This window comes from Catharus ustulatus, chromosome 34 (assembly GCF_009819885.2).
Source record: "Catharus ustulatus isolate bCatUst1 chromosome 34, bCatUst1.pri.v2, whole genome shotgun sequence".
NCBI classification, from domain to species: domain Eukaryota; kingdom Metazoa; phylum Chordata; class Aves; order Passeriformes; family Turdidae; genus Catharus; species Catharus ustulatus.
The window spans coordinates 452,761-697,268 of NC_046254.1; the positions used below are offsets into that span (position 1 = coordinate 452,761).

Sequence of the window (244,508 nt, forward strand, 5' to 3'; positions counted from 1 at the left end):
CCCGGGACCCCTCCCCAAAATTACCGGGACCCCCCTCAAATTAGCGGGAGCCCTCCCCAAAATTACTGGGACCTCCGGAACCCCTCCCCAAATTCCCGGGACCGGAATTCCCGGGACCCCTCCCCAAAATTATCGGGACCCCCCCCAAATTCCCGGAATTCCCGGGACCGAGAACCCCCAGGACCCCTCCCCAAATTCCCGGGATCCCCCTCTCCAAATTCCCGGGACCGGAACCCCCGGTACACCTCCCCAAAATTATCGGGACCCCTCCCCAAAATTACCAGGAACCCCCCCAAATTCCCGGAATTCCCGGGACCGGGAACCTCCCGGACCCCTCCCCAAATTCCCGGGACGGGAACCCCCAGGACCACTCCCCAAAATTATCGGGACCCCTCCCCAAATTCCCGGGACCGGAATCTCCGGGACCCCTCCCCAAAATTATCGGGATCCCCCCAAATCCCCGGAATTCCCGGGACCGGAAACCCCCGGGACCCCTCCCCAAATTCCCAAGACCCCTCCCCAAAATTACCGGGACTGAAACCCCCGGGACCCCTCCCCAAATTCCCGGGACCCCTCCCCAAAATTCCCGGGAACCCCGCCCCAAATTCCCGGGACCCCTCCCCAAATTCCCAGTACCCCCCAATTATTGAGAAAATCCCCCCAAAGGTGGAAAAAAAAATACCAAAAAAGTGGAAAAAATTCCCCAAGGAATGGGAATTTCCCCCCAAAAATGGGAAAATCCCCAAAAAAGTAGGAAAAACCCCCGAAAATTGGGAAAATCCCCCCCAAAAATAGGGAAAAAACCCCAAAAAGTGGGAAAATGTCTCCTAAAATAGAAATACACTCCCAAGAAATGGGGGAAACCCCCCAAGAAATGGGAAATTCCCCCAAAAAATGGGGAAAAAACCCCAAAAAGTGGGAAAAACCCTCAAAAAGTGGAAAAAACCCCAAAAAGTGGAAATACCTTCCCAAGAAACGGGAAAATCCCCCCATAAAAAGTATAAAAAAATAAAATAAAATAAAATAAATCCCCCCTAAAAGCAGGAAAACCCCAAACCCTAAAAGGCAGGAAGGGAAACCCCTGAAAGGAAGTGAAAAAATTGAATTTTTTTTGGGGTGAAATCAGCTCTTTATGGCTCCGCGGACACTTTTCCTACCACACCGGACAATGACGGATGGAGCACGACAGGGACGTGACAAAAAAAAAAAAAAAAGAAAGAAAAAAAAAACCCAAAAAACCGCCCCAAAATCCCGGCTGACCAATGGGGACACGGGAAAACCCCGGAGGGGGCCACGCCCACCCCTCCCCCACCCCCTCCCCTCCCCTTAATTTTATTTTTTAAAATTTTTATAATTTTTAAGAGAGGGGGGAGGGGAAAGGAGAAAAAAAAAAAAATTAATTAATTAAATTTTGTTGGTTTTTTTGTTTTTTTTTTTTGAGGGAATGTGCTGGTGGTGGGGTGGGGGAGGGGTTAATCCTTCTTCTTGTCCTCGGGGGGTTTTTGGGGAGGGGGGGGAGGGGCGGGGGGCAGCGCTGTGGGGGAGGGGCCGGGGGGCAGGGGGGGTTTGGGGGTCTCCCCGGTGCCCCCGAATTCGTTGACGCGCGTGGGGTCCACGCGGTAAATCCAGCGCTGGTACAGGTAGATGAAGAACACCACGTCTGGGGGGAGAGGTGGGATTAGTTGGGAATTATTTGGGAATTATTTGGGAATTCTGGGGGGGAAGGGGATGGGGGGACCCTGAAATCCCCTCTAGAACCCCAAAAAATCCATCTAGAATCCCAAATTCCCTCTGGAATCCCCCAAATCCCGCTCTAGAACCTGAAACCCCCTCTAGAACCCCGAAACTCCCCTCTAGAACCCCGAAATTCCCTCTCAAATCCCCCAAATTCCCTCTCAAATCCCCAAAACTTCCCCCTAGTACCCCAAAACTCCCCTCTAGAACCCCAGAATTCCCCCCTAGAACCCCAAAATCCAATCTTAAACCTCGAAACACCCTTCTAGAACCCTAAAACTCCACTCTAGAGCCCCGAAATCCAATCTGAAACCTCAAAACTCCCCTCTAGAACCCCAAAAGCACTTTCCTAGAATTCCATACCCCTCTAGAACCCCAAAATTCCCTTTCAAATCCCCAAATCTCCCCTCTGGAACCCCAGAACCCCCCTCTAGAACCCCAAACCCCCCTCTAGAACCCCCAAATTCCCCCTCAAACCCCCAAAACTCTCCTCTAGAACCCCAAAATTCCCCCTAAAACCCCCAAAATTCCCTTTCAAATCCCCAAAACTCCCCCTAGAACCCCAAAACTCCACTCTAGAACCCCAAAATCCACTTTTCTAGAATTCCATACCCCTCTAGAATCCCAAAAATCCCTCTCAACTCCCTAAAACTCCCCCTAGAACACCAAACTCCCTCTAGAACCCCAGAACTTCCTCCTAGAACCCCAAAACTCCACTCTAGAATCCCAAAATTCCCTTTCAAATCCCCAAAACTCCCCCTAGAACCCCAAAATTCCCCCTCAAATCCCCAAAATTTCCTCTCAAATCCCCAAAACTCCCCTATAGAACATCAGAACTCCCTTGTAAAATCCCAAAACTCCCCTCTAGAATCCCAAAATTCCCATCTAGAACCCTGACCCCCCTCTAGAACCCCAAATTTCCCTCTCAAATCCCCAAAATTCCCTTTCAAACCCCCACAACTCCCCCCTAGAACCCCAAAACTCCCCTCTAGAACCCCAAACTCCCCTATAGAACCCCAAACTCCCCTATAGAACCCCAAAACTCCCCTCTACAACCCAAAAATCCCCCTCAAATCCCAAAACTCCTCTCTACAACCCCAAAACTCCCCTCTAGAACCCCAAAAATTCACTTTCTAGAATCCCAGACCCCCTCCAGAACCCCAAAATTCCCTCTCAAATCCCCAAAACTCCCCCCTGGAACCCCAAAACTCCCTCCTAAAACCCCAAAACTCCCCTCTAGAACCCCAAACCTCCCTCTAGAACCCCAAACCCCCCTCTAGAACCCCCAAAAAACCCCCAAAACCCCACCTACCATCCCTCAGGCAGCCTATCCTGTACATCATGGGCATCTCTTCTGTGACCCCAAATCCCATCTAGAACCCCAAAACTCCCCTCTAGAACCCCATAACTCTGCTCTAGAACCCCCAAAACACTTTTCTAGAATTCCAAACCCCTCTAGAACCCAAAAATTCCCTCTCAAATCCCCGAAATTTCCCTCTCAAATCCCCAAAACTCCCCGCTAGAACCCAAAAAATTCCCCTCTAAAACCCCAAAATTCCACCTCAAATCCCGAAACCCCCCCCAAACCCCAAAAAATGCCCCTCTAGAACCCCAAACCCTCTCTAGAATCCCAAAATTCCCTTTCAAATCCCCAAAACTCCCCCTCAAATCCCCAAAATTCCCTTTCTGGATTCCCAAAATCCCCTCTAGAACCGCAAAATCCAATCTTAAACCCCAAACACCCCTCTAGAACCCAAAAATTCCCCTCTAGAACCCCAAAATTTCCCTCTCAAACACCTGAATTCTGCTCTAGAATCCCAAAAGCCCCCTCCTGGAACCCCAAAACCCCCCTCTAGAACCCCAAAAAACCCCCCCAAACCCCATGTACCATCCCTCAGGCAGCCTATCCTGTACATCATGGGCATCTCTTATGTGACCCCAAATCCCATCTAGAACCCCAAAATTCCCTCTAGAACCCCAAACTCCCCTATAGAACCCCAAAAATCCCCTCTACAACCCAAAAATTCCCCCTCAAATCCCAAAACTCCTCTCTACAACCCCAAAAACTCCCCTCTAGAACCCCAAAAATTCACTTTCTAGAATCCCAGACCCCCTCCAGAACCCCAAAATTCCCCCTCAAATCCCCAAAACTTCCCTCTAGAACCCCCAAATTCCCCTATAGAACCCCAAAATCCCTCTCAAATCCCCAAATTCCCTCTCAAATCCCCAAAACTTCCCCCTAGTACCCCAAAACTCCCCTCTAGAACCCCAGAACTCCCCTCTAGAACCCCAAAACTCCCCCCTAGATCCCCAAAACTCCCTCTCAAATGCCCAAAACTCCACTCCAGAGCCCCCAAAATCCAATTTTGAACCTCAAAACTCCCCTCTAGAACCCCAAATTCCCTCCCAAATCTCCAAAATTCTCTCTCAAATCCCCAAAATTCCCCTCTAGAACCCCAGAATTCCCCCCTAGAACCCCAGAACTTCTCTCTAGAACCCCAAAATCCAATCTGAAACCTCAAAGCTCTCCCCTAGAACCCCAAAACTCCCCCTAGAACCCCAAAACTCCACTGTAGAACCCCAAAATTCACTTTTCTAGAATTCCATACCCTTCTAGAACCCCAAAAATCCCTCTCAACTCCCTAAAACTTCCCTCTCAGATCCCCAAAACTCCCCCCTAGAACCCCAAAGTCATATTTTCTAGAATTCCATACATCTCTAGAACCCCAAAAATCACTTTTCTAGAATCCCAGACCCCCTCCAGAACCCCAAAATTCCCTCTCAAATCCCCAAAATTCCCTCTCAGATCCCCAAAACTCCCCCCTAGAACCCCAAAACCCCCCTCTAGAATCCCCAAACCCCCCTCTAGAACCCCAAAAATCCCTCTCAACTCCCTAAAACTCCCCCTAGAACCCCAAAACTCTGCTCTAGAACCCCAAAAGTCATTTTTCTAGAATTCCATACATCTCTAGAACCCCAAAAATCGCTTTTCTAGAATCCCAGACCCCCTCCAGAACCCCAAAATTCCCTCTCAAATCCCCAAAACTCTCCCCTAGAACCCCAAAACTCCCCTCTAGAACCCCAAACCTCCCTCTAGAACCCCAAAAAAACCCCAAACCCCACGTACCATCCCTCAGGCAGCCTATCCTGTACATCATGGGCATCTCTTCTGTGACCCCAAATCACCTCTAGAACCCCAGAACTCCCCTCTAGAACCCCCAAAATCCAATCTTAAACCCCAAAACGCCCTTCTAGAACCCCAAAACTCCACTCTGGAACCCCAAAATTCCCTTTCAAATCTCCAAAATTCCCAAAACTCCACTCTAGAACCCCAGAATTCCCCTCTAGAACTCCCAAAATCCAATCTTAAGCCCCAAAACTCCCCCCTAGAACTCCAGAACTCCCCTCTAGAACCCCAAAACGTCCATCTAAAACCCAAAAATTCCCTATCAAATCCCCAAAACTCCCCCCTAGAACCCCAAAACTCCCCTCTAGAACATCAAAACTCCACCTCAAATCCCCAAAATTCCCTCTCAAATCCCCAAAACTCCCCCATAGAACCCCAGAACTCCCCTCTAGAACCCCCCAAATCCAATCCTGAACCTCAAAACTCCCCTCTACAACCCCAAAATTCCCCTCTAGACTCCCGAAAGTTCCTCTCAAATCCCCAAAATTCCCTTTCTGGACTCCCAAAGTCCCCTCTAGAACCCCAAAATTCCCTCTCAAATCCCCCAAACCCCCCCTCCAGAACCCCAAAAATTCACTTTCTAGAATCCCAGACCCCCTCCAGAACCCCGAAGTTCCCCCTCAAATCCCCAAAACTCTCCCCTAGAACCCCCAACTCCCCTCTAGAATCCCAGAACTCCCCTCTAGAACCCCAAAACTCCCCTCTACAACCCAAAAATTCCCCCTCAAATCCCAAAACTCCTCTATACAACCCCAAAATTCCCCCTAGAACCCAAAAATTCCCCTCTAGAGCCCCAAAATTTCCCTCTCAAACACCTAAATTCTGCTCTAGAACCCCAAAAACCCCCCTCCCAAAACCCCAAAACCCCCCCAAAAAAACCCCCAAAAATGCACCTACCATCCCTCAGGCAGCCTATCCTGTACATCATGGGCATCTTGATGACGAAGGCGAACAGGTCGTCGATGAAAGTGTTCAGGGCCTTGTAGGTGAGCATGCGCCAGGGCAGGTGAGCCACGGACTGCAGCTTGTAGTTGATGAACAGCTGGGGGGTCATGGTGATGAAACCTAGAAAATGGGAATTTTGGGAATGATTTTGGGTTTTTTGGGATTTTTTTGGAATTTTTGGGGGATTTTTTGGGGATTTTTGGGGATTTTTTTGGATTTTATTGGGGTTTTTTTAAATTTTTTTTTAATTTTGGGAGACATTTTTGGGGTTTGGAGGTGCAGGTGTTGAGGAACCAGGGACTGGAGTAAGGAAAAATGGGATTTGGGAATAATTTTGGAATTTTGGGGGGATTTTTCTTTTATTTTTTGGGAATTTCGGAGGTGATTTGGAATTTTGGGAGCGATTTTTGGGGTTTGGAGGTGCAGGTATTGAGGAACAATGGACTGCAGCTTGTAGTTGATGAACAGTTGGGGTGTCATGGTGATGAACCCTAGAAAAATGGGAATTTTGGGAATTATTTGGGGTTTTTGGGATTTTTTTGGGGATTTTTTTGGGTTTTTTTGGGATTTTTTTGTATTTTTTTTGATTTTTTTTTTTAATTTTGGGAGTGATTTTTGGGGTTTGGAGGTGCAGGTGTTGAGGAACAATGGACTGGAATTTGTAGTTGATGAACAGCTGGGGGGTCATGGTGATGAAACCTAGAAAATGGGGATTATTTGGGGATTTCTGGAATTTTTTGGGATTTTTTTGGGTATTTTTTTGGGATTTTTTTGGAATTTTTTTGAATTTTTTGGGGATTTTTTTGGATTTTATTGGGGTTTTTTTGGATTTTTTTTAAATTTTGGGAGCGATTTTTGGGGTTTGGAGGTGCAGGTGTTGAGGAACCAGGGACTGGAACAGGGAAAAATGGGATTTGGGAATAATTTGGGGATTTTTGCGATTTTTGGAAATTTTTTTTAATTTTTTGGGGGGAATTTTTTGGCAATTTCGGAGGTGATTTGGAATTTTGGGAGCGATTTTTGGGGTTTGGAGGTGCAGGTGTTGAAAACAATTGACTGGAGCTTGGAATGGGGATGGATCCTGGGGAAAAATGGAATTTTGGGAATTATTTTGGGTTTTTTGGGAATTTTTGGGGATTTTTTTGAATTTTTTGGGATTTTTTCTTTAATTTTGGGAGGGATTTTTGGGGTTTGGAGGTGCAGGTGTTGAGGAACAATGGACTGGAGCAGGGAAAAATGGGATTTGGGAATTATTTGGGGATTTTGGGGAATTATTTTGGAATTTTTGGGGGGATATTTTGGGAATTTCGGAGGTGATTTGGAATTTTGGGAGCGATTTTTGGGGTTTGGAGGTGCAGGTGTTGAGGAACAATGGACTGGAATTTGTAGTTGATGAACAGCTGGGGGGTCATGGTGATGAACCCTAGAAAATGGGAATTATTTGGGGATTTCTGGGATTTTTTGGGATTTTTTTGGGGTTTTTTTGGGGTTTTTTGGGGATTTTTTGGGATTTTTTTGAATTTTTTGGGATTTTTTCTTTAATTTTGGGAGGGATTTTTGGGGTTTGGAGGTGCAGGTGTTGAGGGACCAAGGACTGGAGCAGGGAAAAATGGGATTTGGGAATAATTTGGGGATTTTTGCGATTTTTGGAATTTTTTTTTAATTTTTTTGGGGGGATTTATTGGGAATTTCGGAGGTGATTTGGAATTTTGGGAGCGATTTTTGGGGTTTGGAGGTGCAGGTGTTGAGGGATGAACAGCTGGGGGGTCATGGTGATGAACCCTAGAAAATGGGAATTATTTGGGGATTATTTTGGGATTTTTGGGGTTTTTCTGGAATTTTTGGGGGGATTTTTTGGGGATTTTTTTTAATTTTTTGGGGATTTTTTTTGATTTTTTGGGAATTTTGGGAGCGATTTTTGGGGTTTGGAGGTGCAGGTGTTGAGGGACCAAGGACTGGAGCAGGGAAAAATGGGATTTGGGAATTATTTGGGGATTTTGGGGAATTATTTTGGAATTTTTGGGGGGATATTTTGGGAATTTCGGAGCTGATTTGGAATTTTGGGAGCGATTTTTGGGGTTTGGAGGTGCAGGTGTTGAAGAACAATGGACTGGAATTTGTAGTTGATGAACAGCTGGGGGGTCATGGTGATGAACCCTAGAAAATGGGAATTATTTGGGGATTTCTGGAATTTTCTGGGATTTTTTGGGATTTTCTTGGGATTTTTTTTTAGAATTTTTGGGAATTTTTGGGGGATTTTTTTTAATTTTTTGGGATTTTTTCTTTAATTTTGGGAGGGATTTTTGGGGTTTGGAGGTGCAGGTGTTGAGGGACCAAGGACTGGAGCAGGGAAAAATGGGATTTGGGAATTGTTTGGGGATTTTGGGGAATTATTTTGGAATTTTTGGAAATTTTTTGGGGATTTTTTGGGAATTTCGGAGGTGATTTGGAATTTTGCGAGCGATTTTTGGGGTTTGGAGGTGCAGGTGTTGAGGAACAATTGACTGGAATTTGTAGTTGATGAACAGCTGGGGGGTCATGGTGATGAAACCTAGAAAATGGGAATTATTTTGGGATTTCTGGAATTTTTGGGGATTTTTTTGGGAATTTTTTGGAATTTTTGGGGGATTTTTTTTGGTTTTTTGGGTATTTTTTTGGATTTTTTGGGAATTTTGGGAGGGATTTTTGGGGTTTGGAGGTGCAGGTGTTAAGGGACCACAGAGAGGAGCTTGGAATGGGGATGGATCCTGGAGAAAAATGGGATTTGGGAATTATTTTGGGAATTATTTCAGGAATTTTGGAATTTTTTGGGGATTTTTTTTGGGATTTTTCTGGAATTTCAGAGGTGATTTGGAATTTTGGGAGCGATTTTTGGGGTTTGGAGGTGCAGGTGTTGAGGGATGAACAGCTGGGGGGTCATGGTGATGAACCCTAGAAAAATGGGAATTATTTGGGGATTATTTTGGGATTTTGGGGATTTCTTGGGATTTTTTGGGGGTTTTTTTGGGATTTTTTTGGGTATTTTTTGGGGTTTTTTGGGATTTTTTTTAGGGATTTTTTGGGTCTTTTTATGGATTTTTTTTATAAATTTTAGGAGCGATTTTTGGGGTTTGGAGGTGCAGGTGTTGAGGAACCAGGGACTGGAGCAGGGAAAAATGGCATTTGGGAATAATTTGGGGATTTTTGCGATTTTTGGAATTTTTTTTTAATTATTTGGGGGGATTTTTTGGGAATTTCGGAGGTGATTTGGGGGTTTGGGAGCGATTTTTGGGGTTTGAAGGTGCAGGTGTTGAGGGATGAACAGCTGGGGGGTCATGGTGATGAACCCTAGAAAAATGGGAATTATTTGGGGATTATTTTGGGATTTTTCGGGTTTTTCTGGAATTTTTGGGGGGATTTTTTGGGGATTTTTTTTTATTTTTTTGGGTATTTTTTTTGATTTTTTGGGAATTTTGGGAGGGATTTTTGGGGTTTGGAGGTGCAGGTGTTAAGGGACCACAGAGAGGAGCTTGGAATGGGGATGGATCCTGGAGAAAAATGGAATTATTTTGGGATTTGGGGAATTTTTTTGGAATTTTTTTGGAATTTTTTTGGAATTTTGGGGGGATTTTTTCTGGAACATTCTGGGGATTTTTCTGGAAAATTCCAGAGATTTCCCCAGAATATTCCAGGGATTTTTCTGAGGATTTTTCCAGGAATTTTCCCAGGATATTCCAGCGATTTTTTTGGAACATTCCAGGAATTTCCCCAGGAATTCTGGGATTTTTCCAGAACATTCCAGTGATTTTTCCCGGGATTTTTCTGGAACATTCCAGGGATTTTCCTGAGGATTTCTCTGGATCATTCCAGGAATTTTCTCAGGAATTCTGGGGATTTTGGGGGGATTTTTCAGGGAATTTTCCCGGATCATTCTGGGGATTTTTCCAGATAATTCCAGGAATTGCCCCAGGAATTCAGGAATTCTGAGATTTTTCTGGAACATTCCAGGGATTTTTCCTGGGATTTTTTTTGAACATTCCATTGATTTTTCCGGCTCATTCCATGGATTTCCCCAGGAATTCTGGGAGTTTTCTGGAACATTCCAGGGATTTTTCTGGATCATTCCAGGCATTTTTCCTGGGATATTTTTTGAACATTCCAGGGATTTTTCTGGGGATTTTCCTGGATCATTCTGGGGATTTTTTGGGGGATTTTTCTGGAACATTCCAGGGATTTTTCCTGGGATTTTTTTTAAACATCCCTGGGATTGTTCCGGCTCATTCCATGGATTCCCCCACGAATTCTGGGAGTTTTCTGGAACATTCCAGGGATTTTTCTGGGGATTTTCCTGGATCATTTTCCCCAGGAATTCTGGGATTTTTCTGGAACATTCCAGGGATTTTTCCAGAACATTCCAGGGATTTTTCCCGGGATTTTTTTTTACATTCCCGGGGTTTTTCCATGAATTTCCCCAGGAATTCTGGGATTTTTCTGGAACATTCCAGGGATTTTTCCAGAACATTCAATGGATTTCCCCAGAAATTCCAGGGATTTTCCTGGCTCATTCCATGGATTCCCCTAGGAATTCAGTGATTTTTCCGGAACATTCCAGGGATTTTTCCCGTGGTTTTTCCGGAACATTCCCAGGATTTTTCCGGAACATTCCTGGGATTTTTCCTAGGATTTTTTTGAACATTCCCAGGATTTTTTTTGAACATTCCCAGGATTTTTCCCGGGATTTTTTTGAACATTCCCAGGATTTTTCCATGGATTCCCCCAGAAATTCCGGGGATTTTTTTTGAACATTCCAGGGATTTTTCCCAGGATTTTTCCGGAACATTCCAGGGATTTTTCCCGTGGTTTTTCCAGAACATTCCAGGGATTTTTCTGGAACATTCCTGGGATTTTTCCCAGGATTTTTCCGGAACATTCCAGGGATTTTTCCCAGGATTTTTCCGGAACGTTCCAGGGATCTTCCCCAGGATTTTTCCGGAACATTCCCGGTATTTTCCTATGGATTTTTCCGGAACATTCCCGGTATTTTTCCATGGATTTCCCAGGAGCTGTGTCTCTCACCGAAGGTCAGCAGGAAGCCGTAGAGCATGCTGAGCACCCACGAGTACCAGCCCTTGTGCTCCAGGTACAGCAGGCTGTACACGGCGTAACAGCCCAGCAGCGGGAACAGGATCCACGACAGGTACCGGAACGCCATCTGGGAATAAACAATGGGAATTACAATGGGAATTACAGCGGGAACAGGATCCACGACAGGTACCGGAACGCCATCTGCCAAAAAAATGGGAATTACAATGGGAATTACAGCGGGAACAGGATCCACGACAGGTACCGGAACGCCATCTGGGAATAAAAACAATGGGAATTACAGCGGGAATTAGAGAGGGAAAAACAGGATCCACGACAGGTACCGGAACGCCATCTGGGAATAACGGGAAAAACGGGAATTACAGCAGGAAAAATGGGAATTACAGTGGGAATTACAATGGGAATTACAGCGGGAACAGGATCCACGACAGGTACCGGAACGCCATCTGGGAAAAAAAACAATGGGAATTACAGCGGGAATTATAGAGGGAACAGGATCCACGACAGGTACCGGAACGCCATCTGGGAAATGGGAAAAATGGGAATTACAACGGGAATTACAATGGGAATTACAGCGGGAACAGGATCCACGACAGGTACCGGAACGCCATCTGGGAAATGGGAAAAATGGGAATTACAACGGGAATTACAATGGGAATTACAGTGGGAACAGGATCCACGACAGGTACCGGAACGCCATCTGGGAATAACGGGAAAAATGGGAATTAGAGAGGGAAAAATGGGAATTACAACAGGAATTACAATGGGAATTACAATGGGAAAAATGGGAATTACAATGGGAATTACAGCGGGAATGGGATCCACGACAGGTACCGGAACGCCATCTGGGAATAAAAACAATGGGAATTACAATGGGAATTACAGCGGGAAAAATGGGAATTATAGAGGGAAAAATGGGAATTATAGAGGGAATTACAGCGGGAACAGGATCCACGACAGGTACCGGAACGCCATCTGGGAATAATGGGAAAAACAGGAAAAATGGGAATTACAGCAGGAACAGGATCCACGACAGGTACCGGAACGCCATCTGCGAAGAAATGGGAATTACAATGGGAATTACAGCGGGAATAATGGGAATTACAATGGGAATTACAGCGGGAACAGGATCCACGACAGGTACCGGAACGCCATCTGGGAAAAAACAATGGGAAAAATGGGAAAAAATGGGAATTACAGAGGGAATTACAGCGGGAACAGGATCCATGACAGGTACCGGAACGCCATCTGGGAAAACAGGAATTACAATGGGAATTACAACGGGAATAATGGGAATTACAGCAGGAATTACAGCGGGAATTACAGCGGGAACAGGATCCACGACAGGTACCGGAACGCCATCTGGGAAATGGGAAAAATGGGAATTACAATGGGAATTACAATGGGAATAATGGGAATTACAATGGGAATTACAGCGGGAAAAACAGGATCCACGACAGGTACCGGAACGCCATCTGGGAAAAAAAACAGGAAAAATGGGAATTAGAGAGGGAATTATAGAGGGAAAAACAGGATCCACGACAGGTACCGGAACGCCATCTAGGAATAAAAACAATGGGAATTACAACGGGAATAATGGGAATTATAGAGGAAAAAACGGGAATTATAGAGGGAAAAATGGGAATTACAACGGGAATTATAGAGGGAAAAATGGGAATTACAGCGGAAACAGGATCCACGACAGGTACCGGAACGCCATCTGGGAATAAAAACAATGGGAATTACAATGGGAATTATAGAGGGAACAGGATCCACGACAGGTACCGGAACGCCATCTGGGAAAAAAATGGGAATTACAATGGGAATTATAGAGGGAAAAACAGGATCCACAACAGGTACCGGAACGCCATCTGGGAAAAAATGGGAATTACAATGGGAATTACAACGGGAATAATGGGAATTATAGAGGAAAAAACGGGAATTATAGAGGGAAAAATGGGAATTACAGCGGGAACAGGATCCACGACAGGTACCGGAACGCCATCTGCGAAATGGGAAAAATGGGAATTACAGCGGGAACAGGATCCACGACAGGTACCGGAACGCCATCTGGGAATAACGGGAAAAATGGGAAAAATGGGAATTATAGAGGGAAAAACAGGATCCACGACAGGTACCGGAACGCCATCTGGGAATAACGGGAAAAACGGGAATTACAGCAGGAAAAATGGGAATTACAGAGGGAGAAATGGGAATTACAACGGGAATTACAATGGGAATTATAGCGGGAACAGGATTCACGACAGGTACCGGAACACCATCTGGGAATAACGGGAAAAACGGGAATTACAATGGGAATTAGAGAGGGAAAAACAGGATCCACGACAGGTACCGGAACGCCATCTGGGAATAAAAACAATGGGAATTACAATGGGAATTACAGCGGGAACAGGATCCACGACAGGTACCGGAACGCCATCTGGGAAAAAATGGGAATCACAATGGGAAAAATGGGAATTATAGAGGGAAAAACAGGAATTATAGAGGGAAAAATGGGAATTACAGTGGGAACGGGATCCACGACAGGTACCGGAACGCCATCTGGGAAACAGGAAAAATGGGAATTACAATGGGAATTACAATGGGAATTACAATGGGAATTACAATGGGAATTACAGCGGGAACAGGATCCATGACAGGTACCGGAACGCCAGCTGGGAAAAAATGGGAATTACAATGGGAATTATAGAGGATAAAATGGGAATTACAGTGGGAATTACAGCGGGAACAGGATCCATGACAGGTACCGGAACGCCATCTGGGAAAAAATGGGAATTACAAAGGGAAAAATGGGAATTATAGAGGGAAAAATGGGAATTACAATGGGAACGGGATCCACGACAGGTACCAGAACGCCATCTGGGAAACAGGAAAAATGGGAATTAAAACGGGAATTACAGCGGGAACAGGATCCATGACAGGTACCGGAACGCCATCTGGGAAATGGGAAAAATGGGAATTACAATGGGAATTACAGCGGGAACAGGATCCACAACAGGTACCGGAACGCCATCTGGGAAATGGGAATAACGGGAATATCAGGAATTACCGGGGAAAAATGGGACGTGTGGGGGAAAAAAAAAAAGTGGCAATTATGGGGGGAAAAAATGGGAATTATAGGGAAAAAAAATGGGAATTATGGGGGGAAAAATGGGAATTACAGGGGAAAAAAAATGGGAATTATGGGGGGAAAAATGGGAATTCCAATGGGATCAGAATGGGTGGGAACAGGATCCACAACAGGTACTGGAATGCCAACTGGAAAAATGGGAATTATGGGAATTATCAGGGGGAAAATGGGAATTATAAGGGGAAAAAATGGGAATTGTGGGGGGAAAATCCGTGGAATTGCAGCCCCATCCCCTCACTCACGTCGTCGTAGACCTTGGTGGACGACTCCACGTAGGTGGATTTGTCCTTGAAGCTCACGCGGGGAAACATCCCGGCCACCTTCTGCTGCCGGTCCAGCTGCCAAAAAACGGGAAATCCTGAATTATCCATGCGGGAAATGCCAGAAAATCCCAATTTCCAAATTATCCACCCAGAAAAATGGGGAAATCCCAAATTATCCACTCGGGAAATCCCAGAAAATCCCAAATTATTCACTCAGGAAAACGGGGAAATCTCAATTTCCAAATAATCTACTTGGAAAAATGGGAAATCCCAAATTATCCACTTGGGAAATCCCAGAAAATCCCAAATTATCCACTCAGGAAAAAGGGAAATCCCAAATTATCCACTCAGGAAAACAGGGAAATCCCAATTTCCAAATAATCCACTCAGAAAAATGGGAAAATCCCAATTTATCCACTCAGGAAAACAGGGAAATCCCAATTTCCAAATTATCCAATTGGAAAAATGGGAAATCCCAAATTATCCACTCAGGAAAACAGGGAAATCCCAATTTCCAAATAATCCACTCGGGAAAATGGGAAATCCCAAATTATCCACTCAGCAAATCCCAGAAAATCCCAAATTGTCCACTCAGGAAATCCCAGAAAATCCCAAATTATCCACTCAGGAAAACCTGGAAAATTCCAATTTAACTGCTGTGGGAAAATCCCAAATTATCCACTTGGGAAAATAGGAAAATCCAACTGGAAAAATGGGAAATCCCAAATTATTCACTCAGGAAATCCCAGAAAGTCCCAAATTGTCCACTCGGGAAATCCCAGAAAATCCCAATTTATCCACTCAGGAAAATGAGGAAATCACAATTTCCAAATAATCCACTCAGAGAAATGGGAAATCCCAGTTAAAGCAGGAAATATCCCAATTTAACCCCTGGAAAATCCCAGTTTGAGCATGAAATTCCCAGTTTATCCCTCGGAAAATCCCAGTTTAGGCAGGAAATTCCCAGTTTAACCCCTGGAATATCCCAGTTTAAGCAGGAAATTCCCAGTTTAACCCCTGGAAATTCCCAGTTTAGGCAGGAAATTCCCAGTTTAACCATGGGTAAATCCCAGTTAAAGCAGGAAATTCCCAGTTTAACCCCTGGAAAATCCCAGTTGAAGCAGGAAATTCCCAGTTTAACCCCTGGAAATTCCCAGTTTAAGCAGGAAATTCCCAGTTTAAGCAGGAAATTCCCAGTTTGAGCAGGAAATTCCCAGTTTAACCCTGGAAAATCCCAGTGCTCACCCGCACGTCCATGACCTTGGTGATTTTCCAGAGGTCGATGAGCAGCCCCACGAAGACGCTGAAGGAAAGACAAAATCACAGAAATCAAAATATTAGAAATCTCAAAATCACATAATTATAAAATCACAGAAATCACAGAAATTAAAATAATAGAAATCTCAAAATCACATAATTATAAAATCACAGAAATCACAGAAATTAAAATAATAGAAATCTCAAAATCACATAATTATAAAATCATATAAATCACAGAAATGGCAGAAATCAAAATCACAGAATGATAAAATTACAGAAATCAAAATCATAGAAATCTCAAAAAACACAGAAATATAAAATAATAGAAATCACAGAAATTTCAAGATCACAGATTGATAAAAGCCACAGAAATAAAATTAATAGAAATCACAAAATCACAGAATGATAAAACCACAGAAATAAAAATAATAGAAATCACAAAAAAAATCACAAAATCACAGAATGACAAAATCATAGAAATCACAAAAACCACAATCACATAAATCACATAAATAAAAACAATGGAAATCACAGAAATCACAGAATGATAAAAACACAGAAATCACAGAATGATAAAATCACAGTAATTGAAATCACAGAAATCACAGTAATTGAAATCACAGAAATCACAAAATCACAGGATGATAAAATCTCAGAAATTAAAATAATCGAAACCACAAAATCATAGAATGAAATAATAGAAATCACAATCATAGAAATCAGAAAAATCACAAAAATTTAACAGAAATCACAATCATAGAAATCACAGAATGATAAAAATCACAGAAATCACAATCATAGAAATCACAGAATCACCGAAATCACAATCATAGAAATCAATCACAAAATCACAGAAATCACAATCACACAAATCACAGAATTATAGAATAATAGAAATCATAGAGTTCACAAAATCACAGAAATCACAGCATGATAAAATCACAGAAATCACAATCATAGAAATCACAGAATCACAGAAATTGCAATCATAGAAATCACAAAATCACAGAAATCACAATCATAGAAATCACACAAATGGCAGAATTATAAAAACCACAGAATTCACAATCATAGAAATCACAAAATCACAAAAACCACAATCACACAAATCACAGAATTATAGAATAATAGAAATCAGAGTTCACAAAATCACAGAAATCACAAAATCACAGAAATCACAAAATCACAGAAACCACAATCACACAAATCACAGAATTATAGAATAATAGAAATCATAGAGTTCACAAAATCACAGAAATCACAGCATGATAAAATCACAGAAACCACAATCCTAGAAATCCGAGAAATCACAGAAATTGCAATCATAGAATTCACAAAATCACAGAAATCACAATCATAGAAATCACAGAATGATAAAACAATAGAAATCATAGAGATCACAAAAATAACAAATCACAGAAATCAAAATCATAGAAATCACAGAATAATAAAACAATATAAACCATAGAGATCACAAAAAGTAACAGAAATCACAGAAATCACAGAAATCAAAATCATAGAAATCACAAAATCACAGAATGATAAAATCATAGAAAATCTCAACTATAAAAATCACAGAAATCAAAATCACAGAAATCCCAGAAATCAGGAAATCACAGAAATCACAGAATGATAAAATCACAGAAATCACAGAATGATAAAAAACACAGAAATCACAGAATGATAAAATCACAGTAATTGAAATCACAGAAATCACAGTAATTGAAATCACAGAAATCACAAAATCACAGGGTGATAAAATCTCAGAAATCAAAATAATCGAAACCACAAAATCATAGAATGAAATAATAGAAATCACAATCATAGAAATCAGAGAAATCACAAAAATTTAACAGAAATCACAATCACAGAAATCACAGAATGATAAAATAATAGAAATCATAGAGATCACAAAAATAACAAATCACAGAAATAAAAATCACAGAAATAAAAACCATAGAAATAAAAATCACAGAAATAAAAATCATAGAAATCACAAAATCACAGAATGATAAAATCACAGAAATCACAATCATAGAAATCACAGAATGATAAAATAATAAAAATCATAGAGATCACAAAAATAACAAATCACAGAAATAATAATCACAGAAATCACAAAATCACAGAATGATGAAATCACAGAAACCACAATTATAGAAATCAAAGAAATCACAAAATCATAGAAATCACAATCACAGAAATCACAGAATGATAAAATAATAGAAATCACAGAGATCACAAAAAAAACAAATCACAGAAATAAAAATCACAGAAATAAAAATCATAGAAATAAAAATCATAGAAATCACAAAGTCACAGAATGATAAAATCACAGAAATCACAATCACAGAAATCAGAGAATGATAAAATAATAGAAATCACAGAGATCACAAAAATAACAAATCACAGAAATCAAAATCATAGAAATCACAAAATCACAAAAACCACAATCACACAAATCACAGAATTATAGAATAACAGAAATCAGAGTTCACAAAATCACAGAAATCACAATCATAGAAATCACAGAATTCACAAAATCACAGAAATCACAGAATCACCAAAATCACAATCATATAAATCAAAGAAATCACAAAATCACAGAAATCACAATCACACAAATCACAGAATTATAAAATAATAGAGATCATAGAGTTCACAAAATCACAGAAATCACAGCATGATAAAATCACAGAAATCACAATCCTAGAAATCCGAGAAATCACAGAAATTGCAATCATAGAAATCACAAAATCACAGAAATCACAATCATAGAAATCACAGAATGATAAAATAATAGAAATCATAGAGATCACAAAAATAACAAATCACAGAAATCAAAATCATAGAAATCACAGAATAATAAAACAATATAAACCATAGAGATCACAAAAAATAACAGAAATCACAGAAATCACAGAAATCAAAATCATAGAAATCACAAAATCACAGAAATCTCAATGATAAAAATCATAGAAATCAAAAATCACAGAAATCCCAGAAATAAAAATCACAGAAAGATAAAATCCTAGAAATCACAATCACAGAAATCACAGAAATCAGAAAATCACAGAAATCACAGAATTATGAAATCATAGAAATAGAAATAACAGAAATCACAGAAATCACAGAAATCACAGAAAGATAAAATAATACAAATCACAATCACAGAAATCACAGAAATAATAAAATAATAAAAATCACAGAATTATAAAATCAAAGAAATAAAAATCACAGCTGATTATCAATAAAATCACTGATAATCAATAGCAGTATTGATCAGGACACTGATCACCAAATGAAATAATTTATATTATTTATTATATAAATTTATAAATTACATAAATATATTGATTATTCTGCTATTGATTACCAATCACACAAAAGCCAATCAATAGCATTATTGATTAGGGCCCACCTGACCATTAATAAAACCAATCACTGCCAATCAACAGCAGTATTGATCAGGACACTGATCACCAATGAAATCATTGACCAGCACAGTTATTTACTACATAAATTTATAAATTACATGAATATATTGATTATTCTGCTATTGATTACCAATCACATAAAATTCAATCAATAGCAGTATTGATCAGGACACTGACCATCAATAAAACCAATCACTGATAATCAACAGCAGTATTGATCAGGACACTGATCACCAATGAAATCATTGACCAGCAGTTATTTACTATATAAATATTGATTATTCTGCTATTGATTACCAATCACACAAAAGCCAATCAATAGCATTATTGATTAGGGCCTACCTGACCATTAATAAAACCAATCACTGCCAATCAATAGCAGTATTGATCAGGACCCTGATCACCAATGAAATCATTGACCAGCAGTTATTTACTATATAAATATTGATTATTCTGCTATTGATCACCAATCACATAAAAGCCAATCAATATCAGTATTGATCAGGGCCCAATGACCATTAATAAAACCAATCACTGCCAATCAATAGCAGTATTGATCAGGACACTGATCACCAATGAAATCATTGACCAGCGTTAATTATTATATAAATATTGATTATTCTGCTATTGATCACCAATCACACAAAAGCCAATCAATAGCAGTATTGATCAGGGCCCACCTGAGCTGCACCACCACGTTGGTCTCGTTGTCCAGGATGTAGAGCAGGACCACGAGGGACTGGAACACCCCGAAAAACACGGAGCGCACCGAGAGCCCCTCCAGGGACTGCCGGCTGTTCCAGAACTGGATGTCTGGGAAAAAAATGGGAATTTTGGGAGTTATTTGGGAATTCTGGGATTCCAAAAAATGGGAATTTTGGGGTTCTGGAATCCCAGAGAGCCCCTGCAGGGAGTGATGGCTGCTCCAGAACTGGATGTCTGGGGAAAAAATGGGAATTTTGGGAGTTATTTGGGAATTCTGGAATTCAAAAAAAATGGGAATTTTGGGGTTCTGGAATTCCCCTACAGGGACTGATGGCTGTTCCAGAACTGGGTGTCTGGGAAAAAAGGGAATTTTGGAATTATTTGGGAATTTGAGAATTCCAAGAAACAGTAATTTGGGAATTCTGGAATTCCAAAAAACGGGAATTGGGGAATTCTGGAATTATTTGGAAATTCTGGAATTATTTGGGAATTCTGGAATTATTTGGAAATTCTGGAATTCCCCTCCAGGGACTGCCGGCTGTTCCAGAACTGGATGTCTGGGGGGAAAAATGGGAATTTGGGAATTATTAGGAATTCTGGAATTCCAAAAAATGGGAATTTTGGGGTTCTGGAATTCTGGAATTCCCCTGCAGGGAGTGATGGCTGTTCCAGAACTGGATGTCTGGGGAAAAATGGGAATTTTGGGAGTTATTTGGGAATTCTGGGATTCCAAAAAATGGGAATTTTGGGAGTTATTTGGGAATTCTGGAATTCCAAAAAAATGGGAATTTTGGGGTTCTGGAATCCCAGAGAGCCCCTGCAGGGAGTGATGGCTGTTCCAGAACTGGATGTCTGGGGAAAAAATGGGAATTTGGGAGTTATTTGGGAATTTTGGAATTCCAAAAAATGAGAATTTTGGGGTTCTGGAATTCTGGAATTCCCCTGCAGGGAGTGATGGTTGCTCCAGAACTGGATGTCTGGAAAAAAATGGGAATTTTGGGAATTATTTGGGAATTCTGGAATTATTTGGGAATTCTGGAATTCCCCTGCAGGGACTGATGGCTGTTCCAGAACTGGGTACCTGGGAAAAAAAGGGAATTTTGGAATTATTTGGGAATTTGAGAATTCCAAGAAACAGTAATTTGGGAATTCTGGAATTCCAAAAGATGGGAATTTTGGAGTTCTGGAATCCCAGAGAGCCCCTGCAGGGAGTGATGGCTGTTCCAGAACTGGATGTCTGGGGGAAAAAATGGGAATTTTGGGAGTTATTTGGGAATTCTGGAATTCCAAAAAACGGGAATTGGGGAGTTCTGGAATTCTGGAATTCCCCTGCAGGGAGTGATGGCTGCTCCAGAACTGGATGTCTGGGGGAAAAATGGGAATTTTGGAATTATTTGGGAATTTGAGAATTCCAAGAAACAGTAATTCAGGAATTCTAGAATTCAAAAAAATGGGAATTTTGGGGTTCTGGAATCCCAGAGAGCCCCTGCAGGGAGTGATGGCTGTTCCAGAACTGGATGTCTGGGAAAAAACGGAATTTTGGAATTATTAGGGAATTCCAAGAAACAGTAACTTGGGAATTCTGGAATTCCAAAAAATGGGAATGGGGGAATTCTGGAATTATTTGGGAATTCTGGAATTCAAAAAAACAGGAATTCTGGAATTATTTGGGAATTCTGGAATTATTTGGGAATTCTGGCTTTATTTGGAAATTCTGGAATTCCCTGCAGGGACTGCCGGCTGTTCCAGAACTGGATGTCTGGGGGGAAAAATGGGAATATTGGGAGTTATTTGGGAATTCTGGGATTCCAAAAAATGAGAATTTTGGGGTTCTGGAATTCTGGAATTCCCCTGCAGGGAGTGATGGTTGCTCCAGAACTGGATGTCTGGAAAAAATGGGAATTTTGGGAATTATTTGGGAATTCTGGAATTATTTGGGAATTCTGGAATTCCCCTGCAGGGACTGATGGCTGTTGCAGAATTGGAAATATCTGGGAATAATGGAATTCCATGAGGAATTCTCATTGGGAATGGAATTCCAGGGGGAACTTCCCGTTGGGATTGGGGCTGGTTGTGCTGGGAATGGAATTCCAGGGGAGAATTCTAGTTGGGAATGGAATTCCAGTGGAAAATTCCACTTGGTAATGGAATTCCAAGAGAAATTCCAGTTGGGAAAGGAATTCCAACACAGAATTCCAGTTGAGAATGGAATTCCAGGAGAAATTCCTGTTGGGAATGGAATTCCAGGGGGAAATTCCAGGAGAAATTCCAGTTGGGAATGGAATTCCAGGAGAAATTCCTGTTGGGAATGGAATTCCAGGGGGAAATTCCAGGAGAAATTCCAGTTGGGAATGGAATTCCAGCAAAGAGTTCCAGTTGGGAATGGAATTCCAGGAAAGAATTCCCATTGGGAATGGGGCTGGGGATGGAATTCCAGAGGGAAATTCCAGTTGGGAATGGAATTTCAGCAAAGAATTCCCATTGGAAATGGAATTCCAGGGGGAAATTCCCATTGGGAATGGAATTCCAACACAGAATTCCCATTGGAAATGGAATTCCAGGGGGAAATTCCCGTTGGGAATGGAATTCCAACAAATAATTCTCATTGGGAATGGGGCTGGGGATGGAATTCCAGAGGGAAATTCCAGTTGGGAGTGGAATTCCAGTGGAAAATTCCAGTTGGGAATGGAATTCCAGTGGGAAATTCCCATTGGAAATGGAATTCCAGGGGGAAATTCCAATTGAGAATGCAATTCCAGGGGTGGGAACGGGAATTCCAAACCCTCAAATCCAAGAATTCCAGGGGAAAAAAAAGGGGGCTGGGAACAGAGCTGGATCTGTGGGAAAAGGGGAGGGAATTCCTGGGAAAATTGGGAAATTTGGGAATTCCTAGAGAAAAGCTGGGAGTTTGGGGACTGTCACCGTTTTTGAAGGCCAGGAACTCGAAGACGCTGTGGACGATGGAGACGACGATGGTGAGCGCCAGCAGGTAGGGGTTGGTCTCCAGGAGAGCCACCTGCAACGGGAAAAACGGGAAAAAACGGGCTGGAAACGGCGGAAAAACGGGAAAAACGGGCTGGAAATGGTGGAAAAATGGGAAAAACGGGCTGGAAACGGCGGAAAAACGGGAAAAACGGGGTGGAAACGGCAGAAAAACGGGAAAAAACGGGCTGGAAATGGCGGAAAAACGGGAAAAACAGGGTGGAAACGGCGGAAAAACGGGAAAAACAGGGTGGAAACGGCGGAAAAACGGGGAAAATGGGCTGGAAACGGCGGAAAAACGGGCAAAACGGGCTGGAAACGGCGGAAAAACGGGAAAAACAGGGTGGAAACGGCGGAAAAACAGGAAAAAACAGGCTGGAAACGGCGGAAAAACGGGAAAAAACGGGCTGGAAATGGTGGAAAAACGGGAAAAAACGGGCTGGAAACGGCGGAAAAACGGGAAAAAACGGGCTGGAAATGGCGGAAAAACGGGAAAAAACGGGCTGGAAATGGCGGAAAAACGGGAAAAACGGGATGGAAATGGTGGAAAAAGGGGAAAAATGGGGGGAAAATGGGGGAAAAATGGGAAAAACAGGCTGGAAATGGGGGAAAAAACGGGAAAAATGGGGGGGAAACGGGAAAAAATGGGGAAAAAATGGGGAAAAAATGGAGAAAAAATGGAGAAAAAATGGAGAAAAAATGGAGGAAAAGTGGAGAAAAAATGGAGAAAAAATGGAGGAAAAGTGGAGAAAAAAATGGAGAAAAAATGGAGGAAAAGTGGAGAAAAAATGGAGAAAAAATGGGGAAAAATGGGGAAAAATGGAGAAAAAATGGAGAAAAAATGGAGAAAAAATGGAGGAAAAATGGAGAAAAATGGAGAAAAAATGGAGAAAAAATGGAGAAAAAATGGAGAAAAAGTGGAGAAAAATGGGGAAAAATGGGGAAAAATGGGGAAAAATGGAGAAAAAAATGGAGAGAAATGGGGAAAAAATGGGGAAAAAATGGGGAAAAAATGGAGAAAAAAGGAGAAAAAATGGAGAAAAATGGAGAAAAATGGGGAAAAATGGGGAAAAATGGGGAAAAATGGAGAGAAAAATGGAGAAAAAATGGAGAAAAAAATGGAGAAAAAATGGGGAAAAAAAATGGGGAAAAAAATGGGGGAGAAAAACGGGAAAAATTAGGAAAACGAAGTAAAATCAGGAAAAATTGGGGAAAACCAGGAAAAATTGAGAAAAATTAGGGAAAAATCAGAAAAATCTTGAAAAATTGGGAAAACCAGGAAAAACCAGAAAAAAAGGGAAAAATTGCAAAAAAAAATTAAAAAGAAGAAGAAAAAATCCAGAAAAACTGGGAAGAAATCTGTACCAAACCGTAAAAAAAAATCCAGAAAAATCAGGGGAAAATCAGAGAAAATTGGGAAAAATCCACAAAAAACCAGGAAAAAATCCAAAAAAATCAGGGAAAAATCCCAAAAAATTAGGGAAAAATCTCAAAAAATCAGGGAAAAATCCAAAAAAATCAGGGAAAAATTAAAAAAAATCAGGGAAAAATCCCCAAAAAATCAGGGAAAAAAATCACCAAAAAATCAGGGAAAAAAATCACCAAAAAATCAGGGAAAAAAATCACCAAAAAATCAGGGAAAAATCAGGGAAAACTTGGGGAAAAACCACAGAAAATCAGGGAAAAATCAAAAAAAATCCGGGAAAAATCAGAGAAAATTAGGAAAAATCCACAAAAAAATCAGGGAAAAATCAAAAAAAATCAGGAAAAAATCACCAAAAAATCACAGAAAAATCAGGAAAAATTGGGAAAAATGTGAATTCTCACCTTGACAGAGTCCTGCTCCTCGTCAGACTGCTCGTACAGATCCTCCCCCAGGAAGTTCCAGGGGGACCTGGAGCTCTGGGCTGCGTAGAGCTGCCAGCGCCACAGGGACAGGGGACAGAAGGACAGACGGAAGGGCAGGCGCCGCACGCTCTCGTTGATGGGGAAATAATCCCGCTGCAGGTTCCAGTAATCGTTGAAGTACAGGATGGGGAAATAGTCCCCGCTCAGGGCGTCGAATTTCACATCTGGGAGAGGGAGAAATGGGGGAAATTTATTAATAATAGGGATAAATTCATCAATAATGGAGAAAAACCATCAATAATGGGATCAACCCATTGGGAATGGGGATCAATTCATCAGTAATGGAGATAAACCCATCAATAATGGAATAAATCCATCAATTATGGGATAAATCCATCAATAATGGGGATAGACAGATCAATAATGGGATAAACCCATCAATAATGGGGATAGATTGATCAATAATGGGGCCTGAGTGCATTATTGGGAAATAATCCCCGCTCAGGGCGTCGAACTTCACGTCTGGGGAGGGAGAAAATGGGGAAAATTTATTAATAATAGGGATGAATTCATCAATAATGGCGAGAAAACCATTAATAATGGGGATAGATTGATCAATAATGGAGATAAACCCATCAATAATGGGATAAATCCATCAATAATGGGATAAACCTATCAATAATGAGATAAACCCATTGGGAATGGGGATGAATTCATCAATAATGGAGATAAACCCATCAATAATGGGATAAATCCATCAATAATGGGATAAATCCATCAATAATAGGATAAACCCATTGGGAATGGGGATCAACCCATCAATAATGGAGATAAAGAGGTCAATTCATCAATAATGGAGAAAAACCCATCAATAATGGGATAAACCCATCAATAACGGGATCAATCCATCAATAATGGGATCAATCCATCAATAACGGGATCAATCCATCAATAATGGGGATAGATTGATCAATGATGGGATCAACCCATCAATAATGGGGATAGATTGATCAATAAAGGGTCCTGAGTGCATTATTGGGAAATAGTCCCTGCTCAGGGCGTCCAACTTCACGTCTGGGGAGGGAGAAAAAAGGGGTTAAATTCATCAATAATGGAATGAATTCATCAATAATGAGATAAACCTATCAATTATGGGATCAACCCATTGGGAATGGGGATGAATTCATCAATAATGGAGATAAATCCATCAATAATGGGATCAAGCCATCAATAATGGGGATAGATTGATCAATAATGGGATAAACTCATTGGGAATGGGGATGAATTAATCAATAATGGAGATAAACCCATCAATAATGGGATAAATCCATCAATAATGGGATCAATCCATCAATAATGGGACAAACCCATTGGGAATGGGGATCAACCCATCAATAATGGAGATAAAGAGGTCAATTCATCAATAATGGAGAAAAACCCATCAATAATGGGATCAACCCATCAATAATGGGATCAATCCATCAATAATGGGATCAATCCATCAATAATGGGGATAGATTGATCAATGATGGGATCAACCCATCAATAATGGGGATAGATTGATCAATAATGGGGCCTGAGTGCATTATTGGGAAATAGTCCCCGCTCAGGGCGTCCAACTTCACGTCAGGGGAGGGAGAAAAAGGGGTTAAATTCATCAATAATGGCATAAATTCATCAATAATGGAGAAGAACCCATGAATAATGGGATAAACCCATTGGGAATGGGGATCAATTCATCAATAATGGAGATAAACCCATCAATAATGGGATAAATCCATCAATAATGGGATCAGCCCATCAATAATGGGATAAATCCATCAATAATGGGATCAACCCATCAATAATGGGATAAATCCATTGGGAACAAGGATCAATTAAACAATAATGGAAATAAAGGGATGAATTCATCAATAATGGCATAAATTCATCAATAATGGAAGAGAAGCCATGAATAATGGGATAAACCCATTGGGAATGGGGATCAATTCATCAATAATGGAGATAAACCCATCAATAATGGGATCAATCCATCAATAATGGGATCAATCCATCAATAATGGGATCAATCCATCAATAATGGGATCAACCCATCAATAATGGGATAAATCCATTGGGAACAAGGATCAATTCATCAATAATGGAAATAAAGGGATGAATTCATCAATAATGGAGAAAAACCCATCAATAATGGGACAAACCCATCAATAATGGGATAAGTTCATCAATGATGAGGATAGATTGATCAATAAAGGGTCCTGAGTGCATTATTGGGAAATAGTCCCCGCTCAGGGCATCGAACTTCATGTCTGGGAGAGGAAGAAATGGAGGAAAAAGGGGTTAAATTAATCAATAATGGGGGTAAGTTCATCAATAATGGGGATAGATCAATCAATAATGGGATCAATCCATTAATAATAGGGATAGATTGATCAATAATGGGATAAATCCATCAATAATGGGATCAACTCATCAATAATGGGGATAGATTAATCAATAATGGAGAAAAAACCATTAATAATGGGATAAACCCATCAATAATGGAGATAGATGGATCAATAATGGGATAAATTAATCAATAATGGGATAAACCCATCAATAATGGAGATAGATGGATCAATAATGGGATCAACCCATCAATAATGGGATAAACCCATCAATAATGGAGATAGATGGATCAATAATGGGATAAATTCATCAATAATGGGATCAACTCATCAATAATGGGGATAGATTGATCTATAATGGAGAAAAAACCATTAATAATGGCATAAACCCATCAATAATGGAGATAGATGGATCAATAAAGGGATTAATCCATTGGGAATGGGGATCAATTCATCAATAACGGGATCAACCCATCACTAATGGGATAAACTGATCAATAATGGGATAAATCCATTCCGGAATTTTCCAGAAATGAGGGAATTTTGGCTGCTCACACTGAGCCAGGGGTGGGGACACTGAACTGGGATGGACTGGGATGAACTGGGATGGACTGGGATGAACTGGGAGGAGCCAAACACCAAACCAGTCCCGTTTTTTATGGGATTTTTTTCATTTTTTCTGGGAATTTTTCATTTTTTTCTGGAATTTTCCAGGAAATCTGGGAATTTTGGCTGCTCACACTGATCCAGGGGTGGGGACACTGAACTGGGAGCAACTGGGATGAACTGGGAGGAACTGGGAGGAACCAAACCCCAAACCAGCTCCGTTTGTTATGGGATTTTTTTTGTTTTTTCTGGGAATTTTTCATTTTTTCTGGGAATTTTTCATTTCTTTCTGGAATTTTCCAGGAAATCTGGGAATTTTGGCTGCTCATACTGATCCAGGGGTGGGGACACTGAACTGGGAGCAACTGGGATGAACTGGGAGGAACCAAACCCCAAACCAGCCCCATTTTTTATGGGATTTTTTTTGTTTTTTCTGGGAATTTTTCTCTTTTTTTCCGGAATTTTCCAGGAAATCTGGGAATTCTGGCTGCTCACACTGATCCAGGGATGGGGACACTGAACTGGGAGCAACTGGGATGAACTGGGATGAACAGGACCCCAAACCAGCCCCGTTTTTTATGGAATTTTTTTTGTTTTTTCTGGGAATTTTTCATTTTTTTTCAGAATTTTCCAGGAAATCAGGGAATTCTGGCTGCTCACACTGATCCAGGGGTGGGGACACTGAACTGGGAGGAACTGGGATGAACTGGGAGGAACTGGGAGGAGCCAAACCCCAAACCAGCCCTGTTTTTAACGGGATTTTTTTCATTTTTTCCAGGAATTTTTCATTTCTTTCTGGAATTTTCCAGGAAATGATGGAATTCTGGCTGCTCACACTGATCCAGGGGCGGGGACATTGAACTGGGATGAACTGGGATGAACTGGGATGAACTGGGATGAGCCAAACCCCAAACCAGCCCCGTTTTTTATGGGATTTTTTTCGTTTTTTCTGGGAATTTTTCATTTTTTCCAGGAATTTTCCAGGAAATGATGGAATTCTGGCTGCTCACACTGATCCAGGGGTGGTGACACTGAACTGGGAGCAACTGGGATGAACTGGGAGCAACTGGGATGAACTGGGAGGAACTGGACCCCAAACCAGCCCCGTTTTTAATGGGATTTTTTTCGTTTTTTCTGGGAATTTTTCATTTTTTTCCGGAATTTTCCAGAAATCAGGGAATTTTGGCTGCTCACACTGATCCAGGGGTGGGGACACTGAACTGGGATGAACTGGGATGAACTGGGATGAACTGGGAGCTACCAAAACCATCCAAACCCCAAACCAGCCCTGTTTGCTATGGGATTTTTTTCATTTTTTCCGGGAATTTTTCACTTTTTTCCGGAATTTTCCAGAAATGAGGGAATTTTGGCTGCTCACACTGATCCAGGGGTGGGGACACTGAACTGGGATGAACTGGAATGAACTGGGAGGAACCAAACCCCAAACCAGCCCCGTTTTTAATGGGATTTTTTTTGGTTTTTTCTGGGAATTTTTCATTTTTTTCCGGAATTTTCCAGAAATCAGGAAATTTTGGCTGCTCACACTGATCCAGGGGTGGGGACACTGAACTGGGATGAACTGGGATGAACTGGGATGAACTGGGAGCTACCAAAACCATCCAAACCCCAAACCAGCTCCATTTTTTATGGGATTTTTTTCATTTTTTCTGGGAATTTTTCATTTTTTTCCGGAATTTTCCAGAAATGAGGGAATTTTGGCTGCTCACACTGATCCAGGGGCGGGGGGACGCTGCCCCTGACCCAGGGGGTGTGGTCATCCACCATGTTGATGGTCAGGTTGGGGTGCCAGTGCGAAATGACCTCGACCGGCCCAAAGTCCTCGGCCCTCTGGAAAGGAAAAAAAAATCCTGGGATTGGCTCCAAATCCTGGGAACTGGCACCAAATCCCAAAAAAAACGAGGTGGGAAAAGGGGGAATCCAACCCCAAATCTCAAAAATCCAATAATGGGTTTTGGGAAAAAAGAGGAAAATCCAAAATAGGAGGAAAAAAATTGAATTTTCTGTCATTTATGGGGAAAAATCCATGGATTTGTGACCAAATCTTGGAAAAAATGGGGTGAGAAAATGGAGAACCCAACCCCAAATCCCAAAAATACAATCCTGGGTTTTGGGAAAGAAAGGTAAAACCCAAAATAGGAGGAAAAAATTGAATTTTCTGTCATTTTTGGGAAAAAATCCTTAGATTTGTGACCAAATCCTGGAAAAATGGGGTGGAAAAAGGGAAAAACCAACCCCAAATCCCAAAAATCCAATTCTGGTTTTTGGGAAAAGAGGGAAAAACCCCAAAATAGGAGGGATAAAGCCTGGAAGTGGAAGAATTCGGGACTAAAATCCCAAAGAATTAAAAGAAATCCACAAAAAAATCCCCACCAAAAATCTCAAAATAATCCTCAAAAATTCCCCAAAAAATCCTCCAAATATCCCAAAAATGTCCCCCCAAAATCCCCCCCAAAAATCCCCAAAAATAAAAAAAAAATCACAAAAAATCTCCAAAAATTCTCCCCCAAAATTCCAGAAATATCCCCAAAAAAATCCCACCAAAAAAAATTCTCTAAAAATTTTCAAAAAAATCCTCAAAATTAAAAAAAAAATCCCGAAAAATCTCCCCAAAAAGGCCCCAATAATCCCCAAAAAAATCCCCCCAAAAATAAAAAAAATCCCCCCCAAAAATCCAAAATAGATCTCCCTGAAATTTTCTAAAAAATCCTAAGAAAAATCCCCCAAAATTAAAAAAAAACAAAAATCAAAAGAAGATTCCCTCAAAATTTCTAAAAAATCCCAAAAATAAAACAAAATCCCCCAAAAATCCCCCCCGAAAACCGAAAAAACGCGCCCAAAATCCCCCCCAAAATCCCAAAAAAATTTCTAAAAAATTCCCCAAAATCCCCAAAAAATCCCCCCAGAAAAATCCTGAAAATTCCCCAATAAATCCCAAAAAAATCCCCAAAAAATCCCGAAAATTCCCAAATAAATCCCAAAAAGGCCCCCAAAAATCCCGAAAATTCCCCAATAAATCCCCCCCAAAAAATCCTAAAAATCCCCCCAAAATCCCATTTAAAATCCCATTAAAATTCCCAAATCCAGGATTTCCCACCTTGATCATTTCAGGATCTGCCTCTGTCTCCCCTGTCAGGAGATTTTTGGTTTTCTGGAATCGCCTCCGTTTGTATTTGTTGATCACTGGGGAAAAAAAAAAAAGGAAAATTGGGATTTTCCAGCTGTTTTCCCATTGGGAAAACGCTGGAATTCCCAAAAAATCCCAAATTTCCCTCTGGAGTTTGGGAATAAAAACAAGAGGGAAAGGTTTGGCGGGGATAAACGGGAATGGAGCACCCAGGAACTGGGGAAAATTTGGGAATTGTATCCTGCAAAATCCCTGGAATTAAAAAAATAAAAATTAAAAAAAAGGGTTGGAATTCTCATTGGAAAAGGCAGGATCCCCCAATCCCAAAAAAATCCCCAAAAAATCCTCCCCAAATCCCAAAAAAAAAAAAAAATTTAATAAAAGCCCCCCAAAATTCCCCCGAATTTCAAAGGGATTTTTCTCCTCAATCCCACAAATCCCAAGGATGGAAAACTAGGATGGAACCTGGAATATTCCCAGTAAAATTCCCCCATTTGGGATTTTTGGGAATCTCAGGGTTCATCCAACTTTAGGATCAGGGAATTCTCAGGAAATTGGGAATTCCAGGTGGGAAATGGGATCCTGAGGGATTTGGGGTTGGGAAATTGGGAATTCCAGGTGGGAATGGGGATCCCAGCGCTGATCCCAAGAGATTTGGGGTCTTTCCTGAGGGGATTTGAGGCCTGGAATGGGGAATTTTGACCCCAAAGGTCAGGAATTCCCAGGAAATCTCAGGAATTTGGGGAATTCTGTACTCCTGGAGCTGTACACAGTGGTAGAGGTTCCTGGGGCCGATCCTAAACCCGTTCCTGAGGGGATTTGGGGCCGTTCCTGAGGGGATTTGAGGCCTTTCCTGAGGGGATTTGGGGCCTGGAGTGGGGAATTTGGATTCCAAATTTTGGGAATTGTCAGGAATTTTGGGAATTCCGTACTCCTGGAGGTGTGCACAGTGGTAGAGGTTCCTCAGGCTGATCCCAACACCATTCCTGAGGGGATTTGGGGCCTGAATTGGGGAATGTGGGGCCTTTCCTGAGGGGATTTGAGGCCTGGATTGGGGAATTTGGGGCCCGAATCAGGGAAATTGTGGCCATTCCTGAGGGGATTTGAGGCCTGGAATGGGGAATTTGGACCCCAAAGGTCAGGAATTCCCAGGAAATCTCAGGAATTTTGGGAATTCCGTACTCCTGGAGCTGTGCACGGTGGTAGAGGCTCCTGGGGCCGATCCCAACCCCGTTCCTGAGGGATTTGGGGCCTGAATTGGGGAATTTGGGGCCTGGATTGGGGAATTTGGATCCCAAAATTTAGGAATTTTAGGGATTCTGTACTCCTGGAGGCGTGCACAGCGGTTGAGTCTCCTGGGGACAATCCCAACCCCGTTCCTGAGGGATTTGGGGCCATTCCTGAGGGGATTTAGGGCCATTTCTGAGGGGATTTGGATCCCAAAATTTGGGAATTCTCAGGAATTTTGGGAATTCCGTACTCCTGAAGGTGTGCACGGTGGTAGAGGCTCCTGGGGCTGATCCCAACCCCATTCGTGAGGGATTTGGGGCCTGAATTGGGGAATTTGGGGCCGTTCCTGAGGGGATTTGGGGCCATTTCTGAAGGGATTTGGATCCCAAAATTTGGGAATTCTCAGGAATTTTGGGAATCCCATACTCCTGGACCTGTGCTCCGTGGCCAAGCGCCGGTAGAGGCTCCTGAGGCCGAACCCAACCCCATTCCTGAGGGATTTGGGGTCATTCCTGAGGGGATTTGGGGCCTGGATTGGGGAATTTGGATCCAAAAATTTAGGAATTTTAGGGATTCTGTACTCCTGGAGGTGTGCACAACGGTTGAGTCTCCTGGGGACAATCCCAACCCCATTCCTGAGGGATTTGGGGCCTGGAGTAGGGAATTTGGACCCAAAAGATCAGGAATTCACAGGAAATCTCAGGAATTTAGGGAATTCCATACTCCTGGAGCTGAGCATGGTGGTAGAGGCTCCTGGGGCCGATCCCAACCCCGTTCCTGAGGGATTTGGAGCCTGGAATGGGGAATTTGGGGCCTAGATTGGGGAAATTGGACCCCAAAGGTCAGGAATTCCCAGGAATTCTCAGGAATTTGGGAATTCCATACTCCTGGAGGTGTGCATGGAGGCCAGGTGCCGGTAGAGGCTCCTGGGGCTGATCCCAACCCCATTCCTGAGGGATTTGGGGCAATTCCTGAGGGATTTGGGGCCTTTCCTGAGGGGATTTGGGGCCTGGATTGGGGAATTTGGACCCAAAATTTAGGAATTTTAGGGATTCTGTACTCCTGGATGTGTGCACAGCGGTTGAGGCTCCTGGACAATCCCAACCCCATTCCTGAGGGATTTGGGGCCTGGATTGGGGAATTTGGGGCCATTCCTGAGGGGATTTGGGGCCATTCCTGAGGGGATTTGGGGCCCAAAGGTCAGGAATTCCCAGGAATTCCCAGGAAATCTCAGGAATTTTGGGAATTCCATATTCCTGGAGCTGTGCACGGTGGCCAGGTGCCGGTAGAGGCTCCTGGGGCCAATCCCAACTCCGTTCCTGAGGGATTTGGGGCCTGGATTGGGGAATTTGGGGCCTGGATTGGGGAAATTGGGGCCTTTCCTGAGGGGATTTGGGGCCTGGAGTGGGGAATTTGGATCCCAAAGGTCAGGAATTCCCAGGAATTTTGGGAATTCCGTACTCCTGGAGATGGGCACGGTGGTAGAGGCTCCTGGGGCTGATCCCAACCCCATTCCTGAGGAATTTGGGGCCTTTCGTGAGGGGATTCGGGGCCTTTCCTGAGGGGATTTGAGGCCTGGAATGGGGAATTTGGGGCCATTCCTGAGGGGATTTGGGGCCTGAATTGGGGAATTTGGGGCCTGGAGTGGGGAATTTGGACCCCAAAATTTGGGAATTCTCAGGAATTTTGGGAATTCTGTACTCCTGGAGGTGTGCACAGCGGTAGAGGCACCTGGGACTGATCCCAACCCTGTTCCTGAGGGGATTTGGGGCCGTTCCTGAGGGGATTTGGGGCCTGAATTGGGGAATTTGGGGCCTGAATTGGGGAATTTGGATCCCAAATTTTGGGAATTGTCAGGAATTTTGGGAATCCCGTACTCCTGGAGGTGTGCACGGTGGCCAGGCGCCGGTAGAGGCTTTTCTGCCGCGGGTCGGGGTGGAAGCCGCTCTTGGTGAAGTAAACGTGGACGTAGATAGAGCCGTTCCTCTGGACACTCTGGGGGAAAAAAACAGGGAAAAGGTTGGGAAAATCATGGGGAAAATGGGAAAAATCTCAGGAAAATAGTGGGGAAAAAAATGGCGAAAAGCCTCGGGAAAAGGTTGGTAAAATCGTGGAAAAAAATGGCAAAAACATTGGGGAAATCATGGGAAATACATGGGAAAAAATGGGAAAAACCTTGGGAAAATCTTTGGGAAAAAAAATGAGAAAAACCTCGGGGAAATCAGGGGGAAATCAGGGGGAAATCATGGAGAAAAATGAGACAAATCACGGGAAAAAATCATGGGAAAAATCATGGGGGAAAAAAATGGGGGAAAAAATGGGGGGGAAAAAAGCGGGAAATCCCCTTTTCTAACCCCAAACCCCCATTCCCAGACCCCAAACCCCCATTTTGAGACCCCAAACCCCCCTTTTTTACCCCAAATTCTCATTTCCAGACCCCAAATCTCCATTTTCCAACCCCAAATCCCCATTTTCCAAACCCAAACCCCCATTTTTTACCCCCAAATCCCCATTTTGAGACCCTAGACCCCCATTTTTAGACCCCAAATCCCCATTTTGAGACCCCAATCCCCTTTTCTCAGACCCCAAACCCCCATTTTGAGACCCCAAACCCCCATTTTTTTACTCCAAATCCCTATTTTCTAACCCCAAAGCCCCATTTTTTACCCCAAACTCCCAATTTTGAGCCCCCAAACCCCCATTTTTTACCCCAAACTCCCATTTTGAGACCCCAAATCCCCCTTCCCAGACCCCAAACTCCCATTCCCAGACCCCCATTTTGACACCCCAGATCTCCATTTTGAGACCCCAAACCCCCATTTTTAGACCCCAAACCCCCATTTTTAGACCCCAAACCCCCATTTTGAGACCCCAGACCCCCATTTTTTACCGCAAATCCCCATTTTGAGACTCCAAATCCCTATTTTTTTACCCCAAAGCCCCTTTTTTTACCCCAAACTCCCAATTTTGAGCCCCCAAACCCCCACTTTTTACCCCAAACTCCCATTTTGAGACCCCAAACCCCCATTTTTTACCCCAAACTCCCATTTCCAGACCCCAAATCTCCATTTTCCAACCCCAAATCCCCATTTTCCAACCCCAACCCCCCATTTTTTACCCCAAATCCCCATTTTTTTACCCCAAATCCCCATTTTGAGACCCCAAACCCCCATTTTTTACCCCAAATCCCCATTTTTTTACCCCAAATCCCCATTTTGAGACCCCAAACCCCCATTTTTTACCCCAAATCCCCATTTTTTACCCCAAACTCCCAATTTTGAGCCCCCAAACCCCCATTTTTTACCCCAAACTCCCAATTTTGAGCCCCCAAACCCCCATTTTTTACCCCAAATCCCCATTTTGAGACCCCAAACTCCCAATTTTGAGACCCCAAACCCTCATTTTTTACCCCAAACCCCCATTTTTTACCCCAAATCCCCATTTTGAGACCCTAGACCCCCATTTTTTACCCCAAATCCCCATTTTGAGACCCCAAATCCCCTTTTCTCAGACCCCAAACCCCCATTTTTTACCCCAAACCCCCATTTTGAGACCCCAAACCTCCATTCCCAGACCCCAAACCCCCATTTTGAGACCCCAGACCCCATTTTTTACCCCCAAACCCCCATTTTGAAACCCCAGACCCCAATTTTGAGATCCCAAACCCCCATTTTGAGACCCCAAACCTCCATTCCCAGACCCCAAACCCCCATTTTTTTACCCCAAATCCCTATTTTTAGACCCCAAACCCCATTTTTTACCCCAACCCCACCTGGGAGATGTCCACCTCCCCCGAGTGCTCGTAGCAGCCGTCGGCGTTCTCGCCGCTGGTCCAGTCCCCGTACACCAGGTCCCGTTTCTGCCAGAACAGCGCCGAGCTCACGTTGAAATCCGTGAAGTGCTCGTGCTCAGAGATGTACACATAGAGGTCCTGCAAAAAATAACACAAAACAGCCATAAAATATCCCTAAAATATTCTAAAAAATGTCCCCAAAGTGCTCCGAGATGTACACGTACAGGTCCTGCAAAAAAATCACAAATTATCCCTAAAATATCCTAAAATATCACAAAAAATAATTCCAAAGTGCTCTGAGATGTACACGTACAGGTCCTGAAAAAAAAATATCCCAAATATCTCTAAAACATTCAAAAAAATCCTAAATTATTCTAAAATACCCAAAAAATCCCACAAAAAATCCCAAAAATAACCCTCCCAAAATCCCCAAAAATTCCAAAGTGCTCTGAGATGTAAAGGTGCAGGTCCTGCAAAAAAACATCCCAAGATATCCCCGAAACATCCCAAAAAAATCCCGAAAATATCCCAAAATATCCCTAAAGTATCTCAAAAAAATCCCCAAAAATATCCCCAAAGTGCTCCGAGATGTGCACGTACAGGTCCTGAAAAAAAAATCCCAAATATCTGTAAAACATTCCAAAAAAATCCTAGAAGTATCCTAAAATACCCAAAAAAATCCCACCAAAAATCTCCCAAAAAAGTCCCAAAAATATCCTAAAATATTCCTAAAACATCGCAAAAAAATATCCCCAAAGTGCTCCAAGATGTACACGTACAGGTCCTGAAAAAAAATATCCCAAATATCTCTAAACCATTCCAAAAAAATCCTAAAAGTATCCTATAATACCCCAAAAAAATCCCACCAAAAATCTCCCACAAAAGTCCCAAAAATATCCTAAAATATTCCTAAAACATTCCAAAAAACATCCCCAAAGTGCTCTGAGATGTACACATACAGGTCCTGAAAAAAAATCCAAAATATCCCTAAAATATCCCCAAAAAATCCTAAAAGTATCCTAAAACATCCCAAAAAATATCTCAAAAAATATCCCCAAAGTGCTCCAAGGTGTACACGTACAGGTCCTGAAAAAAAAATCCCAAATATCTGTAAAACATTCCAAAAAAATCCTAAAAGTATCCTAAAATACCCAAAAATATCCCACCAAAAATCTCCCACAAAAGTCCCAAAAATATCCTAAAATATTCCTAAAACATCGCAAAAAAATATCCCCAAAGTGCTCCAAGATGTACACATACAGGTCCTGAAAAAAAATCCAAAATATCCCTAAAATATCCCCAAAAATTCCTAAAAGTATCCTAAAATATCCCAAAAAATATCTCAAAAAATATCCCCAAAGTGCTCCAAGGTGTACACGTACAGGTTCTGAAAGAAAATCCCCAAAATATCCCTAAAATATCCTAAAATATCCTAAAAAATAATCCCAAAGCGCTCCGAGACGTGCACGTACAGGTCCTGAAAAAAAAATCCCAAATATCTGTAAAACATTCCAAAAAAATCCTAGAAGTATCCTAAAATACCCCAAAAAATCCCACCAAAAATCCCAAAAATTATCCCAAAAATAATCCCCCCAAAAATGCCAAAGTGCTCCGTGATGTACACATAGAGGTCCTGAAAAAAACCCACAAAATACTCGTAAAATATCCCAAATAATCCCTAAAATACCCCAAAAATATCCCCAAAGTGCTCTGAGATGTGCATGTACAGGTCCTGAAAAAAAAAACCAAAATATCCATAAAATACCCTAAAATATCCTGAAAGTATCCAAAAATACCCAAAAAAATCCCACCAAAAATCTCCAAAATAATCCCAAAAATAATCCCCCCAAAATCCCAAATAATCCCAAAGTGCTCCGATATGTACACGTACAGGTCCTGAAAAAAAATCCCAAATATCTCTAAAGTATCCTAAAATATCCTAAAAAATAATCCCAAAGTGCTCCGAGATGTGCACGTACAGGTCCTGAAAAAAAAAATCCCAAATATCTGTAAAACATTCCAAAAAAATCCTAAAAGTATCCTAAAATACCCCAAAAAATCCCCCAAAAATCTCCCAAAAAATATCTCAAAAAATTCCCAAAAAAATATCCCCAAAAATCCCCAAAGTGCTCCAAGATGTACACGTACAGGTCCTGAAAAAAAATCCCAAATATCTCTAAAGTATCCTAAAATATCCTAAAAAATATCCCCAAAATGCTCTGAAATGTACACGTAAAGGTCCTAAAAAAATCTAACACAAAATACACCTAAAATATCCCCAAAAAATCCTAAAAGTATCCTAAAATATCCCAAAAAATATCCCAAAAAATCCCCTAAAAAATATCCCAAAAAATATCCTAAAAAATATCCCCAAAGTGCTCCGAGATGTACACATACAGGTCCTACAAAAAATAACACAAAATATCCCCAAAACATCCCAAAAAAGTCCTGAAAGTATCCAAAAAAATCCCACCAAAAATCTCCCAAAAATCCCCCCCCAAAATCCCAAATTATCCCTAAAACATCCCAAAAAAATTCCTGAAAAAAATCTCAAAAAATCCCCCAAAAATGTCCCCAAAGTGCTCCGAGATGTACATGTACAGATCCTGAAAAAAAACCCAAAAAGATCCCTAAAACATCCTAAATATCCCCTAAATTTGGGATAGGACCTTGGAAACCCCCCTAGATTTGGGATCTGACCCCCAAATCCCCCCCAAATTTGGGATTCAAACCCAAAATCCCCCCCAAATTTGGGATCCAAACCCAAAATCCGCCCCAAATTTGGGATCCCACCCCAAAATCCGCCCCAAATTTGGGATCTGAGCCTGAAATCCACCCCAAATCTGGAATCCCACCCCAGAATCCCCCCCAAATTTGGGTTCTGATCCCAGACCTCCCCCAAATCTGGAATCCCATCCCAGAATCCCCCCAAATTTGGGATCCAAACCCAAAATCCCTCCCAAATTTGAGATCTGAGCCTGAAATCCCTCCCAATTTTGGGGTCTGACTCCAGAATCCCCCCCAAATGTGGGATCTGACCCCAAAATCCCCCCAAATTTTTGCTCCCACTCCAGAACTCTCCCAAATCTGGAATCCCAACCCGAAATCCCCCCAAATTTGGGATCCAAACCCAAAATCCCCCCCAGATTTCGGATTTGACACCAGAACCACCCCCCAAATTTGGGATTCAAATCCAAAATCCCCACAGATTTGGGATCTGAGCCTGAAATCCCCCCCAGATTTGGGATCTAACCTCAGAACCTCCCCAAATTTGGGATCTGACCCCAGAATCCCCCCCAAATTTGTAATCCAAATCCAAAATGTCCCCCAAATTTTTGCTCCCACCCCAAAATCCCCCCCAAATTTGGGATCTGACCCTGAAATCCCCCCCAAATTTGGGATCCAGCCCCAGAACACCTCCAAATCTGGAATCCCATCCCAAAATCCCCCCCCCAAATTTGGAATCTGAGCCTGAAATCCCCCCAAATATGGGATGTGACCCCAGAATCTCCAGGTTCTGAACCCAAAATCCCCCCCAAATTCGGGATCTGACCCCAGAACCCCCCCAAATTTGGGATCTGACCCCAAAATGTCCCCCAAATTTGTGCTCCCACCCCAGAATCCCTCCCAAATTTGGGATCTGACCCTGAAATCCCCCCCAAATTTGGGATCCAACCCCAGAACTCCTCCAAATCTGGAATCCCATCCCAAAATCCTCCCCCAAATTTGGGATCTGACTCCAGAATCCTCCCCAAATCTGGAATCTCAGTCCCAGAATCCCCCCCAAATTTGGGATTTGACCCCGGAATCTCCAGGATCTGACCCCAGAATCCCTCCCAAATTTGGGATCCAAACCCAAAATCCCCCCCAAATTTTTGCTCCACCCCAAAATCCCCCCAAATTCGTGCCCCAAATCCCCAGGTACCATCAGGGTGTCCTTTGGGAACAGGTTCCTGCTGGGGCTGCGGGCGCTGCCCCCGGCCCCGCTCGGCTCCGCCGGCGCCGCTCCCCTCCGGAACCAGCTGGAGATGGCCCAGATGATGAAAATCCTGGGAGAAAAAATGCAAAAAAAAATTTGGGAATTCTGCCAGCATCACCCCAGAGATCCCCATTCCCAAAAAATCCGGGTTTCCCCCTTTTTTAGGTCATTTTATTCCGTGGGTTTTGCTTACCGCGAATTTTTTTTTGTTCCTTGTGTGGATCTTTCCCAGAAATTTTGTTTTCTGTGGATCTGCCTTCCCAAAATTCCACCTTTCTACAGATCCTCCCCCTCCCAAAAATTCCTCTTTTCCCCACAAATCCTCCCCACTTTCTCCCCCAAAATTCCACTTTTCTATGGATCCTCCCCCTCCCAAAATTCCTCTTTTCCCCATAAATCCCAATTTCCAAGGATTTTTTCTTCCCAAAAAATCCCCTCCTCAAATTCTCCTTTTTTTCCATGGATCCTCCTTCCCAAAAATTCTCCTTTCCCAAAAATCCTTTTTTTTTTAATGGATTCTCCTTCCCCAAAATTTTCCTTTCTTTCTCCATGGATCCCCCTTCCCAAAAATAATTTTTTCCCCCCATGGACTTCCCTTCCCAGATATTCTTCCTTCCCAAAAATTCTTCCCAGGGATTTTTTCTTCCCAAAATTCTCCTTTTTTTCCATGGATTCTCCCTCTCAGAAATTCTCCCAATCCCAAAAATCCTCTTTTCTCCATGGATTCCCTTTCCTAAAAAATCTCCCTTCCCAAAAATCCTCTTTTCCCCATGGATTTCCCTTCCCAGACATTTTTTGTTCCCAAAATCTCCCTTTTCCCACAGATTCCTTTTCCCAGGAATTCCCCAACTCCCCCTCCCCATGAAAAATTCCCGATTTTTTTGGGATTTCAGGAGTTCATCCCAAGGATTCCCCTCCCCCCTCTCCCCCTGGCCCCTCCCAGCTCCAACCTTTGGATCCCTGACCCCGGGAAACCGGGAAGGAGCTCGGGAATTCCGGGAATTCTGGGAATTCTTGGGAATTCGGGAAGGGCCAGGGGGTGATCCTGACCCCACAGTTATCCTGGGAAATCCCAGTCCTGGGGTGATCCCAATCCCAGAATTATCCCAGGAAAATCCCAGAATTATCCCAGGAAAATCCCAGTCCTGGGGTGATCTCAATCCCAGAATTATCCCAAGAAAATCCCAGAATTATCCCAGGAAAATCCTAGTCCTGGGGTGATCTCAATCCCAGAATTATCCCAGGAAAATCACAGAATTATCCCAGGAAAAATCCCAGTCCTGGGGTGATCCCAATCCCAAAATTATCCCAGGATTTTGGGGTCAAGGAGGGATCCCAATCCCAAAGATCCCAAAGATCCCTCTGATCCCAAAGCTTCCCTCTCACCTGAACAAGATGCAAATGATCCCAATCCCAAAGATCCCAAAGATCCCAGAGATCCCAGTCTCACCTGAACAGGACCCCTTTGATCCCTCTGATCCCAATCCCAATGATCCAACTTCCAATGACCCCAATGACCCCAGTGACCCGAATGTCACCTGAACAGGACCCCTCTGATTCCAATGATCCCAATCCCAATGACCCCAGTGACCCCAATCCCAATGATCCCAATCCCAGTGACCTTGGTCTCACCTGAACAGGATCCCTTTGATCCCAATGATCCCTCTGATCCCAATCCCAATGACCCCAATGATCCCAGTGACCCCAGTGACCCCAGCTATCCCAATCTCACCTGAACAGGACCCCTTTGATCCCAATCCCAATGATCCCAATCCCAGTGACCCCAGTGATCCCAGTCTCACCTGAACAGGACCCCAGTGACCCCAGTGATCCCAATCCAAATGATCCCAATCCCAGCAATCCCAGTGACTCCTGCAACCCCAGTGACCCCAAAGATACCCAAGATCCAGTGCCCCCAGTCTCACCTGAACAGGACCCCTCTGATCCCAATCCCAATGACCCCAATCCCAGTGACCCTGGTCTCACCTGAACAGGACCCCAGTGACCCCAGTGATCCCAATCCCAGTAACCCCAGCTATCCCAATCTCATCTCAACAGGACTCCTCCGATCCCAATGATCCCAATCCCAATGACCCCAGTGACCCTAGTGATCCCGGTCTGACCTGAACAGGACCCCAATGATCCCAGTGACCCCAATGACCTCAGTAATCCCAGCAATCCCAGTGCCCCCAGTGCCCCCAGTCTCACCTGAACAGGACCCCTCTGATCCCAATCCCAATGACCCCAGCGATCCCAATGACCCTAATGATCCCAATCCCAATCCCAGTAACCCCAGCAATCCCAGTCTCACCTGAACAGGACCCCAGTGACCCCAATGATCCCAATCCCAGTGATCCCAGTGCCCCCAGTCTCACCTGAACAGGACCCCTCTGATCCCAATCCCAATGACCCCAGTGATCCCAGTGCCCCCAGTGATCCCAATCCCAGCAATCCCAGTGCCCCCAGTGACCCCAGTGATCCCAATCCCAATGATCCCAATCCCAGTGCCCCCAGTCTCACCTGAACAGGACCCCCTTGAGCACCTGCCAGGCGTTGGGCGCCGGCTGCTGCTGCTGCTGCTGCTGCTGCTGCTGCTGCCCCCGCGCGCTCTCGGCCTCGGCCGCGGCCCCGGCAGCGCCGTTACTCGTCACCTGCAACGGACCGGTGTCACCGGGACCGGTACCAGCACTGGTGTCACTGGTACCAGTATCAGTCCCGTTCCCAGTCACCTGTAACGGCCCGGAGTCACTGGGACTGTACCGGTACTGGTGTCACTGGTACCAGCACCGGTGTCAGTCCCATTCCCAGTCACCTGTAACAGACCAGTGTCACTGGGACCGGTACCAGTACCGGTGTCACTGGTACCAGTATCAGTCCCATTCCCAGTCACCTGCAACGGCCCAGAGTCACTGGGACCAGTACCAGTACCAGTCTCACTGGTACCAGTACCGGTGTCAGTCCCATTCCCAGTCACCTGCAACGGACGGTGTCACTGGGACCGGTACCAGTACCCTCCCAGTCACCTGCAACGGGTAATCACTGGTACTGGTACCAGTACTGCTACTGGTATTGCTCACTGGTACCAGTATCAGTCCCATTCCCAGTCACCTGCAACGGGTAATCACTGGTACTGGTACCAGTACTGGTGTCAGTGGTACCAGTACCGGTGTCAGTCCCATTCCCAGTCACCTGCAACAGACCGGTGTCACTGGGACCGGTACCAGTATTGGTGTCAGTCCCCTCCCAGTCACCTGCAACGGGTAATCATTGGTACTGGTACCAGTACTGCTACTGGTACTGCTCACTGGTACCAGTATCAGTCATCTCCCAGTCACCTGCAACGGTCCAGAGCCATTTGGACCGGTACCGGTACTGATATCGCTCACTGGTACCAGTATCAGTCCCCTCCCAGTCACCTGCAACGGGCACTCATTGGTACTGGTACCAGTATCAGTGGTACCAGTACCGGTGTTAGCCCCATTCCCAATCACCTGCAATGGACTGGAGTCACTGGGACGGATACCAGTACCTGTACTGGTACTGCTCACTGGTACCAGTTCCAGTCTCCTCCCAGTGACCTGTAATGGCCCAGAGTCACTGGAACTGATAACAGTACTGGTATTGCTCACTGGTACCGGTATCAGTCCCATTCCCAGTCACCTGCAACAGGCGCTCATTGGTACCGGTACCAGTACTGGTGTCAGTCCCATTCCCAGTTATCTGCAATGGTAACTCATTGGGACCAGTACCGGTGTCACTGGTACCAGTACCGGTATCAGTCCCTTCCCAGTCACCTGCAATGGCCCAGAGTCATTGGAACTGGTACCAGTACCAGTACTGCTCACCGGTACCGGTTCCAAACCCCTTCCAGCGACCTGCAATGGCCCAGAGTCACTGGGACTGGTACCAGCACCAGTACCGGTATCAGTCTCCTCCCAGTCACCTGCAACAACTCAGAGTCATTGGGACCGGTACCGGTACTGGCACTGGTACCAGTCACCTGCAACGGCCCAGAGTCATTGGTACTGGTACCAGTACCGGTGTCAGTCGCATTCCCAGTCACCTGCAATGGCCCGGTGTCACTGGGACCGGTACCAGTACTGGTATTGCTCACTGGTACCAGTACCAATCACCTCCCAGTCACCTGCAACAGCCCAGAGTCATTTGGACTGATACCAGTACCGGTACCAGTTCCCTCCCAGTCACCTGCAACAGCCCAGTGTCATTGGTACCAGTACCAGTACCAGCACTGGTATCAGCCCCCTCCCAGTCACCTGCAACGGCCCAGAGTCACTGAGACCGGTATCAGTACGGGTATCAGTACCAGCACCAGTCACCTGAAACAGCACAGAGTCATTGGTACTGGTACCAGTACGGGTACTGCTCACTGGTACCAGTGTCAGTTCTCTCCCAGTCACCTGCAACGGCCCAGAGTCACTGGGACTGGTACCGGTACTGGTATTGCTCACTGGTACCAGTACCAGTCCCTTCCCAGTCACCTGCAACGGCCTGGAGTCATTTGGACTGGTACCAGTACTGGTACCGGAACCAGTCCTCTCCCAGTCACCTGCAACAGCCCCGGCGTCACTGGGACCGGTACCGGTACCAGCACCAGTCCCTTCCCAGTCACCTGCAATGGCCGCAGTGTCACTAGTACTGGTACCAGTACCAGCACTGCTCACCAGTACCGGTACCAGCCCCTTCCCAGTCACCTGCACCAGCCTGGGTGTCACTGGCACCGCTCACCAGTACCGGTATCAGTCCCTTCCCAGTTACCAGTACTGGTACCAGTCCATTTTGGCTCACCAGTACCGGTACCAGTCCCTTCCCAGTCATCTGCACCAGCCCTGGTGTCACTGGCACTGCTCACTGGTACCAGTCCCTTCCCAGTCACCAGCACCGGTACCAGTCCCTTCCCACTCACCGGTACCGGTCCCTTTCCCGTTACCAGTACTGGTACCAGTCCATTCTGGCTCAGCATCACCGGTACCAGACCATTCCAGTTCACCAGCACCGATCCTTCCCAGTCACCGGTACTGGTACCACCACCAGTCCTTCCCAGCCACCGGTACCAGCACCAGTCCCTCCCAGTCACCGGTACTGGTACCAGTCCCTTCCCAGTCACTGGTACCAGCACCAGTCCTTCCCAGTCACCGGTACCAGCACCAGCACCAGTCCTTCCCAGTCACCGGCACTGGTACCAGTCCCAGTCCCAGTCCCATCACTGCTCCCATTCCCCATCCCAGTCCCGGCCCCTTTCCCATTCCCAGTCCCGTTCCCAGTCCCTTAACCCTGTCCCCCTCCTCTGACCCAGCCCTGGTCCCATTCCCAGTCCCTCCCCCATTCCCAGTAACTGGTCCCAGTCCCGCTCCTGTTCCCATCACCGCTCCCATTCCCAGTAACTCATCCCATTCCCAGCCCCAGTCTCTCTCCCATTCCCATCACCATTCCCAGCCCCAATCCCTCTCCCATTCCCAGTAACTGGTCCCAGTCCCGCTCCTGTTCCCATTCCCAGTAACTGGTCCCAGTCCCACTCCTGTTCCCATCACAGTTCCCATTCCCAGTAACTGGTCCCATTCCCAGTTCCCATTCCTCCCCATTCCCAGCCCCAGTCCCTCTCCCATTCCCAGTCCCACCATCGCTCCAGTTCCCAATAACTGGTTCCATTCCCGATCCCAATCCCAGTGTCTCATCCTTATGCCCATTCTCTGACCCGGTCCCAGTCCCATTCTCATTCCCAGTCCCATTCCCGGTCCCAGCTGCATGACTGCTCCAGTCCCAGTCCTGGTCCCTGTCCCAGCCCCGTTCCAGTTCCCAGTCACAGTCTCATTCCCGTTCTCTGACCCAATCCCATTCCAGGTCCCAGTCCCAGTCCCGCTCCCAGCCCCATTCCTATTTCCAGTCCCAGTCCCGGCCCCATTCCCAGTCCCATCCCCTTTCCCAATACCAGTCCCAATCCTGTTCCCAATCCCTCATCCGTGTCCCCATTCTCTGACCTGGTCCCGGTCCCAGTTGCATGACTGCTCCATTCCCAGTCCCATTCCAATTCCCAGTTCCAGTTCCCAGTCCCTCGTCCCTGTTCACGTTCTCTGTCCCAGTGCTGGTCCCGGTCCCATTCCCAGTCCCAGCCCCGCTCCCAGTCCCATTTCCAGCCCCAGTCCCGTTCCCAGTTCCTCATCCCTGTCCCCGTTCTCTGCCCCGGTCCTGGTCCTGGTCCCAATCCCAGTCCCATCCCATTCCCATTCCCAGTCCCTTCCCCATTCCAGTTCCCAGTCCCGGTCCCGTTCCCAGTCCCTCATCCCTGTCTCGTTCTCTGACCCGGTGCCGGTCCCGTTCCCATTTCCAGTTCCCGGTCCCGGACCCATTTCCAGTCCCAGTCCTGTTCCCAATCCTTTACCCCTTTATCCCCTTATCCCCGGTCCCAGTCCCTTATCCCTGTCCCTGCCCCGGTCCCGGTCCCCGTTCTCTGCCCCAGTCCCTGTCCCGGTTCCTGTTCCTGCCCCTGGTCCCGGTTCCTGCCTCTGTCCCCGGTCCCGGTTCCTGTTCCTGCCCCGTTCTCTGCCCCGGTCCCGGTTCCTGCCCCGGCCCCTGTCCCGGTCCCCGTTCCCAGTCCCTTATCCCTGTCCCTGTTCCTGCCCCGGTCCCGGTTCCTGTTCCTGCCTCGGTCTCTGTCCCCGACTTTGACCCCGGACCGTGTCCCACTGCCAGTCCCGATGCCCGGCCCTCGCTCTGTCCCTCTCCCGGTTCCTATCCCCGTCCCTTATCCCGGTCCCAGTCCCCGCTCCTTGTCCCCGTCCCTGCTCTCGTTCCCGTTCCCTGTCCCCGGTCCCGGTTCCCGGTTCCCCATCCCTGTCCCTGCTCCCTATCCCCGTCCCCCACTCCCGGTGGGTTTCCCGCCGCCCGTTCCCTCCCATTTCCCCGTGCCGGTGCCGGTTCCGCCGCCCCCGGGCCCCGCCGGCCGCGCTCCCTCCCGGACCTGCCCCGGGCCCGGGCCCGGCCCCGCCGCCGCCTCCGTCCCCGGCGCCGCCATCTTTTCTGCGCCGCCTCTCGCCCGCTCTCGCGAGACTTCCGGGGGCAGCGCGCACGTGACTCCAAACAGGGGCGGGAAGCGCTGCAAACCACGCCCATTCGGTGACGCAACGAGAAAACTAACCAATAGCAGGGCGGCCCGCCCCCCGCGGGAGGGGGTTTCCCCGCCCCGCCCCCTCAGCCGCACTCAGCCAATGGGAGCGCGTCCCGCCCCCAGCGCGCGCCCCGGGGGTGTTCCCCTTGGTGACGTCACCGGTACGCTCAGCCAATGGCGGCGCGGTGCGCTCCCGGTGGGGGTTTCCCCGACCGCGCCCCCGGCGGTGACGTCACGACGGTCTCAGCCAATGGCGGCGCGGCCCGCGCGGGGATTTCCAGGTCCGGCGGCGGCGCGGCCTCGGGGGGCGGCGGCGGAACCGGCACCGGCGGCTCCGGGCCCACCGGGACCGGCACCGGGACCCGCACCGGAACCGGGACCGCAACCGGCACCGGGACATGGCGCTGCCGCTCGGTGAGCGCGGCCCCGCTGGCTCCGGGACCCGCCCAGCGGGGAGCGGAACCGGGGATCCCCCCCGGTGGCAGAACCGGGGGGAGCGGAACCGGGGATCCCTCCCGGTGGCAGAACCGGGGGGAATGGAACCGGGGTTCCCTCCCGGTGGCAGAACCGGGGGGAGCGGAACCGGGGATCCCCCCCGGTGGCAGAACCGGCACCTCCCGGGTGGGGTCACGGGGGGATAACGGGGCGGCACCGGGGCGTGCGGGGGTCGCGGGGGGTGTCCCGTTCCCGTCCCGGTTGTCGCCGTTGCCGGTGCTGGGAGCGCCGCGGGTTTGCCGGGATCCGTCCGGGGCTGCCCGGTGCCGATCCCGGTGCTGATGCCGCGATCCCGGTGCCGTGTCCCGGTAGGAGCGGCCGTGCAGGATCCCGGGCTGGCGATGGCTCACGGTGCACCGGGGACAGGTAAAGCCCCGCTCCCGGTGTCCCCTCCCCTTCCCGGTGCCCGGTCCTGGTCGGGGGCTCTTCACGGGATCGTTTTTCCCCTTTTTTCCCTCCGGTTTTTCCCGTTTTTCCCGTTTTTTCCCGTTTTTTCCCCCCGTTTTTCCAGATGATTTGGGTGAGTGGAACCGGAGGAATTTGGAATCCTCGCCGTTTTCCGGGAATTTCGGGATCCTGATGCTACAAGAAGGATTTTTGGGATTTTTTGAATTGGGGGATTTTTGATTTTGGGAATTCGGGATTTTGGGAATTCGGGATTTTGGGAATTCGAGGAGGGGTCGGGTCCCGTCCCGAGGGGGATCCGGGAGGGAATCGGGACGGGGATGGAACGGGAGGGACGGGAGCGCTGGGATCTGCCCCGGATTTGGGATCTGAACCCAAAAATTCCCTCCTGAATTTGGGATTTGGGCTGGAATTCACTCCTGGATTTGGGATTGGGGTTAAAATCGCTCCTGGATTTGGGATTTGGGCTGGGAATCCCTCCTGGATTTGGGATTTGGGGTTAAAATCCCTCCCGGATTTGGGATCTGAATCCCAAAAATCCCTCCCGGATTTGGGATTTGGGCTGGAATTCCCTCCTGGATTTGGGATTTGGGGTTAAAATCCCTCCCGGATTTGGGATCGTGGCTGCTCCAATCCCAGAAGTCCACCCGAAATTTGGGGTTTGATCCCGATCACCGCCTCCATCCATCCCAATCCCCTGGAATTTCCTCCCGCCCGTGACCCCCCATCTCTTCTCCCCAGAAAAACCGGGATACCGCTTCCAAAACCCCCCGAAATTCCCGATTTTCCCCCCAGAATTCCTCCCGAACTCCCGAAATTTCCGATTTTCCTGCAGAAATCCTCCAAACCCCCCCGAAATTCCCAATTTTTTCCCCAGAACGCCTCCCGAAGCCCCAAAAATTCCCAGTTTATCCCCCCAAAACCTTTCCCAATCCCCCGAATTCCCGATTTATCCCCCAGAAACCCTCCCGAACCCTCCGAATTTCCCAATTTCCCCCCAGAAATCTTCCCGAAATTCCAGGTTTTCCCCCAGAACTCCCCCGAAATTCCCGTTTTTTCCCCCAGAACTCCCCCCGAACCCCCCGAAATTCCCGGTTTTCCCCCAGAACTCGCTCCGAAATTCCAGATTTTCCCGCAGAACTCCACCCGAACCCCCCGAATTTCCCAATTTTCCCCCAGAAATCCTCCCGAAATTCCCGATTTATCCCCCACAAACCCTCCCGAACCCCCCGAAATTCCCGATTTCCCGCCAGAACTCCTCCCTACCTCCCCGAAATTCCCGATTTTCGGGCAGAACTGCCCCCGAACCCCCCGAAAATCCCGATTTTCCCGCAGAAATCCTGGAGGAGGTGATGAAGGAGGACGGCTTCCAGCCGGATCCCGCTCCCGAAATTCCCAAATCCCTTCCCAAGCTGATCCCGCGCGGCTCCGACCCCGGCGCTGCCCGGGAGCCGCCGCTGGCCCGGGGCCTCCGCGGGCTCTCCCTGTCCCCGGTACCGGGACCCCGGTGGTGCCCGGGCACGGGAGGGGCTCGGGAAAAGCTGGAAAAGCTGGAAAAGCCGGGAAAGCCGCGCCTGGTGATCACGGAGCAGCCGAAGCAGCGCGGGATGCGGTTCCGGTACGAGTGCGAGGGGAGATCGGCCGGGAGCATCCTGGGGGAAAACAGCACCGAGGGCAGCAGGACCCTGCCCAGCATCGAGGTGAGAACCGGGAAAACACCGGGAAAACACCGGGAGATCCTTGGGAATACCTGGAGTGGTGCGGGATGGGATTTTGGGGTGGATTTGGGATCAACATCCTGGGGGAAAACAGCACCGAGGGCAGCAGGACCCTGCCCAGCATCGAGGTGAGCACCGGGAAAAAATCGGGAAATCACCGGGAAATCCTCTGGAATATCGGGAAATCCTGGGGAAAATACCGGGAAATCCTCGGGAAATCCTCAGGAATACCGGGAGTGCTGTGGGATGGGGTTTTGGGGTGGATTTGGGATCAGCATCCTGGGGGAAAACAGCACCGAGGGCAGCAGGACCCTGCCCAGCATCGAGGTGAGCGCCGGGAAAACACCGGGAAATCACCGGGAATACCGGGAATAGCTCGGGAAATCCTCAGGAAATCCTCGGGAAATCCTCGGGAAATTCTCAGGAAATACCTCGGGAATACCGGGAGTGGTGTGGGATGGGGTTTTGGGAGGTTTGGGATGGATTTGGGATTTGGCATCGAGGGGAAATCCTCGGGAAAACATCGGGAAATCCTTGGGAATACCGGGAAATCCTCGGGAATACCGGGAAAACCGGGAGTGGTGTAGGATTGGTTTTGGGGTGGATTTTTCCCATTTTCCCCGTATTTTTTCCTGTATTTTTCCTGTATTTTTCCTGTATTTTCCCGTATTTTTCCCAATTTTCCTGTATTTTTTCCTGCATTTTTTCCTGTATTTTGCTTGTATTTTTCCCAAATTTTCCTGTATTTTTCCTGTATTTTTCCTGTATTTTTCCTGTATTTTCCCTGTATTTTTTCCACATTTTCCCCTTATTTTTTCCAATATTTCCCCCTATTTTCCCTATATTTTCCCCATACTTTTCCTGTGATTTTCTCCAATTTTTTTTTTATTTTCCCCATTCTTTTTCCATATTTTTCCCGTATTTCCCCCATATTTTCCCCACACTTTCTCTGTGATTTTCTCAATTTTTTCTGCATTTTTCCCATACTTTCCCCTTTTTTTGCCACATTTTCCCCCATATTTTCCCCCATATTTTCCCCCATATTTTCCCCATATTTTCCTCATATTTTCCCCCATTTTCCCCATATTTTCCCCATATTTCCCCACACTTTCCTTGTGATTTTCTCCAATTTTTATGTATTTTTCCCATACTTTTCCCGTATTTTCCCCATATTTTCCCACACTTTCCCCATACTTTCCCTGTAATTTTCCCAATTTTTTTTTTATTTTCCCCACACTTTCCCCATAATTTTCCCCTATTTTTCCTGCACTTTCCCCATATTTCCCCCACATTTTCCCCACAATTTCCCCACATTTTCCCCTTATTTCCCCTGTATTTTTCCCCTATTACTCCCATATTTTCCCCATATTTTCTCACACTTTCCTTGTGATTTTCCCCAATTTTTCTGTATTTTCCCCATATTTTCCCCATATTTTCCCTGTGATTTTCTCCAATTTTTCTGTATTTTTCTCACATTTTCCCTATATTTTCCCCACACTTTCCCCGTACTTTTCCTGTTTTTCCCAATACTTTTCCCCTATTTTCCCCCTATTTTCCCCACATTTTCCCCACAATTTCCCCATATTTTCCCCATATTTCCGCTATACTTCTCCTGTGTTTTTACCCAAACTTTCCCTATGATTTCCCCATGCTTTCCCCACACTTTCCCCATACATTCCCCATAATTTTCCCCTATTTTCCTGCACTTCCCCCATACTTTCCCTGTGATTTTCCCAAATTTTTCTGTATTTTTCCCAAACTTTTCCCATATTTTCCCCATATTTTCTCACACTTTCCCCATACTTTCCCTGTAATTTTCCTCAATTTTTTTGATTTTCCCCACACTTTCCCCATAATTTTCCCCTATTTTCCTTGCACTTTCCCCATACTTTCCCCACATTTTCCCCACAATTTCCCCACATTTTCCCCTTATTTCCCCTGTATTTTTCCCCTATTTCCCCCATATTTTCCCCATATTTCCCCACACTTTCCCTGTGATTTTTCTCCAATTTTTCTGTATTTTTCCCATATTTTCCCATATTTTCCCCATATTTCATCACACTTTCCCTGTGATTTTCTCCAATTTTTCTGTATTTTTCCCACACTTTCCCCACATTTTCCCCACATTTCCCTGTACTTTTCTCCTGTACCTTTCCCTTGTTTTTCCCGTTTTCCCCACATTTTCCCCACATTTTACCCCTCATATTTTCCCCATATTTTCCCCCCATTTCCCCTGTAATTTTCCCTATTTTCCCCTGTTTTTTCCCACACTTTCCCCACACTTTCCCCACATTTTCCCCACCTTTTCCCCCATTTCTCCTGTATTTTTTCTCCATACATTCCCCATAATTTTCCCCCATTTTCCCCACACTTTCCCCATACTTTTCACCCTAATTTTCCCTGTATTTTTCCCCTATTTTTCTCACATTTTCCCCCTATTTTCCCCATATTTCCCCTATACTTCTCCTGTGATTTTCCCCAATTTTTCTGTATTTTTCCCAAACTTTTCCTATGATTTCCCCATCTTTCCCTACACTTTCCCCATAAATTTCTCCTATTTTCCCTGCACTTTCCCCACACTTTCCCCACATTTTCTCCTGTACTTTCCCCCTGTTTCCCCGTTTTCCCCCTATTTTTCCCCTATTTTTCCCATGTTTTTTCCGAATACTTTTTCCCTATTTTCCCCATATTTCCCCCATACATTTCCCCATTTTCTCCTATTTTCCCCACATTTTCTCCATAATTTCCCCACATTTTCCCCACATTTCCCCTATTTTCCTGTATTTTCCCCGTTTTTCCCCACACATTCCCCACATTTTTCCCTTATTTCCCCTGTACTTTTCCCCTATTTCCCCCATATTTTCCCCATATATCCCCACACTTTCCCTGTGATTTTCCCAATTTTTTTTGTGTTTTCCCCAAACTTTCCCCATCTTTCCCCACATTTTCCCCATAAATTTCTCCTATTTTCCCTGCACTTTTCCCACATTTTCCCCTGTACTTTCTCCTGTACTTTCCCCCTGTTTCCCCGTTTTCCCCCTATTTTTCCCCTATTTTCCCCATGTTTTTCCGAATACTTTTTCCCTATTTTCCCCACATTTCCCCCATACATTTCCCCCACATTTTCTCCATAATTTCCCCACATTTTCCCCACATTTCCCCCTATTTTCCTGTATTTTCCCCGTTTTTCCCCACACATTCCCCACATTTTTCCCTTATTTCTCCTGTATTTTTCCCCTATTTCCCCCATATTTTCCCCATATTTCCCTACACTATCCCTGTGATTTTCCCCAATTTTTCTGTATTTTCCCCAAACTTCCCCTATGATTTTCCCCACACTTTCCCCATATTTCCCCCTATTTTTCCCACACTTTCCCTGTAATTTTCCCCAATTATTTTTTATTTTCCCCACACTTTCCCCACATTTTCCCCACCTTTTCCCCCATTTCCCCTGTATTTTTTCCCCATACATTCCCCATAATTTTCCCCTATTTTCCCCACACTTTCCCCATACTTTTCGCCCTAATTTTCCCTGTATTTTTCCCCTATTTTCCCCACATTTCCCCCACATTTTCCCCACATTTTCCCCCTATTTTCCCCTTATTTCCCCTATACTTTTCCTGTGATTTTCCCCAATTTTTCTGTATTTTTCCCAAACTTTTCCCGTATTTTCCCCATATTTTCCCACACTTTCCCCATACTTTCCCTGTAATTTTCCTCAATTTTTTTTTATTTTCCCCACACTTTCCCCATAATTTTCCCCTATTTTTCCTGCACTTTCCCCATATTTCCCCCACATTTTCCCCACAATTTCCCCACATTTTCCCCTTATTTCTCCTGTATTTTTCCCCTATTACCCCCATATTTTCCCCATATTTCCCCACACTTTCCCTGGGATTTTCTCCAATTTTTCTGTATTTTTCCCATATTTTCCCATATTTTCCCCGTATTTACCCCATATTTTCTCTGTGATTTTCTCCAATTTTTCTGTATTTTTCCCACACTTTCCCCACATTTTCCCCACATTTCCCTGTACTTTTCTCCTGTACCTTTCCCTTGTTTTTCCCGTTTTCCCCACATTTTCCCCACATTTTACCCCTCATATTTTCCCCATATTTTCCCCCCATTTCCCCTGTAATTTTCCCTATTTTCCCCTGTTTTTTCCCACACTTTCCCCACACTTTCCCCACATTTTCCCCACCTTTTCCCCCATTTCTCCTGTATTTTTTCTCCATACATTCCCCATAATTTTCCCCCATTTTCCCCACACTTTCCCCATACTTTTCACCCTAATTTTCCCTGTATTTTTCCCCTATTTTTCTCACATTTTCCCCCTATTTTCCCCATATTTCCCCTATACTTCTCCTGTGATTTTCCCCAATTTTTCTGTATTTTTCCCAAACTTTTCCTATGATTTCCCCATCTTTCCCTACACTTTCCCCATAAATTTCTCCTATTTTCCCTGCACTTTCCCCACACTTTCCCCACATTTTCTCCTGTACTTTCCCCCTGTTTCCCCGTTTTCCCCCTATTTTTCCCCTATTTTTCCCATGTTTTTCCGAATACTTTTTCCCTATTTTCCCCATATTTCCCCCATACATTTCCCCATTTTCTCCTATTTTCCCCACATTTTCTCCATAATTTCCCCACATTTTCCCCACATTTCCCCCTATTTTCCTGTATTTTCCCCGTTTTTCCCCACACATTCCCCACATTTTTCCCTTATTTCCCCTGTACTTTTCCCCTATTTCCCCCATATTTTCCCCATATATCCCCACACTTTCCCTGTGATTTTCCCAATTTTTTTTGTGTTTTCCCCAAACTTTCCCCATCTTTCCCCACATTTTCCCCATAAATTTCTCCTATTTTCCCTGCACTTTTCCCACATTTTCCCCTGTACTTTCTCCTGTACTTTCCCCCTGTTTCCCCGTTTTCCCCCTATTTTTCCCCTATTTTCCCCATGTTTTTCCGAATACTTTTTCCCTATTTTCCCCACATTTCCCCCATACATTTCCCCCACATTTTCTCCATAATTTCCCCACATTTTCCCCACATTTCCCCCTATTTTCCTGTATTTTCCCCGTTTTTCCCCACACATTCCCCACATTTTTCCCTTATTTCTCCTGTATTTTTCCCCTATTTCCCCCATATTTTCCCCATATTTCCCTACACTATCCCTGTGATTTTCCCCAATTTTTCTGTATTTTCCCCAAACTTCCCCTATGATTTTCCCCACACTTTCCCCATATTTCCCCCTATTTTTCCCACACTTTCCCTGTAATTTTCCCCAATTTTTTTTATTTCCCCCACATTTTCCCCACACTTTCCCCATATTTTCCCCACATTTTCCCCAATTTCCCTTCTATTTTTCCTGTACTTTTCCCCACAATTTCCCCACACTTTCCCTCGTATTTTCCCCACACTTCCCCCTATTTCCCCCCTATTTTTCCCACAATTGCTTGTGATTTTCTCCAATTTTTCTGTATTTTTTTCCAAACTTTTCCCATATTTTTTCCATATTTTCCCCCTATATTCCCCATATTTTTCCCATACATTCCCCATATTTTCCCCTATTTTCCCCCACATTTCCCCCATAACTTCCCCCATAATTTCCCCCCATTTTCCCCATATTTTCCCCCCTGAATTCCCGCCTTTCCCGCAGCTGCAGAACTGCCAGGGGATCCCGGAGGTGACGGTCACGGCGTGCCTGGTGTGGAAGGATTGGCCCCACCGGGTGCACCCGCACGGGCTGGTGGGCAAGGACTGCGCCCAGGGGCTGTGCCGGGTGCTGCTGCGGCCCCAGAGCAACCCCCGGCACAGGTGGGGACCCTAAAAATTCCAGAATCCCAGAAAAACCGGGAATTCCCCCCCAAAAAACGGGAATTTCCCCCAAAAAACGGGAATTCTGGGCGTTTTTCCCATGATTTTCCCATTTTTGTGGCATTTTTGGGGCTGTGCCGGGTGCTGCTGCGGCCCCAGAGCAACCCCCGCCACAGGTGGGGACCCCAAAAATTCCAGAATCCCCAAAAAAAACGGGAATTCCGTGTGCTTTTCCTAAAAAAACCGGGAATTTCGGGCGTTTTTTCCTGCGTTTTTCCCATTTTTGTGGAGTTTTTGGGGCTGTGCCGGGTGCTGCTGCGGCCCCAGAGCAGCCCTCGGCACAGGTGGGGACCCTAAAAATTCCAGAATCCCAAAAAAACCGGGAATTCTCCCCCTCAAAAATGGGAATTCCTAAAAAACCCCGGGAATTTCAGGCGTTTTTTCCTGCGTTTTGCCCGTTTTTGGGTGATTTTCAGGAGTTTTTGGGGCTGTGCCGGGTGCTGCTGCGGCCCCAGAGCAACCCCCGGCGCAGGTGGGGACCCTAAAAATTCCAGAATCCCCCAAAAAATTGGAATTCCCTAAAAAAACCCGGATTTCCGGGTGTTTTCCCCATGATTTTCCCATTTTTGTGGAGTTTTTGGGCATTTTCGGGTCTGTGCCGGGTGCTGCTGCGGCCCCAGAGCAACCCCTGGCATAGGTGGGGACCCTAAAAATTCCAGAATCCCCAAAAAACGGGAATTCCGTGTGCTTTTCCAAAAAAACCCGGGAATTTCGGGCGTTTTTTCCTGCGATTTTCCCGTTTTTGTGGCGTTTTTGGGGCTGTGCCGGGTGCTGCTGCGGCCCCAGAGCAACCCCCGACACAGGTGGGGACCCTAAAAGTTCCAGAATCCCAAAAAACCCAAGAATTCCTAAAAAAACCGGGAATTCCGGGCGTTTTTCCCACGATTTTCGCGTTTTTGTGGCGTTTTTGGGCGTTTTTGTGGCTCTGCTGGGGGCTCCTCAAGCCCCAGAGCAACCTCTGGCACAGATGGGAACCCTAAAGCTTCCAGAATCCCTAAAAAACCGGGAATTCTCCCCCTCAAAAATGGGAATTCCTAAAAAACTCCGGGAATTTTGGGCGTTTTTCCTGCGTTTTCCCCGTTTTTGTGGCGTTTTTGGGTGGTTTTCAGGAGTTTTTGGGGCTGTGCCGGGTGCTGCTGCGGCCCCAGAGCAACCCCGGCCACAGGTGGGGACCCTAAAAATTCCAGAATCCCAAAAAAAACGGAAATTCCTCCAGAAAAACGGGAATTCCTAAAAAAACCCCGGGAATTTCGGGAGTTTTTCCCACGATTTTCCCGTTTTTGTGGCGTTTTTGGGCATTTTTGTGGCTCTGAGATTTTGGGGTTTTTTATAATTTTTTGTTGGTTTGTTTTTAGGGTTTTTGGTGGTTTTGGGGTTTTTATAAAGTGGTTTTTTTTTGGTTTTTTTGTGTGTTTGTGTGGGTTTTTTGGGGTTTATTTTGAGGTTTTTTTGGTTTTTTTTTTTTGGTTTTGGGGTTTTTTTTGTATTTTGGGGATTTCTGGGCTTTTCTGAGCCGGGGAAATTTAGGAAAGGGCAGGAAAAAACTTGGGAATTTTGGGATTGCCGGCAGTTTCAGCAACCTGGGCATTCAGTGTGTGAAGAAGAAGGAAATCGAGGGCGCCATCGAGAAGAAGCTGCAGCTGGGGATCGACCCCTTCAAAGGTCAGCACTGAGCCCTGGAATTCCCTGGAATTCTCTGGAATTCCATATTTTCCCCTAATTTCCCATTTCTCCTATTTTTCCTGGGGTTTTTCCCTTTTTTTTTGTTTTCTTTTCCCCGATTTTTCTGTATTTTTTCCCTGTTTTTCCTGCTGTATTTTCTTTTTTTTCCCCCCATTTTTTCCTGGTTTTGTTTCTGTTTTTTTTTTTTTTTTAAATTTTATTTTCCCCCATTTTCCCTATTTCCCTCCCATTTTTTTCTATTTTTCCCCATTTTTCCTCCATTTTCCCCCATTTCTCCCCCATTTTTCCCGTTTTTCCCCATTTTTTTCCATTTTCCCAATTTTTTTTTCTGTTTTTACCCAGTTTTTTTCCATTTTTTTCATTTTTTCCTGTTTTCCCTCTTTTCCCCCCCATTTTCCCAGCTGTCATTTTTCCCTGGTTTTTTTCCCCCCATTTTTTTCCCCATTTCTACTCCATTTTCCCCATTTTTTCTCCCATTTTTCCCCCATTTTTTCCCCATTTCTCCCCGGGTTTTTTAAAAATTTTTTCAATTTTTTCATTTTTTCCCATTTTCCCCGTTTTTCTCCCCATTTTCCCAGTGGGATCCCTCCAGAAACCACCTTTCCCTTTTTTCTGTCATTTTTCTCTGTTTTTTTCCCCATTTTTCCCCATTTTTTCCCCATTTCTCCCCCGTTTTTCCCCATTTTTTCCCAGTTTTTTCCACATTTTCCCCCCATTTTCCCCCATTTTTTTTCCATTTTTCCTCGTTTTTTTTCCATTTTTTCCGTTTTTTCCCAATTTCCTCGTTTTCCCCCCCATTTTCCCAGCTGTCATTTTTCCCTGTTTTTTTTTCCCCCATTTTTTCCCCATTTCTCCCCATTTTTCCCTGTTTCTCCCCGAGTTTTTTTCCATTTTTTCCATTTTTTCATTTTTTCCCATTTTCCCAGTTTTCCCCCCATTTTTCCAGAACCACCTTTCCCTTTTTTCTGTCTTTTTTCCCTGATTTTTTTCCCCATTTTTCCCCCATTTCTCCCCCATTTTTCCCATTTTTTTTCCGTTTTTCCCCGAGTTTTTTCCATTTTTTCATTTTTTCCCATTTTCCCCGTTTTCCCCCCATTTTTCCAGAACCACTTTTCCCTTTTTTCTCACATTTTTCCCTGTTTTTTCCCCCATTTTCCCCCCATTTCTCCCCCGTTTTTCCCATTTTTTTCCTGTTTTTCCCCAGGTTTTTTCCATTTTTTCATTTTTTCCCATTTTCCCCGTTTCCCCCCATTTTTCCAGAACCACCTTTCCCTTTTTTTCTGTCTTTTTTCCCTGCTTTTTTCCCCATTTTTCCCCATTTTTTCCCAGTTTTTTTCCTGAGTTTTTTCCATTTTTTCATTTTTTCCCATTTTCCCCGTTTCCCCCCATTTTTGCAGAACCACTTTTCCCTTTTTTCTCACATTTTCCCCCATTTTTTCCCTGTTTTTTCCCCGTTTTCCCCCGTTTTTTGCCCGTTTCTCCCCAGGTTTTTTTTTCATTTTTTCCATTTTTTTCATTTTTTCCCAATTTCCCCGTTTTTGCCCCCATTTTCCCAGCTGTCATTTTTCCCTGTTTTTTTTTCTCCTCATTTTTTCCCCATTTCTACCCCGTTTTCCCCATTTTTCCCCATTTTCCCCATTTTTTCCCCATTTTTTCCCCGTTTTTCCCCATTTTTTCCCTGTTTTTCCACATTTTTGCCCCGTTTTTCCCATTTTTTTCCATTTTTCCCCAGGTTTTTTCCATTTCTTCATTTTTTCCCATTTTCCCCATTCCCCCCATTTTTCCAGAACCACTTTTCCCTTTTATCTCACATTTTCCCCCATTTTTTCCCTGTTTTTTCCCCTTTTTTCCCCCATTTTTTTCCCGTTTCTCCCCATTTTTTTTTCATTTTTTCCATTTTTTCACATTTTCCCATTTCCCCCGTTTTTCCCCCCGTTTTCCCAGCGGGATCCCTGCGGAATCACCAGGAGGTTGATCTCAACGTGGTCAGGATTTGTTTCCAGGCCTCGTTCCGGGACCGCGCCGGGATCCCCCGGAGCCTCAGCCCGGTGCTGTCCCAGCCCATCTTCGACAAGAGTGAGTCCCAAAAACCCCCAAACTCACCCCAAAAATGGCCTGGAAATGGCCTGGAAATGTCCTGAAAATATGCTAGAAATATCCTGAAAATATAGCAGAATTATCTCAAAAATATCCTGAAAATATCTCAAAAATGGGCCATAAATATCCCAAAAATATCCTGAAAAAAATCCCTAAAATTACCCCCAAAATATCCTGAAAATATCCTGAAATTATCCCAAAATTATCCCAAATTTATCCCCAGAATGTTCCCCCCAAACCCCCCCCGGAGCCTCAGCCCGGTGCTGTCCCAGCCCATCTTCGACAAGAGTGAGTCCCAAAAACCTCAAAACTCACCCCAAAAATATCCTGGAAATGTCCTGGAAATATCCTGGAAATATCCTAGAAATATCCTGAAAATATACCAAAATTATCTCAAAAATATCCTGAAAATATCCTGAAAATATCCTGAAATTATCTGGAAAATGTCCCAAAATTATCCTAAAAATATTGGAAAATACATCAAAAATATCCTAAAAATATCCTAAAAAAATCCCAAAAGTATCCTGAAAATATCCTGAAAATATTCCAAAACTCTCCTGAAAATATCCCAAAATTATCCCCAAAATATCCCGAAAATATCCTGAAAAAATCCTAAAAATATCCCCAAAATATTCAAAAAAATCCCCAAAATATCCCCAAAATATCCCAAAAAATCCCCCAAAAATCCCCCAAAAAATCCCCAAAAATCCCAAAAATCCCCCAAAAATCCCCAAAAAATCCCCAAAAATCCCCCCAAAAATACCAAAAAGTTCCCCCAAAAATCCCCAAAAATTCCCAAAACTTCCCCCAAATTTCCTGAAACATCCCCTAAAAATCCCCCCCCAAAAAAAAAAAAAATCCCCCAAAAAATCCCAAAAATCCCCCCAAAATGCAAAAAAAAATCCCAAAAAATTTCCCAAAAAATCCCCAAAAAATTCCCAAAAAAATCCCCCCAAATCCCCAAAAAATTCCCCCCAAAATCCCCCAAATCCCCCCAAATCCTGGGCTCGGGGCAGGTTCCTGGAGCCGGAATTTTGCCGTTCCCAGAATCCACGAACACGTCGGAGCTGCGCATTTGCCGCATGAACAAAGAGAGCGGCCCCTGCACGGGGGGCGAGGAGCTCTACCTGCTCTGCGACAAGGTCCAGAAAGGTACCCGGGCCTGCACACCTGGGCACAGCTGGGCATACCTGGGGGCACCTGGGCACACCTGGGTACACCTGGGATACACCTGGGGACACCTGGGATACACCTGGGGACACCTGGGGACACCTGGGATACACCTGGGGACACCTGGGATACACCTGGGCACACCTGGGGACACCTGGGATACACCTGGGATACACCTGGGCACACCTGGGCACACCTGGGAGGCGTTTGGGCACACCTGGGGACAGCTGGGATACACCTGGGCACACCTGGGCATACCTGGGAGGAGTTTGGGCACAGCTGGGCACAGCTGGGATACACCTGAGATACACCTGGGATACACCTGGGCACACCTGGGCACAGCTGGGCACAGCTGGGGACACCTGGGCACACTTGGGGTGCCTGGGATACACCTGGGATTCACACACACCCACCTGGGCACACCTGGATACACCTGGGATACACCTGGGCACAGCTGGGCACAGCTGGGGGGAGTTTGGGCACACCTGGGCACACCTGGATACACCTGGGGACACCTGGGCACACCTGGGGACACCTGGGATACACCTGGGATACACCTGGACACACCTGGGAGGAGTTTGGGCACACCTGGGCACAGCTGGGCACACCTGGGATGCACCTGGGATACACCTGGGATCCACCTGGGATTCACACACACACACCTGGATACACCTGGGGACACCTGGGATACACCTGGGGGGAGTTTGGGGACACCTGGATACACCTGGGACACGCCTGGGCACGGCTGGGGGAAGTTTGGGCACACCTGGGCACACCTGGGATGCACCTGGGATCCACCTGGGATTCACACACACCCACCTGGGCACACCTGGGCACACATGGGATACACCTGGGGGGAGTTTGGGGACACCTGGGCATACCTGGGCACACCTGGGACACTCCCCCCCTTCCCCAATCCCGAATAATCCCCGTCTCCGTGGTTCCCAGAGGACATCGCGGTGATTTTCCGGCGCGAGTCGTGGGAGGCGCGGGCGGATTTCTCCCATTCCCAAATCCCACAAAATCCCTCCGAAAATCAAAAAAAATCCCAAAAAATCCCAAAAAATCCCCAAAAAATCCCAGAAAATCCCAAATAACCCCAAATAATCCCAATAATCCCGAACCCTCTCGTTCCCAGAGGACATCGCGGTGATTTTCCGGCACGAGTCCTGGGAGGCCTGGGCCGATTTCTCCCATATCCCAAATCCCAAAAAAATCCAGAAAATCCAAAAAAACCAAAAAAAATCCAAAAAAAGTTTCCAAAAAATCCCAAAAAATCCCGAAAAATCCCAAAAAATCCCAAATAACCCCAAATAATCCCAATAATCCCGAACCCTCTCGTTCCCAGAGGACATCGCGGTGATTTTCCGGCGCGAGTCGTGGGAGGCGCGGGCGGATTTCCCCCATATCCCAAATCCCAAAAATACCCAAAAAAATCCCAAAAAATCCAAAAATATTTTCCAAAAAATCCCAAAAAAATCCAAAAAAATCCCAAAAAATCCCAAATAATCTCAAAAAACCCCAAATAATCCAAATAATCCCTGTTTCCGTGAGTTCCCAGAGGACATCGCGGTGATTTTCCGGCGCGAGTCCTGGGAGGCGCGGGCGGATTTCCCCCATAACCCAAATCCCAAAAATGCCCAAAAAATCCCAAAAAATCCAAAAAACATCCCAAAAAATCCCCAAAAAATCCCAAAAAATCCCAGAAAAACCCAAATAACCCCAAATAATCCCAATAATCCCAAACCCTCTCGTACCCAGAGGACATCGCGGTGATTTTCCGGCGCGAGTCGTGGGAGGCGCGGGCGGATTTCTCGCAGGCCGACGTTCACCGCCAGGTCGCCATCGTGCTGCGCACGCCGCCCTACGCGCACCTGGAGCTGCGCGAGCCCGTGCAGGTGGAGGTGTTCCTGCAGCGGCTGACGGACAGCGTGCGCAGCGAGGGCTTCCGCTTCACCTACCTGCCCAAGGACACCGGTACTCACCTGGGGTAACAGGGATGAGGGAACAGTGACAGGGACAGGGACAGGTGTAGGTACAGGCACAGGTACAGGCACAGGTACAGGCACAGGGACAGGGACAGGTACAGGCACAGGTACAGGTACAGGTACAGGGACAGGTGTAGGTACAGGTACAGGTGTAGGTACAGGTACAGGCACAGGCACAGGTACAGGTGTAGGTACAGGTACAGGTACAGGTACAGGCACAGGTACAGGCACAGGCACAGGTACAGGGACAGGCACAGGTACAGGTACAGGCACAGGTACAGGCACAGGTACAGGCACAGGTACAGGTACAGTACAGGTACAGGTACAGGCACAGGCACAGGTACAGGTGTAGGTACAGGTGCAGGTACAGGCACAGGTACAGGTACAGGTACAGTACAGGTACAGGTACAGGCACAGGCACAGGTACAGGCACAGGGACAGATACAGGGACAGGGACAGGCGCAGGTACAGGTGTAGGTACAGGTACAGGTGTAGGGACAGGTACAGGTACAGGCACAGGTACAGGCACAGGTACAGGCACAGGTACAGGTACAGGTACAGGTGTAGGTACAGGTGTAGGTACAGGTACAGGTACAGGTACAGGGACAGGTACAGGTACAGGGACAGGTATAGGTACAGGCACAGGCACAGGTACAGGTGTACGTACAGGTACAGGCACAGGTACAGGCACAGGTACAGGCACAGGCACAGGCACAGGCACAGGCACAGGTACAGGCACAGGTACAGGCACAGGTACAGGTACAGGTGTAGGTACAGGTGTAGGTACAGGTACAGGTACAGGCACAGGTACAGGCACAGGTACAGGTACAGGTACAGGCACAGGCACAGGCACAGGCACAGGCACCGGTGTAGGGACAGGTACAGGTACAGGCACAGGTACAGGGACAGGTACAGGCACAGGTACAGGTGTAGGTACAGGTACAGGCACAGGTACAGGCACAGGTACAGGCACAGGTACAGGCACAGGTACAGGTGTAGGTACAGGTACAGGCACAGGTACAGGCACAGGTACAGGTACAGGCACAGGCACAGGCACAGGCACAGGTACAGGTACAGGTACAGGTACAGGCACAGGTACAGGTACAGGTACAGGTACAGGCACAGGCACAGGTGTAGGGACAGGTACAGGTACAGGCACAGGTACAGGTACAGGCACAGGTACAGGCACAGGCACAGGCACAGGTACAGGCACAGGTACAGGTACAGGCACAGGTACAGGTGTAGGTACAGGCACAGGTACAGGTACAGGTACAGGTACAGGCACAGGTACAGGCACAGGCACAGGCACAGGTGTAGGTACAGGTGCAGGTACAGGCACAGGTACAGGTACAGGGACAGGTACAGGGACAGGTACAGGCACAGGTACAGGTGTAGGTACAGGTACAGGTACAGGCACAGGTACAGGTGTAGGTACAGGTACAGGCACAGGTACAGGTACAGGCACAGGCACAGGCACAGGCACAGGTACAGGTACAGGTACAGGCACAGGTACAGGTACAGGTACAGGCACAGGCACAGGCACAGGCACAGGTGTAGGGACAGGTACAGGTACAGGCACAGGTACAGGTACAGGCACAGGTACAGGCACAGGCACAGGCACAGGTACAGGTACAGGCACAGGTACAGGTACAGGCACAGGTACAGGTGTAGGTACAGGTACAGGTACAGGGACAGGTACAGGTACAGGTACAGGCACAGGTACAGGCACAGGCACAGGCACAGGTGTAGGTACAGGTGCAGGTACAGGTACAGGTACAGGTACAGGGACAGGTACAGGTACAGGCACAGGCACAGGTACAGGTACAGGTACAGGCACAGGTACAGGCACAGGCACAGGCACAGGTGTAGGTACAGGTGCAGGTACAGGTACAGGTACAGGTACAGGGACAGGTACAGGTACAGGCACAGGCACAGGTACAGGTACAGGTACAGGCACAGGCACAGGCACAGGCACAGGCACAGGTGTAGGGACAGGTACAGGTACAGGCACAGGTACAGGTACAGGCACAGGTACAGGCACAGGCACAGGCACAGGTACAGGTACAGGCACAGGTACAGGTACAGGCACAGGTACAGGTGTAGGTACAGGTACAGGTACAGGTACAGGCACAGGTACAGGCACAGGTACAGGCACAGGCACAGGGACAGGTGTAGGTACAGGTACAGGTACAGGTGTAGGTACAGTACAGGTGTAGGTACAGGCACAGGTACAGGTGTAGGTACAGGTACAGGCACAGGCACAGGCACAGGTACAGGGACAGGCACAGGCACAGGTACAGGCACAGGTACAGGTGCAGGTGTAGGTACAGGCACAGGTACAGGTACAGGTGCAGGTGTAGGTACAGGCACAGGTACAGGTACAGGTGCAGGTGTAGGTGCAGGCACAGGGACAGGGACAGGCACAGGTACAGGGATAGGCACAGGTACAGGTGTAGGTACAGGTACAGGGACAGGTACAGGTACAGGTACAGGTACAGGCACAGGCACAGGCACAGGTACAGGTGTAGGTACAGGCACAGGGACAGGTACAGGTACAGGCATAGGTGTGGGTACAGGTGTAGGTACAGGTACAGGCACAGGTACAGGTGTAGGGACAGGTACAGGTACAGGTGTAGGTACAGGTACAGGGACAGGTACAGGCACAGGCACAGGCACAGGTACAGGGCCAGGTGTAGGTACAGGTGCAGTTGATTCCCGGTGTTTCCCATTTATAAATCCTCGTAATTCCCGGTGTTTCCTGGTGATAATTCCTGGTAATTCCCGGTGTTTCCCGGTTATAATTCCTGCTAATATTTCCTGGTGTTTCCCAGTTATAACTCCCGGTAATTCCTGTTGTTTCCTGGATATAATTCCCAGTAATTCCCGGTGTTTCCTGGTGATAATTCCCGGTAATTCCCGGTGTTTCCCAGTTATAACTCCTGGTAATTCCCGGTAATTCCCGGTGTTTCCTGGTGATAATTCCCAGTAAGTACCGGTGTCTCCCAGTAATAATTCTCAGTAATTCCTGGTTTTTCCTGGATATAATTCCCAGTTATAATTCCCAGTAATTCCCGGTAATTCCCGGTGTTTCCCTGTTATAACTCCTGGTAATTCCCAGTAATTCCCAGTTTTCATTCCTGGTGTTTCCTGGTTATAATTCCTGATAATTCCTGGTTCTAATTCCTGGTGTTTCCTGGTTATAACCCCTGGTAATTCCTGGTTCTAATTCCTGGTGTTTCCTGGTTATAATTCCTGGTAATTCCTGGTAATTCCTGGTAATTCCTGATAATTCCTGGTGTTTTCCCATTATAACTCCTCGTAATTCCCACTAATTCCCAGTGTTTGCTGGATAAAATTCCCAGTTATAATTCCTGGTTATAGTTCCCAGTAATTCCCGGTGTTTCCCGGTTATAATTCCTGATAATTCCTAATAATTCCCGGTGTTTTCTGGTTATAATTCCTGATAATTCCTGGTGCTTCCCGGTTATAATTCCCGGTAATTCCCGGTTTTTCCCGGTTATAATTCCTGAGAATTCTCAGTTATAATTCCCGGTTATAATTCCTGGTAATAATTCCCGGTAATTGCCCATAATAATTCCTGGTCATGATTATAATTCCCGGCTGTAATGAGTTCCTGGTTATAATTAAAGAATTCCCCGTTCTAATTAATGAATTCCTGGTTATAATTAATGAATTCCTGGCTGTAATTAATGAATTCCTAGCTGTAATTAATGAATTCCCGGTTATAATTAATGAATTCCCAGTTGTAATTAATTAATTCCTGGCTGTAGTGAGTTCCTGGTTATAATTAATTAAATTCCTTGCTATAATTAATTAATTCCTGGTTATAATCAATGAATTCTTGGTTAAAATTAATGAATTTCCGGTTAAATTAATGAATTCCCCGCTGTAATTAATTAATTGGTGGTTATAATTAATGAATTTCAGGTTATAATTAATGAATTTTTGGTTATAATTAATGAATTCCTGGTTATAATTAATGAATTCCCAGTTATAACTAATGAATTCCCATCTGTAATTAATGAATTTCCAGTTATAATTAATGAATTCTTGGTTATAATTTATGAATTCTCGGCTGTAATCAATGAATTTCCAGTTATAATTAATGAATTTCCAGTTATAATTAATGAATTCCTGGTTATAATTAATGAATTCCTGGCTGTAATTAATTAATTCCCAGTTATAATTAATGATTTCCCAGCTGTAATGAATTCTCTGTTATAATTAATGAGTTCCTGGTTATAATTAATGAATTTCCGGTAATAATTAATGAATTCCCAGTTATAATTAATGAATTTCCTGTTATAATTAATTAATTTCTGGCTGTAATTAATGAATTCCCAGCTATAATTAATGAGTTCCTGGTTATAATTAATGATTTCCCGGCTGTAGTTAATTAATTCCTGGTTATAATTAATGAATTCCTGGTTATAATTAATGAATTCCCAGTTATAACTGCAGAAGTCCCATCAGTAATTAATGAATTTCCAGTTATAATTAATGAATTCCCGTCTGTAATTAATTAAATCTTGGTTATAATTAATTGATTACCGGTTGTAATTAATGAATTAATGATAATTAATTAATTAATTGCCGGCTGTAATTAATTAATTCCCAGACGCCTACGGGGTGCAGGTGAAGCGCAAGCGGGGAATGCCCGACGTGCTGGAGGAGCTCTCGGGGTCAGGTGGGACTGGGGGCACTGGGAGGGACTGGGATAAACTGGGAGGGAACTGGGAGGGACTGGGAGGGACTGGGATGGACTGGGAGGGAACTGGGAGGGGACTGGGAGGGAACTGGGAGGGACTGGGATGGGACTGGGAAGGACTGGGAGGGACTGGGATAAACTGGGAGAGGAATGGGAGGGACTGGGATGGAACTGGGATGGACTGGGAGGGACTGGGAGAGGAATGGGGGAATTTTAATTTGGGGATTTGGGGGGAATTTGGGATTTTTTGGGATTTTGGGGATGGATTTCGGGGGGAATTTGGGAATTTGGGGCTGGATTTGGGCTGGATTTTTTGGGAATTTTGGGCTGGATTTTGGGGGGAATTTGGGATTTTGGGGGATGGATTTTTTTGGAATTTGAGATTTTTTGTGAATTTGGGATTTTTTTGGAATTTCCCCCCCAGACCCGTTCGGGATCGAGGCCAAGCGCAGGAAGAAGCCCCCGGGGTACCTCGAGCATTTCCTGCCCCTGGGACCCTCAGGTGTGACCCCAAATCCCAAAATTCCCCCTCCCCAAATCCCAAAATTCCTCCAAATCCCAACTCCACCCAAATTCCCAATTTCCCCCCCAAAAATCCCATTTGCCCCCCAAAATTTCCCATTTTATCCCAAAAAATTCACAATTTTTCCATAAAAAAATTCCCATTTTATCCCTAAAAATCCCATTTTACCTCCCACAAAATCCCAATTTATCCCAAAAAATTCCCATTTTATTCCAAAAAAATCCCATTTTACCCCCCAAATTTCCCATTTCTTCCTAAAAATCCCTATTTCTCCCAAAAATTCCCATTTTATCCCCCAAAATCCCATTTTATCCCCCAAAATCCCCTTTTATCCCTAAAATTCCCATTTTATCCCCTAAAAATTTCTCTTTCTCCCCAAAATTCCCATTTTCCCCCCCATAATTTCCCTTTTTTTCCCAAAATTTCCATTTTTTCCCCAAAAATTCCCAGTTTATAAAAAAAAATCCCATTTTATCCATAAAAAATCCCCTAAAAATCCCATTTTCCCAAAAAAATCCCATTTATCCCCCAAAAATTCCCAATTTCCCCCCAAAATTTCCCTTTTTTTCCAAAATTCCCATTTTTTTTCCCCAAAAATTCCCATTTTATCTCAAAAAAATCCATTTTCTCCCTAAAAATCCCATTTTATCATCAAAAATTCCCATTTTCCCCAAAAAAATTCCCAATTTTTCCTCAAAAATTCCCCTTTTATCCCAAAAAATCCCATTTTATCCCTAAAAAATCCCCTAAAAATCCCATTTTACCCCCAAAAATTCCCATTTTACCCCCCAAAAAACTCCCATTTCCCCCCCCAAATTCCCCTTTTACCCCAAATTTCCCCTTTTTTTCACCCAAAATTCCCATTTCATCTCTAAATAATTCCCATTTTCCCCACAAAAATCCCATTTTCTCCCCAAAAATTCCCATTTTATCCCCCAAAAATCCCAATTTCCTCCAAAACACTCCCATTTTATCCCTAAAAATTCCCTTTTCCCCCCCCAAATTTCCCTTTTTTACCAAAATTCCCATTTTATCCTGAAAAATCCCATTTCCCCCCAAAAAAAATCCCATTTTATCCCTAAAAATCCAATTTTAACCCCCAAAATTTCCCTTTCCCCCCAAATTTCCCCTTTTTTCCCCCAAAATTCCCATTTTATCTCTAAAAAATTCCCATTTTATCCCTAAAATTCCCATTTTATCCCAAAAATTCCCATTTTCCCCCCAAAATTCCCATTTTCTCCCCCAAACATTCCCAAGTCCCCTCCAAAATGTCATTTTCCCCAGTGAAAATCCCATTTTCCCCCAAAAAAATCCCATTTTCCCCCCAAAAATTCCCAATTTTTCCCCAAAATTTACCATTTTATCCCAAAAAATCCCATCTTGTCCCTAAAAAAATCCCCTAAAAATCCCATTTTTCCCAAAAAAATCCCATTTATCCCCCAAAAATTCCCAATTTCCCCCCAAAATTCCCCTTCTTTCCAAAATTCCCATTTTTTCCCCCAAAAATTCCCATTTTATCCTCAAAAATTCTCATTTTCCCCCCCAAAAAATCCCAATTTTTCCCCCCCAAAATTCCCAATTTTTCCCCAAAATTCCCATTTTGTCTCCCAAAAATCCCAATTTCCTCCAAAAACCTCCCATTTTATCCTTAAAAACTCCCATTTTATCCCTAAAAATTCCCTTTTCCCCCCCAAATTTCCCTTTTTAACCAAAATTCCCATTTTATCCTGAAAAATCCCATTTTCCCCCCCAAAAAATCCCATTTTATCCCTAAAAAATCCCCCAAAAATCCCATTTTACCCCCAAAAATTCCCATTTTTTCCCCCAAAAATCCCATTTTACCCCCAAATTCCCATTTTTCCCCCCCAAATTCCCGTTTTTTCCGCAGCCGCCGCCCTCCCCCCGGAGCCGGAGCCGCTGGATCCCCTCCCCCCGCTGCTGCCGCCCTTCCCCCCCTCGGCTTTTCCCGCCTTTTTCCCGGAATTCGCGGAATTTCCGGAGTTTTTCCCGCCGGTTCCGGAGCTGCTGGCGGAGCCCCCCAGCGGGGACCCCCCCCCGATTTCCAGCCTGGTGGGGTCGCACATGTTCCCGGGGGGGGAGGGCTGAGGGGTCACCAAAAAAATAAAATACCAGAAAATTCCACCCAAAATCCCAAAAAATTCCCCCCAAAATCCAAAAAAAATTCCACTCAAAATCCCAAAAATTCCACCCAAAATCCCAAAAAATTCCCCCCAAAATCCGAAAAAAATTCCACTCAAAATCCCAAAAATTCCACCCAAAATCCCAAAAAATTCCCCCCAAAATCCGAAAAAAATTCCACTCAAAATCCCAAAAATTCCACCCAAAATCCCAAAAAATTCCACCCAAAACGCCCCAAAAAAATCCCCAAAAGTTCCACCCAAAATACAAAAAAGTACTCAAAAAATTCCTCCCAGGATCCCAAAAATTTCACCAAAAATTCCACCCAAAATGCCCCAAAATTCCTCCCAAAATACCAAAAATTTCTCCCAAAATCCAAAAAAATTCCACCCAAAGTCCCCAAAATTCCACCCAAAATCCTCCAAAAATTCCACCCAAAATGCTCAAAAATTCCCCAAAAATTCCCCAAAAATTCCTCCCAAAATCCCAAAAAATTCTCTAAAAAATTCACCCAAAATTCCAAAAATATCCCAAAAATTCCTCCCAAAATCCCAAAAAATACTCAAAAAATTCCACCCAAAATCCCCAAAAATTCCTCCCAGAATCTCAAAAATTCCACCCCAAATCCTCCAAAAATTCCCCAAAAAATCCCCTCAAAATGCCCCCAAAATCCCTCAAAATCCCCAAAAATTTCCCAAAAATTCCTCCCAAAGTGCCCAAAAATTCCCTCCGAAATCCTCAAAACTTCTCCAAAAAAATCCCTCAAAAATCCTCAAAAATCCTCCAAAAATTCCCAAAATTCCCCCAAATCCCCTCAAAATTCCCAAAATTCCCCAAAATTCCCCAGGAGGATTTCAGGAATTTTTTCTTTTTCCTCCCCACCCCAAAATTCGGGCCAAAATTTCGGCCCTGGGCTGGCTGGACCCTGCTGGGATTTTGGGAAATTCCCAAAATTTTTCTTTTTGGAGATTTTTTTTGCACTATATTTATAGGGGGGATCCCTCATTTTGGGTGGAATTCCCAGAATTTTGGGTGAAATTCCCAGGATTTTGGGCGGAATTCCCAGAATTTTGGTGGAAATTCCACAATTTTGGGCAGAATTTCCGGAATTTTGGGCAGAATTCCTGAGATTTTGGGTGGAATTCTTGGGATTTTTGCTCAGAATTTCAGCATTTTGGGGGAAATTCTGGGGATTTTGGGCCCAGTTTTGGATTTTGGGGGAAATTCTGGGATTTTTGGTGGAATTTTTTGGATTTTGGGGGAAATTCTGGGATTTTTTGGGGTGGAATTCTCAGATTTTGGGTGGAATAAAGCCATGGATGGACACCCAGGAGTTGTTATTGGGGACTGGGATGGAACTGGGAGGGATTGGGATGGACTGGAACTGGCACCAGTCAGTCCCAGTATGGAACTGGGAATAGAACCCGGAAGTGGAACAGCTCAGGCCACGCCCACACACAAACCACGGCCAATCAGGACCTGCTTCAGCCTCGTTCTGACACCAAGCCACGCCTCCAAACCGGTGCAGCCTCGTTCTGACACTAAGTCGCGCCCCCAGTCTCGTTCTGACAACAAACCACGCCCCCAAATTGTCGCAGCCTCGTTCTGACACCAAGTCACGCCCAAAAACCAACCCGAGCCTCGTTCTGACATCAAGCCACGCCCCCAGCCTCGTTCTGACAGCAAGCCACGCCCCCTTTCTCCTGCCCCCCCCATCCACTTCCGCTTCCGCCGCCACTTCCGCTTCCGGCGGGCGCGGAGCGCGGTGAGCGGCGCTGGCGGCGGGGCCCTCCCCCGTTAATGAACGCCCTCATTAATCTCTAATTAATTATCTCCCTCATTAACCCGCCCGGGTATTCCCCGTTCGCGGAGTCCCCCCCGCCCCCCCCGCGCTGCCCCCGCGGCTCCGGGGCCTTCCCCTCCCCCCCCGCGCGTTCCCGGTTTTCCTCTTCCCGTTCCCGCCGTTATTCCCGGTTTTCCTCTTCCCCTTCCCTCTCCTTTCCATTTCCTCCCCATTTCTTCCCATTCCCGGCCCTTTTTCCCGTTCCCTTTTTATTCCCATTTTCTTTTTTTTTTATTCTGCTCATTTTGTTCTGTCTCCCCATTTTTTAATTCCCATTTCTGCTCTTTATTTCCATTTTTAATAATCTGATTTTGCCCCTTTTTAAAATTCCCGTTCTCTCCTTTTTTCCCATTTTAAAAGTCCTATTTCCCTCCCTTTATTCCCTAATTAAAATTTTCGTTTCTGCCGTTTATTCTCATTTTTTAATTCCTATTATCCCCCCTTTTTCTTAGTTTTAAAATTCCCATTTTTAAATTCCCATTCTCCCCTTATTCCAAATTTTCTCTTCCCATTTCCCTCTTGGTTCCAACCCTTCTTCTTTCCATCTCCCCTCCTATTCCCATTTTTAAATTCCCAATTTCCCCCTTCATTCCCCATTTTTCCATTCCCATTTTTCATTCCCAATTTCCCCCTTCATTCTCATATTTCCATTCTCATTTTAAAATTCCCAATTTCTCCCTTCATTCCCATTTTCCATTTCCCATTTTCCATTCCCACTTTCCCGTTCCCATTTTTCCCATTCCCATTTTTCATTCCCTATTTCCCCTTTCATTCCCACTTTTTAATTCCCAATTTCCTTCTTTCATTCCCATTTTCCCATTCCCATTTTTAAATTCCCAATTTCCCCCTTCATTCCCATTTTTAAATTCCCAATTTCCCCCTTCATTCCCATTTTTAAATTCCCAATTTTTCCCTTCATTCCCATTTTTTCTTCCCCATTTCCCCTTCATTCCCATTTTCCATTCCCATTTCCATTCCCATTTCTCCTTCATTCCCATTTCCCATCCCCATTTTTCATTCCCAATTTCCCCCTTCACTCCCACTTTTTAATTCCCAATTTCCTTCTTTCGTTCCCATTTTTCTATTCCCATTTCCCATTCTCATTTTCCCATTCCAATTTTTAAATTCCCGTTTTTAAATTCCCAATTTACCCTTCATTCCCATTTTTCCCATCCCCCATTTTTCCCATGCCCCATTTTTCAATCCCATTTCCATTTCCCATTCCCATTTCCCGTTCCCATTTTTAAATTCCCAATTTCCCCCTTCATTTCCATTTTTAAATTCCCAATTTTTCCCTTCATTCCCATTTTTCCTTCCCCATTTCCCCTTCATTCCCATTTTCCATTCCCATTTCCATTCTCATTTCCCCTTCATTCCCATTTTTCCCATTCCCATTTTTCATTCCCAATTTCCCCCTTCACTCCCACTTTTTAATTCCCAATTTCCTCTTCATTCCCATTTCCCATTCCCATTTTTCCATTTCCTACTTTCCATTCCCATTTCCCATTCCCATTTCCCATTCCCACTTTTCCTTCCCCATTTCCCATTTATTTCCACTTTCCCATTCCCATTTTTCATTCCCAATTTCCTACCTTCATTCCCATTTTTAAATTCCCAATTTTCCCCTTCATTCCCATTTCCCATTCCCCATTTCCATTTCCCATTTTCCATCCCCACTTTCCCATTTCCCATTTTCCATTCCCATTTCCCCTTCATCCCCATTTTCCCATTCCCCATTTTTCATTCCCAATTTCCACCTTCACTCCCACTTTTTAATTCCCAATTTCCTTCTTTCATTCCCATTTTTCCATTCCCATTTCCCATTAATCTCCACTTTTCCATTCCCATTTTTCATTCCCAATTTCGCCTTCATTCTCCTTTTTCCGTTCCCCACTTTCCCCATCCCCATTTCCCTTCCCTATTTCCCCTTCATTCCCATTTTTTCCATCCCTCATTTTTTCCATCCCCCATTTTTCAATCCCATTTCCCATCCCCATTTTCCATTTTTTTTCCATCCCCACTTTCCCATCCCCATCCCCTAAATCCCATTTGTTTTTTTTCTTTCCCCAGGGATCTCCTCCTCCCGTTCCTCCTCCTGCCCCTTCCCCCATCCCTGGGGAAGTTTGTGCCCCCCTCTGGAAGTTTGTGCCCCCCTCAGGAAGGCTCCAGGCCCCTCTGGAAGGCTCCAGGCCCCTCTGGAAGGCTCCAGGCCCTTCTGGAAGGTTCCAGGATGTGGCACGAGGCGCGCAAGCACGAGCGCAAGCTGCGGGGGATGATGGTGGATTACAAGAAACGCGCCGAGCGCCGCCGCGAGTACTACGAGAAAATCGTGAGTGGGAGCGGCCTGGGGGGGCCAAACCAGTCTGGGGGGTCCTTGTCCCAGTTTGGAACCAGTCTGGGGGGACCTGAACCAGTTTGAGGGAATCCAGAACCAGTTTGGAATCGGTGTGGGGGGACTTGAACCAGTTTGGAACCAGTTTGGGGGGGCCTGAACCAGTTTGGGGTGTCCTTGTCCCGGTTTGGAACCGGTCAGGGGGGACCTGGACCAGTTTGGAACCAGTCTGAGGGGACTTGAACCAGTTTGGAACCAGTTTGGGGGGGGCCTGAACCAGTCTGGGGGGTCACTGTCCCAATTTGGAGAATCCTTGTCCCAGTTTGAGGTGTCCCTGTCCCAGTTTAGGATGTCCCTGTCCCAGTTTGGGGCCTCCATTCCCAGTTTAGGGTCCCCCTGTCTGAGTTTGGGGTGTCCCTGTCCCAGTTTGGGGACTCCCTGTCCCAATTTAGGATGTCCCTGTCCCAGTTTGGAGGCCGAAATTCCCAGTTTGGGGGCTCTTCTCCCAGTTTATGGGGTCCTCTCCCAGTTTGGGGCCTCCATTCCCAGTTTGGACCCCAAAATTCCCAGTTTAGGGTGTCCCTGTCCCAGTTTGGAGGCCGAAATTCCCAGTTTGGGGGCTCTTCTCCCAGTTTATGGGGTCCTCTCCCAGTTTGGGGCCTCCATTCCCAGTTTGGACCCCAAAATTCCCAGTTTATGGGGTCCCTGTCCCAGTTTAGGGTTCCCCTGTCCCAGTTTGGGGGTTCCCTGTCCCAGTTTGGAGCCTCCATTCCCAGTTTGAACCCCAAAATTCCCAGTTTGGGGTGCCCCATCCCAGTTTGGGGCCTCCATTCCCAGTTTGGACCCCAAAATTCCCAGTTTAGGGTGTCCCTGTCCCAGTTTGGGGTGTCTCTGTCCCAGTTTGAGGGATCCCTGTCCCAGTTTGGGGCCTCCATTCCCAGTTTGGACCCCAAAATTCACAGTTTAGGGTTCCCCTGTCCCAGACTGGGGGATCCCTGTCCCAGTTTGAGGCCTCCATTCCCAGTTTGGGGCCTCCATTCCCAGTTTGGGGTCCCCCTGTCCCAGTTTGGGGGCTCCTCTCCCAGTTTGGGGCCTCCATTCCCAGTTTGGACCCCAAAATTCCCAGTTTGGCGTGTCCCTGTCCCAGTTTGGGGTTGTCCCTGTCCCAGTTTGGGGAGTCCCTGTCCCAGTTTGGGGAGTCCCTGTCCCAGTTTGGGGCCCCCCTGTCCCAGTTTGGGGCCTCCATTCCCAGTTTAGGATGTCCCTGTCCCAGTTTGGAGGCCAAAATTCCCAGTTTGGGGGCTCTTCTCCCAGTTTATGGGGTCCTCTTCCAGTTTGGGGCCTCCATTCCCAGTTTGGGGTCCCCCTGTCCCAGTTTGGGGGCTCCTCTCCCAGTTTGGGGCCTCCATTCCCAGTTTGGACCCCAAAATTCCCAGTTTGGCGTGTCCCTGTCCCAGTTTGGGGTTGTCCCTGTCCCAGTTTGGGGAATCCCTGTCCCAGTTTGGGGTTGTCCCTGTCCCAGTTTGGGGAATCCCTGTCCCAGTTTGGGGAGTCCCTGTCCCAGTTTGGGGCCCCCCTGTCCCAGTTTGGACCCCAAAATTCCCAGTTTATGGGGTCCCTGTCCCAGTTTGGGGTGTCCCTGTCCCAGTTTGGACCCCAAAATTCCCAGTTTAGGGTTCCCCTGTCCCAGTTGGGGGGTTCCTGTCCCAGTTTGGGGGCTCCATTCCCAGTTTGGGGCCTCCATTCCCAGTTTGAGGTCTCCATTCCCAGTTTGGGTGCTCCATTCCCAGTCTGACCCCCAAAATTCCCATTTTCCCTTGCAATTCTCCCCATTTCCCTCAATTCCCACCCCTCCCTTCCCAAATCCCAACTTTCCCTGGGACTTTTCCCATTCCCACCTTTCCCCCCCAATCCCCAAATTCCCAAAATTTCCTTTTTTCCCCCCAGAAAAAGGACCCAGCCCAGTTCCTGCAGGTGCACGGCCGGGCCTGCAAAGTTCACCTGGATTCTGCCGTGGCCCTGGCGGCCGAGAGCCCCGTCAACATGTGAGCTGCTCAGGGAATTCCCTGCTGGAATTCCTTCTGGAATGTTCCTGGGATCACCTCCTGGGAGTGCAGAAATCCTGGATTTTCCAGGCATTGAAATTTGGGTGGTTTTGGGCAAATCTGGAGAAAATTCAGGTTTTTATTGCGGTCATCACTCCCATTTTTTTGGTGATGAAAATGAGAAATTCTTATTCCAGGCAGGAATTCCATGGAATTCCTTCTGGAAAATTCCTGGGGTCATCCCCTGGGAGTGGAGAAATCCTGGATTTTCCAGGCATTGAAATTTGGGTGGTTTTAGGGAAATCTGGAGAGAATTCGGGTTTTTATTGCAATCATCGCTCCCAATTTTTTGCTGATGGAAAACGGGATTTTTACTCATTCCAGGCAGGAATTCCATGAAATTATTTCTGGAATGTTCCTGGGATCACCCCCTGGGAGTGCAGAAATCCTGGATTTTCCAGGCATTGAAATTTGGGTGGTTTTGGGCAAATCCTGGAGGATTTGGAGCCGCTGTTCCCATTTTTTGGTGATGGGAAAGGCAGAATTTTGCTCACTCCAGCAGTAATTTTTGGAATAATTCAGGAATTATTTCTGGAATATTCCTGGGATCATCCCCTGGGAATGCAGAAATCCTGGATTTTCCAAGGATTGAAATTTGGGTGGTTTTAGGGAAATCTGGGGAGAATTCAGGTTTTTATTGGGCTCATCGCTCCCATTTTTTTTCTGAAATAATTTTGCTTATTCCAGGCAGAAATTCCATGGAATTATTTCTGGAATATTCCTGGGATCACCCCCTGGGAGTGCAGAAATCCTGGATTTTCCAGGCATTGAAATTTGGGTGGTTTGGGGCAAATCTGGAGAGAATTTGAGTTTTTATTGTTGTCACCACTCCCAATTTTTTTGCTGATGGAAAAAGGGGAATTTTGCTCATTTCAGGCAGGAATTTCATGGAATTATTTCTGGAATGTTCCTGGGATCACCCCCTGGGAATGCAGAAATCCTGGATTTTCTAGGCATTGAAATTTGGGTGGTTTGGGGCAAATCTGGAGAGAATTCGGGTTTTTATTGGGGTCATCGCTCCCAATTTTTTCTGAAAGAATTTTGCTTATTCCAGGCAGGAATTCCATGGAATTATTTCTGGAATATTCCTGGGATCACCCCCCAGGGCTGGAGAAATCCTGGATTTTCCAGGGATTGAAATTTGGGTGGTTTTGGGCAAATGTGGAGAGAATTTGGGTTTTTATTGCAATCATCACTCCCAATTTTTTGCTGATGGAAACGAGGAATTCTGCTCATTCCAGAGATAAAATTCCATGGGATCCCCAACTTGGAATCACCTCCAGGGCTGGATAAATCCCAATTTTTCCACAAAATGAAATTTTAAATTGTTTTCAATCCATAAATCCAATGAAAATTGGTTTTTGGGGGCAACCTCCTTTGCTGTTTTTTTGTGGATATTTTTGGTGGTTTTTTGTTTTGTTTGGTTTTGGTTTTGGTTTTTTTGAGGTTTTTTCTGGGGGTTATTTTTGTGGATTTTTTTCTGTAGGAAAGGGGAGGAATTCTGACCATTCAGGATGAGAATTCCAGGCTTTTCCCCATTCCCAATTTGATTTTTTTCCTGGCAGGATGCCCTGGCAGGGGGACACCAACAACATGATCGACCGCTTCGACGTCCGCGCTCACCTGGATTTCATCCCCATGTACACCCCGGCCCTGCTCAGCCCCACGTAAGATTCCCCAAAAATTCCCAACATTCCCCAAAAATTCCCAACATTCCCCAAAATTTCCTGACATTCCCAAACAATTCCCAACAATTTCGGGGCTGGAATCCCACCAAGGCTGGGTGGGGAGGTGCTAAATTCTTGTTTTGGCCCCAAAATTTGGATTTTATTTCAAAAAATCCACTGGAATTCCATTTAGGATCCATTAAATTCTCCTTTGGATCCCCAAAATCCATCTTGGATCTCAACAATCTCTGGTTTGATCCCAAAATTCCAAATTGGAGCTGTAAAAATCCGTGTTTGAGTGCCAAAACCCCTTTTTAGAGCGATTAAAATCTCTCTTTTTTAGTTCAAAAGCCACTTTGGATCTTAAAAATCCCCTTTTCAATCCATAAAATCCATGTTGGATCCCCAAAATCCACTTTTAAACCCTGAAATCCCCATTTTGATCCCAAATTTCTCTCACAATACCCATTTTTCCAGCTCCCCAGGGCACGAATCGGATGAGCGCAAATGCAACTACTAGCGAGGAGGCCCCAAAAATCTCCCTTTTTCCCCCAAATCCAGGATTTTTTAGCACTAAATCCTCATTTGATCCCCAAAATTCACGTTTAATCCCCCAAATCCCCATTTTGATCCCAAAATCCCCTCACAATTCCCAGTTTTCCAGCTCCCCAGAGCACGAATCGGATGAGCGCAAATGCAACTACGAGTGGGAAGATCCCTAAAAATCCCCCTTTTTTCCACCAAATCCATTTTTTTTTAGCACAAAATCCTAATTTGATCCCTAAAATCCACCTTGAGCCCCTGAAATCCACGTTTTGATCCCAAATTTCCCTCATAATTCCCATTTTTCCAGCTCCTCAGAGCAGGAATCGGACGAGCCAAATGTAACTACGAGTGAGTAGGCCCCAAAAATCCCTCTTTTGCTCCCCCAAATCCGGGATTTGTCCCTCCAAATCCACCCTTGGACCCCAAAATCCACCTTGAAAGCCCAAAATCCCAATTTTAATCCCAAAATCCCCTCACAATTCCCATTTTTCCAGCTCCCCAGAGCAAGAATCGGACGAGCACAAATGCAACTACGAGCGAGGAGGCCTCAAAAATCCCACTTTTGCTTCTCCAAATCCAGGATTTTTCCCCCAAATCCATCCTTGGACCCCAAAATCCACCTTGAAACCCCAAAATCCACCCTTGGACCTCAAAATTCACCTTAAACTCCCAAAATCCCCATTTTGATCCCAAAATCCCCTCACAATTCCTATTTTTCCAGCTCCCCAGAGCAAGAATCGGACGAGCACAAATGTAACTACGAGCGGGGAGGCCTCAAAAATCCCACTTTTGCTCTCCCCAAATCCAGGATTTTTCCCCCAAATCCACCCTTGGAGCCCAAAATCCACTTTTAAACCCCAAAATCCCCATTTTGATCCCAAATTCCCCTCACAATTCCCATTTTTCCAGCTCCCCAGAGCACGAATCGGATGAGCGCAAATGCAACTACGAGTTGAAAGATTCCTAAAAATCCCCCTTTTTTCACCCAAATCCAGGATTTTTTAGCACAAAATTCTCATTTCATCCCCAAAATTCACCTTTAAACCCTGAAATCCCCATTTTGATCCCAAATTTCCCTCACAATTCCCATTTTTCCAGCTCCCCAGAGCAGGAATCGGACGAGCGCAAATGCAACTACGAGCGGTACCGGGGCCTGGTGCAGAACGACTTTGCTGGCAGTGAGTTCCCTTTTTCCCTGTTTTTTTTATTTTTTTGGGAATTCTGTCCCTTCTGGATCCCCCTGGGGTGGATCCTGAGGGATTTAGGGAATGATTTAATCCCAAAATTCCCCATCCCAGTCTCGGAGGAGCAGTGCCTGTACCAGATCTACATTGACGAACTCTACGGAGGCCTCCAGAAACCCAACGAGGACGAGAAGAAAAAGTGAGGAGAAAAAATTTTAAAAAATCAGAATTTCGGGTGGGAAAACACCAGGAATGCGCCCCCACACCCTCAGGGATGATCCTAATTCTGGGATAACCCTCCCAGCCCCAGTTTTCCCCTCACTCCTTTGCTAAGATTTCCCCCAAAACCATCCTGGGAAGGATGCCTGGTTTTGCTTTGGGATCTGGTTTGGGATTCCTGTTTTTCCTTGGAATTCAGGCTTGGAAATCCCATTTTCCTTCAGAATTCCCTATTTTCCGTCAGAGTTCCAGCTCAGGCTTCCCATTTTCCCTCAGAATTCCTGTTCACATTTCCCATTCTACCTCAGAATTGCCATTTTCCCCAAAATTCCACCTTGGGCCTCCCATTTTCTGTGAGAATTCCCATTTTCCCTCAGAATTCCACCTCAGGCCTGCCAATTTCCCTCAGAATTTACATTTTCCCTCAGAAATCCACTTCAGGGCTCCCGTTTCCCCTCAGAATTCTTGTTTTCCATCAGAATTCCACCTCAGGGCTCTCACTTTCCCTCAGAATTCCCATTTCCCCTCAGAATTCCACCTCACATTTCCCATTTCCCCTCAGAATTCTCACTCACATTTCCCACTTTCCCTCCAAATTCCCATTTCCCCTCCGAATTCCCCCTCACATTTCCCATTTTCCGTCTGAATTCCCATTTCCCCTCAGCATTCCCACTCACATTTCCCATTTCCCCTCACATTTCCCATTTCCCCTCCGAATTCCCCCTCACATTTCCCATTTCCCCTCAGAATTCCCCCTCACATTTCCCATTTTCTGTCTGAATTCCCCCTCACATTTCCCATTTCCCCTCACATTTCCCATTTCCCCTCCGAATTCCCACTCACATTTCCCATTTCCCCTCACAATTCCCATTTCCCCTCAGAATTCCCCCTCACATTTCCCATTTCCCCTCCGAATTCCCCCTCACATTTCCCATTTCCCCTCTGAATTCTGCCTCCAAATTCCCATTTCCCCTCAGAATTCCACCTCACGTTTCCCATTTTCCCTCACATTTCCTTTTCCCCTCCAAATTCCCGTCTCCCCTCCTCGGGCCTCCCCCCATTCCCGAGGGCTCCTCCCCGCGGGATGAAATCCCCGGGCTGGAGGGATTTGTGTCCCCAAACTCCCCCAGGCTGGCGGAAAAAAAGGCTTCCATAGGCTACACCTACGAGGACAGCACCGTGGAGGAGCTGGAGAATTCCCTGGAGAAGCGAGCTGGGGACGAGGAGGACTCCGAGGAGGATTCCAACACGGACGAGGACGAAGTGATCCCGGATATCGGTAACGGATCCCGGGCGGGCCGAGCGCGGCGCCGGGGGCGCGTGCCGGGCGGAATTCCGGGATTTTTTTCCCCCTGCTTTTTCCAGACGTGGAAGTGGACGTGGATGAGCTGAACCAGGAGCAAGTGGCTGATCTGAACAAGCAGGCCACGACCTACGGCATGGCCGAGGGGGATTTCGTCAGGTACATCCCGGAAAAACCTCGGGAAAAAACTCGGGAAAACCAGCCCGGGGAAGGCTCCTGATTTTTTTTGTTTTTTTTCTTGGGATTTGGGTTCAGGAATCCCATTTTTCTTTTGGATTCTCTCCTGAAAATACCGTTTTTCCTTGGGATTCTATCCTGGAAATCCCATTTTTCCTCAGGATTTTCCCCTGGAAATCCCATTTTTCCTCAGGACTGTCTCCTGGAAATCACACTTTTATTTTGGATTCTCTCCTAGAAATCCTCTTTTTCTCGCGGAAATCCCATTTTTCTTTTGGATTCTCTCCTGGAAATCTCGTTTTTCTTTTGGATTATCTCCTAGGAATCCTATTTTTCTCTCCTAGAAATCCCATTTTTATTTTGGATTTTCTCCTGGAAATCCCGTTTTTCCTTCGGATTTTCTCCTGGAAATCCCATTTTTCCTCAGGACTATCTCCTGGAAATCCCATTTTTCTTCTGGATTCTCCTGGAAATCCCATTTTTCCTCAGGACTATCTCCTGGAAATCCCATTTTTCTTTTGGATTTTCTCCTAGAAATCCTGTTTTCCTCTCCTGGAAATCCCATTTTTCTTTTGGATTCTCTCCTGGAAATCCCATTTTTCCTTGGGATTCTCTCCTGGAAATCCCATTTTTCCTTGGGATTCTGTCTCAGGGCTCCCCTTTTTTCCCAGGCTCTCCCTTTTCCCCTGAAATCCTGGCTTGAGAATCCCATTTTCCCTTGGAATTCTGACTCAGAACTTCCTGCTTTTCCTGAGGATTTCCTCCATTTGATTGCCCCTTCTCACTGAGATTTTGACTTGGAGCTCCCTTTGTCCATGGGGATTCTCCCTCAGAGTTCTCATTTTCCTTGGAATTCTTACTCAGATCCCCCCATTTTCCCTGAGGACTCCCCCCTTTTTTCCAGACTTTCCCTTTCCCTTGAAATTCTGTCTTTAAAATCCCATTTCTCCCCTGAAATTCTGCCTTGAAAATCCCATTTCCCCCCTGAAATTCTGCCTTGAAAATCCCATTTTCCCTGTGAAAATTCTGCCTTAAAAATCCTGTTTTCCCCTTGAAATTCTGCCTTGAAAATCCCATTTTCCCCCTGAAATTCTGGCTCAGGGCTCCCCTTTTTCCTTGGAATCCTGGATCTCCCCAAAATCCCACCCTAATCCCGTTTTTTCCCCCTGGAAAAAGGATGCTGAGGAAGGACAAGGAAGAGGCTGAAGCCATCAAAAACGCCAAAGCCTTGGAGGAGGAGAAGGCCATGTACTCGGTGAGGGAAAAACCTGGAAAAAAATCAGTAATTTCCCCTTGGAAAATCCCCAAAAAATCCTTTTCTGACCCCCAATCCTTTCCCCAGGGTCGCCGCTCCCGTCGGCAGCGCCGGGAATTCCGGGAGAAGCGGCTGAAAGGCCGGAAAATCAGCCCCCCCAGGTGAGATTCCCAACTTTTTCACCCCCAATCCCAACATTTTCATCTCAAATCCCAATGTTTTTATTCCAAATCCTGACATTTTCATCCCAAATCCCAACATTTTTATCCAAATCCCAATATTTTCTCCACCTATATTAACATTTTTACGCTGAATCCCATTTTTCCTCCCAATTCCAAGATTTTTATCATGATTCCCAACATTTCTCCCCCAAATCCCAATATTTCTCCCTCAAATCCCATTTTTCCCCTAAATCCTAACACTTTTATCCCAAATCCCAACATTTTCATTCCAAATCTCATTTCCCTACCCGAATTCCACCATTCCTCCCCCTCCAAATCCCAACTTTTTGTTCCCAAATTCTATTTTTACCCTGTATCTCACCAATTTTTCCCCAAATTCCAATTTTTCCCCCCACAGCTACGCCCGCCGGGACAGCCCCACCTACGACCCCTACAAACGGTAACAAATCGGAATTCCCGTTTTCTCTCAGAATTCCCATTTCTCCTCAGAATTCCTGCTCAGAATTCCCATTTTCCCTCAGAATTCCCATTCCCCCTCAGAATTTCTCGTCAGATCTCCCCCTCAGAATTCCCATTTTCCATCAGAATTCCCCTGAGAATTCCCATTTCCCCCTCAGAATTCCCCTCAGAATTTCCCCCTCGGAATTTCCCCCTCGGAATTTCCCCCTCAGAATTCCCCTCAGAATTCCCATTTCCCTTCAGAATTTTCCCCTCAGATTTCCCCTCACAATTCCCCTCGGAATTTCCCTCCAGAACTCTATTTCCCCTCAGAATTCCCCCTCAGAACTCCATTTCCCCTCACAATTCCCCCTCAGAATTCCCATTTCCCCTCACAATTCCCCTCACAATCCCACTCAGAACTCCATTTCCGCTCAGATTTCCCCTCAGATTTTCCATCAGAATTTCCCTTCAGAATTCCCTTCAGAACTCCCACTTCCCCTCAGATTTTCCATCAGAATTTCCCCTCAGATTTCCCCTCCAGAACTCCCATTTCCCCTCAGAATTCCCCTCACAATTCCCCTCAGAACTCCATTTCCCCTCAGATTTCCCCTCATAATTTCCCTCAGAATTCCCCCTCAGAACTCCATTTCCCCTCACAATTCCCCTCAGAACTCCATTTCCCCCTCAGAATTCACCTCAGAATTCCGATTTCCTCCTCAGAATTTCCCCCTCGGAATTTCCCCCTAAGAATTCCCCCTCAGAATTCCTTTCAGAACTCCCATTTCCCCTCAGAATTCCCCCTCACAATTCCCCTCAGAACTCCATTCCCCCTCAGAATCCCCCTCAGAATTCCCCTCAGAACTCCAATTTCCCTCAGAATTCCCCTCAGAGTTCCCATTCCCCCTCAGAATTTACCTCACAATTCCCCTCAGATTCCCCCTCAGAATTCCCATTTCCCCTCAGATTCCCCCTCAGAACTCCAATTTCCCTCACAATTCCCCTCACAATTCCCCTCAGAACTCCATTTGCCCTCATAATTTCCCTCAGAATTCCCCCTCAGAATTCCATTTCCCCTCACAATTCCCCTCAGAACTCCATTTCCCCTCAGATTTCCCTTCAGAATTCCCCTCAGAATTCTCATTCCCCCTTAGAATTTCCCATTTCCCCTCAGAATTTCCCAATTCCCCTCAGAACTCCATTTCCCCTCACAATTCTCTTCAGAACTCCCCTCAGATTTCTCCTTTCCCCTCAAAACTCCATTTCCCCTCAAAATTCCCCTCACAATCCCCCCACCCCTCCCCACTCTCTCCCTCCCCTCACAGCTCCCCGTCGGAATCCACCTCGGAGTCTCGCTCCCGCTCTCGAACTCCGTCCCTGGGCCACGAGGAGAAGATCACCTTCATCACCAGCTTCGGCGGCAGCGACGAGGAGGCGGCCGCGGCCTCCAGCGCCGCCATTCCCGCCAAGAGCCGCGGCTCCCGGGAGCGGCAGCGCTCGGCACAGCCCGGAGCCTCGGCGCCTTCGCACGGAGCCTCGGCCCGGTCTGTGCCTTCACCTTTCTGGGCTTTTTTCCCTTGGTTTTAATTTTTCTTTCTTTGGTTTTCTTGTCTTCCCTTGGTTTTGCCATTTTTCCCCTTTTCGTCCCCCTTTTTTCCCATTTTTTCTTGGTTTTTCTGGATTTTTCCCCTTTTTTCCTCACAATTTCCCCCTCACGATTTCCCCCTCACAGTTTCCCCCTCACGATTTCCCCCTCACAATTTCCCCTCACAATTTCCCCGTCCTATTCCCTTTTTTATTCTTTTTTTTTGTGTTTCCTTGGTTTTCCGTTCTTTTCTTGGTTTTCTCATTTTTTCCCTTTTTTGTCCTCCTTTTTTTCCCCCGTTTTTCCTTAGTTTTTCTGGATTTTTTCCCCTTTTCTGCTGGTTTTGCTTTTTCTTTCCTTGGTTTTCCCATTTTCCCTCTTTTCTGTCCTCCTTTTTTCCCCCATTTTCCTTAGTTTTTCTGGATTCTTCCCCCCTTTTTCAACTGGTTTTCCCTGTTTTTCCACTTCCTGTTCCCTTTTTTATTCTTCTTTGGTTTTTTATCCTTTTTTCATCTTTTTTTCCCCATTTTCCCCCCATTTTTTCCCCTTTTTTCCCCATTTTTCCCCACATTTTCCCCACATTTTCCCCACATTTCCCCATTTTTCCCCATTTTTTCCCCATTTTACCCCCATTTTACCCCCATTTTTTCCCCATTTTTCCTCATTTTTCCCCCATTTTTTCCCCTTTTTTCCCCTTTTTTCCCCATTTTTTCCCACATTTTCCCCATTTTCCCCCCATTTCTCCCCATTTTCCCCCCATTTCTCCCCATTTTACCCCCATTTTTTCCCCATTTCCCCCCATTTTCCCCCCCATTCCCCCCATTTCTCCCCATTTTCCGCCATTTTTTCCCTTTTTTTACCTATTTCCCCCCATATTCTCCCCATTTTTCCCCCATTTTCCCCATTTTTCCCCATTTTCTCCCTTTTTTCCCCCCATTTTTTCCCCATTTTCCCCTTTATTCCCCATTTCCCCCCATTCCCCCCACCCTCTCACCTCTCCCCATTTTCCCCCCTGCAGGCGCCGCTCTTCCTCCTCCTCCTCCTCCTCGTCCTCCTCTCGCTCGTCCTCCTCGTCCTCCTGCAGCTCCGGCTCGCGCCATTCCCGCGCTTTCCGCCGCTCCCGGGGGATTTTCCGCGGCCGCCGCCGCTCCCGTTCGCGCTCCCGCAGCCGCTCGCGCTCCCGCAGCCGCTCGCGGCGCTATTCCCGCGGCGGCTCCCGCGACAGCCGGCGCCGCTCCCGATCCCCGGAACGCGGCCACCGCCGGCGCCGCCGATCGCGGTGAGTGCCGGGAACGGGGCAGAGCGGGTTGGGAGTGGGTCAGACTGGTTCAGACCGGTTTGGGAATGGGTCAGACTGGTTTGGGAAGGGTTGGGAATGGTTTGGGAATGGGTCAGACTGGTTTGAGACTGGTTTGGGAATGGGTCAGACCAGTTTGGGAATGGTGTGGGAATGATTTGAGCTGGTTTGGGAATGGTTGGGAATGGGTCAGACTGGTTTGGGAATGGGTCAGACTGATTTGGGAATGGTTGGGAATGGGTCAGACTGGTTTGGGAATGGGTCAGACTGGTTTGGGAATGGATCAGACTGGGTTGGGAATGGTTTGGGAATGGATCAGACTGGGTTGGGAATGGTTTGGGAATGGTTCAGACTGGTTTGGGAATGGGTCAGACTGGTTTAGACTGGTTTGGGAATGGGTCAGACTGGTTTGGGAATGGTTCAGACTGGTTTGGGAATGGGTCAGACTGGTTTAGACTGGTTTGGGAATGGGTCAGACTGGTTTGGGAATGGGTCAGACCGGTTTGGGAATGGGTCAGACCGGTTTGGGAATGGTTTGGGAATGGGTCAGACCGGTTTGGGAATGGTTTGGGAATGGGTCAGACCGGTTTGGGAATGGTTTGGGAATAGGTCAGACCGGTTTGGGACTGGTTTGGGAATGGTTTGGGCCAATTCACACCAGTTTGTCCCAGTTTGGGACTGGTTTGGGAGCGGACCACAGCAGTTCACACCAGTCTGTCCCAGTCTGTCCCAGTTTGGTACTGGTTTGGGAGCGGTTCACACCAATCTGCCCCAGTCCGTCCCAGTCCGTCCCAGTCCATCCCAGTATATCCCAGTCCGTCCCAGTCCCTCCCAGTCCCTCCCAGTCCCTCCCAGTCCCTCCCAGTCCATCCCAGTCCGTCCCAGTGTGTCCCAGTCCATCCCAGTCCATCCCAGTATATCCCAGTGTGTCCCAGTTTATCCCAGTCCGTCCCAGTCCCTCCCAGTCCGTCCCAGTCCCTCCCAGTATATCCCAGTCCCTCCCAGTCCATCCCAGTCCGTCCCAGTCCATCCCAGTCCCTCCCAGTCCATCCCAGTATATCCCAGTGTGTCCCAGTCCCTCCCAGTCCATCCCAGTCCATCCCAGTCCATCCCAGTCCATCCCAGTCCCTCCCAGTCCATCCCAGTCCCTCCCAGTCCGTCCCAGTCCCTCCCAGTCCCTCCCAGTCCCTCCCAGTCCCTCCCAGTCCATCCCAGTCCATCCCAGTCCATCCCAGTCCCTCCCAGTCCATCCCAGTCCATCCCAGTATATCCCAGTGTGTCCCAGTCCATCCCAGTCCGTCCCAGTCCATCCCAGTGTGTCCCAGTTTATCCCAGTCCGTCCCAGTCCCTCCCAGTCCATCCCAGTCCATCCCAGTCTCACCAGTTCCCCCACAGGAGCCGCTCCCGTCGCTCTCTGCGCTCGTGGCGCCGCTGGAGCAGCCAGAGCCGGAGCAGCCGCAGCGATTCCCGGAGCCCCTCGCGGTCCCGGAGCCGTTCCCGGTCCCGATCCCGATCCCGATCCCGGTCCCGGTCCCAAACCCCGCCCGGATCCCGGGACAAGGCCCCGCCCCGCGCCCCGGCCTCGCCCGCCGTCGGAGAGAAGCTGAAAAAGTGAGCCAAGAAATCGTCACTCTGGGGAAAAACCAAACCTAAAACTCGCCTAAATCCTCCCAAAATGTGCCCTGAATCCTTCTGGGGTACCTCAAAATCCTTCTGGAATCCATCCCCAAAATCCTTCTGGAATCCATCCCCAAAATCCTTCTGGAATCCATCCCCAAAATCACCCCAAATCCTTCTTGGATCCTTCCCGTAAATCCTTTGGGGATCTATCTCCAAAGTCTCCCCTGAATTCCCCCAAAATGTCCCCTGAGACTTTCTGGGATACCCCAAAATCCTTCTGGGATCCATCCTCTGAATCCTTCTGGGATCCATCCCCAAAATCCTTCTGGGCTCCATTCCCAAAATGTCCCCTAAAACCCCCCAAAATCTCCTCTGAATCCTTCTGGGATTCCCCAAAATCCTTCTGGGATTCTTCCCCAAAATGTTCCCTGAATATTTCTGGGATCCATCCCCTAAAATATCCCCTAAATCCTTCTGGGATCCATCCCCTGAATCTTTCTGGGATCCATCTCCAAAAATCTCCCCCAAATTACCTCCAATCCTTCTGGGATTCGTGCCCAAAATCTACCCTGAATCCATCTGGGATACCCCAAAATCTCCCCTAAATCCCCCCAAAATGTCCCCAGAATGTCTCTGGGATCCTTCCCCAAAATCCTTCTGGGATTTGTCCCCAAAATGTCCCTGAATCCTTCTGGGTTACCTCAAAATCTCTCCTAAATCCCCCCAAAATGTCCCCAGAATCTCTCTGGGATCCTTCCCCAAAATCCTTCTGGGATCTGTCCCCAAAATCCTTTTGGGATCCATCCCCAAAATTCTTCTGGGATCCTTCCCCAAAATCCTTCTGGGATCCATTCCCCAAATTCCCCACTTTTTCCCCAAAATCCCCCAAATTTCCCCTCAATTTCTCCCCCCCAATTCCCCCAAATTTCCCAAATTTCCCCCCAAATTCTTCTATTTTCCCAATTTCCCTCCCGAATTTCCCAGTATTTTCCCAAAATTTCCCAATTTTTCCCCAAAAATGCACAAATTTCCCAATTTTTTCCCCCAATTTCCCCCAATTTCCCCCCAAAATTCCCCAATTTTGCAAACTTTCACCTCAAAATTCCCCAAATTTCCCCCCAAAATTCCCAAATTTCCCAATTTTCCCCCAAATTTCCCGTTTTTTCCCCCCAAATTTCCCAATTTCCCCCCAAAATTCCCCAAATTTCCCCAAAATTCCCCAAATTTCCCAATTTCCCCCCAAATTTCCCAATTTTTTTCCCCCAAATTCCCCAAAATTTCTCAATTTTTCCCCAAATTCCCCAATTTCCCCCCAAAATGCCCAAATTTTCCAATTTTTCCCCAAAATTTCCCATTTTTCTCCCCAAAACTCCCCAGATTTCCCGATTTCCTCCCCAAATTCCCCCAAAATTCCCCAAATTTCCCAATTTTTTCCCCCAAATTCCTCAAATTTCCCAATTTTCCCCCCAAATTTCCCCAAATTTCCCAGTTTTTTCCCCCAAATTCCCCAAATTTCTCAATTTTTCCCCAAATTCCCCAAATTCCCCCCCAAAATACCCAAATTTTCCAATTTTTCCCCAAAATTTCCCATTGTTTTTCCTCAAAACTCCCCAAATTTCCCAATTTTCCCCCCAAATTTCCCAATGTTTTCCCCAATTTTCCCCAAATTTCCCATTTTTCTCCCCAAAACTCCCCAGATTTCCCAATTTCCTCCCCAAATTTCCCAAATTTCCCCAAAATTCCCCAAATTTCCCCAATTTTTTCCCCAAATTCCCCAAATTTCCCCAAAATTCCCCAAATTTCCCAATTTTCCCCAAAATTCCCCAAATTTCCCGATTTTCCCCCCAAATTCCCCAGATTTCCCAATTTTTTCCCCCAAATTCCCCAATTTTCCCCTCCAATTTCCCCAAATTTCCCAATTTCCCCCCAAAAATTCCCCAAATTTCCCAATTTTTTTCCCAAATTTCTAAATTTTTTCCCCAAATTTCCCAATTTCCCCCCCAAAAATGCCTAAATTTCCCAATTTTTCCCCAAAATTTCCCATTTTTTTCCCCAAAACTCCCCAGATTTCCCAATTTTTCCCCAAATTCCCCAATTTTCCCCCAAATTCCCCAAATTTCCCAATTTTTCCCCCCAAATTTCCCAATTTTCCCCCAAATTCCCCAATTTTCCTTTCCAATTTCCTCAAATTTCCCAAATTTCCCCCAAATTTCCCAATTTTTCCCTAAAATTCCCCAAATTTCCCAATTTTCCCCCAAATTTCCCAATTTTTCCCCCCAAATTTCCCAATTTTCCCCCCAAAAATTCCCCAAATTTCCCAATTTTTTCCCCCAAATTCCCCAAATTTCTCCATTTTTCCCCCAGATTTCCCAATTTTTCCCCAAATTCCCCAATTTTCCCCCAAAAATTCCCCAAATTTCCCAATTTTTCCCCAAATTCCCCAATTTCCCCCCAAAATGCCCAAATTTTCCAATTTTTCCCCAAAATTTCCCATTTTTCTCCCCAAAACTCCCCAGATTTCCCAATTTCCTCCCCAAATTTCCCAAATTTCCCCAAAATCCCCCAAATTTCCCAATTTTTCCCCAAATTTCCCAATTTTTTTCCCCCAAATTCCTCAAATTTCCCAATTTTCTCCCCAAAATCCCCCAAATTTCCCAATTTTTTCCCCCAAATTCCCCAAATTTCCCAATTTTCCCCCCAAAATTCCCCAAATTTCCCAATTTTTTTCCCCCAAATTCCCCAAATTTCCCAATTTTCCCCCAAATTTCCCAATTTTTCCCCCAAATTTCCCAATTTTTTCCCCCAAATTCCCCAAATTTCCCAATTTTTTCCCCACATTCCCCAATTTCCCCCCAAAAATGCCCAAATTTTCCATTTTTTTCCCCAAAATTTCCCATTTTTTCCCCAAAACTCCCCAGATTTCCCAATTTTGCCCACAAAATTCCCAATTTCTTCCCCAAAATTCCCCAAATTTCCCAATTTTTCCCCAAATTTCCCATTTTTTTTCCCCCAAATTCCTCAAATTTCCCAATTTTCCCCCAAAAATTCCTCAAATTTCCCAATTTTTTCCCCCAAATTTCCCAATTTTTTCCCCCAAATTCCCCGAATTTCTCAATTTTTTCCCCAAATTTTCCAATTTTTTCCCCAAAATTTCCCATTTTTTTCCCCAAAACTCCCCAAATTTCCCAATTTTTTCCCCAAATTTCCCATTTTTTTCCCCAAATTTCCCAATTCCCCCCCAAAATTCCCAATTTCCCCCCCCAGTTTTCTCACTTCCCCCCCGTTTTTCCCCCCAGGGCCGACGCTGCCGCTGGTAAAGATTCCGGAGCTGCCAAAGTCAGTAAGAATTGGAACTTCCCCTTGTTCTAAAGCCAGGAATTCCTGCTGAGCTTTGGGATCACGGATCCAGGGAATCCCACAGGGATCCAGGGAATCCCACAGGGATCCAGGGAATCCCAAAGATCCCCCTGGGAGCACGGGAGGGGGAATTTCCTGGGATATGGGAGGAATTTCCTGGGATTTTGGGGGGGATCTGGGGGGAAAAATCAGCTCTGAGGGGCCCCTTTCCCTGCATTTCCCCAAATTTCCCCCAAGTTTTCCCACATTTTCATAGATTTTCCCCAGATTTTTCCACATTTCCCCAGATTTTCCTGAATTTTCCCCAGATTTTCCTGAATTTTCCCCAGATTTTCCTGAATTTTCCCACATTTTCTTAGATTTCCCCAATTTTTTTCCCAGATTTTTTCCCAGATTTTTCCCAAATTTCCCCAGATTTTCCCCAATTTTTTCCCAGATTTTCCCAGATTTTTCCCAAATTTTCCCAGTTTTTTTTCCCAGATTTTTCCCCAGATTACTGAAAATTTTCCTGAATTTCCCACAATTTTTCTCAGATTTTTCCCAGATTTTCCCCAGATTTCCCCAGATTTTCCCCAATTTTTTCCCAGATTTTCCCACATTTTTCCCAAATTTCCCCAGATTTCTCCAGATTTCCTCAGATTTTCCCCAGATTTCTCCAAATTTTCCCCAAATTTCCCCAGATTTTTCCCAGTTTTTTTCCCAGTTTTTTTCCCAGATTTTTCCCCAGATTTCTGAAAATTTTCCTGAATTTCCCACAATTTTTCTCAGATTTTCCCCAGATTTCTGTAGATTTTTCCACATTTTCCCAAATTTTCCCAGATTTTCCCGTATTTTCCCAGATTTTCCTAAATTTTGTTAGATTTTCCCAAATTTTCTTGTATTTCCCCCAGATTTTCCCCAAATTTCTCCAGATTTTTGCTGAATTTTCTCACATTTTCTTAATTTTTCCCCAGATTTTCATAATTTCCCCAGATTTCCCTACATTTTCCTATTTTTTCCCAGATTTTCCCAAATTTTGTTCCATTTTCCCCAGATTTTTTTAGATTTTCCCCACATTTTCTTAAATTTTCCCCAGATTTCCTCAGATTTTCCCCATATTTCTCCACATTTTCCCAGATTTTCCCCAAAATTCCCAATATTTGTCCCCAAATTTCCCCACATTTCCCATTCTTTCCCCCCCTTCCCGAATTTCCCCAATTCCCAGATTTTCTGGGGGGGCTGGGCAGGCTCAGGGGGGGTTCCTGGGGGTCCCCAATTCCCGAATTTCCCCAATTCCCAGAATTTTTGGGGGGTTCCTGGGGGTCCCAGCCCCATCCCGACCCCAGTTCCCGATTTCTGCAGCCCAAGCTGACCCCGCAGGAGAAGCTGCGCCTGCGCATGCAGAAAGCGCTCAACAGGCAGTGTGAGCATCCCAAAATATCCTGAAATTCCTAAATTCCCAAATTCCCAAAATCCTAAAAATTCCAAATTCCCAAAAAATCCCAAAAATCCCCAAAAATTCCCCAAAAATTCCCCAAAATTCCAAAATTCCCAAAGCGCTCAACAGGCAATGTGAGCATCCCTAAAAATATCCCAAAATCCTCAAAAAATCCCAAAAATCCCAAATTCCCAAAATCCCAAAATTCCCCAAATCCAAAAAAAAATCCCAGAAATTCCCCAAAAATTCCCAAATTCCCAAAAATCCCAAAATTCCCAAAGCGCTCAACAGGCAGTGTGAGCATCCCAAAATATTCCTAAAATTCCCAAATTCCCAAAATCCTAAAGTCCCTAAAATTCCCAAAATCTAAAAAAAAAATCCCAAAAATTCCCCAAAAATTCCCAAATTCCCAAAAAATCCCAAATTCCCAAAGCGCTCAACAGGCAGTGTGAGCATCCAAAAATATTCCTAAAATTCCTAAATTCCCAAAATTCCCAAATTCCCAAAATCATAAAATTCCCAAAATCCCCAAAAAATCCCAAAAATTCCCCCAAAATTCCCAAATTCCCAAATATCCCAAAATTCCCAAAGCGCTCAACAGGCAGTGCGAGCATCCCAAAAAATCCCTAAATTCCTAAATTCCCAAATTCCCAAAATCCCAAAATCCCAAAATCCTAAAATTCCCAAAATCCAAAAAAAAAATCCCAAAAATTCTCCAAAAATTCCCCAAAAGTTCCCCAAAATCCCAAAATATCCCAAAGCACTCAACAGGCAGTGTGAGCATCCCACAATCCCAAACTTCCCTCAATCCCAAATCCCCAGAATTCCCCAAATCCCAAATTTCCCAATCCCAAATTCCCCCAAATCCCCTGAATTCCCCCAATTCCTAGAACTCCCCAATCCCAAATTCCCCCAATCCCAAATTCCCAATTCCCCCAAATCCCAAATCCTTGGAATTCCCCAAATCCCCAGAATTGCCCAATCCCAAATCCCCCAGTCCCAAATCCCAAAAATTCCCCTGAATCCCAAATTCCCCAAATCCCAAATTCCCCAATCCCAAATTCCTAAATCCCCCAATCCCAAACCCCCAGAATTCCCCCAATCCCAAATTTCACAAATCCCAAATTCCCAAATCCCAAATTCTCAAATCCCAATTCCGAGAATTCCCCAATTCCAAATTCCCCCAAATCTCAAATCTCCCAAATCCCAAATTCCCCAATCCCAAATTCCCCAATCCCAAATTCCCAAATCTCAAATTCCCAAATCCCAAATTCCCCAAATCCCAAATCCCCAAATCCCAAATTCCTCCCAAATTCCCCCAATCCCAAATTTCCCAAATCCCAAATTCCCCAAATCCCAATTTCCAGAATTCCCCCAATCCCAAATTCCCCAAATCCCAAATCCCCAGAATCCCCCAGTCCCAAATCCCAAAAATTCCCCCCAATCCCGAATTTCCCAATCCTTGTAATTCCCCCAATCCCAAATCCCCCAAACCCAAATTCCTCAATCCCAAATTCCCCAAATCCCAATTCCCAGAATTCCCCCAATCCCAAATCCCAGAATTCCCCAAATTCCCAAATCCCAATTCCCAAATTTCCCCGATCCCAAATTCCCCAAATACCGAATTCCCCATTCCCAGAATTCCCCAAATCCCCCAAATCCCCAGAATTCCCCAATCCCAAATTCCCAAATCCCCAGAATTCCCTAATCCCAAATCCCCCAGTCCCAAATCCCAAATCCCAAAAATTCCCCCCAATCCCAAATTCCCCCAAATCCCAAATCCCCCAATCCCAAATTCCCCAAATCCCAATTCCCAGAATTCCCCCAATGCCAAATCCCCAGAATTCCCCAATCCCAAATCCCCAAATCCCAAATCCCCAAATCCCAAATTCACCAATCCCAAATTCCCCAAATCCCCAAATCTCCAAATTCCCAATCCCAAATACCCAAAATCCCAAATTCCCCAAATCCCAAATTCCCCAATCCCAAATTCCCCAAATCCCCAGAATCCCCCAGTCCCAAATCCCAAAAATTCCCCCCAATCCCGAATTCCCCCAATCCCAAATTCCCAAATCCCAAATCCCCCAATCCCAAATCCCCCAAATCCCAAATCCCCAATCCCCGTTCCCGCTGTTCCCAGTCAAGGCCGACAAGAAGGCGGCGCAGGAGAAAATGCTGCAGCAGGAGCATGAGAGACAGGTGGGGAAAAATGGGATAAAAACAGGAAAAAATGGGAAAAAACAGGAAAAAACAGAAGAGAAATGGGAAAAAACGAGACAGAAATCGGAAAAAATGGGAGAGAAATGGAGAAAAATGGGAAAAAATGGGGATTTATTTGGGATAAAAATGGGATTTAATTGGGATTTAATTGAGGGAAAATGAGATAAAAACAGGAGAGAAACGGGAAAAAATGGGAGAAAAATGGGAAAAAATGAGGGGAAAATGAGGATTTAATTGGGAAAAAAGGGGGGGAGGGGATTTCATTGGGATAAACATGGGAGAAAATGGGAGAAAAATTGGAGAAAAATGGGATAAAAAAGGGGATTTAATTGGGAAGAAATTCGGGATAAAAATGAGATTAAAATGAGATAAAAATGGGATAAAAGTGGGAAATAAAAATGGGATTTAAACGGGATGGAAATGGGGTAAAAACGGGATTTAAATGGGATAAAAATGAGATTTAAATGGGATAAAAATGGGATATAAAACTGGGATGGAAATGGGATGTAACTGGGATGGAAATGGGATTGAACTGGGATTGAACTAGGCTGTAACTGGGATGGAAATGGGATGGAACTGGGATTTAACTGGGCTGGAACTGGGCTGGAACTGGGATAAGGGGGTGCAGATCCCTGGGATGAGTGGAATCTGAGTTGGAATTGTTGGAATTTTGGAATTTCTCCTCCCCAGGAGCGCGAGGACGAGCTGCGCGCCATGGCCAGGAAAATCCGCATGAAGTAATTCCCAAATTCCCCAGGGGATTTCCTTTTCATCCCTGATCCCATTTCCCATCCCTGATCCCATTTCCAGTTCCTGATCCCATTTCCACCCCTGATCCCATTTCCCATCCCTGATCCCATTTCCATTCCTGATCCCATTTCCATCCCTGATCCCATTTCCCAATCCCTGATCCCATTTCCACCTCTGATCCCATTTCCATTCCTGATCCCATTCCCATCCCTGATCCCATTTCCATCCCTGATCCCATTTCCCATCCCTGATCCCATTTCCATCCCTGATCCCATTTCCCATCCCTGATCCCATTCCCATCCCTGATCCCATTTCCATCCCTGATCCCATTTCCCATCCCTGATCCCATTTCCCATCCCTGATCCCATTTCCCATCCCTGATCCCATTTCCCAATCCCTGATCCCATTTCCCATCCCTGATCCCATTTCCATCCCTGATCCCATTTCCATCCCTGATCCCATTTCCCATCCCTGATCCCATTTCCCATCCCTGATCCCATTTCCACCTCTGATCCCATTTCCCATCCCTGATCCCATTTCCCATCCCTGATCCCATTTCCCATCCCTGATCCCATTCCCATCCCTGATCCCATTTCCAGTTCCTGATCCCATTTCCATCCCTGATCCCATTTCCCATCCCTGATCCCATTTCCCATCCCTGATCCCATTTCCCATCCCTGATCCCATTTCCACCTCTGATCCCATTTCCCATCCCTGATCCCATTTCCCATCCCTGATCCCATTTCCCATCCCTGATCCCATTTCCAGTTCCTGATCCCATTTCCCATCCCTGATCCCATTTCCCATCCCTGATCCCATTTCCCATCCCTGATCCCATTTCCAGTTCCTGATCCCATTTCCCATCCCTGATCCCATTTCCATCCCTGATCCCATTTCCAGTTCCTGATCCCATTTCCCATCCCTGATCCCATTTCCCATCCCTGATCCCATTTCCCATCCCTGATCCCATTTCCATCCCTGATCCCATTTCCCATCCCTGATCCCATTTCCATCCCTGATCCCATTTCCAGTTCCTGATCCCATTTCCCATCCCTGATCCCATTTCTCATCCCTGATCCCATTTCCCATCCCTGATCCCATTTCCCATCCCTGATCCCATTTCCATCCCTGATCCCATTTCCAGTTCCTGATCCCATTTCCCATCCCTGATCCCATTTCCATCCCTGATCCCATTTCCAGTTCCTGATCCCATTTCCCATCCCTGATCCCATTTCTCATCCCTGATCCCATTTCCCATCCCTGATCCCATTTCCCATCCCTGATCCCATTTCCATCCCTGATCCCATTTCCAGTTCCTGATCCCATTTCCCATCCCTGATCCCATTTCTCATCCCTGATCCCATTTTCACATTTATTTCCCAGTTATTTTCCATTTCCCCAATCCCATTTGTTTTTATTTTTCCCATTTATTTTTATTTTTGTTATTTGTCCCAATAATTTTCATTTTTCCCATTTATTTCCCTGTCCCTGATCCCATTTATTTTTATTTTTCCCATTCACTTTTACTTTTCCCATTTATTTTTGTTATTTTTCCCATTTATTTTTATTTTTCCCATTTATTTTTATTTTTCCCTTTTATTTTTGTTATTTTTCCCATTAATTTTTTCCATTTATTTTTATTTTTCCTATTTGTTTTTTTCCCTTTTTTTTGTTATTTTTACCATTTATTTTTTATTTTTCCCATTTTTTCCCCATGTCCCTGATCCCATTTATTTTAAATTTTCCCATTAATTTTTGCTTTTCCCATTTATTTTTCTTATTTTTCCCATTCATTTTTATTTTTCTCATTTATTTTTCTTTCTTCTGTTTCTTTTTCTCCTCCCCCACATTTTTATTTTTCCCATTTATTTTTGTTTCTCCTGTTCATTTCTCTCCTCTTCCCCATTTTTAATTTTTGTTTTTCCTGTTTGATTTTGATTTTCCTGTTTATTTTTCTCCTCTCCCACATTTTTAATTTTTATTTTTCCCGTTTATTTTTGTTTCTCCTGTTCATTTTTCTCCTCTTCCTCATTTTTAATTTTTACTTTTCCCATTTATTTTTCTTTCTCCTGTTTCTTTTTCTCCTCCCCCACATTTTTAATTTTTATTTTTCCCATTTCTTTTTGTTTCTCCTGTTCATTTTTCTCCTCTCCCACATTTTAAATTTTTGTTTTTCCTGTTTGATTTTGATTTCTCCTGTTTATTTTTCTCATTTTCCCCATTTTTAATTTTTGTTTTTCCTGTTTGATTTTGATTTTCCTGTTTATTTTTGTCTTTTTAATTTTTATTTTTCCTGTTTGCTCTGCAGGGAGAGGGAGAGGAGGGAGAAGGAGCGCGAGGAGTGGGAGCGGCAGTACAGCAGGCAGAGCAGGAGCCCCTCCCCAAGACATGGTACTGACCCCAAAAATATCTTAAAATATCCCAAAATATCCCTAAAAAATCCTGAAAATATTCCCTGAAATATCCTGAAAATATTTTCTAAAATATTCTCTGAAATATCCCCAGAGTGGGAGCGGCAGCACAGCAGGCAGAGCAGGAGCCCTTCCCCAAGACATGGTGAGAACCCCAAAATATCCCCCCAAAATATCCTAAAATATCCCTAAAAAATCCTGAAATTATCCCCACAAAATCCTGAAAATACCCCCAAAAAATCCTGAAAATATTGTCGAAATATCCAAAAATATCCCCAAAATTTCTCCAGAAATATCCCAAGAATCCCTAAAAATATCCTAAAATATTCCAAAAATATCCCTAAAAAATCCTGAAAATATCCTGAAAAAATCCTGAAAATATCTCCCAAAAATCCTGAAAATATTGTTGAAATATCCAAAAATATTCCCAGAATTTCTCCAAAAATATCCCAAAAATCCCCAAAAATATCCTAAAATATTCCAAAAATATCCCTAAAAAAATCCTGAAAATATCCTGAAAAAATCCTGAAAATATCCTGAAAAAAATCCTGAAAATATCCTGAAAATATCTCCCAAAAATCCTGAAATATTCCCTAAAATATCCCAGAGTGGGAGCGGCAGCACAGCAGGCAGAGCAGGAGCCCTTCCCCAAGACATGGTGAGAACTCCCAAAATATCCCCCTAAAATATCCTAAAATATCCCTAAAAAATCCTGAAATTATCTCCAAAAAATCCAGAAAATATCCCCAAAAAAATCCTGAAATTATCCCCACAAAATCCTGAAAATACCCCCAAAAAATCCTGAAAATATTGTCAAAATATCCAAAAATATCCCCAAAATTTCTCCAGAAATATCCCAAAAATCCCTAAAAATATCCTAAAATATTCCAAAAATATCCCTAAAAAAATCCTGAAAATATTCTGAAAAAAATCCTGAAAATATCCTGAAAAAAATCCTGAAAATATCTCCCAAAAATCCTGAAATATTCCCTAAAATATCCCAGAGTGGGAGCGGCAGCACAGCAGGCAGAGCAGGAGCCCCTCCCCAAGACATGGTGAGAACCCCAAAATATCCCCCCAAAATATCCTAAAATATCCATAAAATATCCCTAAAAAATCCCCAAAATATCCTGAAAATGTCCTGAAAATATCCCCCAAAAAATCCTGAAAATATTATCAAAATATCCAAAAATATCCCCCAAATTTCTCCAAAAATATCCCAAAAATCCCTAAAAATATCCCCAAAAATATCCCCAAAATACCCTCAAAAATATCCTCAAATATCCATAAAAATATCCTAAAATATCCATAAAAATATCCTAAAATATCCCAAAAAAATCCTGAAAATATGCCCAAAAAATCTTGAAAATATTATCAAAATATCCAAAAATATCCCCAAAATTTCTCTAGAAATATCCCAAAAATCCCTAAAAATATCCTAAAATATTCCAAAAATATCCCTAAAAAATCCTGAAAATATCCTGAAAAAATCCTGAAAATATCCTGAAAAAAATCCTGAAAATATCCTGAAAATATCCCCAAAAAATCCTGAAAATATAGTCGAAATATCCAAAAATATCCCCAAAATTTCTCCAGAAATATCCCAAAAATCCCTAAAAATATCCCCAAAAAGATGCCAAAAAAATCCCAAAAGTATCCCCTAAAATATCCCCAAAATATCCCCCAAAAATCCTGAAATTATCCTGAAATATTCACTAAAATATTTCAATATTTCCAGAGTGGGAGCGGCAGCACAGCAGGCAGAGCAGGAGCCCTTCCCCAAGACATGGTGAGAACCCAAAATATCCTGAAATGTACCCAAAAATATCCTAAAATATCCCCAAAGTATCCTGAAAATATCCCCAAAATATTCCCAAAAAATCCTGAAAATATTCCCAAAAAATCCTGAAAATATCCTCAAAATATTCCCAAAAATAGCCCTAAAAATATCCCAAAATATCCCCAAAAATATCCCTAAAATTATCCCAAAAGTATCCCTCAAAATATTCCAAAAAATCTCAAAAGTATCTCTAAAAAGCCCCAAAATATCCCAAAAATATCCTAAAATATCTTCTAAAATATCCTGAAAATATCCCCAAAAAATCCTGAAAATATCCTAAAATATCCCCTAAGTATCCATAAAAATATTCCCAAAATATCCCTAAAAATATCCCCAAAATATTCCAAATTAATCCAAAATAACCCCCAAAAAATCTCCAAAAATATCCTAAAATATCCCAAAATATCCCTAAAAATATCCCAAAAATGACCCAAAAATATCCAAGAAATACCCTAAAATATCCCCAAAAATGTCCTAAAATGTACCCAAAAATATCCCCAAAATATCCCTAAAAATCCTGAAAATACCCTAAAATATCCCCAAAATATTCTAAAAAATCCCAAAAAATATCCCAGAAAATATCCCCCAAAAGATCCCAAAATATTCCAAAAAATCCCAGAAATATCCCAAAAATGTCCCAAAAATATCACTAAAACTATCCCAGAAATATCCTAAAATATTCCCAAAATTATCCCTAAAAATAATCCAAAAATATTCTAAAATATCCAAAAATATCCCAAAATGTTCCAAAAAAATCCCAAAATATCCCAAAATATCTCCAAAAATATCCCAAAAATATCCCAGAAATATCCTAAAATATTCCCAAAAATATCCCTAAAAATAATCAAAAAATATTCTAAAATATCCAAAAATATTCCAAAATATCCCAAAAAAATCCCAAAAAATATCCCCCAAAATATCCCAGAAATATCCCAAAAATGTCCCAAAAATATCACTAAAAATATCCCAGAAATATCCTAAAATATTCCCAAAAATATCCCTAAAAATAATCCAAAAATATTCTAAAATATCCAAAAATATTCCAAAATATCCCCAAAAAAATCCCAAAAAAATCCCAAAAAATATCCCCCAAAATATCCTAAAAATATCCCAGAAATATCCCAAAAATGTCCCAAAAATATCCCAGAAATATCCTAAAATATCCCCAAAAATATCCTAAGATATATCCAAAAATATCCCAAAATATCCCCAAAAATATCACAAATATCCCTAAAAAATCCCCAAAATATCCTAAAATATCCCAAAAACATCCCCAAAATATTCCAAATTATCCCAAAATACCCCCCAAAAAATCTCCTAAAATATCCTAAAAATATTCCAAAATATCCCAAAAAACATCCCCAAAGTATCCCCAAAAATATCCCCACAAATCCAAAAAAAAAAATCCCAAAAATATCCATGAAATATCCTAAAATATCCCAAAATATCCCCAAAAATCCCCCAAAAATTCCTGAAAATTTAAAAAAAAAATCAGAGAAAGTCCCAAAAATCCCCCAAATTCCCTAAAAATTTTCAAAAATCCCCAAAAATCCCATAAAAATTCCTTAAAATTAATTTAAAAAGTTCTCAAAAAATTCCTCAAAATTCCCCAAATGGGGGAAAAATGGGGGTGGGAAAGAGGGAAAAAATGGGAGGAGAAATGGGGAAAAAAAATGGATTTTGGGGGAGGCAAAGGTGTGGGATTTTGGGGTGGAAAATTGGAAAATTGGGATTTTGGGGAATTGATTTTGGTGTTTCCCGGCAGGTCGGGATTACAGCTCCTCACGCAGGTACGGCCGCGCCTCTGAGATCCCAAACGGGATCCAGGGGTCCCAAATGGGATCCAGTCCTGATCCCTGATCCCAAATGGGATCCCAAATGTGATCCCTGATCCCAAATCTGATCCAGTCCTGATCCCTGATCCCAAATCTGATCCCAAATCCGATCCCAAATGGGATCCAGACCTGATCCCCGATCCCAAATCTGATCCCTGATCCCAAATGGGATCCAGTCCTGAGCCCTGATCCCAAATCTGATCCAGACCTGATCCCTGATCCCAAATCTGATCCCTGATCCCAAATCTGATCCAGTCCTGAGCCCTGATCCCAAATCTGATCCAGACCTGATTCCTGATCCCAGATCTGATCCCTGATCCCAAATCTGATCCCAGATCTGATCCCTGATCCCAAATCTGATCCCAGATCTGATCCCTGATCCCAAATCTGATCCCAGATCTGATCCCTGATCCCAAATCTGATCCAGTCCCGATCCCTGATCCCAAATCTGATCCCAAATGTGATCCCAAATGGGATCCAGACCTGATCCCTGATCCCAAATCTGACCCCTGATCCCAAATCTGATCCAGTCCTGATCCCTGATCCCAAATCTGATCCCCGATCCCAAATGGGATCCAGTCCCAATCCCTGATCCCAAATCTGATCCCTGATCCCAAATCTGATCTCAGGGGTCCCAAATGTGATCCAGTCCTGATCCCTGATCCCAAATCTGACCCCTGATCCCAAATGGGATCCAGTCCTGATCCCTGATCCCAAATCTGATCCCTGATCCCAAATGGGATCCAGTCCTGATCCCTGATCCCAAATCTGATCCCTGATCCCAAATCTGATCCCTGATCCGAAATCTGATCCCAGGGATCCTAAACCAAATCCAGTCCTGATCCCTGATCCCAAATGTGATCCACTCCTGATCCCTGATCCCAAATGTGATCCAGGGGTCCCAGATGTGATCCCAGGGATCCTAAACCCAATCCAGTCCTGATCCCTGATCCCAAATGTGATCCAGCGATCCCAGATCTGACCCAGGGGTCCCAGATGTGATTCAGTCCTGCTCCCTGATCCCAAATCTGATCCAGGGGTCCCAAATGTGATCCCAGGGGTCCCAGATGTGATCCCTGATCCCAAATCTGACCCAGTCCTGATCCCAAATCTGATCCCTGATCCCAGGATCCAAATGAGATCCAGGGGTCCCAAACCTGATCCCAGGGATCCCAAATCTGATCCAGTCCTGATCCAGGGGTCCCAGATGTGATCCAGTCCCAATCCCAGGGGTTCCAGATGAGATCCAGGGGTCCCAAATCTGATCCAGAGGTCTCAGATGTGATCCAGTCCTGATCCCTGATCCCAGATCTGATCCAGTCCTGATCCCAAATGGGATCCAGTCCTGATCCCTGATCCCAAATCTGATCCCAGGGATCCCAAATGTGATCCAGGGGTCCCAGATCTGATCCAGTCCTGATCCCAAATGGGATCCAGTCCTGATCCCTGATCCCAGATCTGATCCCAGGGATCCCAAATGTGATCCCAGGGGTCCCAAATCTGATCCATCCCTGATCCCAAACCTGATCCCAAATCTGATCCCTGATCCCAAATCTGATCCCAAATCTGATCCCAGAGGTCCCAAATGTGATCCAGGGGTCCCAAATGTGATCCCAAATGTGATCCAGTCCTGATCCCTGATCCCAAATCTGATTCCTGATCCCAAATCTCATCCAGTCCCTGATCCCTGACCCCAAATTCCAAATGTGATCCAGTCCCGATCCCTGATCCCAAATGGGATCCAGGGGTCCCAGATGTGCTCCAGCCCCATTCTCTGATATCCCAAGAATCCCAAATGTGATCCAGTCCTGATCCCAGGGATCCCAAATTTTCTCCAATCCCCATTCCCTGATCCCAGCAGATCCCAAATTTCTTCCAATCCCTGTTCCCAGGGATCCCAAATTTCTTCCATTCCTATTTTCCCTTCTCTCAGGGATCCCAAATTTCCTGTTTTCCTGCTCCCAAATTTCCCCAATTTCCCATTTTCCCCTCTCCCAGGGATCCCAAATTTCCTCCAATCCCATTTTCCCTTCTCAATGGATCCCAAATTTCCCATTTTCCCTGCTCTTAAATTTCCCAAATTTCCCATTTTCCTGCTCCCAGATTTCCTCCAATCCCATTTTCCCTGCTCCCAGGAATCCCCAATTTCCCATTTCATTCCTGTTGTTTTCCCGTTTTTCCCCCGTTTCATTCCCCTTTTATTCCCATTTTTTCCCTACTTTATTCCAGTTTTTTTCCATTTAATTCCCATTTTATTCCCAGTTTATTCCCATTTTTTTCCCATTTTATTCCTGTTTCATTCCCATTTAATTATTGGTTTTTTCCCATTTCATTCCTGTTTCATTCCTGTTTTTTCCCCATTTCATTCCTGTTTTTTCCTCATTTTATTCCCATTTCATTCCCATTTTATTCCCATTTTATTCCTGGTTTATTCCTATTTTTTTCCTGTTTATTCCCATTTTATTCCCAGTTTATTCCTATTTTATTCCAATTTTTTTTTTGTTTTTTCCCATTTTATTTCCAGTTTATTCCTATTTAATTCCCATTTAATTCCCTTTTTACTCCTATTTTACTCCCATTTTATTCCCATTTAATTCCCATTTCATTCCCATTTTATTCCCATTTTTTCCCCATTTCATGCCCATTTTTTCACTGTTTTTTTCCTGTTTTTCCCCGTTTCATTCCCATTTCATTCCCATTTCATTCCCATTTTATTCCTGTTTCATTCCCGTTTTTTCCCCTTTTTTCCCCATTTTTTTCCCATTTTTTTCCCATTTCATTCCCATTTTATTCCCATTTTATTCCCAGTTTATTCCCAGTTTATTCCCATTTCATTCCTGTTTAATTCCCATTTTATTCCCTTTTATTCCCATTTCATTCCCATTTAATTCCCATTTTTTCCCCGTTTCATTCCCGTTTTTTCCCTGTTTTTTTCCCCTGTTTTTTCCCCGTTTCATTCCCATTTTATTCCCATTTTATTCTCATTTCATTCCCATTTTATTCCTGTTTCATTCCCGTTTTTTCCCCATTTTATTCCAATTTTTCCCCCATTTAATTCCCGTTTTTTCCCGTTTCTTTCCTGTTTAATTCCTGGTTTTTTCCCCTTTTTTTTCTGGTTTTTTTCCCCGTTTTTTCCCCATTTCATTCCCATTTTTTCCTGTTTTATTCCCATTTAATTCCCATTTAATTCCCATTTTATTCCCAGTTTATTCCCATTTTATTCCTGGTTCATTCCTGTTTTTTTCCCATTTAATTCTCGTTTCATTCCTGTTTTTTCCCCGTTTCATTCCTGTTTTTTTCTCATTTTATTCCCATTTTATTCCCATTTCATTCCCATTTCATTCCCATTTTATTCCTGGTTTATTCCTATTTTTTTCCTGTTTATTCCCATCTTATTCCCATTTTATTCCCAGTTTATTCCCATTTTATTTTCGTTTTTTCCGATTTTATTTCCAGTTTATTCCCATTTAATTCCCATTTAATTCCCTTTTTACTCTCATTTTACTCCCATTTTATTCCTGTTTCATTCCCATTTTTTCCCCGTTTCATTCCCGTTTTTTCCCTGTTTCATTCCCATTTTTTCCCATTTTATTCCTGTTTAATTCCCATTTCATTCCCATTTTATTCCCATTTTTTCCCCATTTCATGCCCATTTTTTCACTGTTTTTTTCCTGTTTTTCCCCATTTTTTTCCCATTTCATTCCCATTTTTTCCCCATTCTATTCCAATTTTTCCCCCATTTAATTCCCGTTTTTTCCGCATTTCATTCCCATTTAATTCCTGGTTTTTTCCCCTTTTTTTTCTGTTTTTTTTTCCCGTTTTTTCCCCATTTCATTCCCATTTTTTCCTGTTTTATTCCCATTTAATTCCCATTTTATTCCCAGTTTATTCCTGGTTCATTCCTGTTTTATTCCCGTTTTTTCCCTGTTTTTTTCCCATTTAATTCTCATTTCATTCCCATTTTTTTTCCCTTTTTTCCCCCCTCAGGCACTCGCGGTCGCACTCGCGGAGCCCCCACTACCGGCACTGACGGACGGGACCCCCCCAATAAATCCTTGGAAAAATCCCAAACCCCAACCCCTGCAATTGTCACAACTGCTGGGGAAAGGGGAAAGGGAAAAATATGGGGGGAAAAAACAAGGAAAAGTGGAAAAAATGGAAAAAAAATGAGAGAAAATGGAGAAAAAAGAGGAAAAAATGGGGGGGGAAAAAGCAAGGAAAATGGGAAAAAATGGAAAAAAAAAAGAAAAAAATGGTGGAAAAAAGCCAGGAAAGGGGAAAAAATAGAAAAAGGAAAAAACAGGGAAAACAGTCAGAAAAAAATGGGGAAAAAAGAGGATTATTACAGAGGGAAGGAGAATTCCAGCAATTATTTCAGGAATTATTCCAGGGATTATTCCAGGAATTTTATTCCAGAGGGAAGGAGAATTCCAGGAATTATTCCAGATAGAATTTCAGGAATTATTCCAGGGATTTTATTCCAGAGGGAAGGAGAATTCCAGGAATTATTTCAGGAATTATTTCAGGATTTTATTCCAGAGGGAAGGAGAATTCCAGGGATTATTCCAGGGATTTTATTCCAGGGGGAAGGAGAATTCCAGGGAGAATTTCAGGAATTATTCCAGGGATTTTATTCCAGAGGGAAGGAGAATTCCAGGAATTATTTCAGGAATTATTCCAGGTGGAATTCCAGGGATTATTTCAGGATTTTATTCCAGAGGGAAGGAGAATTCCAGGAATTATTTCAGGGATTATTCCAGGGATTTTATTCCAGAGAGAAGGAGAATTCCAGGAATTATTTCAGGAATTATTTCAGGGATTTTATTCCATAGGGAAGGAGAATTCCAGGAATTTTATTCCAGAGGGAAGGAGAATTCCAGGAATTATTTCAGGAATTTTATTCCAGAAGGAAGGAGAATTCCAGGAATTACTTCAGGAATTATTTCAGGATTTTATTCCAGAGGGAAGGAGAATTCCAGGAATTATTTCAGTAATTTTATTCCAGGGGGAAGGAGAATTCCAGGAATTACTCCAGGAATTATTCCAGGAATTATTCCAGGGGGAAGGAGAATTTCAGGAATTATTCCAGGTAGAATTCCAGGGATTATTTCAGGATTTTATTCCAGAGGGAAGGAGAATTCCAGGAATTATTTCAGGGATTATTTCAGGGATTATTTCAGGGATTATTTCAGGAATTTTATTCCAGAAGGAAGGAGAATTCCAGGAATTATTTCAGGATTTTATTCCAGAGGGAAGGAGAATTCCAGGAACTATTTCAGGGATTGTTTCAGGAATTTTATTCCAGAGGGAAGGAGAATTCCAGGAATTATTTCAGGATTTTATTCCAGAGGGAAGGAGAATTCCAGGAATTATTTCAGGGATTATTTCAGGGATTATTTCAGGAATTATTTCAGGATTTTATTCCAGGGGGAAGGAGAATTCCAGGAATTATTTCAGGGATTATTCCAGGAATTTTATTCCAGAGGGAAGGAGAATTCCAGGGATTATTTCAGGGATTATTTCAGGAATTTTATTCCAGAGGGAAGGAGAATTCCAGGAATTATTTCAGGTAGAATTTCAGGAATTATTGCAGGATTTTATTCCAGAGGGAAGGAGAATTCCAGGACGTCCCCACAGCGCAGCAGAGCCGAGCCCTGGATCCCCAGTGGGGTCTGCAGTGAATCCACCTGGAAAAAAAAACAACAAAAAGTGGGAAAAGAGTGGAAAAAAATGTGGGAAAAATCCAGAAAAAACAGGAGAAAAAATGAGGAGGAAAGAAGAAAAAAAGGAGGGGGAAAAAACAGGAAAAAACCCCAAAAATTTGGAAAAAAATCAGGAAAAACAAGGGGGGAAGCTGGAAATGGCAGAAAAGACCTGGAGGAAAAAGAAAAAAAAATTGGGAAGAGGTCTGAAAAAAAGTGGAAAAATTGGGGAAAAATCAAAATATGGGAATAAATGAGAGGAAAAAGGGAGGAAAGCCAGAAAATGAGTTGGGGGAAAAAGGGAGAAAAACAGGAAAAATGCCAAAAAAGTAAGAAAATATAGAAAAAATGAGGAAAAGAGTGGGAAGAGGTCAGAAAAAAAGTGGAAAAATGGGGGAAAAAATCAAAATATGGGAATAAAAGAGAGGAAAAATGGGAGGAAAGCACAAAAAAAGGCAAGAAAATACAGGAAAAAAATGCAGGAAAAAAAGAGGAAAAGGCAGGAAAAAAGGGGAAAAAGCTGGAAAATGAGGAAAAAATGTGGAAAAATGGAAAGTACCTGGAAAGGTCTGGATTGCACGGGGGCAGCCCAGCAGGATCCTGTTCCAGAGGGGAAAAGTGGGGAAAAAATGGAGAAAAAGTGAAAAAAAAAAAGGAAAAAAAAGAAAAAATGAGGAAAAGAGTGGGAAGAGGTCAGAAAGAAAAGGGAAAATGAGGAGAAAAAGAAATAAAAATGGAATAAAAAGCAAGAAAAAGGGAGAACCAGCCCCAAAAATAAGCTGGAAAAAAGGGGGAAAGGCAGAAAAAAATGGAAAAAAAAGCCAGGATAAAGGGAGAAAAATCCAGGGAAAAAAAACAGGAATAAAACCAGGGAAAATTAGGAATTAAGCAGAAAAAAAAGTGAGATAAATATGGAGAAAAAGTGAAAAAAAAAAGGGAGAAAAGCCAAGAAAAAGGGGGGGAAATACAGGAAAAAAAGGGAAAAAAACTGGAAAAAAAAGAGGGAAAAGCTGGAAAAAAAGGGGAAAAAGCTGGAAAAATTCTGAAAAAATGGAATATACCTGGAAAGGCCCAGATTGCACAGGGGCAATTCTGAACTCAGATCCAGCAGGATCCCGTTCCAGAGGGGAAAAATGAGGAAAAAATGGGGAAAAAGTATAAAAAAGGAGAAAAAAGACAGAAAAAATGGGGAAAGAGTGGGAAGAGATCAGAAAGAAATGGGAAAATGGGGGGAAAAATCAAAATATGGGAATAAAAGAGAGGAAAAATGGGGGGAAAAAATCAAAATACAGGAATAAGAGACAAGAAAAAGGGAGGGAAAGCCAGAAAATGAGATGGGGAAAAAAGGGAGAAAAACAGGAAAAATGCCCAAAAAAAGTGAAAAAAGCCAGGAAAAATGGGGGAAAGAGTGGGAAGAGGTCTGAAAAAAGTGGAAAATGGGGGGGAAAATTCAAAATATGGGAATAAAAGAGAAGAAAAATGGGGGGAAAGCACAAAAAAAGGCAAGAAAATATGGGAAAAAATGCAGAAAAATACAGGGAAAAAAGGGGAAAAGCCAGAAAAAAAGGGGAAAAAACTGGGAAAAAAAGGGAAAAAGCTGGAAAATGAGTAAAAAATCAGGAAATAATGGAATATACCTGGAAAGCCCCGCTGTGCACATCGGCAGCCCCGAATTCAGCTCTCAGCTCCAGCCCGTTCCAGAGCGAAAAAAAATGGGGAAAAAGCCAAAAAAAAAAAAATAAAGGGAGAAAAAGGCAGGAAAAATGGGGAAAAGAGTGGGAAGAGGTCAGAAAAAAATGGAAAATGAGGAGAAAAATCAAAATATGGGAATAAAAGAGAGGAAAAATGGGGGGAAAACCGAAAAAAAGGCAGAAAAAAGGGGGAGAAAAACCGAAAAAAAGCCGGAAAAAAAGGCAGAAAAAAAGGAAAAAAAGCTGGAAAAAAAAAGGGAAAAAGCTGGAAAAATGTGGAAAAACTGGAATATACCTGGAAAGCCCCGCTGTGCACATCGGCAGCCCCGAATTCCGCTCGCAGCTCCAGCCCGTTCCAGAGCGAAAAAAAAATGGGGAAAAAGCAAAAAAAAAAAAAATAAAGGGAGAAAAAGGCAGGAAAAATGGGGAAAAGAGTGGGAAGAGGTCAGAAAAAAGTGGAAAAATGGGGGGAAAAAAATCAAAATATGGGAATAAAAGAGAAGAAAAATGGGGGAAAACCCAGGAAAAAAGGCAGAAAAAATGGGGGAAAAAAGGAGGAAAAACCAGAAAATAATGGGAAAAAGCTGGAAAATGAGGAAAAAATGTGGAAAAATGGAATGTACCTGGAAAGGCCCAGATTGCACAGGGGCAGCCCAGCAGGATCCTGTTCCAGAGGGGAAAAATGGGGGGGAAATGGGGGAAAAATGGGGAAAAAGCCAAGAAAATAAAAAATAAAAGAAGAAAATCCAGGATAAAGGGAGAAAAAGGCAGGAAAAATGGGGAAAGAGTGGGAAGAGGTCAGAAAAAAGTGGAAAAATGGGGGGAAAAAAATCAAAATATGGGAATAAAAGAGAAGAAAAATGGGGGAAAACCCAGGAAAAAAGGCAGAAAAAATGGGGGAAAAAAGGAGGAAAAACCAGAAAATAATGGGAAAAAGCTGGAAAATGAGGAAAAAATGTGGAAAAATGGAATGTACCTGGAAAGGCCCAGATTGCACAGGGGCAGCCCAGCAGGATCCTGTTCCAGAGGGGAAAAATGGGGGGGAAATGGGGGAAAAATGGGGAAAAAGCCAAGAAAATAAAAAATAAAAGAAGAAAATCCAGGATAAAGGGAGAAAAAGGCAGGAAAAATGGGGAAAGAGTGGGAAGAGGTCTGAAAAAAGTGGGAAAATGGGGGGAAAAAATCAAAATATGGAAATAAAAGACAGGAAAAATGGGGGGAAAAATCAAAATATGGGAATAAAAGACAGGAAAAATGGGGGGGAAAGCCGAAAAAAAGGCAAAAAAAAGGCTGGAAAAGCCAGGAAAAAAGGGGGAAAAGCTGGAAAAAAAGGGAAAAAAGCTGGAAAAATGTGGAAAAACTGGAATATACCTGGAAAGCCCCGGTGTGCACATCGGCAGCCCCGAATTCCGCTCGCAGCTCCAGCCCGTTCCAGAGCGAAAATCGCGCGGGGCGGCCCCGGGCGCTGCTCAGGAGCCGCAGGAATCGCGCCCGGAGCTCGGCCCGGGAATTCTGCACATCCTGGGAATTGTGGAAATCCTGGGAATTCTGGGAATTGTGGGGATTCTGGAAATTCCGGGGATTGCAGGAGAAGCCGCGGCTGCCGGAGCTGTCGGGGCCGCGAGGGAGGCGCAGAATCCCCACGGGAACCGGGATGGGATCGGCCATGGACGGGCTGGGAAAGGGGAAAAATGAGGGAAAAATTGGGGGGAAAAATTGGGGGGAAAAATTGGGGGGGGGGAAGGGATAAAAAATTGGGGGAAATGGGGGAGGAAGGGGGGAAAAAGAGGGGGAAATGGGGGAGGAAAGGGGAAAAAAAGAGAGGGGAAAGGGGAGAAAATATAAGGAAAAAAGAGGGGAGAAGTGGGGAAAAAAGAGTGGGAAAAAGGGGAAAAAAAGAGGAGGGGAAAAGAGGGAGAAGTGGGGGGAAAGGGGAGAAAATATAAGGGGAAAAACCGGGGGAGATGTGGGGGAAAAAAAGAGGGAGAAAGGGGGAAGAAGTGGGGGAAAAAAGACGGGGGAAAGGGGAGAAAATATAAGGAAAAAAGCGGGGGAGAAGTGAGGAAAAAAAGGGGGGAAAAAGGAAAAAAATTGGGGGAAATGGGGGAGGAAAGGGGGGAAAAAGAGAGGGAAAAAGAAGGGGAAAAGGGGGAGAAGTGGGGAAAAAAATAAGGAAAAAAGGGAGGAAAAGGGGGGAGGAAGGGGGAAAAAGAGGGGGAAAGGGAAGAAAATATAAGGAAAAAAAGGGGGAGAATTGGGGGAAAATGAGGGGGGGAAGGAGAGAAAATATAAGGGAAAAAGGGGGAGAAGAGGGGGAAAAAAGGGGAAAGGGGAGAAAATATAAGGAAAACAGGGGGGACAAAAAAAGAGGGGGAGAAGGGGAAAAAAAGGGGTGAAGTGAGGGGAAAAAGAGGGGGAGAAGGGGGGAAAAAAGAGGGAGGAAAAGTGGGGGAAAAGGGGGGAAAGGGGAGAAAATATAATGAAAAAAGAGGGGAGAAGTGGGGGAAAAAGAGTGGGGAAATGGGAGAAAATGTAAGGAAAAAAAGGAAAAAGCGGGGGGGAAAGGGGGAAAAAGAGGGGGAAAGGGAAGAAAATATAAGGAAAAAAAGGGGGAAGAAGTGGGGAAAAAAGGAGGGAAAAAGAGTGGGGAAAAAGGAAAAAAAATGGGGGAAATGGGGGAGGAAAGGGGGAAAAAGTAGAGGGAAAAAGAAGGGGGGAAGTGGGGAAAAAATAAGGAAAAAAAGGGGGGGAAAGGGAGAAAGGGGGGGAGAAGTGGGGAAAAAAGAAGGGAAAAGGGGCAGAAGTGGGGAGAAAGTACGGGGGAAAGGGAGAAAATACAAGGAAAAAATTGGGGGAAAGGGGAGAAAATATAAGGGAAAAAAGAGGGGAGAAGTGGGGGGAAAAGAGTGGGGAAATGGGAGAAAATGTAAGGAAAAAAAGGGAAAAGTGGGGGGAAAAGAGGGGGAAAAAGGGGAGAAGTGGGGAAATAAGGGGGGGGAAAGGGGAGAAAATATAAGGAAAAAAAGAGGGGAAATTGGGAGAGAAAAAGGGGGGGAAACGGGGAGGGAATGGAGGGAAAAAAAGAGGAAGCATTGAAAGGAATCCCGGTGCCGGGTGGAATTCCCGGTCCCATTCCCAGTCCCGGTCCCATTTGGGATTCCCGGTCCCGTGTGGGATTCCCGGTGCCGATCCCGATCCCAATCCCGGTGTCACGCAGATCTCCCGGTCCCGTTCCCTGTCCCAATCCCGCTCCCGGTCCCGTACCCGTGCGGGATTCCCGGTCCCGGTTCCGTGTGGGATTCTCTGTCCCGGTCCCTACCTGGTTTCTCTGTCCCGGTCCAGTCCCGGTCCGGTCCCGGTCCAGTCCCGTTCCCCGTGAGTTTCTCTGTCCCGGTCCCTACCGGGCTTCTCTGTCCCAATCCCGTTCCCGTTCCCGGTCCTGGTCCCGGTCTCGGTCCCTACCGGATTTCTTTGTCCCGGTCCCGTGTGGGATTCTCTGTCCCGGTCCCAAGCAGGTTTCTCTGTCCCAGTCCCGTTCCCGGTCCCGGTCCCAGTCCCTACTGGGTTTTTCTGTCCCAATCCCAGTCCCGGTCCCGGTCCCGTACCCGTGTGGGATTCCCGGTCCCGGTCCCGGTCCCAGTCCTGAGTGGGATTCTCTGTCCCGGTCCCTACCGGGTTTCTCTGTCCCGGTCCAGTCCCGGTCCCGGTCCCGTGTGGGATTCTCTGTCCAGATCCCGGTCCCTACCGTGTTTCTCTGTCCCGATCCAGTCCCGGTCCGGTCCCGGTCCCGTTCCCCGCCGCTCCGGGCCCAGCTCCCGCCTTGGTTCCGCCGATTCGCCACCCGCACCCCGAGACCTCCCGGACCCCGCTGCCACCGCAGCCCCCTCCCCGCTCTCCCGCCGCTTCCTTCCCCTCCCCTCTCCCTTTTCCCTCTCCCTTTTCCCAGATTTTCCCAGATTTTCCCAGATTTTCCCCGATTCTCCCCAAATTCCCCCGGCCGTGCCGAATCTGCCGCCCCGAACCCCGCCGCAGATTCGCCGCCGCAGATTCGCCACGGCCGCCGGGCCCCGCGCGGCGCCTCCTCCTCCTCCCGTTCCCGTCCCTTCTCCCCTTTCCGTTCTCCTGTGCTCCGTCCCCTCCATCCTCGCCCCTCACGGATTTTCCCCGGTGTCCCGCTCGCTCCGGGAGTTCCCGGTGCGGCCGTGGCGAAAGTGCGGCCGTTGCGGCCGTGGCGCGGCGGGGCCGTTGCGGCGGCGGCGGCGGCTCCGGCTCCGCTCGGTGCCGCTCCCGGAGCCGCTCCCGGTGCCGGGGCCTCCCTCGCTGCGGGGCGGCCCCCGAGGCTCCGGGCGATGCCCTGAGGCACCGAGAGCTCCGCCATGGACGAGGCCGAGGCCGCGGCGGGGGACGCGGCCCCGGCGGGCGCCGAGGCCTCCCCGGGGGACGGGCGGGGGAGGCCCGGGGCCAAGCGGGTCACGTTCCCCTCGGACGAGGACATCGTGTCCGGGGCTGTGGAGCCCAAGGACCCCTGGAGACACGGTGAGGGGACCGGGAGGGGAGAGAGGGAACCGGGAGGGGAGAGAGGGACCGGGGGGGGCCGTGAGGGGACAGCGGGACCGTGAGGGGAGAGAAGGAACCGTGAGGGGACAGAGGGACGGGGGGGCGACCGGGAGGGGCCAGAAGGAACCGGGAGGGGACCGGGAGGGGACAGAGGGACCGTGAGAGGACAGAGGGGACCGAGAGGGGACAGAGGGGCCGTGAGGGGAGAGAAGGAACCGTGAGGGGACCGAGAGGGGACAGGCGGACCGGGAGGGGACAGAGGGGACTGGGAGGGCATAGAGGGGACCAGGAGGGGACAGCAGGACCGGGAGAGGACAGGGGGTACCGTGAGAGGACCGTGAAGGGAGAGAAGGAACCGTGAGGGGACAGCGGGACCGGGGGATGGGAGAGAGGGGACAGAGGGAACCGTGAGGGGATCAGCGGAATCGTGAGGAGACCAGGAGAGGTCAGCGGGAACCAGATGGGGACAGAGGAGACTGTGAGGGGACAGCGGGAACCGGGAGGGGGTAAGGGGACCGGGAGCGGGTAGAGGGGACCGTGAGGGGACAGAGGGGATTGTGAGGGGAGAGAGGGACCGGGAGGGAACAGAGGGACGGTGAGGGAACAGAGGGACGGTGAGGGAACCGTGAAGGGGACAGAGGGAACCGGGAGGGGACAGAGGGGCCTGTGAGGGGAGAGAAGACCGGGAGGGGACAGAGGGGATTGTGAGGGGAGAGAGGGGACAGAGGGAACAGGGAGGGGACAGAGGAGACCATGAGGGGACAGAGGAGATTGTGAGGGGAGAGAAGGACCGGGAGGGGACAGAGGGGATTGTGAGGGGACCGTGAAGGGATAAAGGGGATCGTGAGGGGAGAGAGGGGACAGAGGGGTCCGAGGGGTCACCATGAGGGGACAGAGGGGATTGTGAGGGGAGAGAAGGACCGGGAGGGGACAGAGGGAACCGGGAGGGGACAGAGGCAACCATGAGGGGATTGTGAGGGGACCGTGAAGGGATAAAGGGGATCGTGAGGGGAGAGAGAACGCCGGGAGGGGATCCTGAGGGGACAACAGGGACCGTGAGGGGACAGAGGGAGCTGGAAGGGACAGAGGGGATCGTGAGGGGATCGTGAGGTGACATCGGGGACCAGGAGGGAACAGAGGAGACTGTGAGGGGACCATGAGGGAACCGAGGGGTCCATGAGGGGTCAGCGGGACCGTGAGGGGACAGTGAGGGGACCATGAGGGGACCGAGGAGACAAAGAGGACAGTGAGGGGACCGTGAGGGGACAGATGGGACAGCGAGGGATGAGAAAAGACGGCTGAGAGGGGAACTTGGAAACGGCCTGGAAACAGCCCGAAAATAGTCCTGGGTAATACCCCAAACCAGCTTGAAAATGGTCCTGGGTAATACCCAAAACAGCCTGAAAATAGTCCTGGGTAATACCTCAAAACAACACGAAAATAGTCCTGGGTAATACCCCAAAACAGCCTGAAAATAGTCCTGGGTAATACCCCAAAAAAACACGAAAATAGTTTTGGGTAATACCCAAACCAGCTTCATAATAGTCGCAGGTAATATCCCCAAACACCCCAAAATCAGCACAAAATCAACCTAAAAGGAGCCCAAAACCAGCCCCAAAATCACCCCAAAATCAGTTTGGGTATTACCCAAAACCAGCCCCAAATCACCCCAAAAACCAACCTGAAAACAGCTCCAAAATGCCCCCAAAATACCTCAAAAGTAGCCCAAAAATATCCCCAAAACAGCCCCCAAAACACCCCCAAAATACCCTGAAAACGGCCCAAAAATTGGTGGAAATCAGCCCAAAAATGCCTCAAAAATATTTCAGAAATGTCCCCAAAGCAGCATTTTTGGGATCCAAAGAGAATTTTTGGGATTCAGGGAAGATTTTAGGGATTTAAAGAGGTTTTTTTTTGTCTCCAAACAGGATTTTTTGGGGATCTAAAGGGGATTTTTGGGATCCTAAACAGGATTTTTGGGGATCTAAAGAGGATTTTAAGGATCCAAACAGGATTTTTGGGGATCCTAAACAGGATTTTTTGGGATCCAAAGAAGATTTTTGGGATCCAAACAGGATTTTTGAGATCTAAAGAGGATTTTTTAGGATCTAAAGAGGATTTTTTAGGATCTAAAGAGGATTTTTGGGATCCTAAACAGAATTTTTTGGAATCTAAAGAGGATTTTTGGGATCCTAAACAGAATTTTTTGGGAATTTTCCCCACTTTTTTCTCTGTCTCTGCCCTCCCCCTGCAGCTCCAGCTCAGATTTCACCCCCTGCATCCTCATCAATTCATTAATTATTAATTAATCCCTCATTAATTATTCCTGACTTTAATTGGGATCCATTTCAGGATCCAATTCCAGCCTCACCTTCCTGTTTTTTTCCCAGTGGTTTTTTCCCCCCCAAAAAAAAATCCCAAATTTTTGGGTGGGATCCCAAAATCCCAAATCCAGAGATAAATCCTGGAAAAATGAAAAATCTTCATTTCTTCCCTTCCCAAAAACTCCCAAAATTCCCTTTTCTCTCCCTTTTTCCATTCATTTTTTTTAATTTTCCCACATTTTTGACTCCCTTTATTTTCCCAATTTTTCATTTTTTTCCTCTTTTCCCCTCCTTTTTCCATCCTTTTTTTCCTTTCCCTCTTTTTCCCATAATTTTTTCTCTTTCCCCCCTTTTTTCCCCATCATTTTTCCCCTTTTCCCTTCTTTTCCCATCATTTTTTCCCTTTTTTCACCCTTTTTCTCCCCCATTTTCCCATCCCTTTTCCATCCCATTTTTACCCCTTTCCCCCTTTTTACCCATCCCCTTTTTTTTCCATAAATTTTTCCTTTTTCCCATATTTTTTCCTTTTCCCCATCCCATTTTTCCCTTTTTCCCATCCCTTTCCCCTCACTTTTCCCATATTTTTTTTCTCCTTTTCCCATCTTTTTTCCCACTTTTTATCCCTTTTACCCCTCACTTTTCCCATAATTTTTCCCCCTTTTCTCTCTTTTCCCCTCATTTTTTCCCCTTTCCCATCCCATTTCCCCCCCTTTTCTCTATTTCCCCTCTCATTTTTTCCCCTTCTCTCTCTTTTCCCATCCCATTTTCCCCTTTCCCATCCTATTTTTCCCTTTCCTATCCCATCTTTTCCTCTTTTCTCTCTTTTCCATAATTTCCCCCACATTTTCCTCTCACTTTCCCCGTCCCATTTTCCCTTTTTCTCTCTTTTCCCCCCTCATTTTTTCCCAATTTTCTCTCTTTTCCCCTCATTTTTTCCCCTTTCCCATCCCATTTCCCCCCCTTTTCTCTATTTCCCATCATTTTCCCACCTTTCTCATCCCATTTTCCCCATTTTCTCTGTTCTCCCCTCATTTTTTTCCCTTTCCCATCCTATTTTCCCCTTTCCTGTCCCATTTTTCCCATTTTCTCTCTCTTTCCCCCTCATTTTTTCCCCTTTTCTTTATCCCCTCATATTTTTTCCCTCTTTTCTCTCTTTTCCCATCCCATTTTTCCCTTTTTCCCATCCCTTTCCCCCCACTTTCCCCATAATTTTTTCCCTTTTCTCTCTTTTTCCCATCATTTTTTCCCCTTTCCTATCCCATTTTCCCCCATTTTTTCCCCTTTCCCACCCCATTTTTCTCTTTTTCCCATCCCATTTTTCCCTTTTCCCATCCCATTTTCCCATTTCCCCATCCCTTTTCTCCCTCACTTTTCCCATAATTTTTTTCCACATTTTCTCTTTTCCCCCTCATTTTCCCCCTTTTCTCTCTTTTTTCCATCATTTTTTCCCCTTTCCCATCCCATTTTTCCCCTTTTTTCTCTTTTCCCCTCATTTTTTCCTTTTCCCATCCCATTTTCTCAATTTTCCCATCCCATTTTTCCCCATTTTCTGGTTTTTTTTCCATCATTTTTCCCTTTCCCACCCCATTTTTCCCCCATTTTCTCTTTTTCCCATCCCATTTTTCCCCTTTCCCATCCCATTTTTCCCATTTTCTCTTTTCCCCCTCATTTTTTCCCCGTTTTCTCTCTTTTTCCCATCATTTTCCCCCATTTTTCCCCCTTTCTCATCCCATTTTCCCCCCTTTTCTCTCTTTTCCCCTCATTTTTTCCTCTTTCCCATTCATTTTTTCCCCCTTTTCTCTCTTTTTTCCCCTCATTTTTCCCTTTTCTCCCTTTTCCCCCTCATTTTCCCCCTTTTCCCATCATTTTTTCCCATTTCCCCATCCCTTTTCTCCCTCACTTTTCCCATAATTTTTTTCCACATTTTCTCTTTTCCCCCTCATTTTCCCCCTTTTCTCTCTTTTTTCCATCATTTTTCCCCTTTCCCATCCCATTTTTCCCCTTTTTTCTCTTTTCCCCTCATTTTTTCCTTTTCCCATCCCATTTTCTCCATTTTCCCATCCCATTTTTCCCCATTTTCTGTCTTTTTTCCATCATTTTTCCCTTTCCCACCCCATTTTTCCCCCATTTTCTCTTTTTCCCATCCCATTTTTCTCCTTTCCCATCCCATTTTTTCTCCTTTTCCCATCATTTTTTCCCCTTTCCCACCCCATTTTCCCCTTTCCCATCCTGTTTTTCTTTTTCCCATCCCATTTTTCCCCTTTCCCATCCCATTTTTCCCATTTTCTCTTTTCCCCCTCATTTTTTCCCCATTTTCTTTCTTTTTTCCATCATTTTTCCCCCTTTCTCATCCCATTTCCCCCCTTTTCTCTCTTTTCCCCTCAATTTTTCCTCTTTCCCATTCAATTTTTCCCCCTTTTCTCTCTTTTTTTCCCCTCATTTTTTCCCCATTTTCTCTCTTTTTCCCATCATTTTTCCCCATTTTTCCCCCTTTCTCATCCCATTTTTCCCCCTTTTCTCTCTTTTTCCCATCATTTTTTCCCATTTCCCATCCCATTTTCCCCCATTTTTTCCCCTTTCCCACCCCGTTTTTCCCCTTTTTTCTCTTTTCCCCTCATTTTTCCCTTTTCCCATCCCATTTTCTCCATTTTCCCATCCCATTTTTCCCCATTTTCTGTCTTTTTTCCATCATTTTTCCCCTTTCCCATCCCATTTTTTCTCTTTTCTCATCCCATTTCCCCCCCATTTTTCCCTTTCCCACCCCATTTTCCCCTTTCCCATCCCATTTTCCCCATTTTCTCTTTCCCCCCTCATTTTTCCCCCATTTCTCTCTTTTTCCCATCATTTTTCCCCTTTCCCATCCCATTTTTCCCCTTTTTTCTCTTTTCCCCTCATTTTTTCCTTTTCCCATCCCATTTTCTCCATTTTCCCATCCCATTTTTCCCCATTTTCTGTTTTTTTTCCCATCATTTTTCCCTTTCCCACCCCGTTTTTCCCCCATTTTCTCTTTTTCTCATCCCATTTTTCTCTTTTTCCCATCATTTTTTCCCCTTTCCCATCCCATTTTCCCCTTTCCCATCCTGTTTTTGTTTTTCCCATCCCATTTTTCCCCTTTCCCATTCAATTTTCCCCCTTTTCTCTCTTTTTTTCCCCTCATTTTTTCCCCATTTTCTCTCTTTTTCCCATCATTTTTCCCCATTTTTCCCCCTTTCTCATCCCATTTTTCCCCCTTTTCTCTCTTTTCCCCTCATTTTTTCCTCTTTCCCATTCAATTTTTCCCCGTTTTCTCTCTTTTTTTCCCCTCATTTTTTCCCTTTTCTCCCTTTTCCCCCTCATTTTCCCCCTTTTCCCATCATTTTTCCCCTTTCCCATCCCTTTCCCCCTCACTTTTCCCATATTTTTCCCCTTTTCTCTCTTTTCCCATAATTTTCCCCTTTTTCCCATCCCATTTTTCCCCACTTTTCCCATATTTTTTCCCCTTTCCCATGCCATTTTTACCCCCATTTTCTCTCTTTTCTCCTCATTTTTTCCTCTTTCCCATTCAATTTTTCCCCCTTTTCTCTCTTTTTCCCTTTATTTTTCCTCATTTTTTCCCCTTTCCCATCCCATTTTTTCCCCATTTTTCCCCCATTTTTCCCCATTTTCCCCCCATTTTTTCCCCATTTTCTCTCTTTTTTTATCATTTTTTCCCCATTTTCCCCCCAATTTTTCCCCATTTTCCCCCCTCTCCCCTCTCCCCTCCCATTTCCCATCTGACCCTGGAATATTTTTGTTTTTTGCAGCCCAGAACGTGACGGTGGAGGAGCTGCTGGCCGCGTACCGCCAGGCCTGCCTCAAGCTCAACTGCCGCCAGATCCCCAAGCTGCTCAAGCAGATCCAGGTGATGCCAAAAATCCCAACATTTACCCCCCAAAAAAATCACATTTTTTAATGTGTTTTTAGCAAAAAAAATTTCCCATTTTTCTGCATTTTCAGCCCAAAAAATTCCCATTTTTTCTGTGTTTTTGGCCCAAAAATTCCCTTTTTTTTCTGTGTTTTTATTTTAAAAAAATCCCCTTTTTTTGTGTGTTTTTATTTAAAAAAAATTAATTTTTTTCTGTGTTTTTAGAAAAAAAAATTCCATTTTTCTGTGTTTCCAGCCCCAAAAAAATCCCATTTTCCTGCATTTGCAGCCTAAATAATCTCTTTTTTCCTGTGTTTTCAGCCAAAAAAATTCCCATTTTTATGCATTTGCAGCCTAAAAAATCCCTTTTTCCCTGTGTTTTCCGCCAAAAAAATTCCCATTTTTGTGCATTTTCAGCCCCCCAAAAATCTAATTTTTCTATGGTTTCAGCTCCAAAAAAATCCCTTTTTTTTCTGTGTTTTCAGCCCCCCAAACAATCCCATTTTTCTGTGTTTTTAGCAAAAAAAAAAATCCCTTTTTTTGTGTTTTCAGCCAAAAAAAAATCCAGTTTTTCTGTGGTTTTGGCTCCAAAAAAATCCCATTTTTCTGTTTTTTGCCTAAAAATTTCCCATTATTTTGCATTTTTAGCCCCAAGAAATTCCATTTTTCTGTGTTTTCAGCCCAAAAATTCCCAAATTGTTTTTGTGTTTTCCAGGAATTCACGGATCTGAATCCCAGGATCGACTGCCTGGATCTCAAGGGTGAGTCCTCCCTTTTCTCACTTTTTTTTCAATATTTTTCAACTTTTTTTTACTTTTTTCCAGCTTTTTTTCCCCCATCCTTTTTCCACTTTTTTCCATTTTTTCCATCTCTTTTCCATCCCTTTTCCATCTTTTTTTTCAGCTTTTTTTTCCATCCTTTTTGCAGTTTTTTCCAGTTTTTTCCATTTTTTTTCCCGTTTTTTCCTCAGGAATTATTATTATTATTATTATTATTATTATTATTATTATTATTATTATTATTATTATTATTATTGGGAATTTCTCAGGAATTTCTTGGGAATTTCTCAAAAATTTTTCAGGAATTTCCTAGGAATTTCTCAGGATTTCCTCAGGAATTTGTCACAAATTTCTCAGGAATTTATTGGGATTTTCTTGGGAATTTCCCAAGAATTCCTCAGAAATTTCCATGGAATTTCTTGGTATTTTCTCAGGAATCTCCCAGGAATTTCTCAGGAATTTCTCAGGAATTTCTCAGGAATTTATTGGGAATTTATTGGGAATTTCTCAGAATTTTTCTCAGAAATTTCTTGGGGTTTTCTTGGGAATTCCTCAAGTATTTCTCAGGAACTCCTCAAGAATTTTTCAGGAGTTTCCCAGGAACTTCTCAGGAATTTATTGGGAATTTCTGAGGAATTTCTTGGAATTTCTCAGGAATTTCTTGGAATTTTCTCAGGAATTTCTTGGGAATTTCTCAGGAATTTCTTGAGATTTTCTCAGGAATTTCTTGGGGTTTTCTTGGGAATTTCTCAAGAACTCCTCAAGAATTTCTCAGAATCTTCCCAGTAATTTCTCAGGAATTTCTTGGAATTTTCTCAGGAATTTCTTGGGATTTTTCTCAGGAATTTCTCAGGAATTTATTGGGAATTTCCCAGGAATTTACTGGAATTTTCTTGGGCATTTTCCAAGAATTCCTCAGAAATTTCCATGGAATTTCTTGGTATTTTCTCAGGAATCTCCCAGGAATTTCTCAGAAATTTCTCAGGAATTTCTCAAGAATTTCTCAGGAATTTCTCAGGAATTTCTCAGGAATTTCCCAGGAATTTCTCAGGAATTTATTGGGAATTTATCAGAATTTTCTCAGGAATTTCTTGGGGTTTTCTTGGGAATTTCTCAAGTATTTCTCAACTACTCCTCAAGAATTTTTCAGGAATTTCCCAGGAACTTCTCAGGAATTTATTGGGAATTTCTCAGGAATTTATGGGAATTTCTGAGGAATTTCTTGGAATTTTCTCAGGAATTTCTTGGGAATTTCTCAAGAATTCCTCAAGAATTTCTCAGAATTTTCCCAGTAATTTCTCAGGAATTTCTTGGGAATTTCTCAAGAATTTCTCAATAATTTCCATGGAATTTCTTGGAATTTTCTCAGGAATTTCTTGGGATTTTCTCAGGAATTTCTCAGGAATTTATTGGGAATTTCTCAAGAATTTCTCAACAATTTGTCAGGAATTTCCCAGGAATTTCTCAGGAATTTATTGGGAATTTCCCAGGAATTTACTGGAATTTTCTTGGGCATTTTCCAAGAATTCCTCAGAAATTTCCATGGAATTTCTTGGTATTTTGTCAGGGATTTCTTGGGGTTTTCTTGGGAATTCCTCAAGTATTTCTCAGGAACTCCTCAAGAAATTTTCAGGAATTTCCCAGGAACTTCTCAGGAATTTATTGGGAATTTCTCAGGAATTTCTTGGAATTTTCTGAGGAATTTCTTGGAATTTTCTCAGGAATTTCTTGAGATTTTCTCAGGAATTTCTTGGGGTTTTCTTGGGAATTTCTCAAGAATTCCTCAAGAATTTCTCAGAATCTTCCGAGTAATTTCTCAGGAATTTCCCAGGAATTTCTCAAGAATTTCTCAATAATTTCTCAGGAATTTCTTGGAATTTTCTCAGTAATTTCTTGGGATTTTTCTCAGGAATGTCTCAGGAATTTATTGGGAATTTCTCAAGAATTTCTCAAGAATTTGTCAGGATTTTCCCAGGAATTTCTCAGGAATTTATTGGGAATTTCCCAGGAATTTATTGGAATTTTCTTGGGCATTTTCCAAGAATTTCTCAGACATTTCCATGGAATTTCTTGGTATTTTCTTAGGGATTTCTTGGGGTTTTCTTGGGAATTCCTCAAGAATTTCTCAGAAATTTCTCAGAAATTTCCCAGTAATTTCTCAGGAATTTATTGGGAATTTCTTAGTAATTTCTTGGTATTTTCTCAGGAATTTCTTGGGGTTTTCTCAGGAATTTCTTGAGATTTTCTCAGCAATTTTTTTGGGGTTTTCTTGAGAATTCCTCAAGAATTTCTCAAGAATTCCTCAAGAATTTCTTAGGAATTTCCCAGGAATTTCTCAGGAATTTCCCAGGAATTTCTCAGGAATTTATTGGGAATTTCTCAGTAATTTCTTGGGATTTTTCTCAGGAATTTTTCAGGAATTTATTGGGAATTTCTCAGTAATTTCTTGGGATTTTTCTCAGGAATTTCTCAGGAATTTATTGGGAATTTCTCAAGAATTTCTCCACAATTTGTCAGGAATTTCTCAGGAATTTCTCAGGAATTTATTGGGAATTTCCCAGGAATTTACTGGAATTTTCTTGGGCATTTTCCAAGAATTCCTCAGAAATTTCCATGGAATTTCTTGGTATTTTGTCAGGGATTTCTTGGGGTTTTCTTGGGAATTCCTCAAGAATTTCTCAGGAATTTCTTGGGAATTTCTCAGGAATTTCTTGGGAATTTCTCCGGAATTTCTTGGAATTTTCTCAGGAATTTCTTGGGATTTTCTCAGGAATTTCTTGAGATTTTCTCAGCAATTTTTTTGGGTTTTCTTGGGAATTCTTAAAAAATTTCTCAAGAATTCCTCAAGAATTTCTTAGGAATTTCCCAGGAATTTCTCAGGAATTTCCCAGGAATTTCTCAGGAATTTATTGGGAATTTCTCAGTAATTTCTTGGGATTTTTCTCAGGAATGTCTCAGGAATTTATTGGGAATTCCTCAAGAATTTCTCAAGAATTCCTCAAGAATTTCCCAGGAATTTCCCAGGAACTTCTCAGGAATTTCCCAGGAACTTCTCAGAAATTTCCCAGAAACTTCTCAGGAATTTCTTGGAATTTTCTCAGGAATTTCTTGGGAATTTCTCAGGAATTTCTTGGGGTTTTCTTGGGAATTCCTCAAGGATTTCTCAAGAATTTCTCAAGAATTTCTTAAGAATTTCCCAGGAATTTCCCAGGAACTTCTCAGGAATTTCCCAGGAACTTCTCAGAAATTTCCCAGGATTTCCTCAGGAATTTCTTGGGATTTTCTCAGGAATTTCTTGGGGTTTTCTTGGGAATTCCTCAAGAATTCTCAAGAATTCCTCAGGAACTTCTCAGAAATTTCCCAGGAATTTCTGAGGAATTTCTTGGAATTTTCTCAGGAATTTCTTGGAATTTTCTCAGGAATTTCTTGGGAATTCCTCAGGAATTTCTCAGGAATTTCCCAGGAACTTCTCAGGAATTTATTGGGAATTTCTCAGGAATTTCTTGGAATTTTCTCAGGAATTTCTCAGGAATTTATTGGGAATTTCTTAGTAATTTCTTGGGATTTTTCTCAGGAATTTCTCAGGAATTTATTGGGAATTCCTCAAGAATTTCTCGAAAATTCCTCAAGAATTTCTCAGGAATTTCCCAGAATTTCCCAGAAACTTCTCAGGAATTTCCCAGCAATCCCCAGGACTCCCAGGCTCCTTTCCCCCCTCCCCACTCCCAAATTCCCAGCCCAAATTGCTGTTTATTCCCAGGGGAGAAGCTGGATTACCGCGCCTGCGAGGCCATGGAGGAGATCTTCAAACGGCTCCAGTTCAAACTGGTGGACCTGGAGCAGACCAGCCTGGATGAGGATGTGAGTGAACCCCAGAAATTCCTGCAATTTTCATTCTCCTCATTTCTCCCTGATTTCTCCCTAATTTCTCTCCTTGATGTCCCCTGATCTCTCTCTGATTTCCCCCTGATTTATCTCTCTGATTTTCCCCTGATTTCCCCTGATTTCCTCTGATTTCTCCTCAGTTTCCCCTGATTTATCTCTCTGATTTATCTCTCTGATTTATCTCTCTGATTCCCCTGATTTTTCTCTATCTCTGATTTCCTCTGATTTCTCTCCTTGATGTCCCCTGATTTCTCTGATTTCTCCCTGATTTCTCTCTGATTTCTCCCTGATCTCTCTGTCTGTTTTCTCTGATTTCCCCCTGATTTCTCTCTCTGATTTCCCCCTGATTTCTCTCTGATTTCCCTGATTTCTCCCTGATTATTCCCCCTGATTTCTCCCTGATTTCTCAGATTCCCCCTGACTTCTCCCTGATTTCTGTGATTTCTCGCTCTGATTGCTCTGATCTCTCTCTGATTTCACTCTCTGATCTCTCTCTGATTTCCCCTGATTCCCCCCGATTTACCTCTCTGATTTCTCGTTCTGATTGCTCTGATTTCACTCTGATTTCTCTGATTTCTCCCTGATTTCTTTGATTCCCCCTGATTTCTCTCTCTGATTTCTCTCTCTGATTTCTCTCTCTGATTTCTCTTTGATTTCTCTCTGGTTCCCCCTGATTTGTCCCTGATTCTGTGATTCCCCCTGATTTCTCTCTCTGATTTCCCCCTGATTTCTCTCTCTGGTCCCCCCCAATTACTCTCTGATTTCCCCTTGATTTCTCTCTCTGATTTATCTGATTTGTCTCTGATTCCTCTGATTTTCCCTGATTTCTCTCTGTTTTCTCTCTGATTTATTTGATCTCTCTGATTTTTGTGATTCTCCCTGATTTATGTCCTTGATTTCTCTCTGATTTCTCTGATCCCCCCCGATTTCTCTCTCTGATTTCACTTCCTGATTTCTCTCTGATTTTCCCTGATTTCTCTGTTTTCTCTCCAATTTATTTGTTCTCTCTGATTTCTCTCTGATTCCTGTGATTCCCCTTGATTTCTCTCTGATTTCTATCTGATTTGCCTCTGATTTCTCTAATTTATCTCTGATTTCTCCCTAATTTCGCCCTGATCCCTCTCGGATCTCTCTGATTTCCCTTTGATTTTTCTCCCGGATTTCTCTCTGATTCCCCCTGATTCCTCTCCAATTTCCCCTGATTTCTCTCATTTCTCTCTCTGATTTCCCCTTATTTCACTCCCCATTTTCTCTCTGATTTCTGTGATTCCCCTGATTTCTCTGTCTGATGTCTCTGATTCCCCTGATCTCTCTGTGATTTCTCTGATTTCTCGCTCTGATTTCTTTCTGATTTCTCTCTGATTTCCCTGATTTCTGTGATTCCCCCTGATTTGTCTCTGATTTCTCTGATTTCTCTGATCTCTCGCTGATTTCTCCCTGATTTCTCTCTGATTTATCCATTTCCCCGTTTTCTCTCTGATTTCTCTCTGATCCCCCTGATTTCCCCTGATTTCTCTCCTTGATGTCCCCTGATCTCTCTCTGATTTCTCTCTGATTTCTCTGATTTCTCCCTGATTTCTCTCTGGTTTCTCTCTGATTTCTCTCTGATTTCTCTCTGATTCCCCCTGATTTCTCACTCTGATTTCTCTCTGATTTCTCTCTGATTTCTCTCTCTGATTTCTCTCTGATTCCCCCTGATTTCTCACTCTGATTTCTCTCTCTGATTTCTCTCTGATTTCTCTCTGATTTCTCTCTCTGATTTCTCACTCTGATTTCTCTCTGATTTCTCTCTCTGATTTCTCTCTGATTTCTCTCTGATTTCCCTCTCTGATTTCTCTCTGATTTCTCTCTGATTCCCGCTGATTTCTCTCTGATTTCTCTCTGATTTCCCTCTCTGATTTCTCTCTGATTTCTCTCTGATTCCCGCTGATTTCTCTCTGATTTCTCTCTGATTTCTCTCTCTGATTTCTCTCTGATTTCTCTCTCTGATTTCTCACTCTGATTTCTCTCTGATTTCTCTCTCTGATTTCTCTCTGATTTCTCTCTGATTTCTCTCTGATTTCTCTCTCTGATTTCTCACTCTGATTTCTCTCTGATTTCTCTCTCTGATTTCTCTCTGATTTCTCTGATTTCCCCTGATTTCTCTCCTTGATGTCCCCTGATTTCTCTTATTTCTCCCTGATTTCTCTCTGATTTCTCCCTGATCTCTCTGTCTGTTTTCTCTGATTTCCCCCTGATTTCTCTCTCTGATTTCCCTGATTTCTCTCTCTGATTTCTCTCTCTGATTTCTCTCTGATTTCTCTCTCTGATCGCTCTCTGATCTCTCTCTGGTTTGTCTCTCTGATCTCTCTCTGATTTCTCTCATTTCTTTCTCTGATTTCTCTCTCTGATCTTTCTCTGGTTTTTCTGATTTCTCTCTGATTTCTCTCTCTGATCTCTCTGATTCCCCCTGATTTATCTGATTCCCCATATTTCTCTGATTTCTTTCTGATCTCTCTCTGATTTCTCTCTGATTTCTTTCTGATCTCTCTGATCTCTCTGTGTTTCATTTCTCTCTGTTTTCTCTGATTTCTTTCTGATTTCTCTCTGATTCCCCCTGATTTCTCTGTGTTTAATTTCTCTCTGATTTCTCTGTGTTTAATTTCTCTCTGATTTCTCTGTGTTTAATTTCTCTCTGATTTCTCTGATTTCCCCTGATTTCTCTCTGATTTCTCTCTGATCTCTCTGATTTCTCTCTGATGTCTCTGATCTCTCTGGTTTCTTTCTCTGATGTCTCTCTTATCTCTCTCTGATTTCCCCTGATCTCTCTGATCTCTCTGTGTCTCATTTCTCTCTCTGATCTCTCTGATCTCTCTGATCTCTCTCTGATTCCCCTGATTTCTCTTTGATTTCTCACTCTGATTTCTCACTGATTTCTCTCTCTGATCTCTCTGATTTCTCTGATCTCTCTGATCTCTCTGTGTTTCATTTCTCTCTCTGATCTCTCTCTGATTTCTCTCTCTGATCTCTCTCTGATCTCTCTGATTTCTCTCTGATCTTTCTCTGATCTCTCTCTGATCTCTCTGATCTCTCTGATCTCTCTGATCTCTCTGATCTTTCTCTGATCTCTCTCTGATTTCTCTCTGATCTCTCTGATCTCTCTCTGATCTCTCTCTGATCTCTCTGATCTCTCTGATCTCTCTGATCTCTCTCTGATCTCTCTCTGATTTCTCTCTGATCTCTCTGATCTCTCTCTGATCTCTCTGATCTCTCTGATCTCTCTGATTTATCTCTGATCTCTCTGATCTCTCTGATCTCTCTCTGATCTCTCTGATCTCTCTGATCTCTCTGATTTATCTCTGATCTCTCTGATCTCTCTGATCTGTGTTTTATCTCTCTCTCCCTGTGCAGGGCGCGTCGGCGCTGTTCGACATGATCGAGTACTACGAGTCGGCCACGCACCTCAACATCGGCTCCAACAAACACCTGGGGGCGCGCGGCTGGCAGGCGGCCGCGCACATGATGAGGAAGGTGAGGGACAGGGAATTCCCAAAAACATTCCCTAAAAATTCCCAAAAAATTCCCAAAAAATTCAAAAAAATTCACAAAAAATTCACAAAAAATTCACAAAAAATTCACAAAAAATTCCCCCCAAAATTCCTCAAAAATTCCAAAAAAATTCCCAGAAAATTCTCAAAAAATTCAAAAAAATTCAAAAAAATTCACAAAAAATTCACGAAATTCCTGGGAGTTATTCCTGGCATTCCCTGAAATTCCTGAAATCCCAAAAATTCCCAATGTTCCCAAAGATTTTTGTAGCCTGGGATGGCTCAGGGTGATGATGAAGGTGAGGGGCAGGGAATTCCCAAAAACATTCCCAAAAAATTCCCCAAAAATTCCCCAAAAAATTCAAAAAAATTCACAAAAAATTCACCAAAAATTCACCAAAAATTCACAAAAAATTCCCCAAAAATTCCAAAAAAATTTCCAGAAAATTCTCAAAAAATTCAAAAAAATTCACAAAAAATTCACAAAAAATTCACAAAAAATTCCCAAAAAAATCCCAAAAAAATCCCCAAAAATTCCAAAAAAATTCCCAAACAATTCCTAAATAATTCACAAAAAATCCCCAAAAAATTGCCAGAAAATTCCCCAAAAATTCCTGGGAATTATTCCTGGCATTCCCAGAAGTTCCCAAAATTCCTGGGAGTTTCCCCCAAAGTTTTGGCATTTCTGAGGGTTTTTGTAGCCTGGGATGGCTCAGGGTGATGAGGATGATGAGAGACACAGAATTCTCAAAAAATTCCCAAAAAGTTCCCAAATAATTCCCAAAAAAATCCCCAAAAAATCCCAAAAAATTAAAAAAAAATCCCAAAAAAATCCACAAAAATTCCCAAAAAAATCTCAAAAATTCCCCCGAAAATTCCGCAAAAATTCCCAAAAAATTCCCCAAAAAATTAAAAAAAATCCGCAAAAATTCCCAAAAAATTCCCAAAAAATTCCCCAAAAATTCCAAAAAAAATTCCCCAAAAAAATCCCAAAAAAATCCCAAAAAATTCCCCAAAAAACTCCAGAAAATTCTTAAAAAATTCTCAAAAAAATTCCCAAACAATTCACAAAGAATTCCCAAAAAATTCCCAAAAAATTCCCAAAAAATTCCAAAAAATTCCCAAAAAATTCCCAAATAATTGCACAAAAAATTCCCAAAAAATTCACAAAAAATTCACAAAAAAATCCCCCCAAAAATCCCCCCAAAAATCCCCAAAAATTCCAAAAAAATTCCCAAACAATTCCCCAATAATTCACAAAAAATCCCCCAAAAATTGCCAGAAAATTCCCCAAAAATTCCTGGGAATTATTCCTGGCATTCCCAGAAATTCCCAAAATTCCTGGGAGTTTTCCCCAAATTTTTGGCATTCCTGAGGGTTTTTGTAACCTGGGATGGCTCAGGGTGATGAGGAAGGTGAGTGGCACAGAATTCTCAAAAAATTCCCAAAAAATTCCAATAAAATTCCCCAAAAATTCACAAAAAATTCACAAAAATTCCCAAAAAATTCTCCAAAAATTCCCCAAAAAATTCACAAAAAATCCCCAAAAATTCCAAAAAAATTCCCAAATAATTCACAAAAAATTCCCAAAAAATTCCCCAAAAATTCCCCAAAAATTCCTGGGAATTATTCCTGGCATTCCCAGAAATTCCTGAAATTCTCTGGGATTTTCCCCAAATTTTTGGTGTTCCTGAGGGTTTTTGTAGTCTGGGATGGCTCAGGGTGATGAGGAAGGTGAGTGGCACAAAATTCTCAAAAAATTCCCAAAAAATTCTCAAATAATTCCCCAAAAAATCCAAAAAAAATCCCCAAAATTTCCCCAAAAATTCCCAAAAAATTCAAAAAAATTAAAAAAAATCCGCAAAAATTCTCAAAAAATTCCTCCAAAAATTCCCAAAGCATTCCAAAAATATTCCGCAAAAATTCCCAAAAAAATCCACAAAAATTCCCAAAAAAATCTCAAAAAATTCCCCCCAAAAATTCCACAAAAATTCCCAAAAAATTCCCCAAAAAATTAAAAAAAATCCGCAAAAATTCCCAAAAAATTCCCCAAAAATTCTGCAAAAATTCCAAAAAAATTCCGCGAAAATTCCAAAAAAAATTCCCCAAAAAAAGTAAAACACAAAAACTCAACCTGATTATCCCAAAAAACTGCTGATTTTTCCAAAAAAATCCCTGATTATCCCAATAAAATCTGATTATCCAAAACAAATCCTGATTATCCCAAAAATTCTTGATTATCCTAAAAAACCCCTGATGATCCAAAAAATTATCCCAAAAAATTCCTGATTATCCCTAAAAAAATCCTGATTCTCCCAAAAAATCCTGATTATCTAAAAAAAATCCTGATTATTTGAAATAATGACAAAATATCCCAAGAAACCTCCTCTGAATATCCAAAAAAATCCTGATTATCCCTAAAAAAATCCTGATTATCCAAAAAAATCCATTATTATCCCAAATAATGGAAAAATATCCCAAAAAACCCCTCTGAATATCCCCAAAGATTTCTGATTATCCCAAAAAATCCTGATTATCCCCCCAAAAAATCCCTGATTATTTAAAAAAATCCCTGATTATCCTAAAAAATTCCTGATTATCCCCAAAAATCCAGATTATCCCAAAAAATGATCCCAAAAAATCCAGATTATCCCAAAAAAAATCCTGATTATCCCAAAAAATTATCCCAAAAAATCCCTGATTATCCCAAAAAATGGAAAAATATCCCAAAAAACCCCTCTGAATATCCCCAAAAATTTCTGATTATCCCAAAAAATCCTGATTATCCCAAAAAAATCCTGATTATCCCAAAAACATCCTGATAATCCCAAAAAATGGCAAAATATCCCAAAAAAACCTCTCTTATTATTCAAAAAAATTCTGATTATCCCAAAAAATCCTGATTATCCCAAAAAATTATCCCCAAAAAAATCCCTGATGATTCCAAAAAACTTCTGATTATCCCAAAAAAATGTGATTATCCCAAATAATGGAAAAATATCCCAAAAAAACCCCTCTGATTATCCAAAAAATTCCTGATTATCCAAACAAAAATTCTGATTATCCCAAAAAATGATCCCAAAAAATCCAGATTATCCCAAAAAAATCCTGATTATCCCAAAAAAGCATCCCAAAAAATCCCTGATTATCCTCAAAAAATCCTGATTATCCCAAAAAAGCATCTCAAAAAATCCCTGATTATCCTCAAAAAATCCTGATTATCCCAAAAAATTATCCCAAAAAATGATCCCAAAAAATCCAGATTATCCCAAAAAAATCCTGATTATCCCAAAAAATTATCCCAAAAAATCCAGATTATCCTAAAAAAATCCAGATTATCCCAAAAAATTATCCCAAAAAATGATCCCAAAAAATCCCTGATTATCCAAAAAAACCCCCAGATTATCCAAAAAAATTATCCCAAAAAATTATCCCAAAAAATCCAGATTATCCCAAAAAAATCCAGATTATCCCAAAAAATTATCCCAAAAAATCCCTGATTATCCTCAAAAAATCCTGATTATCCCCCCAAAAAATCCCTGATTATTTCAAAAAATCCCTGATTATCCTAAAAAATTCCTGATTATCCCCAAAAATCCAGATTATCCCAAAAAATGATCCCAAAAAATCCAGATTATCCCAAAAAATGATCCCAAAAAATCCAGATTATCCCAAAAAATGATCCCAAAAAATGATCCCGAAAAATCCCTGATTATCCAAAAAAAATCCTGATTATCCCCCCAAAAAATCCCTGATTATTTCAAAAAATCCCTGATTTTCCTAAAAAATTCCTGATTATTCCCAAAAATCCAGATTATCCCAAAAAATGATCCCCAAAAATCAAGATCACCCCAAAAAATCCTGATTATCCCAAAAAAGCATCCCAAAAAATCCCTGATTATCCTCAAAAAATCCTGATTATCCCCCAAAAAAATCCCTGATTATTTCAAAAAATCCCTGATTATCCCAAAAAAATCCAGATTATCCCAAAAAATTATCCCAAAAAATGATCCCAAAAAATCCCAGATTATCCCAAAAAAATCCAGATTATCCCAAAAAATGATCCCAAAAAATCCCTGATTATCCAAAAAAAATCCAGATTATCCCAAAAAATTATCCCAAAAAATTATCCCAAAAAATCCCTGATTATCCAAAAAAAAAAAATCCAGATTATCCCAAAAAACTATCCCAAAAAATCCAGATTATCCCCAAAAAATCCTGATTATCCCAAAAAATTATCCCAAAAAATGATCCCAAAAAATCCCTGATTATCCAAAAAAAAAATCCAGATTATCCTAAAAAATCATCCCAAAAAAATCCCTGATTATGCCAAAAAAATTCTGATTATCCCCCCAAAAAATCCCTGATTATTCCAAAAAATCTTGATTATCCAAAAAAATCTGATTATCTCAAAAACTCCTGATTATCCCAAATAATGGCAAAATATCCCAAGAAAACCATCTGATTATCCGAAAAAATTATCCCAAAAAATCCTGATTATCCCAAATAATGGAAAAATATCCCAAAAAACCCCTCTGAATATCCCCAAAAATTTCTGATTATCCCAAAAAATCCTGATTATCCCCCCAAAAAATCCCTGATTATTTAAAAAAATCCCTGATTATCCTAAAAAATTCCTGATTATCCCCAAAAATCCAGATTATCCCAAAAAATTATCCCAAAAAATCCAGATTATCCCAAAAAATCCTGATTATCCCAAAAAATTATCCCAAAAAAATCCCTGATTATCCTCAAAAAATCCTGATTATCCCCCCAAAAAATCCTGATTATCCCCAAAAATCCTGATTATCCCAAAAAATTATCCCAAAAAATCCAGATTATCCTAAAAAAATCCAGATTATCCCAAAAAATTATCCCAAAAAATGATCCCAAAAAATCCCTGATTATCCAAAAAAAAAATCCAGATTATCCCAAAAAATTATCCCAAAAAATCCAGATTATCCCAAAAAAATCCTGATTATCCCAAAAAATTATCCCAAAAAATGATCCCAAAAAATCCCTGATTATCCAAAAAAAATCCTGATTATCCCAAAAAATTATCCCAAAAAATCCCTGATTATCCTCAAAAAATCCTGATTATCCCCCAAAAAATCCCTGATTATTTAAAAAAATCCCTGATTATCCTAAAAAATTCCTGATTATCCCCAAAAATCCTGATTATCCCAAAAAATGATCCCAAAAAATCCAGATTATCCCAAAAAAATCCTGATTATCCCAAAAAATTATCCCAAAAAATTATCCCAAAAAATCCTGATTGTCCAAAAAAAATCCTGATTATCCCCCAAAAAAATTCCTGATTATTTAAAAAAATCCCTGATTATCCTAAAAAATTCCTGATTATCCCCAAAAATCCTGATTATCCCAAAAAATGATCCCAAAAAATCCCTGATTATCCAAAAAAAAATCCAGATTATCCCAAAAAATTATCCCAAAAAATCCCTGATTATCCCCCAAAAAATTCCTGATTATCCCAAAAAATTATCCCAAAAAATCCTGATTATCCCAAATAATGGAAAAATATCCCAAAAAACCCCTCTGAATATCCCCAAAAATTTCTGAATATCCCCAAAAATTTCTGATTATCCCCCCAAAAAATCCCTGATTATTTAAAAAAATCCCTGATTATCCTAAAAAATTCCTGATTATTCCCAAAAAATCCAGATTATCCCAAAAAATTATCCCCAAAAATCAAGATCACCCAAAAAAAATCCTGATTATCCCAAAAAAGCATCCCAAAAAATCCCTGATTATCCTCAAAAAATCCTGATTATCCCCCAAAAAAATCCTGATTATCCCCAAAAAAATCCTAATTATCCCCCAAAAATTCTGATTATCAAAAAAAATCCTGATTATCCCAAAAAATTATCCCAAAAAATCCTGATTATACAAAAAAAATCCTGATTCTCCCAAAAAATCCTGATTATCCCAAAAACATCCTGATAATCCCAAAAAATGGCAAAATATCCCAAAAAACCCCTCTTATTATTCAAAAAAATTCTGATTATCCCAAAAAAATCCTGATTATCCCAAAAAATTATCCCAAAAAAAATCCCTGATGATTCCAAAAAACTTCTGATTATCCCAAAAAAATGTGATTATCCCAAATAATGGAAAAATATCCCAAAAAAACCCCTCTGATTATCCAAAAAATTCCTGATTATCCTCAAAAAATCCTGATTATCCCCCAAAAAAATCCCTGATTATTTAAAAAAATCCCTGATTATCCTAAAAAAATTCCTGATTATCCCCAAAAATCCAGATTATCCCAAAAAAGCATCCCAAAAAATCCAGATTATCCCAAAAAAATCCAGATTATCCCAAAAAATTATCCCAAAAAATCCTGATTATCCCAAATAATGGAAAAATGTCCCAAAAAACTCCTCGGATTATCCCCAAAAATTTCTGATTATCCCAAAAAATCCTGATTATCCCCCAAAAAATCCCTGATTATTTTAAAAAATCCCTGATTATCCTAAAAAATTCCTGATTATCCCCAAAAATCCAGATTATCCCAAAAAATGATCCCAAAAAATCCAGATTATCCCAAAAAAATCCAGATTATCCCAAAAAATGATCCCAAAAAATCCAGATTATCCCAAAAAAATCCTGATTATCCCAAAAACCTATCCCAAAAAAATCCCTGATTATCCTCAAAAAATCCTGATTATCCCCCCAAAAAATCCCTGATTATTTAAAAAAATCCCTGATTATCCCCAAAAAATCCAGATTATCCCAAAAAATTATCCCAAAAAATCCAGATTATCCCAAAAAAATCCTGATTATCCAAAAAAATTATCCCAAAAAATGATCCCAAAAAATCCCTGATTATCCCAAAAAAAAATCCAGATTATCCCAAAAAACTATCCCAAAAAATTCCCGATTATCCCAAAAAAATCCTGATTATCCCAAAAAATTATCCCAAAAAATCCCTGATTATCCTCAAAAAATCCTGATTATCCCCCCAAAAAAATCCTGATTGTCCCCCCAAAAAAATCCTGATTATCCCCAAAAATTCTGATTATCCCAAAAAATTGTCCCAAAAAATCCAGATTATCCTAAAAAAATCCAGATTATCCCAAAAAATTATCCCAAAAAATTATCCCAAAAAATCCCTGATTATCCAAAAAAAATCCAAATTATCCCAAAAAACTATCCCAAAAAATCCTGATTATCCCTAAAAATTATCCCAAAAAATGATCCCAAAAAATCCCTGATTATCCAAAAAAAAAATCCAGATTATCCCAAAAAATTATCCCAAAAAATTATCCCAAAAAATCCCTGATTGTCCAAAAAAAATCCAAATTATCCCAAAAAATGATCCCAAAAAATGATCCCAAAAAAATCCCGATTATCCCAAAAAATGGTTGAAAAATCCCACAGAAAAAAAAACTCTCCTGGGTTAATTATTTCCAACAAAGAGTTAATTATCCCAACAAAAAGTTAATTATCCCAGCAAAGCATTAATTATCCCAAACATTTAATTATCCCAACAAAGGGATGTCAATTATCCCAAAATTATCCCAATTATCTCCAATTTTTTCCGGTTTTCTGGGTGTTCCCGATTCTTTCCCAGCTCCCTCATTTCCCTTTGGGCACTCCCAGAAATTCCAGAGGGGTTGGAATTTTTGGGGAATTCTTTGGGAATTTTTAGGGAATTATTTCAGATTTTTTTGGGAATTATTTGGGAATTTTTAGAGAAATTTTTTGGAATTTTTTTGGAATTTTAAGGAATTTTTAGAGGATTTTTTGGGGATTTTTGGGGGTATTTTTTTGGAATTTTTTGGGAGTTCTTTGGGAATTTTTAGGGAATTATTTCAGATTTTTTTGGGAATTATTTGGGAACTTTTTGGGAATTGTTGGGGATTTTTTGGGAATTTTTTGGGAATTCTTTGGGATTTTTTGGGATTGTGAATTTTTTGGAAATTCTTTGAGAATTTTGGGGGATTGTTTGGGAATTTTTTGGAATTTTTTGGGAATTGGGGATTTTTTGGGGAATTTTTGGGGAAATCTTTGGGGATTGTTTGGGAATTCTTTGGGAATTATTTCAGATTTTTTTTTTAATTTTGGGGAATTTTTAGAGAATTTTTTTGAATTATTTGGGAATATTCTGGTAATTATTTCAGTTTTTTTTGGAAACTATTTGGGAATTTTTTGAGAATTCTTTGGGAATTTTTGGGAGATTCTTTGGAAATTCTTTGGGAATTTTTTGGGATTGTGGGGGGGATTTTTGGGGAATTCTTTGGGAATTGTTGGGGAATTTTTTTGGAAATCCCAGGTTTTGGACATTCAGGATCCCTCTGGATCATTCTCCCAATCCCAAATCCCACATTTTTATTAATTTTTATTTATTTTATTTATATTTTCAGACCAGCTGCCTGCAGTACCTGGATGCCAGGAACACTCCCCAAATCCCAGATTTATATTTAATTTATTTTATATTTATTTTTTCACAGACCAGCTGCCTGCAGTACCTGGATGCCAGGAGCACTCCCCAAATCCCAGATTTATATTTAATTTAATTTATTTATATTTTATTTCAGACCAGCTGCCTGCAGTACCTGGATGCCAGGAACACTCCCCAAATCCCAGATTTATATTTAATTTAATTTATTTATATTTTATTTCAGACCAGCTGCCTGCAGTACCTGGATGCCAGGAACACTCCCCAAATCCCAGATTTATATTTAATTTATTTTATTTATATTTTATTTCAGACCAGCTGCCTGCAGTACCTGGATGCCAGGAACACTCCCCAAATCCCGGATTTATATTTAATTTAATTTATTTTATTTTATATTTATTTTTTCACAGACCAGCTGCCTGCAGTACCTGGATGCCAGGAACACTCCCCAAATCCAATATTTATATTTTATTTTATTTATATTTTTATTTCAGACCAGCTGCCTGCAGTACCTGGATGCCAGGAACACTCCCCAAATCCCAGATTTATATTTAATTTATTTTATTTATATTTTATATTTATTTTTTCACAGACCAGCTGCCTGCAGTACCTGGATGCCAGGAACACTCCCCAAATCCCAGATTTATATTTAATTTAATTTATTTTATTTTATATTTATTTTTTCACAGACCAGCTGCCTGCAGTACCTGGATGCCAGGAACACTCCCCAAATCCCAGATTTATATTTAATTTATTTTATTTATATTTTATTTCAGACCAGTTGCCTGCAGTACCTGGATGCCAGGAACACTCCCCAAATCCCAGATTTATATTTAATTTATTTTATATTTTTTCTCCCCAGACCAGTTGCCTGCAGTACCTGGATGCCAGGAACACTCCCCAAATCCCAGATTTATATTTTATTTTGTTTATGTTTTATTTCAGACCAGCTGCCTGCAGTACCTGGATGCCAGGAACACTCCCCAAATCCCAGATTTATATTTAATTTATTTTATATATTTATATTTTTCAGACCAGCTGCCTGCAGTACCTGGATGCCAGGAACACTCCCCTCCTGGATCACTCGGCGCCCTTCGTGGCCCGGGCGCTGCGGATCAGCAGCAGCCTCGTGGTTCTGCACCTGGAGAACACTTCCCTGTCTGGGAGACCCCTGATGCTGCTGGGTCAGAGCCCCAAAATTCCCACCTGGAACTGGGAGGGAAATTCTGGGAATTGCTGCAGGGAGGGGAGGTTGGGGATGAAGGGGTTAAAGGGATTTGGAGGTGAAGGGGTTAAAGGGATTTGGGGGTGAAGGGGTTAAAGGGATTTGGAGGTGAAGGGGTTAAAGGGATTTGGGGTGTGGGGAGAGGAGGAGGAGGAAAAGTCTGGGAATTCCAAAAGGAGATTCCTGATCCCAAATCCTGGATTTTGGGGGTTGGAATTCCCAATGGGAATTCCAAAGGGATTCCAGTGGAAATTCCAGGTGGGGATTCCAACCCAGGAGCTGCACCCGGCCCTGTTCCCATTTCCCAGCCCCATTCCCATTTCCCCATGGTTGTTCCTGGTTTCTCTGTGTTTTTTCCCAGTTTTCCCATCCCCATTCCCAATTTCCCATTCCCATTCCCAGCCACGGTGCTGAAGATGAACGTGACGCTGCGGGAGCTGTGCCCGACCCCATTCCCGTTTCCCAGCCCTGTTCCCATTTCTCCATGGTTGTTCCCATTTCCCCATGGTTTTTCCTGGTTTCTCTGTGGGTGTTCCAGGTTTTCCCATCCCCATTCCCACATTTCCCATTCCCATTCCCAGTTTCCCATTCCCGTTCCCAGCCACAACCCTGAAGATGAACGTGACGATGCGGGAGCTGTACCCAACCCCGTTCCCATTTCCCTGTCATTGTTCCCAGTTTCTCTCTGGGGTTTTTCTCACATTTCCCATCCCCATTCCCACATTTCCCATCCCCATTCCCACATTTCCCATCCCCATTCCCACATTTCCCATTCCCCTTCCCACATTTCCCATTCCCATTTCCCAGCCACAGCCCTGAAGATGAACGTGACGCTGCAGGAGCTGTGCCCGGCCCCGTTCCCATTTCCCAGCCCTGTTCCCATTTCCCTGTCGTTGTTCCCATTTTCTCTGGGGTTTTTCCCAGTTTCTCTCTGGTTTTTCCCACATTTCCCAGTCCCATTCCCACATTTCCCAGTCCCATTCCCACATTTCCCGTTCCCATTCCCAGCCACAGCCCTGAAGATGAACGTGACGCTGCGGGAGCTGTACCCGGCCCCGTTCCCATTTCCCTGTCATTGTTCCCAGTTTCTCTGGGGTTGTTCCCAGTTTCTCTTTGGTTTTTCCTGGTTTCTCTGTGGTTTTTCCCATCCCCATTCCCAATTTCCCGTTCCCATTCCCAGCCACAGCCCTGAAGATGAACGTGACGCTGCGGGAGCTGTACCTGGCCGATAACAAACTGAACGGGCTGCAGGACTCGGCCCAGCTCGGGAACCTGCTCAAGTTCAACGGGAACCTGCAGATCCTGGACCTGCGCAACAACCACATCCTGGACTCGGGTGAGGGCAGGGAACGGGAACGGGAACGGGAACGGGAACGGGGTGGGGTGGGGTTGGAGTGGGGTTGGGATGGGGTTGGGGTGGTGGAAACGGGTTTGGGATCGGATTGGAGTGGGGTTGGGATGGGTTGGGATGATGGGAATGGGATTGGGATGGGATGGGAGTGGAGTTGGGATGGTGGGAATGGGATTGGGATGGAATGGGATGGGGTTGGAGTGGGATTGGAATGGGGTTGGGATGGTGGGAATGGGATTGGGATGGGGTTGGGATGGTGGAAACGGGTTTGGGATGGGATTGGAATGGGATTGGGATGGATTGGGATAATGGGAATGGGATTGGGATGGGGTTGGGGTGGGATTGGAGTGGGATTGGGATGGGGTTGGAGTGGTGGGAATGGGTTTGGGATGGGGTTGGGATGGTGGGAATGGGGTTGGGATGGGGTTGGGATGGGGTTGGGATGATGGGAATGGAATTCGGATGGCGTTGGGATGGGAGGAATGGGATTGGAGTGGATTTGGGATGGTGGGAATGGGATTGGAGTGGGGTTGGAGTGGTGGGAATGAGATTGGAGTGGGGTTGGGATGGATTGGGATGATGGGAATGGGATTGGGATGGGGTTGGGATGGTGGGAATGGGACTGGAGTGGGGTTGGGATGGGATTGGAGTGCTGGGAATGGGATTGGGATGGAGTTGGGATGGTGGGAATGGGGTTGGGATGGGGTTGGGGTGGGATTGGAGTGGGGTTGGAGTGGTGGGAATGGGATTGGGGTGGGGTTGGGATGGGTTTGGGATGGGATTGGGATGGAACTGGGGTGGTGGGAATGGCGTTGGGATGGGATTGGGATGGTGGGAATGGAGTTGGAGAGGAGTTGGGATGGGTTGGGATGGGGGCATGGGATTGGGATGGGGTTAGGATGATGGGAATAGGATTGGGATGGGATTGGGATGGGTTGGAGAGGGGTTGGGATGGATAGGGATGATGGGAATGGGACTGGAGTGGGGTTGGGATTGTGGGAATGGGTTTGGGATGGGATTGGAGTGGTGGGAATGGGGTTGGGATGGTGGGAATGGGATTGGAGTGGAGTTGTGATGGGGGGAATGGGTTTGGAATGGGATTGGGATGGGTTGGAGAGGGGTTGGGATGGATGGGGATGATGGGAATGGGATTGGGATGGGGTTGGGATGGTGGGAACGGGTTTGGAATGGGGTTGGATGGACTGGGATGATGGGAATGGGATTGGAGTAGGTTGAGGTGTTCCCATTTTTTCCCCAGGCCTGGCTTATCCTGGTCTTCCCAGGACATTCCAGTCCTGTCTGATCCCATTTTTTCTCATTTTTTCCCATTTTTTCCCGTTTTTTCCCATTTTTCCCATTTTCCCCCAGGCCTGGCCTACATCTGCGAGGGGCTGCGGGAGCAGCGCCGGGGGCTGGTGACGCTGGTGCTGTGGAACAACCAACTGAGCCACGCCGGCATGGCCTACCTGGGCATGACCCTGGTGAGAATCCACACAGTTCCACAATTCCAGAATCCCCAGAATCCCTAGAATTCCAGAATTCACACAATTCCCAGGATTCCGGCGTTCCCGGCCGGAATTCGGAGCCGTCGGCACCCGGTTCTGGGAGAAAAAATTGATTTTTTTTGGTGTTAATTCTTGGATTTTTGGGGTTTTCTGTGGAGTTTTGTTGGTTTTTCCATGGGTTTTCCATGGTTTGCATGGATTTTTCATGGATTTCCATGGGTTTTTCATGGATTTCCATGGGTTTTCCATGGTTTTCTATGGTTTTTCCATTGGTTTTTCCATGGGTTTTCCATGGTTTGCATGGATTTTTCCTTGGATTTTCATTGATTTTCCATCAATTTCCATGGATTTTCATGGGTTTTCCATTGGTTTTCCATGGATTTTCTATGGAGTTTTTCAATGAATTTCCCTTGGTTTCCATGGATTTTCCCATGGATTTTCCTTGATTTACAATCTATTTCTGTTGATTTTCCATGGATTTTCCTTGATTTTTCCATGGATTTTCTTTGATTTTCCATGGATTTCCAATGGATTTTCCCTGGATTATTTTCCCTGGATTTTCCATGGATTTCCCCATGGATTCCCCTGGATTTTCCCTCTTTTCCCCCTGGAATTTCCCTCGATGATTTCCCATGGATTTTCCCTGTTTTTCCCTGGATTTCCCCATGGATTGCCCTGGATTTCCCTGTGGATTCCCAAGGATTATTTTCCCATGGATTTTCCCATGGCTTTTCCCTTTTTTTCCCTGGATTTCCCCATGGATCCCCCTAGATCACTGTCCCTTTTTTCCCTGTTTGATTTTCCCTGGATTTTTCCCTGTTTATCCCTGGATTTCCCCCCTGGATCACTCTCCCTGTTTTTCCCTGTTTTCCCCATGGATTTTCCCTGTTTTTCCCTGGATTTCCCCATGGATCCCCCTGGATCATTCTCCCTGTTTTCCCCATGGCTTTTCCCTGGATTTTTCCCTGTTTTTCCCTGGATTTCCCCCCATGGATCATTTTCCCTGTTTTCCCCATGGATTTTCCCTGTTCTTCCCTGGATTATTTCCCCCTGGATTTTTCCCCCTGGATCACTCTCCCTGTTTTCCCCATGGTTTTTCCCTGGATTTTTCCCTGTTTTTCCCTGGATTATTTCCCCCTGGATTTTCCCCCCTGGATCACTCTCCCTGTTTTCCCCATGGATTTCCCCTGGTTTTCCCATGGATTTTCCCTGTTTTTCCCTGGATTTTTCCATGGATCCCCATGGATTTTCCCTGGATTTTTCCCCGTTTTTCCCTGGATTGTCCCTCCTGGATCACTGTCCCTGTTTTCCCTGTTTGATTTTCCCCATGGATTTTCCCTTGTTTTTCCCTCCTGGATCACTCTCCCTGGATTATTTCCTCATGGCTTTTCCGTGGATTTTCCCTGGTTTTCCCTGGATTTTTTCCTGTTTTCCCCTGGATGATTTCCCCCCGGATCACGGTGCCGTTTCTCAGCCGCACACGCAGAGCCTGGAGACGCTGAACCTGGGCCACAACCCCGTGGGGAACGAGGGCGTCCGGAACCTGAAGAACGGATTGATCGGGAACCGCTCCGTGCTGCGCCTGGGGCTGGCCTGCACCAAGCTCACCTGCGAGGGTGGGGCCCGGATCGCCGGGAATTCCCCGGGAATGGGGGCCCGGAAAAGGAGGGGTGGGGGTGGGAGAGGTGGGATGGGGTTGGGAAAGTTGGGGTGGGTTTGGGAAAGTTGGGTTGGAAAAGTTGGATTGGGCTTGGGAAAGGTGGGGTGGGGTTGGGAAAGTTGGGATGGGGAAGTTGGGATGGGGTTGGGAAACTTTGGGATGGAAAAGTTGGGATGGAAAAGTTGGGATGGGTTTGGGAACGTTGGGATGGAAAAGTTGGACTGAAAAAGTTGGGTTTGGCTTGGGAAGGTTGGGTTGGAAAAGTTGGGATAGGTTTGGGAATGTTGGGATGGAAAAGTTGGGAGGGGTTGGGAAAGTTGGGATGGAAAAGTTGGGATGGGGTTGGGAAAGTTGGGATGGGGTTGGGAAAGTTGGGATGGAAAAGTTGGGATGGGAAAGTTGGGATGGGATTGGGAAAGTTGGGATGGGGTTGGGAAAGTTGGGATGGAAAAGTTGGGATGGAAAAGTTGGGATGGGGTTGGGAAAGTTGGGATGGGGTTGGGGAAGGTGAGGTGGAAAAGTTGATTGGAAAAGTTGGATTTGGCTTGGGAAAGTTGGATTGGAAAAGTTGGGATGGGTTTGGGAACGATGGGATGGAAAAGTTGAACTGGAAAAGTTGGGTTGGGCTTGGGAAGGTTGGGTTAGAAAAGTTGGGATGGGGTTGGGAAAGTTGGGTTGGAAAAGTTGGGATGGGTTTGGGAATGTTGGGATGGAAAAGTTGGGATGGGGTTGGGAAAGTTGGGATGGGGTTGGGAAAGGTGGGGTGGAAAAATTGGACTGGAAAAGTTGGGTTGGGCTTAGGGAAGTTGGGATGAGGTTGGAAAAGTTGGGATGCCTTTGAGAAAGTTGGGATGGGGTTGGGAAAGGTGGGGGGGGTTGGGAAAGGTGAGGTGGAAAAGTTGATTGGAAAAGTTGGATTGGGCTTGGGAAAGGTGGGATGGAAAAGTTGGGATGGGTTTGGGAACGTTGGGATGGAAAAGTTGGGCTGGAAAAGTTGGGATGCGTTTGGGAAAGTTGGGATGAGGTTGGGAAAATTGGGATGGGATTGGGAAAGGTGGGGTGGGTTTGGGAAAGCTTGGATGGATTTGGGAAAGTTGGGTTGGAAAAGTTGGGATGGAGTTAGGAAAGTTGGGGTGGAAAAGTTGGGGTTGGGACATTTGGGATGGGTTTGGGAATGTTGGGTTGGAAGAGTTGGGATGGGGTTGGGAAAGTTGGGTTGGAAAAGTTGGGATGGGTTTGGGAATGTTGGGATGGAAAAGTTGGGATGGGGTTGGGAAAGGTGGGATGGAGTTGGGAAAGGTGGAGTGGAAAAGTTGGACTGGAAAAGTTGGGTTGGGCTTGGGAAAGTTGGGATGGGGTTGGAAAAGTTGGGATGCCTTTGGGAAAGGTGGGATGGGTTTGGGAAAATTGGGATGGGATTGGGAAAGGTGGGGAGGGGTTGGGAAAGGTGGGGTAGAAAAGTTGGGATGGGCTTGAGAAAGTTGGGATGGTCTTGGGAAAGGTGAAGTGGGAAAGTTGGCATGAGGTTGGAAAAGTTGGGATGAGGTTGGAAAAGTTGGGATGGGATTGGGAAAATTGGGATGAGGTTGGAAAAGTTGGGATGAGGTTGGAAAAGTTGGGATGGGATTGGGAAAATTGGGATGGGATTGGGAAAGGTGGGGAGGGGTTGGGAAAGTTGGGATGGAAAAGTGGGGATGGAAAAGTTGGGAAGGGTTTGGGAAAGTTGGGGTGGAAAAGTTGGGATGGGTTTGGGAAAGTTGGATTGGAAAAATTGGGATAGGGTTGGGAAAGTTGGGATGGAAAATCGGGATGGGCTTGGGAGAGTTGGCTTGGAAAAGTTGGGATGGGCTTGGGAAAGTTGGGATGGGCTTGGGAAAGTTGGGATGGGCTTGGGAAAGGTGAGGTGGAAAAGTTGGAATGGGGTTGGGAAACTTGGGATGAAAAAGTTGGGTTGGAAAAGTTGGGATGGGTTTGGGAAAGTTGGGATGCGCTTGGATTTCCGCATTCCCCCATTTCCCCAATTTTCCCCCTCCAAGCCCCCCAGAGGAGCCTCTGCACCCCCAATCCCAGGATTTTTCCCCAATCCCCATTCCCATTTATTCATTTCCCCCCAATCCCACCCCATTCCCATTTCCCCCCAATCCCATTCCCATTCTCCCCCCTCGTTTTCCAGGGGCCGTGGCCGTGGCCGAGTTCGTGGCCGAGTCTCCGCGGCTGCTGCGCCTGGACCTGCGCGAGAACGACATCAAGACCGGGGGGCTCATGGCCCTGTCGCTGGCCCTGCGCGTCAACCACTCCCTGCTGCGCCTCGACCTCGACCGCGAGCCCAAGAAGGAGGCGGTGGGGGCCCAAAATTCCCAGAATTCCCTGAGATTTGGGGGATTTTTCCTGAAATTTTTGGGGTTTTCCTGAAATTTCCGCGGTTTCAGGGCGTTGGTGGGGAGGGAAATGGCGCCTTGAGGTGTTGGGTGTTGGGGAGTTGGGATTTCATTGTGGGATCAAGAAGGAGGTGGTGTGACCCCAAATTCCCAGAGATTTTTGGGAATTTTCCTGAAATTTATGGGATTTCTCCAAAATTTATGGGATTTTCCCAAAATTTCCATGGTTTCGGGGCGTTCCCGGACTGGGAAATGGCGCCTTGAGGTGTTGAGGGTTGGGGAGTTGGGATTTCATTGTGGGATCAAGAAGGAGGTGGTGTGACCCCAAATTCCCTGGGATTTTGGGGTTTTTCCTGAAATTTATGGGGTTTTCCCAAAATTTCCGCGATTTTGGGATGTTGGCGGTGCGGGAAATGGCGCCTTGAGGTGTTGAGTGTTGAGGAGTTGGGATTTGGCTACCAACCCAAGAAGGAGGCCCAATTCCCAAAATTCCCAGAGATTTTTGGGAATTTTCCCAAAATTTATGGGATTTTTCTGAAATGTATGGGATTTTTCCCAAAATTTTTTGGCTTTTCCCAAAATTTCCGCGGTTTCGGGGTGTTTCCAGAGTGGGAAATGTCATCTCGAGGTGTTGGGTGTTGGGGAGTTGGGATTTCATTGTGGGATCAAGAAGGAGGTGGTGTGACCCAAAATTCCCAAAATTCACAAGAGATTTGGAGGAATTTTCTTGAAATTTTTGGGATTTTCCTGAAATTTCTGTGATTTCAGGATGTTGGCGGAGTGGGAAATGGTACCTTGAGGTGTTGGGAGTTGGGGAGTTGGGATTTGATTGTGGGACCAAGAAGGAGGTGGTGTGATCCAAAATTCCCAGATATTTTTGGGAATTTTCCTGAAATTTATGGGATTTTCCCAAAATTTATGGGATTTTCCCAAAATTTCCATGGTTTCGGGGCGTTCCCGGACTGGGAAATGGCGCCTTGAGGTGTTGAGGGTTGGGGAGTTGGGATTTGATTGTGGGATCAAGAAGAAGGTGGTGTGACCCCAAATTCCCAGAGATTTTTGGGAATTTTCCTGAAATTTATGGGATTTCTCCAAAATTTATGGGATTTTCCCAAAATTTCCGCGGTTTCGGGGCGTTCCTGGACCGGGAAATGGCGCCTTGAGGTGTTGAGGGTTGGGGAGTTGGGATTTGATTGTGGGATCAAGAAGAAGGTGGTGTGACCCCAAATTCCCTGGGATTTTGGGATTTTTCCTGAAATTTATTGGGTTTTCCCAAAATTTCCGCGATTTTGGGATGTTGACGGTGCGGGAAATGGCGCCTTGAGGTGTTGGGTGTTGAGGAGTTGGGATTTGGCTTCCAGCTCAAGAAGGACCCCCAATTCCCAAAATTCCCAGAGATTTTTGGGAATTTTCCCAAAATTTATGGGATTTTTCTGAAATTTATGGGATTTTTCCCAAAATTTTTTGGGTTTTCCCAAAATTTCCGCGGTTTCGGGGCGTTCCCAGAGCGGGAAGTGGTACCTCAAGATGTTGGGTGTTGGGGAGTTGGGATCTGATTGTGGGATCAAGAAGGAGGTGGTGTGTCCCAAAATTCTCAGAGATTTGGGGGAATTTTCCTGAAATTTTTGGGAATTTCCTGAAATTTATGGGATTTTCCTGAAATTTATGAGATTTTCCCAAACTTTCTGTGGTTTCGGGGCATTGGTGGAGAGGCAAATGGCACCTTGAGGTGTTGGGTATTGGTCAGTTGGGATTTGGCTACCAGCCCAAGAAGGAGGCCCAATTCCCAAAATTCCCAGAGATTTTTGGGAATTTTCCTGAAATTCATGGGATTTTTCTGAAATTTATGGGATTTTCCTAAAATTTCCACGTTTTTGGGATGTTGGCGGTGCAGGAAATGGCGCCTTGAGGTGTTGGGAAGTTGGGATTTGATTGTGGGATCGAGAAAGAGGTGGTGTGACCCCAAATTCCCAAAATTCCCAAAATTCCTGAGGGATTTTCCCGCCATTCCTGAGGGATTTTCCCGCCATTCCCCAGGAATTTTCCCGCCATTCCTGAGGGATTTTCCCACCGTTCTTGAGGGATTTTCCCGCCATTCCCAGGGATTTTCCCGCCATTCCCAGGGATTTTCCCGCCATTCCCCAGGGATTTTCCCAACATTCCCAAAGGATTTTCCCACCATTCCTGAGGGATTTTTCCCGCCATTCCCAAGGGTTTTTCCCGCCATCCCAGAGGGATTTTCCCACCATTCTTGAGGGATTTTCCTGCAATTCCTGAGGGATTTTCCCGCAATTCCTGAGGGATTTTTCCCACCATCCCCGAGGAATTTTGCCGTCATTCCCGGGGATTTTCCCGCTATTCCCAAACTTTTCCCCCGCAGGTGAAGAGTTTCCTGGAGACGCAGAAGGCGCTGCTGGCCGAGATCCAGAACGGCTGCAAGCGGAATTTCATCCTGGCCAAGGAGAAGGAGGAGAAGGAGCAGCAGCAGCTGCAGCACTCGGCCTCCATGGCCGAGATTTCCGGGAACGATCCCGAGGAGGATCCTGAGGAAGATCCCGAGGAAGATCCCGGAATCGCCGGCGGCGCTTCCCCAGCCCCCGAGGAAAACGGGAACGCGGCTCCGGCCGGGGATTCCAGCTCGGACACGGACGAGGAGGAGGAGGAGGAGGAGCAGGATGGGAAGGACTCGAGGGAGGTTGTGGATTCTGGGAATTCTGGGAATTCCGGGAATGGCGAGCGCAGGATTTCCGTCTCCAGCCCGGGCAGAGGCCGCAAGATCTTCGTGGTGACGCGCGTGGAAAACGTTCCCGAGGGATCCGGGGTCGGTTCCAAGGAATCTGGGGCTGTTCCCAAAGAATCTGGGGCCATTCCTGAGGGATCAGGGGTCGTTCTTGAAGAATCCAGGGTCGTTCCTGAGGGATCCAGGATCATTCCTGAGGGATCCAGGATCATTTCCAAGGAATCTGGGGCTGTTCCTGATGAATCCAGGATCATTCCTGAAGGATCCAGGATCATTCCCGAGGGATCTGGGGCCGTTCCCGATGAATCCGGAACCGTTCCCGAGGGATCTGGGACCGTTCCCATTGGATCTGAGACTGTTCCGGAAGGATCCGGGATCGTTCCCGACAAATCCGCTGCTGTTCCCGATGGATCTGGGACAATTCCTGATGGATCTGGGACAATTCCTGGTGGATCTGGAGTCGTTCCTGATGAATCCAGGATTGTTCCAGATGGATCTGGGGCCATTCCCGATGGATCCGGCGCCGTTCCCATTGAATCTGGGACAATTCCTGATGGATTTGGAGCTGTTCCTGATGGATCCAAGGTTGTTCCTGATGGATCCGGCACCGTTCCCGTTGGATCTGGGACAATTCCTGACAGATTTGGAGCCGTTCCTGATGGATCTGGGACAATTCCTGACAGATTTGGAACCGTTCCTGATGGATTTGGAACCGTTCCTGATGGATCTGACGCCGTTCCCGTTGGATCTGGGACAATTCCTGATGGATCTGACGCCGTTCCCGTTGGATCTGGGACAATTCCTGACAGATTTGGAGCCGTTCCCGTTGGATCTGGGACAATTCCTGATGGATCTGACGCCATTCCCGTTGGATCTGGGACAATTCCTGACGGATTCGGAGCCGTTCCCGAGCTCCCACGCGCGGCTCCGGCCGCGATTCCCGAACTGCCGCCGCGCCGGGCCGGCGGATCTGAGGGAATTCCCTGCGGGAGCCCCGCCCGGGAGTCGCCGCTTCCCAACGGGCTCAAGGCGGATTTCGCCCGGGCGCTGCCGGAGCCGGGCCCCGAGGGCGACGGGAAATCGGGAATGTGCGCGGCCGAGCACGGTGAGATCCCAGAATCCCAAAATCTGCCAATTCCAGAGGGGGTTCCCGGGAGATTTGGGGCGTTCCCGGGATACTGGGGGTTCTGAGATCCCAAATTCCTGAGATCCTAAATTCCTGAAATCTCAAATTCCTGAGGATTCCGAGATCCTGAATTTCTGAGATCCCAAATTCCTGAGGGTTCTGAGATCCCAAATTCCTGAGATCCCAAATTCCTGAGCTCCCAAATTCCTGACATCCCACATTCCTGAAATCCCAATTTCCTGAAATCTCAAATTCCTGAGGATTCTGAGATCCTGAATTCTTGAAATCCCAAATTCCTGAAATCCCAAATTCCTGAGGATTCTGAGATCCCAAATTCCTGAAATCTCAAATTCCTGAGATCCCAAATTCCTGAGATCCCAAATTCCTGAAATCCCAAATTCCTGAAATGCCAAATTCCTGAGATCCCAAATTACTGAGATCTCAAATTCCTGAGATCTCGAATTCCTGAGCTCCCAAATTCCTGAGGGTTCTGAGATCCCAAATTCCTGAGATCCCAAATTCCTGAGGGTTCTGAGATCCCAAATTCCTGAGATCCCAAATTCCTGAGATCCCAAATTCCTGGGGGTTCCAAGGGATTACAATGAAAAATGGGAATAAATCAGGAAAAACTGGGAAAAGGAGCAGGAATTGGGATAAAAAGTGGGAATAAATCAGGAAAAATTGGGAATAAATCAGGAAAAACTGGGAAGAAACCCAGGAATTGGGATAAAAAACCGGGAATAAATGAGGGAAAATTGTGATGAGCCCCGGGTTGGTGCCCAGGAGTTCCGGAATGTTCCCTGTGCCGTGTTTTCCAGAGCTGAGCTGCTCCAGGAACGAGCAGGAGCTGCAGGAGCTGCTGCTGGAGGCGAGCCAGGACACGGCGCCGGAGCCGCGCTGAGCCCAGGTGGGAACCGGGAACCGCGGCCGGGGAGAGACGGACGGGAAATGGACGGGAAATGGACGGGAAATGGATGGGAAATGGATGGGAAAAGATGGGAAATGGACAGGAAATGGCCGGGAAATGGATGGGAAATGGACGGGAAATGGATGGGAAATGGATGGGAAATGGACGGGAAATGGATGGGAAATGACATCCAGGAAATAGCTGGGAAATGGATGGGAAATGGCCCAGAAATGGCTGGGAAAAGATGGGAAATGGACGGGAAATGGACAGGAAATGGACGGCAAAAGATGGGAAATGGCTGGGAAATGACTGGGAAAAGATGGGAAAATAGCAGGGAAATGGCTGGGAAATAGCCAGGAAATATCTGGGAAAATATAAGAAAGGACATCCAGGAAATAGCTGGGAAATAGCTGGGAAAAGAGGGGGAAATATCCAGGAAATATCTGGGAAAAGATAGGAAAGGACATCCAGGAAATATCTGGGAAAAGATGGGAATTCTGCCCTGGGAAAAGATTGGAAATATCTGGGAAAAGACAGGAAAAGACATCCGAGAAATAGCTGGGAAAGAACTGGGAAGTATCCAGGAAATATCTGGGAAATAGCCAGGAAATATCTGGGAAATAGCCAGGAAATATCTGGGAAAATATAAGAAAGGACATCCAGGAAATAGCCGGGAAATAGCTGGGAAAAGAGGGGGAAATATCCAGGAAATATCTGGGAAAAAATGGGGAAATATCCAGGAAATATCTGGGAAAAGACAGGAAAAGATATCTGGGAAATAACCAGGAAATAACCAGGAAATGGCTGGGAAAAGATGGGAAAATAGCCAGGAAATATCTGGGAAAAAATGGGGAAGTAGCCAGGAAATATCTGGGAAAAGATGGGAAAAGAGGGGGAAATATCCAGGAAATATCTGGGAAAATGTGGGGAAATAACCAGGAAATAGCTGGGAAAAGACAGGAAAAGATATCTGGGAAATAACCAGGAAATAGCCAGGAAATGGCTGGGAAAAGATGGGAAAATAGCCAGGAAATATTTGGGGAAAAAATGGGGAAGTAGCCAGGAAATATCTGGGAAAAGATGGGGAAATAGCAGGGAAATGACTGGGAAATGGCTGGGAAATAGCCAGGAAATATCTGGGAAAAGATAGGAAAGGACATCCAGGAAATAGCTGGGAAATAGCTGGGAAAAGAGGGGGAAATATCCAGGAAATATCTGGGAAAAAATGGGGAAATATCCAGGAAATGGCTGGGAAATAGCTGGGAAATAGCCAAGAAAAGATGGGAATTCTGCCCTGGGAAAAAATGGGAAATAGCTGGGAAATATCTGGGAAAAGACAAGAAAAGACATCTGGGAAATAGCTGGGAAAGAGCTGGGAAGTATCCAGGAAATATCTGGGAAAAGATGGGGAAATAGCCAGGAAATATCTGGGAAAAGACAGGAAAGGACATCCAGGAAATAGCTGGGAAAAAATGGGGAAATATCCAGGAAATATCTGGGAAAAGACAGGAAAAGATATCTGGGAAATAACCAGGAAATAACCAGGAAATGGCTGGGAAAAGATGGGAAAACAGCCAGGAAATATCTGGGAAAAGATGGGGAAATAGCAGGGAAATGACTGGGAAATGGCTGGGAAATAGCCAGGAAATAGCCAAGAAAAAGATGGGAATTCTGCCCTGGGAAAAAATGGGAAATAGCTGGGAAAAGATGGGAATTGTGCCTTGGGAAAAGATGGGGAAATAGCTGGGAAATATCTGGGAAAAGACAGGAAAAGACATCCGGGAAATAGCCGGGAAATGGCTGGGAAATATCTGGGAAAAGACAGGAAAAGACATCTGGGAAATATCTGGGAAAAGACAGGAAAAGACATCTGGGAAATATCTGGGAAAGAACTGGGAAATAGTCAGGAAATGGCTGGGAAATAACCAGGAAATAGCCAGGAAATAGCCAGGAAAACATGGGAAAATAGCCAGGAAATATCTGGGAAAATACAGGAAAGGACATCCAGGAAATAGCTGGGAAATGTCCAGGAAAAGAGGGGAATTCTGCCCTGGACAAAGATGGGAAATGTCCAGGAAATATCTGGGAAATAGCTGGGAAATGTACAGGAAATGTCTGGGAAATATTCAGGAAATAGCCAGGAAAAGATGGAAATTCTACCCTGGACAAAGATGGGAAATATCCAGGAAATATCTGGGAAAAACTGGGGAAAAGCTGGGAAATATCCAGGAAAATATCTGGGAAAATATCTGGGAAATGTCCAGGAAATATCTGGGAAAATATCTGGGAAAAGATGGGAATTCTGCCCTGGGAAAAGATGGGAAATATCTGGGAAATATCCAGGAAATAACTGGGAAAAGGCGGGAAAAGATGGGAAAAGACATCTGGGAAATATTTGGGAAATAGCCAAGAAAAGATGGGAAAATATCTGGGAAATATCTGGGAAAACCTGGGAATTCCGAACCTGGGAAAACCCGGGATAATCGTGGAAAACCCGGGAATTCTGACCTGGGATAATCCAGGAAAACCCGGGAATTCTGCCCCAGGAATATCCAGGAATTCTGACCCGGGAAGACCTGGGATAATCCTGGAAAACCCGGGAATTCTGCCCTGGGATAATCCTGGGAATTCTGGCCAGGAAGATCCTGGAAAACCCGGGAATTCTGACCCGGGAAAACCTGGGATAATCCTGGAAAACCCGGGAATTCTAGCCCAGGAAAACCTGAGATAATCCTGGAAAATCTGGAAATTCTGGCCCAGGAAAATACGGGAATTCTGGCCCGGGATAATCCTGGAAAACCTGGGAATTCTGAACCTGGGAAAACCCGGGAATTCTTACCCGGGAAAACCCGGGATAATCCTGGAAAACCTGGGAATTCTGAACCTGGGAAAATCCGGGAATTCTGATCCAGGAAAACCCGGGATAATCCTGGAAAAGCTGGGAATTCTGGCCCAGGATAATCCTGAAAAAGATGGGAAAATCCGGGAATTCTGAACCTGGAAAAACCCAGGAATTCTGACTGAGGAAAACCCGGGATAATCCTGGAAAACCCGGGAATTCTGGCTCAGGAAAACCCGGGAATTCTGGCCCAGGATAATCCTGGAAAACCCAGGAATTCTGTTCCAGGAAAACCCGGGATAATCTTGGAAAATCCGGGAATTCTGAACCTGGGAAAACCCGGGAATTCTGCCCCAGGGAAATCCTGGAAAATCTGGGAATTCTGAACCCAGAAAAAAAAAGGGAATTCTGAACCCAGGAAAACCCAGGATAATCCTGGAAAACCTGGGAATTCTGGCCCAGGAAAACCCGGGAATTCTGACCTGGGATAATCCTGGAAAACCCGGGAATTCTGGCCTGGGATAATCCTGGAAAAGCCGGGAATTCTGGCCCAGGAAAACCCGGGAAAACCTGGGAATTCCAGGAATTCTGTCCCTGGAAAATCCGGGATAATTCTGGAAAACCCGGGAATTCTGGCCCAGGAAAACCCGGGAAAACCTGGGAATTCCAGGAATTCTGTCCCTGGAAAATCCGGGAATTCTGGCCCAGAAAAACCCGGGATAATCCTGGAAAATCCGGGAATTCTGACCCGGGAAAACCCGGGAATTCTGCCCCACGAATATCCAGGAATTCTGTCCCGGGGAAACCTGGGATAATCCCAGAAAACCTGGGAATTCTGGCCCGGGAAAACCCGGGAATTCTGACCCAGGAAAACCCGGGATAATCCTGGAAAACCCGGGAATTCTGTCCTTGGAAAACCCGGGAATTCTGACCCGGGATAATCGTGGAAAACCCGGGAATTCTGACCCAGGAAAACCCAGGAATTCCAGGAATTCCATCCCCGTCCTTCCCGCTCTCCCCACAGGTCCTGGCAGGGGAAGCTCCGGCGCTTTCCCCTCCTCCCTCTCCGCACAAGATTCCAACCAAACCTCGGGATTTTCGGGACTTTTCTTTGGAAAAGAAAAAAAAAACGACAGAAACCAGAAACACAAAAACCCAACCAAACGGATTTTTCCCGATTTTTTTTCCCGGTTTTTTTCCCGGTTTTTCCGGGGCTCGGCTCGGGCACTGCAGGGACCGGGACCGGCCGGAGCAGGCGGGAATTTGGGAATTCCGTCCCTAAAAAAAAAAACAAAACAAAAAACAAAAAAATAATCCCGGGATGGCTGCTTTATTTATTTTTAATTTCCCTTCCTCGCTGCTTTTTTGGGTTTCTTTGGGAATTTTTTTTTGTTTTTTTCCTGTCTCTATTTATCACCAGCTGCAGAATTCCCGGGGAAAAGGTGGAAAAAAAGGGGAGAAGGGAGGGGCTGGAATTCCTCAATCATCCCAAATTTCCCTAAAAATAAAAAAAAAAAAGAGGGAAGGGGAGGATCCAGCGAATCCAGCCCGGAATTCCTGAAATTTTCCTGGAATTTCCCGGGGAATTCCCTGGGGGTCGCTTTTCTTTCTCAAGTGCAATAAAATCTTTTCAGGGAGCTGCGGGGCTGGGGATCGGAATTCCGGGGGGATGTTCCCGATATTCCAGCTGGGAATTTTCGCTGGTGTTTCTTGGGCTTTGATTTTGGGGTTTTTTTTTTGTCTTTTCCCTATTTTTGTTTTTTTTTTTTTGGTGTTTTCCCTTCGTTTCTTCTTTCCCCGTGGTGGAATTTTTGTTAACGGCTGTTTTCTAATTAAAGGAATTCTGCATTCGTCACCCGCCCTCTTTTTGGGGGCTCATCTTGGAATTTTCCGGGAGTTTGGGGGTTTGTGGGTTTGGGGAGGGGTGGGGAGGGGGTAAAGATCCCCCCAAAAAAAAAATAAATAAAACCCAACTTGGAACAGGTGGGAAATTCTGGCAGAAATCCCAAAAAAATCCCAAAAACCCCAAAAAATTACCCAAAAAAGCACAGAACCAGGGCTGGAATTTGATTTATTTGACTGGGAAATCCCAAAAATCCAAAAAAATCCCCAGAAAACCCAAAAAATCCCAAAAAATCCCAAAAAAACACAGAGCCTTGACTGGAATTTGGTTTATTGGGGGATGATCCTGGGAAATCTTGGCAGAAATCCCCAAAAAAACCCCAAAAATCCCCAAAAAAAGCACAGAGCCAGGGTTGGAATTTGGTTTGTTGGGGGATGATCCTGGGAAATCCTGGCAGAAATCCCCAAAAAACCCCAAAACCCCCAAAATAATCCCAAAAAAGCACAGAACCAGGGCTGGAATTTGATTTATTTGACTGGGAAATCCCAAAAATCCCAAAAAATCCCCAAAAAACCCCAAAAATCCCAAAAAATCCCCAAAAAAACCACAGAGCCAGGACTGGAATTTGGTTTATTGGGGGATGATCCTGGGAAATCCTGGCAGAAATCCCAAAAAATCCCAAAAAACCCAAAAAATCCCCAAAAACCCCAAAAAAGCACAGAGCCAGGACTGGAATTTGGTTTATTGGGGGATAATCTGGGAAATCCTGGCAAAAATCCCAAAAATCCCCAAAAACCCCAAAAATTCCCCAAAAAACCCACAGAACCAGGGGTGGAATTTGATTTATTTGTCTGGGAAATCCTGGCAAAAATCAAAAAAACCCCAAAAAATTCCCAAAAAAAGCACAGAGCCAGGGGTGGAATTTGATTTATTGGGGGATGATCCCAGGGAGGTTTTCCTGGGAATTTTTTTTTGTGGGATGGGATTTGGGAATTGCCCAAATTTGGGGCTTTTTGTGGGGTGGTGGGGGGATTTCCCTGATTTTCCTTCCCAATTTTCCCTCCCAAATTTTGGGGACAAATCCCAAAAATGTCTCGGGGTTGGGAATTCCCTGCAGGGATTGGAATTCCCTGGAATTCCTGGAGCTTTGGGATACTCCCAGGGACAAAAAACTGGGAATAAAAATCAGGAATTCCCTTCCCAAACCCCTGCAACATCTCAAAAAAAACCAGAAATAAAATCCTGGAATTTCCTCTGGATATTCCAAGTCCCCTCTCAGGACCAAAATCCCAGGAATAAAATCCTGGAATTTCCTCCTGGATCCTCCCAGTCTCCTCCAGCACTTCTCAGAATCAAAATCCTGGGAATTAAAACCCAGAATTCCCTCTGGATCATCCCAGTCCCCTCCCACAATTCTGGGATAAAACTCCAGAATTCCTCATTCCCATTCTGCCCCAAAAAATCCCCCCAAATCCCCAAAATGATCCTCAAAATAATAAAAAAAAAATCTACCAAAAATCCCAAATAACCCCCCAAATAATCCCAAATAATCCCCCAAAATCCCCCCAAATAAAAAAAAAAAAATCCCGAATAATCCCAGAAAAATCCCAAAGAATCCCCCCCCCAAAAAAAAAATAATCCCAAAGAATCCCAAATAATAATTTTAAAAAATCCCCAAATAATCCCCAAAAATCCCCCTCAAATCCCCAAAATAATCCCAAATAATCCTAAAAAATCCCGAAAAAAATCCCCAAAAAATCAAAAAAACTCCAAAAAAATCCCCGCAAAATCCAAAATAATCCCCAAAAAAATCCCAAAAAATACTCAAAAATCCCAAACAATCCCAAAAAATCCCCCCAAAATCCCCAAAATAATCCCAAATAATCCTCAAAAATCCCAAAAAATCCCAAATAATCCCAAAAAATCCCAAATAATCCCCCAAAATCCCTAAAAATAAAAAAAATCCCAAAAAATCCCCCAAAAAATCCCAATCAATCCCAAAAAATCCCAAATAATCCCCAAAAATCCCAGAGAATCCCCAAATAATCACAAAAAATAATCCCAAATGATCCTCAAAATCCCAAATAATACGCAAAAATAAAAATAAATTCCCAAATAATCCCCAAAAATCCCCCAAAAATCTCCAAAATAATCCCAAATAATCCCAAACAATCCCAAAAAATCCCAAAAAAGGCCAAATAATCCCCCCAAATCCCCCCAAAATAATCCGAAATATTCCCCAAAAATCCCGAACAATCCCAAAAACTCACAAATAATCTCCAAAATAATCCCAAATAATCCCCAAATAATCCCCAAAACCCCCAAACCCCGCGTGTCTCAGGGGCACTGCACCCCCCTGGACACTGGCACGACCGCGACTTTGCCGATCCGACCCAGCGCCCGCAGCAACCCCATCTGGTGCCGGATGGAATGGTCCAGATTGACGGTGACGCCGAGGAGCCGCCGCGCCTCGGCGGCGCTGAAGGGGAAATCCCGCGCCAGGAACGCCCGGAAGAGCTCGGGGTCGGAATCCAAACTCAGCACCTTGCCCAGCGGCTGCCGCAGCGCGCTCAGCTCGCCCGCGTGCTCCTGGAAGATGCTCCAAAGGGATTTGCCGAAATCTCCCGGCGCCGGCGTCGCGTCGTGCGCGGCGTCCTCCAGGCACTGCAGCGTCCAGCTGAGGCGGCCGGGCCAGCGGTCGGCCAGCACCACCCAGGCGGCCGCGGCGCGAGGGGACAGGATTTGGGTGCCGCCGCCACCGCCGCCGGCGCGGTGCAGCAGCAGCCGCAGCGTGATGGGGATGGTGTTGACGATGCGCCGCACGTTGGCGCCGTTCTCCGGGAGGTACCGCGATAAAACGTCCGAACCGTCGTGGAGACACCGGAACGCCTCGTGGATCCACGGCACCGCCTCGGCGTCCACCTCCTTCCAACCAGGAACCGCCGGCGCGGCGGCGACGACGCCACAACAGCCGTGGCGGGTTTTGGCCACGTTGCCGGCGATGATGCGGTACATGAGGTCCTCGCGCGTTTGGATGGCGGCCTCGACGCTGCGCAGGCGGGAGCGGGCGCCCATCTCGGGGATGGAGAAGGGCAGCGTGACGGCGCGGTTCAGGTACAGGTAGCCGTTATCCGCCAGCCCCTTCATGCAGCCCGTCTGCTCCAGGCACGGCACGATCACGCTGGGGTCCACGGCCAGCACGAAGATGAAGGGCGCGTTGGCGTCCGACAGCAGCGTGGCCATGGCGTTGAACACCCCGGCCACCTTCTCCGGGTAGCAGAGGTCCAGGCTGGTGATCTCCAGCACCACGCGCAGCCGGCGCCGCTCGAACACCTCCATGAACGCCAAAAAATCCACCAGCACCTCCACCTCGCCGCGGATCTTGCTCATGAACCCCAACTGCCCGGCGAACCTCTCGCTGTTGGTCAAGCGCTCGATCTTCTTCTTCTCGCTCACCAGGAAGTTCTTGAGGATGGACAAAGCCCCCAAGACCAGCGAGGAGCCCGACAGCGACGCCACGGCGCTGCCCACCACCTTGAGCGCGTGGTGGTCCTTGATGCCCGGCACCAGCAGTGCCACCAGCAGGATGGCGATGCCCACGGCCAGCACCAGCAGCAGCCCCCAGAGCCGCAGGCAGGTCCCTTTCTTCAGCACCCACTCCCGCTGGGAGAAGCCGGAGGCGAAGCGCGGCCGCGAGCCCAGCACGTGGAAGACGCTGAGCGGCAAAGCGCCGAAGTGCTGCCGGATGTTCTGGCACAGCGTGGTCACCAGCCCCGCCCAGAGCTTGTCGCAGCCCTCGAACTCCCAGGCGCTGAAGCGGATGAAGATGAACTCCAGGTTCTTGCGCCGCAGGTGGCCCTCGGTCACCACGGGCTCGTAGAAGGCCAGGAGCCACAGGGCCACCAGCAGGCCCCAGCCGTGGGGGCTGCGCGGCTTGCGGTGGCCGCGGAGCAGCTCGGCGGCTTCGCGTCGCGCCATCTCCTCCCGCATGAAGGCTGGCAACGGCATTGGGGTTGGGTTGGAATGGAATGGAATGGATTGGGTTGGGTTGGGTGGGATTTGGGATGAGATTTGCAGTTGGGTTGGGTTGGGTTGGGTGGGTTGGAGTGGAATGGATGGGTTGAGATGGAGTGGATTGAGTTGTTTTGGGTGGGATTTGGGATGAGATTTGGGGTTGGGTTGGGTTGGGATGGAATGGAATGGAATGGTTGGGTTGAGATGGGGTGGATTGAGTTGTGTTGGGTGGGATTTGGGATGAGATTTGGGGTTGGGTTGGGTTGGGTTGGGTTGGGTTGGGTTGGGTTGGATTGGGTTGGGTTGGAATGGATGGGTTGTGTTGGGTTGAGTTGGGTTGGATTTGGATTTGGGATTTGGGGTTGAGTTGGGTTGGGCGGGATTTGGGATAAGATTTGGGGATGAGTTGAGTTGGGTTGCATTGCGTTACGTTGAGGTGAGTTGACTTGGGTTGACTTGGGTTGAGTTGGGTTGGGTTGCATTAGGTTGGGTTGTGTTGGGTTGTGTGGGGTTGAGTTGGGTTGGGTTGGGTTGAGTTGGGTTGGGTTGGATGGGATTTGAGATGAGATTTGGAATTTTGGATGGGATTTGTGGTTGGATGGTTTGGGTTGGGTTGGGTTGGAATGGATGGGTTGAGTTGGATTGGGTTGGAATGGAATGGATGGGTTGAGGTGGGGTGGATTGCATTGGGTTGAGTTGAGTGGGATTTGGGATGAGATTTGGGGTTGGGTTGGGTTGGGTTGAGATGGGGTGGATTGAGTTGAGTTGGGTTGAGTTGGGTTGGGTTGGAATGGATGGGTTCGGTTAGGTTGGAATGGAATGGATGGGTTGAGATGGGATGGATTGGGTTGGGTTGAGTTGGGTTGGGTGGGATTTGGGATGAGATTTGGGGTTGGGTTGGGTTGTGTTGCATTGAGTTGGGTTGGGTTGTGTTGGGTTGGGTTGGGTTGGATGGGATTTGAGATGAGATTTGGAATTTCGGATGGGATGTGGGATTGGATGGGTTGGGATGGGTTGGGTTGGAATGGATGGGTTGAGTTGGGTTGGGTTGGGTTGAGTTGGATTGGATTTGGTTGGGTTGAGTTGGGTTGGAATGGAATGGTTGGGTTGAGATGGGATGGATTGAGTTGGGTCAGGTTGGGTTGGGTTGGGTTGGATGGAATTTGGGATGAGATTTGGGATTTGGGATTTGGGATTTGGGATTTGGGATTTGGGGTTGGAATGGATGGGATGAGTTGAGTTGGGTTGGATGGGATTGGGATGGAAATTTGGGACTGGGGACTGCGATGAGAGACCCGAAACCCTCAGGAAACAACACTGGGCACAGAAAAACCCCAAATCCAGATCACCACCCCAAATCCTGAATTCCCAAAACCCAAACCCTGACCCACCTGTGACCTTGGCCAGCAGGGATTCCCAGATCCCAAACCCCAAATCCCAAACCCCAAATCCCGAATTCCCAAACGCACCGGTGACCTTGGCCAGCAGGCTCTCCAGCCGGTGGCCGCAGGGCGCGTAGAAGCCGACGGTGACGGGCGTGGCCGTGTGGCACAGGGTGCGCGACAGACAGCGGCAGTACACGTCATCCTCCGTGGGGGGCTCTGGGATTGGGAGTGGGATTGGGACAATAAACGTCATCGTCCATGGGGGGCTCTGGGATTTGGGATATGGATCAAAATCAGGGATTTGGGATTGGGATTTGGGATTGGGATTGGGACAGGCAGCGACAGTACACATCATCCTCCATGGGGGCTCTGGGATCAAAATTTGGGATTGGGATTGGGATTGGGATTGGGATTGGGATCAGGACCAGGATTGAGGATTTGGGATTTGGGATCAGGACCAGAACTGAGGATTTGGGATTTGGGATCAGGATCAGGATTTGGAATTGGGATTTGGGATCAGGATTTGGAATTGGGATTTGGGATCAGGATCAGGATTCAGGATCAGGATTCAGGATTTGGGATTTGGGATCAGGATCAGGATTTGGGTTTGGGATTGGGATTTGGGATCAGGATCAGGATTGAGGGTTTGGGATTTGGGATCAGGATTTGGGATTTGGGATCAGGCCGTACCTCGGAGCTCTGGGGCTGCTCCCTCGCCGGGGGCTCCGTGGGGACACGGCCGGGGGGACCCCCCCGGGCCCAGCCAGGCCTCGCACTCGTCACACCCCCCTGGGGACACCCCTGGGGACAGCCCTGGGGACAGCCCCGGCCCCGAGGAGCAGCAGGAACCCTGTGGGGACAGGGACATCATGGGGACACCCTTGGGGACACCCTGTGGGGACAGGGACAGGGACATCATGGGGACAGCCCTGGGGACACCATGGGGACATCATGGAGACACCATGGGGACAGCCCCGGCCCCGAGGAGCAGCAGGAACCCTGTGGGGACAGGGACAGGGACACCATGGGGACACCCTGTGGGGACAGGGACACCCTGTGGGGACAGGGACAGGGACAGGGACATCATGGGGACACTCCTGGGGACACCCTGGGGGACAGGGACACCCTGTGGGGACAGGGACAGGGACAGGGACAGGGACATCATGGGGACATCCCTGGGGACACCATGGGGACACCCCTGGGGACATCCCTGGGGACAGGGACATCATGGGGACAGCCCTGGGGACAGCCCTGGGGACATCCCTGGGGACAGCCCCGGCCCCGAGGAGCAGCAGGAACCCTGTGGGGACAGGGACAGGGACACCATGGGGACACCCTGTGGGGACAGGGACAGGGACAGGGACAGGGACAGGGACAGGGACAGGGACAGGGACAGGGACATCATGGGGACACCCCTGGGGACACCCTGTGGGGACAGGGACAGGGACAGGGACATCATGGGGACACCATGGGGACAGCCCTGGGGACAACCCCGGCCCCGAGGAGCAGCAGGAACCCTGTGGGGACAGGGACACCATGGGGACACCCCTGGGGACACCATGGGGACACGAGGACATCATGGGGACAGCCCTGGGGACATCCCTGGGGACATCATGGGGACAGCCCTGGGGACATCATGGGGACAATCCCGGCCCCGAGGAGCAGCAGGAACCCTGCGGGGACAGGGACACTGTGGGGACACCCTGGGGACACCATGGGGACACTGTGGAGATCCCAATCCCACCCCAGTCCTACCCTGGGCAGCCTCAGTGGCTCCATCCCTGTCCCTGTCCCTGTCCCTGTCCCTGTCCCTGTCCCTGTCCCTGTCCCTGTCCCTGTCCCTGTCCCCATCCCTGTCCCTATCCCTGTCCCTGTCCCCATCCCTGTCCCTGTCCCTGTCCCCATCCCTGTCCCATCCCTGTCCCTGTCCTTGTCCCATCCCTGTCCCATCCCTGTCCCATCCCTGTCCTCATCCCTGTCCTCATCCCTGTCCCCTGTCCCTGTCCCTGTCCCATCTCTGTCCCTGTCCCCATCCCATCCCTGTCCCCATCCCTGTCCCTGTCCCTGTCCCCATCCCTGTCCCAGTCCCATCCCGGGATTTCCTGACACCGGCACCGGCGATCCCATTTCCCAATCCCATCCCGTTTCCCAATCCCATCCCGTTTCCCAATCCCATCCCAGTCCCATCCCAGTCTCCCCCAGTCCTACCTTGGCCATCTCCAGCGGCTCCATCCCTGTCCCTGTCCCTGTCCCGGTCCTGTCCCGGGATTTATTGACACCGGAGATCCCATTTCACAATCCCAGTTCCATCCCAGTCCCATCCCGGGATTTATTGGCACGGGCGTTCCCGTTTCCCAATCCCATCCCGTTTCCCAATCCCATCCCAGTTCCCTCCAGTCCTACCCTGGGCAGCTCCAGCGGCTCCATCCCTGTCCCCGTGCCTGTCCCTGTCCCTGTCCCGCTCCTATCCCGCTCCTGTCCCGGGATTTATTGGCACCGGCCCCGGCGATCCCGGCGATCCCGGCCAGGGAGGGGCGGCCGGGGCAGAAATTCCGGCTGAGCCCGGCCTGAGTCAGGGCGCAGCAATTCCCGCCCGGATCCGGCCCGGGAGGGGACAGCGGCGACAACGGGGACAAAGGGGACGGGCGGAGGGGACACGGGGACAGTGGGGACACGGGGACAGTGAGGACACGGGGACAGTGAGGACAGCGGGGACAGAGGGGACACGGGGACAGAGGGGACGGGCGGAGGGGCCACGGGGACCGAAGGGACGGGCGGAGGGGACACGGGGACAGCGGCGACAACGGGGATAGAGGAGACACGGGACAGAAGGACACGGCGACAGAGGGGACAGAGAGGACACGAGGACAGCGGGACCCCGGCCAGGACCGCGCCCCCGCGCTGGGGCGGGGAGGGGACAGTGCCAGCTCTACTTGGTGACACGGCCAACGCTGGGGTGGCACCGCTGCGACACCGCTGTGGCATCGCTGTGACACCGCTGTGGCATCGCTGTGGCAGCGCCACTTCCGGTGGCCGCTGCCAGAGGAACCTGCTGGCCCGGGCACCGGTGGCACCCGGGTGACAACGGGGTGGCCACACCCCCCCCACACCCCTTCCGTCCCCTCCCCCACCGCCCGCAGCTGGAGCGGGGCTGGGCTGGGGTCACCGCGGGGGGCTGGCACCGGTGGCACCGGTGGCACCAGTACGGGATGGCACCAGTGTCCCCAGTAGGGGCTGGGATAGGTCCCCAGTGTCCCCAGTAGGGGCTGGGATAGGTCCCCAGTGTCCCCAGTATGGACTGGCACCGGTGGCACCAGTGTGGGCTGGGATAGGTCCCCAGTATCCCCAGTATGGGATTGCACCAGTGTCCCCAGTAGGGGCTGGGATAGGTCCCCAGTGTCCCCAGTAGGGGCTGGGATAGGTCCCCAGTATCCCCAGTATGGGCTGGCACCAGTGTCCCCAGTATGGACTGGGATAATTCCCCAGTGTCCCCAGTATGGGCTGGCACCGGTGTCCCCAGTAGGGGCTGGGATAGGTCCCCAGTATCCCCAGTATGGGCTGGCACCGGTGTCCCCAGTAGGGGCTGGGATAGGTCCCCAGTATCCCCAGTATGGGCTGGCACCAGTGTCCCCAGTATGGGCTGGCACCAGTGGCACCAGTATGGGATTGCACCAGTGTCCCCATTATCCCCAGTACGGGCTGGCACCGGTGGCACCAGTGTCCCCAGTATGGGCTGGCACTGCTGGCACCGGTGGCACCAGTGAGGGCTGGCACCAGTGTCCCCAGTATGGACTGGGATAGTTCCCCAGTATCCCCAGTATGGGCTGGGATAGGTCCCCATTATCCCCAGTATGGGCTGGCACCGGTGGCACTGGTGGCACCAGTGAGGGCTGGGATAGGTCCCCAGTGTCCCCAGTATGGGCTGGGATAGGTCCCCAGTGTCCCCAGTATGGGCTGCGATAGGTCCCCAGTGTGCCCAGTATGGACTGGCACCGGTGGCACCAGTGTGGGCTGGGATAGGTCCTCATTATCTCCAGTATAGGCTGGCACCAGTGGCACCAGTGGCACCAGTGGCACCAGTATGGGCTGGCACCGGTGGCACCAGTATGGGATTGCACCAGTGTCCCCATTATCCCCGGTATGGGATTGCACCAGCGGCACCAGTGTGGGCTGGCACCAGTGTCCCCAGTATGGGCTGGGATAGATCCCCAGTGTCCCCAGTATGGGCTGGGATAGATCCCCAGTGTCCCCAGTATGGGCTGGGATAGATCCCCAGTGTCCCCAGTATGGGCTGGGATAGGTCCCCAGTGTCCCCAGTATGGGCTGGGGTAGGGTTCCCAGTGGCACCAGTAAAAGCTGTCCCATTGTCCCCAGTCTGGGCCGACACAGTACCCCGTGTCCCCAGTATCCCCAGTATCCCCAGTATCCCCAGTATCCCCAGTATCCCCAGTATCCCCAGTGTCTCCAGTATCCCCAGTATCCCCAGTATCCCCAGTATCCCCAGTATCCCCAGTATTCCCAGTGTCCCCAGCGCTGTCCCCGTTGTCGCCGGCCCCGCGGGGGCGGGCTGTCCCCAGTATCCCCAGTATCCCCAGTGTCCCAGTGTCCCAGTGTCCCCAGTATCCCCAGTATCCCCAGTGTCCCAGTGTCCCCAGTGTCCCCAGTATCCCCAGTATCAGTATCCCAGTATCCCCAGTGTCCCCAGCGCTGTCCCCGCTGTCCCCGGCCCCGCGGGGCCGGCTGTCCCCAGTGTCCCCAGTATCCGCATATCCCAGTATCCCCAGTGTCCTATCCCCAGTATCATATCCCCAGTGTCCCCAGCGCTGTCCCCGTTGTCGCCGGCCCCGCGGGGGCGGGCTGTCCCCAGTATCCCCAGTATCCTATCCCCAGTATCCGCAGTGTCCCCAGTATGCCAGTATCCCCAGTGTCCCCAGTATCCTATCCCCAGTATCCCGTGTCCCAAGTATCCCCAGTGTCCCCAGTATCCCGTGTCCCCGCTGTCCCCGTTGTCGCCGGCCCCGCGGGGGCGGGCTGGCACCGCTGGCATTTCCTCGCCACCCCGGCAGCGCCCGCGGTGGCACGTGCGGCACGGGGGGGGAGGGGAGGGCGGGGTGACACCCACGTCACCCCCCCAGTGTCCCCTGACCCCCCCCAGTGTCCCTCTGTGTCACCCCCGTGACCCCTCCAGTGTCCCCCTTCGTCACCCCCTGACCCCCCCAGTGTCCCCTTTTGTCATCCCGTGAGCCCCCCAATCTGTCCCCTCTTGTCACCCGCATGTCCCCCTCCTTGTCCCCCCCATGTCCCCCCTCGTGTCCCCCCGTGTCCCCCCCGCTCTGTCCCGAGTGTCTCCCCCGTGTCACAAATCTTGTCCCCTCCATGTCCCCCCCACGTCCCTCCGTGTCCCCCCACGTCCCCCCCGTGTCCCCAATGTCCTCAATGTCCCCCCATGTCCCCTCTGTCCCCCCCATGTCCCTTCTGTCCCCTCCGTGTGACAAATCGTGTTCCCCCATGTCCCCTCCATGTCCCCAATGTCCCCCCCAATGTCCCCCCCATGTCCCCCCCCAATGTCCCCCCAATGTCCCCAATGTCCCCCCCAATGTCCCCCCCATGTCCCCCCCCCAATGTCCCCCCAAGTCCCCAGTGTCCCCCCTGTCCCCACACCCAGGGGGGGTGGCCGATGCTCCAGCCCCACCCCGGGGGTTTCCCCGCCCCCCCCGACCCCACCCCGGGGCGGTTCCCTCCGTGTCCCCCCGTGTCCGTGTCCGTGTCCGTGTCCGTGTCCCCCCCTGTCGGTGTCACTGTCCCCTCGCTGTCCCCCCTGGCCATGTCCCCGTCTCTCCTGCTCGCCGCGGTCCTGGCTCTGCTCGCCCCGGGCTCGCCCCTGGCCCCTCCCGGGGGTCCCGGCCCCCCCCGGCTCCGCGTTCGCTTCTCGCCCCCTCCCCGCTGCTGCCCCGGGGGTCGCTGCCAGCCCGGCTGTCGCGACAGCGGCGACAGAGGCGGCGACAACGGCACCGTGGTGATCGAGAGCGGGCGGAACCCCCCCCCGGGCAGCGGCTTCAGGCTCGGTCAGTGCGGGGAGGGGTTTGGGGGGATTTTGGGGGGGGATTTGGGGGGTTTGGGGGGAATTGAGGGGGATTTGGGGGGATTTTGGGGGGATTTTGGGGGGATTTTGGGGGGATTTTAGGGGAGTTTGGGGGAGTTTGGGGGGAATTTAGGGAGTTTTGGGGGGATTTTTTGGGGATTTGGGGGGGTTTTGAGGGGGTTTCGGGTGAGTTTGGGGCAATTGGGGGGGAATTGAGGGGGTTTGGGGGGATTTGGGGGGATTTTGGGGGGGTTTCGGGGGGATTTAGGGAGTTTTTGGGGGAATTTGGGGGGAGTTTGGGAACGTTTGGGGGGGATTTTGGGGGGAATTGGGGGGATTTAGGGAGTTTTTGGGGGATTTTTGGGGGATTTGGGGGGGGTTTGAGGGGGTTTCGGGGGGATTTTAGGGGAGTTTGGGGGGGTTTCGGGGCAGTTTGGGGGGATTTGGGGGAGTTTGTGGGGAATTGGGGGGATTTGGGGGGATTTTGTGGGGATTTTGGGGGAGTTTGGGGGGATTTAAGGAGTTTTTGGGGGATTTTGGGGAAGTTTCGGGGGGAGTCTGGGGGAGTTTCGGGGAAATTTGGGGGGAATTGAGGGGGTTTGGGGGGATTTTGGGGGGATTTGGGGGGGTTTGGGAAGGTTTGGAGAGATTTTGGGGAGGTTTGGGGTGGGATTTGGGGAGTTTAGGGGGGATTTGAGGGGGTTTGGGGGAATTGTGGGGGGGTTTCGGGGGATTTTGGAGGGACTTTGGAGGGGTTTTGGGGCGATTTTGGAGGATTTGGGTTGAGATTTTGGGGGGATTTTTGGGATTTCGGGGGATTTGGGGTCGCCGCGATCTTGGAAGGGAGGAGTTTGGGATATTGAGGAGTCGGGATTTGGGGGGATCTGGATCCTGAAATTTTGGGAGGGGCGAATTTGGGGGAATCTTTGGGATTTGCGGGGGTTTTGGGGTTCAGGAAGAATTTGGGATACAGGAATAAATTTGGGGTTCAGGAGAATTTTGGGGCACAGGAATGAAATTGGGGTGCAGGAGGATTTTGGGATATTGGAGTGGATTTGGGGATCAGGAGGAATTTGGGATTTTAGGGGGTTTGAGACCTTTTGGGAACACGGGGACAATTTTGGGGTTCAGGACGGATTTGGGGCGGGGTCTCCAACACCCCAAAATTCCCTTTTTTTTGGGGGGGGGGAATGCTGTGGGAATTTTGAGATCTCGAGGAGGGGAAATCCCAGAACATTTCGATCTCCCAAAATCCCCACGAGCACTTTCAGGGCCGGGCTGCCAAAAAAAAAAAAAAAAAAAAACCAAAACCAAAAAAACCAAATTTCCCCAAATATCATTTTAAAATCTTTTTTATTTTAGGGTGGGGGTTCCAGCCCCCAGCGCGGATTTTTGGGGAGAGGTTTTTGGGATCGGGGAGTTTTTTATTTAGGACCGGCGGGGTTTTTTTAGGGCTCGGGGGAAGGGTGGGCCCCAATCCCACCCACGCAGCTCCATGAGCTCATCGGGTCCCGCTGGAAAACGCCGGGAATTCGCAACATAAACAGAGGGGCCCCGGCAGAGCCCGCCCGGCCCCGGGGGCCCCAAAAACGGGGCGGGGACCCCCCGAAAATGGCTGGGAGACCCTAAAAAATGTCAGGGAGACACCAAAAATATCGGGGAGAACCCCAAAAAAATTTGGATCCGGTTTTGGTCTCCCCTAAATGTCGGGATCTCACTCTGGACCCTCCCCAAAATGTTCTGGATCGGCCCCAAAAATGGGGCTGGGACCCCCAAAAAATGTCCTGGACACCCCCAAAAATTTCTGGGATCCCCCAAAAAATGTCAGGGAATCCCCAAAAAATATCAGGGAACCTCCCAAAAAATATCTGGGTCCGCTTTGGGTAACCCCAAATGTTGGGATCTCATCCTGGACCCTCCCCAGAATGTTCTGGATCGGCCCCAAAAATGGGGCTGGGACCCCCCAAAAATGTCTGAGAGACCCCAAAAAATGTCTGGAAGTCCCCAAAAAATGTGAGGGAGACCCCAAAAATATCAAGGAGTCCCCAAAAAATGTCAGGGAGACCCCAAAAAATGTTCAAGGAGTCCCCCCAAAAAATCTGGGTCCTCTTTGGGTCACCCCAAATTTTGGGATCTCACCCTGGACCCTCCCCAAAATGTTCTGAATCGGCCCCAAAAATGGGGCTGGGACCCCCCAAAAAATGTCCTGGACACCCCAAAAAATGTCAGGGACCCCCAAAAAATGACCTAGACCCCCCAAAAAATGTTAGGGAATCCCCAAAAGTTCAGGGACCCCCCCAAAAAAATCTGGGTCCGCTTTGGGTCCCCCCCAAATGTTGGGATCTCATCCTGGACCCTCCCCAAAATGTTCTGGATCCGCCCCAAAAATGGGGCTGGGACCCCCCTAAATGTCTGAGACACCCCAAAAAATGTGAGGGAGACCCCAAAAAAATGTCAGGGAATCCCTAAAAATGTCAGGGAGACCCCAAAAATATCAGGGAGTCTCCCCAAAAAATCTGGGTCCGCTTTGGGTCCCCCATAAATGTCGGGATCTCATCCTGGACCCTCCCCAAAATGTTCTGGATCCGCCCCAAAAATGGGGCTGGGACCCCCCAAAAATGTCTGAGACACCCCAAAAATGTCCTGGACACCCCAAAAAATGTCTGGAGACCCCAAAAAATGTCAGGGAGTCCCCAAAAAATGTCAGGGAGTCCCCAAAAAATATCTGAGTCCGCTTTGGGTCACCCCAAATGTCGGGATCTCCCCCTGCACCCTCCCCAGAATGTTCTGGATCAGCCCCAATAATGGGGCTGGGACCCCCCAAAAATGTCTGAGACCCCAAAAAATGTCAGGGACCCCCCAAAAAAGGTCAAGGAGTCCCCAAAAAATGTCAGGGAGAACCCCAAAAAAATTTGGATCCGGTTTTGGTCTCCCCTAAATGTCGGGATCTCATCCTGGACCCTCCCCAAAATGTTCTGGGTCAGCCCCAAAAATGGGACGGGGACCCCCCTAAATGTCTGAGACACCCCAAAAAATGTGAGGGAGACCCCAAAAAAATGTCAGGGAGTCCCTAAAAATGTCAGGGAGACCCCAAAAATATCAAGGAGTCTCCCCAAAAAATCTGGGTCCGCTTTGGGTCACCCCAAATGTTGGGATCTCATCCTGGACCCTCCCCAAAATGTTCTGGATCCGCCCCAAAAATGGGGCTGGGACCCCCCCCAAAATGTCCCGGACCCCCCTAAAAATTTTCGGGATCCCCCAAAAATGTTCTGGACCCCCCCAAATGTCAGAGACCCCCCCCAAAATGTCCTGGACCCTCCCAAAAAATCTGGGTCCGCTTTGGGACTCCCCTAAATTTCGGGATCTCCCCCTGGACCCTCCCCAAAATGTTCTGGGTCGGCCCCAAAAATGGGGCTGGGACCCCCCTAAATGTCTGAGACACCCCAAAAAATGTCAGGGAGTCCCCCAAAAAGTTCAGGGAATCCCCCAAAAAATATCTGGGTCCGCTTTGGTCTCCCCTAAATGTCGGGATCTCATCCTGGACCCTCCCCAAAGTGTTCTGGGTCGGCCCCAAAAATGGGGCTGGGACCCCCCAAAAATGTCCTGGACACCCCTAAAATTTTCTGGACCCCCTCCAATTGTCTGAGACCCCCCCCCAAAATTTCTGGGATCCCCCTAAAGATGTCCTGGACCCCCCAAAAAATATCTGGACCCACTTTGGGTCACCCCAAATGTCGGGATCTACCCCCGGACCCTCCCCAAAATGTTCTGGATCGACCCCAAAAATGGAACTGGGACCCCCCAAAAATGTCAGAGAGACCCCAAAAAATGTCTGAGACACCCCAAAAAATTACAGGGAGTCCCTAAAAAATGTCAAAGAGACCCCAAAAATATCAGGGAGAATCCCAAAAAATCTGGGTTGGTTTGGGTCACCCCAAATGTTGGGATCTCATCCCGGACCCTCCCCAAAATGTTCTGGATTGGTCCCAAAAATGGGGCTGGGACCCCCCAAAAAATGTCCTGGACACCCAAAAAATGTCAGGGACCCCCAAAAAATGACCTAGACCCCCCAAAAAATGTTAGGGAATCCCCAAAAAGTTCAGGGACCCCCCCAAAAAAAAATCTGGGTCCACTTTGGGTCGCCCCTAAGTTTCGGGATCTCATCCTGGACCCTCCTCAAAATGTTCTGGATCGGCCCCAAAAATGGGGCTGGGACCCTCCAAAATGTCCTGGACCCCCAAAAATTTCTGGGATACCCCAAAAAATGTCAGGGAATCCCCAAAAAATGTTCTGGACCCCCCCTAAAAATATCTGAGTCCGCTTTGGGTCACCCCCAAATGTCGGGATCTCACCCTGGACCCTCCCCAAAATGTTCTGGATCCGCCCCAAAAATGGGGCTGGGACCCCCCAAAAATGTCTGAGACACTCCAAAAAATGTCAGGGAATCCCCAAAAAATGTCTGGAGACCCCAAAAAATGTCAGGGAGTCCCCAAAAAATGTCAGGGAGACCCCAAAAAATGTTCAAGGAGTCCCCCCAAAATATCTGGACCCGCTTTGGGTCACCCCCAAATGTCGGGATCTCACCCAGGACCCTCCCCAAAATGTTCTGGATCAGCCCCAAAAATGGGGCTGGGACCCCCCAAAAATGTCCTGGACCCCCAAAAATTTCTGGAACCCCCCCAAAATTTTCTAGATCCCCCCCAAAAAAATCTGGATCCATTTTCGATCCCCCCCCGCCAAATCTCGAGCTCACCCCAAAAATTTCAAATCCACTTCGGACCCCCCCCCCACCCCCGAAATATCCTGGACCCAAAAAATTTCTGGGAATTCCCAAATTTCGGGGACCCCTCCCCCAAAAATTAAAAATTGGGATCCACCTTTTGGACCCCCTCCAAATATTTGGGACACCCCCACCCAAAAATTCCCAAATCCCTGAAATCCCTCCCCAAAATTCCTGCGAAAAAACCCTGAAATTCCCCCAAAATTTGGGGTATTTTGGGGTTTTTTTTTAGGGTTTTTTTTTTGGAGGGGTCCCTAATTTTGGGGTGTCCCCCCCTAATTTCTGTGTCTTAATTGGTGGGGGTGGCACCAAATTTTGGGGATTTTTGGGGTTTTTTGGGGGTTTTTGAGTTATTTTTGGGGTTTTTCGAGCGGGTTTTTTTGGGTTTTTAGGGTTTTTGAGTGGGATTTTTTTAGGGTTTTTTTTTGGGGTGCTCTCTCTAATTTTGGGGTGTCCCCCCACAGTTGTGTGCCCTAATTGGGGGAACTTTGAGGTTTTTTTGGGGGTTATTTTGATGTTTTTTGGTTATTTTGGGGGTTATTTTGGGCGGATTTTTTTTGAGTTTTTGGGGTTTTTTTTTAATGGGATTTTTTTGGGATTTTTTTGGAGATCTCTCCCTAATTCCGGGGTGTCCCCCCCGCAGTTCTGTGCCATAACTGGGGGGGATTTCTGGATTTTTTTGAGTTATTTTGATGTTTTTTAGGCTTATTTTGATGGTTTTTGGGGTTATTTTGGGCGGATTTTGGGGTTTTTTTTTAATGGGATTTTTTTAGGATTTTTTTTGGGGTGCTTTCTCTAATTCCGGGGTGTCCCCCCTCAGTCCTGTGTCATAATTTGGGGGGGACTTTTTGATTTTTTTTTTTTTTGTTATTTTGATGGTTTTAGGGTTATTTTGGGCTGGTTTTGGGGTTTTTTTGAGCGGTTTTTTTGGGTTTTGGGGTTTTTTTAGGGGGATTTTTTTGGGTTTTTTTTGGGGATCTCTCCCTAATATTTTGGGGTGTCCCCCCGCAGTTCTGTGCCATAATTGGGGGTACTTTTGGATTTTTTGGGGGTTTATTTTGATGGTTTTTGGGTTATTTTTGGGTTATTTTTGGGTTATTTTGGACGGGTTTTTTAGGGTTTTTGGGGTTTTTAGGGTTTTTTTTTAGGATTTTTTTTGGGGATCTCTCCCTAATTTTGGGATGTCCCCCCCGCAGTCCTGTGCCATAACTGGGGGGGAGATTTTTGGTTTTTTTTTTTTGTTTTTTACGTTTTTTGGGGTTATTTTGACCTGGTTTTTTTTTGGGTTTTGGGGTTTTTTTAATGGGATTTTTTTAGGATTTTTTTTGGGGTGTTCCCCCTAATTTTGGGGTGTCCCCCCGCAGTTGTGTGCCATAACTGGGGGAGCTTTGAGGGTTTTTTGGGGTTGTTTTGGGGTTATTTTGGGTTGGTTTTGGGGTTTTTTGAGCGGTTTTTTTTGGGTTTTGGAGTTTTTTTAATGGGATTTTTTTTGGGGTTTTTTTTGGGGTGCTCTCTCTAATTTGGGGGTGTCCCCTCGCAGTCGTGTGCCCGCTGCTCTGCAGGAACGGGGGGCGAATTTGGGTTTTTTTGGGATTATTTTGACGGTTTTTGGGTTATTTTGGGCGGTTTTTTTGGGGATTTTTTTTAGGTTTTTTTTTTAGGATTTTTTTGGGGTGCTCTCTCTAATATTTTGGGGTGTCCCCCCCGCAGTGCTGTGCCCGCTGCTCTGCAGGAACGGGGGTGGAATTTGGGGTTTTGGGGGGTTTATTTTGACGGTTTTGGGGGTTTTTTGAGCGGTTTTTTGGGGTTTTTTGGGATTTTTAAATGGGATTTTTTTAGGATTTTTTTTGGGGACCTCCCCCTAATTTTGGGGTGTCCCCCCGCAGTTGTGTGCCCGCTGCTCTGCAGGAACGGGGGGGAATTTGGGGTTTTTTGATGATTTTTGGGTTATTCTGGCCGGATTTTTTTGTTTTTTGGGATTTTTTTTTAGGGTTTTTTTAAGGATTTTTTTGTGGGGGATCCCTCTCTAATATTTCGGGGTGTCCCCCCGCAGTGCTGTGCCCGCTGCTCTGCAGGAACGGGGGGCTCTGCGCCCACCCCCAGCGCTGCCTCTGCCCCCCCCAGTTCACGGGGAGGTTTTGTCACCTCGAGGTCACCAACGGCTCCGGGCCCCAAAATCCCAAAAATCCCCAAAATTCCCGAGGGGAGCCCCCCCAGGCCCTGACCCGCTCCATCTACACCCTGCCCCTGAGCAACCACCGCGAGGAGGAGGATGGTGAGAACAAAAAAAAAAAAATTTGGGGCGTTTTATTCCCTAAAATTCCCTTTTTTCCCAAATTTTTCCCATGAAATTCCCATTTTTTCCCCCAAAATTCCCATTTTTCCCCAAAATTCTCATTTTTCTCAAATTTCCCACGAAATTTCCCATTTTTCCCCTAATTTCTCTCCTAAAATTCCCATTTATTCCCAATTCTATCTCTAAAATTCCTGTTTTCCCCTAATTTCCCACGAAATTCCCGTTTTTCCCCACGAAATTCGCATTTTTTCCCCAAAAATTCTCATTTTTCCCAAAATTCCCATTTTTCCCAAATTTTCCCATGAAATTCCCAATTTTTCCCCACGAAATTCTCATTTTTCCCCCAAAATTCCCATTTTGTTTCCCAAAATTCCCATTTTTCTTAAATTTCCCCATGAAATTCCCATTTTTCCCCAAAAAATTCCCATTTTTCCCCAAAATTCCCATTTCCCCCAAATTTTCCCACGAAATTCCTGTTTTTTCCCCAAAATTCCCATTTTTCCCACGAAATTCCCATTTTTTCCCCAAAATTCCCATTTTTTTCCCCCAAATTCCCATTTTTTCCCTAAAAATTCCCATTTTTTCCCCAAAATACTGATTTTTTTTCCCCCAAAATTCCCATTTTTCCCCAAAATTCCCATTTTTTCCCAAAATACTGATTTTTTTCCCCCAAAATTCCCATTTTTCCCCAAAATTCCCATTTTTCCCAAATTTCCCCACAAAATTCCCAATTTTTTCCCCCCAAATTCCCATTTTTTCCCCAAAATACTGATTTTTTCCCCAAAATTCCCATTTTTCCCCCAAAATTCCCATTTTTCCCAAATTTCCCCACAAAATTCCCAATTTTTTCCCAAAAAATTCCCGTTTTGTTCCCCAAAATTCCCATTTTTCCCAGTTTTTCCCACGAAATTTCCATTTTTCCCCCCAAAATTCCCTTTTTTTTCCCCTCAAATTCCCATTTCCCACAAATTTCCCCACGAAATCCCCATTTTTTCCCCAAAATTCCCATTTTTTCCCTAAAAATTCCATTTTTTTCCCTCAAAATTCCCATTTTTTCCCAAAAATTCCCATTTTTCCCAGATTTCCCCACAAAATTCCCAATTTTTTCCCAAAAAATTCCCGTTTTTCCCCCCAAATTCCCATTTTGTTCCCCAAAATTCCCATTTTTCCCAGTTTTTCCCACGAAATTCCCATTTTCCCCCCAAAATTCCCATTTTTTCCCAATTCTCCCCTGAAATTCTCATTTTTTCCCCAAATTCCCCCATTTCCCCCATCCCAAATCCCAAATCCCACCCCAATACCTTTTTCCCTCCGTCCCCAATTCCCCCAAAATCCCCCAAAATTCCCCCATCCCAAATTCCCTCTTTTCCACATCCCAAATCCCAAATCCCATCCCAAATTCCCCCAAATTCCCCAAATTCCCCAATCCCAAATTCCCCCATTCCCCAAATCCACGGATTGAGCACCTGGGAGGGAAATTTGGGGTTTTTTGGGGGGTCCCAGCACCCCAAAATCTCCCCAAAATCCCCAAAAATCTGCCCCAAAATCTCCCTGATTTTCTGTCATTCCCACCCCACAAATTCCCCAAATTCCCCCAAATTCCCCCATCCCAAATCCCAAATCCCGCCCCAAAATCTTTCCCCCCTCATCTCCAATTCTCCCAAATTCCCCAAAAATTCCCTCATTCCCAATTCTCCCAAATTCTCCCCAAATTCCCCCGTCCCAATTCCCCAAAATCCTCCAAAATTTCCCCAATCCCAAATCCCAAACCCGCCCCAAAATCCTTTTCCCTCCATCACCAATTCCCCTAAATTCCCCCAAAATTTCCCCAAATTCCCCAAAATTCCCCCATCTCAATCCCACAAATTCTCCCCAGAATTCCCCAATCCCAAATCCCAAATCCCACCCCAAAATCCTTTTCCCTCCATCCCAAATTCCCCCCAAATTCCCCCCAAATTCCCCCAAATTCCCCAATCCCGATCCCATAAATGGGGAGAAAAAATATTCGGGATGGGATTTGGGATGGGGGAATTTTGGGGAATTTTGGGGTGAAGGAAAAATAATTTTGGGGTGGGATTTGGGATGGGGGAATTTGGGGAGGATTTGGAGAAAATTTTGGGGGAATTTGGGGGAATTGGGGATGGGGGAAAAAGGATTTTGGGTGGGATTTGGGATTTGGGATGGGAAAAATTTGTGGGATTTGGGGGAATTTGAGATGAGGGAAAAAGGATTTCGGGTGGGATTTGGGATTTGGGATTTGGGATGGGGGAAAAGGGGAATTTGGGATGGGGGAATTTGGGAGAATTTGGGGGGAATTGAGGATGGGGGAAAAAGGATTTTGGGGCGGGATTTGGGATTTGGGATGGGGGAATTTGGGGGAATTTGGGGAAATTTGGGGGATTTGGGGATGGGGGAAAAAGGATTTTGGGGTGGGATTTGGGATTTGGGATGGGGGAAAAGAGGAATTTGGGGTGGGGGAATTACGGGGGAATTTGGGGGAAATTTGGGGAAATTTGGGATGGGGACAAAGGGAGATTTTGGGGTGGGATTTGGGATTTGGGATGGGGGAATTTTGGGGGATTTGGGGATTGGAGGGTTTGGGGAATTTGGGGGATTTGGGATGAAGGAATTTGGGGGATTTGGGGGATTTGGGATTGGGGAATTTGGAGAAAATTTGGGGAATAGGATGAAGGGAAATGAGGGGATTTGGGAACGGGGGGAAAAGGTTTTGGGGTGGGATTTGGGACGGGGGAATTTGGGGAATTTGTGGGGTGGGAATGACAGAAAATCAGGGAGATTTTGGGGCAGATTTTTGGGGATTTGAGGGGGATTTGAGGGGGATTTGGGGGGGATTTGGGGCGCTGAGACCCCCCCCAAAAAACCCCAAATTTCCCCCCCAGGTGCTCAATCCATGGTGAATGGGGAAATTTGGGATTGGGGGAATTTGGGGAATTTGGGGGATTTGGGGAATTTGGGGGATTTGGGGGATTTGGGGATGAGGGGGAAAAAGGATTTTGGGGCAGGATTTGGGATTTAGGATTTGGAATGGGGAAATTTTGGGAATTTGGGGGATTGGGATGGGGGGAAAGGGGAATTTGAGATGGAGGAGTTTTGGGGAATTTGGGGAAAATTTGGGGGAAATTTGAGGTGAATTGGGGATGAGAGAAAAAGGATTTTGGGGCAGGATTTGGGATTTGGGATGGGAGAATTTGGGGGGAATTTTGGGGGCATTTTGGGGGAATTGGGGATGGGGGAAAAAGGGTTTTGGGGTGGGATTTGGGATTTGGAATGGGGGAATTTGTGGGGTGGGAATGGAAGAAATTGAAGCGATTTTGGGGCAGATTTTTGGGGATGGGATGGGGGATTTAATGGGGATTTTGGGGGGATTCAGGGGGGATTTAGGACGCTGAGACCCCCCCAAAAAACCCCAAATTTCCCCCCCAGGTGCTCAATCCATGGTGAATGAGGGAATTTGGGGTGGGGAATTTGGGGGATTTGGGGAATTTTGGATTGGGGAATTTGGGGAATTTGCGGATTGGAGAATTTGGGGAATTTGGGGAATTTGGAGAATTTGGGGAATTTGGGGGATTTGGGAATGGGGGAAAAAAGATTTGGGATGGGATTTGGGGTAGGGAAAAAGGGAATTTGGGGATTTGGGATGGAGGAATTTGGGGGATTTGGGATGGAGGAATTTGGGGGATTTGGGGGAATTTGGGGTGGGGGATTTTGGGGAAATTGGGAAGATTTTGGTGCAGATTTTTGGGGATGGGATGGGGATTTTGGGGGGATTTTGGGGGGATTTTGGGTGAATTTTGGATGCCGAGACCCCCCCAAAATTCCCCAAATTCCCCCCCCAGGTGCTCAATCCATGGTCAGCGTCCTGGTGCGCCACCCCCCCCAGGCCACGGTGACAATCCACAGCGTGGAGCGGGTCCGGGGGGGGGAGGGGGACACCAGCGACCCCTCCCCAGCCCCCCCCACCCCCCCCGCGGGCAGGGCGAGCCCCCCGAGCCCCCTCCCCAAATTCCGGGTGTTGGCTCAGCGGGGACCCCCCCGGACCCCCCCGGCCTCGGAGGATTCGGGGTTCGGGTATTGCTTCAGGCGGCTGCGGGGGGGGCAGGTGAGACACGGGCGGGATTTGGGATTTTGGGGGGATTTTGGGGGATTTGGGGGATTTGGGGGAGAAAAGGGGATTTGGGGGATTTTGGGGGGTTTGGGGGGTTTTGGGGGGGTTGTGGGATTTGGGGGATTTGGGGGATTTGGGTGAATTGGGGATTTGGGGAATTTGGGGTAAAAGTGGGGTTTGGGGGATTTGGGGACATTTGGGGGTTTGGGGGATTTGGGGGATTTTGGGGGGTAAAGGGGATTTTTGGGATTTTTGGGGATTTGGGGGATTTTGGGGGGTTTGGAGGAATTGGGGATTTTGGGGATTTTGAGGATTTGGGGGATTTTGGGGGGTTTGGGGATTTTGGGGGATTTGTGGGATTGGGGGATTTGGGGGATTTGGGGGATTTGGGGGATTTGGGGGGATTTGGGTCAAAAAGAGGGATTTGGGGGGTTTGTGGGGATTTTGGGGTTTGGGGGATTTGGGGGTTTTGGGGTCAAAAGGGGGGATTTGGGGAATTTGGGGATTTGGGGGGATTTGGGGTCAAAAGCGGGGATTTGGGGGATTTGGGGTCAAAAGCGGGGATTTGGGGGATTTGGAGGAATTCGGGGAATTGGAGGGGTTTGGGGGGGAAAAGGGGATTTGGGGGATTTTGGGGATTTTGGGGAGTTTAAGGGTTTTGGGGGATTTGGGGGATTTGGGGGGTTTGGGGGAATTGGGGGTAAAAGGGGGATTTGGGGGATTTGGGGGAATTGGGGGAATTGGGGGAATTGGGAAATTTGGGGGGATTTGGAGGGTTTGGGAGATTTTGGGGAATTTAGGGGGGTTTGAGGGGGTTTGGGGGAATTGGGTGGGTAAAGGGAATTTTGGGGATTTGGGGGTTTGGGGGCTTTGGGGATGTTTGGGGATTTTGGGGGATTTGGGTGGAATTTGGGAGATTTGGGGGGTTTGGGGAATTTGGAGATTTGGGGGATTTGGGGGGGTTGGGGGATTTTGGGGGGTTTGGAGGGGTTTGGGGGATTTGGGGTCAAAAGGGGGGGTTTGGGGGGTTTGTGGAATTTCGAGGATTTGGGGGAGAAAAGGGGATTTGGGGGAAAATGAGAATTTTGGGGATGTGGGGGATTTGCGAGGCTTGGGGGATTTGGGGAATTTTCTTGCTGTGAGATCCAACCTCTTTTTCTTTCATTTTTTCCCCCCATTTTCCTCTTTTCCCCCCATTTCCCCCATTTCCCCACTTTTCCCGATTCCCTGTTTTTTCCCCCATTTCCCATTTTCCCCGTTTCCCCGCCCAATTCCCTATTTTCCCCACTTTCCCCAATTCCCCGTTTTTTTTCCCCCAATTCCCATTTTTCCCATTTCCTCACTTTTCCCAAATTCCCGTGTTTTTCCCCAATTCCCATTTTTCCCCATTTCCCCCATTTCCCCCAATTTCCCGTTTTTTCCCCAATTCCCTATTTTCCCCCATTTTCCCCCATTTCCCCCAATTCCCATTTTTCCCATTTCCCCATTTTTCCCAAATTCCCGTTTTTCCCCCATTTTCCCCAATCTCCCCCCAATTCCCCATTTCCTCCAATTCCCCATTTTTCCCAAATTCCCGTTTTTTCCCCAATTCCCATTATTTCCCGTTTTTCCCCATTTTTCCCCAATTCCCGATTTTTCCCCGTTCCAGTGCAGCTCCCCCCTGCCCGGGCTCCGCACACGCGACATTTGCTGCCGGGGGGGGGCGGGGGTGGCCTGGGGGGTCCGAGAGTGTCACCCGTGCCACGACCCCGAGCGTAAGGGACACTGGGGACACTGGGGACATCGGGGACACTGGGGACACTGGGGACATCGGGGGGCATTGGGGACATTGGGGGGGGTGACAAATCCAGGGGGGGTCCGAGAGTGTCACCCGTGCCATGACCCCGAGCGTAAGGGACACTGGGGACACTGGGGACACTGGGGGGGACAGTGGGGACATTGGGGACACTGGGGACATTGGGGACATTGGGGACATTGAGGGGGCACAGGGACATGGGGACATTGGGGACATTGGGGACACTGGGACGTTGGGGACATTGGGGGGATTGGGGATATTGGGGACATTTGGGGACATTGGGGGCATTGTGGGGGCACAGGGACATTGGGGACATTGAGGGGGTGACAAATCCAGGGGGGGTCCGCGAGTGTCACCCGTGCCATGACCCTGAGCGTAAGGGACAGCACGGGACACTGGGGGGACACGGGGACATTGGGGACATCGGGGGACATTGGGGACACTGGGACATTGGGGACATTGGGGGGGCACAGGGACATTGGGGACATTGAGGACATTGGAGGGACACAGGGACATTGGGGACGCTGGGGACACTGGGACATTGGGGACATCTGGGGACACCGAGGACATTGGGGGGATTTGGGACATTGGGGACACTGGGGGGACATTGGGGACACTGGGGACATTGGGGACACGAGGGGACATTGGGGACATTGGGGACATTGAGGGGATTTGGGACACTGGGGACACTGGGGACATTTGGGGACACTGGGAGGGGTCACAAACATCGGGGGGGGACTTCGGGGACATCGGGGGGTGACAAAAAAATACCGGGGGGACATTGGGGACATCGGGGACATCGAGGGGGGTGACAAATCCCGGGGGGACACGGAGGGGACACCGGGGGGGACACTGGGGGGGACACTGGGGGGGACATTTGGGACACCGGGGGGGAGGTGACAAACACCGGGGGGGACACGGGGACATCGGGGGGTGACAAATAAATACCGGGGGGACATTGGGGGGACACAGAGGTGACACTGAGGTGACAAAGGTGTCCCCTCCCCCCAGAGCCGTGCCCGCAGGGATTCCAGCGCGTGAACGGAACCTGCGAGGGTGAGACGGGATTGGGATTTGGGATTTGGGAATTTGGGGTTTGGGGGATTTGGGGATTTGGGGTTTGGGGTTTGGGGTTTGGGATTTTGGGATTTGGGGTTTGGGGTTTGGGATTTGGGGTTTGGGGGTTTGGGGATTTGGGGATTTGGGATTTTTGGGGATTTGGGATTTTTGGGCTTGGGGTTTGGGAATTTGGGGGTTTGGGATTTGGGGTTTGGGGATTTGGGATTTAGGATTTTGGGGTTTGGGAATTTGGGGGTTTCGGGTTTGGGATTTGGGGTTTGGGGTTTGGGATTTGGGGTTTGGGATTTTTGGGGTTTGGGATTTTGGGGTTTGGAAATCTGTGGTTTAGGGTTTGGGATTTGGGGTTTTGGGATTTCGGGTTTTGGGGATTTGGGATTTTTGGGGTTTGGGGTTTGGGAATTTGGGGTTTGGGATTTTGGGGATTTTGGGATTTGGAGATGTTTTGGGATCGGGAATTTTGCAATGGGGGTTTCTGGTATTGGGGGAGGGGGGCTCGGGGATCCCTCCCCCGCTATGTCCCCAATGTCCCCAATGTCCAAATCCCCCCAATGTCCCCATTGTCCCCAATGTCCCCAGTCCCCCCACTGTCCCCAATGTCCCCTACCTGTCCCAGATGTCCCCAATGTCCCCAAATCCCCAATGTCCCCAATCCCCCCAATGCCCCCAGTGTCCCCATGTCCCCTGCCTGTCCCCAGTCCCCGCAGTGTCCCCAGTGTCCCCTACCTGTCCCCACTGTCCCCAATGTCCCCAATCCCCCAAATCCCCTCAGTGTCCCCAATCCCCCCAATGTCCCCGCTGTCCCCAATCCCTTGCCTGTCCCCAATCCCCCCAATGTCCCCAGTGTCCCCCTGTCCCCAATGTCCCCAATGTCCCCAGTGTCCCCTCAGTGTCCCCCTGCCCCCAATCCCCCCACTGTCCCCTCAGTGTCCCCAATCCCTCCAATCCCCCCAATGTCCTCTGCCTGTCCCCAATGTCCCCAATGTCCCCTGTGTGTCCCCGATGTCCCCCAATGTCCCCAATGTCCCCTCAGTGTCCCCCAATCTCCCCCAGTGTACCCACTGTCTCCAAATGTCCCCAATGTCCCCACTGTCCCCAATCCCCCCAATCTCCCCAAAGTCCCCACTGTCCCCAATATCTACAATGCCCCCCCAGTGTCCCCAGTGTCCCCATGTCCCCAATGTCCCCAGTGTCCCCACACTGTCCCCACACTGTCCCCACTGTCCCCAGACGTGGACGAGTGCCAGCTGGGCTCCCTGTGCCAGCACGGGCTCTGCACCAACACCCGCGGGGGCTTCGCCTGCCTCTGCCCGCCCGGATTCCTGCTGGACTCGTCCCGTTCCGCCTGCATCTGTGAGCTTGGGGACATCCCTGAGGGGTTTGGGGACAATTTGGGGACATTTATGGGGGATTTGGGGTCATTAATGGGGGATTTGGGGTCATTAATGGGGGGTTTGGGGAGGGGATTCCTGCTGCACTCGTCCCGCTCCGCCTGCATCTGTGAGCTTGGGGACATCTCTGGGGGGTTTGGGGACATCTCTGGGGGGTTTGGGGACAATTTGGGGACATTTATTGGGGATTTGGGGACATTAATGGGGGGTTTGGGGACATTTATGGGGATTTGGGGACATTTATGGGGGGTTTGGGGACATTTATGGGAGGTTTGGGGTCATTTATGGGGGATTTGGGGACATTAATGGGGGATTTGGGGACATTAATGGGGGGTTTGGGGACATTTATGGGGGATTTGGGGACATTAATGGGGAGTTTGGGGACATTAATGGGGAGTTTGGGGACATTAATGGGGGATTTGGGGTCGTTTATTGGGTTTTTTGGGGTTGAGAATGGGCTGGACTGAACTGGGATGGACTGGGTTGAACTGGGCTGAACTGGGCTGAACTGGGATGAACTGGGCTGAAGTGGGATGAACTGAGATGGACTGGGATGAACTGGGACAAACTGGGATGAACTGGGAGGGCTCCAGGTGCTCACCAGGTGCCGCCCCCAGACCCAAAACCTCTCTGAAAAGCTCAGGGGGACCCCAAACCCACCTGGTCTGGGATGGGGTGGGATTGGAATACCATGGATAGGATGGGCTGGGCTGAACTGGGACAAACTGGGCCAAACTGGGATGAACTGGGATGAACTGGGAGGGTCCCTGGTGCTCACCAGGTGCCGCCCCCAGACCCAAAATCTCTCACAGAGGTGCGGGGAGACCCCAAATTTCACCTGGTCTGGGAAGGAATAAACTGGGATAGAAGGGGCTGGGCTGGGATAGGGTGGGCTGGGATGGACTGGGATGTACTGGGCCAAACTGGGCCAAACTGGGATAAACTGGGAGGGCTCCAGGTGCACCCCCAGCCCCAAAACCTCTCACAATGGTGCGGGGAGACCCCAAACCCACCTGGTCTGGGATGGGTTAGGATCAAACACCATGGGATAGGATGGGCTGGGCTGAACTGGGATGGACTGGGCCAAACTGGGCCAAACTGGGATGAACTGGGATAAACTGGGAGGGTTCCAGGTGCTCACCAGGTGCCGCCCCCAGCCCCAAAACCTCTCACAGAGGTGCGGGGAGACCCCAAACCCACCTGGTCTGGGATGGGTTAGGATCAAACACCATGGGATAGGATGGGCTGGGCTGAACTGGGATGGACTGGGCCAAACTGGGATAAACTGGGATGAACTGGGAGGGTCCCAGGTGCTCACCAGGTGTCGCCCCCAGACCCAAAACCTCTCCCAGAGGTGCGGGATGACCCCAAACCCACCTGGTCTGGGAGGGAATGAACTGGGATAGAATGGGCTGGACTGGGATAGGGTGGGCTGGGATGGACTGGGATGGACTGGGCCAAACTGGGACAAACTGGGATGAACTGGGAGGGTTCCAGGTGCTCACCAGGTGCACCCCCAGCCCCAAAACTTCTCTGAAAAGCTCAGGGGGACCCCAAACCCACCTGGTCTGGGACGGATTAGGATGGAATACCATGGGATAGAATGGGCTGGGCTGAACTGGGCCAAACTGGGATGAACTGGGATGAACTGGGAGGGTTCCAGGTGCTCACCAGGTGCCGCCCCCAGACCCAAAACCTCTCCCAGAGGCGCGGGGGGGACCCCAAATTCGATTTGGTTTGGGAGGGAATGAAATGGGATAGGATGGGCTGGGCTGGGATAGGGTGGGCTGGGATGGACTGGGATGAACTGGGACAAACTGAGATGAACTGGGCTGAACTGGGAGGGTTCCAGGTGCTCACCAGGTGCCGCCCCCAGCCCCAAAATCTCTCAGAAAAGCTCAGGGGACCCCAAATTCCACTTGTTCTGGGATGGGGCGGGATTGGAATACGATGGGATAGGGTGGGCTGGGCTGAACTGGGACAAACTGGGCTGAACTGGGATGAACTGGGATAAACTGGGAGGGTCCCAGGTGCTCACCAGTCCCCCCCCCAGCCCAGCAGGTGCTGTCCGAGGCCCGCGGGCCGTGTTTCCGCCTGCTGCGGGAGGGCGGGGGCTGCGCGCTGCCCACCCTGCGCAACATCACCCGGCAGGTTTGCTGCTGCAGCCGCGTGGGCAAAGCCTGGGGGGGCTCCTGCCTGCTGTGCCCCCCCTTCGGATCCGGTGAGACCCCTCCCCTAATCGGGAGAGAGCCCTGAGATAGGGGAGAGACCCCTGAAATGGGGGAGACCCCTCCTCAAATCGGGAGAGAGCCCTGAAATGGGAGAGACCCCTGAAATGGGGGAGAGACCCCTGAAATTGGGGAGAGACCCCTGAAATGGGGGAGATCCCTGAAATGGGGAGAGACCCCTGAATTGGGGGGGCTCCTGCCTGCTGTGCCCCCCCTTCGGATCCGGTGAGACCCCTCCCCTAATTGGGAGAGAGCCCTGAGACGGGGGAGAGACCCCTGAGATGGGGGAGAGACCCCTGAAATCGGGAGAGACCCCTGAGATAGGGGAGAGACCCCTGAAATGGGGGAGAGACCCCTGAAATGGGGGAGAGACCCCTGAAATGGGAGAGACCCCTGAAATGGGGGGGGCTCCTGCCTGCTGTGCCCCCCCTTCGGATCCGGTGAGACCCCTCCCCTAATTGGGAGAGAGCCCTGAGATGGGAGAGACCCCCAAATTGGGGAGAGACCCCTGAAATGGGGGAGACCCATGAGAGAGGGGAGACACCCCTGAAATGGGGGAGAGACCCCTGAAATGGGGGAGAGACCCCTGAAATGGGAGAGACCCCTGAATTGGGGGGGCTCCTGCCTGCTGTGACCCTCCTTCGGATCCGGTGAGACCCCTCCCCTAATTGGGAGAGACCCCCCAAATTGGGGAGAGACCCCTGAGATAGGGGAGAGACCCCCAAATTGGGGAGAGACCCCTGAAATGGGGGAGAGACCCCTGAAATGGGGGGGCTCCTGCCTGCTGTGCCCCCCCTTCGAATCGGGTGAGACCCCTCCCCAAATCGGGAGAGACCCCTGAGATGGGGGAGAGACCCCTGAGATAGGGGAGACCCCTCCCCTAATTGGGAAAGAGCCCTGAAATGGGGGAAAGACCCCTGAAATGGGGGGGCTCCTGCCTGCTGTGCCTCCCCTTCGGATCCGGTGAGACCCCTCCCCTAATTGGGAGAGACCCCTGAGATGGGGGAGAGACCCCCAAATTGGGGAGAGACCCCTGAAATGGGGGAGACCCCTCCCCAAATCGAGGAGACCCCCAAACCGGGGTTCCAGGGGGGCCCGGGATTTTGGGGAGGGGGTCCCGGAATTTTTGGGGCTCCTCGCGCTGTTTTTGGGGTGTCCCGGGTGGTTTTCGGGGTATCCGGGTGTGGTTTTGGGGTGTCCCGCGGTATTTTTGGGGCTCACCCCGCTGTTTTTGGGGTATCCGTGGGGGTTTTGGGGCTCCCCGTGGTATTTTTGGGGTGTCCCGCGCTGTTTTCGGGGTTCACCCCGGTATTTTTGGGGCTCCCCGCGCTGTTTTTGAGGTGTCCCGGGGGTATTTTTGGGTTATCCGGGGGAATTTTGGGGCTCCCCGCGGTATTTTCGGGTCTGACCCCGCTGTTTTTGGGGTGTCCCGCGGTGTTTTCGGGGCTCACCCCGCTATTTTTGGGTCTGACCCGGGTGTTTTTGTGGCTCCCCGCGGTATTTTTGGGGTGTCCCGGAGGGTTTTGGGGTATCCGGGGGGATTTTGTGGCTCCCCGCGGTATTTTCTGGTCTGATCCCCCCTGTTTTTGGGGCTCCCCGCGGTATTTTTGGGGTGTCCGGGGTGATTTTTGGGGTGTCCGGGAGAGGTTTTGGGGCTCCCCTCTGTATTTCCGTGTCTGACCCCGCTGTTTTTGGGGCTCCTCGCGCTGTTTTTGGGGTGTCCCGGAGGGTTTTGGGATAGCCGGGAGAGGTTTTGGGGTGTCCCCCGCTGGTTTTGGGGCTCCCCGCGGTATTTTCGGGTCTGACCCCGCTGGTTTTGGGTTGTCCCGGGGTGTTTTTGAGGTGTCCCCCGGTGTTTTTGGGGCTCCCCGCGGTATTTTTGAGTCTCCCCGCTGTGTTTTTGGGGTATCCTGGAGGGTTTAAGGCTGACCCCGCTGTTTTCAGGGTGTCCCGCGGTGTTTTTGGGGTGTCTCGGGGAGGTTTTGGGGTGTCCCGCGGTATTTTTGGGGTGTCCCGCGATACTTTTGGGGTATCCGGCGGGGTTTTGGGGCTCCCCTCTGTATTTCCGTGTCTGACCCTGCTGTTTTTGGGGCTCCTCGCGCTGTTTTTGGGGTTCCCCGCGGTATTTTTTGGGGGTATCCGGGGGAGGTTTTGAGGTGTCCCGCGGTATTTTTGAAGTGTCCGGGGTGATTTTTGGGGTGTCCGGGAGAGGTTTTGGGTTGTCCCGGGGTGTTTTTGGGTGTCCCGGGGTGTTGTTGGGGTATCCGAGTGGGTTTTGGGGCTCCCTCCGGTATTTCAGGGGCTCACCTCGGTATTTTTGGGATCCCCGCGGTATTTTTGGGTTGTCCCGGGTGGTTTTTTGGGGTATCCGGGGACATTTTGGGGCTCCCCGCGGTATTTTAGGGGTATCCGAGTGGGTTTTGGGGCTCCCCCCGGTATTTCAGGGGTTCCCCGCGGTATTTTTGGGGCTCCCCGCGGTGTTTTTGGGGTGTCCCGGGAGGTTTTTGGGGTGTCCCGCGGTATTTTCGGGTCTGACCCGGGTATTTTTTGGGGTATCCCGGGGGGTTTTTGGGGTGCCCAGGAGAGGTTTTGGGGCGTCCCGCGGTATTTTCGGGTCTGACCCGGGTGTTTTTTGGGGCGCCCCCTCCCCAATTCCGCAGAGGGGTTCCGGGAGCTCTGCCCCGCCGGGCCCGGCTATCACTACTCGGCCTCGGACCTGCGAATCAACACCCGGTACCTGGGCCAGGACGGGCCGGGGGTCCCGCTGGGCCCCCCCCGAGCGCCCCCCGCCACCCCCTGTGAGCGCCCCCCAAAAAATCCCCAAATTTCTGAGGGTCCTAAAGGCCCCAAAACTCCTCCTAACCCCCCAAAATTGTCCTTAAACCCCTCAAATCCTCCTAAAACCCTTCCTAAACCCATCCTAATCCCTTTAAACCAGTCCTAAACTCTCAAATCCCCCCTAAACCCATCCTATACCCCTCCTAAATCCCTTAAATCCCCCCTAAGCCCGTCCTAAACCCCTCCTAAATCCCTCAAATCTCCCCAAAACTCTTCCTAACCCCCCAAAATTGTCCTTAAACTCCTCAAATCCTCCTAAAACCCCTCCTAACTCCTTGAAAGCCCGTCTTAATCCCTCTAAACCAGTCCTAAACCTCCAAATCCTCCCTAAGACCGTCCTAAACCCCTCCTAAATCCCTCAAGACCCCTCCCAAACCTCTCAAATCCTCCCTAAACGCGTCCTAAACCCCAAAGTCCCCCTAAATCCCATCCTAAAACTCCCCAAATCCCCTTTAAACCCCTCTTAACCCCCACAAACCGCTCCTAAACCACCCCAAAACCCCTCCTAAACCCCCCAAATCCCCCCAAACCCCTCCTAAATCCCTCAAAACCCCGCCTAAATCCCCCCAAACCCCCTAAAACCCCTCCTAATCCCCCCCAAATCCCCTCCTAACCCCCTCAAACCCTTCCTAAGCCCCCCAAATCTCCCCAAATCCCCTAAAACCCATCCTAAATCCCCTCAAATCCTCCCCTAAATGCCCCCTAAATCCCTCCTAAAGCCGCCAAATCTCCCTTAAACCCCTCCTAAATCCCCCAATCCCCCCTAAGACCCCTCCTAAACCCCCCCAAATCCCCTCCTAACCCCTCAAACCCCTCCTAAGCCTCCCAAATCCCGCCTAAACTCCGCCTAAATCCCCTCAAATCCCCTCCTAACCCCTCAAACCCCTCCTAAGCCTCCCAAATCCCGCCTAAACTCCGCCTAAATCCCCTCAAATCCCCCTTAAACCCCTCCTAAATCCCCCTTAAACCCCCCCTAAATCCCCTCAAACCCCTCCTAAACCCCCCAAATCCCCTCCTAACCCCCCCAAAATTGACCCTCCCCCCCTCTTTTTTTTCTCCCCTCCCCCCAGCCCCGGAGCCCCCCCAGTTCGGGACCCCCCGGCCCCTCCCCCCGCCCCCCCCCGGGCCCGAGGTGATCGTGGTGCCCCGGCCCAGCCCCGACTTTGGGAGGGCCCTGCCCACCCTGCCCCCCCCGGAGCCAGGTGAGACTTTGGGGGTCCTGGGGGAGAGGGTTGGGGGGTTAGGAGCGGTTTTAGGGGGGTTTTAGGGGGTTAGGAGGGGTTTTAGGGGGTTAGGAGGGGTTAGGAGGGGTTTTAGTGGGGATTGGGGGGTTAGGAGGAGTTTTAGTGGGGATTTAGGGGGGTTAGGAGGGGTTTTAGGGGGGATTTGAGGGGTTAAGAAGGGTTTTAGGGGGGATAGGAGGGGTTTTAGGGGGGGTTGGGCGGGTTAGGAGGGGTTTTAGGGGGGATTTGGCGGAGTTTGGGGGCGACTGGGGGGTTAGGAGGGGTTTTAGGAGGGATTTGAGGGGTTAGGAGGGGTTTTAGAGAGGATTTGGGGGGATTTGAGGGGGATTTAAGGGGAGATTTTGGGTTTTTTGAGGGATTTGGGGGAGTTTGAGGGGGTTAGGAGGGGTTTTAAAGGGGATTTGGGGGGTTAGGAGGGGTTTTAGGGGGGTTTGGGGGAGTTTGGGGAGAGGTTGGGGGGGATTTGGGCTGGATTTGGGGGCTCTGACGGGGGGACGTTCGGATCTGTGTCCTGATTCTCCACCCCAAATTGCCCAAAATCCCCTAAATTCACCCCAAACCCCGCAGTGTCCTCGTGTGTCCTGGAATCCCATAAATCCCATAAAACCCATAAATCCCATAAATCCCATAATTTAATCAAAATCCCATAATTTCACCCCAAATCCCGCAGTGTCCCCGTGCCTCCAAATCCCATAAATCCCATAAATCCCATAAATTGCCCAAAATCCCCCAATTTTCCCCCAAACCACGCAGTACCTCCAGGACCCCCAAATCCCATAAATCCCATAAATCCCATAAATTCCCCAAAATCCCCTAATTTTCCCCCAAAATCCCGCAGTGTCCCCGTGCCTCCGGGACTCGATCCTGATCCCAAATCCCATAAATTCCCTAAATTACCCCAAATCCCATAAATCCCATAAATTACCCCAAAATCCCATAATTTCACCCCAACCCCGCAGTGTCCCCATGTGTCCTGGAATCCCATAAATCACATAAATTGCCCAAAATCCCATAATTTCATCTCAAATCCCGCAGTGTCCGCGTGTGTTCTGGAATCCCATCGATCCCATAAATTGCCCAAAATCCCATAAACTCACCCAAAATCCCGCAGTGTCCCCGTGCCTCCAAATCCCAAAAATCCCATAAATTTCCCCAAATCCCATAAATTGCCCAAAATCCCCTAAATTCACCCCAAAATTCCGCAGTGTCCCCTTGCCTCCAAATCCCATAAATCCCATAAATTACCCAAAATCCTATAAATTACCCAAATCCCATAAATTCCCCAAAATCCCCTAAATTCACCCCAAATCCCGCAGTGTCCCCGTGCCTCTGGGACCCCAAATCCCATAAATCCCCTAAATTACCCAAAATCCCATAATTTTCCCCCAAATCCCGCAGTGTCCCCGTGCCTCCGGGACCCGATCCTGATCCCAAATCCCATAAATTACCCAAAATCCCCTGATTTTCCCCTAAAATCCAGCCATTCCTCGAGGACCCCAAATCCCATAAATCCCATAAATTACCCCAAATCCCCTAATTTCACCCCAAACCCGCAGTGTCCCCGTGCCTCCAAATCCCATAAATCCCATAAATCCCATAATTTTCCCCAAAATCCCGCAGTGTCCCCGTGCCTCCGGGACCCCAAATCCCATAAATCCCATCAATCTCATAAATTCCCCAAAATCCCATAATTTTCCCCCAAACCCCACAGTGTCCCCCTGCCTCCAAATCCCATAAATTGCCCAAAATCCCATAAATTGCCCAAAATCCCATAATTTCACCCCAAATCCCGCAGTGCCTCCAGGACCCGATCCCGATCCAAAATCCCATAAATTGCCCAAAATCCCCTGATTTTCCCCCAAAATCCAGCCATTCCTCGAGGACCCCAAATCCCATAAATCCCATAAATCCCATAAATTGCCCCAAATCCCATAATTTTCCCCTAAACCTCGCAGTGTCCCAGTGTCTCCGGGACCCGATCCCGATCCAAAATCCCATAAATCCCATAAATCCCATAAATTCCCCTAAATCCCATAATTTCACTCCAAATCCCACAGTGTCCCCGTGTGTCCTGGGATCCCATAAATCCCATAAATTCCCCAAAATCCCCTAAATTCACCCCAAAATCCCGCAGTATCCCTGTGCCTCCGAGACCCCAAATCCCATAAATTGCCCAAAATCCCGTAAATTGCCCAAAATCCCCCAATTTTCCCCCAAACCCCGCAGTGTCCCCATGCCTCCGGGACACGATCCCGATCCCAAATCCCATAAATTCCCCAAAATCCCATAATTTACTCAAAATCCCTTGATTTTCCCCCAAAATCCAGCCATGCCTCCGGGACCCCAAATCCCATAAAACCCATAAATCCCATAAATTCCCCAAAATCCCATAAATTTACCCCAAAATCCCGCAGTGTCCCCGTGTGTCCTGGAATCCCATAAATCCCATAATTTACCCAAAATCCCATAAATTCCCCAAAATCCCCTAATTTTCCCCCAAACCCCGCAGTGTCCCCGTGCCTCCGGGACACGATCCCGATCCCAAATCCCATAATTTACCCCAAATCCCATAATTTCACCCCAACCCCGCAGTGTCCCCGTGCCTCCAAATCCCATAAATCCCATAAATCCTACAAATTACCCAAAATCCCATAATTTCACCCCCAAAATCCCGCAGTGTCCCCGTGCCTCCGGGACCCGTCCGTGTGCGGCCCCGGGCGCTGCGTGCCCCGGGGGGGAGGGGGCTACACCTGCGTGTGCCGGGGGGGCTTCTGGCTGAGCCCCCAGGGCACTCACTGCGTGGGTGAGTGAAGGATTTGGGATTTTGGGACATTTGGGGGGATTTTGGGGTTTTTTTTGGGGTTTTTAGGGGATTTTTGGGGTTTTTTTAGGGGATTTTTGGGGGGATTTTAGAGGGGTTTTGGGGATTTGGGGAGGTTTCTGGGGGTCTTGGGGGGTTTCTGGCTGAGTGCGTGAGTGGGGAGGGGTCTCGGGGGGAAATTTTGGGGGGATTTTGAGGGATTTTGGGTTTTTTGGGGTTTTTTTGGGTTTTTTTGGGTTTTTTGGGGGTTTTTTTTAGGGGATTTTGGGGGGGGTTTGGGGATATTTGGGGGGTTTTGGGGGGGATTTGAGGGGTTCTGGGGGTACCCATGGTGTGGGTGAGTGGGGAGGGGTCTCGGGGGGAAATTTTGGGGGGATTTTGGGGTTTTTTTTGGGTTTTTGGGTTTTTTTTGAGGTTTTTTAGGGGATTTTTGGGGGGTTTTGGGGGTTTTTTTGGGGGGTTTTGGGGGGTTTCAGGGGATTTTTGGGGGGGTTTTGGGGAATTTGGGGAGGTTTGAGGGGGTCTCGGGGGGCTTCTGGCTGAGCCCCCAGGGCACTCACTGCGTGGGTGAGTGAAGGATTTGGGATTTTGGGACATTTTGGGGGATTTGGGGGTTTTTTGGGGTCTTTTTTGGAGGTGTTTTGGGGTTTTTTGGGGGTGTTTAGGGGGGAATTTGGGGGGTTTGGGGATATTTGGGGGGTTTTGGGGGGTGATTTGAGGGGTTCTGGGGGTACCCATTGTGCGGGTGAGTGGGGAGGGGTCTTGGGGGGAAATTTTGGGGGGATTTGGGAGGATTTTGGGGTTTTGGGGGTTTTTTTTGGTTTTATGGGGGGATTTATGGGGGATTTTGGGGCGATTTTTTGGGGGGTTTTTGGGGAGGATTTGGGGAGGTTTCAGGGGGTCTTGGGGGAGTACCTGTGCCCGTTACCTGTGCCCACCTGAGCTCACCTGTCCCCATTACCTGAGCTCACCTGTGCCCCTTACCTGTCCCCATCACCTGTGCCCACCTGAGCTCACCTGTCCCGGTTATCTGACCTCACCTGAGCCCACCTGTCCCTGTTACCTGTGCCCACCTGAGCTCACCTGTGCCCCTTACCTCAGCTCATCTGATCTCCCCTGAGCTCACCTGAGCTCACCTGAACTCACCTGTCCCTGTTATCTGAGCTCACCTGTGCCCACCTGAGCTCACCTGTCCTCATTACCTGAGCTCCCCTGAACCCTCCTGAGCTCACCTGTCCCTGTTACCTGAGCTCACCTGAGCTCACCCGAGCTCACCTGAGCTCACCTGTCCCACTTACCTGTCCCCATCACCTGTGCCCACCTGAGCTCACCTGTGCCCACATGTTCCTGTCACTTCTGCCTACCTGAGCTCACCTGTCCCCATTACCTGTGCACACCTGTCCCCATTACCTGATCACCCCATATCTCACCTGAGCTCCCCCGAACCCACCTGAGCTCACCTGTGCCCCTTACCTGATTTCCCCTGAACCCACCCAAGCTCACCTGTGCACACCCGTCCCCATTACCTGTGCCCACCTGATCTCCCCTGTGCTCACCTGAGCTCCCCTGTGCTCACCTGAGCTCCCCTGTGCTCACCTGAGCTCATCTGTGCCCACGTGTCCCTGTCATTTCTGCCTACCTGAACTCACCTTACCTGTCCCCATCACCTGTACCCACCTGATCTCACCTGTCCCTGTTACCTGAGCTCACCTGAGCTCACCTGAGCTCACCTGTCTCCATTACCTGAGCTCACGTGTCCCCTTTACCTGTCCCCATCACCTGTGCCCACCTGTGCACACCTGAGCTCACCTGTCCCTGTTATCTGAACTCACCTGAGCTCACCTGTCCCCGGTACCTGAGCTCCCCTGAACCCACCTGAGCTCACCTGTGCCCCTTACCTGTCCCCATCACCTGTGCCCACCTGAGCTCACCTGTGCCCACATGTTCCTGTCACTTCTGCCTACCTGAGCTCACCTGTCCCTGTTACCTGAGCTCACCTGAGCTCACCTGAGCTCACCTGTGCCCCTTACCTGTCCCCATCACCTGTGCCCACCTGAGCTCACGTGTTCCCGTTACCTGATCTCTCCTGAGCTCCCCTGAGCTCACCTGTGCCCACATGTTCCTGTCACTTCTGCTTACCTGAGCTCACCTGTCCCTGTTACCTGAGCTCCCTTGAACCCACCTGAGCTCACCTGTGCCCACCTGTCCCCCTTACCTGAACCCACCTGAGCTCACCTGAGCTCACCTGTGCCCACCTGTCCCCCTTACCTGAACCCACCTGAGCTCACCTGAGCTCACCTGTGCCCACCTGTCCCCCTTACCTGAACCCACCTGAGCTCACCTGAGCTCACCTGTGCCCACCTGTCCCCCTTACCTGAGCTCACCTGTCCCTATTACCTGTCCCCATCACCTGTCCCCATCACCTGTGCCCACCTGAGCTCACCTGTGCCCCTTACCTGTCCCCATCACCTGAACCCACCTGAACCCACCTGAGCTCACCTGAGCTCACCTGAGCTCACCTGTCCCCCTTACCTGAGCTCACCTGTCCCTATTACCTGTCCCCATCACCTGTGCCCACCTGAACCCACCTGAGCTCACCTGTGCCCCTTACCTGTCCCCGCTACGTGTGCCCATCTGAGCTCACCTGTGCCCCTTACCTGTCCCCATCACCTGTGCCCATCTGAGCTCACCTGTCCCCATTACCTGAGCTCACCTGTGCCCACCTGAGCTCACCTGTTCCCGTTACCTGAGCTCACCTGAGCTCACCTGTGCCCGCAGACATCGACGAGTGCCGCCAGGTGCCCCCGCCGTGCTCCCCGGGCCGCTGTGAGAATTCCCAGGGAAGTTTCCGGTGCATCTGCGGGGAGGGGTTCACATCCGGGCCTGCGGGCACCGAGTGCAGAGGTGAGCGCACCTGGGCACACCTGGGGGCACCTGGGATACACCTGGGGTACACCTGGGCACACCTGAGATACACCTGGGGGCACCTGGGCACACCTGAGATACACCTGGGGACCCTGGGCACAGCTGGGCACAGCTGGGCACAGCTGGGCACAGCTGGGGGCACCTGGGCACACTTGGGATACACCTGGGCACACCTGGGGGCACCTGGGCACACCTGGGGGCACCTGGGGACACCTGGGGTACACCTGAGATACACCTGGGCACAACTAGGAGCACCTGGGCACACCTGGGGGCACCTGGGGGCACCTGAAATACACCTGGGATGCACCTGGGGGGCACCTGGGCACACCTGGGGGAACCTGGGCACACCTGGGCACACCTGGGCACACCTGGAGACACCTGGGATACACCTGGGCACACCTGGGATACACCTGGGACACACCTGGGTTACACCTTGGCACATCTGGGCACACCCAAACCCCATCCAAACCTCACCTGTGCCCACCTGTACTCTCACCTGTGCCCTCTCACCTGTGCCCCCCAAATCTCACCTGTTCTCACCTGTTCTCACCTGTGCCCTCCAAATCTCACCTGTTCTCACCTGATCTCACCTGATCTCACCTGATCTCACCTGTGCTCACCTGTTCTCACCTGTTCTCACCTGTGCTCACCTGTCCCCACCTGTCCCCACCTGTTCTCACCTGTTCCCTCTCACCTGTCCCCACCTGTTCTCAGATGTGGACGAGTGTTCCCAGGTGCCCTCGCCCTGTGCTCACCTGTTCTCACCCGTTCTCACCTGTTCCCACCTGTTCTCACCTGTTGTCACCTGTGCTCACCTGTCCCCACCTGTTCTCACCTGTCCCCACCTGTTCTCACCTGTTCTCACCTGTTCTCACCTGCTCTCACCTGTGCTCACCTGTCCCCACCTGTCCCCACCCGTTCTCACCTGTTCCCTCTCACCTGTTCTCACCCGTTCTCAGATGTGGACGAGTGTTCCCAGGTGCCCTCCCCCTGTGCCCACGGGCGCTGCGAGAACCGGCCCGGGGGCTACGAGTGCGTCTGCCCGGCGGGGTACCGGGGCTACGGGGGACAGCGGCCCTGCCAGGGTGGGGAACTGGGATAGACTGGGAGGGACTGGGAGGGACTGGGGTGGGAGTGGGATAGACTGGGAGGGGAGTGGGGGGACTGGGATGGACTGGGAGGGACTGGGATGGGAATGGGGGGGACTGGGATGGACTGGCAGGGATTGGGATGGGACTGGGATAAACTGGGAGGGAATGGGAGGGACTGGGATGGGATTGGTGGGGACTGGGATGGGACTGGGAGGGACTGGGATGGGATTGGGATGTGACTGGGGGGAACTGGGAGGGAACTGGGAGGGACTGGGATGGGACTGGGATAAACTGGGAGGGACTGGGATGGGAATGGGATGGACTGGGATGGGATTGGGGGGAACTGGGATGAACTGGGAAGGACTCGGATGGACTGGGGGGACAGTGGGGGAAAGGCTCTGTGCTCTGAGGTCACCACGACCTGGGGTCACCATTGTGGGGTCACCACGGCTCTGTGTCCCCTCGGTGTCCCCACTCGCCCCAATGTCCCCAATGCCCCCCCAATGTCCCCAATGTCCCCAGTGTCCCCTCAATGTCCCCAGTGTCCCCTCAATGTCCCCAGTGGTCCCCTCAATGTCCCCACTGTCCCCAATGTCCCCAATGTCCCCGCTGTCCCCGCTGTCCCCTCAGACATCGACGAGTGCGAGAACCACCTGGCGTGCCCGGGCCAGGAGTGCGTCAACACCGCGGGGTCCTTCCGGTGCCAGCCCTGCCCCGACGGCTTCAGCCCGCGCCAGGGGCGCTGCGCAGGTACGGGGACACCTGGGACACCTGGGTGACACCTGGGTGACACCTGGGGTACCTGTGTGTCATTAATGTCACCTGGGGCACCTGTGCCAGGGGCGCTGCGCAGGTACGGGGACACCTGGGACACCTGGGTGTCATTAATGTCACCTGTGTCACCTGTGTCACCTGCACCAGGGGCACTGCGCAGGTACGGGGACACCTGTGTGACACCTGTGTGTCATTAATGTCACCTGTGTGTCACCTGGGGCACCTGCACCAGGGCGCTGCGCCGGTACGGGGACACCTGGGTGACACCTGGGTGACACCTGGGTGACACCTGTGTGACACCTGTGTCACCTGTGTGACACCTGTTTGACACCTGTGTGACACCTGTGTGTCATTAATGTCACCTGTGTCACCTGCGCCAGGGGCGCTGCACAGGTATGGGGACACCTGGGACACCTGGGTGACACCTGGGTGACACCTGTGTCACCTGTGTGACATTACTGTCACCTCTGTCACCTGTGCCAGGGGCGCTGCGCAGGTACGGGGACACCTGCGTGACACCTGTGTGTCATTAATGTCACCTGCGTCACCTGTGTGTCATTATTGTCACCTGTGTCACCTGTGTCACCCGCGCCAGGGGCGCTGCGCAGGTACGGGGACACCTGTGTGACACCTGTGTCACCTGGGGCACCTGTGTGTCACCTGGGTGTCATTAATGTCACCTGTGTCACCTGTGTCACCTGTGTCACCTGCGTCAGGGGCACTGTGCAGGTACGGGTGGCACCTGTGTCACCTGGGTGTCATCTGTGTGTCATTAATGTCACCTGTGTGTCATTAATATCACCTGTGTGACACCTGGGGCACCTGAGGCACGTGTGTGTCACCTCACCCGTGTCAACTCAGTGTCACCTGTGTGTCACCTCATCTGTGTCACCTGTGTCCCCCCAGTGTCACCTGTGTGTCACCTGTGTGTCACCAGGGTCCCCTTAGACGAGTGTATGGTGTCACCACCCCATGGAGTCCTCATGGTTTGGGGTCACCTTGGCTTGGGGGGACTTGGTGACCCTGTAACTCCAGTGGCCACCACCCCTGATGTCCCCACGTCCCCCTGGTGACCCCGATGTCCCCCTGATGTCCCTGATGTCCCCCTGGTGACACCAATGTCCCTTAGATGTGGACAAGAACTTGGAGTCCATAATTTGGGGTCACCATGGTTTGGCGGGAGTTGGAGACCCCATGACTCCTGTGGCCACCACCCCTGCTGTCCCCAATGTCCCCTGGTGACCCCAATGTCCCCAATGTCCCCCTGGTGACCCCAATGTCCCCTAAAAGTGGACAAGAACTTGGGATCACCATAATTTGGGGTCGCCATAATTTGGGGTCGCCATAATTTGGGGTCACCATGGCTTGGGGGGACTTGGTGACTCCATAACTCCTGTGACCACCACCCCTCATGTCCCCATGTCCCCCTGATGTCCCCACGTCCCCCTGGTGACCTCGATGTCCCCCTGTTGACCCTGATGTCCCCAATGTCCCCCCACTGTCCCCCAGATGTGGACGAGTGCTCAGGGCCACCATAACTTGGGTCACCTTGGCTTGGGTGACCTGGTGACCCCGTAACTCCTGTGGCCACCACCCCTGATGTCCCCAATGTCCCCTGGTGTCCCCAATGTCCCCCCGATGTCCCCAATGTCCCCCTGATGTGGACAAGAACTTGGGGTCCATAATTTGGGGTCACCATGGCTTGGGGGACTTGGGGACCTCGTAACTCCTGCTGCCACCACCCCTGCTGTCCCCAATGTTCCCTGATGTCCCCAATGTCCCCCTGGTGGCCCCGATGTCCCCTAAAAGTGGACAAGAACTTGTGGTCACCACGGCTTGTGGCCACCATAATTTGGGGTCACCATGGTTTGGGGGACTTGGGGACCCCGTAACTCCTGTGACCATCACCCCTGCTGTCCCCAATGTTCCCTGATGTCCCTGATGTCCCCCTGATGTCCTCAGTGCCCCTATGGTGACCTCAATGTCCCCCTGGTGACCCCAATGTCCCCCTGATGTCCCCAATGTCCCCCAGACGTGGTCAAGAACTTGGGGTCACCATAATTTGGGGTCACCATGGCTTGGGGGGACTTGAGGACCCTGTAACTCCTGTGGCCACCACCCCTGATGTCCCCAATGTCCCCCTGATGTCCCCAATGTCCCCCTAGTGACTCCAATGTCCCCTAGATGTGGACAAGAACTGATGGTCACCATGGCTTGTGGTCACTCTGTTATGGGGTCACCATGGCTTGGGGGACTTGGGGACCCCGTAACTCCTGCTGCCACCACCCCTGATGTCCCCAATGTCCCCCTGGTGACCCCAATGTCCCCAATGTCCCCATGATGTCCCCAATGCCCCTCTGATGTTCCCAATGTCCCCCAGATGTGGACAAGAACTTGGGGTCCATAATTTGGGGTCACCATGGCTTGGGGGCCTTGGTGACCCCGTAACTCCTGTGACCACCACCCCTGATGTCCCCAATGTTCCCTGATGACCCCAATGTCCCCAATGTCCCCCTGGCGGCCCCAATGTCCTCTAAAAGTGGACAAGAACTCGGAGTCACCATAACTTGGAGTCACCATAATTTGGGGTCACCTTGGCTTGGCGGGACTTGGTGACCCTGTAACTCCTACTGCCACCACCCCTGCTGTCCCCAATGTCCCCCTGGTGACCTGGATGTCCCCCCAATGTCCCCAGTGTCCCCCTGCTGTCCCCCAGACGTGGACGAGTGCTCAGGGCCACCATAACTTGGGGTCATCATGGCTTGGGTGACCTGGGGACCCCATAACTCCTGTGGCCACCACCCCCGATGTCCCCAGTGTCCCACTGGTGACCCCGATGTCCCCAGTGTCCCCCTGATGTCCCCAATGTCCCCCAGATGTGGACAAGAACTTGGGGTCCATAATTTGGGGTCACCATGGCTTGGGGGACTTGGGGACCCCGTAACTCCTGCTGCCACCACCCCTGCTGTCCCCAATGTCCCCTGATGTCCTCAATGTCCCCCCAATGTCCCCCCGCTGTCCCCCAGACATGGACGAGTGCTCAGGGCCACCATAACTTGGGTCACCATGGCTTGGGGGACTTGGTGACCCCATAACTCCTGTGGCCACCACCCCCGATGTCTCCAAAGTCCCCTGGTGACCCCGATGTCCCCTAAAAGTGGACAAGAACTTGGGATCACCATAATTTGGGGTCACCATAATTTGGGGTCACCATAATTTGGGGTCACCATGGTTTGGGGGACTTGTGGACCCCATAACTCCTGTGGCCACCACCCCTGATGTCCCCAATGTCCCCCTGGTGACCCTGATGTCCCCAATGTCCCCCCGATGTCCCCCAGACGTGGACGAGTGCTCGGGGGGCTCCCCCTGTGGCCCCCACGGCCGCTGCCTCAACACACCCGGCTCCTTCCGCTGCGAGTGCCACCGCGGCTACCGCGCCACCGCCGGGGCCACCTCCTGCCAGGGTGAGCGGGGTCACCCCTGGGGACACCTGGGAGGTGCCACCAGCCCCCGGGTGACATTTTGGTGGCCCCACAGACGTCAACGAGTGCCTGGAGGGCGAGTTCTGCTTCCCGCACGGCGAGTGCGTGAACACGGCCGGATCCTTCCGCTGCGTCTGCGCCGACGGCTACCGAGCCACGGCCGAGGGCAACGCCTGCGCCGGTGTGTGGGGACAGCTGGGGACAGCTGGAGACAGCTGGGGACACACCTGGGGGCACCTGGGGGCACCTGGGGACACACGTGGGGACACCTGGGGACAGCTGGGGACACCTGGGACACACCTGGCAAATCCCCAATCCCAAACCCCAAATCCCAAATCCCAAAAAACCCCAAATCCCAAAAAACCCCAAATCCCAATCCCAAATCCCAATCCCAAATCCCAATCCCAGACATGGACGAGTGCCAGCGTGGTTCCATCTGCGCCGGCGGGCGCCACACCCACCCCAATCCCCAAATCCCAAACGCCCAAACCCCAAATCCCAAACCCAACTCCAATCCCAATCCCCAAATCCCAAATCCCAAATCCCAAATCCCAATCCCAAATCCCAATCCCAATCCCAAATCTCAATCCCAAATCCCAATCCCAGACGTGGACGAGTGCCAGCGCGGTTCCATCTGTGCTGGCGGGCACCACACCCACCCAAATCCCAAATCCCAAACCCAACTCCAATCCCAAATCCCAACCCCAAATCCCAATCCCAAATCCCAGACGTGGACGAGTGCCAGCACGGTTCCGTCTGTGCCGGCGGGCGTCACACCCACCCCAAATTCCAAACCCCAAACCACAATCCCAATCCCAATCCCAATCCCAATCCCAATCCCAATCCCAATCCCAAATCTCAAACCCCCAATCCCCAATCCCAGACGTGGACGAGTGCCAGCGCGGTTCCGTCTGCGCCGGCGGGCGCTGCCTCAACACCGAGGGCTCGTTCCAGTGCCAGTGCCCGGCCGGGTTCCGAACCGACGACGCCAAGGCCGAGTGCCGCGGTCAGGGGACAGCGGGAACGGGATAGGGAACGGGAACGGGATTGGAATGGGGGATTGGGATTGGGATGGGGATTGGATTGGGATTGGGATTGGAATGGGGATGGGGATGGGAATGGGAATAGGGGAATGGGAATGGGAATAGGAATAGGAATGGGAATGGGATGGGATGGGATGGGATGGGATGGGATGGGATGGGATGGGATGGGATGGGATGGGATGGGATGGGATGGGATGGGATGGGGATGGGAATGGGAACGGGATTGGGAATGGGATTGGGATTGGGGATGGGATTGGGATGGGAATGGGATGATTGGGATTGGGAATGGGATTGGGAATGGGAATGGGATTGGGAATGGGAGTGGTAATGGGATTGGGATTGGGAATGGGAGTGGGAATGGGATTGGGATTGGGAATACGATTGGGATTGGGAATGGGAATGGGAATGGGAATGGGGTGGGAATGGAAATGGGAATGGGAATGGGAATGGGATTGGGATTGGGATGGGAGTGGGGATGGGAATGGGATGGGATTGGGATTGGGATTGGGATTGGGGGAATGGGAATGGGGGATTTGGAATGGGAATGGGAACAGGAACGGGAATGGGAATGGGATTGGGATGGGATTGGGATTGGGAATGGGGATGGGATTGGGAATGGGGATGGGGGAATGAGAATGGGAATGGGAATGGGAATAGGAATGGGGTCTGATGGGATGGGATCAGTGTTTCAGGATCAATGTTTTGGGATCAGTGGTTTGGGATCAGTGTTCTGGGATCCGCGGTTTGGGATCAGCGGTTTGGGCTCAGTGTTTTGGGATCCATGCTTTGGGATGTCCCTGACGGTGCTGATCCCGTTCCCAGACGTGGACGAGTGCCAGGAGTACGGGGCCGGGCTGTGCGGGGCCCAGCGCTGCGAGAACATCCCGGGCTCCTATCGCTGCGTTCCCGAGTGCCAGCCGGGATTCCGGCCCGGGGACAGCGGGGACTGCATCGGTGAGGGACTGGGATTGGGAATGGGGATTGGGATTGGGGATTGGGATTTGGGATTGGGGTTGGGGATTTGGGGTTGGAGATTGGGATGGACACAGGGACTGCATGGGTGAGGGGCTGGGAATGGGGATTGGGGATTGGGATTTAGGATTGGAGATTGGGATTGGGGATTGGGGATTGGGAATTTGGGATTGGGATTTGGAATAGGGGATTGGGAATTTGGGATTGGGATTGGGGATTGGGATGGTTCCCGAGTGCCAGCCGGAATTCCGGCCTGGGGATGGCGGGGGCTTCATCAATCAGAGTCTGGGATTGGGGTTGGGATTGGGATATGGGGTATGGGATTGGGGATGTGGATACTGGGATGGAGATATTGGGAATACAGGGATATGGGGACTGGGATGGAAATGGCGACTGGGATGGGAATGGGCATATGGGATGGGGATTGGGAAGAGGATATGGGGATATTGGGATTGGGATGGGAATGGGGTTGGGATTGGGATTGGGATTGGGGTTGGGATTGGGATTGGGGTTGGGACTGGGGTTGGGATGGAGACTGGGATGAGAATGGTAACATCGGGATATTGAGATGGTGATGGGAATGGGGATATGGGACATGGGATTGGGATGAGGAAATGGGGATATTGGGATTGGGATGGGCACAGGGAGACCGGGATAGGAACGTGGACTGGGATGGGATGGGAACATTGGGATCGGCACTGGGAGACCAGGATGGGAATGTGGACTGGGATGGGAATGGGAACATTGGGATCGGCACAGTCCAGGGGTCGGAGCCGGGGCTCTGGGTGTCCCCATCCCGATGTCCCTGACGGCGCTGATCCCGTTCCCAGATGTGGACGAGTGCCAGGAGTACGGGGCCGGGCTGTGCGGGGCCCAGCGCTGCGAGAACATCCCGGGCTCCTATCGCTGCGTTCCCGAGTGCCAGCCGGGATTCCGGCCCGGGGACAGCGGGGACTGCATCGGTGAGGGGCTGGGATTGGGAATGGGGATTGGGGATTGGGGTTGGGATTTGGGATTGGGATTGGGATTGGGATTTGGGATTGTTCCCGAGTGCCAGCTGGGATTCCGGCCCGGAGACGGCGGGGACTGCATCGGTGAGGGGCTGGGGGTGGGAATGGGGTTGGGATTGGGATTGGGATTGGGGATTGGGGTTGGGATTGGGGATTGGGATTGTTCCCGAGTGCCAGCCGGGATTCCAGCACGGAGACGGCGGGGACTGCGTCGGTGAGGGGCTGGGAATGGGAATTGGGATTGGGGATTGGGATTGGGGATTGGGGATGGGGGATCAAGGATTTGAGATTGGGGATTGAAGATTTGGGATTGGGGATTTGGATTGGGGTTGGGTTTGGGACACAGGGATTGGGCTGGACTGGACTGGACTGGACTGGGATAGACTGGACTGGGATGGACTGGGCTGGACTGGGATGGACACAGAGACTGGACTGGGCTGGACTGGGATGGACTGGGATGGACACAGAGACTGGACTGGGCTGGACGGGGATGGACACAGAGACTGGACTGGACTGGGATGGACACAGGGACTGGGATGGACTGGGCTGGACTGGGATGGACTGGGATGGACACAGAGACTGGACTGGACTGGGATGGACACAGGGACTGGGATGGACTGGGCTGGACTGGGATGGACACAGGGACTGGGCTGGACTGGGCTGGACTGGGATGGACTGGGATGGACACAGAGACTGGACTGGACTGGACTGGACTGGGATGGACTGGGATGGACTGGACTGGACTGGGTTGGACTGGGATGTCACAGGGGGACAAAGTCCATCCCTGGGGTGGCCACGTCCCTCGGGATGTCCCCAACCCCCGGTGTCCCCCGTGCCAGACGTGGACGAGTGCTCCAACGGGACCCTGTGCGGCCCCCACGCCACCTGCCACAACCTGCCCGGCTCCTTCCAGTGCGCCTGCGACCCGGGCTACGAGACCGCCCGGCACGGCCACCACTGCGTGGGTACGGCCACCAACCCCTGGGGACATGGCCACCAGCCCTGGGGACAACAAAAACCCAGTCCCTGTGTCCCCAGTCCCATCCCATCCCATCCCATCCCAGTCCCTGCGACTCGGGCTATGAGACTGCCCGGCACGGCCACCACTGCGTGGGTACGGTCACCAACCCTGGGGACATGGCCATCAACCCTGGGGACAACAAAAACCCAGTCCCTGTGTCCCCAAACCCATCCCAGTGTGCCCAGTCCCATCCCATCCCATCCCAGTCCCTGCGACCCGGGCTACAAGACCACCCGGCATGGCCATCACTGCGTGGGTACGGCCACCAACCCTGGGGACAACAAAAACCCAGTCCCTGTGTCCCCAAATCCATCCCAGTGTCCCGATTCCAAATTCCCCAAACCCCAAATCCCCAAATTCTCAAACTGCAAATCCCCCAAACCCCAAAAACCCCAAACCCCAAATCCCCAAATCCCCAAACCCCAAATCCTAAACCCCAAAAACCCCCAAAAAAACCCCACAGATGTGGACGAGTGCCAGACCCTCAGCGGCGTTTGTGGGGTCGAGTGCCCACCCCAAACCCCAAATCCCAAATACCCCAATCCCCAAATACCAAATCCCCCAAACCCCAAATCCTAAACCCCAAATCCCCCAAACACCAAACCCCAAATCCCAAACCCCAAATTCCCAAACACCCAAACTCCAAATCCCCCAAACGCCAAATAACCCAAAACCCCAAACCCAAATCCCCCAAACCACCAAAACTCCAAAAACCCTGAAACCCCAAAAACCCCAAAAAAACCCCACAGACGTGGATGAATGCCAGACCCTCCACGGCGTTTGTGGGGCCGAGTGTCCACCCCAAATCCCAAACCTCAAAAACCCCAAACCCCAAAAATCCCAAATCCCCAAACCCCAAACCCAAAACCCCAAATCCCCCAAACCCCAAACCCAAATCCTCCAAACCCCAAATCCCAAATCCCCCAATTCCCAAACCCCAAACCCCAAATCCTAAACCCCAAAAAAACCCCACAGACGTGGACGAGTGCCAGACCCTCCGCGGCGTTTGTGGGGCCGAGCGCTGCGAGAACGTCGAGGGCTCCTTCCTGTGCCTGTGCCCCGATTCCCGGCAGGAATTCGACCCCGTCACGGGGCGCTGCGGGCCCCTCCCGACCCCACAGACCCCACAAATCCCCCAAAATCCCCAAATCCCCCAAATTTTCCCCCAAATCCCGCCCGGGTTGGGTTCGTGTTTCAGCCGAGCCTGCGGGCTCCTGGCCCCGAACGTGACTCGCCCGCAGTGCTGCTGCAGCCTGGGGTGGGCGTGGGGGGCTCAGTGCCCCGGGGAGCCCTGCCCCGCTCCTGGAACAGGTGAGGGAAACCCTAAAATTATTTGGGGTGGAATATTGGGGGATTTTTTGGGGAAATTTTGGGGGTTTAGGGGGAAATTTCGGGGTTTTGAGGGGGATTTTGGGGGGATTTTGGGGGGTGTTGAGAGGGAAATTGGGGTGGGCGTGGGGGGCTCAGTGCCCCGGGGAGCCCTGCCCCGCTCCTGGGACAGGTGAGGGAAACCCCAAAAATTATTTGGGATTGGGATTTTGGGGGATTTTGGGGGGAATTTTGGGGTTTTTGGGGGATTTTAGGGGGATTTTAGGGGGGATTTTAGAGGGATTTTGGGGGGGATTTGGGGGATTTTGGGGGATTTAGGGTGGGCATGGGGGCCACAGTGCCCTGCCCCGCACCTGGGACAGGTGAGAGAAACCCTAAAATTATTTGGGGTCTGATTTTGGGGGATTTTTGGGGGAATTTTGGGGTTTTAGGGGGATTTTAGGAGGATTTGGGAGAATTTTCGGGGATTTTGGGGGGGTTTTGGGGGGGATTTTGGGGATATGGGGGGATTTGGGGTGGGCGTGGGGGGCGCAGTGCCCCGGGGAGCCCTGCCCCGCACCTGGGACAGGTGAGAAAAAACCTAAAATTATTTGGGGTTGGGATTTTTGGGGGATTTTTGGGGGAATTTTTGGGGGAATTTTGGGGTTTTAGGGGGAAATTTCGGGGATTTTAGTGGGGATTTGAGGGGGGATTTGTGGGGATTTGGGGTGGGCGTGGGGGGCGCAGTGCCCCGGGGAGCCCTGCCCCGCTCCTGGGACGGGTGAGAGAAACCCTAAAATTATTTGGGGTTGGGATTTTGGGGGATTTTTGGGGGATTTTGGGGTTTTTGGGGAATTTTAGGGGGATTTTTGAGGGATTTGGGGGGGATTTGGAGGGGTTCTGAGAGGGGATTGGGGGGAATTTGGGGTGGGCGTTGGGGGGATCGATGCCCTGCCCCGCACCTGGGACAGGTGAGAGAAACCCCAAAAATTATTTGGGGTCGGATTTTTGGGGGATTTTTGGGGAATTTGTGGGGGAATTTTGGGGTTTTAGAGGGAAATTTCGGGGATTTGAGGGGGGTTTTGGGAGATTTGGGGAAGGATTCGGGGGGGATTTTGGGGATTTTGGGGGATTTGGGGTGGGCCTGGGGGGCTCAGTGCCCCGGGGAGCCCTGCCCCGCACCTGGGACAGGTGAGAAAAATCCTAAAATTATTTGGGGTCGGATTTAGGGTGAATTTTTGGGGATTTTTGGGGTTTTAGAGGGAAATTTTGTGGATTTTAGAGGGATTTGAGGGGGGATTTTGGGGATTTGGGGGGATTTGGGGTGGGCGTGGGGGGCTCAGTGCCCCGGGGAGCCCTGCCCCGCACCTGAGACAGGTGAGAGAAACCCTAAAATTATTTGGGGTTGGGATTTTGGGGGATTTTTGGGGGAATTTTGGGGTTTTAGGGGGATTTTAGGTGGATTTGGGATGGAATTTTGGGATTTAGAGGGAAGTTTTGGGGATTTGTGGGGGAATTTAGGGTGGATTTGGAATGGATTTGGGGGGGATTTGGGGGAATTTTTGGGATTTGGGATGGGTTTGAGGGGAATTTTGGGGGAATTTTTGGGATTTAGATGGATTTGAGGGAAATTTTGGGGATTTGAGGGTGAATTTAGGGGAAATTTTTTGGATTTTGAGGGAATTTGAGGGGGATTTGATGAAAATTTCGGGGATTTTGGGAGGGATTTGGGGTAAATTTGGGGGAGGGCCCCGAGCAGAATTTGGGGGGGGGGGTCCCGGACAGAATTTTGGGGTCTCTGACCCCCCCTTGTCCCCCCCTTGTCCCCCCAGAGGGTCACGTGTCCCTGTGTCCCCACGGGCCCGGCCGAGTCCCCGAGACCCCCCAGGGACCCCCCAAAGGTGAGACCCCAACGGGGGGGGGTCCTGGGGGGTCTTTGGGGGGTCCTGGGGGGTCCCCAAGTCCTTGAGGGGTCCTTGGGGGGGTCCTGGTGTCGCTGGGGGGTCCCTGGGGGGTCCTGGGGGGTCTCTGGGGGGTCTCTGGGGGGGGTCTCAGTGTCCCCCATGTCCTTGGGGGTGTCTGGGGGGGGTCTCTGGGGGGTCCTCGTGTCCCTTGAGGGGGTTTGGGGGGGTCCCCGTGTCCTTGGGGGGTCCTTGGGGGGGTCCTGGTGTCCCCTGGGGTGTCCCTGGGGGGTCTCTGGGGGGGGTCCCGGTGTCCCCCCTGTCCTTGGAGGTGTCTGGGGGGTCTCTGGGGGGTCTCTGGGGGGTCCCCGTGTCCTTGGGGGGTCTCTGGGGGTGTCCCGATGCCCCTGGGGGGGGGTCCCGGTGTCCCCCCTGTCCTTGGGGGGTCTCTAGGGGGTCCCCGGTGGGTCCCCGTGGCCCTGGGGGGTCATTGGGGGTGTCCCTGGGGGGTCTCTGGGGGGATCCCGGTGCCCCGGGGGGGTCCCTGTGTCCCTAGAGGATCATTGGGGGGTCCTGGGGGGGTCTCTGGGGGGGTCCTGGGGGATCCTGGGGGGTCTCTGGGGGGATCCCTTGGGGGTCCCCGTGTCCTTGGGGGGTCCTTGGGGGGGTCCTGGTGTCCCTTGGGGGGGGTTGGGGGGGGTCTCCGTGACCCTGGGGTGTCATTGGGGGGTCTCTGGAGGGTCCCTGGTGGTCCCTGGGGGGTCTCTGGGGGGTCCTGGGGGGTCTCTGGGGGGGTCCCTATGTCCCTTGAGGGTGGTCCCGGTGTCCCCCCTGTTCTTGGGGGTCTCTGGGGGGGTCTCAGTGTCCCCCCTGTCCTTGGGGGGGGTCTCTGGGGGGGTCCCCGTGGTCCTGGGGGGTCCTTGGGGGGTCCTGGTGTCGCTGGGGGGGGGGGTTTTGGGGGGGTCCCCGTGTCCCTGGGGTGTCATTGGGGGGGGTCCCGATGTCCCCCCTACCCTTGGGGGGGTGTCTGGGGGGGTGTCTGGGGGTCCCTGGGGGGTCTCTAGGGGGTCTCTGGGGGGGTCCCGGTGTCCCCCCTGTCCTTGGGGGGTCCCTGAGGGGGTCTCTGGAGGGGTCCCCGTGTCCCTTGGGGGGATTTGGGGGGGTCCCTGAAGGGTCCCTGGGGGGCCTGGGGGGTCACTGGGGGTGTCCCTGGGGGGTCTCTGGGAGGGTCCCTGTGTCCCTTGAGGGTGGTCCCGGTGTCCCCCCTGTCCTTGGGGGGTCTCTGGGGGAGTCCTTGGGGGGTCCTCGTGTCCCTAGGGGGGGTTTGGGGGGTCCCCGTGTCCCTGGGGGATCTCTGGGGGGTCCCTGAAGGGTCCCTGGTGGGCCTGGGGGGTCTCTGGGGGTGTCCCGATGCCCCTGGCGGGGGGTCCCGGTGTCCCCCCTGTCCTTGGGGGGGTCTCTGGGGGGTCTGTGGGGGGGTCTCCGTGTCCTTGAGGGGTCACTGGGGGGTCCTGGTGTCCCTGGGGGGAGGGGTTGGGGGGGTCCCCGTGTCCCCCCTGTCCTTGGGGGGTGTCTGGGGGGGTCCCTGGGGGGTTCCCCGTGTCCCTCGGGGGTCTCTGGGGGGTCTCTGGAGGGGTCTCGGTGTCCCCCCTGTCCTTGGGGAGTTCCTGGAGGGTTCCAAGGCCCCCCGAGGAGGTTTTCTGTGATTTGGGGGTCTCTCTCTGATTTTTGGGGTCTCTCTGATTTTTTTGGGGTCTCTCTGATTTTTGGGGTCCCCCAGATGTGGACGAGCGCTCTCTGTTTGCCCCCGCGCTCTGCCGGGGGGGTCTCTCTGATTTTTGGGGGGGGTCCCTGTCCCTTCCGGGTGTCTTTGGGATTTTTTGGGGTCTCTCTGATTTGGGGGTGTCTCTCTCTGATTTTTTGGGGTCTCTCTCTGATTTTTTTGGGGTCTCTCTGATTTTTTTGGGGTCTCTCTCTGATTTTTGGGGTCCCCCAGACGTGGATGAGCGCTCGCTGTTCGCCCCCGCGCTCTGCCAGGGGGGTCCCTGTGACTTTGGGGGGTCTCTCTGATTTTTTTGGGGTCTCTTTCTGAGTTTTGGGGTGTCTCTGTGATTTTTGGGGTCTCTGAGTTTTGGGGTCTCTCTGTGATTTTTTGGGGTCTCTCTGATTTTTGGGGTGTCCCTGCCCCCCCAGACGTGGATGAGTGTTCCCTGTTCGCCCCCGCGCTCTGCCGGGGGGGTCTCTGTGTCAACACCGCCGCCTCCTTCAGCTGCTACTGCCCCAGCGGCTTCTACTTCGAGCAGGAGCACCTGCAGTGCGTGGGTGAGCTGCCAGGACCTGTGTGTGCCTGCCAGGACCTGTGTGTGTCTGTCTGTACCTGTGTGTGCCTGCCAGCACCTGCAGTGCGTGGGTGAGCTGCCAGGACCTGTGTGTGCCTGCCAGGACCTGCCAGGACCTGTCTGTACCTGTCAGGACCTGTGTGTGCCTACCAGGACCTGTGTGTGTCTGTCTGTGCCTGTCTGTACCTGTCTGTACCTGCCGGGACCTGTAGGGACCTGCGTGTGCCTGCCAGGACCTGGCTGTACCTGTCTGAACCTGCCAGGACCTGTGTCTGTCTGTACCTGTGTGTACCTACTAGGACCTGGCTGTAACTGTGTCTGTCTGTCTGTACCTGCCAGGACCTGCCAGGACCTGTGTGTGCCTGCCAGGACCTGGCTGTGTCTGTCTGAACCTGCCAGGACCTGTGTCTGTCTGGCTGTACCTGCCAGGACCTGTTTGAACCTGTCTGAACCTGCCAGGACCTCTCTGTTTCTGTCTATACCTGTCTGTACCTGCCAGGACCTGCGGGGACCTGTTTGTGCCTGCCAGGACCTGCCAGGACTTGGCTGTACCTGTGTCTGTCTACATGTGTGTGTCTGTCTGTACCTGCCAGGACCTGTGTGTGTCTGTCTGAACCTGTCTGAGCCTGTGTACACCTGCCAGGACCTGTGCCTGTCTGTCTGTACCTGTGTGTGCCTGCCAGGACCTGCCGGGGCCTGCCAGGACCTGTCTGAACCTGTCTGAACCTGCCAGGACCTGGCTGTACCTGTGTCTGTCTGTGCCTGTCTGTACCTGCCAGGACCTGGCTATACCTGTGCCTGTCTATACCTATGTCTGTCTGTCTGTACCTGCCAGGACCTGCCGGAGCAGGACCTGTCTGTACCTGTCTGTACCTGCCAGGACCCGTGCCTGACCCCCAAAATCCGCCTTAAAACCCCCCAAAACGGCCCCAAACCGCCCCAAATCCTCCCAAAATCCCCCAAAAATGCCCCAAAATCCCCCCAAATCCACCTTAAACCTCCCAAAATCCCCCCCAAATCCCCTCAAATCCTCCTTAAACCCCAAAAATCTCCCCAAATTCCCCCCCAAATTCCCCCAAATTCCCCCAAAATTCCCTCCAAATTACCCCAAAATCCCCCGAAATCCTCCTTAAACCTCCCAAAATCCCCCAAAAATCCTCTTAAACCCCCCCAAATCCTCCCAAAATCCCCCCAAATCCTCCTTAAACCTCCCCAAATCCCCCCAAATTCCCCCAAATCCCCCCAAATCCTCCAAAATCACCCCAAATCTCCCTTAAACCTCCCAAAATCCCCCCAAAATCCCCCAAAATCTCCCAAAATCCCCCAAAATCCCCCCAAAACTTCCCCAAAATCCCCTTTAAACCTCCCCAAATCCCCCCTTAAACCCCCCAAACCCCAAATTTTTCCCCCCCAGACAACGACGAGTGCTCGGCGGCCGAGTCTGAGCCGTGCTTAGGCGGGCTCTGTGTCAACACGGTGGGCTCGTACCTGTGCTCCTGCGCCCCCCCGCTCGTCCTGGACCCCTCCCAGCGCCGCTGCGTGGCCAACGAGTCCAGCCCGGGTGGGTCTGGGGGGTCCCCAAAATCCGGGCTGGGGAGGGGAGTCTGGTTTGGGGGTTAGGAGGGGTTTAGAGGGGATTTACGGGGGTTAGGAGGGGTTTAGAGGGGATTTTAGGGGGTTAGGAGGGGATTTACGGGGGTTAGGAGAGGTTTAGGGGGGATTTTGGGAGGTTAGGATGGGTTTTAGGGAGGTTAGGAGGGGATTGAGTGGGTTAGGAAGGGTTTAGAGGGGATTTTGGGGGGTTAGGATGGGATTTACGGGGGTTAGGAGGGGTTTTAGAGGGGTTAGGAGGGGTTTAGAGAGGATTTTAGGGGGTTAGGAGGGGATTTTGGGGGGTTAAGAGGGGTTTTAGAGGGGTTAGGAGGGGTTTATGGGGGGTTAGGATGGGATTTAGGGGTGTTAGGAGGGGTTTTAGGGGAGTTACGAGGGGTTTAGAAGGGATTTTAGGGGGTTAGGAGGGGTTTTAGGGGGTTAGGAAGGGTTTTAGGGGGGTTAGGAGGGACTTTAGGGGGGTTACGAGGGGTTTAGAGGGGATTTTGAGGGGTTAAGAAAATATTTCGGGGGGTTAGAAGGGTTTAGGAGGGGATTTAGGGGGTTAGGATGGGATTTACGAGGGCTAGAAGGGGATTTTGGGGAGTTAGGAGGGATTTTGAAGAGGTATAAAGGGATTAGGAGGGGTTTACAGGGAATTTTGTGGGGTTAAAATGAGATTTGGGGGGGATTAGAAGGGGTTAGGAGGGGATTTTGGGGGTTTAGGAGGCGATCTAGGGGATCTAGGACAGGTTTAGAGGGGATTTGGAGGGGTTAGGAAGGGTTAGGAGGGGATCTAGGGGGCTAGGACGGGATTTAGTGGGGTTAGGACGGGTTTAGAGGAGATTTTAGGGGGTTTAGAGGGGATTTAGGGGGGTTAGGACGGGATTTAGGGGAATTAGGAGAGGTTTTAGAGGAGTTAGGAAGGGATTTTGGGGGTTAGGACGGGATTTAGGGGAGTTAGGAGGGGCTTAAGGGGAATTAGGAGCGGTTTTAGGGGCTTAGGAGGAGATTTAGGGGAGTTAGGACGGGTTTAGAGGGGATTTTGGGAGTCAGGACGGGTTTAGAGCGGCTTTGAGGGGGTTAGGACGGGTTTTTTTTTAGGTTTCCCATCACAGGTTTCAATTTTTGGGGTTCACCCCCCCATAACTGAGACCCCTCCCCAAATTTCGCCCCCCAGAAGGGTCTCATCTGGGATTTTGGGGTCACCTGATCATCCAAATTTGGGGTTTTTAGATTTTGGGGTCACTTTGGTCCCCATTAACGGCGATTTTTGGGGTTTCCCGTAACGGATTTCGTTTTTTTGGGGTTCAGTCCCCCCGTAACTGAGACCCCTCCCCAAATTCCGCCCCCCAGAGGCGTCTCTGGACTCACCTGAGATTTTGGGGTCACCTGTGGTCCCCAATTATGACATTTTTTAGGTTTTGGGGTCACTTTGTCCCCCATTAACGGCGATTTTTGGGGTTTCCCATCACGGGTTTAATTTTGGGGGGTTCTGACGCCCCCTAACTGAGACCCCTCCCCAAATTCCGCCCCCCAGGGGGGTCTTCTGGACTCACCTGAGATTTTGGAATCACCTGATAATCCGAATTTTGGGTTTTTTAGGTTTTGGGGTCACTTTGGCCCCCATTAACGGGGTTTTTTTTAGGTTTCCCATTACGAGGTTAATTTTGGGGGGTTCTGACTTCCCCTAACTGAGACCCCTCCCCAAATTTCTGCCCGCAGAGGGGTCGGTGGCCGTGTGCTGGCAGGAGGTGGGGCCGGACCTGGTGTGCGGGCGGCCCCGGCGGGCGGGGCAGGTGACGTACACGGAGTGCTGCTGCCTCTACGGGCAGGCGTGGGGCATGGACTGCGCGCTGTGCCCCGCCCCCCACTCCGGTGAGACCCCCGGGACCCCCAGACCCACCCCTGGGACCCCCAGACCCATCCCCGGGACCCCAGACCCATCCCCGGGACCCCCAGACCCATCCCCAAAATCCCCAAATCCCCTGGGGTGCGCTGGGGGGATCGTGGGATTGGAACCAGTTTGGGAACTGGGAGCACTGGGATGGGGCATGGACTGTGCCCTGTGCCCCGCCCCCCACTCCGGTGAGACCCCCGGGACCCCCAGACCCATCCCCGGGACCCCCAGACCCATCCCCAAAATCCCCAAATCCATCCCCAAAATCCCCAAATCCTGTAAAGTGCGCTGGGGGGATCGTGGGACTGGGACCAGTTTGGGAACTGGGAGCACTGGGAGGGGATGGGAGGGGGTTCAATGGACACCTGGGTCCCACCCCCCAGTCGGGTGAGACCCCCGGGACCCCCAGACCCATCCCCGGGACCCCCGAACCCATCCCCAAAATCCCCAAATCCTGTAAAGTGCGCTGGGGGGATCGTGGGACTGGGACCAGTTTGGGAACTGGGAGCACTGGGAGCACTGGGATGGGAGGGGTTCAATGGACACCTGGACCCCACCCCCACTCGGATGAGACCCCCGGGACCCCAGACCCATCCCCGGGACCCCCAGACCCATTCCCGGGACCCCCAAATCCATCCCCAAAATCCCTAAATCCTGTAAAGTGCGCTGGGGGAATCGTGGGACTGGGACCAGTTTGGGAACTGGGAGCACTGGGAGCACTGGGAGCACTGGGAGCACTGGGAGGGGATGGGAGGGGGTTCAATGGACACCTGGACCCCGCCCCCCACTCGGGTGAGACCCCCGGGACCCCCAAATCCATCCCCGGGACCCCCAGACCCATCCCCGGGACCCCCGAACCCATCCCCAAAATCCCCAAATCCTGTAAAGTGCGCTGGGGGGATCCTGGGACCGGAACCAGTTTGGGAACTGGGAGCACTGGGATGGGGGATGGACTGTGCCCTGTGCCCCACCCCACACTCGGGTGAGACCCCCGGGACCCCCAAAATCCATCCCCGGGACCCCCAGACCCATCCCCAAAATCCCCAAATCCCCTGGGGTGCGCTGGGGGGATCGTGGGACCAGAACCAGTTTGGGAACTGGGAGCACTGGGAGGGGATAGGAGGGGGTTCAATGGACGCCTGTGCCCCACCCCCCACTCGGGTGAGACCCCCGGGACCCCCAGACCCGTCCCCGGGACCCCCAGACCCATCCCTGGGACCCCCAAACCCATCCCCAAAATCCCCAAATCCCCTGGGGTGCGCTGGGGGGATCGTGGGATTGGGACCAGTTTGGGAACTGGGAGCACTGGGAGCACTGGGAACACTGGGAGCACTGGGAGCACTGGGAGGGGATGGGAGGGGATCAATGGACACCTGGACCCCGCCCCCCACTCGGGTGAGACCCCTGGGACCCCCAGACCCATCCCCGGGACCCCCAGACCCATCCCCAAAATCCCCAAATCCTGTAAAGTGCGCTGGGGGGATCGTGGGACTGGAACCAGTTTGGGAACTGGGAGCACTGGGAGGGGATGGGAGGGGATCAATGGACACCTGGACCCCGCCTCCAACTCGGGTGAGACCCCTGGGACCCCCAGACCCATCCCCGGGACCCCCAAATCCATCCCCAAAATCCCCAAATCCTGTAAAGTGCGCTGGGGGAATCGTGGGACTGGGACCAGTTTGGGAACTGGGAGCACTGGGAGCACTGGGATGGGGCATGGACTGTGCCCTGTGCCCCTCCCCCCACTCGGGTGAGACCCCCGGGACCCCCCAAATCCACCCCCGGGACCCCCAGACCCATCCCCAAAATCCCCAAATCCCCTGGGGTGCGCTGGGGGGATCGTGGGACCAGAACCAGTTTGGGAACTGGGAGCACTGGGAGCACTGGGAGGGGATGGGAGGGGCTCAATGGACACCTGGACCCCGCCCCCCACTCGGGTGAGACCCCCGGGACCCCCAAATCCATCCCCGGGACCCCCAAATCCATCCCCAAAATCCCCAAATCCTGTAAAATAGGGTGGGGGAATCGTGGGACTGGGACCAGTTTGGGAACTGGGAGCACTGGGAGCACTGGGAGCGCTGGGATGGGGCACCCCCAAAAAAAAAAAAAAAAAAAATTCAAAAAATAAAAAAAAAAAATTCCCCAAAAAATCCTCCCCAAAAAATAAAAAAAAAATCCCCCCAAACCCTCAAGTCCCCTTTCTTTTTTATTTATTTCTTATTTTTTATTTATTTCTTATTTTTATTTATTTCTTATTTTTATGTATTTATTAATTAATTTTTATTTTTTATCTGTCTGCTTTTTATTTTTTTATTTTCTATTTTGTGTTTTTATTATGTATTTTTTCTTTTTTCTTTTTCATATTTCATTTTTTATTTTTCATTTTAATTTTTAAAAATTATTTCTTTTTTTAATTTTCTTTTTTCTTTTTTTATTTCTTCTTTTTATTTCATTTTTTATTTTTCATTTTTCATTTTTCGTTTTTCATTTTTCATTTTTCATTTTTTCTTTTTTTATTTTTCATTTTTTATTTTTCTTTTATTACATTTTTTATTTTTATTTTTCACTTTTAATTTTCTCTTTTTCTTTTTTCTTTTTCTCTTTTTCTTTTTTTATTTTTTATTTTTCTTTTTTTAATTTTTAATTGTTAATTTATAATTTTTAATTTTTTATTTTTCTTTTTTTATTTTTCTTTTTTCATTTTTTATTTTCCTTTTTCTTCGTTTTTCATTTTTCATTTTTCATCTTTTTGGTTTTTTAAATTTTTCATTTTTCATTTTTCATCTTTTATTTTTCTTTTCTTTCATTTTTTCTTTTTTTTATTTTTCATTTTTCTCTTTTTTTTATTTCATTTTTTTTCTTTTTTCTTTTTTCTTTTTCTTTTTTTTTCATTTCTCATTTCTCATTTCTCATTTCTCATTTTTATTTCTCTTTATTCATTCCTCATTTCATTCACTTTTTAATTTTAATTTTCAATTTTTAATTTTCATTTTTATTTTTATTTTCTCCCCCCAGACGACTTCGAGCTCCTGTGCAACGTCCTGCGGCCCCCCCCACCTCGCCCCTCCCCCACCCCCCTCCTTCTACGACCCCTCCCCCCCTTTCCCCCCCATCCCGTACGGGCCCCTCCCCCACCCCGAATATTTCGGGGGGTCCCTCCCCCACTTTGAGCCCTTCCCGTTGGGGGTCGGGGGTGGGGGAGGGGCGGGGGAGCCGCTGTTCGCCCCTCCCCCACCCCGGGGGGCTTTGGGGCTGCAGGGGGGGAGGGGCCCGAGGTTCGAACCCCCCCAGGACCCCCGAGGGGGCCCCCCCTGGGGCTTCCAGGCTCTGGGGACACCCGAGGAGGAGGAGGAGGAGGAAGGTGAGGATGGGGGGAGGGAAGGGAATTTCGGGGGATATTTTGGGATTTTGGGGGATTTTTAGGGATTTTTTGGGGATTTTTTGGGGATTTTTTAGGGATTTTTCTGGGATTTTTTGGGATTTTTTAGGGATTTTTTAGAGATTTTTTGGGGATTTTTTTGGGATTTTTAGGGATTTTTGGGGATTTTTTAAGGATTGTTGGGGATTTTTTTGTGGATTTTTTGTGGATTTTTTGGGATTTTTTGGGGATTTTTTAGAGATTTTTGGGGGATTTTTTTTGGATTTTTAAGGGATTTTTTTGGATTTTTTTAGGATTTTTTGGGGATTTTTTTTTATTTTTAGGGATTTTTTGGGGATTTTTGGGGGATTTTTTTGGATTTTTTTAGGATTTTTTGGGGATTTTTTAGGGATTTTTTAGAGATTTTTTGGGGATTTTTTTTTGATTTTTAAGGGATTTTTTTGGGATTTTTGGGGATTTTTTTGTGGATTTTTTGTGGATTTTTTGGGGATTTTTTAGAGATTTTTGGGGGATTTTTTTTGGATTTTTAGGGATTTTTTGGGGATTTTTTTTTATTTTTTGGGATTTTTTAGGGATTTTTTAGAGATCTTTTGGGGATTTTTTGGGATTTTTTTTGGATTTTTAGGGATATATAAGGGATTTTTTTGGGATTTTTGGGGATTTTTTTGGGATTTTTTTGGGATTTTTTTGGATTTTTTTGGATTTTTTTAGGATTTTTGGGGGATTTTTGGGGATTTTTTTGGATTTTTTTTAGGATTTTTGGGGGATTTTTTGGGATTTTTTGGAGGATTTTTTGGGGATTTTTTGGAGATTTTTTTGGAATTTTTGAGGGATTTTTTGGAGTTTTTTTTTAAATTTTTGAGGGTTTTTTTTAGAATTTTTAGTGCATTTTTAAATTTTTTTTTATTTTTAGGTGAGTTTTGGGGGATTTCTTGGTGATTTTTTTTGTGATTTTTTTTTTGGAATTTTTTCGGATTTTTTGGGGAGGTTTTAGGGTACCGTAATTTCACGATTACAAGCCGCGTCTCCGGGTGTCGGCAACATTTCCTTCTTTTTCCATAAATAACCACACCCGATGATAATCCGCTCTGTGCGCAGCGAGGACCCGCCTGCGACAAAGTTTTCAAATAGTAACAGAACCGTGGGATGGCGGGGTTTGCCGGCTCGGGGTTGCTGACGGGACCGGGTGGCCCAGCTCGGTGGGGCTGCTTGGGGATGGAACCCGCCGGCACCCATGGTGGTGGGAGGAGGGGATGGAGCCCGCTGGCACCCGCGGTGGTGGGATGGGACACGGAGCTGGTGGCACCCGCAGTGGTGGGAGGAGGAGGGGATGGAGCCCACCAGCACCCACAGTGGTGGGAGGAGGGGATGAAGCCCGCTGAGCACCCGTGGTGGGTGGTGGGAAGTGGGGATGGAGCCTGCTGAGCACCCACGGCGGTGGTGGGAGGGGACATGGAGCTGCTGGCACCCGCAGTGGTGAGAGGAGGAGGGGATGGAGTGCGCTGGCACCCATGGTGGTGGGAGGAGGGGATGGAGCTCGGTGAGCACCCGCGGCAGTGGTGGGAGGGGATGGAGTGCGCTGGCACCCGCGGTGGTGGGATGGGACACGGAGCTGGTGGCACCCGCAGTGGTGAGAGGAGGAGGGGATGAAGCCCACCAGCACCCATGGTGGTGGGAGGGGATGGAGCCTGCTGCTCCATGGTGGTGGGAGGAGGAGATGGAGTCCGCTGAGCACCCGCGGCGGTGGGAGGAGGGGATGGAGCCCGCCAGCACCCATGGTGATGGGAGGAGGGGATGGAGTGCGCTGGCACCCGCGGTGGTGGGAGGAGGCGGAGATGGAGCCCACTGAGCACCCATGATGGTGGTGGTGGGAGGGGATGGAACCCGCTGAGCACCCATGGTGGTGGGAGGGGATGGAGCCTGCCAGCACCCATGGTGGTGGTGGGAAGTGTGGATGGAGCCCACCAGCACCCGCGGCAGTGGTGGGAGGAGGGGATGGAACCCGCCGGCACCCACAGCGGTGGTGGGATGTGGGGATGGAGCCCACTGACACCTGCGGTGGTGGGAGGAGGGGATGGAGTGCGCTGGCACCTGCGGTGGTGGGAGGGGATGGAACCCACCAGCACCCATGGTGATGGGTGGGGATGGAGCCTGCTGAGCACCCATGGCAGCGGCAGGAGGAGATGGAGCCCACCAGCACCCATGGTGGTGGGAGGGGATGGAACCCGCCGGCACCCACGGCGATGGGAGGTGGGGATGGAGTGTGCTGGCACCCATGGTGGTGAGAGGAGGAGGGGATGGAGCTCGGTGAGCACCCATGGTGGTGGCAGGAGGGGATGGAGGCCCCCGGCACCCATGGTGGTGGTGGGAAGTGTGGATGGAGCCCACTGAGCACCCACGGTGGCAGTAGGAGGGCATGGAGCCCGCTGAGCACCCGTGGTGGTGGGAGGAGGGGATGGAGTGCGCTGGCACCCACGGCAGTGGTGGGAGGAGAAGATGGAGCCCACGGAGCACCCATGGTGGTGGGAGGTGGAGATGAAGCCCACCAGCACCCATGGTGGTGGGAGGAGGGGATGGAGCCCGCTGAGCACCCATGGTGGTGGTGGGAGGTGGAGATGAAACCCACCAGCACCCATGGTGGTGGGAGGGGATGGAGCCCACCAGCACCCGCGGCGGTGGGAAGCGGGGATGGGAACCCCCCACCTCTCCCAGGCTGCAGAGCCAGCAGGAGAGAGCTCCCCCGCCTTCCCCCCGCCGTGCTGCTGGCACGGAGCCCCCGCCTCTTCTCCAGGCCGTGGGGATGGCAGCACGGAGCCCCCACCTCCTCCTGAGCCGCGGGGCCAGCAGGAGAGAGCTCCCCGCCTCCCCGCCCCGCGCTGCCGGCACGGAGCCCCCTCCTCTCCCCCCGCGCTGCCGGCATGGAGCCCCCTCCTCTCCCCCGCGCTGCCGGCACGGAGCCCCCTCCTCTCCCCCACGCTGCCGGCACGGAGCCCCCTCCTCTCACCCGCGCTGCCGGCACAGAGCCCGGCCCCACCCGTCCCACACCAGAGTAACCAATTTGTAAAAATCGCGTAAATCCAGGTTTTATGGCAGGTTGCTCGACTCAACACCTCGGTTTGCACTTCTGGGGTTGGTAAATGTCAGAAAAATTTATTCATATATCGAACGTTCCGGAGTGTGAGCCGCATTTCCGGGGTGGGAGCAAAATTTTGGTCAAAAAGGTGCGGCTTGTAATGGTGGAATTGCTGTTTTTTGAGGATTTCAGGGGATTTTTTAGGGATTTTTTTTTATTTTTTTAGGGTTTTTTATTTTTTTTGGGGGGGGGGGATTTTTTGGTTTTTTGGGGGATTTCATTTGAGATTTTTTTTGGGAATTTCTTTGTTTTTTGGGGGATTTTTTTGGATTTTTTTTGAGATTTTTTGGGGATTTTTGGGGGAATTTTGGGGTTTTTTGGGGATTTTTTGAGGATTTTTTTGGGGCTTTTGGGGGATTTTTGGGGGATGTTTTGGGATTTTTTAGGGATTTTTTGGGATTTTTTGGGGATTTTTTAGGGATTTTTTTGGGATTTTATTTTATTTTCGGCGGATTTTTTTGGGTTTTTTTTAGGGTTTGTGGGGCTTTTTTTGGGGATTTTTTTTGGGTTTTTTGGGGGATTTCATTTGAGATTTTTTTTGAGATTTTTTTGGGAATTTCTTTGTTTTTTGGGGGATTTTTTTGGATTTTTTCGAGATTTTTTGGGGATTTTTGGGGGAGTTTTGGGGATTTTTTTGAGATTTTTTTGGGGAATTTTCAGGGGGGTTGGGGATCTTTTTGGGGATTTTTTGAGGAATTTTTGGGGCTTTTGGGGGATTTTTGGGGGATGTTTTGGGATTTTTTAGGGATTTTTTGGGATTTTTTTGGGATTTTTAGGGGATTTTTTGGGAATTTTTTTTTATTTTCGGGGGATTTTTTGGGGTTTTTTTTAGGGTTTGTGGGGCTTTTTTTGGGGATTTTTGGGGTTTTTTGGGGGATTTCATTTGAGATTTTTTTTGAGATTTTTTTTTTAATTTCTTTGTTTTTTGGGGGATTTTTTTGGATTTTTTTGAGATTTTTTGGGGATTTTTGAGGATTTTTTGGGGATTTTTTTTGGGAATTTTCAGGTGGGTTTGGGATCTTTTTGGGGATTTTTTGAGGATTTTTTTGGGGCTTTTGGGGGATTTTTGGGGGATGTTTTGGGATTTTTTAGGGATTTTTTGGGATTTTTTGGGGATTTTTTAGGGATTTTTTTGGGATTTTATTTATTTTCGGCGGATTTTTTTGGGTTTTTTTTAGGGTTTGTGGGGCTTTTTTTCGGGATTTTTTTGGGTTTTTTGGGGGATTTCATTTGAGATTTTTTTTGAGATTTTTTTGGGAATTTCTTTGTTTTTTGGGGGATTTTTTTGGATCTTTTCGAGATTTTTTGGGGATTTTTGGGGGAGTTTTGGGGATTTTTTTGAGATTTTTTTGGGGAATTTTCAGGGGGGTTGGGGATCTTTTTGGGGATTTTTTGAGGAATTTTTGGGGCTTTTGGGGGATTTTTGGGGGATGTTTTGGGATTTTTTAGGGATTTTTTGGGGATTTTTAGGGGATTTTTTAGGGATTTTTTGGGGATTTTTTTGGGATTTTTTTTTTAATTTCGGGGGTTTTTTGGGGTTTTTTTTAGGGTTTGTGGGGCATTTTTTGGGGGATTTTTTTGGGTTTTTGGGGGATATTTTTGGGGGTATATTTGGGATATTTTTGAGGATGAATTTGGGATTTTTTTGGGGTAGATTTGAGATTTTTTTTTTATATTTCTGGGCTGTGTTTGGGCTGTTTTTGGGGTCTCTGTGACGCCCCCTCCCCAATTTCAGAGGCTCAGGAGGAGCAGTGCGGGGTCCTGAGCGGCTGCAGCCACGGGCGCTGCGTCCGCGTGGGCGACGCTTTCACCTGCGCCTGCGACCGCGGCTTCCAGCTGGACCCTGCGCGGCTGGACTGCCTGGGTGAGACCCCCGGAACCACCGAGACCCCTCCCCAAATTACAGAGACCCCTCCCCAAAATACCTGAAAAAAAATCCTGAAAAATCCTGAAAAAATCCCTCAAAAAATCCGGAAAAAACCCCAAAAAATCCTGAAAAATCCCCCAAAAATCGTGAAAAAAAACCCCGAGACCCCTCCCCAAAATCACAAAGACCCCTCCCCAAATCACAGAGACCCCTCCTCAAATTACAGGGACCCCTCCTCAAAATACCTGAAAAAAAAATCCTGAAAGAACCAAAAAAAATCCGGAAAAAAAACCCAAAAAATCCTGAAAAATCCTGAAAAAACCCCAAATCTTGAGAGGTCCAAACCCCTGAAAAAAACTCCGAGACCCCTCCCCAAAATCACAGAGACCCCTCCTCAAAATTACAGAGACCCCTCCTCAAAATACCTGAAAAAAAATCCTGAAAAAAACAAAAAAAAAATCTGGAAAAAAATCCGGAAAAAATCCGGAAAAAACCCACCAAAAAATCCTGAAAAATCCCCCGAGACCCCTCCCCAAAATTACAGAGACCCCTCCCCAAAATTACAGAGACCCCTCCCCAAATTACAGGGACCCTTCCTCAAAATCACTGGAAAAAAATCCTGAAAAAAAACCCAAAAAAATCCGGAAAAAAAACGGAAAAAAAACCCCCCAAAAATCCTGAAAAAAACCCCGAGACCCCTCCCCAAAATCACTGAGACCCCTCCCCAAATTACAGAGACCCGTCCTCAAAATACCTGAAAAAAAATCCTGAAAAATCCTGAAAAAAATACCAAAAATACTGATAAAAAACAAAAAAATCCAGAAAAAAGCCCCAAAATTCCTGAAAAATCCTGAAAAAAAAACCCGAGACCCCTCCCCAAGATCACTGAGACCCCTCCCCAAATTACAGAGACCCCTCCTCAAAATACCTGAAAAAAAATCCTGAAAAATCCCTGAAAAAAATAAAAAAAATCCAGAAAAAAACCCAAAAAATCCTGAAAAATCCCCCAAAAATCCTGAAAAAAATCCCGAGACCCCTCCCCAAAATCCCTGGAAAAAACCCCCAAAAATCCTGAAAAAAACCCGAAAATTCCTGAAAAAAATCCTAATTCCTGAAAAAACCTCCAAATTCCTGGAAAAAAACCCAAAACTTGAAAACCCCAAACCTATGAAAAAAACCTCCTGGGACCCCTCCCCAAAATCTTCTGGGACCCCTCCTCAAAATCCCTGGAAAAAAAACCCCCAAATAATCCAGAAAAAAAAAAACCAAATCCTGAAAAAAACCCCGAGACCCCTCCCCAAAATCTCTGAAAAAAAATCCTGAAAAAAAAATCCTGAAAAAAAATCCTGAAAAAAATCCCAAAAAATCTGGAAAAAAATAAATCCCAAAAAATCCTGAAAAAAATTCCCAAAAATTCTGGAAAAAAACCCAAAAAATTCCTGAAAAATCCTGAAAAAAAAACCCGAGACTCCTCCCCAAATTACAGAGACCCCCTCCTCAAAATACCTGAAAAAAATTCCTGAAAAAATAAAAAAAAAATCTGGAAAAAATCCAGAAAAAATCCAGAAAAAACAAAACAAAACAAAAAGTCCCGAAAAATCCTGAAAAAAAAACAAGACCTCTCCCCAAAATCACAGAGACCCCTCCCCAAATTACAGAGACCCCTCCTCAAAATACCTGAAAAAAAATCCTGAAAAATCCCTGAAAAAAATAAAAAAAATCCAGAAAAAAAACCCAAAAAATCCTGAAAAATCCCCCAAAAATCCTGAAAAAAATCCCGAGACCCCTCCCCAAAATCACAGAGACCCCTCCCCACATCACAGGGACCCCTCCTCAAAATACCTGAAAAAAAAATCCTGAAATAACCAAAAAAAAATCCGGAAAAAAATCCTGAAAAATCCTGACAAATCCTGAAAAAACCCCAAATCTTGAGAGGTCCAAACCCCTGAAAAAAACTCCGAGACCCCTCCCCAAAATCACAGAGACCCCTCCTCAAAATTACAGAGACCCCTCCTCAAAATACCTGAAAAAAAATTCTGAAATAAACCCAAAAAATCCTGAAAAAATCCAAAAAACTCCAGAAAAAAACCAAAAAAGTCCTGAAAAATCGTGAAAAAAACCCCAAGACCCCCCACTCAAAATCACAGAGACCCCTCCCCAAATTACAGAGACCCCTCCCCAAATTACAGAGACCCCTCCTCAAAATACCTGGGAAAAAATTCTGAAAAAACCCCAAAAAATCCAGAAAAAAAAACCAAAAAGTCCGGAAAAATCGTGAAAAAAAAACCAAGACCCCCCACTCAAAATCACAGAGACCCCTCCTCAAAATCAGAGACCCCTCCCCAAATTACGGAGACCCCTCCCCAAATTACAGGGACCCCTCCCCAAAATACCTGAAAAAAAATTCTGAAAAAAACCCAAAAAAATCCTGAAAAAATCCAAAAAAATCCAGAAAAAAACCAAAAAAAAAAAAGGTCCCGAAAAATCCTGAAAATAATAAACAAGACCCCTCCCCAAATTACAGAGACCCCTCCCCAAATTACAGAGACCCCTCCTCAAAATACCTGAAAAAAAATCCTGAAAAAAACCCAAAAAATCCTGAAAAAAACAAAAAAAAAATCTGGAAAAAAATCCGGAAAAAATCCGGAAAAAACCCCCGAGAGCCCTCCCCAAATTACAGAGACCCCTCCCCAAATTACAGAGACCCCTCCCCAAATTACAGAGACCCCTCCTCAAAATACCTGAAAAAAAATTCTGAAAAAAAAACCCCCAAAATCCTGAAAAAATCCAAAAAAATCCAGAAAAAAAACAAAAAAAAAGGTCCCGAAAAATCCTGAAAAAAATAAACAAGACCCCTCCCCAAAATCTCAGAGACCCCTCCTCAAAATTACAGAGACCCCTCCTCAAAATCCCTGGAAAAAAATCCCCCCAAAAATCCTGAAAAAAACAAAAAAAATCTGGAAAAAATCCAAAAAAATCGGGAAAAAAACCACCAAAAAATCCTGAAAAACCCCACGAGACCCCTCCCCAAAATCACTGAGACCCCTCCCCAAAATCACAGAGACCCCTCCTCAAAATCACTGAGACCCCTCCTCAAAATCCCTGAAAAAAAATCCCTGAAAAAACCCAAAAAATCCTGAAAAATCCTGAAAAAAAAACAAATATTGAGAGGTCCAGACCCCTGAGAAAACCCCAAAATATCCTGAGACCCCTCCCCAAAATCACAGAGACCCCTCCTCAAATCACAGAGACCCCTCCTCAAAATCCCTGGAAAAGAATCCTGGAAAATCCTGAAAAAAATCCCCCGAAAATCCAGAAAAAACCAAAAAAAATCGTGAAAAATACTGAAAAAAACCCAAAATCCCTGAAAAAAACCCAAATCTTGAGAGGTCCAAACCCTTCCCCAAAATCCCTGAGACCCCTCCTCAAAATATCCTGGGACCCTTCCCCAAAATCCCTGAAAATTCCCAAAAAATCCTGAAAAAAACGCCAAATCTTGAAAAAAAAAACCCCTGACCTGGAGAGCCCCAAAGGCCTGAAAAAATCCCTGAGACCCCTCCCCAAAATCACTAAGACCCCTCCCCAAATCACAGAGACCCCTCCTCAAATTACAGGGACCCCTCCTCAAAATACCTGAAAAAAAAATCCTGAAAAATCCTGAAAAAATCCCAAAAATACTGATAAAAAACAAAAAAATCCAGAAAAAAACCCCCAAAATTCCTGAAAAATCCTGAAAAAAAACCCCGAGACCCCTCCCCAAATTACAGAGACCCCTCCTCAAAATCTCTGAAAAAAAATTCTGAAACAAACCCCAAAAAATCCTGAAAAAATCCAAAACAATCCAGAAAAAAAACAAAAACCAAAAAAGTCCCGAAAAATCCTGAAAAAAAACCAAGACCCCTCCCCAAAATTACAGAGACCCCTCCTCAAATTACAGGGAGCCCTCCTCAAAATAGCTGAAAAAAAATCCTGAAAAATCCTGAAAAAAAACCCAAAAATACTGATAAAAGACAAAAATAATCCAGAAAAAAACCCCAAAATTCCTGAAAAATCCTGAAAAAAACCCCGAGACCCCTCCCCAAATTACAGAGACCCCTCCTCAAATTACAGGGACCCCTCCTCAAAATACCTGAAAAAAAAAAATCCTGGGAAAAAACCAAAAAATCTGGAACAAATCCGGAAAAAAAAACAAAAAAATCCTGAAAAAATCCCCCAAAATTCCTGAAAAATCCTGAAAAAAAACCCCGAGACCCCTCCCCAAAATCACAGAGACCCCTCCCCAAATTACAGAGACCCCTCCTCAAAATCCCTGGAAAAAAAATCCTGAAAAATCCTGAAAAAAATCCCAAAAATACTGATAAAAAAACCAAAAAATACTGAAAGAAACCTCAAAATCCCTGAAAAAAAACCCCAAATCTTGACAGGCCCAGACCCCTCCCCAAATCACAGAGACCCCTCCCCAAATCACAGAGACCCCTCCCCAAATTACAGAGAGCCCTCCTCAAAATCCCTGAAAAAATCCTGGAAAAATCCTGGAAAAAATCCAAAAAAATCCAGAAAAAAACCCCCAAGACCCCTCCCCAAAATCTCAGAGACCCCTCCCCAAATTACAGAGACCCCTCCTCAAAATCCCTGGAAAAAAAATCCTGAAAAAAACCAAAAAAATACTGAAAAAAACCCCAAAAATACTGAAAAACAAACTGGAAAAAAATCCTGAAAAAAACCCTGAGACCTACCCCCAGAATCACAGAGACCCCCCCCTCAAAATCCCTGAAAATAAATTCCTGAAAAATCCTGAAAAAAACCCCAAAAATCCTGAGACCCAGATTCCCCCTAAAACCTCAAATCCCCCCCTAAAACCCCAAAAATTCCAATTTTAACCCCAAATTTCCCCATTTTTTCCCAAAATCTCAGTTTTTCAACCCAAATTTCCCCCACCAGATGTTGATGAGTGCTCGGTGCTGCCCCCCCAGACCCAAATCCCCCAAAATCCCCAAATTCCCCCCTTATTTCCCATTTTAACCCCAAATTTCCCCTTTTAACCCAATTTTTCCCCATTTTTACCCAAAATCTCCGTTTTTCACCCCAAATTTCGCTCCCCAGATGTGGATTAGTGCTCGGTGCTGCCCCCCCCAGACCCAAATCCCCCAAATCCCCTAATTTTAACCCCAAATCCCCCCCTAAAAACCCCAAATTTCCCCATTTTTACCCAAAATCTCCGTTTTTTCACCCCAAATTTCGCTCCCCAGATGTGGATTAGTGCTCGGTGCTGCCCCCCCCAGACCCAAATCCCCCAAATCCCCCCATTTTAACCCCTAAAAACCCCAATTTCTCCCCATTTTAACCCCAAATTTCCCCGTTTTTCCCCAAAATTTCCCCATTTTTTCCCAAAATCTCCGTTTTTCACCCCAAATTTCCCCCCCAGATGTTGATGAGTGCTCGGGGCTGCCTCCCCCGCCCCTAATTCCCCAAATCCCCCCCTAAAAACCCCAAATTTCCCCATTTTAACCCAATTTTTCCCCATTTTAACCCAAATTTTTCCCCTAAAAACCCCAAATTTCCCCATTTTTTTCCCAAAATCTCCGTTTTTCACCCCAAATTTCTCCCTCCAGATGTTGAGTGCTCAGTGCTGCCCCCCCCAGACCCAAATCCCCCAAATCCCCCCATTTTAGCCCCAAATCCCCCCTAAAAACCCCGAATTTCCCATTTTAACTCCAAATTTCCCAATTTTTACCCAATTTTTTCTCCATTTTTCCCAAAATCTCCATTTTTCACCCCAAATTTCCCCCCCAGATGTGGATGAGTGCTCGGGGCTGCCCCCCCCGCCCCTAATTCCCCAAATCCTCCCATTTTAACCCCAAATTCCCCCCAAATTTCCCATTTTAACCCAAAATTTCCCCTTTTAACCCAATTTTTTCCCCATTTTTCCCCAAAATCTCCGTTTTTCACCCCAAATTTCCCTCCCCAGATGTTGATGAGTGCTCGGTGCTGCCCCCCCAGACCCAAATCCCCCAATTTTCCCCATTTTAACCCCAAATCCTCCCCTAAAAAACCCAATTTTTCCCCATTTTACTCCAAATTTCCCCATTTTTCCCCAAAATCTCAATTTTTCACCCCAAATTTCGCTCCCCAGATGTTGATGAGTGCTCGGTGCTGCCCCCCCAGACCCAAATCCCCCCAAATCCCCCCATTTTAACCCCAATCCCCCCCTAAAAACCCCATTTTTCCCCATTTTAACCCAATTTTTCCCATTTTTTTTCCCAAAATCTCCGTTTTTCACCCCAAATTTCGCTCCCCAGATGTTGATGAGTGCTCGGTGCTGCCCCCCCCAGACCCAAATCCCCCAAATTCCCCCATTTCAACCCCAAATTTCCCATTTTAACCCCAAATTTCCCATTTTAACCCCAAATTTCCCAATTTTAACCGATTTTTTTCCCATTTTTCCCCAAAATCTCAATTTTTCACCCCAAATTTCGCTCCCCAGATGTTGATGAGTGCTCGGTGCTGCCCCCCCCCGTGCCGCCCCGGCCGCTGCCTCAACACCCCCGGCTCCTTTCGCTGCCTCTGCCCCCCCGGGACCCCCCCGGCCTGGGACCCCCCTCGCTGCCCCCCCCCGGCCTGAAGCCCCCTCCCCATATTTATTGTGTGTGGGATTTTTTTATTTTATTTTATATAAAACTATAAAAAAAATAAATATAAACGAATTTTTTTTAATGGGGGAGGGGGTTTAGCGACATCTCCAAGCCCCCTCCCCAAATTTATTGTGTGTGGGATTTTTTTATTTTATTTTATATAAAAATATATTAAAAAAAATAAATATAAACGAATTTTTTTTTTTTTTTTTTTTTTTTGGGGAGGGGGGAAATGGGATTGATGTCCATGCCCACCCCCCCCAAATTTATGGGGGTGTCCCCCCGCCCCAAATTCAGCCTCGTGGTTGTGACCCCTCCCCACCCTAAAAAAAAGGGAAGGGGGGATTTGTTTTGGGGACCCCTCCTCATATTTTTACTGAATAAAGTTTTATATAAAAAAAATTATTTCGGGTGTTTTTTGGTTTGTTTTTTTTTTTTTGGGGGGGGAGTCGATGCTGACCCCCAGAACTGGGACCCCCCACCACAATTGGAATCTCCCAAAATTCCCCACCCCCCCCCGCCAAAATTGGGACAATCCTGAGACTGAGATCACCCCAAAATTGGGACACACCCAAAATTGGGATCCCCCCAAAATTGTAACCCCCCAAAAAATTGGGACCCCCCCCAAAAGATTGAGACCCCCTCCCAAAATTGGGACCATCCTGAGACTGGGGTCACCCCAAAATTGGGACCCCCTAAAATTGGGACCCTCCTCCAAAATTGGGACCCCCCCAAAAAAATTGAGCCCCCCTCCCAAAATTGGGACAATCCTGAGACTGGGATCACCCCAAAATTGGGAACCCCCCCTCCCAAAATTGGGATCCTCCCAAAATTGTAACCCCCAAAAAATTGGGACCCCCCCCAAAAAATTGAGACTCCCTCCCAAAATTGGGACCATCCTGGTACTAGGATCACCCCAAAATTGGGACCCCTCCCAAAACTGGGATCATCCTGGTACTGAGATCACCCCAAAATTGGGACCCCCCCCAAAATTGTAAACCACCCCTCCATGGAATTGGGACCCTACCCCAAAATTGGGATCCCCTAGAATTAGGACCCTCCTCCAAAATTGGGATCACCCCAAAATTGGAAACCCCCCAAAATTGGGACCCCTCAAAAAAAATTAGGACCATCCTGAGACTGGGATCACCCCAAAATTGGGACACACCCCAAAATTGGGACCCCCCCAAAATTGTAAACCACCCCTCCATGGAATTGGGACCCCACCCCAAAATTGGGACCCCCTAGAATTAGGACCCCCCTCCAAAATTGGGATCACCCCCAAAAAATTGAGACCCCCCTCCCAAAATTGGGTCTATCCTGGTACTGGGATCACCCCAAAATTGGGATCCCCCCCAAAACTGGGACCCCCCCCCCCGCCAAAATTGGGACCATCCTGAGACTGGGATCACCCCAAATTTGGGACCCCCCCAAAATTGTAAACCACCCCTCCATGGAATTGGGACCCCACCCCAAAATTGGGATCCCCCCCCTCAAAATTGGGACCCCCTAGAATTAGGACCCTCCTCCAAAATTGGCATCACCCCAAAATTGGAAACTCCCCAAAATTGCGACCCCCCCCAAAAAAATTTGGACCATCCTGGTACTGGGATCACTCCAAAATTGAGACCCCCCCCCTGAAATTGGGACCCCCACCCCCAAAATCGGGACCCTTCCCCGAACCCACAGAACGAAGCCGTTGATCCTTGACCATTTTTGGGGACCCTTTATTGCATCGGGTCCCCTCCCAGTATCCCCAGTATCCCCTCCCAGTATTCCCAGTATCCCCAGTGTGCTGTCCCAGTATCCCCAGTATCCTCTCCCAGTATCTCCAGTATCCCCAGTATCCACAGTGTCTTCTCCCAGTATCCACTTGCAGTATCCCGACTGTTCTGTCCCAGTATCCCCAGTATCCCCTCCCAGTATCCCCAGTGTCTTCTCCCAGTATCCACTTCCAGTATCCCGACTGTTCTGTCCCAGTGTCCCCAGTATCCCCTCCCAGTATCCCCAGTATCCCCAGTGTCGCCTCCCAGTATCCCCAGTATCCCCTCCCAGTACTCCCAGTATCACCAGTGTTGCCTCCCAGTATCCCCAGTGTGCTGTCCCAGTATCCCCAGTATTCCCAGTACCCCCAGTATCCCCAGTATCTTGTCCCAGTATCCCCAGTACCCCCCCGCAGGCGTTACCAGCTGTCACGCCCCGCCCGCGTCGCCTTGGCCCCGCCCTTCGCCCCCTCCAACAACCCGGCCCCTTCCTCGCTGGCCGGTGCCGGTTCCGGTGCCGGGGCCGTGCCGGGGACGCCGTGGAGCTCGGCCACGTGGCGGAAGGTGTGGGCCAGCAGCAGGACCCCGGTGACCCCCAGCAGCAGGTACGCTGCGGGGGAGGGGCGGGAGGGGACACGAGGGGACACGATGAGACATCGAAAACCCAAATCGACCCGATGGAACCCAATGGAACCCAATGGAACCCAATGGAACCCAATGGAACCCAACAGAACCCAATGAGCCATCGAAAACCCAAATCGACCCAGCGGGACCCAGCGGGACCCAATGGGACCCAATGAACCCTCAAAAACCCAAATTGACCCAACGGGACCTAACAGGACCCGACGGAACCCAACGGAACCCAGTGGAACCCAATGGAACCCAACAGAACCCAACGGAACCCAATGGAACCCAACAGAACCAAATGGAGCCCAACAGAACCCAACAGAACCCAACAAAACCCAACAGAACCCAACAGAACCCAACAGGACCCAACAGAACCGAACGGAACCCAACGGAACCAATGAAACCCAATGAAACCCAACGGAACCCAACGGAACCCAATGGAACCCAGTGGAACCCAATGGAATCCAACGGAACCAGCGGAATCCAACGGAACCCAACAGAACCCGACGGAACCCAACAGAACCCGACGGAACCCAACGGAACCCAAGGGAACCCAATGGAACCCAATGGAACCCAACGAGCCATCAAAAACTCAACTCAACTGAACAAACCCCTACCCAACCAACCCATCCAAACCCAACCCAACCCATCCAAAATCCAACCCAACCCACACCCCACCAAAACGCCAAAAATCCAACCCAACAAAACCCAATGCACCCAAACCCAACAAAACCCAACCCAACAAAACCAACTCAATCCAACAAAACCCAACCCAAACTCTCCCAAAACGCAACCAAACCCAACCCAACAAAACCTAACTCAACTCAACCCAACCCAACAAAACCCAACTCAACAAAACCCAACCCAACCCAACAAAACCCAACCCAACAAAACCCAACTCAACAAAACCCAACCCAACCCACCCAAAACCCAACCTAACCAACCCATCCAAACCCAACTCAACCCATCCAAAATCCAACCCAACCCACACTCCACCAAAATTCCAAAAACCCAACACAATAAAACCCAACGCACCCAAACCCAACAAAACCCAACCCAACAAAAGTCAAACTCCCCCAAAACCCAACCCAACAAAACCAACCCAGTGCAACAAAACCCAACCCAAACTCCCCCAAAATCCAACAAAACCCAGCCCAACAAAACCCAACCCAACAAAACCCAACCCACACAAGACCCAACTCAACCCAGCTCAACCCAACCCAACCCATCCAAAACTCAACAAAAGTCAACCCACCCAAAACCCAACCCAACTCAATCCATCCAAAACACAACAAAACCCAACCCATCCAAAACCCAACAAAACCCAACCTACCCAAAGCCCAACCCAACAAAACCCAACCCAAACTCCCCCAAAAACCCAACCCCCTCCCCACTTCCAACCTCTACCCCGCCCAACCCTCCCGACTCACCGGCCACGGCCACTTGGTAGAGCTGCCTCAACGGTTGCCGCGCCTGCCGCGCCGGCACCAGGTCGCCGAATCCGACGGTGCAGAGCGAGATGGCGCAGAAATAAACGGCGTCCAGGTAGCTCCAGGTGGCCTCCAGCAGGTAGAAGGCGGTGGCCGGCAGGACCACCAGGAGCACCGCGGTGACGGCCAGGAGCGCCAGCAGGTGGGCCAGGGCGGCGCCGCGCCGGCTGTAGCCCCAACGGGACTGGAGGTAGTCGCGGGGCCGGTGGGCCAGCGGGCCGGCCAGGCGGCGAGCGGTGGCCGACAGGAGGAACATGGTGGCCGGGACGCCCACGGCGGCGTAGGCGGCGCAGAAAGCTTTGCCGGCGGCGGAGAGCGGCGTCGCCGAGCCGTAACCTGGTGGGGGGGGATATGGGGAGGGGTCGGGGGGGATCCCAAATTGATGGGGAGGGTTTGGGGGTGTTGGGGATTTTGGGGGTCTGGGGGATTTTGGGGGTCTTGGGGATTTTGGAGGTCCTGGGGATTTTGGGGATTTTGGGGGTCTTGAGGATTTTGGGGGAGTTGGAGATTTTGGGGGGTCCTGGAGATTTTGGGGGTCCTGGGGATTTTGGGGGTCTTGGGGGGTCCTGGCAATCTTCAGGGTCTTGGGGATTTTCGGGGTGTTGGGGATTTTGAGGGTTTGGGGATTTCGGGGGTCTTGGAGATTTTGGGGATTTTGGGTGTGTCCGGGGTTTTGGGGGGTCTTGGGGATTTTGGGGGGTCTGGGGGGTCTTGGGGATTTTGGAGATTTTGGGGGTTTGGGGATTTTGGGGGTTTGGGGATTTTGGGGATGTTGGGGGGTCTTGGGGATTTTGGGGGTCCTGGGGGTCTTGGAAAGTCCCGGGGGTTTCGAGGGTGTTGGGGATTTTGGGACTTTTGGGGGCTTGGGGATTTTGGGGATCTTGGGGGGTCTTGGGGATTTTGGGGGTCTTGGGGGTCCTGGCAGTCTTAGGGGTCATGGGAATTTTGGGAGGTCCTGAGGATTTTGGGGATTTTGGGGGTCCCGGGGGATTTTGGGGGGTCCTGGGGGTCTGGGGGGTCTGGGGGTGTCTTAAGGGGTTCTGGAGATTTTGGGGGTCTTGGGGGCGGGGTTTGGGGATTTTGGGGGTCTTGGGGGGTCTTGGGGTGTTTGGAGGTCCTGGGGATTTTGGAGGTGTTGGGGATTTTGGGGGGTCCTCGGGATTTTGGGGGTCTTGGGGATTTTGGGGGTCTTGGGGGTTTTGGAGATTTTGGGGGTCCTGGGGATTTTGGGGATTTTGGGGGATTTTGTGGGTCTTGGAGGGAGTTTGGGGATTTTGTGGGGTTCTTGGGGGTCTTGGGGAGTCTTGGGAATTTTGGGGGGTCCTGGGGATTTTGGGGATTTTGAGGGTCCAGGGGATTTTGGGAGGTTTGGGGGTCCTGGGGGTCTGGGGGGTCTTGAGGGGTTCTGGAGATTTTGGGGGTCCTGGGGATTTTGGGGGTCTTGGGGGGTCCTGGCAGTCTTCAGGGTCTTGGGGATTTTGGGTGGTCTTGGGGATTTTGGGGATTTTGGGGGTCTTGGGGATTTTGGGGGGGTTCTGGGGGTCCCGGGGGAGGGTTTGGGAGTCCCGGGGGAGTTTTGGGGTTCCCTGGGATCCCAGATCTGGAGATCCCGGGGGGTTTTGGGGTTCCCCTGGGGGGTTTGGGGGTTCCCGCGGGGTTCTGGGGGTCTCGGGGAGGTCCCAGGGAGGTTTTGGGGTTCCCCCCGGGGGGGTTTTGGGGTCTCCGGGGGGAATTTTGGGGCTCTCGGGGGGTTTGGGGGATTCCCCCAGTGGGGTTTTGGAAGTCTTGGAGGGTTTTGGGGTTCCCTCGGGGGCGTTTTGGGGTCCCCGGAAGGTTTTGGGGTCTCGGGGGGGGTTGGGGGTCTCGGGTGGGGTTCCCGGGGGGGTTTTGGGGTCCCCGGGGGGAGGTTTGGGGGTCTCGGAGGGGTTTTGGGATTCCCGAAGGGTTTGGGGAGGGGTCCCGGAGGGTTTTGGGGTCTCGGGGGGTTTTGGGGGTCTGGGTGGGGGGTGGTTCCCAGGGGATTTTGGGGTCCCCAGGGAGAATTTTGGGGGTCGCGGGAGAGTTTTGGGTATCCCCGAGGAGGTTTTGGGGTTCCTGGGGGGGGTTTGGGGGTCTCCGGGGGGTTTTGAGGTCTCGGGGGAGTTTCCCGGGGGCTTTTGGGGTTCCCCCGGGGGGGTTTTGGGGGTCCTGGAGGTCCTGGGGGTCTTGGGGAATTGGGGGATCTTGGGGGTTCTGGGGATCTTGGGGGGTTTTGGGGTTCCCAGGGGGTTTTGGGGTCCCGGGGCCGGTTCCCGGGGGGTTTTGAGATTGCCTCGGGGGATTTTGGGGTTCCCTCGGGGGGTCCCGGAGGGATTTTGGGGTTCTCCGGGGGGGGGGGTTTGGGGGTCTCGGAGAATTTTGGGGCTCCCGGGGGATTTTGGGTGTCCCGGGGCGGTTCCCGGGGGGATTTTGGGGCTCCCTCGGGGGGTCCCGGGGGATTTTGGGGTTCCCTCGGGGGTGTTTTGGGGTTTTGGGGTCTCGGGGGGGATTTTGGGGTTCCCTCGGGGGGTTTTGGGGGTCTCACCCACGGTGGTCAGGATGGTGACGATGAACAGGAGGGCGCTGGGCAGGTCCCACTCGCCGCCGTCGGGGGTCCCGGGGGTCCCGGGGGTTTTGGGGGTCCCGGGGGTCCCGGGGGTTTTGGGGGTCCCGGGGGTTTTGGGGGTCCCGGGGGTCCCGGGGGTCCCGGGGGTTTTGGGGGTCTCGGGGGTTTTTGGGGTCCCCTCGAGCACCCACACCCCCAGGACCCCCAAAAGCACCAACCCCGCATAGGCGACCCCCAAAAGCAGCGCCCCCCGCCCCATGGCCCCCCCGACCCCGACCCCTCACTGCTGTGACCCCAAAAAAAAACCCGGGACCACTCCCCAAAAAAAACCTGGGATCCTCTATAAAAAAACGGGACCCCCAAAAGAGCCCCGGGACCCCCTGAAGGACCCCTGGGACCCCCCCAAAAAAAACCCGGGACCCCCCCAAAAAAACCGGGATCCCCTAAAAAAAAACCGGGATTCCCCAAAACAGCCCCGGGACCCCCTAAAAAATCCCTGGGACCCCCTGAAGGACCCCCGGGACCCCCCAAAAAAATCGGGACCCCCCCCCAAAGAGTCCCGGGACTCCCAAAAAAAAATCGGGACCCCCCCAAAAAAACCAGGACCCCCAAAAGAGCCCCAGGATCCCCTGAAGGACCCCCGGGACCCCCCCCCAAAAAAATCGGGACCCCCCCAAAAAAAACCAGGACCCCTAAAAGGGCCCCAGGACCCCCTGAAAGACCCCCGGGGACCCACAAAAACAGCCCCGGGACCCCCCAAAAACAACCTCGGGACCCCCCCAGAAAAAACCCGGGACCCCCTGAAGGACCCCCGTGACCCCCCAAAACCCCCCGAGACCCTCCAAAAACGACCCCGGGACCCCCCAAAAAAAAACCCCGGGACCCCCAAAAGATCCCCGGGACCCCCTGAAGGACCCTCGGGATCCCCTAAAAGAGCCCCAGGACCCCCCAAAAAAACCCAGGACCCCCCAAAACCCCCCCGGGACCCCCTCAAAAGAGCCCCGGGACCCCCAAAAACAACCTCGAGACCCCCCAAAAAAATCTCCGAGACCCCCAAAAGACCCTCGAGATCCCCCAAAAATAACTCCAGGACCCCCAAAAAATCTCCGAGACCCCCAAAAGACCCTCGAGACCCCCCCAAAAAACCCCGGGACCCCCCAAAAAAACCGGGACCCCCCTCCCAAAAAAAACCCCGGGACCCCTCAAAAGAGCCCCAGGAGCCCCGCAGGACCCCCGGGACCCCCCCAAAAATACCCCGGGACCCCCGCCCGCCCCTCGCCGGTGTCAGCCCCGCTCCGATCCCCGCGCGCCGCCGCCTCTGCTCGTCCCAGTCCCTCCCAGTTCATCCCAGTCGCTCCCAGTTTCCCTCAGGCACTCCCAGTCCCCTCCCAGTCCATCCCAGTCCATCCCAGTCCATCCCAGTTCCTGCCCAGTGGTGGCGGCTGCGGGGAGGGGGAGGGACCGGGGGTCTTCCCCCAGCCGTAACCTGGGGGCCGGGGGGGACTGGGAGCAACTGGGAGGAACTGGGAGCAACTGGGAGCAACTGGGAGGAACTGGGAACAACTGGGAGGGACTGGGGGGCACGGGGGGGTTGGGAAGACCAGTAAGGAGGGGACTGGGGGGGACTGGGAGCAACTGGGAGGGACTGGGGGGTTGTGAAGACCAGTAAGGAGGGGAATGGGGGAAACTGGGGGGAACTGGGGGGAACTGGGGGGAACTGGGAGCAACTGGGAGGGACTGGGGGGAACTGGGAGCAACTGGGAGGGCTGGGATGACCAGTAAGGAGGGGAATGGGGGAAACTAGGGGGAACTGGGGGGGACTGGGAGGGACTGGGAGGGAACTGGAGGGGATTGGGGGGAACTGGGAACAACTGGGAGGGCTGGGATGACCAGTGAGGAGGGGACTGGGGGAAACTGGGAGGGACTGGGAGGGACTGGGAAGGACTGGGGGGCACTGGGAGAGACTGGGGGGCACTGGGGGGATTGGGATGACCGATAAGGAGGGGACTGGGGGGAAGTGGGAGGAACTGGGAGGGACTGGGAGGGAACTGGGGGGCACTGGGATGCCACTGGGACAGTTGGTACTGGGGTAACTGGGAAGGTTTGTACTGGGATAACTGGGAAGATTCATACTGGGATAACTGGGGGAGTCCATACTGGGATAAATGGGGGAGTCCATACTGGGATAACTGAGGGAGTCCATACTGGGTGAACTGGGATGCCCCGTACTGGGTGAACTGGTCTGTACCGGGTTAACTGGGAGAACTGGTGTGGCTGGGGCAGCCCATACTGGGATAATTGGGAAGGTTCATACTGGGGGAACTGTCCCATACTGGGATAACTGGGGTAACTGGGCTAACTGGCCCATACTGGGAGCACTGGTCCATACTGGGTTAACTGGGATAACTGGGATAACTGGGATAACTGGGATAACTGGCCCATACTGAGTTAACTGGGATAACTGGGATAACTGGGATCACTGGCCCATACTGGGATTACCGGGGTAACTGGATTAACTGGGATAACTGGCCCATACTGGGATAACTGGCCCATACTGGGAGCACTGGCCCATACTGGGAGCACTGGGCTAACTGGCCCATATTGGGATAACTGGGATTACTGGGATTACTGGGTTAACTGGGCTAACTGGCCATACTGGGAGCACTGGCCCATACTGGGTTAACTGGGAGCACTGGCCATACTGGGAGCACTGGCTCATACTGGGGTAACTGGGCTAACTGGCCATACTGGGAGCACTGGTCCATACTGGGTTAACTGGGCTAACTGGCCATACTGGGAGCACTGGCTCATACTGGGTTAACTGGCCATACTGGGAGCACTGGTCCATACTGGGTTAACTGGGATAACTGGGAGCACTGGTCCATACTGGGTTAACTGGCCATACTGGGGTAACTGGGATAACTGGGAGCACTGGTCCATACTGGGTTAACTGGGATAACTGGGAGCACTGGTCCATACTGGGTTAACTGGCCATACTGGGGTAACTGGGATAACTGGGAGCACTGGTCCATACTGGGTTAACTGGGATAACTGGGAGCACTGGTCCATACTGGGTTAACTGGCCATACTGGGGTAACTGGGATAACTGGGAGCACTGGTCCATACTGGGTTAACTGGGATAACTGGGAGCACTGGTCCATACTGGGTTAACTGGGCTAACTGGCCATACTGGGAGCACTGGTCCATACTGGGTTAACTGGGCTAACTGGCCATACTGGGAGCACTGGTCCATACTGGGTTAACTGGCCATACTGGCAGCACTGGTGCCGCCCCTCCCCCCAGGGTCACGGGGCCGTCACGGGGCTCCCACGGGACCGTCCCGAGACCGGAGCTGCCCCGGGGACACCGGACAGGGGGGAGGGGACACGGGGGGAGGGGACACCGGACAGGGGAGGGGACAGCGGACATGGGGGAGGGGACAGCGGGGGCAGGGCACACCGGACACGAGGGGGGGAGGGGACAGCGGGGGAGGGGACACTGGGGGAGGGGACACCGGGGGAGGGGACACCGGACAGGGGGGAGGGGACACGGGGGGAGGGGACACCGGACATGGGAGGGGACACCGGGGGCAGGGGACACCGGGGGGGACACTGGGGGGACACTGGGGGGACACCGAGGATTTGGGGACATCCCTGGGGACACCATGGGGACATCCTGGGGACATCCTTGGGGACATTGTGGGGACACCGAGGATTTGGGGACACCACAGACTTGGGGACACGAGGGGAACACTGGGGAGACACCAGGGGGACGCCATGGGGACATCCTGGGGACATCCTGGGGACACCGAGGGGACATTGTGGGGACACCGAGGATTTGGGGACACCAGGGGGACACCAGGGAGACACCAGGGGGACACCAGGGGGACATCATGAGGAAACCAGGGGGACATCACCGATTTGAGGACATGCTTGGGGACATAGCGACATCCTTGGGGACATCGTGGGGACATTGTGGGGACATCTCAGATTTGGGGACGTCCCTGGGGACATGGCGACGTCCTGGGGACATCCTGAGGACATCATGGATTGGGGACATCCTTGGGGACATCGGTGGGGACACCAGGGGACACCGGGGGGACATTTTGGGGACACCAGGGGGGACATTGTGGGGACACCACGGGTTTGGGACATCGTTGGGGACACGAGGGGGACACCACGGATTTGGGGACATCCCTGGGGACATCCTTGGCCCAAAATTCCCCTCAGAATTCCCAAAATTTCCTCAATTCCCAGTTCAGTCCCAGTTCAGTCCCAGTTCAATCCCAGTTCAGTCCCAGTTCAGTCCCAGCTCAGTCCCAGTTCAGTCCCAGTTCAATCCCAGTTCAGTCCCAGTTCAGTCCCAGTTCAGTCCCAGTTCAATCCCAGTTCAATCCCAGTTCAGTCCCAGTTCAATCCCAGTTCAATCCCAGTTCAATCCCAGTTCAGTCCCAGTTCAATCCCAGTTCAGTCACAGTTCAGTCCCAGTTCAGTCCCAGTTCAATCCCAGTTCAGTCCCAGTTCAGTCCCAGTTCAATCCCAGTTCAATCCCAGTTCAGTCCCAGTTCAATCCCAGTTCAGTCCCAGTTCAATCCCAGTTCAGTCACAGTTCAGTCCCAGTTCAATCCCAGTTCAATCCCAGTTCAGTCCCAGTTCAATCCCAGTTCAATCCCAGTTCTGTCCCAGTTCAATCCCAGTTCAATCCCAGTTTCCAGTCCCAGTTCAATCCCAGTTCAGTCCCAGTTCAGTCCCAGTTCAATCCCAGTTCAATCCCAGTTCAGTCCCAGTTCAGTCCCAGTTCCCAATCCCAGTTCAGTCCCAGTTCATTCCCAGTTCAATCCCAGTTCAATCCCAGTTCAGTCCCACTTCAGTCCCAGTTCAGTCCCAGTTCAGTCCCAGTTCAGTCCCAGTTCAATCCCAGTTCAGTCCCAGTTCAATCCCTGTTCAGTCCCAGTTCAATCCCAGTTCAATCCCAGTTCAGTCCCAGTTCAATCCCAGTTCAATCCCAGTTCAGTCCCAGTTCAGTCCCAGTTCAATCCCAGTTCAGTCCCAGTTCAATCCCAGTTTCCAGTCCCAGTTCAATCCCAGTTCAGTCCCAGTTCAGTCCCAGTTCAATCCCAGTTCAGTCCCAGTTCAGTCCCAGTTCAGTCCCAGTTCAATCCCAGTTCAGTCCCCGTTCAGTCCCAGTTTCCAGTCCCAGTTCAATCCCAGTTCAGTCCCAGTCCATTCCCAGTTGAATCCCAGTTCAGTCCCAGTTCAATCCCAGTTCAATCCCAGTTCAGTCCCAGTTCAATCCCAGTTCAGTCCCAGTCCATTCCCAGTTGAATCCCAGTTCAGTCCCAGTCCATTCCCAGTTCAATCCCAGTTCAGTCCCAGTTCAATCCCAGTTCAATCCCAGTTCAGTCCCAGTCCAATCCCAGTTCAGTCCCAGTCCAATCCCAGTTCAGTCCCAGTTCAGTCCCAGTTCAGTCCCAGTTCAATCCCAGTTCAGTCCCAGTTCAATCCCAGTTCAGTCCCAGTTCAGTCCCAGTTCAATCCCAGTTCAATCCCAGTTCAGTCCCAGTTCAATCCCAGTTCAGTCCCAGTTCAATCCCAGTTCAATCCCAGTTCAGTCCCAGTTCAGTCCCAGTTCAATCCCAGTTCAATCCCAGTTCAGTCCCAGTTCAGTCCCAGTTCAGTCCCAGTTCAATCCCAGTTCAGTCCCAGTTCAGTCCCAGTTCAGTCCCAGTTCAATCCCAGTTCAGTCCCAGTTCAATCCCAGTTCAATCCCAGTTCAGTCCCAGTTCAGTCCCAGTTCAATCCCAGTTCAGTCCCAGTTCAATCCCAGTTTCCAGTCCCAGTTCAATCCCAGTTCAGTCCCAGTTCAGTCCCAGTTCAATCCCAGTTCAGTCCCAGTTCAGTCCCAGTTCAATCCCAGTTCAGTCCCCGTTCAGTCCCAGTTCAATCCCAGTTCAGTCCCAGTTCAATCCCAGTTCAGTCCCAGTTCAGTCCCAGTCCAATCCCAGTTCAATCCCAGTTCAGTCCCAGTTCCCAGTCCCAGTTCAGTCCCAGTTCAATCCCAGTTCAGTCCCAGTTCAGTCCCAGTTCAGTCCCAGTTCAATCCCAGTTCAGTCCCAGTTCAATCCCAGTTCAGTCCCAGTTCAATCCCAGTTCAATCCCAGTTCAGTCCCAGTTCAGTCCCAGTTCAATCCCAGTTCAATCCCAGTTCAGTCCCAGTTCAGTCCCAGTTCAATCCCAGTTCAATCCCAGTTCAGTCCCACTTCAGTCCCAGTTCAGTCCCAGTTCAGTCCCAGTTCAGTCCCAGTTCAATCCCAGTTCAGTCCCAGTTCAATCCCAGTTCAATCCCAGTTCAGTCCCAGTTCAGTCCCAGTTCAGTCCCAGTTCAATCCCAGTTCCCAGTCCCAGTTCAGTCCCAGTCCAATCCCAGTTCAGTCCCAGTTCAATCCCAGTTCAGTCCCAGTTCAGTCCCAGTTCAATCCCAGTTCAGTCCCAGTTCAGTCCCAGTTCAATCCCAGTTCCCAGTCCCAGTTCAATCCCAGTTCAATCCCAGTTCAATCCCAGTTCAATCCCAGTTCCCAGTCCCAGTTCAGTCCCAGTTCAATCCCAGTCCAGTCCCAGTTCAATCCCAGTTCAGTCCCAGTTCAGTCCCAGTCCAATCCCAGTTCAATCCCAGTTCAGTCCCAGTTCCCAGTCCCAGTTCAGTCCCAGTTCAATCCCAGTTCAGTCCCAGTTCAGTCCCAGTTCAGTCCCAGTTCAATCCCAGTTCAGTCCCAGTTCAATCCCAGTTCAGTCCCAGTTCAGTCCCAGTTCAGTCCCAGTTCAATCCCAGTTCAATCCCAGTTCAGTCCCAGTTCAGTCCCAGTTCAATCCCAGTTCAATCCCAGTTCAGTCCCAGTTCAGTCCCAGTTCAATCCCAGTTCAATCCCAGTTCAGTCCCACTTCAGTCCCAGTTCAGTCCCAGTTCAGTCCCAGTTCAGTCCCAGTTCAATCCCAGTTCAGTCCCAGTTCAATCCCAGTTCAATCCCAGTTCAGTCACAGTTCAGTCCCAGTTCAGTCCCAGTTCAATCCCAGTTCAGTCCCAGTTCAGTCCCAGTTCAATCCCAGTTCAATCCCAGTTCAATCCCAGTTCAGTCCCAGTTCAGTCCCAGTTTAATCCCAGTTCAGTCCCAGTTCAATCCCAGTCCAGTCCCAGTTCAATCCCAGTTCAGTCCCAGTTCAATCCCAGTTCAGTCCCAGTTCAGTCCCAGTTCAATCCCAGTTTCCAGTCCCAGTTCAGTCCCAGTTCAATCCCAGTTCAATCCCAGTTCAATCCCAGTTCAATCCCAGTTCAATCCCAGTTCAGTCCCAGTTCAGTCCCAGTTCAATCCCAGTTTCCAGTCCCAGTTTCCCGGGAATTTTCCCCTTTCCAAGGACAAATCTCCGCAGCCACCTCAGTTTTATTCTCAATTTTTTTTTCTTCTTTTTTTTTTCTCCTTTTTTTTTCCTCTTTTTTTTTTTTTTTTTTCTTTTCCTTCCTTCATTTTTTTCTTTTTTTTTCCTTTTTTATTTTTTTGGATTTTCCCGGGAATTCCTGGAAAATTTTCCTCATGCACCAAATCCCAAAAAAATCCCGGAAAATGGAAAAAAAAGAAAATTAAAAAATTTTTGAATTTCCCCCCCAGAATCCGTTAAAAAGGCAACAGGAAATTCCAATTTTTTCACCCAAATTCCCAAAAAATCCCCCCAAGGACACCCCAAAATCCTGGATTTTTTTTTTCTTTTTCTGGGAATTTTAGGATTTTTGGGTTCATTTTTTTAAAATTTTCTTTATTATTTTAAACAATAACTTACGGCGGCTCCAAAACTCCATTTTTTTTGTGGTTTTTTTTTTTTTTTTTTTTCTCATTTCCTAGGGGTTTGTCCAAAAAAAAAAAAAAAAAAAAAAAAAAAGGGAAAAACCTAATTGGAAAAACCTAAATCCACAGGGATTAAAAAAAATTAAAATAAAATAAAATTAAAAACCCCCAAAATGCAGAAATTCAGGAATTCTGGCCCAAAAACCGCCCCGGAATGTGGCAGGAAAAGGAGGGAAATCCGCTCGTGGTTTTCTTTTTATTTTTTTTTTTTTTTTCCTTTTTTCCCATTTTTTTTTAAGGGCAAAAAACTCCAAATTCCCAGGTTTGAATCAATTTTCCTTCGTTTTTTTCCCCAAAATTCCCCTCGAGAGGCTCCTCCAAAAATTCTGATTTTTCACACAGGGAAAAAACTCATTTTTGAAGGCAAAAAAATCAAATTTTTTAACCAAAAAACCCATTTTTTTACCAAAAAAATTGATTTTTTTGCCTTTTTTTTGCCGTTTTTTCCCCATTTTAAATTTTTTTTAATCCCCCAAAATTAAAATTTTGGGATGGGAGCCTTTTTTAAAATTTTATTTTTGGGATTTTTGTGCCCTTTGGGGGGGTCTTAAAGTGCGAAGAGCGCCGGGAGGTCCCGGTGGTACCGTGAAACTCCCAAATCCCCCCCAAATCCCCCCAAAATTCCGGGATCTGACCCCTCCCACATCCCAAATTTCCCAATTTTTATTTTTTTTTAGGAATGAATTTGCCCAAATTCGGTGGGAAAAGCCCAAATCTGGGGTGGGGGAGGGGTCAAGGCTCCGCCCCCACCCCTCCCCCCCCGTAAGTGCTCTGGGGCGGAATCGCCAAATTTGGGCGTTTGGGGAATTTTGGGATTTTTGGGGATTTTTTGGGGGATTTTTTTGGGATTTTTGGGGATCCCGGGGGGGTCTGAGGAGCCGTGGTGGCCTTGGGGCAACCTGGGACCACTTTGGGCCACCTGGGATGGATTTTGGGCCACCTGGGACCACTTTGGGCCACCTTGGATGGACATTGGGCAACCTTGGGCAACCTGGGATGGACCCTGGGCCACCTGGGACCACTTTGGGCCACCTGGGATGGAGTTTGGGCAACCTGGGATGGACCCTGGGCCACCTTGAACCACTTTTGGCAACCAGGGATGGATTTTGGGCCACCTTGGGTGGGCCTCGGGCCACCTTGAACCACCTTGGGTGGACATTGGGCAACCTGGGATTGAGTTTGGGCAACCTTGGACCACTCTGGGCCACCTTGAACCACCTTGGGCAACCTGGGATGGACCCTGGGCCACCTGGGACCACTTTTGGCAACCAGGGATGGACTTTGGGCCACCTGGGACCACTTTGGGCCACCTGGGATGGACTTTTGGCCACCTGGGATTGAGTTTGGGCAACCTTGAACCACTTTTGGCCACCTGGGACCACTCTGGGCAACCTTGGATGGACATTGGGCCACCTTGAACCACCTTGGGCCACTTGGGATGGAGTTTGGGCCACCTTGGGTGGGCCTTGGGTCACCTTGAACCACTCTGGGCCACTTGGGATGGAGTCTGGGCAACCTTGAACCATTTTGGGCCACCTTAGGTGGGCCTTGGGCAACCTTGGATGGACATTGGGCAACCTGAGATGGTCTCTGGGCCACCTTGAACCACCTTGGGCCACCTGGGATGGACTTTGGGCAACCTTGGGTGGGCTTTGGGCCACCTTGAACCACTTTGGGCCACCTGGGATGGACTCTGGGCAACCTCGGGTGGGCTTTGGGCCACCTTGCATGGACTTTGGGCAACCTTGAGTGGGCCTTGGGCCATCTTGGACCACTTTAGGCCACCTTGGGCCACCTGGGATGGACTCTGGGCCACCTTGAACCACCTTGGGCCACCTGGGATGGACACTGAGCAACCTTGGACACCCTGGCATGGGTTTTCGGCCACCTGGGATTGAGTTTGGGCAACCTTGAACCACCTTGGGCCACCAGGGATGGACATTGGGCCACCAGGGATGGACTTTGGGCAACCTTGGATCTCCTGATTTCGACCTTGGGCAACCTTGAACCGCTCTGGGCCACCTTGGACCACCTTGAATGACCTTTGGACCACCCTGGATGACCCTTGGGCCACCTTGGATGACCCTCAGGCCACTTTGGCCCAAGTCAGATGACCCTTGGACCCCTCTGGACCACGTTGGATGACCCTTGGGCCACCATGACCAACCCTCAGACCACCTTGAATGACCCTCACGCCACTTTGGGCCACCGTGACTGACTCTTGGACCACCCCAGACCACTCTGACCCACCATGACTGACCCTGGGGCCACCTTGAATGACCCTTTGGCCACCATGACTGACCCTTGGACCACCTTGAATGACCCCTGGACCACCCTGGACACCTTGAATGACCCTTGGGCCACTCTGGACCACATCAGATGACCCTTGGACCACACTGAATGACTCTTGGGTCACCTTGGACCATCCTGGATGACCCTTGGGCCACTCTGGCCACCTTGAATGACCTTTGGGCCACCTTGAATGACCCTTGAGCCATCTTGGGCCACCATGACTGACCCTTGGGCCATTCTGGACACCTTGACTGACCCTTGAACCACCTTGAATGACCCTTGGGCGCCACCCTGGACCACATCAGATAACCCTTGGACCACACTGAATGACCCTCAGGCCACTTTGGACCACCATGACTGACCCTTGGCCCACCCTGACTGACCCTCAGGCCACTTTGGGCCACCTTGAATGACCCTTGGGCCACTTTGGCCCACCTTGAATGACCCTTGGGCCACTTTGGCCCACCTTGAATGACTGTCAGGCCACTCTGGACACCTTGAATAACCCTTGGGCCACCCTGGGCCACCATGACCAACTCTCAGGCCACCGTTGACACTTTGAATGACCCTTGGGCCACGTTGACTGACCCTCAGGCCACCTTGGACACCTGGAATGACCCTTGGACCACCATGACTGACCCTTAGACCACCGTGGACACCTTGACTGACCCTTGGACCACACTGAATGACCTTCAGGCCATTTTGGACCACCATGACCCACCCTTGGCCCACCCTGGACCACCCTGGATGATCCTTGGACCACCTTGGACCATCTGGATGACCCTTGAGCCACTCTGGACACCATGACCGACCCTTGAGCCACTCTGGACACCTTGAATGACCCTTGGGCCACCCTGACTGACCCTTGGCCCACCTTGAATGACCCTCAGACAACTTTGGGCCACACTGAATGACCCTTGGGCCACCTTGGAGCACCATGACTGACCCTTGAGCCACTCTGGACACCTTCAATGACCCTTGGGCCACCATGGACGACCCTTGGGCCACCTTGAATGACCCTTGGCCCACCCTAGACACCTTGAATGACCTTTGGGCCACCTTGACTGACCCTCAGGTCACCTTGGGCCACCTTGACTGACCCTTGGACCATCTTGGGCCACCATGGACGACTCTTGGGCCACCCTGGACACCTTGAATGACCCTTGGGCCACCATGACTGACACTTGGACCACACTGAATGACCCTCAGGCCATTTTGGACCACCATGACCAACCCTTGGCCCACCATGAATGACCCTCAGACCACTTTGGGCCACACTGAATGACCCTTGGGCCACCTTGAATGACCCTTGGGCCAGCTTGGACACCACGACTGACCCTTGGGCCACTCTGGACACCTTGAATGACCCTTGGGCCACCTTGACCGGCCCTCAGGCCACCTTGGACCACCATGACTGACCCTTGAGCCTTGAGCCACTCTGGACACCTTGAATGACCCTTGAGCCACTCTGGACACCTTGAATGACCCTTGGGCCACCATGACTGACCCTTGGGCCACCTTGGACCACATCAGATGACCCTTGGACCACACTGAATGACCCTCAGGCCACCTTGGGCCACCTTGACTGACCCTTGGACCACCTTGGACACCACGACTGACCCTTGGGCCACTCTGGACACCTTGAATGACCCTTGGGTCACCTTGACCAACACTTGGGTCACCATGGACCGGCCCTCAGGCCACCTTGGACCACCATGACTGACCCTTGAGCCACTCTGGACACCTTGAATGACCCTTGGGCCACCATGGACACCTTGAATGACCCTTGGCCCACCATGACCA

At 48.3% G+C, this 244,508-nt stretch overlaps 8 protein-coding genes and 1 long non-coding RNA gene across 24 annotated transcripts; 4 read left to right on the forward strand and 5 right to left on the reverse strand.

Annotated features, from left to right (window-relative positions):
• Positions 1 to 1,424: 1,424 nt before the first annotated feature.
• Positions 1,425 to 43,051, reverse strand: CLPTM1 (CLPTM1 regulator of GABA type A receptor forward trafficking; the record flags this gene model as incomplete). Its single annotated transcript, XM_033083866.1, has 15 exons — positions 1,425 to 1,660; positions 5,819 to 5,986; positions 10,922 to 11,057; positions 14,342 to 14,437; positions 15,608 to 15,665; positions 19,740 to 19,872; positions 22,687 to 22,780; positions 24,574 to 24,818; positions 29,315 to 29,435; positions 30,703 to 30,788; positions 33,840 to 33,957; positions 35,735 to 35,893; positions 39,681 to 39,804; positions 42,255 to 42,385; positions 42,986 to 43,051. Coding segments are annotated over 15 exons (1,923 nt in total), but the record flags the coding sequence as incomplete, so codon positions are not given.
• A 4,161-nt stretch (positions 43,052 to 47,212) lies between these two features.
• Positions 47,213 to 69,707, forward strand: RELB (RELB proto-oncogene, NF-kB subunit). The gene is made up of 12 exons (XM_033083971.1): positions 47,213 to 47,271; positions 47,665 to 47,718; positions 47,864 to 47,872; positions 49,093 to 49,457; positions 55,138 to 55,295; positions 56,926 to 57,017; positions 58,983 to 59,114; positions 60,183 to 60,287; positions 62,067 to 62,282; positions 66,933 to 67,001; positions 67,447 to 67,524; positions 69,434 to 69,707. Exons 1-12 carry the CDS (start codon positions 47,256 to 47,258, stop codon positions 69,649 to 69,651), a joined length of 1,512 nt encoding a protein of 503 aa, XP_032939862.1. The 5' UTR covers positions 47,213 to 47,255; the 3' UTR covers positions 69,652 to 69,707.
• Positions 69,708 to 71,428: 1,721 nt separating this feature from the next.
• LOC117009632 (CLK4 associating serine/arginine rich protein) lies at positions 71,429 to 105,344 on the forward strand. Of its 5 annotated transcripts, XM_033083908.1 has the most exons (23): positions 71,429 to 71,449; positions 73,598 to 73,856; positions 75,807 to 75,904; positions 77,530 to 77,631; positions 79,276 to 79,355; positions 79,476 to 79,560; positions 80,711 to 80,859; positions 80,946 to 81,042; positions 82,237 to 82,315; positions 82,403 to 82,476; positions 82,895 to 82,936; positions 84,261 to 84,479; positions 85,539 to 85,799; positions 87,213 to 87,428; positions 90,734 to 90,773; positions 92,136 to 92,196; positions 94,352 to 94,410; positions 95,122 to 95,168; positions 97,490 to 97,572; positions 97,687 to 97,737; positions 99,331 to 99,381; positions 101,198 to 101,222; positions 105,255 to 105,344. In XM_033083908.1, the coding sequence occupies exons 2-23, from the start codon at positions 73,758 to 73,760 to the stop codon at positions 105,295 to 105,297; spliced, it is 2,061 nt and encodes a 686-aa protein (XP_032939799.1). In that variant the 5' UTR covers positions 71,429 to 71,449; positions 73,598 to 73,757; the 3' UTR covers positions 105,298 to 105,344. The 5 variants fall into 5 exon arrangements, with proteins under 5 accessions (XP_032939799.1, XP_032939795.1, XP_032939794.1 ...); XM_033083904.2 differs by lacking the exons at positions 71,429 to 71,449; positions 99,331 to 99,381 and having other exon boundaries at positions 73,677 to 73,856; XM_033083903.2 differs by lacking the exons at positions 71,429 to 71,449; positions 97,687 to 97,737 and having other exon boundaries at positions 73,677 to 73,856.
• A 292-nt stretch (positions 105,345 to 105,636) lies between these two features.
• Positions 105,637 to 112,548, reverse strand: GEMIN7 (gem nuclear organelle associated protein 7). Of its 11 annotated transcripts, XM_033083958.2 has the most exons (5): positions 112,333 to 112,548; positions 110,032 to 110,335; positions 106,864 to 106,954; positions 106,788 to 106,796; positions 106,604 to 106,652 (listed from the first exon to the last, which is right to left on the reverse strand). In XM_033083958.2, exons 2-3 carry the CDS (start codon positions 110,326 to 110,328, stop codon positions 106,865 to 106,867), a joined length of 387 nt encoding a protein of 128 aa, XP_032939849.1. In that variant the 5' UTR covers positions 110,329 to 110,335; positions 112,333 to 112,548; the 3' UTR covers positions 106,604 to 106,652; positions 106,788 to 106,796; position 106,864. The 11 variants fall into 11 exon arrangements, with proteins under 11 accessions (XP_042636045.1, XP_032939849.1, XP_032939848.1 ...); XM_042780111.1 differs by lacking the exons at positions 106,604 to 106,652; positions 106,788 to 106,796 and adding an exon at positions 105,637 to 105,781 and having other exon boundaries at positions 106,825 to 106,954; positions 112,333 to 112,547; XM_033083957.2 differs by having other exon boundaries at positions 106,604 to 106,796.
• Positions 112,549 to 112,963: 415 nt separating this feature from the next.
• Positions 112,964 to 153,102, forward strand: PPP1R37 (protein phosphatase 1 regulatory subunit 37). 2 transcript variants are annotated; one of them, XM_033083902.2, is made up of 14 exons: positions 112,965 to 113,196; positions 119,324 to 119,421; positions 120,140 to 120,185; positions 123,964 to 124,064; positions 127,479 to 127,598; positions 137,071 to 137,221; positions 138,443 to 138,598; positions 139,982 to 140,094; positions 141,593 to 141,734; positions 143,952 to 144,118; positions 146,537 to 147,560; positions 147,729 to 148,001; positions 148,841 to 148,929; positions 152,793 to 153,102. In XM_033083902.2, exons 1-13 carry the CDS (start codon positions 113,037 to 113,039, stop codon positions 148,921 to 148,923), a joined length of 2,634 nt encoding a protein of 877 aa, XP_032939793.1. In that variant the 5' UTR covers positions 112,965 to 113,036; the 3' UTR covers positions 148,924 to 148,929; positions 152,793 to 153,102. The 2 variants fall into 2 exon arrangements, with proteins under 2 accessions (XP_032939792.1, XP_032939793.1); XM_033083901.2 differs by having other exon boundaries at positions 112,964 to 113,196; positions 146,537 to 148,001.
• Positions 153,103 to 155,946: 2,844 nt separating this feature from the next.
• Positions 155,947 to 159,263, reverse strand: NKPD1 (NTPase KAP family P-loop domain containing 1). The gene is made up of 2 exons (XM_033083867.1): positions 159,095 to 159,263; positions 155,947 to 157,606 (listed from the first exon to the last, which is right to left on the reverse strand). The coding sequence occupies exons 1-2, from the start codon at positions 159,261 to 159,263 to the stop codon at positions 155,949 to 155,951; spliced, it is 1,827 nt and encodes a 608-aa protein (XP_032939758.1). The 3' UTR covers positions 155,947 to 155,948.
• Positions 159,264 to 164,834: 5,571 nt separating this feature from the next.
• Positions 164,835 to 227,765, forward strand: LTBP4 (latent transforming growth factor beta binding protein 4). The gene is made up of 30 exons (XM_033083868.1): positions 164,835 to 165,075; positions 171,926 to 172,147; positions 176,026 to 176,288; positions 177,943 to 178,048; positions 179,101 to 179,145; positions 180,397 to 180,519; positions 182,611 to 182,778; positions 185,446 to 185,583; positions 186,694 to 186,825; positions 189,545 to 189,670; positions 192,467 to 192,592; positions 193,573 to 193,698; positions 194,335 to 194,454; positions 197,817 to 197,942; positions 198,016 to 198,141; positions 198,844 to 198,966; positions 199,826 to 199,957; positions 200,806 to 200,937; positions 201,825 to 201,950; positions 202,982 to 203,317; positions 204,021 to 204,095; positions 205,147 to 205,215; positions 207,409 to 207,537; positions 208,969 to 209,115; positions 210,870 to 211,022; positions 214,060 to 214,160; positions 214,390 to 214,405; positions 219,292 to 219,420; positions 225,908 to 226,068; positions 227,745 to 227,765. Exons 1-30 carry the CDS (start codon positions 164,835 to 164,837, stop codon positions 227,763 to 227,765), a joined length of 4,038 nt encoding a protein of 1,345 aa, XP_032939759.1.
• A 472-nt stretch (positions 227,766 to 228,237) lies between these two features.
• LOC117009605 (potassium channel subfamily K member 6-like) lies at positions 228,238 to 235,367 on the reverse strand. Its single transcript, XM_033083870.1, has 4 exons — positions 235,314 to 235,367; positions 232,499 to 232,550; positions 229,876 to 230,271; positions 228,238 to 228,428 (listed from the first exon to the last, which is right to left on the reverse strand). The coding sequence occupies exons 1-4, from the start codon at positions 235,365 to 235,367 to the stop codon at positions 228,238 to 228,240; spliced, it is 693 nt and encodes a 230-aa protein (XP_032939761.1).
• A 5,866-nt stretch (positions 235,368 to 241,233) lies between these two features.
• Positions 241,234 to 241,718, reverse strand: LOC122149472. Its single transcript, XR_006163138.1, has 2 exons — positions 241,642 to 241,718; positions 241,234 to 241,312 (listed from the first exon to the last, which is right to left on the reverse strand). It is a non-coding gene; the product is annotated as an uncharacterized LOC122149472 (long non-coding RNA).
• Between the last annotated feature and the right edge of the window lie 2,790 nt (positions 241,719 to 244,508).

Excerpts from the sequence above, each read along its gene's own strand:
- LTBP4 (XM_033083868.1), top strand. The coding sequence starts at position 164,835 with ATGTCCCCGTCTCTCCTGCTCGCCGCGGTCCTGGCTCTGCTCGCCCCG. Across the intron at positions 178,049-179,100 it reads CCCGTGCCACGACCCCGAGC|AGCCGTGCCCGCAGGGATTC; the intron begins GTAAGGGACACT and ends CCCTCCCCCCAG. Across the intron at positions 194,455-197,816 it reads GCGCCAGGGGCGCTGCGCAG|ACGTGGACGAGTGCTCGGGG; the intron begins GTACGGGGACAC and ends GATGTCCCCCAG.
- LOC117009632 (XM_033083908.1), top strand. The coding sequence starts at position 73,758 with ATGTGGCACGAGGCGCGCAAGCACGAGCGCAAGCTGCGGGGGATGATG. Across the intron at positions 97,573-97,686 it reads GAGCCCCTCCCCAAGACATG|AGTGGGAGCGGCAGCACAGC; the intron begins GTACTGACCCCA and ends AAATATCCCCAG. Across the intron at positions 101,223-105,254 it reads GATTACAGCTCCTCACGCAG|GCACTCGCGGTCGCACTCGC; the intron begins GTACGGCCGCGC and ends TTCCCCCCTCAG.
- NKPD1 (XM_033083867.1), bottom strand. The coding sequence starts at position 159,263 with ATGACGTTTATTGTCCCAATCCCACTCCCAATCCCAGAGCCCCCCACG. Across the intron at positions 157,607-159,094 it reads CCTGCTGGCCAAGGTCACCG|CCTTCATGCGGGAGGAGATG; the intron begins GTGCGTTTGGGA and ends TGCCGTTGCCAG.
- GEMIN7 (XM_042780111.1), bottom strand. The coding sequence starts at position 110,328 with ATGGCCGATCCCATCCCGGTTCCCGTGGGGATTCTGCGCCTCCCTCGC. Across the intron at positions 106,955-110,031 it reads TGCACACCGGGGCTTTCCAG|GTGGATTCACTGCAGACCCC; the intron begins GTATATTCCAGT and ends TTTTTTTTCCAG.
- LOC117009605 (XM_033083870.1), bottom strand. The coding sequence starts at position 235,367 with ATGGACCAGTGCTCCCAGTATGGCCAGTTAACCCAGTATGAGCCAGTG. Across the intron at positions 232,551-235,313 it reads AGTATGAGCCAGTGCTCCCA|TGGGACCTGCCCAGCGCCCT; the intron begins GTATGGCCAGTT and ends GACGGCGGCGAG. Across the intron at positions 230,272-232,498 it reads CACCATCCTGACCACCGTGG|GTTACGGCTCGGCGACGCCG; the intron begins GTGAGACCCCCA and ends CCCCCCCACCAG.
- PPP1R37 (XM_033083901.2), top strand. The coding sequence starts at position 113,037 with ATGGACGAGGCCGAGGCCGCGGCGGGGGACGCGGCCCCGGCGGGCGCC. Across the intron at positions 141,735-143,951 it reads CACCAAGCTCACCTGCGAGG|GGGCCGTGGCCGTGGCCGAG; the intron begins GTGGGGCCCGGA and ends CTCGTTTTCCAG. Across the intron at positions 148,002-148,840 it reads AATGTGCGCGGCCGAGCACG|AGCTGAGCTGCTCCAGGAAC; the intron begins GTGAGATCCCAG and ends CGTGTTTTCCAG.
- RELB (XM_033083971.1), top strand. Across the intron at positions 59,115-60,182 it reads CCAGCCCATCTTCGACAAGA|AATCCACGAACACGTCGGAG; the intron begins GTGAGTCCCAAA and ends TGCCGTTCCCAG. Across the intron at positions 62,283-66,932 it reads CTACCTGCCCAAGGACACCG|ACGCCTACGGGGTGCAGGTG; the intron begins GTACTCACCTGG and ends ATTAATTCCCAG.